The sequence below is a fragment of the Tripterygium wilfordii genome, chromosome 6 (genome assembly GCF_013401445.1).
Source record: "Tripterygium wilfordii isolate XIE 37 chromosome 6, ASM1340144v1, whole genome shotgun sequence".
NCBI lineage: Eukaryota > Viridiplantae > Streptophyta > Magnoliopsida > Celastrales > Celastraceae > Tripterygium > Tripterygium wilfordii.
Window position 1 is genome coordinate 8,530,376 of NC_052237.1, and position 259,221 is coordinate 8,789,596.

The window sequence follows — 259,221 nt, forward strand, 5'->3', positions numbered from 1 at the left end:
TAATATGTTATGAATGAAAAGTGATGAGTGGGGAAATTATATAATCTTGAGGTGATGCAATTCACATTATCAGCTCTGAATATTTAGGATCAAAAGCTTGTATTATTAGTTTTTGTCTTTATGATCAATGATCATGAATAAGTTGCTAGTAGGATATGGAAATTAGCAGGAACATGGAAGCATCTCATTATCTGTTACGATTTCTGTGGATCGATGCAACTTGTTAATGATTTGCCTCAAAATATCTGCCAGATTGTTAGTTTTTACAACAAGCTTGATACATGCTTACTGTGGAGAGAACTGCAGTGTAATTGACTAGGAAGTGGAATGCGAAATAATCATTTGCATGTATAGCACCATATAAAATGCAGGTAATGTCTAAAAGAATTCCCAAATTGAAAGGTAGATATATTATGGAGATATTTTAGGCAGCCACCTTTGGCATCTTGCAGTGTAGTTATCATCATCTGAGGCTTTATCTCAAAAGTTTGGGACCAACTACAGGACTCTGAGAAAATTAATGCGAATCCACCACATGGATTCGTCTCCGCCATTCATTTCTATTTATGATTATACTTTTATCAACTCTTATTGAATCCGTATCATTTCTTACGACTTTAAGTCATGCTTAGGTCTTCGCTTTCTATTCTATCCTATATATACAAATTCTTTCGATTCTTCTCACTAGAGCTCCGCTATCTCTATATTGTACATTTTCATCTTAAACAGTTTTCTCTAAACTTATTTTCAATTGATGCTACTCCTACCTTAGATCGAATAATCTTATTTCTTATCCTATCTTTTCTGATGTGCCACATATCCGACAAAACATGCACATTCCTACTATATGCATTTTTTTTGAAATTTTGTCTCTTAATAGCCTAACACTCAAAACCATACATCATCGCGGATCGTATAGCTAACATATAGAATTTTCCCTCAACCTTAAAAAAGTCCTTCAGTCACATAAAACCCCGGATGCATTCCTCCGCTTCATGCACCCGTTTTTGATCCTACTAGCTACATTTTCACTAATGTCTCCGTTATTGGGAAATCAAGCCAAACTGAGTTGAGGTTCACTAATGTCTCCGTTATTGGGAAATCGAGTCAAACTGAGTTGAGGTTTAGGTCTTGCTTGAAAGTAGAAATTAAGTTGAGGACTGACTTAATTTATATTTTATTTTAGTTAAACATGTTCTCAATGGCTCTATAATTGGTTGTAAAGAAAAATGAGTACAAACTGATTAAGTTGAGGACTAACTTGTTCTGTTTCCTGGTGAATGAGGAAAACAAATAATCCAACCCAACTTGATTAAATGATGACACTGAACTTAGTTACAAATTCTATTGGCACATTTTGAAAATCTTTGTCTTGTCTTCCTCTTCTTCTTTTTTTCACCCTCTTTGACTGCAGTCTTTTCATTTTCAGTGCATCTAATTATTCACCATCTCATTAGAAAAAGAATTGGAGGAGAATTTACAATTTTGAGAAATCTAATTAGTTAGAGTGAAAGGTGAAAGCACATCCAATTTATCTGGCCATTAGTTAATGTGTCAATTGTTTTAACCACTCATAGTTATTGATGCGTTATCTCAGCTATGGATTAAAGTGTTGCTGGATATTTCGTGAACTCTACCCTTAATTTTACGTTTATGGAAATGTTAACATGTATGCTACGGGCTTCCATTGCTCCTATACATGGAAGTGCATAACTTTATACCCACGTTGGGTTTTAGCTCAACTTACCATGTCGTTAGGTGGAGAATTTACTTTACGTACGGGCATGATGGCCCAAGTTTAAGCCTATATTGAATGTCCAAAGAGTAAACTTGTATAGTGTCGTTCTCGGTTACTAATAAAAATGCATTACTTTATCATGTGCAGATAAGTTACAGTCCTGGTTGGACCAAATCATTCATGGACATTTTTTTTGTTTCTCGTGTAAGTTTTGTTATCGCTTGTACTCATCTAATTGTATGGTTGTTTTGCAGACGTCAAGACCTGAATACAATCAAATCCTTGGAAACAAGCCTGACGGGTCAAGTTGGTGGCCTAAGTAAAAGATATAAAGAAAACGAGTTTGGGTTCAAATTAAGTACTTTAGCCATGAATGTAAATTGCGTGAAGTTTTACTACCCTGAGCTTGGCTTTGTATTTGTTCCATGATATTCTTTGTATCTCTCATGTATTTCTGCATGAACATCAGTGGACAGCTTGTACAAATGTCCATCATATTTTAGGCTTCTCTTTTGGTATATTAAGTTATACACTTTAGAGTCCTTTCTTTTTTTTTTTCTTTTTTTTGTACATGCCCTTTGGACAGCCCACTAAGACCAAACTCGGGTCAAGTTAGATGCACGCAAATCCACCAGCTGCACCTATTTAGACTCGAACTCTCGACATCGGACGATATTCTTTGCGCCCCAAATCCGGAGAGAACCAGCCATTACCAAATGATTTTTTTAGGGTCCTGTCCTTGACTAGTGCGGTTCCTGGCAACTAAAGATTTTTGTTTCCCATTGGGCAGGAATTGAGATACATTCTTGCATGGTTATGGTTTAGTTTTTCTTCCTTTTGCCGTTTGTCTTTTCTCATGAAAGTTGCGGTTACTGAATCCCCTTGCTTTCTAATTTGCAATCATTTTCAACTTTTCAATAATGGATAGACTCACTAGCATCAGTAGAGAAAAATGTCTTAAGAAAATGATGGAGAGATTGATTGATACAGTTGATCAAATTAGTGGTCAGTTGATAAAATTTTCTAATTAGCACAAGGGCTAAAAAAAATGGAAGAGAGGTCAAGGAAGGTATTTTCAACACTGTAACTAAGGACATCAATCCACAAATCAGAGGGTCAAATAACATTAAAAAAAATAGCATCGCTTACCAGTTATCAGCAAACTAAAACAAAGTCCAATTATACCAACAAGAGGTGGCTCGGTTGACAATCGATTGGGTTAGACATATATATACCCAAGGTTCGATTCCAACCGTAAACATATTTCTCGTATTGCAAAAAAACAAACAAAAAAAGAGTCCAATTATAAGGGAACATTCATCTTCGGACTCCTTTCCTATTTCCTTGATTAGTAGGAGAGTTCTGGTTGTTGCCTTCTAGTTTCCTCACAGTTCGTTGAATAGCTGCTAGCTTTTGACGCTGGTTGCGGGTCCTCCTTTTACTACATGGTCCATAAAATACATATACATTACTCGCTGACGCCAAAGTAACACCAGAGAAAACTATCGATAGTCTTATTACATTAATCGAGTTTTAATTTCTGTTAAAATAAAATGAAATGCAAGTTCAATGCCAATTTGATGATGACATGATATATTGACATTTCTACATTACCTCGCAAACAGCAATCCTGCTGTGAGAACCATCCCTCCAACCGCCCAAGAAACTCTTTCCCAAAATGGCATTTCCTCCACCCACTGCTCAAAATCTTTTAACACCTCTCCTTTTGAAGCTCTCTTGGACACCTCAGACTTCCTCCATGAATTAGCAATAGAATCTAGACTAGCTTTACCACCATAACAAGATGTTTCCTCAGTGCCAAAGTCTATCAATTTAATAGTAAAACCGGCAGCTTTGCAGAGCTCAGTGCCATTAGAGACCCATTCAGCAGCTCTACCACAAACAAAGTCATTCACCCCACAAGGTGCAAGAACCTGTCAGGAAAAGATCCTATCAGGACATACAGTTTGTCAAGAATACAGAAGACAACTAAGACTAGGCAGCTCGCGATTTTCAGATAGGTATGCAGATGAGAGAAATGTGTTTAAACTAATTCATAGAAACAACCCTATAGAGTTCCACACACTATTTCACAAGCCCAACTAATTCGGGAGCTTCTGCCATCATTGGTTAGGGAGAAGCACTTTGATAATAAATTATGATCGCGTCCTTAACGAACAGGATGTTTCAAATTGATTATCAAAAGACTGAATCTGTGCAACAACATAATTGAAAAATGTTTCCAAGTACTTCGAAAGAAATATCGCTTGGAGTCTTTTGCTCAAATTCTTGTGTGATCGCAAACAAAGATTAAATTATCACATCAAACTTCATATGAATAAGCTAGTCTAGAGTCAAGAGACCACACTCACCTGTGCCTTGGCATCCATAGAGAAATAAGCATCAGTGCATGCTTGATAGACTCTGTCACAAAAAGATGCACATATAAGAGGAGGTCCCTTTTGTACACCAATTCGTGGATCACATATGGAACACTCCAATAATTCCCATAACTGCAAGCACTCTTGGCTGGCTTCCCCAGAAGAAGCCAGCCTCCTAATAGATAGCAAAGCTGGATGTGTTTGAGATACGTCGCAGCAAGTCTTTCTACGGAATACCCTACACAAGGTCAAATCTTTGGAACCCTTGCCTACTCTTTTTGGTGGTTTACCTTCAGCTGAGAACGGTGGAAAACGACCCCCTTGAGAAATGCACACTTCATCAGATTTCGCTGCATAGACATAAAATGAAATAATTCAACAAATTAAAACTTGAATGCAATAATTACAATAGTGAAAGCAAAACTGCTAGTAAGGAACAAATGAACCTTTTGTGGGACCTTTCTCTTGGCGGTACCGATTCAATGAGTTTGAAATGGTATCATCAAACCTCAATAAAGAAAAATCAATACGACTAGATGATAACTGGAATAGATGCTAACTGAAGCAATGTTAATACAAAACCAAATGTTGCTCTTAAAAGAACTAGGGCATTAGTGACAACCTAGTGCCTTAGAGAGACCTTAAGGTTAAGGAACTGCAGGCACAAGATCTTCGAACACAAAGCGAGACACTAAAACACATTTAGAGGAAGCAAAGTTACTCATGCAGCATGTTTTACTAAGTGGTGCACACACAAGGATGGGATATGTCACTACTCTCAATTCACACTATAGTATAAGATTTGATAATTGGAACAATTTTCACTAAGCTTTTAAAGTTTCCAATATATAAGGCTCTTAACAACTAGAATCACCAAGACAACATTCTGTAAATGTTAAGGGAAATCACAAAGCAAAATCATCTTGACGTCATGATCATAAAGCTTCAATCTTTTGCAAAAGGGAAGGCCATCAGATGAGTAGAGAAACTAACTTCAATGTTTGATGCCACCACAATCTTTTGCAAAGACTCATGCTCAAATCTCAGTCACCGTCTTCATACCAGATAAAAAAAATCCAACAATTTCAATTCCTCCTGGCCCTTAACTGAGATTTCTCACGCAGCTATCACTCTCAGTTCAAATATCTCTCTCCTTTTCAAGATCAAGTACCACAAAAAGAAAAAAAAAACACCATAAACAGCTTCCTCCATTTTTCCAATCCACCAACTCAATCAACAGGCAAAACGAGAATCTCACATAAGCAGTAAAATCATTACCGGAAAACCGGAAAAAACTCAAACACGAATAGAAAAAATATTTGTCTCAAAGGAGAACTCATTAATTGACTACTTATGCGGGGTTTTATCAAAGATTTAAACGATCCACCAAATTCAAGGGGGACACAACAATCACAAATGCCTAGACTGAAATAGAGAGAACACGGGAACTCACCGGATGAAATTGGGAGTAAGAGATTCGGGAGGAGCAGCAAAATCAAGAACCCATAACAGGTTTTCATATCCCTACAGGCTACAGTATACGGAGAATGAGCAAGACGACATGGGAAGTCCATGGTCTACAAGTACCCGATGAACCGAATTTGGCTTTGGTCCGCGCGGAGTTGAACTTTCTCGGTCTCTTGTGTCTCTGTCTTCTGTGTTTATTTTATTATTATTATTTATTCAATTTATATTTTGACATTTATTCAAAAAATACAGTGGGAAAGTGTATTTTCTTTTCCTAGTTATATATATATATATATCAGTTTTTTTCTCCTAAGGACACAATTTGCGGAAACAATTTACGGAGTTCTGAGAGCCGTCGGATCTAACTTGCGGGACTATAAATTTTCTGTAAGACCCGTCATATTTATGGTTGAAAAGTATGTTCACACTCTTGGTTCACATAAGGGAATTTCAATTATGCTGAAAATTCAAATTGAGATCAAGTGAAGGCCTTGGATGAATGCAGAGGGTTGGCAAGCATCTTAACTCTACACATCAGATCTTGATTGTCATTGTGCTTTTGGAATTGGTTGATTGTGTCTTTATAGTTTTATTGTGTTTTTGTTTGTCCTTTTTTTTAAATTTTTCCAATTGAGAGGGCCTTATTCATAATAAAACAAAAATATAGATAAATGACATTTTTTTTACCGAGAATGACATGATACAAGTTTATCATTTGACCTCGGACCATAAGACCCGCAACCTCAGAGCATGGCCATAGAGTTATTGTGTCTAGTGAGAGTCAAACTCTGAAACTTTCGAATTCATACAGTGCCTATTTGGCACAGCGATCGGCAAAGCGGATCAGCTACCGATCCCACTTCGAGGAACCGCTGTGCCAAACAGCACAGCGGTCCAGCGGATTTGTTGGCACTTGCGTTTCCGCCTTGCATATTTTTTTTAAAATTTTTTAAATTGTGGGGCCCACATAATCATTACTTTTTAAATTTTTATAAGAATTAATGTGGCCCCCATAATTTTAATAATATATATATTTTTCTACTTAATATTATAAAATTATTTTTTAAGAAGAATTATAAAATTAAATTTAATATTTATAAAAAATTAAAAATACACATTAATTTACTAATTAACATTTTCAGTTTAAATATACAAAAATTTCTAATATTTTATTATTCCCACTTGTATCATATTATAATATTTAATTAATATAAAAATAAATATTATAATATTATAATACTTTATTTCAACGGTTTTTCCGCTAGCGTCAGTTTTTACTTCACCAAACACCTCACAGCATATTTCACAGCTTTAAACTCAGCATTTTTTCCACAACTTTTTCGCTAGCATTGAAAATCAATCTTTCCACTCTACCAAACAAACCCACAGTATGGCCCCAAAGAAATTCACCACCATGGGCTAAGGCTAGATTGCACTAAGCCAATTTCTTTTAAAAAATACACTTAATAATTAATATACATTATATTTGTCTTCGTGTGTTGATTAGGAGAGAAGGATTTTTGGATATGAATTTATGGATACAAGAGGTTGATTTGTCGCACAATTTTGATAGTAACATATATATATTATAGCATATATGGTAGATAATAAATGGTAATAGATATGGTTCCTCAAATATTGACATGTGTTTTGTTGTACTTTTACTCGTAGCATAAATGATGTTAAAATAGTTGTGTAAATTACGTGCAGCAGTATTATGCATTAAAGTTGAAACATATTAAAATAAATGGTAAAAAAAATATCAAATAATTTATAAAATTAATAAAAAATAAAATAAATATATTATCAACAATTACTTTTCAAATAATTTTTAATAATTTTTATTTAAAGAACTAAATTATTTACTAATTCAAACTAAAAATGTGGGGTAAAAAAGGTGGAGAGAGAATGAAGGTATTATATTCACTCTAACATAAAGTGAATGTTAAAAAAGAAAATCTTTTACAAATTGTCTCATATAAGACCATTTGAAAAAGGACAATATATTGTTCAGAAATTGTCTCGGTTTTTGAGATGGGAAATTAGTGTTTGTTTGTGATTAACAATTTATTGTTAAAAGACAATATATGGTGCACTAAACGGACCCAAGGTTTTCCTTTCCCTTCAGTAGAAAGGAGTCAAATGTTCTTTAACCCAACACATATATCTATTGTGCTTTGTGCTGGAACTTACGTTGCTTGTTACTTGTTGCAAATATAGAGAAAATAGATGGCTTTGAGGTGTGAAGTATCACTTTCTTTTAGGTGATATTTGCTCTGACAATGCTAGGGAGCCCAACTCTTAGTACCTCAACTCAATCCAAGTCTATGGCTCCGTTTGTAAATAATATGATATTATGCTTGTATAGTATAAGATTTGTGATAATCTGTCTGGATTACCCCCAATTAAAGGGAGAGTGATGGTTTTTTTTGTCATTTGATATGTTATTTCTTATACTAAGCACTCCGTGTAAAATAAAAACGAGTTGGAGGTGTTTTAATATTATACGTCTGGCATCGTATAAGAACCACTTTTGTATAAAGTTATAATATCCCGAGTATTTTAAAAATCATCCAAACACCCACTAAGTTCATTAAGGGATAATTTTATACTATATGAAGCCTTATCCGCTCATCCAAATGGAGTCTTATCCGCTCATCCAAACGGAGCCTTAAACTTAGATTTTATGCCTTTTGTGATACATTTACTATGCAACTTAATCTAACAAATATAAATAGCGATTTTTTAATAACATATTGTTATTAAATTTATTTTACAACTTTAATGCCCAAATATAATTTGTTATTTACATTCATTTTAAAATAACGAATTAGGAACATTTTCAAATGTAAAAAATGGAAAGTCTTATATAAAGCAATGCTAATATAATTAAATATTTTTTGAATATTAATACATTGAAATGGTCATTGTTCAATTTAAATCTTGCGCATTAATATTTATTACACAATAATATATATTGTATACATATTTCTACAATCTCAATGCCGCTCCCTCTTATGGAGGAGTTTGTTCGCAATAATATCCCGGACATGCGCCATTGTATTGTCATCACGCAAATCATCATCCCCTCCGACAACATCTTCATAGGGGCATATGATATCACTAAAATATCCCCACCAATAGAAACTGATCATGTGGCATACACATGTCAACTGGACCAGAAGAAGGTCAAGCGCCGACCAAACTACCCACCTTGGAAGAACTACTTACCTACAATTTAGGTAGGTCGGTACGGACCGACGAACCTACCCTCATGTCCAATCCTTGGTTGTTCACCTTACCCGACCGAGGTGGTTCATCCCACCCGACCAAGGTAGGAAGCTCTATCGAGCTAGGTAAGAGCAGTCCAACAATGAAGAAGTCTCAGTAGGACTCCAACTCTCAGTAGAGACCAACTCCCCATTGGAGAGGGGCCCGTTTAGCGGAGACGCCCTCGCTGACACCTTGCCAAACAGGTAGCATGTGGCAAAATGGCTAAGCAAATGACTGAGGGATCAAGACTTACACAAGGGAGGGTGATCACATAATGAAGCAAATAGTTCAATATATTCAAAAACCGATAAAACACAAAGTATGAACATACTACTCACTGTGCAACCTCTATGTTCAGTAGCCAAAACTTGACCGTTAATCATTCAGATCAAATTTCACGTCAAATATAATGCACATACCAAATTAGGATCACAAACAAGCAAATTATGGCTTAACCAAGTAAACTAGTCAAATCGCACACAATTTGTACTAGAGAGCTAGGGCATAGAATATCTCAGACAAGATGACATATTTTCTCAAACCATCCTTAATAAATTATGTTCATAATAAGGAAATTAAGATGCACACAAAATTTCAGTTCAATCGAAGTTGATTTGGTTCATCACGTTCACAAAAGAACACGTATATACAAAACTTAAGAGTTTACGCAAGTATCAAAATTTTGACGGAATTTAAGTATATCTTCAAAATCATAATAAGTAAATTAAGATGCACACAAATTTTTAGTTCAATCAAAGTTGATTTGGTTCATCGCGTTCACAAAAGAACACATACACAAAACTTAAGAGTTTAGGTTTTGGCAAAATTTAAGTATATCTTCAAATCAGATTGTAAAGCACTCAATTTCACTTTATTCTTGTTCTGGATCATATATTAGACCATCATTATATGGTTCAAGTTTCAAGTCATTTGAACTTCAATCAATTAAATTATGATCAAACAAAGTTTGAAACCCTAATTGTCCATATTATAGTCTTTTCTCAAAACTGAATTTCCAGCACCACACTCATCATAAAATAGTGTCAAATTCACATGTATAGGCATAAACCTTCACATAGAGCATTTAATTATACTTTACAAGTAAGTGACACAACTTGGCATATTCATTCAAGTTCATTTATCATAATTCAATACTCAATCAAATAGCACACAAATAGGATTTATATCATCAAAATCACATATATAGGATTTAGGGTCCAACAATGACTAGCAAATTTGAAAAGGAACAATTTTCAAAGCGTGCTTGGTTGATTGAAATCCATTGTTTTTAAACTAAAATCTATTGTTTATGTCTTATGAATTTCATTGATTTAAATGAATGAAATAAAGCTATTAATAACTAAATCCACTACTTTTAAATCAGTGGAATAGCTAAAATTCATTATTTTAAGTTCAAGAATCAATCTCAGTAATTTTAAATTCAAGAATCAATCTTAGAACAACAAGTGATTCCATTGACTTCAATGAAACCCCAAATTAAGAATATCTTTATTCCATTAATTTAACTAAATCTATTTAAATAAGTGAAACAACTAAATCCATTTATTTAAATCAATAGAATAACGTAATCTATTGTTTTAAATCAGTGAAATAGTTAAAATCTATTGTTTCAAGTTCAAGAATCAATCTTAGAAATTTTAAGTTCATTATTCAATCTCATAACAACAAGTGATTCCACTGATTTAGTGAAACCTCCCAATCAATTGAAAAAGGGCAATCAGTAAGGTGAGACAAAAAGGAATGACAAAAACTTTATAAAAGAAATTAATACAATCCAAAGAAATTAATCCACCTCAAAACCAACCAAATTTACAAAAACCTTTCTACAAAAAAGTTCAACAATAACCCAATATAACTCACTTGAGCAAAAGGTCTCAACATTCAAAGCATACCCACTTGAAAACAACCTTCAAAAATAATGGAATGACATACCTAAATCAACGGAATAAATATTCCGGCAAATATTATGGCCTTCCAATAGAGCTTGTTACGATGGTCGGATCAGGCTCCTAAAGTTTTGGTTGGAAGCGGCTTCAAGGCGAGATTTCGGCAAAGTAGGTGACTATTGACGGCAACCGAAGGTTGGGAATGAGCCATGGTGCTCTAGCGCTTCAGTTCGATGGATCGACACCCCTTGATCGGTGGCCAGACAGTCGACCTTGGGTTCTGACAGTGAGGGAAAGAGAGAGGGATAGGGGAGAGATAGAAACAGAGAGAGTGGGGGGAGAGAGGTAAATATAGAGTGAAGCTTTTGAAATTAAAAAATTTTCTACCTAGGATTAATGCTGATATTGTCATGCCACATAGACTTGGGATGGCTTGGGCTATCAAAATGTTGTGCAACATAGCATTTTCGTATTTGCCCTCACTATTTTAGTCTGTTGCTAGGTTAATATCAAATCAGCCTTAGGATACAACAAAGCCACAAACTAGTGTCGCTCTTCTTAGTCCTTCCTTCTATTTTGGGATATTCCAAACTAGTGTCGCTCTTCTTCATTAATTAATAATTTTGTTGTTATATTTCAAAATTACCCTTGAATCTTTAATTATCCTTGTTTCAAGGGAAAAAAAAGTATTGTCATAAATAAGGGTAAATTTGGAATAATATGATTATTTTGTATAGTTGAATTGCATTAGATGATATCCCCTTAAAAAGTTGGATTTTTAAAGGATGACAAACACAAATTTGTACTTCCCTCGAACATGTATTCAAATACATGGTAGAATCAATTTCTCATGAAGAGTTTAAAACTATTATTCTTTTTTCATGTGGGACTTGATTTTCACTATTTATTTCAACTAGTCTTGCAATCTACATCAACATTACTAAGGTGACAAGGCTACGCGTGTAAGTTCAGGGTCCCAACTTGTTTGGTCTAGTTGTATGGGCCTTCAGGTTTGGTTGGCTGTTGGACCCCGTCATCTAGATTCTCAATTTGCACTAGGCCCATCTAATGTTATATCCAAATGAATCGAGTATTACTTCTCATGATGTCATTGTGGCATTTTGAATTCGTGGGACTAGCAAACATAATGCAGAATGCTCACATGCGGATGTCCGTGTTACGGGCGTCTATTTTTTTCACTAAGTCAAAGAGTTTGACTTTGGATTTCCCTGCCACACAAGCCCCTTGTCATTGATGTTCTCTTAATCCCTTACGAATGCATGATAGAACTTTTGACCAAGAACTGATGGCATGCAGACATGAAAGATGGAATAGAAGGAGGAGAGTGGGTCTTTGGCAATAAGAGAGAGAGAGAGAGTGAGCTGAACTCCATTAGGCCATTATGATCATAAGCTCTTTAGTCTCTACATGTCTGATAACTTAACCACTCAAAGGACAAGCATGAGAAACTGCTCTGCACGCCAACCTCAAGTTTAGGTGTACAGTGAATGTCAAAAGGGCGAGATTGTGTAGACCCAAATGTTCAAAGGACAAGCGTGAAAAACTTATGTGGGCGCAAGCCCCAAGCTTAGGACTATATCGAATCTCCAAATAACAAGTTTATATATACCCACAAAGGATGTACAAAGGACAAGCGTGGAAAACTTTTGTGCAGGCGAGCCCCAAGTTTAGGTCCAAATCAAATGTCCAAAAGACACGTCAAAATCGAATGTCCAAATGACAAACTTGTATTATGTCTCAGTTTTAAAAAAATGTCTAATAACTTACCAAGAAAACCAGAATGAAATACTACTAACCAAAGTCATGTAACTTTCGTTTATAATCACATTATTGTGTAGTGAAAAATCATACATTAACCCTACCATTCAACCATCTTCTTAGTTAGTGTCAAAAATAAAATTGACTCATTTAGACATGAATTAATTCTTACTTGGATCAATGGACCCATCCATCACTCCACTCCGAACAGAAGGATTTGGAGAAAACCAGGTTACAAAAAACACTACTCATATAACTTGCAACAGCAATTTTAAACCGTTGGAATCTCAGAAAAATAGACACTCAACTTCTTTAGGGGTTTTATGTAAGCCAAAAATTGATATGCTTAACTAGTGCCAATAAGGTACACATACAAATCCAACAGCAATACTGAATGTGTAGGCAAATAAACAAAATTGTAAAAGCTTCTGACCCCAACAAGGTCCTTCGATAAAGAAATTGTTTCAATCTTCTTCCTCGGCCTCATTCTCAGCGATGTTGAAGTACCTCAGCTCATAAACATTGCGATCTTTGTTGGATGCGATCACCCGGAGCCAATCCCTTACATTGTGCTTCTTCAAGTACTTCTTTGTCAAATACTTGAGATACCTGAATGACAGCAGAGAAGAGAGAAAGTGAATGTTAAACCATGATGCTATAGATCCAGAAGTAACAAGTTGCCACTCACATGAAACACTGCCTCACCCAGGAAAACATGCAAAGCCAGAGAAGTTTGATACTTCAAACATCAAGGAAAGTAACACTAGGTTTTACTGTACATTTAACCAGGCAATTCAAGGAGGACAAAATTATCTAAATAACTCAACACATGAGCAGAGGAATGGACAAGAGACAAAACAGGTTATAATCAAGTAAACGGTTAGTACCTTACAGTAACAATGACAAATGACCCACAGCTGGATAAGACAATCGTCAACACTCCCAAGAACTAAAACCCAATTGCTTAAGCGAGGAATTTAACTTTAGCCTCGATTTATTAAGAATACAATACCCTCATGATTCCAAAGGGACAATAATCCCCACATGAGGTTTCATGAAACAATACACCCTTGACTCGGTAAAGCATTCGTTTAACAGAAGACTTGTTGCAATAAATTTGATGTATGGGATCATCTGTTTGTCAAAATAAAGGGGAATTTAGTCTCGAAAAAGGGAAATGCAAACTATCACTACAATGCACATATACTCTTGAGTCATCTCTGCTTGTCATCGTAAATGGATTTCTGGGACCGGTTCTACTAAGGGAAAAGGAAGCTTACTGTTCTAGTACTTCCAATTCTTAACTCTTTATTATTACCAGAACATGAACCATTACAACAAACGGTTCCAACAGGAGCCAGTCTGATTTAGCCCATCATATACACAAAAAAATTTAATTCATTGTTATATGGAGAGTCTAGCAAGTCCAGACTCCAGAGTGCTAAGTCAGTAACTTGACAATCACATAAAATGCAGATAACAAATCTACTACAGAGCATTACTTCACCATTAAAAATAATGAACACCACGGAGCAATAGCTCAGTTGGTTATATCTCCAGGCTTAGAGTAGACACAATGTCGCTAAGGTCGGGAGTTCGAAATAGCTGGGAGTATTTTCCCTCGAAGTTTTTTTTGGTCTCATGAGCTTACGGCCTACTTCCGGGGGTTAGGACCATTTTCACCTACATGGGTTTCAGTCAGTCTTACCTGTGGTCAGCGTGGTGAGGACTGTTGACGGCCCGAGGTTTACGCTCGAGCAGCTAGGATGGATGGTTCCTCAGTGACCAAAAAAAAGTTAAAAAGGTAATGAAACATATGCCATTAAGTAACATCACCACCTCCCAAGCAGGTGGCAGATGATTGGAGGTTAACTGCTAAAAAAACAATCCATACTCTCAATTCTCTCAAGAATCAAAAACAATGACACTCGTTACCTCACAGCCAAGTTCGCCGCATAAACAAGTATAATTTCAGGCTAACTAAATATGGGAAAGAACACAAAAGAAACATAAAATTCATACAAAACAAACAAGGAATCCTAAAGAAGAAAACAGATAGCCCAAACCAAAATTAAAGAGAGCAAAATTTACCGCTTGGAGAAGTTGCTGCCAGAGGTAACGGTGATCTTACTCTTCTCTCTGGTTACGGTGATGGAATCACCAAGTGCACCAGCCTTGCCTCCGACCTTGATCCTCTCCTGCAAAAATTTCTCCAGTGATGCAATGTCCATGATCTTATCCTCTACGGGCTTCCCGCAATCGATCGTGAACGTCGCTTCCTTCTTCTTCCCCTTGGCACCCGTTGCACTTCCTCGACTCATCTTCGATTATCCTCTGCATTCAACACCAAATGAAATCAAAATAAATACAGAAATAGAATTAATCGCGCAATACATATACACACAACACAACAAAATGATTTACTGTTAATTGCAGCAAAGATCGAAGAGGCTGAGAGTTTCAGGTTGGTACGTGCGGCTCCCTGAGACGAGGACGAGTGCTGGTCGCTAGGGTTTAGTTTATAGTTGGCGACATGTGAATATCCATATACCACCTCTAGAAATTAGAAAAAGCCATTCCTGTCCTCATTGGGATTAATACATAAATTTGAAGGGCAATTAGCAATAGATCCATAATTAAGAAGAATATTTGTTCCAATAAGGACCGTCCAAAAAAATATTTAGGAATAAGGATACAAAATTTTAAATTCCCTACATGTCCATCTGATTTTAACAAAATTACTAAAAAAAAAAGGGATTTGGGGATTTTGTAATTTTCTAGAGTTTAGAATTCATTATTCATATCTAATGGTAGAAAAAAAAGTAAGATAAATTTTAAAAATTAAAAAAAATATATAAATGTGAAATGATATAACACATTTTTCAAATCATTTGATTCAAATTGTATACTCTATAATTTTAAACTAATTACAAAGCCTCCATATCCAAAAAAAATAAATATATTGCCTTATTTTCTCTCTCAGTTTTGCTCCTACACATATTCCGTAATTTCCTAGAGTCTACAATTCATTATTCATATATAATGATAGATAAAAACTAAGATAAAATTTAAAAATAAAAACAAACATAAATGTGGTATGATATGATACATTTTTCAAATCATTTTATTCAAATTGTATACTCTACAATTTTAAACGAATTACAGAGCCTCTATATCCAAAAAAAAAGACTGCCTTATTTCTCTCTCAGTTTTACTCCTACACATATGCGCATGACATCATCAATTTTTAATTTTTTTTAAACGAAACTTCAAAACGATTTCTCTCTCAAAATACATGACAAATTTTGAAAAAAATTATTTTTCCTAAATTAACGTGAAAAACTATTTTAAACAAAATCACTCATCGATATATTCTGAAATGAAAAATCGCATAAATGAATTTAATTTATCTGTACTGCAATAAATTTATCTGCAATGAAATGAATTTATCTACACTATGCATAATTTATTTATACTGCATATAAATTTGATTTATCTACTCTGCATATGAATTTATTTGCATTACATATAATTTACCTTCAATGCATTTAATTTTTCTGCATTGCATATGAATTTGATTTATCTGCATTGCACATAAATTTGAGTTATTTGTACAAATAGACAATAGACACACTAACAACGGAAACACAACTCCGATGCATAAATTGAGCCTAAATTTGACCTTTAAAAATGTTTGAATCTTCAAAAATACAATAACCGTAATTCTATGGGTTTTTTTTAGTCTTCTTTCCAATGCCACAAAAATCGTGTCAATTGGAGTTAAAATGAGTGACTTATAACTGTCCGAACACACTGACATCAAACACACTGATGTCAAAAACACAACTCTAATATGCAAGTTTTGAGCCTCAATTTCACCTTAATATTATAATCTCTAAACCTTTATTAGAAACAATTATATGGGTTTTTTAGTCTTCTTTCCAATGCCACAAAAGTCGTCACAATTGGAAATGAAACGAGTGAGTTATGGCTGTCCGAACACACTGACGTCGAACATACTGTTGTAAAAAAACACAGTTCCAATGCATAAACTTTGAGTCTCGATTTGACCTTTAAAATGTTTGAATCTCCAAATTGATATTTGATACAATGTTATGGATTTTTGAGTCCTCTTTCCAAAGCCAAAAAAATAGTTTCAATCGAAACTCAAACGAGTGAGTTATGACTGTCCAATTACATTGACATTAGAAAATATATTAAACTGTTGAAATTTATAAGTAAAACAACAAGGGTTGAGGGTAGAATGATAATAAAAAAGTTATTTTAAATAAAATAAATGTAATCCATTTATGGATCTTATGAGTTGAAAAAATTTAGAGTGGACCTATTGGAATAAAAGTTTGATTTGAGGAACCTATTGCTAATTAACCCTATATTTTACAACATTTTATAAGTAGTCACTAAATGGATAAATTTCCATATTTTTAAAATTATGTAAAAACTATGCAGTAAAAATATTTTAATAAAAAATAAACCCCAAATATTATCTCCTATTTTAACCCTCAATTCATGTGGTACGTGAGATTTTTTTGACAACCGAGAACTACACCATACAAGCCAATTCATGTGGTATGTGAGATATTCTTTTTTTGGGTAACCGAGAATGACATTATACAAATATTGCCCTATGAACATGTGGTATGATCCTAAATTTAGGTCATCAGCCCATGGGTACAGAAGGTCCCCACCTTACGACAGAGTAAATTGATCCAAAGCTCAACGCATGACTACAAAGGTATTACTCCCAGTGGGAATCAAACTCAGGACCTTCCAAACCCATATGAGTGATTTATCACTAAGTTATCACCAAGTGGTTGTGCATAGATATTGATTTATCATATATACAAAAATAGGACTTCTAAACATCCAATGCGCAAATTTAAACTGTCAATAAAAAAAGAAATGGAAGAACAAGTATTTTTCCTAATAAAAATATAGTAAAATTATTTGCCTTTGAAAGTTTGTAGCATAGATGTTTGAATAATACTTGAGACCAAGGGACAAATCTCTCTTTTCAATCCAAGAAAGAGGAAGGCTCTGCCTAATACACTGGAAGACATGAGGTTCAATCTACATAAATATGATTTTCCTATTTTCAGCAAAAATGATAGCTATACTATGATTTACTTAGCTTTGTTTCCTCAGCTTCTAGTTGTCGTGTTTGATCTTTTTAGCTTCTTGCCCGTCTTTTGTACTGCTCTTAGGCCATCTTCAGATGCCCTATTGTTTCTTGTTTTGAACTTTTCTGATCTATACTGAACTGTTGCCTATAAAAATAGGCAAAAAAAATATTTGAGACCCATTAAATATGACTCTCATTTTACCCTCAATTAATATTGAGTATTTGACGTTAATTGAACCTTCCATGTGTATTTATAATCAATCGCTATTTCACATGCATAAATTCGGGGATTTACGGTTCTCAACTTCTCATAATTAAATTCCAGCAGCAATTTTCAATTTTAAATCTTTTCTCATTATAAAATACCCAAAAAAAAATCCTTAAACGGCAATATCATTGAAAAAAATGACTGCAATAACACGCTCCCTCAATCTCTAGATAGCAGATAGCATCCAGCTGTAAATTTCTTTGACATTTACTAGCTCAACATTGCCAAATGAGGTTAAAAAAAATACAGAACTTGTGCCTGTCCACACAATCTATTATTTCTATCCCCTATAGGATACAACTTTAACTAATCGGGCACGGACACCTGCGACAGAAAGAACTATCTAGTCCTTGCGAGATAATGGATTAGCATGGAGGAACTCTGGATATCGCTCGGCCTTGGGTGCACCTCTGTTGTCCCAATACTCAACCGCGGCAGCACCAACTAATGAAGCCAGAGTAAGAGCCTGAGCGTGCAACCTGATTTTACCATCAGCACAGAAAAAATTAGCAAAGTGTAAGCGAACAAGACTTGAGCATAGCTACAAGGAAATATAAACCCTAAACCCCCATCTTCAGCGATGCTAGTGGGATAACTAACATATTTTGCCAAGGACTGCCCAGTGTACATTTTTTGACTTCCCTTTACATGTTCAACCATACAGGACCCCAAAAATATGCATAAAAGAATGACAGGAAAATAAAGCAAGCACAGCATCCTGCAATTTACCGTCATACTCGTAGCACAAACATATATCATTCGAGATCCCAGACTCATTATCAGTAAAGCAAATACAATGCCATATTCATAAAGCATACCACCCTCAAAGCTAAGAAAACCTGACATGTGTTATGAGAAGGTAAGGGTTTAGATATTCCACACACCCACCAAAAAGGGATTGAATGACGGTGATGCTTACAGGATCTCAACATTTTAAAGTTAGCTTCACAGCGTGATACAATCATCCAACATTCAAGTAACCAGTTTATCATGTATGCACAAAGCCCCTCAGGGCTACTGTTCTGGTTCAAAATAGATGTGCTACGATGCAATAAAATGCCAAGTCCCGCAGATAAAATTCATGAGTATATCACTATTCCAGATGGGTCAGCAATGTGGAACAAAATTCCTTAAAAATAATGAAGGACAAGTTTCATTAAAAGAAAAAAAAAGAAACAATGACCAGGTAGCAAGGAAACCATCTGAATATCACATGCCATCTTAATTACTTCAAACATAGAATACTGCTCATAAACTTGCACTACATAAAAAATCAATGTTACAAAAGAGTACATAGATCATTCTATCAGAATGTGAAGAAACATTAGAGACAGTCACAATCACACATCACATACTCTTATGGATACAGATTACAGCTGGACTTCTACGTAGCCCTTATTTAAGTGCTTCTTAAACCACCAGATCCTTGGTTAAGAAATGGTTTTTAGCATCTGCCTACATTTAACTCAAACATTCTAAAACTCACCAAATCACGCATACCATGGTTGGTGTATAAAATTAAGCAAGTTTCACTAATGCATTCAACACATCACAGTTCAAGATTTATTTCATTTTCTCTCTTGATTGTTTTAAGACCAAAAAAAGTTTGGCCCAGAGGGGCAGAGGGGAAATTTTTCAAAGCTCTTTAAAATACTTCCATTCATCCTTTTGTTGGTCTTACCTTTCCTCTCATACCAGATCCATGCCCCAAGCATTAAAAAATGCACACTATATCATTATAAAACCAGATTAGTGAACCCCTAAGGGCAAGCATAATGCAACAACCAACAAGTGTATGCCCTATACAGTTTGGCCATAACATACAACCCCAAATCAAGCGCAAAGGAAATAACAATTGGGTTTTTTTTTTAACCAAACAAAATTTTTACAAAAAAAAAAAGCTCAGATTTCACAAGAAAAAGTCCTGTAATTCGGATTTCTTTACCTACATATTGGCTGGCCTAAGTATTGGAGTCCATTAGCAAGAAATTAAGGGCTGAAAATAAATCAATGTCATAAAAATTAAAACAAACAAAATCCTAAATTGCTTCTCATTTCCCCAAAATTTGGCAGCTAAAGAACAAGCCAAATTGGATTACCTTTTAAAATTGACTTCTGATACCTTACAACATATAAATAATTTAAAACAAACATAAATCTCGTACAAAATTAAGATAAAACCTAAACAAAATCATAGGGATGTAGACCGCAAGTTTACCTAGCATGGATGATCCTCACGCTGGTTTTCATACCAGGCTGTGACCAATTGTAGGCGATGGAACCCACAATACCGCTAAGCCATAGACACCCTTCATTGCAAAAGGGAAAAAAATCCCTAAAAATTGAGAAATAAAAAAAAAAACACATGACAAGAACAGAAACGGAAGACGAACGTACCGACAGTTCTAAGCTTGTTGTCAACGACCCATTCCCTGACAGATTGAATCTTGGACTTTGATTCCGCCATGATTGAAAGTAAGAGAGAAATGCAGATGCAGGGTTTGTGGCTTTGTGCTCAAAATTGTACGAGAGGCGGTTCTCGTTTATAGCAAGCAATTTAGAATACAAAACCAAATTGGCAAGCTGTATTGGGAAAGTGTACCGCTGAATCATAGCCGGTTGTTCCTTCCCTCTGTCGTCCATTAAGTTTCCTGGAAAATGTTTTTGTCTATTTTTGTGAATGTAATTATCTATTTAATTTTTTTTATTAATTATAAAAACATATAAACAAGCCAACGGAGCAAAAAGATATTACTATCGATGAGAATACTATTTAAAAATTTATGAGTTCTTAATGTTTGAGTCAGACAAATTTAATAGGTTATATCTAAGCGGTTGTGCGTAATAATTTTAATTTTTTTATAATGTATTTTAGTAGTATAATTAAGTTTGGTTCATTCGTTAAAAAAAAAAAAAAAACTCAAGTAAATGAATGATATACAATAAATTTTATTTAAAAAATTGAGTTTTAATAGATACAGAAAAATTGGTAAAAAAGGAAATTTTTGGTGGATCCAAACAAGAGAAGAATTTCTTTTCTTTTCTTTTTTGAGTATTTTGCAGAGTTTGGTGAGTTGCCATGTGATTTTGAATTTTTTTTGGAAATTGAGTTTTAATGGATACAGAAAATATGGAAAATATGGAAATTTTTGGTGGGTCCAAACGAGAGAAATTTGTTCTTTTTTGAGTATTTTGCAGAATGCGGAGTTTGTTGAGTAGTCACGTGATTTTGCTTTGTGAATGAATAAATTAGATCAAGTTGGAAAATGATAATATTTGTAAAAGTAGCATATTATTATAACTTTTTAGGCTCCGTATAGATTATTATAATTTTATTATCCAATGTATAAGTTAATCATTGGATAAGTGGTTGTATAATTTAATCATATCTAATGTTTGGAAAAAAAAAATGATGTTAGACTTGTATAGTATAATTCTTATACAATACGTTGTTTGGTTTGTTGTTGTACCAAATGATTCTTATTTCTCTTGGTTTTCAAGGGGAGGAAAGGGTCCGTTCTTTAATTGATGCGCAGTCGGGTTGGTGGAATTTACACTTGATTAATTCTATCTTTTCGAAGGAGATAGCTTCTAAAATTCTGAAGTTGCCTGTGGACGCAAGAAGTGGGGTGGATGTTTTGAGTTGGAATGGTACGACAAATGGAGTTTATTCTGTGCGAAGTGGGTACCACCGCGCTCGTTTCCTAGTCAGGTTGTCGGAGGCTTCGTCTTCCTTGGGGGAGGGGAAGAAATCTTTATGGCAGTGTATATGGTCACTCCAAACGCGTGAGTCCACCAAGGTGTTTATGTGGCGAGTGTTGAACAAGGCTTTACCTACTATGTCCAATTTATATAGACGAAAAGTGGTCTCTGATGCTCGGTGTCCGCTATGTAAGGCAGAAATTGAATCACCCTTGCATGCGTTGTGGCAGTGTATGTTTTCAATGAGGGTCTTTGCTATAAGCCCAGTTGCTATTCAGAAGATGAGCTTCATGTTCTCTGATTTCGAGACGCTTTGGTTTTGTGCAATGACCAAGCTTTCTTCCCAAGATTTAGCAACTTTAGCTTCTACTTTCCGCTTGATATGGCATCGCAGGAATAAATTTATTTTTGAAAATGAATTTTTGAATCCTATCCAACTGATGAAGTTGGCCCTCTTTTCTGTCCCCCATGTAAGTGAAGTATCATCTTTCGTAGATTTGGGAAGTGGGAGGGATTCGCAGCTTGTGTTTTGGACGCCGCCAAATGTTGGTTTTGTTAAGGTGAACTGGGATGCGAGTATTTGTGAGATTCAAAACAAAACAGGCTTAGGAGTAATCATTCGTGATTCGACGGGGGAGGTTTTGGCAGCAAAATCTTATTCTAGGCCTGTAGCTCTTTCTCCCATAGTAGCGGAAGCTGAGGGGGCTCTATCTGCAGTTTTGTTTGCGAAGGAGATGGGTTTTAGAAATATAATTTTGGAAGGAGATTCCCAAATTATTGTTCGTCACATTGTATCTGGGGATGAGTTGTTAATTGTGTGGGGTGGAACTGTCAAGGAGATAAAACAACAGCTTTCAGATGTCAAGTTGTGTTCATTAGAAGGTCGGGGAATGAAGCAGCACATTGCCTGGCAAAGGTGGCCGTGCTTGTTGAGGGTCCGAGCGTTTGGGTGGGGCTGACCCCTGAGTTCTTAATAGATGTGGTTGTGCGGGATAAAGTCTCTAGTGTTCCTGTCTAGATAATTTTATGTAGGACTTGGTTTCTTTGATCTTTCGTTTGTTTTGTCTCAAAGACATAGTCTTCGTATTGTATGGTGCATCTGGTATGCATCATGTGTAAGTTCATGTGACTTACTTCTTCTTTTAATGAAAGTTTTCAGGTTAAAAAAAAATGATAATATAATATATGTGATAATATGTTTGTACTACCCCAACTAAAACAATTACTATTTTTTTAATTATTTTACTCTTATCAATTTTTTTTATGAAAATTTAAAGATAAAAAAATTATTAAATTTTTGTAGTTAAGAGTTTTTTTAGAGGACAAACGGTATAAAAAGTGACAAGTGGTTGAGATTTGTTCTTTAAAGAGGGTGTTTTGTGTTATTTGACGTGTTACCTCTTATCATAAGTGCTCCGTATAAAATTATACGACTTGCATCGTATAAGAGGCCCATTTTGTATAAAATTATACTATCTTTAGTTTTCTTAAAAACCACCAAACACTTGATAATTCATTAAATTGTAATTTTATACTATACGAAATCTTTTGTTTTGTTCCAAACGGACCCAGAATCATTCAATCCAAAAATTATTGGTTATATTACATTTACATGAGTTTGTTGTTATTTATATTTTCTTCCATTTACAAACACAATTTTCTATTTATTATGTTAAATAAAAATTTGCAAATGAAATTTCTATCATAAGCTTTATTTGGTATGCTTATTTTTTTTCCCTTTTTATTTTCCAAAAATAGAAAAATAACTCCAATTTGGTTGTTAATTTTAGAAAATATGAAAAAAAGATAGTTAAATCTTGTAAATGTGGGAGGTCGCAAATTAACTTTCACCCCTAGCAATTTTGACGTTATTTCATTGAATGGGCCAAAGACCCTTGAGAGACTATGTGAAGTTAACTCTCATTTATGAGTTTCGGTCTTGTTCTCCTCGCATGAGTTTCAATCTGGTCTTACTTGTCGTAAGCATGGAGAGGGTTGAGTTGGCGGCCCGTATTTAGAGCTAGCCCAACTGTTCGATGGTAATATTGACCTGAGCAATTCTCGATAATCAAAAAATATCTAAAATCATTTGAAGACGAAAATAGATGTTTTTCTGATTTTTTTTCCTTTTAAAAAATAGAAAGCAAACCAAATTACGAAACTAATGCTAATAGAAATATATTAAGTTTCTTCGTTTTTTCTTCGAAGTTCAAAGATGGACAAAATTAATAATATTAGGGTTAATTAGTAATAGGTCTCTCGAATCAAACTTTTATTTCAATGGGTAGACTCTAATATTTTTCAACCCATAAGGTCCATAAGGAGATAATATTTATTCCATTAAAGAAAAATTATTTAAAATTTTTGTTATCGACCAAAGTACCCTCAACCTATTGTTTCACCAACACAAGCTATCTTCTCTCATTTCAAAGTCTATTGTGTCTCTCCTGGAAATCAATACACCGGTACCACGAAATCCAGAATCACATTAATCTACTGAAGTTTCTAGCATTAAAATTTTGAACAAATCTACTTTGCATATCTACAACGTATTGACTATGCAATAACCATCTTCAACCACAACATGACTGGTTAGAGACGATGGTCAGGGAATCTTGTGGAACTAGTATTTTAATCAGTTTCAACCACAATATAATTGGTTAGAGACGATGGTTAGGGAATCTTGTGGAACTAGTATTTCAGTATTCCAACGGTATTTTATCCAATCCCTTCATGACTTGTTCAAGTTTACACTTATCCCTGTCAGCAAGGACAACTTCAATGGCAATAGAAAAACATCTGAGATATATTCCTTCTTTGATGAGTGAAAGCTTGCTCTTGACCGTGTGCTTGACATTGTTGCTTCTGAAGCCATTAGGATCGGAGCTTTATCAATGTTGTCCACGTGATAAATTGTAAAACATAATGAAGAATTCTTGATCAGAAAACGAATTGAAACTATGTCAAAGGAGCTTCAGAAGAAAGCTTCATCTCTTCGAAATAGAGAAAGGAAGTTCTTTCCCAATCAGTATTGGTTTGCACTATACATTTCTGAAGCAAATTGATAAAATCTCTAAACTTCTTAATCCATAAGAGCAAGTCCAACCCTCTATCATATTTTTGGGTATAGGTTGCCCCTATTTTAAGTTAAACACTCTTCCAACCACATATCCCATTTTAACATCACGTCAATTATTTTATATTTTTCAACATAATCCCTTTTAACTTATTCTAACAAATGCAACTTGTTTTAATATAATGTCATTATTATACATTGATTTAAATTAATAGAATTTTTTTGTTTTAAATGAATAGATTTTATATTTATTCAAAATTATTTATTAAAAAAATAATAATTAAAATACTTATTATTTAAGCTACCACTCATTACCACACATTTCAACTACCATTAAAACATTATTCATCATCACATATTTCAACTACAATTCAAACTAGGGCTGGGCATGGGTTAGGTCAGTTGATTATCGATCGATAATTCAATCGACCCGACCAACCAATTATGTCATATTTTGAAAATCATTGCCCTACTCGACTATGTGGGTTGGGTGTTGGTTGGACGATCGACAATGTCGGTTGCTCAACGAGTCAATTGTTGGTAACAACCAACTCCATCTTTAAGCCCCTGAAAGGCAGCTGAAAGGAGGAAAATGAAATTGAATTATCAAACAACTAAGCAACTAACAAGTAATCAAGCTCAAGCAATCAAGGATAACATCTGTTCTAGTAATCAAGCTCAAGCATAACAAAGTCTGCTCTTGCAGTCACCAATCAAAGTCTCACATTCATTACATTAGTGCATACATTAGCCATTAGCTGTTATTCAAAGTTCAAACTCCAAATAAAATACCAAAAGTCTAAAACAGGATACAAATATGAAATTACAAACAAAAGTCCCCAGCAGTAGCACTCTAGTAGTCCATACCATAAAGCGCAGACAATTAGACAAATACAAAATTGCAAATTACAAAAGTCCCCAGCACTCTTTACTCCAGTAGACCAATGGACAATGACTCCAGTCTCCAACAGTACCCTATAGAAAGAATTACCCTCGAGACAAACTAGAAATCAGTCAGCATATCTAACTAGCAATTAGGATACCTCAGATGTAAGGCACATCATTGAATTACCAACAAGTACCCCAAATCAATCAAGAACATTATTGTCAATGACGATTATATATAACCTGCATTTACTCTTTCTTTTTTCCATATACTAGTAAAAGAATTGGCAGAACGAAGGAAGGGGAAATTGGGATTCTGAAAATTAAGCTGGTTGTTTTCCATGAGAGCGAGTAGCAATTGTGTTTAGCCATGAAAAAAAGTACATGTCAGCAAATCGATAATCAAATTTCTAAAATTTCAAAACTGTTAAAAACAAAAGTAGGCAGAGTAAATCCCGAAGGAACTCAAAAAGCCCTAGCCATATTAGGTATCGAGCTGCTCAGGTAAAGATACAGATAAAGCAAAATGAATTAACGATAATCCATGGAAAACATATTATCAAGCTCTAACAATAATCAAGAAAACCCACATCTGGGTTTCAAATCAACGTTCGCAAAAAACAACCCTAGGTTTTGTGTTCCAATCAAACCAACGAAATATATAGTTTACGAGAATACTCAAAAGAAATAAATCTGTTGAGAGAGATAGCCAGAGCAATGAAACGGGAGATCGCCCGGCGCTTTCGCCTCCTCCAATGGATTCCAAGTTCGCGCGAATATGAATGAAGAGAGAGAGTCTTCTATTTTTTTTTTATATGTGAGATTATAGGAGATATTTCTTCTACCGTACACTTGGGATACCAATAAGAAAGAACCAAAAATAGGAACAACTACTGGGTACCTGTTGGAAGTTGAGATTTTGAAAAAGCAATACCAAAAACAGCTTTTGACCTTATTATCAGTAATGTGTTGGACTTGCTCTAACTTCTAAGTACTTAAACTAATGATCACTTTTTTAAGGGTATGAATGAGTAAAATAATAAGTGGAGTCTACTGTTTTGGATCCCATATGTTCCTAATTAATGATGAAAAGATAATCCTTACTTTAAACCCTTACTTTAAGTACTCAAAGCTTGCGTATTGGACTGTTAATCGTATGGACACAAATTTATCTACACTAAATTTTAATCTATTTGTATTGTCTGTTGTAATTTTGTTATGGTTAATATATCTTAAAATTTATTTGTATTAAATTTACAATGTAGATAAATAATTTTTATGCATTACAAATAAATTATATACTAATTTACTATGCATATATATTATATGATATGTAGATAAATAGTTTTATGCACCGTAGTTAACTAATTTACTTCTTGTTACAAATAACATCTCGTTGTTGCATTGAAACATATAAATGTTGACTAATCTGACTAACATTGAACTTGGTAAAACGAAATTATTGAATAATTGAGTAATGAGATTATTCAGAAATACACATTGAATGCTAAGATTATGCATTAAATTTGTGTAGTAGATTCATAATCAAAAAATTGTTTGTGATTGTTCCAGAAGAAACGAAACAAAAGATACGGTAGGGCTAGCACAATTATTGTATGAGGTCTACCCAATGCTAGATACAAAAGTGCATAATAGATTGATATGAACATCTTGAGTTGTCTCTTAATAAACCATGTTGTTGCTGATACCTTCTTCTCCTTTTTCCATAACCCGAGCTCGGAGAAGGAAGAGATAATAGGGTCATATATGTTCGGTAGATAAATAATTTTTATACACAACAGATAAATTATATATACTGCAGCTAAATTATAAGTAGTGTAGATAAATTAAATTGAGTGCATATAAATTCTTTTGCACTACAGATAAATTCATCTGCATTAAATTTACATGAGAGATTTTTTTTCATTTCAGAATATATCGATGAATGCTCTTATTTGAAAGAGTTTTTCACACTAATTTAGTATCTATAATTTTTTTCAAAATTCATGAGAGATAAATCATTTTGAAGTTTCATTTAAGAAAAGAAAAGGAAAAAGTCAAAACTGATGATATCATGCATAGAGAAAATGTCGAAGAGTTTAAAATGAAAACACGCCAATTCATTAAGAATTTATCTCTCATGAGTCGACTTGACCTCGAACACTGTCCCGGGATCGACCAGACCCCCGACGACGTTCTTGGTAGCAACCCGACCTAGAATCTCGTCCCGAGATTGAACCAAACCCGATGATCGTCCCTAGACAAATTCGACCTCGAAGTCTGTCCCGGGACAGACCTGACCCCGATACCCGTCTCGGGACTGACCTGACCCCGATACGCGCCCCGGGATTGACCCGACCCCAATGATTGTTCTGGGCTCGTAGCCCGGCCCCGTAGCTAGGCCTAGGATCGAGACTGACCCTTGCCCGAAGCCCGGGTCGGACCTAACCCTAAATTGAGAAAATGAGAGAAGGGTCGGTACGCATGTCGTCTGAGAGAGAAAGGAAGTCATTGTGTGTGTGGTGTTTTAAAAACTTTTGAAAACTTGTTTTTTGTGTTTTTACAAATTTTGAAAACCTGTTGTACGTTTTCATAAAAGCGAACAAACAAATACAAACAATAGTGATACCAAACAAGGCCTAAATTTTGTAATTTATTAAATTTAGATGGACATATATGTAATTCAATATTATGTATCTTTATAATTTTTTTTTGATTGTTCCTACAAATTATGGACTTATTGGTAATTGCTCCTAATTGTGCACCAAACGGTGCCATAGTAGTAGTAATAAAAAAAAAGAGTAATTGTGAGGGTAAACTAGTAAATAAAACGTTTAAGAGCTTCTACAGTTACGGTAGATGATTAAAACCCTACACGTGGTAGCAGACAACCGTGTCCTTTAAAACTGAAGAACTCCATTGGAATGGTCACGTATCCTTCCAGTTCCAGAAAAATCCAAGTCCTTTTTTTTTTCTCTCAGAAGTGCACTTCTGTTCATCGCTCTATCCCCAGTCTCGGCGAAGGTTAATTCTCTCTTGCTTTTCCCTCGCAGTTCTTCGCACTCTCTCTGATTCCCTTCTCTTTCTTCTTATTCTTCCTATCTTAATTATTGAGTTTCAAGCGGCAGTTCTTTACTAATTATTTTGGTATGTTTATCAGCAACATGGAACTTATTGTTTTGGCGGAAATTCATTGATTTTTTTACTTCATTCTATTGAGCTTATTTTTCTGATATGAATTAGTCATTTTTAATTCCAATTCATGTTGTTTAATTTTCTGATATGAATTAGTCATTTTTGTTTCGATCATTAGTTTTTTATTGGTTTAGGGTTTTATATATCTGAAGTTCTGAACTGATTCAAGTGGTGTTTGTGCTATAACAGCGAAAAAATGAGTCGCCGTTCAAGCCGCACCATCTATGTTGGCAATCTCCCTGGTGATACTCGAATGAGAGAGGTCGAAGATTTGTTCTACAAGGTATCCTTTTTATTTGCGTAGGTCTGTTCTTATTAGTGAAAAGATCGAGTCTGTTCTTACTTTGGATCTAAAACAGATGAGTTGCTTTCAGTTATGGCAGGTTGTTCTGAAAAAAAGCATTTTGTTTAGCCTGCGCGAGTTAACCATAGATTCACTTCTTACGACTTAATGTTGTGAATGAATTAGTTATGCTTTTATCTTTAGCAAACTGCTTGTTGTCTATCATCACTTTTTCCTGTTTGGGTTTCTGAATGCATATGGACCCATTGTTGATATTGATTTGAAGATCCCACCACGACCCCCTGGCTATGCTTTTGTTGAGGTAAGTTTTGAATTTTACATCTTGGGGGACTAATTCAATAGTTTGCGCATCTTTTTTAGCATCTCTTTCACATACTTGTTCTTTTCAGATTCTAATATAACTTGAACGGAACTTGTACATGAATTAGTGATTGTGTTTTTCACTTTATAGTTCTTTGAACGCTTTTTTTTGGCAGTTTGAAGATCCTCGTGATGCTGATGATGCAATTTATGGTCGAGATGGGTATGATTTTGATGGATTTCGGTTACGGGTTAGCATTCATTCAATGCTTGCTAATATTATTTTGGTATCTTTATAATATCCATCACTGGACCAGTATTATGTTGATTCTAGGATTTTCATTGCCTTACAGGTTGAACTTGCTCATGGTGGGCGAAGATCATCACCTACGGATCGGTATAGTGGTTACAGCGGTAGCAGTAGCAGCCGCGGACATTCCAGGCGCAAAGACTATCGTGGTAGGTTTGCTTTTGATCGACATTGTTGTTTCCATCAAGGAGTTGGCAATTAATGCTGTGTTCTTGTATCATGCAGTTTTAGTGACTGGGTTACCTCGTTCTGCTTCATGGCAAGACCTTAAGGTTAACTTGATACTTTTTCGTTGTGAAAGTTTTATCAATTTGCGTACGATGATAGGGTATAATTTGGCTATTTTTACTAGGGTTAGCTTGCCTTATTATTTCATCTCTTATAATTTGTGTTAATGATCAGGATCACATGTGAAAAGCTGGTGATGTTTGTTTCTCTCAAGTGTTTCGCGATCATGGTGGTAGGTCAAATCAGTAATGTTTTCTTTCATATAACACAGTATGAAAGTTCAGTAGAGTCATTTGCTTTCTGGCGTATTTGAGTATTTCCCTTCTTAAGGTGTTAATTATGTTTCTCTTGCTCCCGCCAGTCCAACCTTCCCCCAACATCCATTTGGTTTTTTTGATTGGTGTCTGCTTTATTTCTAGCCTTTAGGTTACAGACCTGCCTTCGGTTCTCGCTGTTTCTTCTACCTCCCAAATTTCAAACTCAAGCTTCATTCCATCAGATTGTAGTGTTTTTGTATATCTCTCATTCGGGTAGTGCTCATGAGTGTAAGTTTCTTTGATCCGAAACAAAGTCTATCAAGCTTTTTTAATCAGCTCATTGTGACTGAAAACTTCAATTCTTGTATGGTCACAGATGTTTTTCGAACTCTCAAACTTCTAATCCATAAACTCCTAATTTTGAATCTTCATCCATCATATAAGTACTCGCTGTCAGATTACTCTAACCTGTTGGTACCATTCAATTTCTTTAGTGGATATGTCTCTTTTGAGCACTATTTCATTCCAAGAAGGAATCAAGGAATCTGTTATCTTTTTATATTGTATAGTAGAAGCCTCGTTATTTCAGTGTGAGTTTCTGTTCTTGGTCAGGAGATGGATGCGCACTTTATCTTGTTCACTTCAATTTTAATTTTTTTTAAGTATAAGATGTGATGTATAGTTTAATGTCATGATTCATTAGTGGGGTGCACTGTAACTTATATGTACATCATATTGCATTGTATTGTTCTGAAACCAGTCCATATAGATGGTGTTTCATTCATATCTATTGTAATCTTTTCAGGGATGACAGGAGTTGTAGATTACACTAACTATGATGATATGAAGTATGCTGTAAGTTACAATACCTGCACATGATAGTGCGATTTTGTGATTCCTCTGGTATAGTTCAGACTTCAGACTCTGGTTCATTGGTGTTGGGCTTTTTTTGACAGTCTATTTTGTTTGGTTCTTCTTTTAGATCAGGAAACTTGATAGATCTGAGTTTCGGAATGCCTATTCTCGGGCTTATATACGGGTACGTGTAATTTATTTTCTCTGGATATCCTTCTTTGAATTATGCTGATTGTACATCTCTGTTTGCCTCCCCTAGGTGAGGGAGCATGATTCTAGTCAGAGTCCATATATGTCGCGAAGCCGCAGCCGAAGCCTCAGTCGCAGCCCAAGCTATGGTTACAGGAGTAGGAGGTGTGCTTCACTAACATTGACTGAAATAAATTATTACCCCCTTGCCCAGTTTCTTATTGTATTAGAGGTGAGTTGTTTTGCAGCAAGTCTCCAAGGGCCAAATATTCACGTAGATCTCTGTCATTATCTCCCACTAGATCCTTCTCTTTGAGTTCTGCTGCAGGATCATCTCCCCGCTCTGTTTCAAGGTAGGCATATGCTGCATACCTTGTCTGTTTTCCTAGACATTTGGTTTTTTTTATTGTTTGGAGTATTGTTTGTTTTCTTTTATGTTCATGCTAAAAGCACATTTTTTGCATCAGTCCATAGGTTGAAATTATTTTCGTAGATTGTAAAAGAACACTAAAGAGAGAACAATGAATTGAATTAACTTATATTAAACATTTTTTCATCATTGGACTTTATGTGGATTTGCTTCCCTTGGAAGAAGGAAGTGGAAATCCTTGCCTAGTATTGTTACCGTGCAATTGGAAGTTATTTTTTTGTGCACAGGTATTGTAAATATTGTCCAATGGTAAGCCATTATGTCATGGGTGTTGTATGGTTCAATACAATTTGAGTCCTAAAGCATTTATGCTCAGCTGATTTCACTTGCTAATATCTTTATCTGAACTGGGGAAGGGCCAAACATGTTGCCAAGGCCCCTTTTTGGGATAATTTTCAAATATGTTTATTAATGGCAATTCGTCAAAGTATAAATGTTCGCAGCTTTCATGAGAATTCTTAAAGAGTGGGTTACGATGATCCTCATTTCATACATGCTAAATTTATAAATCCTAGATTTTGTCGGATAGTCAAGGCCAAAAGTTCTAGCATGCACTGAGACATTTTATGAGCTAAATCAATGTGCTTGGGACTTAGCTCGGATGGCCTTGCGAGCTCCTTTTTTTTATTTATTTATTTAATTATGTTGAGGAGCTAAGTCTAGCCTCTGAAGCTGCAACTTTTGAGTCATTTTTAACTTTGCTGATGAGTTGTTGCTGGAGCTGCCTTGTAATGCGAATGGTCTGAGACTGGGTTTAGCTTTTGAAGCTATTAATTTTGAGTCATTTCAAGATTTATCTAATCACCTTCTCCTAGCGCATTCTCACTCCAATCTGTGTTTGCACTCTTCAAATTAGCTGATGTATTAGCTTGCTTTTGTTTGGAATCTTTCCTGATTTTATGTGTCAGAGGCTTCGGCTACTTTTGATTTTCTCTTCCTTTCTTGGATTTTTAATCTTCTTGAAGAGGATTTGCTTATTTGCGTTTCTTCTGGTATCTTGGTGACAAGGGCATACTTTCTGGATTGCCCATAGTTTCACATGCTTTTAAAGTTATAAAGACTCTAATTTTAATTATTTTTTTAAAATCTTTTACCTGTTACACTTTCTTGATGAACACGAGGTTGGTCACCCTTGTGACAGTATATGGGATAAGATTTATAGTGTCCTGAGTTTATAGTCACCTCTTTTTATAGCTTGGCGGATTGCTACACGATTTTCCATTTTCCTTTACATTTCTTTCAATGTTCAAAGGTAGGGGGCGGTTGAGGCTGCCTGGTTTTCATGCTAGATCTGCTTTGTGTGGCGACCTGGGAATTGGATAGGTATTTGATGGGATGTGGTTCTCAGGTGCCTGCACATCTTTTGGGTCTTGACTCTTGAGGTAACTATAATTTTGTTGATCAGCACCTCTAGAAAGCAGTAAATAGTCTAATGATTCTGTTATGTTATGCATGATTTGCTAACTGTTGCTTGACTGGAACAATACTTGGATTGTCCCTTTTCAAGCTGGATTTTTGTGATCTAAGTGCTACTATTATGACTATCTACAAATCATCAGGAGGAAATTTTGAGAATGTTCAGCATTTCCTAGGCTCAAAATTGTCGTCAGATGGGGTGTTACTGTACGAAGGATGCAATCTCCCTTTCTTCTGGTACCTTGCACATACAGCTGTGCTGATTTCATCTTGAATATGTAGTTCCATTGAACTCATGAACGGCTTGGAAAAGTTCATTATTGAATTCTGATTTATTTTTGATAAGCTATTGAATTCTGTAGTTATCGTGGGATATAATTAGCATATGCTTGCTGCTGCTAAAGATTGGTGGTTTTTTTTTTTTTTGTGTTTGATTTTGGTCACTACGAGGTGAAGTGGCTTTTGAGGCATTTGGATCAATGTACCAACGGTTTAGAAAACTATTGTGGATGTTGAATTGGGTTGTTCCTGGATGTTCTTGCAGATCACTCTCAAGATCCAGATCTCCACTTGAGTCTGTGAGTGAAATTGCTTAATTTCTTGTGTTTTGATCTGCGTTCATAGTGACTAAATTTTATTTTCTGCAGTGCATTTGAAGACACTATTAATTTGTTTTGCAGCCTCCTCGTAGTAAAGGAGTTAGTAGAAGGCGAAAGAGACGTAGTCCAAGCTTGGGCCGCAGCAGGAGTCCAAGTCGATCTCCATCTCGTTCATCTGCAGTATGTTTCTTGTTTTAGTTATTGATGATGATGTTTGCTGTTGATGTTTAGTATACTTGTTCCCTTCTATTGTGTGCCTCTTTTTTTTCTTTTTTTTTTCCTTTCCCCTCTGATTGTGGCCGCGTTTGATTTGCAGGTGAGATCTGATAGAAGCGGATCTGTTGACTCTAGAGATGGCTATTGAGGATAGGCGTGCAGTCTTTTGGTGGCAGTGATAGAATGCCTGTTTTAACCCGAGGAAACTTTGTTTACAGTTGCATTTGGACTACTATTTGAATAATGTATTGTGCTGCATTTTCTGAAGTTTAGACAGATGTTATAGACAGAAGAATAATTAGTTCATCAAGAGAGATTATTCAACTATATTTAACATATTCAAATCATGGTCTTCCAAACTTTCAGCCATCCATGCATAGTGTTTTGTTAATATTGAAATATGTAGTGTTTTTGTTCTAAGTTTTAGATTCTTCTAAGCGTAGTGTTTTCTTTTCAGATTTCAATTCTTCCATATCTCAGTAGCATGGTAGTGTCTTGTTCTCAGATTTCAATATTTCTGTCGTAGACTATTGTTCCATGTAGTTCAAGTCCAAAATATGGTTCAAAAAAAAGACGTTTACAAGACTGTAAACAAAGCAACTTTCGCAGAGAAAACTGGAAGAGATGAAGAACTTTGTTAATTTCAGACAATACAAAATAAAGTTGTACAGTCAGCATATATCTGTACAAGATATCCTAAAGAATAAAATAAATAAAGAATAATACAATGTAAAGAAAAGAGCGCTCAAGTGTCCCGCCTAAATTAGCCCTAAAAGAGTAAAAGTCTACGGTGTCGTTTTGCTTCTCAACACCCTACCCCCACAAGGTGAACGGTGAGCATCAAGATCGTTCAACTTGCAAAGTAGATACTAAAGTTGATTCACAGTGATGAGTTTGGTGAGTAAGTCACTAGGTTGTTCAGCTGAGGGGATGTGCAGGAGTTGTAGGAACCAGAGTGAACCTTCTCATGAACAAAATGACAATCCATTTCGATATGCTTAGTACGTTCATGAAAAACGAGGTTGTTCCCAATGTGAATAGCAGCTTTACTGTCGCAATGTAAAGGAATGGGTCGAGAATGAAGAACAGAGAAGTCCGTAAGTAAAGTAGAGAGCCACACAAGTCCACTGCAAGTGTTTGTCATGGCAAGATACTCGGCCTCCGCAGAAGAACGAGAAACAATGTGTTGTTTCTTGGACTTCCATGACACAAGAGAGCCACCCAACATGATACAAAAGCAACTGACATATCGACGAGAATCGGGACAGCCTCCCCCCCCCCCAATCAGAATCGCAAAAAGCATGAAGATCAAAAGCAGGTGTGGAAGGAAAGAACAAGCCTTGTCCAGGGGAACTTTTAAATAGCGGAGGACACGGTGAGTAGCCTGGAGATGTTCATCAGAAGGTCTGCAGAAATTGACTCAAATTATTGACGATGTAATTGATGTCAGGACGTGTCAAAGTGAGATACATAAGACGACCAATCAACTGACGATAACAAGAAGGATCAACAAGACTGGTGCCCGAGTGTATAGAAAGATGAGTATTCAATTATGTTGGGGAAGTGAGAGGCTTGGCATCCAAGAAACCAGCATCACGCAAAAGATCCAGAGTATACTTCCGTTGATTGAGGATTAAACTAGAAGAAGAATGGCTAATTTCAAGCCCAAGGAAGTATTTCATAGCACCCAAATCCTTGATCTTAAAACACTTGTGAAGATAAAGTTTGATAGAAGTAATAAGTGCTTCACTTGTTGCTCCAATCACGTCATCCACGTAAAGCAAAAGAGCAATGAAATATGGACCTTTGAGCAAAGTGAAGAGAGAATAATCACATTTGGATTGACGAAAACCAAAAGCAAGAAGGACCGAGCTGAATTTTGCATTCCACTGACGAGACGCTTGTTTTAACCCATAAAGTGACTTGTGTAACAGACAAACAAGGTCTAGATTTGCAGTAGGATACCCAAGAGGTTGTTTCATATAGACCTCTTCCGTAAGGTCACCATTGAGGAATGCATTATGAACATCCATTTGATGAAGGAACCAATGACCCATAGAGGCTAAAGCTAGGAATACATCGACAGTGACCATCTTGACCACCGGAGAAAAAGTGTCCGTATAATCGAAGCCAAAACATTGATTAAAACCTTGCGCAACGAGACACTCTTTATGCCTAGCAATGCTACCATCCTGAGTATATTTGAGCTTGTATACCCATTTGGAGCAAGTAGCTCGACGACCTTTGGGTAAGGGAATTAAATCCCAAGTGTGATTAGCATGAAGAGCCTGTAGCTCAACATCCATAGCAGTCTTCCAAGATGGATCCTTCAGCGCCTCATCTACGTTACATGGTTCATGGGTGGTAGAAATAGAACATAAAAAGGCTTTGTGTTTAGAGGAAAAATGATCATAATGCAAGTACTTGCCAGTTGGATGAAGTGGCAAGGACTCAATTCGATAAAGAGCTGGTGGGAGGCATGCATGAAGTGTTGTTGCACTGGTAATCACGAAGGTATGAGGGAGGTTGTTTAGGCCTTAAAGATTTTCGAACAGACGAGGGATCAAGAGAAGAGATGTTGTCCTGTGAAGACTAGGAGGTGGGAACGAGGACATTGGGCAATTGAGGTGAAGTATCGGATGATGGTGAGGGCGTGGTAGGAAGCAAATCCTGTTCTACCAACAAGGACATATCAACATCAGAGGAACCAGAAGGCAAGATAGATACACCATCGTGGGAAGGAGGTGATGAATGAAAAAGGAGGACAGACTCATGAAAAACAACATCACGTGATATTCAAATTTTGTAAGATTCTAGATCAAAGAGACGATACCCTTTTGTGCCAAAAGGGTAACCAAGAAAAATACAAACATGAGGACGGGGTTGGAACTTAGAACGAGTGTGAGGAGTAACTGCAGCATAACAAAGACATCCGAAGACATGGAAATTGTGGTATAGTGGTGCTCAATTGAACAGAATTTGGAACGGGGTATATTTATCTAATTTGTGAGAAGGAAGTCGATTGATGAGATGGACAACAGTGAGTACACAGAAACTCCAGAAGGTTTCAGGTAATTGAACATGAAATCTCAAGGCACGGGCTTGTTAAGAATGTGTTGGTGTTTATGTTCAACCACCCCATTTTGTTGGGGGTGTAAACACAAGAGGTATAATGAACAATGCCTTTGGAAGCATAAAATTCTTTCATTTTGAATTCTAGACCATTGTCAGACTGGATGGTTTGAAATTTTGTATGAAAATGTGTTTCAACATAATTGCAAAATTATTGAATAAAGAAACGAGTTTCAGCTTTGGTACGCATCAAATGAACCCAAGTAACACGGCTAAAATCATCAACAATGGTTAAGAAATATGTATATCCATCAATAGATGTTGTGGAGTAAGGACCCCAAATATCTACATGAATAAGCTCAAAAGGTGTCATTGACTGGGTTACACTTAGAGCAAAAGGCTTTCGTTTCATTTTGGCTAAGGGGCAAATGGAACAAAACACAAAAGTTGTACATAAAGGATGAGGCAAAAGAGCACTTGCTGACAAGGAAGGATGCCCTAGTCTATGATGCCACAACATGGGATCCTTAGTAGAGTGAACTGATTCAGAAGCATGATGTACAGCGGAAGCAACCCCTTTCAAAAAATAGAGTCATTTATGTGTGCTCCCCATTCCAATCATCTTTAAGGTGACCGATTCCTGCAAGACACAAGAAGTAGAATTAAAATGAAGGCTACAATTGCTTGAAGATGTTAATTGACTAACTGAGATTAGATTGACTTTAAAACTTGACACACAAAGAACATGTTGTAAAATAATGTCATCTGACAGCTTAACCTACCCAATGTGAGTGACAATGTGACGATCTCCATTGGGAAGAGTGACAAAAGAATTAGGTGAGGTATGCGCATCACACAGGGAGCTAAGAGAACAAACAATATGATGGCTAGTGCCACTGTCAAGCAACTAAGGAGTGAAGGAAACATTTCCTAAAGAAGTGGGTATATCGTATAGATGAACATGTGTGAGCATTACCTGCAACAGCTGAGACGGAGGACAAATTCAAATTGGCATTCAAAGGACTACGTGAAGATGCACTGGAAGATGAGGTGAAGGGGTTATTGTGTTGCAACTGAGACAATGAAGGATTCATCTTGAGGAAGTTCATGAGCTGATTGCATAGATCAGGAGGCATCTACATATTTTGAGAGAAATTCTGTTATGGCTCACCCAAAACTTGATTCACAGAGTAATTCTTCTCAGTTTGGGGATGATTTCCAGAATGCTACTAACGCTTTGGAAGACCAGGAGGATACCCATTCAATTTATAACACTTGTCAATGGTATGACCTTGCTTGCGACAGTAATTCCAGGATAAATTTTCACGCTGTCTAGATGTACTAAAGGTGGAACCTTTGCCAATTTCAGTTGTCCTACCCAAGTTAACTGCCATGGTCGAAGAGTAAAGAGGAGCTAGAGTGGTATGAGTGGGTTGAGTGACAGTGAGTTGTCTCTCGACATGGAGTACCATCGAAAGTACTTTGTTGATGGAGGGCAAAGGACCCATGGACAACACTTGACTCCTCACATTGGAGAAAGACTCATTTAATCCCATCAAGAATAACATAGTATGCTCCTTTTGTTGGTACAGCTCTAGTGCTGCACGGACCCCACAATTGCAAGCTAGAATGACATTATAATAGAGAAGTTCATCACTGTAACTCTTTTGTTTAGTGTAATAATCAATCACACTTGAGCTCCCTTGTCGGGTATCACTCTCATAGATGCGAGTGTCATTGGACGAATGATAGGTATGATAATACCTATTGTTTTTGGTAGAAATATCCCCCTCTTAAGCTTTCTTTTGATAAATAATGAGTGTATTTATGTGTTGATTTGTATTTTGATAGATTGATTGCGGTTTGGATGAAAAGCGACGGAAAAAGGGCTGAATTGAAGAAAATGTCCACCGACCTTCGTGTGTTCAAATAGTCATAACTTTCTGTCACGTTATTGGAATCGAGTGCAACAAAAGGCATTGGAAACTAGACATCTCAAGCTTTCCGTAGAATCTAAAATCATGCAAATCGGAGGTCATATGGAGAAGTTATGGTCATTTGAATCATGTGCCTAGGGGTAACGCGCCTAGGCGTGACGCGCCTAGGCGCACAAATTGTGCACGCCCAGGATCACTCCTGCACGCCCAGTCCAGAGAGTTGGACTTGAATTTGAAGTTGTGCACGCCTAGGATTGCGCCTAGGCGTGGTGCGCCTAGGCGTGAAAACAACGCGCCTAGGCGCAAAAAGCAAAGTCGCGATTTGTCCGAGCTGCGGGAGTTTTTAGACCTATAATAGAATTTCTGGGGAGCGAAACCAGAGGGGGAAGGCGACTCTTGGAGCTAGGAGGAGAGATTCTTCAACTCAACTTGGATTTACTCAACTAATTGGGTTTATTCATGATTTTCTCATCTCTCCTCTTGTGTTTTTCTCTCATTATGTGTAACTAAACTTCTTTTGCCAAGGCTAGGTTGAAGCCTTGGGTTTGATGACTTTGTTTATGACTTGATTTACATATATATGAGTTGATTTGGGTATAAATCTTGTGTTTCTATGTTTGATTGCAATTTCTTCTTGCTTGTAGTGTTTGGCCAACACTTTAGGTTTTTGGATGAAATTGTTTGGAGAATTTGCTTAGACAATAATATGTCAAGTAGATTATGCTTCTTGAAACATTTGATTATGAATGTGTCTCCCTTTAATTAGGTGACAATTTGTATGAATTCTAATCTCCATAGAACTCCATGAATTCCTATGCATGTTTAGACCAATAAGATGGCTAGAATGTATTTAGGAATATCCGACCTAGACCAATAAGATGGCTAGTAATCGATTTTAGGGAGATTTGGCTTAAGTGCGCTAAAACCGACTTAGGTACGGATTCGTTATGCCCGAATTAGCAAATATGTGTGTGAATTTGTGTCATTGCAAGTCATTTCCCAAGGGGGATTCCAAAGCCTTGGTGTTCATCTCATTCATCTCACTTGCATTAGTTGCATCTTTATTCTAAGAAAATACCAAAAACACTTTGCTATTTGCTTGTCTTAGTTTAATTACCCAACCAAACAATCTTGAGTTGAACTTTACTTTTGTTTGCGTTGTCCATACGTACATACAAATATACATTTGGATTAGATATAACACCGTCCCTGTGGATTCGACCCTTGCTCATCATTGTGCTGTAGTCGCCGACTAGTACACTTGCTAGTAAGGTTAATTTAGACCCAACAACGAAGCATATCGAAGTTTGAGATCCAACCATAAGGCTCGAGCAGTCACCGAACTAGACAAACTAGCTGCAATGTCATTGGATACACAATTCAGCAACCAAGTCACCACAAGACTATTGCAACGCTTCCACTCAGTGTGACGTGAATCTCTCACTGCAATATCAGAGAGTGTGCCATCAACCAGGCTTTGCTTGTTGCGTGCTTCAAGAGCCATAAAGATAGTACGACTCCAAGTATGACAAGTGTCATCTCCTGTGAGGACAAGAGAGACCAGTTTGTTGACAGCATAGTCTACCGTGATCACAATAAGTGGATCATCAAGAGAGTTGCTAGCAGACCCAACGGTTCCAGTAGAAGAAATGGCCCCAACGACAGTGGTGATAGCACCAAGTTCAGTAGCCATGAGAAAAATCAAGAAAAAGATATGGAGTTAGAGTGGAACCTGCTTCGATACCATGTAAACAAAGCAACATAAAGAATAAAATAAATAAATAATAATACAATGTAAAGAAAAGAGTGCTCAAATGTCCTATCTAAATTAGACCTAAAAGACTAAAAGTCTACGGTGCCGTTTTTGCTGCTCAACAGACTACCACCTAGTCAATTTTGTTCTACTTAATTCCTAGTATTTGATGGCCACATATCTTTCCTTCCTTCTAAAGACCAAGAAAACTTTTCACCTTAAATTTCATCCGAGAACAGCGAATATTAAAGATTCATTCAATTTTTGAAAAATCTCCTTTTCATATATTATTGTACACAATGAGATGCAAACATCAACTGAGCAAGCTCATGTATTTATTCACATGTACTTATTCACAGGCCAAATAGTTTAAGAAAAATGCATTGCTGGGCAACCCATTTACAACTTCTCGAAACTCATTCGATCATAGTCTATAATTCTGGGTCGAGAAAGCAATGCCAACTCAAAACCCTCATCGTCAGTTCAACATATGATCTTATTCTAACATCCTCAATGGCAAAGAAACTAGAGGCCAATGTCCATCGCAAGCCAGGTGGCCGCCATAAAGATCATTCTTAGGTCCACTCCACAGTATTTCAGACTGTCAGGAATGACAGACTCCAAGCATTATATTAACATTTTCAACCATACATAATTTTTGGTCTCATCATAGTAGTTGCAAGTTTGCTTCACCCAGAAAATGATAAAGTCTACGATCGATTTTGGGATGATGATCTTTCACGGCCATGCCTCTGGCGGAGGCTACCAGACCTGATGCCAGGTTCTGGTCCAACAACAGCTTGATAGAATTCACGAAAACTTGGATCTCTGTCGACCTGATTTTGTGGGAATGAAGGCAAGCGATCTCTTTCCCACACGTGAAAACGTCCTTGTACAGGATTTTCTGCTTCATGGAAGTTCCGACCTGATCCAGGGATGAAATAGAAGCCACTGCTACTTTGATCGGATGATGAGGCTACTGGCCCTAATTGAGATAAGCCTCTGTGACTGCTTGATCTACGAGTTCCAGAAATTATTGGTGTGCGAATGCCTGAGGAATTTCCAGGTTGTTGCTGTTGATAGTACACCTGGAGAGCATGCACTCTATCACGGGCTCGGGCATTGCTCCCTTGGTAATGTGGAGCCATTGAGGACGCAACAGAGCTTCCAGCTCTAGCAGTAGAACTGTATAAATGAATCAAATGAGATCAATGTTAAGACAACTGGAACCATGCAAAATCATCGACAAACGGAGGGGATCAAAGGCTACTGATTTCTCAAATACAAACAGTTTTTCTTTGCTAGAAAACGTGTTCACTTTGCAAGAGAGGGATTCAGAAAATTGCCTTCCATCTTTAACAAATACAAACAGCTGGAGAACATGCGTTAAATTTGCTAAAATGGCTTCACCTTTTCTTACTTGCTGGATTAACTAGAGGAGAATTCAAATAGCTTCCAACTTTCGTGAAAACAGGAAAGAAAAAATAGTTTTCTTACCTAAAAATTTGAATTAGGCCGGCAAATAGGAGCAAACACCATCCTCCAACTCCCAATTATAAATAGATTAGAAAATCATAATCCCACAGCCTCAAATTCATTAAAGCCATACCTGTGACCAACAATGAAGGGATGCATAAAAGACCCCGGTCTTGGTAGATCAGATCCTATTCTGGCCGATCTTTGAGTAACAGGTGTAATTGAAGGCGGATCAGCACCATTGATACGACTGCCAGATGAAGCAAATGGAGGAGAATGGTGCTCCCAACTGTGATAATGGAGATCCATGGAAGGGAAAGCATAAGAAGTTGGCATCTCGCTAGGTACTGGTAGGCCATTCCAGTGATTGGTGAAATTAGAACCATCCGAAACGCTACTACTGGAGTTTGAAGAGGAGGGGTGAATGGGTCCCAAATAAGCAATGTATGGGCATGGATGAGTAGCAGAGGAAACAGCAGTATGTTCAGCATAAATAGCTTGTTGTCCCAGTAGATCATGATCTGCATTGCAATTTCAGCACATTTAAGTATTTAGCCACAGTGCCCTGCCCCCCGCTGATAATCATTAGTTAAGCAAGAACAAAGAAAGAAAAATCTTACATGCAGTTGAAGAAAATTCTGCTTCCCTGCAAGAACAAAAGAACCAAATTGTTAAACAGAAATAAAGTTGCTTTCAGAACAGTACGTATATGGAGACAAGAAAAAAGCCAAAATTTTCACTAGCAAAAATATGGGAAACTAAAAGGGAAATGTTTCTTGCTAATTTAAAAAAAAAAAGCACATTCTCTTTTTAAAGGGAATGGAAGTGTAAAGAAACCAATCCAAATTGAAAAGTTTTGCTTGGCAATCTGTTGAACAAATAAACTAATCTAAAGCTTGATGTTGGGGTTATATGACTTCTGACCTTGAGTGCAAACATAGTTGCCAATATTTATACCAAGACAACCACACAACCCTTTCTTTATCCAACACCTGCCCCTCCCAGGCTCCACAAGAACAAGAGCCTAGTACAATGGGCTTGAACGGGAACGTACTAAGAAACGAAGAAACAAAAAATATTGCTTGCGAAACTTACTTTAATGCAAATAAGGATTATCAATAACAAATGAATATGATCAATTTTGAATATTGAACTCAGGGACGAAAAAATCATTATTCTCAGTTCGTTGTTGGTGTCACACCCAAACAGGACCAAAAATCCTTTTGCACCTAAATATAACAAACTGCAGTGACTGATTCTTATACGACATTAAAAATGAATCGATCTGGGAAGGAAGAGGAGAAAAAGTGAAAAACATAACTGAAAACCGAGAACTGCAAAATTAAGAATGAGTGAAGCAGAAAACCTATATAATTAGACAAATTGGAGAAAGCAAAACAAACCAACACAACTATTCCTCCAAAGTGTCCCTGATAACAGTTTCTAGAAATTCAGAAGAACTAATGCAATGTGAAAGAGCTAGAGAGACCCTGAAAGGGAAATGTTCCAGAAAGGACTGGCATATGATAGTTCCATGGGATGAGTTGGTGAGGTAAAACAAAATAGCATGAGAAAAATTGAGAGAACACAAGACACCATGAGGGAGAGGTAGACTCAGAGCGGACTCAATGCAGATATGCTCTCCGAGAGATTGGGGCTTGGAGGACCTCTGGAGGCAGAGAGATCAATCAGACATGCAAAATACAATTGACCAAAAAGGGAATAAGTTAGGAAGGAGGAGGTGCAAAGAGGTATGCAGTGCAGAGTTCTTTTGGGGCTGAGGAATTAAAGAAAAAGTGCATGATGATCAATTCACCTAGCTCGTGCAACTTCAAATATATACAGATAAAACAACGCACCAACTCAAGCCACATTTTCCACAGATAGCCATACCAGAAATTCATATGCTATTGCATTGCTCTATTTACTAGAATAAATTAATTATTTATATCCCTTATGAACGAATAATGAGGCAGTGTTACAGCAGAACCAATGTGGTTTAAGCAAGGCTATCAACAACATAAAATTCTTCTATTAATATATTCGCTACACATAGAAAGATTTCCAGGAAAGGCAACTGATGATAAATTTGAGTAAGACAAAACCAGTAATAGGCAACTTCCAATTTGATGTCTCGTTACCAATGCTGCCATCATAAATACTAAGTATTAACTACTTTTAAGATCTTCAATATACATCATAAACATAGAAGTTAAAGAAGCAATATGAACAATCACTTTATGATAGATTTTGTATGAGCACTTTTCATAAACATAAGAGGTCACTAAGTAACTATTTTGCTGTATAAATTGGTGTATATACTATTTTTCTTATTCATTGAATACTGTAAGATTATAATGTTTTCCTTTAATATAAAAATTATAAACTGTGTGGTTATACTTACTCAAAAGATGAAGGAAACCGCGTTAAGCTGCCAAATGGACACCAGTGAACTCCAAAAGACTGCCAAAGCATCAAAGATCAAGTTGAATGCAGTAAGTAATATGGAGAAACATAACTATAATAATATTCCTGCAAAAGCAACACAAATATAGTAACAGGGGTAATTGGCCCACGAATAAATCCGAAAATAGAACAATCAATAGAATCTCAAGGAGACCTATTTTTAAACTATCATAGAGACATCAACTGTACAAACACATACTCACATAGATATGCATTCCCCAGAATTTCGTAATCACCAGGCAGGTTGGTGCATCATAGGAATGATATGCGTGCATTCATGAAGCTAAGAATGCGACCAACAATACTTCCAATAATTTATCAGGCATCATTCTGTCAATAGGTATCTAGCCTAGTAGCCTGCTTTGCCAATGTTAACTAATTACTAGACGCAAACATGGTATTTTATAGAAATAAAAAATATGACAGAAGATCGACCTATCAATGATGCAAGCATCAGATAGTGGCTTGACTAGAGTCCATGTCTCAAACTTAAAATACCCATGACTCAGAGTTTCAGACATTAGCCATGGCCCGCCCCCAATAATTACTTCTCCCAAAGAAGAAAGCTGACTTATTTAAAATACCTAGAAAAAAAATATTAAGCTAAATAGAAAATCTAATACAGGAAAGCTTCTTTATTCATAGGTTTTCTCTTGTGTTTGTTAAAAAGAGAAGGTTTCAAACTACATACTAAAAATAACAGCACCTTCAAAAAGAACTTCCCTAACTTTACCTTTTCTTCCTCAAAGTCTTTATGGAAAATAATAAGATATATTACATGGAATTAGAGAGTAATCCAAGGACATAGTAAATGAGTCACAAAAATTTTCATTCATTCTACAAGAACTTATTGCAATACCAAGTAGGTGGGTGCAACCCAGAAACAGTTACAAGATGGCTAGATTAATAACCGAGTAAATGAGTCACCAAATTTTTGTTCATTCTACAAGAACTTATTACAATACCAAGTAGGTGGGTGCAAACCCAGAACCAGTTACAAGATGGCTAGATTAATAGCCTACATGAAATTGGCCAATAATCAAAACCCCACACATGCTGGGTTTCTTATAAGAAGTTTAATTTTCAGCAAAAAGTACATGATTAAGTGCTTCTAACAGAATAACACTTCCCTGGGGGGCTATGTTTCTTTTGGGGGGTTGATCAGAAGTTATGATAGATAGATGTTAATAAGTAACAATGCTTAAAAGCTATCCTATATAATGAAACAAATCAAATAATTTCGTCTATTGTGCTCACCATTTCAGAGTAGCCTAGATCATAAAGGTCCTCATCATGCATCCAGTCATCCATGCTAAATTCAGGAACAGTACGACTACCATTTGCATAAAGCCACTGGCCTTTCTCAATTTTGCGACAATTAGGGCATTGCATTGCACCTTTTATATTGAAGGCTGAACCAATGCAATCTGCAGATGATCACAGTGAAGCATAAGAATTAAAGGAAAATGAGGTGTGCATTGTCCTGATATGATGTAACACATAATTGTTCAACGTAACACGGGCAATAATTGCGTAAACATAATGCAAGGCTCCAATAAGCAAACTAACAAACTAATGATGATTGATGAGCATGCATAAGCTACATTTAAAGAGACTGTCAGAATGGAAAATAAGCATCATTGAAAGAGTATAGGGATGGAGAGCTACTGAGGCCTGTTCTTATAGGGATACTGATCAAGTAGACATCGTGTTAATGTTTTTGTCAAAATATCTGTTCAGCTAACCTGAGTCTACCAGCTACTCAAACATAAAATTTAAACAAAAATCACTCCACCAAAGCTAAATCTTATGCCCTCAATACTCTTGTTTCCACTTTCCATCATCTGAAGACTGAAAACCCAAAAAAAATTCAAAAAACTTCCATGCCAATGAGATCAGTGGATCATCATTACACCCAGATCCCAAACATAAACACTCCCAAACACGTTCAAAGTCACTCAAATACGAAATTGAAATCTTATTCTCACTTAGATGAGCTATTTCAACAAGCCAACGTGTTTAAAAAGTCAAGACCCTGTTTGCTGGCAGAGACTTTAGTTCTAATGCGCCAACAGCAGAGGTATAGCTGAGCTAACCTGATTTAACCAACTTAAGCTAAAACTACAATCTGTTGATCCAAATCCTCACACTGCTCTCGTATTTTTGTCAGCTTGATCAAGAAAATCAAATAAAACTTTTCCAGAATTGGAAAATAATATCAACAATCAACATTACAAGCAGATCCCAATGCTACCTACCAACCCAAAAAAAAAAATCCAAATTCCCACAACTGCGCAATCGAAAATCCAATTCTCACTTACCCAGATGGAATTTGTGACCGCATTGAAGCTTAGCCCATGATCGGTCCCCATTGTCGGTGACCGCCTCAAGGCAAATCGAGCAAGAGACCGACCCAAAACTCTTGCCACCACCTCCTTCGCCGGCTCCACAAGCCCCACCGTCACCATCATCAACAATCACATCATCGTCTCCGCCAAGCCCCATAATCGCAGCCCAATCCTACAAATCTGACCAACAAAATCCTCCTCTGAGCAAAAACATCACCAAGACACCCCCTATATCTTCCAATCTGTCATAAAATTATGATTTACCAAATAAATCAACAACAATTATGATCTCGTCTCGAATTCAGAGCTTCAATTGATCGTTTTACGAGAAGACTTAAGAGAGATTTGAGGGTGTGAAGACGAAAATCTATCTGTCTACGTCAATTTCTCTGTAGCAAGAAATGTCGAAAAGCGTTTTATATTTGATTTTGCGTCATTCGAACAAATCTTTGGTCTCCATTGGTTTAGGACTTAAGGAGTTGATTTCTGTTGAGAGGCCGTAACCGCTGTCCAAATGTCAGCTACGGACGGTGACGATTTGTTCTACACATTATTTTTTTCCAGAAAATAATTTCCCTAATATTCTTAAAAAAACAATAGTTATTTTTTTATTTGAAAATTGACATGTCAAATTGCATTCATTTAAATCAGGTGAGAAAATTTGAGACCTAAATTTAAAAACACTCGAGTTATTATAAAAATATGTTACATCCCACAATGTGAGAACTACATCAAAAGAAAAGAACAAACACTAGACATCGCACGTCCCACCTATCAAAAATTGTTCCAAAATCTATTGAAAAATCAACCTTTATTTTTTTCGCCATTAATTTTAATACTATATAACATGAGATAAATAGGCATCTACAAGTCTACAACATAATAAATATTGAAGCTGTATTCAACATGATAAATATTTAATATTGAAGCTGTCTTTTTACTTATTAGTATTGTATTATCTATATAAGAATTGTTGGAAATAAAGGCAGAAAATGGATATTAAGAATAGCACTATGGACAATCAAGATGGACATGGGTATAAACATGGGACAATTACAAGAGAAACAATTAAAAGTTGCCACAGGTATCCACAAAATGTTTTCCAGAACAATACAAAAATAAATTGACCAATACTGCGCTATACACAACCTTGCACACCAAAAATGAGGGAGGGAAAGGGCTTTATATAATGAAAGGAACAAAAATATGGGAACTTAATACACTCAACAGAGATGGATGAAAAGAAACAACCGGCGGAATCTCGCTAGTCCGATTTTGTGCTTCAAGAAATAACAGCTCAAGCATTTGCCATTCTCTATTTACTTCCCTATTCCAAGTTCCTTTTGGATGTCTCTCGTTAGACTAAATTGTAAAGTGTTGTGCCATGGGAATAGGGTACGAGTAACTGGAAGTTTTCTCCGAAGATCCTGCATTGCATATCATGTGTATTAACATAATCGTAAGTAATAAAATCTGAATAGATAAAACTCCATAAACAATAATATGGTAGAACAATGACTAGAAAGAAAAGGCTGTAAAAGTTTGAACTAGCAAGTAGCAACAATGAGATGAGATAAGTAGAGGATAAGGGGCAATTGATTTTTACTCCAAATACAAGCATTATAGTGAACATGGCTTACAAAGCCCAACAGCTACTTGGTCATGGATTTGGAAGCTATTACCAACCAAATCATAGATGAACCTCATATTCTTATAAAATATACAGGTCTTATAGAGAGCTTACACAACCAGATAATTTGGAAAATGAAGGCAGGCTTTCTTTGGTTGGCACTTGGCAGTCATAGAAAGCATAAAATAATTCAGACAATAGTACTTTCAGTGACTTTCCATAAAAGGAGGTGCTTAGATGAGGATACCACCACTTATTCGATGATACACCATAGAATATTGGTCCAGCGATCATTTTTGGGATGGCATTTATACATGATACTGGAATGTAAAAATTATATGAAAGGAGAAACCTAGACAACCTACCCCCATTAATTGCTCAAGTTAACTTTGCATAGAACTCAAGAAATTTTTTTATGTAAAGAAAAGGAGAGTACCTTAAAAGTTGTGTCCGGCAAATTCAAATATGATGCCTGTTAATAGAAAACTGTAAACAAAGTATTCCCCCAAAATCAAGTATTTTAAACAGAAAGAGGCGTAATGAGCATACCTCAAGAGATCCTAAGTACTCTGTCTCATGGTGGCGAATAATGTTGGCAATAGAAACTGCACAATCGTCAGGAGACTGAAACAGATAATGAGAAAAATCAATTGACGGAACCACATAACCAGAAGTTAAATCAATTACACTAAATCAATTGAAAACCGAAAGGATTGAAGGGCTGACATATGAGCTTAAATTTCTAAAACATGTTCGAAAATATGAGGAATAGATGGCTTTGATGCGTGAAGTATCACTTTCTTTTAGGTGATATTTGCCCCCACTACAATAGTTTGTTGTTGGGTTAATAGCAAATCACCCTTAGGATACAACAAAGCCTTGAAAACTTGGAATAAGCAAAACTGAAAGTTTTCCAAAGGAACTTCTTATTATGTTACAGAGAAACAGAGATTGGAAGAAAGGGTTAATTCATTGTTTTCTCAATATCAATATTTATAATCTTCCAAGAGACATTTCTGTACACAAAAAACTGCTAGCAGTTGTTTGTTTGAATAAAAACTGTTAAACTGCATGTGTTTTTATCCAACAGACATGATTTTTCATGTCTCAAAAATTGAACAAAAAATAAATTCGAAAATATAAAAACTGATATTATTGTATGCACATGCACGTGCCAAGTGCCAAGTCTTTGATATAATATATATATATATATATATATATATTCAAAGATTTGGCATTCCCTCCATTCGTTCCCTCCAACATGTATTCAAGTACATGGTAGACTCAACTCCCGATAAAGTGTTTAAAATTCTCATCCCTTTCCAATGTGGGACTTTTGTTTCTCTACTAGTTTCAACTTATCAACTAGTATTGCAATCTACATCAACAAAACAGTCCAGCATAAACCTGTTAATTCATCAAAAATCGGCTTCAGATGGAGAAAAAAATACTAGTTAACCAGTACAGCTTAAAATAACACCGAAAAAGATAACCAGGCAGAATGGGCTACACTCAAATCCTCAATTGTCAATGACGATAGGCAATATATCCTATTCGGTAAAACTGTAAAAACACTTGGTTAATACCACATTCTCATACTATCATATCAAAGTGTGGCAACATATTAAAAAAAAAGGGTGAAAGGGTAAAGAGATGGAAACATCTTAATTTGCAATACATAGAAGAAAGGTCTTGCAAATACAAATTTGATGGTTAAAGGATGTGACTGTGTTAACCTGAAAGATCGTAGAATCTTTGCATTCATGTTTCGCGTCTAACTGCACATTTCCTTCTTCAAAATAATGGGCACCCACCTGAACAGAAGAGAAGCAGAGTATTGATTAAGTTAATCTTGTATAGATATAAATGCAGTTTCTAAAGCACCAAATGGAAGAGGAAGTCAAATGTTTCATAATCATGCATCACCATAAGTAAATAAGATATACCTGCAATTTTCCTGTCAGTTCCAATACTTGTATGTCATCCTTGAACTCTATTTTCCACACCGAGAGCCAACTCCCATTGCTATACATAAGTACAAGATTTCTGTTAATAACTGATAAGATTCAAGGTCTACCAAAAGTTAACTCATGCATGCATACAAGCAAGTGTTATAATCATCATCATCATCCAAGCCTCAACCAAGCCTTTATCCCAAAAATTTTGGGTAAGCTGCATAAGTTTATTGGAAAATCAGCGAGAATCCCCTACGTGTATTTGTTTCCGCCATTTATTTCTAGCTAAGATCATACTTTCATCAACTATTGAATCCATATATTTTCTTACTACTTCAAGTCATTCTACCATTATGTTTCTTTGTCATTAGGTATAGGGTAAATTGACTCACCAAGTATCTCTTTTGCTACTTGTTTTATACAAGCCGACATCTCTCCCCACAAAGAGTTTGTTTTCCACTTTTCCCAACTATACCCCAATTTGCATTTTTAAGCAATTTCTCCTTAAAAGCTATATACTTATCCCATTTTAGATTCAACCACTTAATTTTATACTCTCGTGCTACTCTAGTTTTCTTCTAGGTCATTTCTTAAAGCATATGTCCACCAGGTTAGACTAGAGTTTTCTCCGGAATCACTTTACAATCCTTACAAAGTCTATTTGACTAGAGTTTGCTAGCTCCTAAAGGTAATTAAATATGATTCTCTCCTCTTAAACAAGATATTTACTAGACACAAGTCACACGACATAACAAACTCTAAAATAATTTCTCCAACCTCATTTATAGTCCTAAACTCGTACCCTCCACAAGTCCACATATACTATCAATGTTTCCACTATCTCTCCTTATATATCCATTTAGGTCTCCTCCTAAAAAAATTTCTCCCTACTTAGACTGCACCAAACAATCTCATCGAGGTCCTCTCAAAATTGTTTCTTTGTATTATCATCTAATCATATTTGCAAGGTGTAAGCACTTGTGACATTAATTATCTCCTGTCCCAGAACCAATTTAGCCACTAAGATTCTATCACATTTTTCGTCTTATCTAGATCATCTTCTTTTAGTTCGTTATCTATTAGTATACCGACAACATTTCTATTTCTATCCATTTCAGTATTCCATAAATTATAACTTATATCTTCAATCTCTTGATTTTTCACCCATTTAATCTCCTATAGACACATTATGTTAACCCTACATCTAATCATGGTGTCAACTAGTTCAATTAATCTGCCTGTAAGTGATTCTAATTTCTAAGTGCCTATCATAATCCTATAATCATGAACTAGTTTCTTTACCCCACCCATCCATAGCGGGGAACCTTTGTCTATATCTCACGGCATCCGGGTGCTTATGCAAAGCGTCGCTTGCGGGGGACGCCCTAGCATGCACTTGCTCATTTATCACTACACCTGGGGTTAGATGCAGCGCATCGCTATGAAGGTAAGCCCGTGCCAACCCTCGCTAATTTATCACTGAACCCGGGTTCCGATGCAACACATTGCGTGCAGGGAACGCCCAACGAACTTCTCATTTTGACTCATGCTCATATGTTTGGAAGAGTTTTAAGCTGGTTGCTGACCTACCGCAACCCTCCTCCTTTATCTAGGCTTGGGACTGGCTACAAGCGCAGGCAGAGTTGCAAGCAAGTGTTACTACATCATAAATATGATCCGACCAAAAATACGAGAAGCAAAGCATTTGTCATGATGTGGTTTGCTTGGATTGACATACCAGAAATTCTGTGGACTAAGTTTAGTAGCAGAAATCACTACAACAAGCTCAAAATTGGATCCTGGACCCTCTGCATCCTTCCCATCAGTACAAAAGACTGAACAAACACCTTTAGGATAAGCCTCACCAGCGTATTTGAGTATTTCAGCGTCCAAAGCCCCTCTACAAGGCAACAATGGGATAAAAAGCAGCTCAAATATAAGCAGTGATAAAAACAAACTGGATTGAGCATTGATAAAACCAACTTAGTTAATCCAGCCAAATAAAGTAATAAACAGCTCACTGGAAATTGAACATATTATAATCAGGTGCAAATTCAGAGCCTTGAATAGGAGACAAGCAGCATGAAAAGCTGAAATTCTTGAATTAAAATCAACAAGGTGTACAGTTGGTAATGAAGTAATGATGCTAAATTTTGTGTCAAGCTCTTCAGGAAGTTGTGTTTTCATAGGCCAATTCACTTATAGATTCTATATGTTCAGACAAAGCTCATACCAAAAGGAAATTTCTGATGCTAACATAAATGCATTAATTTTCAAGGAATCAAGCCTACCGGAATTCCTCAATATAGGGTGATGGAAGTTCCTCATCACTCGCAGGCCTTACCTCTGTACAAACCTGAACCAAATTTAGCACATCATGAAGTAAAAGATGGATAATAAGCATAGAAAATAATCTTTCTGAAACAAAAATATGTAACAATACGCACAGAAATACAATGCGCAACGAGAAGTCCACACAAAGCAAATGCAAAAGAACAAGTGAAGAAAGGAGCCACAATCAATAGAACAAATAATATCGACTGAGAATATCTTCTATTAGCTACTTCAGCTAGAGTTCTCTAAATTGCTGATATTGGTATGGTTCATGAATTTGAAAAATACAACTAGCTTTGAATGGATACTCGAGGAAGCATAGCACTCACTTGTTTAACATGGTCAATAATAGCAACCTGGGCAGTCCTAGGATCGAGAAACTCATTCCCAGCAAGCTCTCCATATGATGTCACTAGCACCTGCAAATAGATCTCAGATAGAAACTTGAAGAATCAACATCTGAACTTTGACCTCTATGCGAGAAATACTGTCTATCATTATTGTGCATAGGCAATTTTCATATAAAAAGCAGTCAAGACCTAGCACGACCAAATAATCAATCACAAGTATAAAACAGCTCAAGTAATCGCAATTCTGCCTCTCAAAAAGCAATTATCACATGAATCTCCAATTTTAAATTTTTTTTAGTTCTCATGCAAAAAAAACAAAACCAATCCCGATTACATTAACGATCAATATTAGAATCCATAATTCCAATCCAGTCCACAAATCGAGACAAAATCTTCGAAGTAACAGAACTTACATCTCCGATTCTGCCGGGCATTTCGAGGCAAATCATGTGAGTTTTATTATAGACAGGAAATGCGTCCAGAGCAGCTTCGTTATATACACCATCATCGTTCAATACTGTTCTTAAATCTACAACACAATAAAATAAAATAAAATAAATAGCACCTCCGTCAAAATTGATCGATCCAGAAACCGCAAACATGCAATGCATTGCCCTCCAAAAGAAGAAATCGGACGACCGATCATATACATACAATACAATACAATACACATGAGCGTATACATAAGTGTACATGTGAAGAGAAGGAAGAGTAACCTTTCGCGACATATTGGATTTCGCCGGCGGGAGAGTTGAGGAGGAACCATTTAGCGATGTCTTTCTTCTGTTCATCGCTGAGTTCTACTTCTTCGGCCATGTCTCTGTCTCACTGATTCCAGAAATAGAAGGAATGGAATGTTCAGGATTTGAAAGGAATTTCAGCGAGGGGTATCTTCTTTTATCTGTAAATGCCTATTGAATTTCGATTTGTGTGGTAATGAGCCCATGTGATTTCTGATGGTTGTGGGCTCAAGTGCTCAACCAGATGGAAAAGAACGTGTCCGCATAAGAGTATCAGGAAAATTGCGTATGACGGTGTCGTTTTAGGACGGAGAACCAGACTCTTAACACTTCTCGTCCCTAGTGTACTACTTTATTATCATGCATTCATGCCTTGGAGATGACTGAATTTAGGGTCACAAAACTATCCGGTAGACATCACTAAATTTCTCCGATTGAAATTAAACTAAGTTCGAACATAAATTACATATGTCCAAACATAAAATTTTTGTATAATTTAAACGCAAATCCGAGTCCAAACACATAAATTTTGTCTAGTTTAATGATCCAAACCCTAACACGGATTAAGTTATTATTCAATTTACTTGTTTAGATTTAAACCAATCCGGATGTGATTAATTAAGTACGTCCAAAATCTAATCCAAATTAGTGTCTAGACATATACAAATTTCATAAAAACATGATATTATCCGACCCGGAATTGATTTTTTTGTCACCCCTATCTATAATGCTAAGAACAAAATCAGAACACCATTTTATTACGGGCAATATGAAGGCAACTTAAAAAGGGATAAAATTACCTACATCTAACCAAATGACACCCAAGTCCAGTTTGGCAAAAACAATCAACTTGGAAAAACACCACCACATTTACAAACCCTAACCGAACTCCAGCCCCAAAAAGAATTTTCATTACTCTATATCAACTCAATGTGTGTAATTCACTGCTGTATAATATTATTTGTTGCTAGCAGGAGTTCCACTGCTGTAATAAGTTAGCTTCTGAAAATTGTTTCCAGGTCCTTAAAGGCCTGACCTCTATGACACGCACAGGTCTTTCCTTTGGTCTGCTGTTAACAAATAAGCCTCTGGCTGCAAAACCCATCAGCTCAGTTGGGTCTATGTACCTTCTCATTCTCGACATGACTCCACTTTCAAACGAGGATACCGTTCGAAAAGTTTTTTCTGGAGCCTGAGGCTGCTGTGGGGGAGTGTAATTCACGTTTTTTTGGACCTGGAATCCCTGCATTGATGCACCATCTTCGGCAGAGACAAGGCTTCCTATGCCAAAAGAATCCCAATCAACCTGCTGCAAAATAGCATCTGCCCGTTCTGTGCTCGCTAATGTGATTGAATGTTCAATAGCTAATTTTTCAACCTGAGCCTTCAACTCATGCAATCTAATGCCAACTCTTGAAGCAACAGCATCGTACAATTTTTCTCTCGGTAAGTATTGAACGCCTTCGGCATTGAGCAAATCATCAAAATGGATGGGATCACCAACAACCACTGTAACCTACACATTCCAAGTATATGATTCGATAAATTGTAACAATATCAGCCAAGACAAAATCCGTACTATCAAAAGGTTAAATAACTGAGACAAGCAATGACCAGAAGAGTTATCACAGGAGAAACACACAACAAACCAACAATCAATGAAGACATGCATTCTAGTAATTGGTTAAGGAGACTATAGGCCAACTACACCCCACTCATCCTCCAGCAAAAGCAAACAATTCCACAACCCATACATGCAAAAAGGAGTAAGCACCAATGGAATAATATAGCATTTTCATTCACAATCCAGTAATTTAAGACACCAAAGAAGCTACTATGGACCATTGTCCTCACAATTTCACTTCTGAAAACCTTCAGTGGTGCAAGAAGAAAATAGCCAAAGTACATACCGTCTTCCCAATCCTTGGAAAGCTGGCTCCTATAGGCATGACCTCCTGCATCCCAGTGTGCACAAATGGAATCACCATGGGTAAATTGTCAGCATCCAGGACCAACCTGTAACAACGTCCACAATTCAGTATTCCAATTATGAAAACTTAGAAGAGAACAAATTCAAACTAGAATTGCTAATACATGAAAACAACTACGCAGTCAAAGTTCTAGTAGGATTCAATGGCAGTGCGCTTCTTCACATGAGAAGAGTTAGCCAGACAAAGCTTAAAGGAAATGACACCTTCATCACAATGCAAAACACATAACCTTTCCCTCATAATTTTGTGACCGAAAATACACTCTCTGGAACACCTCCTCCACCATCCACACACTTTAAAGAAAACAAGTGACATTTACAACCTGAGGGGAAACCAACAAATAAGGAAAGACCATTCTCACCTCCCTACACCTCTTTTGGACGACCCCATTGTTTTTCCACCATCACGAGAGCGACTGCCCTCTGGGAAAATGTGAACCCATCCACCACTGTTCAATTTTGAGATCGCCATGTCCATCCCCTGAAGCAAATTAACAAAGCATTGTCAGACCTCAATTGCCAAATTAATGGTACAAAAACAGTTTGATATGAAACACATAACAAAGCCTAAATCGATAGGTATCAAACTCTCAGTCAACCAACATCAGCATATTTAAGGAAGAAACTTTTCCAGCTAGCAGAAAGAGAATGTTAAGATACATCTACATCTTGCAGTAATATGCTTATGAAACCTAAGTACAAAACAGATAGACGTGAAAGTAGTCAAAACTAGCTGGCCTCAATGTTCTAGTCCAAGACAAAAATTCGACTGCGTGATTAGCTAGCAAGGAACATAAAAAAGGGAGGTCCATAAAAGTTCATTACCCACGGTCCTGCCAATACCACATATTCCACGTCTAATATAACGTAGCGGGCAGAGCAAAGATGATAAATAAAAATGAGTGTATGCATTCAAGTGAGATACTTGATAATAAGCAACAGTTAAACACCAATAAATAATATTGCATCATTGACTAATCCAAAAAACCGTCTTAAGGCTGCTCATTATAATCAAACCCTTTGTCCAAACAGTTTTGTTTAAGCATCAAAAATTCATATGAAAAATTAGTTAGAGTTACTACATGGATTCTCCTTTGTCATTTATTCCATTCTAAAGCCACAATCTCTGCTAACCCTATAGTAAATGGTAAAAATTGCAAAGCTCCAGTTTTAATTTGTCAGACAATATACTATTGAATCACTAAGTTATCAAGCAACTTACTCTACATGTGCACTATCTAGACAAATTGAAGGAGAAGCTGAAGTGGCACCTTCTGATAAATTCCATCACCGCGAGCTACTGGTAAAACTCTGGCAGATCGAAAGAACGCTGAGGTTACAGGATTTTTGAAACATCGATCAGTAGCACAGAGTGTCCACCTCAGGCTTTGAGCATCCAAAAGAACCCTTGGAGGCAGCAGGGAAGCAATAACAAACGGATCATCAACAGAAGCAACATGATTGCTTACCTACGAATAAGGAGAAAATAAATACAACTAGTATCATATTCATCAAATAAAAAAAAAACTAATATCATAATCTAATCACAGGTAAACAACTCCCATTTTGTGCTCCTGCAATGGGCGGGATCAGAGATAGGCAAGATGTACACAGACGTTACCCACGCATATTCTAACCACATAACAGTATAATACCACTGCTGTTAAAATGAAACGGAGATGAAATGTGCAGTTCACACGAATTAACTTAGTGTCATGGCGAAGAATAAAATGAATTATCGATACCGTTATGAGAGGCTTGTTCTTGGGTCTATGTAAGAGTGCATCATGTAATTTCTCTATTCCAAATACCTACAATCCAAATCATCCAATCTTTCAGCAAACTAAAGACTCCAAGATAGAAATAAGGAGTTTAATATTTGGGAATGGGGTAGGAAGGACGATCAATTGCATGAATCTATAGAATATTACATACCTGAACACGATTAAGACCATGCATAAACACATGGCACATATTCCCAAGTACAGGAACTGCCACAGCTTGAAGCATGCGAAGAATGACAGAATCTTCTTCAGCAATAAAGTCCTTACTGACTGCAGTGACAAGAATTCACAAATCAATAATGAGAAAATGATAATGCTACAAGGGCCATAACACTTAGATAAGGGACCCTAATCCTTTCTTGTGACATCTCCAACATTTCCTTTTATTGGATGTATAAATATTATTAGAGAGCATCTCCAACATAGTCAAACTTAATAGAAAACTGTGATTTCCCATAGACCTTAAGATCTTCTTATGGATCAAAGTTTGGTAAGCAAATGGAGGCAAATGCTAACGTTGTCATAAATCAATGAAAAGCAAAGGTAATACTAGGCCATATGAGTTTGAAACTCAGAGTTTTAACCACCAGAGATAACGTCAAACGAAGTGCATTACATTTCAGATATGCACGTAGACGTAGTAATAAAAGGATAAAGAGCAGGACCTCTTTTCCGATAGAAAACGGCGGAGGAAGGCAAGGAATCTCGACGGAAATCTCGGAACCGCCTCAGCCAGCGTTGCACCGTGGAGGAGAAGTAACCATCCGAGGCGAAAATCGTCGGACGGTGACAGTGGCGATCTACAGCCACCCTAAGACGTTCTCTGAGACGGATTTGCAACATCAGAGCCCTGCTCTTCCATAGATCACCACGCTCGATCCTCTGCACGGCACCAACAGCCATTCCGATCGACCTCGACTATATATATATGTGTGTGTGTGTGCGGATTTTAATTCATGGAGAGAAACAAGTTATAGAGCTTTCTGTTGAAGCTCCAAGGAATGTGCAGAGAGAGACTACAGTGAAGCGCAAGAAAGGAGAAAAATGAGGGTTTGGACTTTGGATGCGGACATAAATACAGAGGAGACTACAAAAGGTTACGAACTAACCTGTTTGGGGGTGCGCATGATAGAATCGATTCCGATAACAAATATCCAAGGTAGGCCCAACCTATATATTTTATGGACTTTCCAGTACAATCCAATTTCCGTTGCTTTTTAGATGCATTCGGCCCAAAACTTGCTAAAACACGAACATTGGGTCTTGTCCAGTTAGTAAGTTACAACACGCTAAGAGGTAGGGGTGTCAATTAGGTGTTAAGACCCCGAACGACCTGGAGATCTGACCCCTTCCTTATCGGATTGCCCCAATGTGATTTTTATCGGGTCAGGCTTTACACGGCCCGAACATTAATTAACAGGATCGGGTCCCGGGTCTAATAATTGTGTATTATCGGATCACTCGATAACTTATTTGATTAATTATCAAATTACATATATCATAATTACATAATATATATCAATATATGGTAATGACTAATGAAGTCTCAATACTTAATATAATATCATTAATCAAATAAATGAATAATCAACTAGTAATAAGTAACAACTAAGTACTAATCTTAACGGGCAATGGCTTAACCTAGGTCTCTCTCACTCTCTGTCTTGCTCAGTTGCTCTGATGCAGCGATGCTCTCCCCTCCCGGCCTCCGACACCTTCCAATATTCAACAACCAGATCAGAGATTCAGAGAATATCGTGACCTAGGTGACTCGACCGACTCTCCCTTGCTCAATTACTCTCCCCCTCACCGAGTCTTTGTCACACTCACTCTCTATTGGAAAATGTTATTTCAATTGAGGCTGATGAGATGATTCTTGATGATGATGATGTTGAAGAAGTGGAGAGGATTGCTGAAGAATGTAATTACTAATTAGTTAATTTATATAAATTTTATATGCACTTATTTCAGTTATTTACTTATTTTTCTCATTAAGTTGTTTTAAAGAATTTTGAATCACGTATGTAGGTGGGCTTATTTGTTTTGGGTCTGTTTAGGGCTATTGGGTAACCCGATAACCCGGAAACTCCTTAACAGGGTTACCGGATGGGTCATCCATTTGGCAAAAATCATCGGGTCTGGTCCAACCCGGTCCAATAACCTGAAACCTGACCGATGGACACCCCTACTAAGAGGAACAAATACAAATGTCGTAATGTTAGCCATTGGTTTTGATAATCGAGAATGATATCATACAATCTTACTCTTTGTATCCGCACACAAATAAGTTTCTCTTTTGACGAAATTATAAGTTTGACCATAGCCCAATGCATGATCACAAGACTACAACGAAAATCAAACTCAGGACGTCCGAGTACATACAATTCTACATCTGAAGAAACGATGTTAATCACAACCAGCACGAAACGATGTTAATCACAGTGATCCTCCAAGTCATTATTTGTAAATACTACTTCCAAACATGAAAAAAGTTGATCCACTAGAGTCTGCGTCTTATTGTTCTAACATGAAAAAAGCCATGAAGTCTCTTCAGATCACCATCATCTCATATACAGCCACAAGCATGTACAAAATCTAAAACTATTTTCTCCACAAGGAATGAGAGTTTAAAGGGAGTCATTACTGAGAAATCAACGATCTCTGTAGTGTTATTGGCCATGTCGTAACTCGACAACGCCCATCAGCAAATGAAAATTTGATAATCTGGAGCTTTTTTTCCAACATTCAAGTAGTTAACATCAGCTACAACATTGCCAAATTCATCTGGCCAAACACAAAATAAGTTGTTGACAAACAAATTTGAGCAAAATTAGTTCCTTGAAATAAATGATATTATAAACCGACATGGAAAAACTCAAACCTTCATAAATCGTCCTTGCATAATTTACATACTCAGGTACGAGATCCCTATATATAATTCCTCCAGGATGGGCATCCAACACCACCAGGACCCCTGCAAAAACCGATATTAAGTGAAATGGAATATGCAATCTTCATTTTCGATTGGCAGAGTATACAAAGTAAGGATGTTGGACAAAGAATTCCCAAGAATGGCATTACATTCATATATTTTTCTAAAGCCGTAGAGCCTTCAATTATTTCAAATAAAATATCCATTATAGCATATATTTTTTCCGGATTCACTTTGTATCAAGCATCAAAGCCAAATAATAGTGGAGGAAGGTAACAACACCAACGTAGGGCATCATCTAATATAAGGATAAAGCATCTCTGTACCCACCACCACCACCACCACCACCACCATCATTATCATCATTCAAACTTCTATTCTAAAAGTTTGAGATTGGTTACATTAATCTATGAGAAAATCAAACAGGATCCACTACGTTTATTCGTTTCCAACATTCATTTCTATCTAGAATCATACTTTCATCAACTCCTATTGAATTCATATATTTTTTTATTACTTCAATCCATGTCTTTTTAGATATTCCTACTCTTTCATATACAAATTATCTTGATTCTCATCACCGCTACACCACCAATGTTGTAATCAGCGGCCTAGTCGGCGACTAGTCGCTAGGCGGTGGTGGCCGCTTCGATTAGGGCCTAATTGGGTCACATAATCGATGACCCAATTAGGCAACGACTAATCGGCCAAATCGACGCTAGTCGATTTTTTTTGCCTGAGCTCCACCAAAACGACGTCGTTTTGGTGAGATTTGTTCTCAAAAAATATGCAATTGCAAGAGGCCATCTCCGACATCGAACGCTATTGTCTGCTACCCTAGTTTCCTTCATCGGTAATTTCATCCGGTGACTTCACGCCACAGTCGCCAAAGAAGCTCCAACAAGCATCAAACATTTCTGATGAGATACATGGAGCAATTCTTAGATAGCCAGCACTAGCTCCCGGTGCTCGAGTGCTCGATTGAATCTTCAACAAGGTCACTACATCTTCTAAGTGCTCCAGTTTTCGTCTTCAATAAGGTATCTAGACCATTGAGTTCATGATATAGCATACGTTAATTACATTTACATGTTGTTTTAATCAGCCTTCATTTAATTTTGTTGAAGGAGGGGTATGATGCAAGGGTAAATGTATAATCTGTCATTTTGTTGCTTTTATGCTAGATGTGCCTTGATATTAGGGAATTTATTATTTATTGCAATTGCATGTATTTTACTCCAAACTGAATTGAATGAAGAACGATTTTTAACTTTTTATGTGAACTGAAGCAAAATATATTGAAGTCTGATCATCTGAACTGATAGATTTGTTTGGTTCTGCTATTCTGGTTGTCTATTTTTATTTTTTAGGGATATGGCTACTTCAACCGGTTCTAATTCCAATGCTGGTGAAGCCACAAATGATGTGAACATTCAAAATGCATTGAAACGTGCATCCGGTGATATTGAAAAGTTATGTCGGAGGCATCTATCGGCTCAAATATCATGTAGCCGATAGGTCAGGCAATGTGAGGGCTTGTCATAAGGCCAGTAAAGAGGCAATAAAGGCATGTGTTGAGGCACTAGATGGTAAGAAGAAAAAAAAGACAAAGAAGCAAATTGAAGAGTCTGAACTTAGAAATGAAGTTTCGATATACAGTGGTGCTACGGAGATGGATAAGGATATGGAAGTCATGGGATCAAGGAGGAGAAGATGTGATCGCGGGCCCATGGGTAGATTTGTGGAGATTAATTCACAACCAAACACTGATTCTATAAAGTTTACAAAGCAAGCTAGTTTGGTTGCATTGATGGACAAGAATAAGTGATCGATACGCAACAATACATAGCACGGTGGGCCATTGAGAGTGATATTGCTTTCAATGCCATTCAAAGTGGCAGTTTCAAGCTAATGACAGAGGCTATTATGCAGTTTGATCCAGGATTACCTATACTGAGTCGGTATCGTTTGGGTGGTCCATGTGTGAAAACAGAGGTTGCAAGAGTTAAGAACTTCCTAAAGAAGCATGAAGATGAGTGAGTCATATCTGATTGTTCCATTATGACTGATGCTTGGACTAATCGTAAAAGAAGGAGTATTATGAATTTGTGTGTTCATCGTAGAGAAGGGATCCCTTTCATTTCCTCAAGGGAGGATTCCGATGCATCCCATACGGGAACCTACATATTTGACTATGTCGACAAATGCATTGAAGATGTAGGACCAGAAAAGGTGGTGCAAGTTGTGACGGGTAACGCTTCTAATAACATGGCAGCTGCAAGTTTGATGGAAAAGAAGAGACCTTCTTGTGCCGCATATACGGTGAATCTTATGCTTGAGGCAATTGATAAACTTCCAAGGTTCAAGAATGCAATTGATAAGACAAGGGCTTTAACCATATTCATATATGCACATCACCCAACCCTAAGCATGATGAGAAAGATGACAAAGAAGTGTGACATAGTACGGCTGGGTGTTACACGCTTTGCTACTAATTACCTTTGTTGCAAAGCTTGGTGGAGAAGAAGAAGCAACTAAAACTTATGTTTGCTTCAGAAGAATGGGCCCACATTCTAAGAGTGCGAAGGGAAAAGTAGCATATGCGACAGTTGTTAGCATCTCGTTTTGGAAGTCTGTGAACTCTTGCTTGCTTGTTTTTCGTCCATTGGTGAAAGTACTTCGGCTGGTTGATAGTGACAGACCATCTACGCAATGGTTGTATGGAGAACTTCAAGTGGCGATAAGAGAGATCAAGGAAGACGTATGTAGTGGACTTGAAAAGAATTATAAACCGATAATTGACATAATTGAGAGTAAATCCAAATGAAGACTTGATTCCTCTTTGCACTTGGTGGGTTACTTGCTTAATCCGTACTACTTTGCAAAGAATAGGGTAAATATAGGAGATAATGCAACTATAATGGAAGCATTTCTCGATTGCTCTGAGCTAACCTGAACTCAACTAACCTCTCTCTCACTACCCCTAGGCTTCGATACCAGTGGTGTATCTAAGGTCGAGATAATATTTCTAGTTGGTATGAAATATCCTGTCAAGATTGGTTTAATCAATCAATTAAATTTTCTAACCAATCAGCTCTTTGGCACAGAGGAATATATGTAATGGGAGTACTTAATCTAAGCAAGAGTCGGGCTTCAGTAAGCCTAATTTCAGCAAGATCTAATTGTCTACATAATTGCAATACAGACATAAGCATAATACTAATATAATCAAAACATTAATAGATAAAACTATGAACAATGCAAATAATAAGGATGTAAACAGATTTCTGATGTTCCAGATAAACAGAGTTGCAGGAACAGAGCATACTTAAGAAATGATATGCAAAGAAAGATAGAAAAGTATCAAGAAGGTTGAATAAACTTTGAAGAGAGCTTTTATTATCTTTTAGAGGAATTTTACAGAGTAGAGCTTTCTTTGTCCCTTTGCAAAGAAAGCATAATCCTATATATAGATAGACTATTCTAAGGTTACAAATGCGGGTGCTCATTGGGCCCCATCGACCATTTACAAGTGTCGGCCATTAGAAGAAAACAACAAAAATCAAAAGGTGCTTTCATAAAGCTACTTTAACAAAGTTGGATATGTCCAAGCGAGGCTGAGTCATAACCTGATAGGCAAATTCCATTGTCATCACCTCTTTTAGGTAAAGTAGGATGCATCCAAGCGATGTTGAGTCATAACCCTGTAGGCAGATTCCATTGTAAATTTGTCACCCACCTTTTCCATCAAACATCTTATCAATTTGCGAATAGGATGGTTGAGTGATACCAGCGTCTTCATTTTGATAGAGATCGTCAGAAGAATCCTCCTTAGATGAATCGACGAAAGAATATTTTCATTTGCGAAATCCAGATCCTTCTGCTTTTTCTTGAAGGCAAGCTTTTTAGCTTGAATTATTAAGTCCGCTTGATTAGCGTTTGGTTGTTCTTCCTTTAGTTTAAGGAGAATTTCTAACAAATCTTTTTCTTCATATTTCCCTTCAAGTATACCTTGGGGGTGTTTCGACTCCACAGTTGGTCCCGTAGTTATAATAGCCCCACCAACGGAAGTTAAGAACTCGAACAAGAGTGGCGAAATTATTAAAAACCTCTAAGTAATATTGTCATGCCCAAATCCAGGATATTTTAAAATCAATGAGAAAATATAAAAGTTTTTCATGCTTAACAAATTTATAATTTTCGAAAGCTTTTTGCTGTGATAACAGCGTACAATAGTATAGGAAGACTTGATATAAATCTTCTAGTAGAAATGTTTTTTCTGGACCAAATTGATCCCACCAAAGTAAAAACCATTTTGGGCATTGGGCCTCAAATTTGTCATCAATTTGAAAAAACCATGAATACTTTCCCAAACCGTTTTGATAAAAGAATGCTTTGGTTCAGGACTCAATATAGTCCCAATAATTGTATTGCCTACAAGACAACTTTCTTAAAAGAGAACGATTTTTGTTAGGATCTCTCCCAAATTCATCATAGGATATAATCCTCTTAATTATAGCTTTTGAATAAGCTATTTGTGGGACATTTCCCCGAAGGATGTGATAAAATGCCACCGAATCGGTTTCTTCAAGGATTTTTTCATAAAATATCCTTGGTTTAATTCCAAAAGTGGAAAAGTGTTCATCATCGGGCATATATTGAAGAGCCAAGAGATTTGCGTAATTCTTAAATTGCTCAAATTCTTGTTGTACAACACACATAACAGGAACTGTGAAAGTCTTCCGTATATATTCAGTTTTCATAGCATTTTCCCTTTAAATTGGTTTTTATTTTTTGCCTTTCTTAAAAGATAATCTTCCTCTCCCCCGGCTGCTAGAGCTGGCCATTTCCCTGCAGATATTCACGAGTTAGAAAATCAAGGAGATTGTTAGAATCACCTTTAATAAATTCAATATTAAAATAAAAATTGCCAATAGGGCTCGCCAGCGAGCGAATATTTATTTAGAGACAAGATTTTTAACATCTTTTTCTAACACGTCTTTGGCTGCCTTTCAATCAATTCGTAAAAGAAATTGTTGATTTAATAAGTCATCCTGAAATTTAGTTATACAAAGAATTATGGATAAAAGTTCTTTCTTAAAAGTGGAGTATTTTTGTTGTGCAGGCTTCCATAAGCCCGAAGTGAACCTTACCTGAAAGGTTTTGTTCTTTGAGGATTCCACCATAGCCTAGTATAGAGGAATCTGTTTCGACAATTTTATAAAAAATTGGATTAGGAATAGCAAGACATGATAAATATCGTATCTTAATTTTCACAATTTGGACAGCTTTGATGTGTTTATCTGTCCAAGGTTTTAGTTTTTTTTTCAATGTTGCAAATAAAGGTTTACAGTCTTGGGCAAGATCCTTATAAAAGTCAGCAACATAGTTTAAACTTCCTAAGAATCTTTTAAGTTGATTCTTGTCTTTTAACTCGTCAGAGAATTTTTTCCTAATTCTTGTCTTTTAACTCGTCAGAGAATTTTTTCCTAAAACAAAGAGCTCTGCCAATAGGAGTTATAACGCCTTGGATAATATTATGTCCTAAGAATTGAACATTAGTTTGAAAAAGTATAATCTTTTTTAAAGGCAACACAAGGTCATTTCTTTTAATGGTAACAAAGAAAATATTGAGGTGTTTCCATTGTTGAAAAATATCAAAAGAATACCTCAGTCCTAGTTTGTTTAAGAGATGATGGGCATTATAATTTTACTGATTCCCTGTTAGGAATGGTCGAAACAAGCCTTTGCAGGGGACATTGTTGCAAAAATCGGCCAAGTCGGCGACTAGTCGGCCGACTAGTCGCTAGTCGAGCCTGGCCGCTTCGACTAGAGGATAATCGGGGCAATTAATCGGTGCCCCATTAAATATCGACTAGTCGGAGCTAGTCGGCTAGTCCTCCACTACAAACAGCTTCGTGTCAAGCAGCAAAGTCCTTGAACGGCTTCGTGTCAAGCGGCAAATCCCGATTAGCCCTATAAACTCACTAAAAAAGCAAAAAAGCAGAGAGAAGAGTGAAGAGTGAAGAAGAAACCAGGTTTAGAAAAATCAGGGATCACACGAACGGCGGAGGCGATTCCTGCTATACGAGGGTCCTTCCCATCTGTCGCACTTTCAGCCATTTACTTTCAGCCATTTTTCGATCTCCACGGAGTCGCCGCTCACTGCTCAGAAAGTAACACGCAGAGACGAGGGGAGTGCGAGAGAGGCGCAGTTGATGACTTGATGTAACAAGAGGAAGGTCATGAACAGCGTCAAAGTCCATGGAGTGGACTAAATTACCCTTCCCTAAATATCTTTGCTTTAACGTTTTTATTACAATAATTACCACTCTTGACCTCACGATAGGGATAAATATCTAAGCAGTACATGTATTTTCAAAAATGGTCAACTGAATATATCTTCTTCTTTTTTGAGCCAAACAATAACCTCAATTTTTCGACAATGGTATATATAATATGTATTGCATATATATTTTTTTTAATCAAAAAAACTCAAAACGATTAATCCGATTAATCCCCGACTAGTCCCCGATTAATCCGATTAATCCCTAGTCCCCGGGAACCGCCTAACGGCCGACTAGCGATTTTTGCAACCATGGCAGGGGACCAGTCTATTTTGATTGCTATCATAATCCGACGCTTTTTATGGGTGACCCAAAACTGCAACATGCTTTACAGATAAACTTACAAACTTCAGGTTATAATATGATGTCAGGATCCAGAAACGTGGCAGTTATTTATCGAATATGTTTCAAAACAATGAACACAATAACACCCAATCTGTTCGAATCCTAATTCGAACGGTGTGGGTTCAGGTTGTGCTGCAGATTCATTAGAATCCACTTCAGAAGCTTCAGGATTTGAGGTTGCTTTATAAACAGCATGTGGAGTATCATTTTGTGATACCGTGACTCCCTCTACTGGAAGGGTATTTGCTCTTGAAGGAGCCTCAAGAATGGAGGAAGTGCTATGCCTAGCTGGTTCAGATTTAGTCGATCTTTTGTCCAGACTAGATATAGACAACGAGACTTTCCTATTTGGTGAAAAATAAACTTCAACGTCTCCACTAGAATGTTCAATTATTTGTTCTATTCTCCAAGACTCTATTGGTTTTGAAGTAGAAGTTGAAGCATTCTCAAGAAGCCAATTTGATGGGAGAATGACATCGGTCCATTTTATAGACTTTGGGACAGCCAGATTAGCATTGATTGTATCAACCTGAAATAAGGTAGCCTATCCCTTTTTTGATATAGAAAGCGTTAGATTGGGATAGCAGTCAAAATAGACTGGTCCCTTGTAACGGCTTGTTTCGACCATTCCTAATAGGGAAGTTATAATGCATAGCGTCTCTTAAATAAACTAGGACTGATGTATCCTCTTGATATTTCTCAACACTGGAAACATCTCAATATTTTCTTTGTTACCATCAAAAGAAATGAACTTGTGTTGTCTGTAAAAAAGATTAAACTTTTTCAAACTAATGTTCGATTCTTAGGACATAATATTATCCAAGGAGCTATAACTCATATTAACAGAACTCTTTGTTTTGGGGAAAAATTCCCTAACGAGTTAAAAGACAAGAATCAACTTCAAAGGTTCTCAGGAAGTTTAAACTATGTTGCTGACTTTTATAAGGATTTTGACTGCTATCCCAATCTGACGATTTCTATATCAAAAAGGGGATTGACTACCTTATTTTAGGTTGAAACAACCAATTCTAATCTGGCTATCCCAAAGTCTATAAAATGGACCGATGTCACTTTCCCATCAAATTAGCTTCTTGAGAATGCTTCAACTTCTACTTCAAAACCAATAGAGCCTCGGAGAATAGAACAAATAATTGAACACTCCAGTGGAGACGTTGAAGTATATTTTTCATCAAATAGGAAAGTCTCGCTGTCTTTATCTAGTCAAGACAAAAGATCGACTAAATCTGAACCAACTAGGCATAGCACTTCCTCCATTCTTGAGGCTCCTTCAAGAGCAAATACCCTTCCAATAAAGGGAGTCACGGTATCACAAAATGATCTTTCACATGTTGTTTATAAAGCAACCTCAAATCCTAAAGCTTCTGAAGTGAATTCTAATGAATCTGCAGCACAACCTGAACCCACACCATCCGAATTAGGATTCAAACAGATTGGGTGTTATTGTGTTCATTGCTTTGAAACATATTCGATAAATAACCTAGGACATTGGGTGTTATTGTGTTCATTGTTTTGAAACATATTCGATAAATAACCGTCATATTTCTGGATCCTGACATCATATTATAACCTGAAGTTTGTAAGTTTATCTGCAAAGCATGTTGCAGGTTTGGGTCATCCATAGAAAGCGTCAGATTAGGATAGCAATCAAAATAGACTAGTCCCTTGCAAAGGTTTGTTTTGACCATTCCTAACAGGGAATCAGTAAAGTTATAATATCTAGCGTCTCTTAAACAAACTAGGACTGAGGTATTCTCTTGATATTTCTCGACACTGGAAACACCTCAATATTTTCTTTGTTACCATCAAAATAAATGGCCTTGTGTTTTCTTTAAAAAAGATTAAACTTTTTTAAACTAATGTTCGATTCTTAGGACATAATATTACCCAATGAGCTCTAACTCCTATTGACAGAGCTCTTTGTTTTGAGAAAAAAATTCCCTGACGAGTTAAAAGACAAAGAAACAACTTCAAAGATTCTTAGGAAATTTAAACTATGTTGTTGACTTTTATAAGGATCTTGCCCAAGACTGTAAACCTTTATTTGTAAGGTTGAAAAAAGAACCAGAACGTTGGACAGATAAACACATCAAAGCTGTCCAAATTGTGAAAAGTAAGATACAATATTTACCATGTCTTGTTATCCCTAATTCAATTTTTTTATAAAATTGTCGAAACAGATGACTCTAAACTGGGCTATGGTGGAATCCTCAAACAACAAAACCCTTCAGGTAAGGAACAATTGGTAAGGTTCACTTCGGGCTTATGAAGCATGCATAATAAAAACACTGCACTATTAAGAAATAACTTTTATCCATAGTTCTTTGTATAACTAAATTTCAGGATGACTTATTAAATCAACAATTTCTTTTACGAATTGATTGCAAGGCAGCCAAAAACGTGTTAGAAAAAGACGTCAAAAATCTTGCCTCTAAACAAATATTCGCTCGCTAACAAGCCCTATTGGCAATTTTTGATTTTAATATTGAATTTATTAAAGGTGATTCTAATAATCTCCCTGATTTTCTAACTCGTGAATATCTGCAGGGAAATGGCTAGCTCTAGCAGTCGGGGGAGAGGAAGATTGTCTTATAAGAAAGGCAAAAAACCAGAACCAATTAAAAGGGAAAATGTTATGAAAACTGAATATATACGGAAGACTTTCACAGTTCCTGTTATGTGTGTGGAACAACAAGAATTTGAGCAATTTAAGAATTGCGTCAATCTCTTGGCTCTTCAATATATGTCCAATGATGAACACTTTCCCACTTTTGGAATTAAACCAAGGATATTTTATGAAAAAATCCTTAAAGAAACCGGCTCAGTGGCATTTTATCACACCCCTCGGGGAAATGACCCACAGACAGCTTATTCAAAAGTTATAATTAAGAGGATTATATCCTTTGATTAATTTGGGAGAGAACCTAACAAAAATCGTTCTCTCTTAAAAAAGTTGTCTTATAGGTAATACAATTATTGAGACTATATTGAGTCATGGACCAAAGCATTCTTTTATCAAAACGATTTGGGAAAACATTCATGGTTTTTTCAAATTGATGACAAATTTGAGGCTCAAAAGCCCAAAATAGTTTTTACTTTGGTGGACCAATTTGGCCCAGAAAAAGCATTTCTACAAGAAGATTTATATCAAGTCTTCTTATATTATTGCACGCTGTTATCACAGCAAAAAACTTTCAAAAATTATAAATTTGTTAAGCATGAAAAACTTTTATATTTTTCATTGATTTTAAAATACCCTGGATTTGGGCATGGCAATATTCCTTGGTGGTTTTTAATAATTTCCTCACTCTTGTTCGAGTTCTTAACTTCCGTTGGTAGGGCTCTTATAACTATGACTCCATAACAAAACAGAACGTCTTTAACCTTCTGGGACCAACTGTGAAGTCGAAACACCTCCAAGATATACTTGAAGGGAAATATGAAGAAAAAGATTTGTTAGAAATTTTCCTTAAACTAAAAGAAGAACAACCAAACGCTAATCAAGCGGACTTAATAATTCAAGCTAAAAAGCTTGCCTTCAAGAAAAAGCAGAAGGATCTGAATTTCACAAATGAAGATATTACTCTCATCGATTCATCTGAGGAGGATTCTTCTGACGATCTCTATCAAAATGAAGACCCCGGTATCACTCAATCATCCTATTCGCAAATTGACAAGATGTTTTACGGAAAAGGTGGGTGACAAATTTACAATGAAATCTGCTTACAGGGTTATGACTCAGCATCGCTTGGACGCATCCTATTTTATCTAAAGGAGATGATGGCAATGAAATCTGCCTACTGGGTTATGACTCAGCCTCGCTTAGACATATCTAACTTTGTTAAAGCACCTTTTGAATTTTGTTGTTTTATGGCCGACACTTGTAAATGGTCGATGGGGCCCAATGAGCACCCGCATTTACCTTTGTAACCTTAGAAGAGTCTATATATAGGACTACGCTTTCTCTGTCCCTCTACAAAGAAAGCTCTACTCTGTAAAAATTCTCTAAAAGAATAAAAGCTCTCTTTAAAGTTTATTCAACATTCCTGATACTTTTCTATCTTTCTTTGCGTATCATTCCTTAAGTATGCTCTGTTCCTGCAACTCTGTTTGATTTGGAACATTATAAATCTGTTTGCATCCTTATTATTTGCATTGTTCATGGTTTTATCTATTAATGTTTTGATTATATTATTATTATGCTTATGTCTGTATTGCAATTACGTAGACAATTAAAAGAAATAGAAAGACAATTAGATCTTGCTGAAATCAGGCTTACTGAAGCCTGACTCTTGCTTAGATTAAGTACTCCTACCACATATATTCCCCTACGCCATAGAGTTGATAGGTTAAAAAATTTAATTGATCGATTAAACCAATCCTTACAGGATATTTCAGACCAACTAGAAATATTATCTCGATCTTAGATACACCACTAGTATCGGAGCCTAGGGGTAGTGAGAGTAAATCCAAAGGAAGACTTGATTCCTCTTTACACTTGGTGGGTTACTTGCTTAATCCGTACTACTTTGCAAAGAATAGGATAAATATAGGAGATGATGCAACTATAATGGAAGTATTTCTCAATTGTGTCGAGAAGTTCTTCCCCGATGATTTGACCACTCAAGGGAGTGTCTGATGATGAATTGATCAAGTATAAGAAATTGGAGGGAATGTTTGGAAAAAAAAAGTCATTTTTGCTTATGAAAATAAAGGTGTCAATGAGTTCAATCCTGGTAAGTCTTAACTCCTAAACTCCTAGATCATTTTTTTTAATTTTTTCTTCATAAATGGGGATTGATTAGTATTATTTTTTTTTATCATAATGAATGTTAGCTAGGTGGTGGAGTAACTATGGTGGTAGTACACCAAACTTGAAGAAGATGGCGATTAGGATTCTCTCATTGACCACAAGTTCATCGGGTTGTGAGAGGAATTGGAGTAAATTCGAACGGGTAAGCGACTTTGACTTTTTTTATATAATTGTTTTTGGTATTTTTTTCATCTAATTGGCAATCGCATTATCTTGTAGATGCACACTAAAAAGAGGAATAGACTTGACTCGGAAAGATTGAACAACTTGGTGTATGTTCAATTCAATGCAAAACTTATCTACAAGAAGCAAAGAGTGAGTAATGATAAAGATGTTCTTCAAGCGGATGATTGTACTAAAGCTCAACATTGGTTGGTTGATGGTGTTGATGACGAGAGTGATGTTGATCCAGTGACCGAAGCAACATGGGAGGTACTTGATCAAGCGGTGGGAGCGAATGAAATGTTTCAACTTAGAAGGAGCACTAGGAATATAAGAGAAATTGATGAGGAAGAGTTTGTGTCGGAAAAATCATCCGAAGAAGATGATGGATATGACCTTGAGTCCGATGAAGAAAGAGATGTGTCTTTAGCGGAGGTGCAAGATGATATTTTTGAGAATGATGATTGATGAGTGATGCTTCTCTTTTTGTTTTTATAATTTGTGTGTGTACTATTGGATTTGAATGGATTTTTTATTATGATTTTTGATATTTTTTTAGCTTGAATGATATATTGATTGGATTGAATGGATTGTTGATTATGATTTAGTCTTATACTGATTGAATGGATTGAATAGATTTTCGCTTTGATGTAATTTCTTTTTGCTTGGATTGGAGTTTATTTATGATGATTTTTGAGTCCGATGAATGGATTTTTGCTTAGATTGCATGGCTAGGCTAGCTGCCATCGGGTTGCTTTGATGCAGTTTATTATATCTAAATTTAATTGTCTACAAAACTGAAACAATGAAAAGCACTTGGTTGATTCATTTATATTGTATTTTAATGTTTTTTTTTTACTTTTTTACACATTTATATATGATATGTATTGCATATATATATTTTTTAAATTAAAAAAACTCAAAACGATTAATCCGATTAATCCCTAGTCCCCGTGAACCACCTAGCGGCCGACTAGTGATTTTTGCAACCTTGTACACCACTACCTCTACAGTGTACATACTCATACCATCTTAAACGATTTTCTCGCAACTTATTTTCAATTGGAGCTACTTATACCTTAGATCTAATAATCTAATTCATTATCCTATCTTTCCTCATGTAACCACATATCCAACGAAATATTCGCATTTCTGCTACATGTATTTTTTGGATATATTGTCCCTTAGTAACTCAACACTCATAACCATACATCATCGCGGGTCATATGGCTAACCTATAGAATTTCCCTTCAACCAGGAACCATTCGATCGCATAAAACTCCCGATCCACTCCTACACTTCATCCACCCGATTTTAATCCTATGACTACATTTTTCACTATTGTCTTTATCATCTTGGAAAATCAAACCAATATATTTAAAAACCTTACCTTTTGTTACTTCTCCCATTTAATTCAATTGTTTGTTCGTTACTTTGTCTGTTTTTACTAAACTTACATTTCATATATTTTGTTTTAGCCTTAATTTAAATCTTTTAGACTCTTAAGGCTTGTCTCCACATGAGTTAACTCCCAATATTTTATTATCCACCAGAACTATATTATCCGCAAACAATATACACCAAGATACCTCAAATTGGGTATGTCGTGTGAGTTCATCCATCACTATAACAAATAGGAACGAGCTTAGTACCCACCCAAACACCCATGCAAGTATGCAACTCCTCCATTAGGCACAGCCTGGGCGCCTCACCTAGCCTTAATCGCCAGGCTGTGGCCTAGGCATGCGCCTCAGACCAGGCTCCGAGAGCGCACCGCCTGAATGAAAATTGAAGCCTTTTGATATTGGTTGGGTTGTTTCGGACTACTTTCATCTGTCTAAGAAGCATCGATTTGGCTGGGATTTGTGATAGCAATACTAGCAAACACTCGGAGAAGAAACCTGATCTGAATCGATGAAAGAATAACCAACCACTCAGCTGCAACTATGACTTTGGGTTTTCTGGTATTGCAGATGAGGAGGAAGATGAGGGTTTATCATGTAAAAGATAACTGGCAGGTGTCAGACTTGGTCCTAACTTGCGTTGATGAAGAAGAAGAGAGAGACAAAACAACTGAATAGAATTAGAGGGTTGAAACTGACACGTCATACTAGTGTGAAATTGTGAATGTTTGTGATTGGAATACGAATACACCTTAGAATCTCATCTAAGTATAAATTTCACAGATAATACATGAGGTGGGCCCACACGATGCCAGGCTGGTTTTGTTTATTTTTATGAACTTGGATTTCTTTTTGTTAAATATTAGAATAAAAAATACACAATATAATATTGAAAAATCTACACAAGATAACCATGGAATTATTTAAATCTGGCCAATGTGCCTTATATACTAATCAACCAAAACATAAATTCCAAACACTGCAAGTTTTATGACAATTAATGTAGACAAACACAACCATATAATAATAATAATAATAAATAAATAGATCACAAGATTGAGATGTACAAGTAATTTGATTTGACAACTATATATATATATATATTTATTTATTTATATACTATGTCAAGGCCATAATAAATAAATAAATCACAAAATTGCGCTAGCTTCGCTCAGGCTGTTGCGCCTCGGGCGTTTGAGGGGGTCGTGCACCTTGGTGCATCTCTCTCCTTTAACAACACTGTATATAACTAATAAGGACTCCTCTTTTCACTAAAATTCATTACATTACTTTCCTAGAGACCCTATCATAGGCCTTCTCCAAAGTATATAAATACTAAATAGAGGTTTTTTTTTTCCCTTGTCTATATTTTCTACAAGTCCCCTAAACAAAAATATCTCATCAATTGTGGATCGTCTCGACATAAAACCAAATTGGTTTCGACTTTTTGGATATCATAAATACCAAAGAAATTAATTAGCATCTAGATATCTTTCTTCTACCATTTATTCAATTTCAAGAAAAAAACAGGCATTGAGGGGTGTGAGCTACAAAATAAACAGAATAAAAAAATGACCCAGTAAGTACTTTGAAAACTCAAAAAATAATCTCATAAAAAACTTGAAACAGTCTGGCATAAAACTTCGGAATTGCAGCCTGGAAAAATTCAGGTCGAGAATGGAGAGATACCTGGTGCCAACCACTCTTCAGTAGAATTGCTTGGCAAAGGAGCCAGCCAGAGAATGTTCCGCAAGTTCATTGATTCATCGTAATTTACATTAGACCCTAAAAGTAAAACACTGATATCAGAAAGATCAGAAAAATAGAAAGCTATATAGTGTGCTTATTACTCGTGCGGTCATGCCTGAATGATCATAATCTTGTAACGTTATACCACCAGTTTTCATTTTTTGAGGCCTGTTTGCCTGAAATGAATCAGGAACAATGAAACTATTACAAGAATCTACTTCAGCTTTCATCCACTCTTTTGTTCATATCAAAAAAAAAAAACTACTTGTTGTTCTTTTTACATTTTATATTTACTAAGTCGCTGCCCATGAACAGGTAAAGAGTAAAGGAATCAAGAGAACTGTTCATCTGTGTGATTCACACGGATTTTAAGTTACGAACAAGCTCATTCCAATTTAGCAAGTAAATAATCCATATCTTATGATATTCAAACCAAATTTTAAGGATTCCAACGAGCATAGACAACTGGTAATGACTATGCCAGGAAGATGAATATGCACTAGATAACCAAAAAAACTGAACATATATATATACACACACTTTGCTGACAAACATAAAAAATAGTTGGCGAGCAAATTTTACCTATTTGGCAATACCCCATATTGTATGGGAACACTTCTTTCTCATATGCTGGATATTCTTTTGCATGAAACCTGCCATAATAGTATGATTGAATTAAGAACATGCGACAATTAGTAAGATAGATTCTTATGTATGAAAGAGCATATGCATCTCTTAACTAATCACAACCCTACGTAAATTTCTTCCAAGGAAACTGCCAACTCATAGCATATATCCCTATTCCCTGACAGGGTAAATTACATGTTTGAATGGAATTAAACAATTTAAGCAAATTGCAATAATCAGATGACTTACAGTATTCCAAGCCTTCCAGAATCCACAGAAAGGAAAATGTGACCATGGAATAAATCAAAGCGATTCAATGACAGATTCAACCCAACAGTTGAACCCCGGGTAGCAATAACTTCAAATAGAAATCCAAAATATGAATTCAAGTCCTGAAATTTTTACAATTACATAGTACCCATATACATTACATAGAAGATTGAAAAGTGTCCCTAATTACCCGGATTGCTATTGAGTTTGTGTAAGAGCTAACCTCACTTATGAAGCGCCAACAATTCGGCGATCTAGTGAGCTGGCATCGATCTTCAATCGATCCTTCAACGTCAGGAACCTACTACATAACAAGGTAATAAATCGAAACACAATTGAGTTTCAAATTTGACATTAAATAGTTCAAATAAGCGAAAAAGAAACCGTAATGATTGAAGAACTCACACGCAAGACCGTGGGATCGAGATAACGGTAAATTGCGTCAGAATCTCCACCGGATTCAACGGAAAGCCTAGCGAGCTCAAGCACCGGCTTAGGCGGCCACCAAATGAGCTGATTCTCTTCACTGGAGCTTCGTCTCCTTCCACTTGTACAGGAACGTGAGCTTTTTGTCTCGACCGGAGAGAATGGAATGACAAATTTGAGGCAGGAACTGAGTTCCCGTGCCACGAGAGGGTTGACCTTGGAGGACTGGCTGGTGGAACCGAGAAAGGAGATTAAATCAGACGGTGTGGCTTTCGGGACAGGAGGAGAGAATCTTGAACGCGATGGCGATGGAGTAGGTGACGGCAATGATTGCTTCAGGAAGAACGATGAGGAGGCTGTGAGAGACAGAGAGAAGAGTATAGTTAATCTGATTGAGAGAGAGGAATCCGCCATTTCCCCTCTCTTCCTCACACTCTTCGACTATTTTTCGGATCTGTTTGGCTTGGGCTTTAAGGAGCGGCCATAAATAACGGAAAAACCGTCCCTTTCAGTTTTTTGTCCCCCTCGTCACACCCTACCCAATCTTTAAGCACAACTATTTGTTCGTAATTTAAAGATTTAATCCTTGCATCATTTTCAGTACCTAGAACTCTCCGTCATATTCGTTGGATTCCATGAAGCTCTATTAACGTTACTAGATTACATTTCGGGAAAAAAAAAATCATAGAATTTGATAAGCAGCAATTCGTTTTATAAGGTGGTAAACCTCCTCATTTTTTGTGGTATTAGACTGTGATTGGACTACGAAGCCCAATTCATCTTAAGAGATTTATAAATAATGATCATAGACTGGTATTCAAAGTCCATTAAGGGAGATTTATTTGCATCCTGTTATTTTCCAACTATATCTCAGCTTTAGTCAACTTAGCTTTAACCCTTATGTTTAGGATTATCACACTCCACCATAAACCTTCAATGAGAGACTTGCGAGTAGGAAGGGAGACTTGCAAGCAAAAAAGGAGACTTGCGAGCACGTCGTTGCTAAGCCAGCCCTACACCACTTCTGAGCACGCCATCCCCGCCCTATCACAGTGGTGAGTTTTTTGGGTTTATTTATTTTTGGATTTATGAGTTTGCATCGGTTTAGGGGCAATTAGATTCTTGATTTACTAAAGTTTAATTAGTTTAGGGTTTCTCAATTGCATGATTGTAGGTTGACGAATCAATTAGAGCATATGCAAAAGATGAGCATCATGAAGCTAAGGCAAACAATGACACAACTTTAACTTTCACTATAAATATGGGGTGTAGGTATACTGGGTGTAGTTTGATAATAATGTGGTGCAAATAAAACTCACTGCTCATTAACAACGCCCACTAGCTCAAAAATTTTCTTTTGTCCTTGTCAATACGAAACATGAGAGGCAAGAGAGGAAAATCTAATCACAATAATAGCAAGTTCAAGGGAGGTTGTATATAGGGTGCTATCCCCCTTAACTACCAAAATACAACCCCAATTTACAAAATAACTTCTCCAACTAGGGTGCTATATGATTTTGTATTATATAACTTGTTAGCACCCACTTGAAGGAGGTTGATGGGGAGCTAAAAAATGGAGAGAAAGGAAATATTATCATTGGACTTCTTCTCTGCTAGGATTAGATCCGTATGCTTCTTCTTTCTTCTCCATCTAGCAACCTTTTGCTACTGATGCAACTCATACGAAGGTCTGCAACTCAAATGAAGGCGTTGTTTTAGAGACGAAAGTTATGTAATCGATTAGAGACGAAGGCACAAGAAATGAATCGATTACAACACGTCATGTCTATAACTCCCCTGCAATTGTTTAGACTTTAGTGATGAAGGTCCCAACAATTAAGGCATTTTTCAGTTCGTTTTTTAGTGGAAAAGTGTGTGTTCTTCTATGTAAAAACCGATCAATCGATTCGGTTACGGTCAATTTCAATTTTGGTAGATTTTTTGAACAACCCTAATTGTCAGGGTTTTTTACATATGTAATAAGTTTTCCGTCTAAAATCTTCCGCCAATAAAATTGGTGCCCTACACATGGCAACTAATGTGTGTAACCAACGGTGACAACTAAGCGAATTGTTTGCCATGTCATTTATTTGACAGAAACCGTTTGGTCAACTTGACACGTCATCAATTTGACTGACATGTTTTACAAAAAGTTTGACGTGGAACAATAGTGAACATGAGTGGCTAAAATGAAACAAATAGAATATGAGGATTGACTTGTAACATAGGTCATCTGTCAGTACTAAAAATAACATTTACTCTCTATTGATATACCTAAAGGCCCAACGTAGTGATGTACACGTAGCCCAGATATTCGGCCCATTAAAAAACAACGAAAGGATAATTTTGTCTATTCAACAGTCATCCGCTAGTGAGTAGTGACTAGGGTTTGCATCTCCGCGTCACGGACAATTCTGCTCTCTCTCTGGTTGCGCGGCCATCGCAGTTTCAGTCTTTGAGGTACTCTTCTATCCACACATGCATTTGCACATATACGCACTAAAATTGTACGCATAATGTCAAGTTCGATTGATTGCCAATGTAGATATTTCACTGCGTTCATCTTTGGTATTCTTGCAATTTTGTTTCAATAATGGATATATTTAGATTTCTTGTTGATCACAGCGTTCTGTCGCAATGCAAGATAAGATCTTTCGTTATAATCAATTGGTATTATTTGATCACTTGTGGTTTTCACTGTAATATTCCAAGAATATGCATTTTTAGCTGGCATGAAGATCCCGTGTTGTAATTATCTTTTTGATTGTTTGGAAATTTCTCCTTTTGTCTTTGCTTGGAGGATTCATATTTCGTGACTGTTAATGGAGGTGAGCATTTATTAATCTTGATGTCGAGGGGTTAAGTTTGATTTTCGATGGTAAGTTGCTTTTGCTGATCAGGTGATTGAGCTTGGAGCTTTTGGTTAGTAAATTAATCAGCCAAGATGCAGAACGAAGAGGGTCAAAACATGGATCTTTACATTCCCAGGAAATGGTATATGAACTCACTTTTTTTGGTTGTCATGTATGGATTGGAAAGCCTTTTTTACTTAAGGATTTATTTTTTGAATGTTTGGCTTTGAATTTGATTGCAGTTCTGCCACCAATCGGCTTATCACTTCGAAGGATCATGCTTCTGTCCAGATCAATGTTGGCCATTTGGGTCCTGATGGCGTTTACACTGGTCAATTCAGTACTTTTGCTCTCTGTGGTTTCATCCGAGCTCAGGTGTTTTTCTTATGGTCTGTCTAATATGTTAAAAATATAGAACTTGCTATTGATGAACTCTTGTTCTATCATAAGGCTGGAGAATATTTGCTTTATTGACTTAGTTCAGTCGTGTTGGTCCTGTATTTTGGCGAGTACATTTTACTTTGGATTGTAGACGAAGTAGAATTAAATTTTTGTGTACTTTATCCAGATCAATGAAATGTCTGTGAAATATGAGAATAGTCGGCAACTAGTCATGAGCTTGCATATGTAGTTTTATATATTTCTCTTGAACATTGTTTTCAATTTTTGCAGGGCGATGCTGATGGTGCCCTCGATAGGCTTTGGCAAAAGAAGAAAGCCGAAATTAAACAATGACATGTTAACTGAACTTCCTGAAGCAATCCATTCGATTCGTGCTAGCAGGCAAAATGGAGCCATTTTTTTCTTAGTTTTTGTTTTCATAAATTTCTCTGTTAGACATTAAAAATCCAGATCTTAGCTTTGTGTTTGGTTGAACTATGTTACATTTTGGGTTGTGGAAGTTTGAACCTTTGCTATTTGCCATGCGACTGGTTTTGTTCTTTGCCAACGTGTAACATTCAGATTTCAGAATTTCCGGTGAAAATTGAACAGAATTTCTGAGAGGCCCTTTAGTTTGTTGAGTCATTGTCTGTTCCATAAAACCAGCTAGATGCAAACTATCATCTAACCTACAGAGGGGCCTGGATTTTGGTATAGCTTTTCCGATTATGTGAAATCAATGAAGTTTTCACATTGGCATCTGCTTGCTGGCCGTGGGCTGAAATAAGGAGTTTGTAGCATTGCTCGCAGGTGTTTATAGCAATGCTTATACCACATTGAGTTTCTAGATTTTGTTGGGATACTTTCTAGTCTCTACAACAGCTTGAAAAGAATTCTGAATGATAATAATAGTTGAAGTACCAAAAGGTACTCCATGTGTTCTTACCATTAGAGGAAGATTGTTCTCCATTGACCACGTCTGAGGTAGACATTTTTAGTCAGTTATGTCCGTTCTTTCGTTAACAGATGATTCAAGAAAAATTATCCAGACACCTGCAATTCACCAGTAACATTCCAAACTACTGATCTACATTGCACAAGAACAACAACGGATTTGGCACATAACCCACAGCTTCCAAATGAGTTCCTAACCTTTCCACAACTTGGTTAATCTCTCTCCCATTAGAATTCAATCTGTCTTCCACAAAAAACTCATGGACCAAACCGTTCACTTCAATGGAGCTAAAACCTGGTATGTTCTTTTCAGGTCTTAATTCTCTCATCAACTTCCTAATCTTCTCAACTTCGCTCCACCGGTTTTTAGCAGCATATATATTTGACAGTAGTATGTAACATCCTCCATCTTCTGAAGCTAGCTTTTGAAGACACTCCACAACATCATCACCAATATCATCATAACCATATATCCTGCATGCGTTGAGCAAAGCTCCCCATATAATCACATTTGGCTCCATTGGCATGTCTTGGATAAGTTCTTTAGCTTCTTTGATGAGCCCAGCACGGGAAAATATATCAATCATGCATCCGTAGTGCTCGATCTTCGGTGTGAGGTTGTACTTATTTCTCATTCCATTGAATTGCTTCCTCCCTTCATCGACCGATCCAATGTGGCTACAAGCTGCTAAAACTGCTACAAAAGTCACGTCATTAGGCGCCACACAAGTAGATTCCATTTCTTTAAAGAGTTCAAGAGCAGCAAATCCATAACCATGCATCGCAAGCCCCGACAACATAGCATTCCACGAGCACAAATTCTTACATGACATGCTATGAAACAATTCAGATGCTATGTCAATGCATCCACACTTGGCATACATGTCCACAAGAGAGGTAGCCAAGAAAACATCATTCATTAATTTGTTGCTCTTAAGATTAGCATGAATCCACCTTCCCATGTCCAAGGCACCTATTTGTGCACAGGCCGAAAGGACAGTAGTAAAGGTAACATTATCAGGGCTAAAACTAGCAGACAGCATTTCTTGAAAAAGCTGCAAAGCTTCCATGGCCCTTCCGTTGTGTACATACCCTGAAATCATCGATCCCCATGAGACCAAATCCCTCTTCGGCATAATATCAAACAAAGATCTCGCGCTATCAACGTGACCCAACTTACAATACCCTCCAATTACCACATTCCATGACTCAACATTTCTCTCGGGCATTTGGTCGAACAACATACGCCCACCGTCAATATTGCTACAATTGAAAAATCCAGTGATCAAAGTATTCCAAACAACCACGCTAGTGCTCGGCATTTCGACAAAAACCCGATATGCAGCTTCAATATCTCCACATTTCGCATACATATTTATAAGGGCATTATGAATGAACATATCAGCACAGAAACCCACTTTCACTATCTTCTCATGGATTACTCTGCCTTCTTTTAGGCTGGTTCTTAACCCATACGCCTTCAAGATGAACAAAAACGTGAACCTATTCAATTCTACACCCCTTGACCTCATTGCCCCATAAAATTCAATTGCCTTTCCAGGGTCTTTCGCCTCTAAAAACCCTCTAATCATGGTTGTCCAGGCATAAGAATCAGGACGGTCGATTCCGTTAAAAACCCGGTAAGCAATGGAAATGTTTCGAGCCGAGACTGCATAGGATTCCAGCAACTTGATGACTGTGAATGTGTCTTTGATCTGAGATGTGGTGATGAGATGTGCGTGGATTTGCTCCAAGCTTTTCACAGTTTTGCATGACTGGAGAATAAAAGATAAATTTTTCGTTTTGAAGTTGCGAGCTTCGAATTTGAATCCGGGTGTCGCGGTCGTAATGTAGCGTAGAAAGGAGTTGAAATGAGATAGGGAAGGCATCAACACCGGCCATAAGAGAACCGGAGAAAGGATTCGAAGACGCTGAAACAAATAACCAAACGGCATCGTTTGGGTTGTAATTCATCCTAGTCTATAATACGAAAATGACACATAACATGATGGTAGCTCAAGAGAGCCCAACAGGTTTATTTCATTAATTTAAAATTTATTAAACTCTTTTATCCCAAAATTCATTGTCTAAAATATATTGTTTTAATATAGATTTCTTTGTTTTTTAAAGCACAATCTATAATTCATTGTTTCAGTTCTGAATCCATTGTTTTTGAAATTCATTGAAAAAAACAATGGAATTAAGATCCAATCGATAAAACTCATCGACAATGAATCTTGTTAGAAAGAGTTTTATATGCTGATTCCGAATATGTCATTTTTTATAAAAAAAAATCTGACATGTATCTTGAGAGTTAAAATGTGTTAAAATTTTGTTTAAGAGACTTGGACTACCACTATATGGCTACCTAGCACTACTATACTCAATAACATAGTTTTCAAAATCGTATCGTGTATCAAACTGGGTGAAGGTTCAAGGTTTCTAAGGTTCAATCGGTATGATGAAAGTTGAACCGCTGATTTTTAATATGTAATAAATTTATATATATATATATATATATATATATATATATCTAGGGAGAGGATAAAATTTGAACTCACGCCCTAATGGATGAGTGATCTCTTACATGCAACGTGATTGTCGTTCAACCAACGGCTCACTTACTCAAAAATTAATATATATTAGATATATGGACTTCTCACGCCCTGAAGGAGTATATATGCTGTTGCCTTGCCAAACAACCATAATTTGAAGGACAATTCTAACACAACAATCATACAATTTCGGAATTGTTATTTGATGAACAATTTTGACACAATTACATCTTTCATTTCCAAAACATCCTCATCTTTATTTTGAACTGACTATTTCACCCTCATTACTATTTTACCCTAAACCTTATACATTATGAGTTGCCGACAACTATTTAGCGCTACATTATGAGTTTTTTTTTTTACATTTTTATTATATATAAAAAATATGCATGATATAATTGTATGATATTGAAAATCTTAAAGATAATTATTTATATTCTTATAAATTATTTATCTTTATTTTCTAAATTGTTTGTTATTTATTTACATATATTACCACTTAAATGCATTATACCCCTGTAACTAATTTACCACTACATTTTCAACTACCTTATACTACCAGCAAAAATGCAACCAAACACCACCAGCATTTCAGACAACATATCTGCTACCATTATTATTCAGCATATCTACTACAACAAATATATACTAAAATATATGTTAACGTTGAAATTGTCTGTCAAACGGAGCCAATATATGGTTTGTGAACAATATATGGTGCACAAAACGGGGCCATAGTATATAACTATAAAGGAGTTCTCACATGCGCATCAACTATATGCACTAATTTTACGCACTTGTTTTTCAATTATAGATGCAACGGGTCCCATAGCAAATATGTGGTTTCCACTTTTGTTTTTCTTTATATTACCATTATATAATTTTACATAATTAAAAAATAAAATCCTATTATCATCTACGATCTACATCATCCATGAGTCATTTTAGAGATATTTTAAGATTTAAATGTCCTTTAAATCAAGATCTAATCGATATTTTACACACAAAATTGTCATTTCCATATTTAAAAAAAAAAATCTGTCGATTTTTTGATGTTTAAACGGTTACGGTACATTCACGGTTTGACGATATTTCGACAATTTAAACGGTTCGAATGTTTAAACGATATTTTAGATATATCATACCGTCAAAGCTCACAGTTCACGGTTCAACCGGTACAATACGGTTTTAAAAACTATGTCCGATAGGGCTCTCTGCGGGTTATGTGCCAAATCCATCCATTATTGTTCTTCTGCAATGTAGATGTGTAGTCCGTTGGGCATCCTTGGCCCATTTAAAGAGCACCGTTGTTGGACATGAAGAAGCCTGAACAAATTTGAGAACATAATGTATGCATATGATCCAGTGGTGGACTTAATCGAGAAGCCAACAAATTCATTCTTACGAATTTCACGATGAAACTCCTCTACCTCTCCATCTAGACTTCAAAATAATTTGGAGGTGTTTGTGGAAGAAAAATACATGTGAACGAGATTGATGACAGAAAAAAAAGGAAGAAAAAAGAATGTCAACTTGATTTCGCAGATATAAGTTATCATAAAACATTATATTTAGTTTCAGTCCAACAAGACACTTACTTATTTCGTGTTGCATGATACCACTCGAAACATAATAAATCATACAGATCAAATCCAATGATCATTACAATTCAGCACTAACATGCTAATCTAAAGCACTATAATAGGCAAGAATGCAAGATAAATAAATCAGCACAAGCTCAAGCTCAAGCGCAAGCGCCTTGTATTTCAGGCAGGATTGCACAATGAGTGCCATCATATCCATATATAAAAAAAAAAAAGACAATGCAGTGTACCAAATATGTAGAAGAGCGCGGAGGCCCAAGCCATCCAAAAGTCATCAACAAACCGACAAAAGAAATAATAGACAAGGCAAGACTCAAAGAGGTAAAAGGTCAACAACAACATCTCGTACACAGCCTCCCACAATGAAATGAATAGAGAGTCAAGTAGGCGGACCTTGCCCCACCCCACATAAAACACGAGATGACGACACTACTAATGTCCATTACACTTGATGTATACATAAATTTGATCGCAAATTTATCAATGACTGGCCTCCCATTTCCTTCCATTAGCTGCAACGCATTCAGGGCATTTGGGCAGCTTTAAACACGAGTTTTGCTCTCATTTTCTTGTCATGATCCATCATATCATAGGGGATGGTATGGCACATATCCTAGCAGGCCCGTCAGACTATTAACAACATCGCTGCATCTTGTCATAAGGCTTATCATCTGTTGAGAAATATCTATGCCTGCTGCAGCAGCAGGAGAAGTGATAAGATTGTGCGAACTTCTGGGTGCTACTACTTCCGTATGATGCAAGTCATTAAGATGGGCTTTTGCAAATTGTGTAGGAAGGGGAAGGATGGAGGATGATGATGATGCAGAGGAAGGAATGGCATTATCAATGTTGTTCTTACTATTAAAATCCATTAAACCAGAAGCACGGGCATCTGCAAAACTAGTATTGTTGTTGAAGTTGTTTCTATTAGCAAGCATACTAGTTTCTTCCCCACCCAACATGAATTTTACACGGGGTGTCCCTCTACCACCATTACCATTACCACCCGTTACCTGGCTCGCTTCATCTCCATTTGATTTCTTCAAACAGGACTTGAGCTGGGTATTTGGCTGCTGTACAAGCGATAGTGTTGGTCTCTCGGTCATTGGATCTTTGTATCGCGAAGTCTCAATTGGAGTATCATCGCCTCTGCCCTTGTCAGCTCCGGATACTTCAGGAGCAGAACCTCCCACTTCCCGAAGTTGGTACCTCACACTCACATTGCCAAATAAGGACTTGTTTCCAACAGCATATTTATATGCAGCCTGAGCATCAAGCTTATGCCGGAACACAACACGACAAGTGAAGGATCTCCAAAACACTCGCATAGCATCCTGATCCATCGAGCCAAAACGAGCAAACCTTGCCTTAAGCTCTGCAGGAGATGGAAGTGATGTCTCAGGAGGGAATTTCATCACTAACATTGTAGGCTCAACAGGCCTAGCTGGAGACACTACTTTCCTCATGGCAGTGTTCGCTTTGATAGCCCTTGTTGGGGCCACGGCAGCTTGCTCTTTTCCCTCTGATCGATGGACTTCTGCAGGCTTCTGAGCAGTCTTCTTCTCTGCAGCCAATGCTTTCAAATGATTGATCTTCTTCAGTCTCTTTGCTGCAATCTCTTCTTGACGATCAGATGGAAGACGCTTTTGCCCAGCTTTTGTTGGATCCTCAGGTCTATTATTGGGTTTCACAGGCTTTGAAGGTAATAACTTTCTGGTACTCTCACCAGGAGAAATGTCAGAAACGCCAACACCAGAGGAAGATTTTATTGCACGCACCTCAAGAGACTCATTCTCTGTTGGTGGTGACAGAACCAAGCTTTTCTGGTAATAAAGGGACCGAAATTGCAAAAAAAATTGCTGTATTGTTCTAGGGCTATTCCTCTCCGAACCATGAAAGGGGTCAAGAGCAAGGCCACGCAAATCCTCGAGAAGTTGTGGAAGCTTACCAGCCATTGGTGATGCATCAACAGAATTAAGCAAGGAATTACTGGCCCTGCCATCTTTCCTCTGTATGTTCACCTGAGAATCCTCCTTACGAACAATACCAACGAAGCTGGATTTTCCTGCTAAATTGCCCCCTGCACCTGTGCCAGAGGTCATCTGCTTCAGCGGACGATGATGAACTGTTTCTGAGACAAAAACTTTCTTTTTCTTATTTTTTTTCTCCCCCGTGGTAGAGTTGTCAGTGCTCAACTCTCCCAATGGTCGTTTAAGAACTTTGGGCTTCTTCAGCTTAACATTATCATTTATTTTACCAGAATGCTTTGCATCAGTCGATGAAGGACGCACACCAGTGCGATCATCCTGAATCTGAATAGATCCCAAATTTCCTTCTGGTCTTCCTGAAAATCTCAACCCACTTGACTGAAAGCCTTCATTTGTTTGGGATGTTTTCACATCCTGCTCATATTTGAGGTCAGTCATATTCTCACCTTGCTGAAAAGATGGTGCTGTACCATCAAATAAACCTGGCAACACTCCTTTCCTTGAAAAATCAGTAAAATCTGTGCTTCTTTCTCTCATTGCTTGATAAAGAATTTTCTCTTTATGAAGAGATGGCTTCACATCATCAGCAACTTGGCTGGCAAGTGCACTGCTATACGTTGGAGCGAGATTTATATTTTGCACATCTTTATCAGAAAAATCTTCTCTCAAAACTGCACCATCCCTGCCTGATAACAAATCTGATTGCTCATCTTTTGCTGGAAGATGAGGTGCTGAAGCTGCCCTCTTCTGTAGCACATAATCTCTTGCTTCCGATGCTAAGGATCTCCCCATGTAAGCAGCAGATGGAGCCGGCAAACTAGTTTTCCCTGGGTTCACTTGAATGGCTGTTGAGTCACTTGGTTCATCTCTTCTCTTGAAGAGGTACCTATCTTTTTTAAAATGGTCCTTGACTTTCAAAGGCTTTTTGGAGCTCTTCTCACCATTTAGTGTTTCCGCGATCACTAGTGGACCACTTAAAGGAGCTGATAAAGGCAAGAAAAAACATATACATCAAAAAGGAGGCAGTATTTACATATAAAATAAAACAACATACAGATACATCGAATTCAGCAGTATTATTTCATCCAAATAGGCATCAGATAAATAAATATAGAAGTTGTATTGATGGGATCAGGGCAAGGCGCTTTTTTTTCCATATGCTTACACCGTGCCGACCTACTTATACTAGAACTTGTTGCCCTTCTCTAAATTTAATCAAATTGATGTAACTTTACAAGGTTTGCTATAATCCAATGACATGCATGAATCATCATATCACCGATTCTTATTTCATATATGCATAAAGCTGTGACCAAGTAGCAAAATCTCGTCCAGTACGCAATCATCCATCAGAAAATTTTAAAAGTACTTCCAGAAATGAGCAACTTCTAAAAGTTATTCTCTTCAAGGTCATTTCTCCAGAAGCCAGGCATTTTTTTATATCTACTCATCCTCTCAACTTTAACATATGAAGAATATTAACTGTTTCAATCATGAATAGTTGCTGCCTTTGTAACACAATAGGATACATACAACAAAAAAGTACAAATGTATCAGCTCAAAAGAATTTTTGAATGAGGTCAGTAATCATGTGAAATACAAGGCCATATGAATAAATTCCACAAAATAAGCTTAACATGAGGTCCTACAGAGTTAGAGAACTGGTGGCACTGGATAATATGTGAAGACTTTGTAAATGCTTATGGAGACATTGAACACTACAGTGAAAGGAAAAAAAAGAGACATGAGTTGCTGAGGTAAAAACAACAAACCACGGGGAGGCTCCCTATTTAGCGCAGCAACATTTCCACGAGGTGGGCGTGTTGGTTTCACTCCAAATGCCTGTGCGTATGTCTCATCAAACTCTTCAAACACAGCCTTGCGCAAGGAAGACACTGTAGCCTTATTATTAACAAATTCAAGGCTCGTCTCTTCACTTTCTCGAGGTGCCAATGCCAATTGTTTCACAAATGAAAGAATCGCACTTGGCTGAAAACCATCTCTTGCCTTGCTAATCTGATTCACTGAATATATCCCATTAGGCTCATAATCTGGAACATCCACTGCAAAGTAACCTTGCACATTAGTGGGCCGAAAGTTATATGGATTCCTACATCTACATGCCAAGCCAAGACCACGCCTCCTACTAGCCTCATCCATTGCTTCCTCCACAGCCATAACAAAATTCCTCGCTGTGGTTTGCTGAGATTTCTCTGCAAAATTGGGGTCAAAAGGGATAAGCTCAGACGGGTCAAACCAACCATAACTACTATCTCCAAAGAAGGCCACCAGCACATGACCATTTCTCCTTGTCCGACGCACTGAAGGTGATGCAAATGCCTCATTGAATATACGCCCTGGCCACCATGGGTGTGATTTCACCTTGCCCCACACCATATCACCCACTTCAAATCCATACTTCAAAGCACGGGAAGTACCCAGCGTTGATCCATTTTTCTCACTTGCTACATAATCATCAAACTCTGACAACAAAAACTTATACATGTCTCCCTGGCAATCAACATTACCAGATGCACCAGTTTCAGAATCAGACGCATCATCGAGCCCATCAAACCCATCATCCTGTGGGTCAAAATGAACAACAGCAGTGTCCCCATCTTTTGGTTCAAAAACCCTAACTCCCATTTCCTTATCTACACCCCCATCACTATCCTCAGAAACCCTAGCTCTAACCCTAGAATGCTCATATCTTTCGCCAACCAAGATCCTACAACCTCCTTCACTCTCTGGAGCTCTCGAATCCAACCCCAATGATGAAACCCTAACTTCATTAGCGCTATCAACATCAACCCCCGGAACCCTACCTTCTTCGACTGCATCCAATTTCTTCCTCTCGAAATCACAATCGTTGTTCATTACAGATAACATTTAACCGGCTAGAGCAAATCAAAACCCCTAATTATCAAGAACTCTCGAGGACTCCAATCATCAAAACCGTTCCTTTCCAACAGTCCCATAGAGAGGAATAACTGACAGGAAGCAACAACTGCCCGATCTTTGGAGTATGGGGATAAAATCATGCAGAGAAGCGAAGGGGCTGGGGTGCTGTTTGGCTGGAGAGGAAATCTGGGGGTGTGATTTTCTTTTGGGTTTCGACGGTGTCAAAAACAGTTCGCCTTTCGTAGTGATAGCATACAGCAGGGGTGCAGGGAACCCCAATCGATGTGAGTCACCAGATCCTGCCACGTTAACTCTAACTGCAAATCTGCAATACGGTCCATGGATGCAAATCTTAAGGGCCCACCAGCAACTTTGTTTTTGTTTTTTCACTACAAAAGTGTTTGCCGTTCGAAGTCCCAGGTTCAGCTCTCTTCCTCGGCAACCCCGCGTGTCGTTTGTGCGGCAGGTCGCAAGCACCATCGCAGTCCACTTCATCGTCGACGGTGACGGTCTCATTCTCTGACCGGCACTCTCCACTCAAACCCAAGTCAAGGACTAAGGTTTGAATCAAACAATGGAATTCAATTTCTGTTAGAATCGTAACGATTGTTGACTTTACCACACTATGGAGTGCCTTGATGAACTGATTTGGGCTCAAATGTTTACATGAGATATTTGGCTTTGCATTACTACTTCGGACAACTTCGTGTACTTCTACATATTGCTACTTCTGTAATATAATTCTCCCCTTTCTTCACAGAAACCCTAGTTTCCGGTACTTCTCTCTATACATATACACGAAAACTCACTCGTGTTCTTGCGTGGAACCGTAGTATGATTTTTTTTTTTGGTTTCTGCATTCAAAAAGAAACGGAAGAGGATTGTGCTTTTTTTTTCCTAGAATTCTGTATGGTCGACGGTGTTTTGGGTCATTTCCGTTTTGTCTGTTTGATTGACTTCATTGCATCATTCTCTTCTCTGTATATAGAAGTTGTGATTTTATGTTATTTTATTTTGACGATTTCATTTTTAAGTGATGTAAGTCTTTAGGATGAGTCCTGGGAAATGCATCATACATGACGAGGCTGTTATTTATTTATTTACTATTGTTAAGTGAAGGATTATTTGTCAAGATAATAATGCTCTAGTTAAATGTGTGAATTTGTGTATATATTTGTAATGTTTACTCGTGTTACTTGGGCATGTTCTATTCCCTTATGGTCAAATTTCGTATAGTTTCTTTTTTTCTTTGTGTCTCATGCTTGAATAATGCCAATGATTTACTGGGTTTCTGTTATTGTGCCTTCTGTGTCTTATTTTTATGCTATGTGATAAGTTGGAGTTGTTGTTTACAGGTTGTATATATGAGAGCATTTTACCCTGCTGTTAGTTTTCATCGTGAGTCGTGACTGCCTGACTGGAATATTATGGATAGCACACGTTCTACCTCGGGAAATGGTGAGGATAATGTTGGGATCCCTGATGATTTGCGTTGCAAGAGGACTGATGGGAAACAGTGGAGGTGCACTGCCATGTCCATGCCGGATAAGACGGTATGTGAAAAGCACTATATACAAGCAAAGCGGAGGGCGGCAAATTCTGCTTTAAGAGCCAGTTTAAGGAAAGCCAAACGGAAATCCGTAGGTGAAAGTGAAGAAGTTTACTTCGAGAGTAAAGGTGATGATTTTGATATGCCACTCGCCAACTTTAAAGTCGACGACCACCATATTTCAGTCTCTGGAAAGAAGCATAAAGAGAAGGTACCAAAGAATCAGGTTCGCTATTCGCCCGAGACACCTCCCATGAGGAATTTGTCTGGACGCAACTCTCTAAAGCCTGATGATGATTTACAAATGGATGTTGCACAGTTTGAAGAGAATTTGAGGTCCTCTCAGACCCCAACCCTTTCTGCTATGGACTCATCCTGGAAGAGATCACATATGAGTTTTGATGCCAATGCTATAACAGTGAGTAAAGAGTAATCGAATTCCTTGATGAGCTTTAAACATGAAATTTTGTGGCATTGCAGTTTTATATTTATACTTTTTATGTGTTATGGACCTTATGGTGGTTAAGAGGAGTTATTTACTGGATTAAAATTATAGGCTTTAGGGTAGCAGGTATCTTTATAATCCTCGTAAGCATTCTATTATTTGTCATCTAAGGAATCTTTCTTATTTATATGCATATAGTATTGTCAGCTCTATGACCCGTGATGATGTATGGTTCTGACTATTAGACTATTAGGAGACAATATATCCAAAAAATGCATGTAGCACAAATGTGAATGTTTCGTTTGTGGCCACACGAGGGAAGATAAAATATGAAATGAGATTATTCGATTTAAGGTATGAGTAGCACCAATTGAAGATAAGTTGCGAGAAAACTGTTTAAGATGGTATGAACATGTACAATATAGAGATAACGGTGGTGCGCTGAGGAGATTGAGATAATTTGTATAGGAGAGAGTAGGAAACGAAGTGGAAGATCTAAAAAGTCATGGCTTGAAGTTGTAAAAAATATATGTATTTAATAGGAGTTGATGAAAGTATGATTCTAGATAAAAATAAATGGCTGAAATGAATGCATGTAGTGAATTCCCGTTGATTTTCTCATAAACTTATGTAACCAACCCAAAACTTTTGGGTAAAGGCCTTGATGATGATGATGATAGCTTTGTTATAAAAGCTATCATGGGACTCTTCTGTTACTATGGTGATTCTTTATATATAATGTTTGGTTATGTGTTATGAATGAGATGGTCAATCTACTTCAGGAATCCTCTGATGGAAGCACAAACTCTTATGAGGATACTGGGGGCCAAACTTGCCATCAATGTCGGAGGAATGATAGAGAAAGAGTTTTTTGGTGCCTCAGATGTGATCGGAGAGGATTTTGTGATTTGTGTATATCGACTTGGTAAGGTTGAATAACTTAGTGGTCATTTGTACATCTCTTGGTTACAAGTACATTGTGTAACCATGCTTCACTTCTTAGTTACTCAGACTTACTGTTTGAAGAAATCGAGAAGGTTTGTCCTGTATGCCGAGGTATATGTAATTGCAAGGTGTGTGTGCGGGGAGATAATACTATAAAGGTATTCCATTCACTGAGGACGGTTGCATTGTCTTTGATGACTTGTTAGATTTTTGTTTCTCCTAAACGTTGGAGTAAAAAAAATCTTTTGTTTATGATTATATGATTTGTTGAAAAGGGTAATTTTCCCCTTTGAGTTGCAGGTAAGGATACGGGAGATACCTGCCCTAGACAAGTTGCAATATCTCTGCTGCCTCTTATCTTCAGTGCTTCCTGTGATTAAGAAGATCCATCATGAGCAGTGTTTGGAAGTGGAACTGGAGAAAAAGCTTCGTGGTAGATGCTTTTACTGTTTCGAATGTCCATTGAGGTCAAGTATTGTACATCCTCTGACACTTTTAAACTTTCCTTTCCAGGAACCGATATGGATCTTGTCCGGGCCAAATTGAGTGCAGATGAGCAGATGTGCTGGTACTTTAAATTTCTTATGACCTTTCTAATCTATTTTGCCTTGCTAACTAATTTATAATTATTTGTTTCATGAAATGATTGACTTGTCAGTAAAATGGTCATAGCCTAGTTCTCGTCTTATTTTCTATAAATAAATTTATGCTTTCAACTTGGTTGTTATGTGCTAAGTTCTTTAGACAGATACCCTGACCTGCCTGAGTAGGCTTTAATTGATTTGAGGCAATATGAGGGTGTTACAAATTCTTCTTGCTTGGTTGGACTTTTATTTCTACTATATGATGTGTTTTCTTGCAGCAATTCTTGTAGGATACCCATTATTGATTATCATTGGCACTGCACAAGTTGCTCATATGACCTGTGCCTCAGTTGCTGCCGAGATCTTGCAGGAGCGTATACATGTGATGTAAAAGGAGAAGCGGCAGAAAATCAAATCAGTGAGAGAAGCCAAGACAAAGGTTCTGTATCGGAGCAGTTGAAAGCATCCAGATCAACGTTCAATCTATCTGAAAGGTTTCCTTACTGGAAACCCAATGGAGAAGGCAGTATTCCTTGCCCCCCGAAGGAGTACAGTGGATGTGGTTATCCATCATTGAGTCTGAACCGCATATTCAAGATGAACTGGATTGCTAAATTGGCAAAAAACGTTGAGGAAATGGTCAGTGGCTGTAAGATTCATGATGCTGTCTCGTCACAAAAGGCTGGGTTAGATGATCCTAAACTCTGCCAATTTGCTCATAGAGAGGATAGCGATGATAATTACCTGTACTGCCCATCCTCTCAAGACATCAAAAATCAAGGTATTGGTGATTTTAGAAAACATTGGGCCAGAGGTGAACCTGTTATTGTTACTCGGGTGTGCGATAGTTCATGCATTTCAAGCTGGGATCCAATGGTTATATGGAGAGGGATACGGGAGACGGCAGATGAGAAAACAAAAGATGAGAACAGAATGGTGAAAGCCATAGATTGCGTAGACTTCACTGAGGTGGGTTTTTTGATCGTTGCCTATATTTCTCTTCCTGATGCCCTATTAGAGACCCTGATGTCAACCATTTGTTGTTCAATTTGATGACAGGTTGACATTGAACTTGATCTATTCATCAAAGGATACTCAAAGGGACGAATTCGTGAAGATGGTTGGCCAGAAATGTTGAAGTTGAAGGATTGGCCTTCACCCAGTGCTTCTGAGGAGTTTTTATTGTACCACAGACCTGAGTTTATCAGTAAACTGCCATTGCTAGAGTTCATTCATTCCAGGTTGGGTCTTTTAAACGTTGCTGCAAAGTTACCTCATTACTCATTGCAGAATGATGTGGGACCTAAAATTTACATATCTTATGGGACCTATGAGGAACTTTGTAGAGGTGATTCAGTGGTCAATCTTCAAATCAATATGCGTGACTTGGTAAGTTAAATTTCTTTCTTCTTAATCCGTGCTTGTATTGACTTTGAAAAGACTGTTATTCTATAGCATCTTATTGTTCTTTATTCGAAGTGCTGCCCTAGTCGTATTAAGATGGCGGGAGGGATGCTGTGTGATGACAGGCACAGGCTTACAAGAATAATTCGTACATTTGTTTTTCCAATGATAAAGTTATTTTAACATAATGAGTCAATGCTTAATAGTATGGATTGACAGTCAATGACCTATCCTAGGTATATCTATTGGTGCATACTTGTGAAGTGAAGCAGAAAGGTTTGCGGAGTGCTGATGATGAGAAGAAACAAAGTTGCTATGCAGAATCTGAGGTGAATTATTCTTTCTACAAACCAGAAACGAGTATGGATGAGGAAGGGTTACCTAATTTAGCACTTTGTGGACACGATATGAAAGGTGATATTGGGGAAACATATGCTGCAAATGAGGATGAGATAATGGAGGATCAGGGAGCTGACACTTCTCTTACCACAATAGAGAAAACTGACAGTATTGAACAGTCAAAAATAGATAGTGTAGATGCCTCCACGAAAACTCGTCCGGGAGCTCGCTGGGATGTTTTTCGGCAGCAGGATGTTCCAAAGATAATTGAGTATTTGCAATTACACAGCAAGGATTTTGGGAAGCTAGACTATGTAGTAAATAATCCTGTAAGTTATTTGCTTTGACATAGGAACCAATCCCTTCTCATCAGTTAAAGGCATCTTATTCATAAAAAGTGGCATGCTGCTTATATGATTGTTTGTACTGCAGGTGATTCATCCACTCTTTGGTGGGGCAATTTTTTTGAATGGGCACCACAAGAAACAATTGAAAGAAAATTTTGGTAAGGCGAACTAACATCTTTAGGTATGCTTTGAGTGAGTTTGACTGAGGCCACCGCCTGACCTTTTTGCGTCATCCCCATCTGATGTATCTGTGGAATATGGAAATAGTGCCCACTACTTCCCACTTGGGTGATTTTAATGGTCAAGGGTCCAATGTGATCGCTATACTTCTTAAGACAATCTTCTTACGAGTTATGATACATAATCTTTCCAGAATGAAAATGGCTGTGATAACGAAAATACGCATAGATCTGAAGTATCTATATGCTTTGTTGGTTGCTAATGTCAAACCATAAGGGCTTCCAGACTATATGTACCTTTTTTCGCAAATGAGGAACACTTGTGGGTTTAAAACTATTTTCCTTTTTTAAAGAGCACCATAGTTGTCCAACACCATTTTGCTAAAACTTGGTTTCCCAGAAGGGCTATTTATGCATTTAAATTGACTGCATTTATTTGCAAGTAGTCTCTGAATAGGCATGTTGCATTTTGAATTTTCTTCTATGAAAATGGCTCTCGTTATCTTTTGTTTCTTGTTATTATAATATTAATTTTGAATTTTAGAACTCATCATATTGAAGTCATCTTTTGGAACTGCAATTCCCATTTTCTCTCAGGAGTTGAGCCATGGTCATTTGAACAGAATTTGGGAGAAGCTGTGTTTGTTCCTACTGGATGCGCTTTCCAGGTGAAGAATCTACAGGTGAGCTTATTGCGTCTGATTCTGTTTCATGCGTGGATAGGGACATCTAGATTATAAAAAGAATTGTTGGAAACGTTAACGATAAATCATTAACTCAAGTACTAGATGTAATTAATGATGAATATTTTTAGTCAACTGTAATGCTGAATACGCTGAGTTAATTGCTTGGAATATTGGATTTTTCGTAGAGACATATCAATTTGTAATCATCATTTCCTTCGGTGAAGGGTGCATGGTTTTTTCCTTGTTAAACTATGAGTCAAAGTAATATGAACAGAATATTAGTCTCTTCAGGCCTAACTATTGTTTGCTGCGGCAATAGAAGGTTTCAATTAATTTGCATCATCACATGGTGCCAAGGTGGTTGTGGTGTCAGAGATGCCTGTCGCTATTCTCTTCTCCTACGAAAGATTGTTGCTCAACCACTTTATTATGTTTGAGGACTTAAGAAGGTGTTATATGGCCTTACAAAAGGGATCAATTGACCAATGATTACATTATACTGCCTCGATCATTTCCAAAGCCAAATACATCCATGTTTTTGGGTTGCATGGCCCAGATAAGAGTTATATCTTTAGCATCCTGAGTTATAATATAGTTGCATATTTGAAGAGAGAGAAAATTAAAATTAATTTTATTTTTCAGCATTTTAGATTTTCTTTTGGTTGCAATGCCAATATAATGACAGAACCATTGCCTCAAGGTGCTTTCTTATCAATCCTTAGGAAAGATTTCGTGGCCATATCCTAGTAGCTATTTTCTTAGAGTTGCTTGAACTGATACTTGTGTATTTCAGGTTTTAATTGTAATGGTATTTATCTCTCTTCTTTTTTCTTTTTTTTTCCCTGATGTATTTTTATTCTTGCAATCAAATTTTCAGTCCACTGTTCAGTTGGGACTTGATTTCCTATCTCCTGAAAGTGTGGGGGAGGCATTTAGATTGGCTGAGGAAATCCGTTGTCTTCCAAATGACAATGATGCAAAACTTCAAGTTTTGGAGGTCAGGCAAAGCAAAATTTTCTCAAATGTATTCAGTGCCTTTCTTATCCCTTAAGTTATTATGTTACCGATATCATTCGCAATATCCTAATCGTGATTTCTGTTTGGTTCTGATGTAGGTAGGAAAAATGTCACTATATGCAGCAAGTTTTGCCATTAAAGAAGTCCAGAAATTGGTGCTTGATCCAAAGTAAGCTAATGAGGCATTCTCTCAGATTCCTAACTTTTGTGTGTGAAGGTTTTGTACTGTCTTATTTTTTCTGATTAAAGCAATCAAATAAAAGAGAAGGAAAATTTCATTTTAGCTGTTGGCTTGTGCCCTGTTAGCATCACATTCGTGGTCAACTTGCTTAGGGGAAAGTTGTAGTAGGATGCTTCCTGTATTTTTCTCTTCTGAATCCATCTTGTTGTGGAATGTGAAAAGGTCGATGTTTCTGTTGCAGGGTTGGTGCAGAGATCGGATTCGAGGATCCTAATCTCACTGCGATGGTTTCTGAGAACTTGGAAAATGTTACCAAGCATAGACAGATAACTTGTGCTTGAACATCGTTACAGAGCTTTTTGTTTAGGTATAGAGAAATTATATTTTGCATATTGTTTCGCCAACGTGATACTGAGTTATGAATGCCAAAATGTTGATGTTTTTGTTGCAGAGTGATTTTTGTTGCAGAGCGATGGTTTAAGAACTTGGAGAACATTACCAAGCAAATCCAGCAACTCGTGCTGTAACAACCTACATATTGTAAGAATTTTATAGGAGCTGTTGTTGTGTCCATAAAATTTTGATGTACAAATGTTTTTGCATAGAATCTAGTTATGAATTTTCAAGAATGTGTAATCATCTATTTGGTGCCACGATCCTAGCACTTGTAACATTTAGGGAAAAAATGAATGCCAACTAGTATTTTGCTCTCCAAACATCTCTGGTGTCAACAGAACATCTGAAATTGTGTTCAAATCCAACTCATGCAGACGATAACATATGGAAGGTATGGCACTTGGTTCTATCTTCCTATACAACACTCGTTTTATCTTTCTATCTTATTGTGTCAAGAGGTTTGGCCAAGCAGATTCGGGAGCCTGTGCATTTAGTGTATATAACCTACCTCCCCGAGCCTGAAAACCGCTAGGTTACGCCATTGGAATCACTTGTTGATGTGGATCAAGCTGTAGTTCTGTTTTTAGAGAAGTATGAGCGACTGAATGTTTAACTCTGTATCTTTGGCTCTGTCTAATCTGTGTTGTTTTGTTAAGACTTTGTTTTGGGCTTTTCTTTCTGTTTGTGTGGGCCTGTGGTCCCTGTTGGGCTTTTGTTGTTAGCCTGTTTGTTGTTTTGGCCCGTTGCTCTAGGGTTTATGGGATAGTTCCCGAGTGTGTTGTGATAGTTTTGGAATATGGTAAGAAAAGGAGTTTTCTCCGCCGTCTCTAACCTTGGTATTCGTTGAGAGTCAACAATGCTTAGTCCGTGATTCCATCTCTAATCCGTGGCATTCTACTCGAATCAACAGGGTTTAGGGCTTCAATTACATCACTGGTGGAGGAGCCCTTAGGTTTTCGGGGCATTGGATTTACCAATGGTTGTATTACTCAAACCGACATTGTTGCTTCCGCCTTGTCCACCCCTGCTCACACGGATGCTTTCCTCTGAGGCAGAATGCTCCTCTGCTGATGCAGTTTTGGCAGATCGCAAGGACTTTCAACCCTGAATTCCAGTTCATAATAGTTTACTTTCCTCTGTGAGTCTTTCCTTAGAGTTGAATCTACCAAAGTTCCTCTCACTTCCGGGAGTCGACCGGATGCTGTGATAGTTCGAACCACTGCTTCTCCTACCTCCTTTGGCCCTCCAAATACTTCAATTATGCAAGGAACCATGAAGCATTAGCTGTTTCATGTCTGCCTTAGATGACTAAAATGTATACTCATTTCTCCATAGCTAGAGCTTACTTGCGTGATGTCAGGAGGAACTGGTGAAACAATGACACTGATATTAAGTTCTCCACTGGTTCGTTTATGGCTCTGCGACGACCATCACTGGATTTCAGATTGTTTAATGGAGGTGGGTTTAGGTGATCTTTCATAATTCATATTCTTTTTCTCCCAACGTGGGCTTCATCTACGTTTGGAAGTTGGACTTTGAATTTCATAAATGGGCCTTATATTTGGCCCAATTTTTCCTCGGAAACTTTAGTCACACCCCTGTTTTTACTAAAGTCACCACAGTTTAATAATAACCCAATTTTTGTAAAATTTTCTAATAGCACCCAAAGTACATAAAATATTAGACAATTTAGAAATACATCCCATGCCCAAAACAGTGAACAAAAACAGGGGAATTAGTTGCATTCCACTACAAAAATAGAGCCTGCAATTCATGAGATGCATGCTAAACAAAATTGAATAAAAAAGCACCTAATGCAGATAATTACAAGGATATCCACAAGACTTATATGCAAAACAGAGGGGAATTTTGTAAAAATGACCTTCTCAAAAGGTCAAACCAGAGAAATGACCCACTTTTGTATAAACCGCAAAAATGACCTACCTTGTATTTTTTTTGACCCAAATACCCCTAATGTTGAAATATCTTTTCTTCCACTCACAATACCAGAATACACATAACCCTCCTAACGGCTATTTCTCATCATCTTATCTGCACTTGATCGGCTATTTCTCATCATCTTATTTGTTCTATAGAGCTCGAAAAAGCCAGATCCAGATCGGGTTCGGGTTCTGAGTTATTTGTGATCTTCGTTATCGCAAGTCTAAAGAGAGGTTCGTTGGTGAACATTTCATATCACTTTTGACAGGTGAGTACATCTATATTCCGAGTAATTTTGTTCCATATGTTTCTCAAGTGCATATGAAGTTCTGAACGAACTCATTATCTACTCATAGCATCTGTGTAGTCAAGCATATTGAGTTTGTAGTCGAACAAATATATATGTAGTCGAGCATTTGTGTTTTTATGGTCGAGCATTTATGTTTTCATGGTCGAGCAAAGTTGTATTATGGTCGAACATTTGTGTTTTTATGGTCGAGCAAAGTTATTTATGGTCGAGCATTTGTATTTTTTGGTTGAGCAAAGTTGTTTATGGTCGAGCAAAGTTGTTTATGGTCGAGCGAGCATTTAAGTTTTTATGGTTGAGCAAATTATTATACTTTTTTTTTGTTGTTTTTTGTTATTTTCAGGAATGACATCTATTGATTTTGTGATCCTCTATGGTGGCCAATGGGAAATTTGTCGAGGGATTTGCAAATACAAAGGTGGGAAGAGCCAAGGTGTAATAGTGTCCGAAACAATTTCCTTTGTAGAATTTGTGGATTTGATATATGAGTTGATTGAAGTGGATCGTAGTGCTGGTGAATTGTTGATGAAATTTGCTTATAATACACATTTTGATATGGAACCGATGGTGTTGTGCAACGATCGTGACTTGCAATTCTTTCTTAGGCAAAATGATGATCCTCGAAGACCTGGAACTCCACTTTGTGTAACAATTCATCAGAGAGAGTTTGTTTCTCAAGATGTAAGTTTCGTTCCTCCTCAGCGGGAACAATTTCATTCACAAGATGTGGGCTTTGTTCCTAATACGCAGCAGTCGCGACAGTGTGGCAATGAATTACCTTCACATGTTGATTTTGACGACGATCCGATTAGTCCACAAGCCGGATGCATGGGTTTTAATGAATGTGGTTTTAGCCAATACGATAAAGATAATGCAGATATTGATGATGGGGCTGATGACTATCAAGAAAATATTGAGGTTGATGACTTTCAAATGGATAATAACGGGATTGAAAGTTCGGTACTTCATCGACACTCGCCTCCATGTGCGGGCGGTAACTTAGCGAATAGGCCTCCTAGCAACAATAACATTGGCTCAAATTCGCTTGGCACGTCAAACTTTGTTGGGAGTAATAGTAGCAATAGCTATTGGGGTGGTAAAGTTACGATTGGGCAGATTTATTCAGACAAAAAAGAGTTACAAAAATATATTGCTACGTATGCTATGAGCAAGAACTTCCAATTCCGCGTTATTAAGTCGACCAAAACTCTTTTTATGATTCAATGTGCTGCTAAAGGGTGCGAGTGGCGTATGCGATCGATAAGAGTTAAGGATTCGGAGTTGTTTAAGGTGACGAGGCTTAATGACAATCACAAATGCTCTTTGGACTTTATTAATCGAAGTCATATGCAAGCATCAGGAAAGGTTATTGGAGAATGCATTAAGTCAAAATATAATGGTGTTGGTCGTATTTACCGACCAAAAGACATAATACAGGATGTGCGGCAGGAATTTGGTGTTAATATTAGCTATGATAAAGCTTGGAGGGCTAGGGAAGCTGCCTTGGAATCAGTGTGAGGGACGCATGAAGATTCCTTTTCTTACTTGCCACACTATTGTGCCGAGTTAGAGAAGAATAATCCTGGTTCGATAACTTATATAGAGTCCGATCATGAGAAAAAGTTTAAATATTTTTTCATGGCTCTCGGTGCTTCGTTACGAGGATTTCGGAGTGCAATACGACCTGTCATCGCCGTTGATGGTACTCACCTAAAGGGCAAGTACATGGGCACGCTCTTTGTTGCCGCTGCTCAAGATGGCAACAAGAAAATTTATCCAGTGGCTTTTGGGGTTGGAGATTCGGAGAATAATGCATCTTGGGAATGGTTTTTCGAGAAACTGCGAGTTGCACTTGCACTTGAAGATTTCTCAGAACTATCATTGATATCGGATAGGCATAAAAGTATTGAGAGAGGTGTTTCGCTTGTATTTCCAGAATCTTATCATGGGCACTGCATGCACCATATCAAACAGAACATGAAGGCCAAAAAAATTGATGATGCCGTGTTTCCCATATATTTTAAGGCAGCAAAGGCTTACCGTATTTCAGATTTTGAACATCTAATGACACAGATCCGTGCTTTTGAAGGTGGCAAGGCATATAAATATCTAGAGGATGTCGGATTCGATAAGTGGTCTCGTGCACATTTTCCCGGATATAGGTACAGTATACTCACTACCAACATTGCAGAAAGTATGAATGCTGCACTACGTGATATGCGGGGTCTTCCAATAACAGCGTTGGTTGAGCAATTGAGATCCTTAATTCAAAGGTGGTTTCATGAGCGTCGTACAAAAGCGGCATCCATAACGTCCCAATTGTGCAAGAAGGTTGAGAAAAAAATGACAAAGCGGAATGAAAGAGCTTTACGTATGTTGGTTGAACCAAAAAGTCATATCGAGTTCTATGTACGGGATGGCTTTGGAGATGGCGAGGTGAACTTTCATGACAAAACATGCACGTGCAGGAAGTTTCAAATGCAACAATTGCCGTGCGTTCATGCATTGGCTGCTTGTCGATTTAGAAATGTCACTGTACATTTTTTGTGTTCATGGTATTACACCAATGAAGCTATTATGGTGGCTTATGCAGAACCGATATACACAGTATCTCTTGAAAATCAACGCATAGCAAGCCAAGATAGAGTTTTATTACCGCCAGATACAAGACGATCGGGAGGGAGACCAAGAGAGCGAAGAATACCATCAGCTGGTGAAACAATGGCAGTTAGACTTTGTGGACGATGTAAGCAACGTGGACATAATCGTCAAACTTGTAAGGAGCCAATATCGTTGCATCCAACATGAAGAATTTAATAATTTCTGTGTAACATAATGTATTTTATATTTCTTGCTTTGATAATAATAACTCCATATTTATGACTTCATTTTATTCACTTCTCAATAAGTATAAGTATGTAATTGTATAGGTTTGTGCATGTTTTTTATTGAATAAGTTTGTGCATGTTAACTGGGCAGGTGTGAACAAATGCTTGACTAAAGAAAACAGATGTTTGACTAAGAAAATACATGCTCGACTAAAGAACATGAATGCTCGACTAAAGAAAACAGATGATCGACTACTACAGAACATCAATACTCGACTAAAGAAAACTGATGATCGACTATAGAAAACAAATGCTCGACTAAAGATCATAGATGCTTGACTACAGAACATATAAGCTCGACTACTTTAAAAAATGATCGACTAAAGAAAACAAATGCTCGACTAAGACAATACATGCTCGACTACATTAAAATCAGACTTTTTCATATACTATTCACAAAAACTAGCAAAATATACATGCTCGACTGACAAAAAAAGTTGCTCGACCATGAATATAAAGCATATTTACATTAAAAATTCTCCACCCCATGCCTCCATAGTGAACTTTTTCCTGTAGAATACCATGTCCTCTTGAGTTATTAGACTAACTGGCATGCTTGCAGTTAATACTTCAATGAACTTGATGGTGAACATGCCACAATCTCCTCTGTTATAAAAAAATATGTTAATGTCCTAACTAACTCATGTAACATGGACTACAATTACACACAGAATTTGAACTTAACTTACCCATTATTTTGTTGAGGGCAGGACGATACCCTTTTAAGTTTCCAGGGAGAGAGATTTTCATCATTTAACGCAGCTGCTCTTAATATGTATGGCATCATCAACTTCAAGGGCTGCATTAATTCATTAAATTTTGGAATTTTTGTGCAGCTTGTAAGCGAGTCATACACGTTAATCTGTCTTTCCCCCAAGATCATCTCTACAGCCACCCAATGTGCATTGTTGAAGTTGGCAGGGAAGTAAACGTAATCTACGTTAGACCAAGACACAGATTTCACTGGACTTTCTCCTATTACATAGTCCAAAATCAGATTATCATTGTCCCAAGAACAATCCTTGCTTTCATTGAAAAGTATGAAAGCTTGCGTAACCCGGACCTGTTCAGTTTGTAATAGGTTAAAGTAGCTATTGATGTACTTTACAAAAGTTATGGTCTAACTAGTTGGAAATATACTTACAAAGAAAAAACTGTCGAGCACTGTATACTTCTTCTTAAAAACTTCAGGGTTATTGGCAATCCTTCTACGAATATGGTACATTGCCACATCAAGGTGCTACATAAAGATTATGAATATGTTAAAGAAATTTTCATCATATATCTTTTCAAAATAATAATCTTCAGTACATAATAATTACCTTGTCCGATAACCAGGTTTCTGGTCTGATGGCATCCACAAACCAATTCTTGTCCACTTGACATGGCTCCCAACTTATCAACTTACTTTCAAGTGTATTGTCTTTCATGAAAGCAAGTAAATCGCGTGCCCATTCCTTTGGATACGCTCGCTTCAACTGTAATATTGGAGCGTCTGTCAATGGATTAACTATCTCATTTTCCACCATAAGTTTCCTCCTCTTGAAGCTGGGGGAGGTAAATGGTGTTTTCGTTTGTGGTCCATGCCTCTTCGCACGCTTATTCTTATTTCTGGTATACTTGCGTGTCCCACCTGGTGTAGCTGTGGGAAACTGAGACTCTCTAATCTCCTCCACTCCTTCAGAGTTCTTGTTTATCTTCTCTGGTGTAAACCGATGCTTTGAAAGCTCTAATAGTTCATCCACAGCTTCCAGCTCCATACTTGGCAACTCCGCATCATTTCTTCCAACTACGGCCTCCTCATTCTCATCCTTTTCCTTCTTCTCCTCATTCTCCTTTATTTGAACTACAGCTTCTTCCTTCTCCACCTCCTCCTCCTCCTCCTTATTCTCCTCCTCCTCCTCATTCTCTTTTACTTGAACTCCAACTTCTTCCTTCTCCACCTCCTCCTCCTCCACCTCCTCCTGCTCCGGCTCCTTCTCCTCATTCTCTTTTACTTGAACTACATCATCCTCCTTCTCCTCATTTTCCACCTTTTCCTCATTTTCCTCTACCTTATCCTCCTCCTCCTTCGCATCATTCTCCTTATTCTCCAACCCCTTGTTTTGAGGTTCAATCTCATCACTTAGAACCTCATCATCCACCTCCATGTTAGTTCCTATTCTAAATTCCACTAGTTTCTTCATATTATCCTCCACAGACTGGAAAAATGCATCAAAATAAGTTGTAACCTCATTCCTCAACAACCTATTTATTTTTTTCTGCTCAATCAACACCTTCTCCATCCCAAGTAACTTCTCAATAACCTGCACAATGAAAAACAATGTGAACAAATGAATTAATCTAAGAACAAAACAAAGAATTAATGTCCGACCACAAAAAAAAATCAAAAACAAAGAATAAACTTACTCTTCCCATTGGATCATCCTCTCGCTCAATCTCAGGGTTGTGGCGATTATTGTCCTCATCTCCAAACAAATTCTCAAACGCATCCACCACAACATTGCTCTCATCCGCTACATTACTCTTCTTCTTTGAGCTCTTTTTCTTTGTCTTGGAGCTCCCCACAACATTGGTCGTCTCCTTTAACTTGGGGCTTCCAATACTACTCAAATATTCCTGCCCTAACTCTAAATCAGTAGGGACAAGCGTATCATGCACTTTTAGCTGTAACAAATAAGCATGGAAAACATTAATATATATATATATATATATATATCATGCAATATATACCATGCAATATATACCTTTTTCATATCAAAAATATTGGAGACAATAGCATTAGATTCTGGAGTGGCAGTGCTGCTCCAGTTCAATATTCGGGGAAACCGGTTTTCTTCCCTCACGTTTGCGTAAGACATACCGATGCGCGACACTGCTTCATAAAGCCATATCTGTAAACAACATTATTTTTTAGAGATATATTCACAACAAACAAAGCATAAACTCATTTCAAAATAATTTAAGTACTACCTGAAGTACTAGCGGGAATCCATATATGCTGTACTTTTCCATCTTTGTCGATCTTTTTTTAAATTTTTCAGCACGACCTACCATGACAGATGCAAGAGACTTTGCAGTACGTGCATAGCTCATAGATCCCCATGGATACTTATTAAACACATTAACATTATCAACCAATTGCAACCACTGGATATCTATATTCCTACTACGCTCCCTAGGCAGTAAAACAGACTCCAAAAAATATACCAGAGCTAGCTTCAACACATCTTCTTCCTTTCCAGGTTCAGGATCACAACTCATGAAAACTTCATCTAACTTATTTCTACCAATGCTCTTATTTCCACCAAAATACAAGTCCCTAATCCTATGCACAGAAGTGTCAATCAAGCTAGACAGGGGAGGGACATCACCACATAACAAACCAGTGATAAGAGCAAATTCAGCAATAGAAAATGTTGCCCTCTTTCCAGCAAATTTGAACCTGAATAATATCACACCAGATTCTTCTTTAGCAGAGGTTACAACTTGTCGTAGTAGAGCTTGATGTACCAACTGGCCAGAGAAATTCATGTGCCCGACATCCAGAAACATGCCAAAGCATGTTCTCCTAAACATCTCCAGTTGATCCTCACTAAGCTTCCTTTTGATTTTGCTTATGGATTCAGATATATTTGAAAAAACACTAACCTTACCTGGGAAATGATTTTTCATTTCAATCATGTAATCCATTTCTTTGAAAAATTGTCTATCTGAAAAAGAAATACAATAACCAAATTAATATTGACTTCAATCATAATACTCGACCAAAAAAACACATTTGCTCGACCACAAAAATAAAAATGCTCGACCACAGTTTCATAAAAATGCTCGACCACATAAAATTAACAACATCAAATGTTCGACTACAACAACAATGCTCGACTACAACAATTATGCTATGCTCGACTAATGCTCGACCTACACAACAATTATGCTCGACTACAACAATTATGCTATGCTCGACTACAAAGTTAAGAATACTGGAACACACATAATGCCCGACCCTAAATAAAACTGCTCGACTAATGCTCGACCTACACAACAATTATGCTCGACTACAGAACATACATGCTCGACTACAAAGTTAAGAATACTGGAACACACATAATGCCCGACCTAAAGAAAACTGCTCGACTAATGCTCGACCCACACAATAATTATGCTCGACTACAGAACATACATGCTCGACTACAAAATTAAGAATACTGGAACACACATAATGTCCGACCACCTGCACGCAAGCACCACCAAAAACCCAAGACTTCACCCACAATGTCACCCAATTAAACAGAGTTTCACCAAAAACCCAAGCCGGCCACAGGTATGTACCAAAATGCAAAATTTTTCGTGTAATACCAAATTAAAATCGAGTATATGTTAGGCAGAAAACTAAGCCAGTAAGATACTAACCTCAGAGGGGGGAAAATCCCTTATCTGTTGTTGAAAACTGATGATCGGAAGTTGTACGGTAATCGTCGAGCAGCCCGTCGAGCAAAAGAAGTTTGAAAGAAGTGGGTTTTCGTGGGAAGGGGAAAAGCCAAATGGTGGGTTATGTTTTCTAAGGACAATTTGGTCTTTACATTATGAAACTAGGTCATTTTTGCGGTTTATAAAAAAAATGGGTCATTTCTCTTGTTTGACTTTTTGAGAAGGTCATTTTTACAAAATTCCGAAAACAGAGCCACATCAATGATAACAAAAGACAGAGCATATCATGCCCAGCCAAGAGATGTTGACGCCACAATATGCAAAGTAGAAGATGAGCTTTTCGAGTTGGTAGATAGACTAATCTACCTGACCACATGTCAAGGCGGTTCAAGTCTCTCTACAAATCCAAATAAAGGCAGTTCAGTGAATCTTGAAGTTTGAAAAATAAACGATAGATTCTATCTGGTATGGTCGAGTTTGGCTTCTATCTTCAAAATGAAAATGGTGTAGTTGGTCTTTAGTTTATAACTTGCATAACTTCTTGTGTGCCAATACTTGTACTAATTAATGTACAGGTAATATGTCCCATACTAAAGAGTACATTTTTTTTTACCTTTTATACCCATGCAGTATTACCTCTTGTGCTTGTTGTTTGGATCGTTCTTCAAGTATTTTCTCTAAGCTCTGCTTCTCACCTTCCAACCTAGCAACCATATCTTCGCGTTCTTTTATGGCCTGCACAGCCTTTCCAGCTGCTTTCTCAGCCAAGATCTTCTCCCTCCACATCCTCCTTTGCTCCCTCCCACGTTCACTTTCGGAGTCAGATGTAGAACCGAAACCAGAATCTGTATCGAAATCGGAACCCTCATCAATTATTGAAGAACCTCTATTCAGATTATCAAAACTAGAACTTCTGGAGCCATTCGAACGCCCAGTTTTCCTAGCCCATTCTATGATCATTTCTTTACTTTCGAAACCAAATTTGTGGTGAAGAACATGGATGTGTCGTTGTACCTCAACAGATTCGTTCTCTACATCTCCCTCAAATGATTTCGCAACCTCTTCTTCAACGAAGTCATCATCCTGCAACACCCAAGTGAAGAAACCCTAAGCCCTAAACAACTCACCACAACCCATTGTTTGAACAATACCAAAGAAACTAATAGAAAACTCACCATTGTAGCAGGGGCATTCCCCTCCGTGGTCGATCAACGGCGTCGTAGCTCTCGTTCTGATCGTCGCGCGAACTTCAACTTCGACAGAGATGTTCCCCTGTTCAGACTTCTAAAGCTTCAAAGGAAGTGAGGTGTTTTAAGTCTCAGACTCAAAATATCTCTGGTCAACGCGAAGTCAATGTAAATCGGGATGTCTTTAATAAAAATCGGAGTGTGACTAAAGTTTCTCATTTTCCCCCTGGCAAGTCATATTGGGTTTAAGCATTGGGCCTCTTTTAGGTGTAGCATTAGCCCAGGAAGCTGACTTACATTCTGTTCTTTGTTGGGTAGCCCATGGACTTCCTTAAATAATAGCTTCTTTTTTTTTAAAAAATATTTTTTAGGATGAAACTAGTTGGGAAATCAGATTGGATGCTCTAACTAAGCAAAGTCAAAGATGCTCCAAGCAAAGAGGTTAAAGAGAAGAATCTTTAATGATTTGGAATATTATAGCATGTTAATCTCCTTAGTGTGTCACAAAAAGAATTCCAAGTGTGTAGGGGTTTCTCACTATCTTTAATCTAAACATTTCTTTTTTATGTTTTTTTTAACGGCATCATACAAGCCCTACTTTTTGGACATCTTACATGAACCTAAACTCGGGCTGCTAGGTCCGCGTAGATTAAGTTTTTCATCTAACGACATGATAAATTGAGTCAAAACTCAGCAAATGACCACAAATATATTGCTCCCAGTGAGCTCACGAGTCAAAACTTTCCGAGTCAATACGATTTCTTCTCATAGAAATTCACCACCAGACTATCGACCAAGGGGTTTCCTAATATCATCAAGCTCTCCCCAAGAGGTTACTACTTAGCAGGATTTGATGGTTGTTAATCATTCGTATTAGCATCCACTCATTCTACCCTAAGCTTGTGTTAGGAATCCCACATTGGAAAAATGTGGAAGTTCCATTACTTAAAATCTTATTGAATAGTGTTTGTACATATATATCAAGTCGAATAAATTTTCCATGACAATTCTATAATATTCAAGTGACTTGTGAGCTGTCAAGTGTACAGCACTTGCCGGGTATAATTAGGTATTGTCTAAATCTTAATTAAGACCACACAACCTGACCTAAACCTAATTATGCTAATATAATTACTATTATTTAGTTGGTAAAGGAAATGCTTTGCAGTTTGCAATGGCAGACAACCAAAAAAAAAAAAACACTTAAATTAAGTTCAAATTAAATAATTTCTTTTTAGGTACTGCCTTTGATCAGAATAACCCTTACCCATACAAACGTGAAAAAATTAATCCACAAGAGTAGAGACAAGGATGCTGGCTTGACTAACACAAACATTAGTGAGAATCTAATATCCTGAAAACCTAAGGGTTTTTTCACAAGGTTATCCACGAATGGTGAGTCAGATCTTAAGATTAGGATGAAAGGCGTACTCGATGAACAATAGATAAATATTTATGTACTACTCCTTGTTGGTCTCGAGGGACGGGACGGAGGAGGACTCTTATATTGTATATATGAAAAAAATCAGAACATTTCACAACGATGACTTGTCCATATCCATGTCTACCTGCCTTTTTTTTTTTGTAATGTTGTAGTTTTGACAATAACAATACGTTTATAATAGAGAAAGCAACCTGAGATAATAATAGAGTAAAGAGTTGCAAACACATATTTTACATGACGATTTGAAATGAGATTATTTGATATCTTTGTTTTAAAAAAAAATGGAAACTTTTGGAAAATAGGCAACTCTTGTTAAGAAAAATAGTTACTTTTTTCAACATGTATGTAAATAAAAAGTACTTAGAAAGAAACACCGAAAAATCATGAGTACTTTTCCTGAAGTTTTATAATAATATACCGAATATGTTGAGACTTATGTCTCACATCGGTTAGGTGTAAGCCATCGATATGGTTTATGTAGTGCTCTTACTTGTATTCGATTCGTTATGTACATTGTCGACCTAAGATCCACACGCTTTTGTCCTTAAAAAGATTCTCTTGGTTAAGAAGGATTATATCTTTGTTCATAAATCACATCGTTAATTTATACCTAACACATAATTGATGTGGGATATAAGTCCTAACAGTATTAATATACATGTACAACATAGAAATATATATTATAGTTAAAGATTCATATAACTATGATGATTAAACAAATAATTGAGAAAATCAACAACATGACTATGTAGACATGCCTCCACATGCATATAGGCACATATAGCTAGACATCTATATGTATATATATATATAAAGAAGCAATAAGTCTATCAAGTGTGGGGCTGAGAGAGAGAGAGAGAGAGCAACGTGTCTGTGGCTGAGAAGATCAAAAGGATGGCAGATCATGAAGAGCAATTACTTCCAATAGCCAATGTGGGTCGGATCATGAAGCAGATCCTGCCACAAAGTGCCAAGATATCAAAGGAATCCAAACAGACCATACAAGAATGTGCAACTGAGTTCATAAGCTTTGTCACTGCTGAGGCTTCTGACAAGTGTCACAAAGAGAATCGCAAGACTGTCAATGGCGATGACATCTGTTGGGCTCTTGGGTGTTTAGGGTTTGATGACTATGCACAGGCCATACTCACTTACCTCCATAAATACAGAGAGGCTGAGAGACAGAGAACCAACCAAAACAAAGTTACTCCTCCTGCCATTGCCACCCAAGACAAAGATCATACTACCATTCAAGATGCAAGTCCAGACACAAACAGCACTTGAGTACTTGAGTATACATACATACATAAATACATACATACATATATATATATGTATATGTATATATGTATGTATGTATACTCTTGAGAAGGGTAACACTCTTGAAGATAATTTATGTTATGTTGGAGATGAATTAGATAGAGAAGACTACGTTAATGATGATGCTACTACTATTATATAGATCAAGGATGCACTACTATATCTAGATCAAGGAGGTGTATGTAAGTATACATATATATATATATATATATGTAAGTTGTAATCACTTGAAGATTTAGATGTTCTTATGAACCAAGTAATTATTCTTCTCATCTTTTCTACATGAATTGTCCTTGTACTTATAGGCTATCTATAGCTTGTAATTTAAGACTTAATGTAGCTATATATGGTGGTTTACTTTGAAGGTTGTGATAGCTGGTGTTTACAGATATCAAAATCAGGGAAGAACATGTTGCAGGAAAGTAGACAAACTAATTCCAGGGATTGAGTTCTAGTTCATAATTTGTTGGGGCAAAATACGGATTGTCGATGTGTGTACACCCAACATAAGGTACTATGTATTTTCTTTCAAGAAATGATCACGCCTCCCCCACTTGAATATTGGCTGAACCCATTACCTCTTCTAATATTTTTTTCTTTTTTTTAGTTGAAGTTTGAGTTCAATAGACTTACATTATCAAAAGTATTTTCCAGGGAAAAACCTAAGTGCATAAGATTTGACCAACACTAATTTGGAAAGAAGTGGCTTTCATATCAACTTGTTTGGTGTTTAAATGTATATAAATTCTCGGAAGTACACATCAGAAGGTAAAACTGATTTTTTTCTGTACTTCCTACTCCTGTTTATCAACTATCCAGCCATCCAGGTTTCCTGTCCAGTATCTATCATAAAAGAAAACTGAGATTTCCTGCTAAGCTTGTGGGCTACCCATCACAGTTAAGCGTTCCGAAAGGATGGAGGAACTTTGCAATTCGACAGAGTCTTGACATTCGTGCAAAAATAATCGGACTAAGTGATGTAAAAAAATCTGGCAGTCCCAAGCAATTGGATGCGAATTCCATACCTGGGGAATTGCAGAGCACCCGGATCCATTCCGAAAAACTATCTTTAAAACTATAAGGAGATAACAGTGATTAGTGACACCTAGTAACTGATCAGGGTCCATAAAAGTGGAGATTTTCTGCTGCATTTTTTTTTCTTTCCAAAAAACAAATAAATCATAATAACATGCTAATCAAGCCACAGAAGTTCTATAAGCATCTTTGTCACAACCAGAATCACAGTACTTTTCAGCTGTTTCCCTGCATGAGAAGAAGCTCTCACTTTCAGTAACCTCGCCATTACATTCACTTCCTGGAAAAACAGAACAGTTTACAATGTGAGTATTTTTGTGACTCCTATGCATGCCATCTTCCAACAAAAGCTTGTCAAATGGGCTGAGGACTGCACATGTACTGGGTCTAGGTTTTGCTCAACTCTATAATGGGGGACCATTGTATTGATGGGTTACATAACACGATTTGTCGAGAAAATCCAAGTAAAATTTTCAGGCATGCTTCTCTATTTTATACTAAATGCAGATGGATTTGGTGATCTCCCCATAAAAGATGATTGAAAAACCCTAATAAATAACTCTAGAACTGCCCATCATAGTAAGTACGGTATTCAACATAGAAAAGCTAGGGTTTTGTGAGTGCCCAGGGACCACTTCTCAACTATCATCTAAGTGTGTGTATGAGTGTGTGGAATATAAAGATGGAATCAGAATTCTAAAGTGCTTCATCACAGTTGACATGGAAGAAAATCCCACTAAAAATGTTTCCCAATAAAGGGGAAGACAACTATATATGCTGAAAGGAATAAACACTGTAGTGTGAGCATCAAAAGCTGGAAACTGTAAAGGTTCAGACCAAGCATGAGATTCATCTACAACATATAGTTTCTCTTGAGGAGAAAATTTTTGAAAACCTCAAAATTCTGAACACCCAACCATAACACAGCAGTAATACCTTTGGGGGGTTTTCTTGATACAATCACTCCAGGATCATGCTGCTTCCATAGCTCCAACCATGGAATCGCGGTATCGATCTTCGTAATCGGCAAGATCAGAGAGTTTGTCGGACCATGTCAAATGCATTCTGGCAATGGTGGATTATAATTTAATGTTTATCTGTCAACAATAACACTTTTCTTCATAAGCTAACGTCAAAGAACAATTATCAGTTATTTATATTCCATTCTAAACTTTTATCTATTGGTTGTTAAGCTGAAAGATTCAGAGGTTTTCCTTTCCTTTGAGTTTTGTTTACGGCAACTGAAAATCCTAGTGTAATGATCAGTAAGATGGAGAATCTTTCATTGCTTATATAGACGAGGAAAAGCATCTGTTATGCCGGTAGCTTGGCTTGAAAGACTAGCAAGAGCTGCTTTTCTGCAACATGTTTCCTGAAAATAAATTCCGAACAAGTTGAACAGAAACTTAGTTCACAATCACACACACATTATCCCTAAATTTCATACAACAGAAAGACCCTTCAATGAGAAGGAAAAATCCTCTCTTCTCCACACAAATTCAAAATGTGAATGAAGCTAATTTTTTTTCAAATTTTCTCAATTCAGCTGAATTTCGATAGTCTGAACAGATAGAATGGACCGAAAACTCTATATTGCAAAGCAAAAAATAAATCTATACGTAAATAAAGGCACTTGCAGAATATTGCTGCATTGATCACTCTATCCAACAAATTGAAGAGAGAAAGTTGAGAGGGAAAAGAGAGCTAGGGTTTTTTGATGCAAAAGTTTTACCTTGACTGAAGTTCTTGGGGCAGAGAGGACCAAAGAGAAGATCACAGAGACCAAGCCCGCCATTGGTGTAAAAGTGGACTCTCCAGTATAATCCGTATTTGAAATGTGAAAAAAAAAAATACAGAATTGCAACTCAGAGAAATCGAAACCACATTGAGATAATTGCTTCAATCAGTGGTTAGTGTTCAACTGGGTAATTAGACTCATTACTGATAGAGCTATAATGGAATTGGACATGAGCTCTCGTGCATATAAATACCATAATCAACACCATTCTTAGCGTAACCGCCAACTCCGTCGGCAATGTCAATTGTGTACTTGCTTTGTCAGATGAAGTGTGCATCATCTCCTTTAAGGTTCAATTTGCTGTCTTTGGGTAAGTTATCATCATCCTTGTGTTTGTTTTGGATCATCTTGTGATGTTAAGACAATCAATTACAGAAATCTTTGGAAACCCAGAAGCGAAATCTCAAATCTTGAAAACCCAGAAGCGAAAATCTCAGAGAATTAACAAAAACGAATAGTGATTCGTGAAGAATCCCGGTGCCTCAAGGACTTTACTCTATGATGAAATTACACTTAACGCCTTCACTTCATTAGGGAATAGAAACGACAGCGTTTTTAGTTCACAGTATTTTGTTTTTAATAATTTTCCTGTTTCCCCCAACAAATCGAGAGAGAAAAAATGGAATGACAAGAAACCCATTTGATTTTGAAATCTCTCTTCCGCTGTAGCTGGAACTACCGAATTTTCGCGTACAAACAGGTCTGGTGATATAATTTTTGTTAAGTCTTGCGTAGCATTTTTTTTTTTTTTGTAAGAAATAGTCTCGTAATCTTCCATGTTTTAGTCCTAGAATTATCAGGGTTTTGTTGGGGTTTATGTGGGTTTCTTTTGTTCTTCAGTATCAATGTTTATTTCACTTTTTTTTGAGGGTTTGTTTTATTTGATTCTGTTAGTGGTTTTTTTTGGATATTTTTTTTTCTATCACCGTCTGTTTGGTTGCCAAGAAAATAGTGGTATGTTTTTGATAGTTTTTATCTAAGCGAATATTTGCTAATCGCTAGGGAGACTTAGGTACTCCTATGGGGTCAACCAAATCTTAAAAAAGAAAAAAGGTTCAGCCTTTCGTCTCCTCTATATACGAACTTCTTATGCATTTTGGAAGACCGTATCAGTTTTGATTTGTTTATTGTGGTAGTTATTGTTTACAGCTTGTTACTGCTCTTGAGGGAAATGGAATACATTCGTTACTAGTTCAAGTACTCGGATTGTTTTAACTGATCCTGAAAATTTTCTTCCCCAGATTTATGTGACACTCAAGATTGAAGAACTGGTTAATGATGTCTAAATTCATGTCATTGGATGAAGGAATGATGGTAATCGAAGAGGCAATTAAGAAAGCAAGAAGAATTATTCAAGGCCAACCAGAAACTGAGTTCACTGTGGAAGAATATCTGAAGTTCTATGAGTATCCTTTGTGTGAGGTCCTTGACTGCAGTTTTGCATAATCTTGGTTGACCTGTTTTAACTGAATAGGTATCCTTAACTACCGTTGTAGATGCGTCTATTTCATGTGTGCATATCGTAGAACTGATGAGGAACCAATGAAGATTTATGATAGGTTCAAGGGCAGCTTGGAAGAGAGCATTGTTTCATTCGTAAGATGTTTTAGATTTTTTTATTTTTTCATTATCAAAGACTCTCCCCTCATTATTTCATTATATTCCTATGAGCACATTAAGTTCTGCTCAGTGACGTTTAGCTGGGAATTGATGGCTCCTGTTTTGCACTCAGGTACTACCGTCATTAACCCAAAAAAATGATGCCTCTTTGTTGACAGAACTCGTGGTAATGTGGTCTAACTACAAGAAGATGTCGACGTGGCTACGTGAATTATTCGAATACCTAGACGAATTCTTCATCCCTTCTTATTCAAAAAACCTTGCCTCACTTGAGGAGACCTGTATTAATTGCTTCCAGCAACTGGTAAAAAAATATTTGTTTCGTCCATATAATCATTCCTATAATTTATTATCTAAGCATTATTCTTTTTTATTTTGATCCAGGTTCTGGAGAAGCTTTTCTGTGAATTATGTGCAGCTGCAATATCACTGGTGGATAGAAGTGTTTCTTCTAAGCTAGTAATTTCTTTTTACATGTATATGGTTGAGTTTAATTCAAATTTACATACAGATCAATCACGAGCGTGTGGGGTTGCACATTGATCAAAACGTGCTGAAGAATGCCTTGCTCGTATTTGTGGAATTTGATGGATATGGTAGATCGAACTTTTGTGAGAAGTTTGAGAAGGCCATGCTAGAAGAATGTGCTACTTACTACTCTCGGTTAGCTCAGGAATGGCTTCTATATGATTCGTGTGCTGATTACTTTCAAAAGGTTTTTCTTACTGGAATTTCAAAAGCTGTTGGTAACTATTTATTGCATTGCATGTCTTGTGGTTGGTAATCTTCAAATGCTCTTTTTTAACTTTCAGGTTCAGTGGTGCATTAATCAGGAGAGAATAAGAGCTAGTTGCTACTTCCCTTCTGGAGCTGGGGAGAAGTTACTAAAGGTAGTATAATCTTTCACAAACCTATCTCGCATTCTGGACAAATCATCTCTTAGAATATGCTGTCCCTTTGATTTTTGTTTCAACATTCAGTTCTGGAATCCAAACTATTATACCAATAATCATTTTTGTGCCAAGCGCTGCATTACAATATGTTTTAAACTTGGTCAACTTTTATTTGGTAAAATACACTTTGCTCCCCTCACGTTTATCAAAAGGACAAATTCTCCTTTTGACAAACATGAGGGAAAGGGGGGGAATGTATTTCACCTTTTTTTGTTGGTGATCTTGATTCCCTTTGAAGGTCGTGATAGATCAACTGGTGGAGAAGAGAATAGCCAACTTGATTGAAAAGCAGCAATCTGAGAACTGCGGCTTCGCTACAGATTATCAGGTGTTGATACATACATTTACTCATTTATAAAAATGTGGTTAGAGTAAAACTATTACTGCAAAATATGATATATTTTCTACCTTTATGCATCCCATTTTGAGCCCACTGCACTATTGTGTCTGTGCAAGACATTACCCTTAATTTGAGGGTGGATGTATTTCCAATTTATGCTGTCATGCATGGTTATAAAGTTCTAATTTTGTGAATCTTTATCACAATTTATCAGTAATATCTGTTAGATTGATTCATGTAGCAAAGCTGGGTTTCTTTACTCGGTTGAGTAAACGAGACATGCGCATTGCTGTTTTACAGTTTACTTCCATCATAGAAGCCAAGAAATTGTGGACTTTCCTTCGCCTTTTCCTTCGCGTTCCGGGTTAACAATGATGATATTAAGAACATCGCTGATGTTTAATTTTTTATTTCCATTTATTAATGAACATTGGTTTTGAAAATGTCGAGATTGAATACGTATCCGTTATGCTTATGGCTCTTCTTCATTTTACAAACACTTTTATTAGGCCTAGAAATAGTAAATGTAGTCAAACTTATTATTTCCGCGTTCTCTTGCCAGCATCAATCAAAGTTTTGTGCTTTTGCTTTCTAGTGTTTTAGGGTTATGAACTGATTATCATTGTGAAACACTGCTAATTGTCCTTTGGATATTATTTATAGGAAATGTTGTCTAAATGTGCTGGCATGAGGCTTGAAGAGGGGACCCCTGCATCAACCCCAGGAGAATGGCTGTCTTCGTTAATGGCGAGCTCAGCTCGTATAGGCTAAGCCTTATCGTGTTTTGACCAAGAACTAATGTTTTGTGTTAATTACGAGCTTGCGCAGATCTTTTTTTTTCGTAGGTAAGCAGGAGTGAGTGCTCGAACTTGAGTTCTGTCCAGTTCGAATATATGCCTCAACCATTGGCTGCGGAGATCTTGTTTATCCATAACGAACATTAACCCAGTAATGTTTTAACCTTGCTCTAATGAAGATGGTTTGGGCTCCTAAGAGTATAAATACTCATCTCACTGGGTAGATGGTTTTGGCATGTAATTAGATTCGAAGACATTACAGTATCTTTTTGGTTCATCAAAGATCCACACTTGAAGCTGTACGTTTATATGAAAGCCTGGTGATGTGGATTGTGCCTTAAATCTTCAACTAAACAAATCCAATAATTTCAGAAAAACTAATTTACTATATTTCCTACCGTATCTATTTCCCATAAAATCTACTCAGTACTTTTTGATGAGCGGGCTTTATTGTAAAAAAACCCAACCCACCGTGGATATGACTCTAATTTGATATGTTTTGATTAAGTTCACGAGTTCAATAATATTTTTAGTCCCAAACAAATATTAGATCAGCTGCTTGTTTGGAACAAGAGAAGTGGAAGCGTTTCCGCTTAATTTTTTTCTTTTTTTACAAAAAAGTAAACGTGGGGCCCACACTGGCCCCACTATTTGTAAGAAAATTTTAATTAAAATATATTTTAAAATATACTTAAATTAGTAATACATTTAATAATTACAATATATTTTATTAATTAAAATATTTAAATTTTATACTTAACATTAATTTTATTAGTAAATTTTATTTATTAAATTAAATGTAAGATTAATCAAAATAAAACATTATTATATTTAATATTTAATAAAATAATTATTTTATTAGTTTTATTAATAAAAATAATTATGCGTAAACTAAATTTTAATAAAAATTATATTTATTAGATTAAATTTAATAACAAAATTTAATATAAAAATTATAAAATATAATATTATAATACTTTAATTCAACAGCATTTCTGTTAACATCAATTTTTAGTTCACCAAACACCTCACAACATATTTTACAGCTTTAAGCTCAGATTTTTTTTTACAACATTTTCGCTTGTATTGAAAATCAATCTTTTCGCTCTACCAAACAAGCTCATATTTTAAAAAATATAGAATGTTTTTGGTTTAGATTAAATTATCCAAAAACAAAAGCATTTGTTTGAGACAAAGAAAAATCGTTGAACTCGTAAAATTGATGAAAACATATTTCATAATTTTATTTTAAAAAAAATAGGGACCTTTTTGAAATCTAAATTCTAATGTTATTTAACATAAAAAGATACACTCCTTATATTAGTACAATCCAACACAAACATTACTCATTATTGTATTTGTACTTACCAAATATATTTAGTTGTACTATCAATTTATTTTAGGGAAAGGTAATGAGTATCATTATATGGCAAGTTAGTATCTTTCCTAAGAAATGTATAATGAATTTAAATATTTTGCCAAATTTATTTTCATACCAAACAATTATTCAAATGTATATTTTTTCCACTTTGATTTCATGGAATTTTAATTTTAATTGGATGAAACGAACATTATTTTATATAATTATAATTATTTATAATTTCCATTCTCTTCTGCACTTCGTTGTGTTCCTCTCCTCTAGGATTCTTCATTGAGAGACCACAAACTTACCCTTTTAAGATCCAAAAATGCTAAATTCTCCTTAATTTTTCTCAATCAAATTAGGGTTTTGTTTATCTTTCTTGGGCACTCTTTATGAACCACATTTACCCACCAACTGGTTCCACAATTTCGCTATCTGTTTCTTCCCCAGTTGCAAAGGGCTCCAAGATTCGTTTCGTTTCAAAGTGTTTTTTTTTTTTGTCGCGGCAGATCAGAGCTCGGATTGGCTGTGGTTGCGTGATTCCAGCTTGTTGGGTTGCGGGGAATTTCAAGTTTGTTCTGATTTGTTGACTTTTCCGGTTAGATTGCTGATCAGTGGTGCTCAGAGTGTCCGCTATTTGGTTTCCCGTAGAAGATTGTTGAAATTCCGTGATTTTCTGATAAAGTTTTGATTTTTGGGGCACGATTTTTTATTTGGTGACTCTGCATGAGCAAGCATTGATGGGTCTTCTGCACAGACGAAGGGGATCCCGAAATTGAGGGCTTTAAACCATTTTTTTTTGAAGTTTGAATCACACAACCGGGTCTGCAACGACTGTATCCCTTGGAGAAGTACCACAGTTAGCAAATTGTGGACTAATTTTGGGCGTGTGTGCGAGTAAATTTGGGGTAAAATGTTTAGCCCTGGTGCAGGTGGTGGGCGTGATGATAGTGGAGCTTCGAGACCCGTTTTGATTCCAATGCGGTTTGTGTGGGCTTATGGGGGAAGAAGCGTCTATCTTAGTGGCACATTCACTAGGTGAGTTCTTAGGTTAATCATATTTTGGTTGTAGAACCACTAAAAGGAATGTATATTACTCTCAGTGAATGGCTTTTTGGATTTTAAGTCATTGGCTAAAGGATAAATGTATTTCCTTAGAGCTTTTTTGTTTTCCCCTCGACAAATTAGTGCATGGAGAGTGCTGTAATGTTATGTTTACATTCACGTTTTCATGTTATGGTTTGAAAACCATGTATATGCGCAGGTGGTCTGATCATATACATATGTCTCCAATGGAGGGTTGTCCAACTGTGTTTCAAGTAATTTGCAACTTGGCACCAGGATATCACCAGGTGAGATATTTAGAATATCCATGTTCTGTTCTCTATGTATTCAAACCTGATGTTAGTATGTTACTTCAATTTTCATTTTTCCTGTTCTGCTGTGAGTATCCTTGTTGTATCTTGATTATTCAACTCTTTTATATAGTTGATAAAAGATTCTTTTTTTATAGAAATTATGGCCTTTATGATAGCTTTTGTTATGTCATTACTGGACTGTCATTTTGTAGATAAAATATATTAAACATAAGAAAGAAAAATATGCCTACTATTTGTCCCCTGATTCTGCACTGATTAAAAAGAAAAAGAGAGTGGATGGGTAAATTCTTGCTTTGGTTAGACATAATGATGCAGATCAAAAGAAACATGCGATTCAAAGCTCATGGGATTTTGAATTATGGATTTAGAAGTCTAGGTCTTTTTTAGTTAGATTTAGAAGTATAGGGTTTTATTAATGTTTTAGAAGCGAGGGCATTATTGTAATTTTGAGTTTAGTCAGAAAAATAAAATTAAGTATTTATTTGTATTTTATTATGTTATTTTAGGAAGTCTATTGCTTGTTAAATAAGTAGTATCTTTGAGGGGTCAAATATCTTTTTAATTAGGAGTAGTTTTATTTCCTTTTAGTATTTGTTTGTGGTTTAGACTTTTATTCAATAATAATACAAGAATCTTCTGTGGGTTTTATTGTCCTTTCTTCTAATCTATACATTCAAATCTTATTTCGCTATTCCTTGTTGTTGTCGACCATTTTTCCTGCATCACATAAGCTTTAACCTGAGAAGAAAATGAAAACTTTTTGCCCTTAAAAATGAGAAGGCGATAGGTATTAGGTATTGTTGAAAATGTTGTTAATTGAAGAGGATGTCTTTCTACTCAGTGCTAGGCTAATTCAGTTGTTTTCAGTAGAATACAATAGTGTGTATAAATCTAATTACTGTTTGCAATTAAATATTCGAACCTTTTCTCAATTTCTATTTTGCATGGCCTTGGTATTATGCCATGAACCCAATGTGAAATTTATCAGAGGTTTGACTTTTAAGCTGGTGGAAGAACTTGTTTTAGTCAGTCTAAGTCCTAATTATGTGCAGATATTAATTATTCTTTTAATGATTTTTGCATAGATAGTATGATTTCTGTGCTCAAAGTGAAGTATTTGGTGTGAGGAATATTTAAATTTAAAGGTGTATTTTTTTTTTTGACATTTATAGTTACATTGATATTTTTTTGGCGCCTTCAATGCAGTTCAAGTTTATTGTGGATGGAGAATGGCGGCATGATGAGCTACAGCCCTTTGTGAGCGGAACCAATGGGATAGTAAATACTGTTTTTTTAGCTAGAGAATCAGATATGATCCCTACAATTGTTCCTCAGGCTCCAGGCATCTCTAACATGGAGCTCGATGATGCCTTCTTACGTCCTGTAAGAAAATGTTCTTGTTTTTGGGTATTGTTTTACTTACTGTTTAAGGGTATGACTTGATTGCGCTGGTATCATGGTATGTGACATGCACAATTTATTGTCATTATTCATCTTACTTGATTTCCTTTTTGATTTATTCACCATGATTGTAAAGTTCTTGAGTCATAAAAATAGTTAAAGTTGAAATCTTCCTATGAGGAAGAATTTAGAGTTTAAATAAATCAGTATCTCAACTATGCAAAGATTGGTGTTTGCAATATTCAAGAGTTAGGCTTTTTCTTGTACATTCCGCTTTTATTGGGATCCTCACTCAGCCTTGGCAACATTTGGGATCCACATCATCAAATTTGATTACCCTTATATCGAAGAAAAAAATTGAAATATAAGCGTAAAGTTTATCTTAAAAGTAAGCATGGATGGTGAGAAAGAGGTGTAGGCTGTATAGTTGACGCCCTGAGGTAACTTGCAGATTCTTACGTACTTGCATGCTTCATGATTCAATTTTGAGTGGAAAAGAAGGATAAAAAGAAAATCTTCTTTGCACTTTTTGGGGCTGAGAAATAGAAGCGTGAAGAGTGAAAACAACTAAATGTCTATTTATACTTTATCACACACCAAAGCGGGTGCAATAGATGCAACAAAGTAAACGCCCTATCCCTTACCAAAATATCCTATGCCTTGGTAATTGTTGTGAATCCCGTACTGCCATGCTATAGTTCGCTGTATAAACGCAAATAAGCTTGCCCAGTATCAAATGTTGCGTCAGAGGAGTTTCGATCATATAATATATCCGGGAAGAAGTAGTAAGATAAAGTTGAACGAAGTGAATTCATTAATTTATTGCAAAACTAGAATAGGAGGTAAACTGAACGAACTTTTTTAGACTTCATTTTGTGATGGATCCCTCCAATATGCATCCCTTCGTTGGCTTTTTTTTCTGGTTTGAGTATCATGAATATTTAAGTCTTCTTAATTCGTTGGCTTTCTTCTTCCCATGCAAAAGGTTGCTTTGCTTCCCTTCCATGAGTTTTGAGCAAAGGGTATTAGAAGCTTGCACGTGATGATTTCCTGACTGTTGTACAGTGACCTAAATTCGTAATTGGTGATTTGGAACATCTGAGTGTCTAGTGGTTGAAAGTTTTTTATATCAAATATTATTTTTACCTTTTTGTGGTCAAACCTTTGTTCTGCAAGCTGACACATGGTTCTTATGATGATTTAACTGGAAAAGTAAGATACTGAATGCCAGAGTCGTCTCATATCATTATTTATTATTTTTTTTTGCAATTTTCATTTCTTATTTTATTCTACCTAAAAAGTGGGTCACATCATTGGGCTGTAAATTTTTTTAGGATACAATTCCAAGGATATCAGATGCTGATTTAAAAGTTTCTCGTCAGCGGATATCTGTGTTCTTATCAGGACAGACGGCATATGAGCTAATGCCTGAGTCGGGCAAGGTTTGAATGTTTTACCTTTTTCTGGCATCTGTTATTGTGGATATATATTTGAATTGAACTGCTTACTTTAGCAAGCGTCAACACTTTCTTATTTTGTTTTATATCGCAGGTTATGACCTTGGATATTAATCTACCGGTGAAGCAAGCATTCCATCTCCTTTATGAACAGGTAAATATCATTGATGCACGGGGACACATATGCATAGCCTTAATTGGTATATACTGTTGGAGATTGGAAGTTAAAACCTACTTTAATTTTCTGTATGTTATATATAACATTTGCACTTTCTTTTATATTGGTCTCCAGAGATTTTCTCTTATGCAATTTTCAGATGTAAAAATTAATTCATTTTACAAAAGTTACGATACATAACCATTACTTCTGGTGGGGCAGCCTTGGCATAGTGATACAGTTTTTCCATTGCAAAGTAGGTCTTTTAGGTTGAATCCATGTAAACAGCATCTCCTAATGAAGGAGTAAGGCTATGTTTATTTCTTCTCTGACCTATGACACCCTTGTTTTTTGATTTGACTCTAGGTATCATTTTTAATTACCAGATATTATGTTTTTGATAGTTTTAAGCTATTTTCAGGCAATCCCTGTGGCTCCTCTGTTGGACCTCTGCAAATGTCAATTTGTTGGAGTTCTAAGTGCACTGGACTTCATCCTGATCCTAAGAGAGGTGTGTCTGAATCAGATGAAAAATTTGTTGTAATATTTTTTGAATATTATTTTTTTTAATGTCAAATTTGTGGTAAAAGTTTAATTTTACTTTGGAAAGATATACAAGCTACGCCAACATCTATAGACAACGTTCGTGAAAATGATTAAATTCTTGAAAGTAGAAAACTTTTGAATTTTGATAATAGGGATTGTTCTATAGGTGTTTTGTATTGACAATATATAATGCTACTTTAAAACTTTGGTGCTCCCGTTCCTAAAAAATCTTATTGAGGCCATCGGTTTGTCCTCTTTGTAGCCTTCGGTGCACCTTCTTGGTGCCTATGCAATAAAATTATTTTCCCTTCAAAAAAAGAGAGAATTTCCTGGTATGGCCATGGGCCGCAAGGTGGAATAATTCCACCCTACTACTTACCTGAAAAGATGAAAACAAGATATTGTTTGGATATTACACGTCCAAACAATCTTATGTGATTTCTTATATTTGATTGAAGCTACCCATTTTGGTTGGATATTACACGTCCAAACAATCTTAGGTGATTTCTTTATATTTGATTGAATCTACCCATCTTGGATCAAATAGTTTGTTTGTATATTACACGTCCAAACAATCTTAGGTTATTTCTTAATATGCTCATTTATGCTGCATTTATGAGTTGTGCATCTTGTCTCCTCATTCAAACAGTAGACGTGGTACATTATTGCGAGGTGCATAGCAGACTAACAGAATATCACCTTTAACATAAACGACATTCTTCAATCTGACAACCTTCCGGATGAATTCTCCCCTTCATCCAACCAACTCTAATTCTGTGGGATTTTCTTTATAAAATAGCTGGCAGTTCCATAAAACTTGCAATACGGCGCAGCTAAGTCAAATTAAGTGAAATTATGTAAAACCATATGTACCTGTTTTCTTCTTCTTGTGCATTTCGGAAACCTTTCATGTGTAAATCATTTAACGTTGTCTAACCTGCTTAATCCAGCTAGGAAATCGCGGATCTAGTTTGACAGAAGAAGAATTAGAAACGCATTCAATAGCGGCATGGAAGGAGGGCAAAGTACAACTTAATAGACAAATAGATGACAGAGAAAGAGCAGTTTCTTCTCATCTCATCTCTGTAAGTGCTCTATTTGATGTCTTGTCGCCTGTGCCACTAAACCAATTACTCACCCGTGGTTTCTTAATTTGTGTTGCCCTTCTTTCTTTAATAACATTTTTTTTTCCATCCAAAATAAAGTTCTTTGTGCTTTGTCTGTTTTTGGATTATTTATGGAGGTCTTGACTTAATGTCTGCATCCTTTGCTAATTTGTGGATGCCACAATATTTACTTTTTCACTTTCATGTCCATTTAAGATACTATGTTCCAGAATGTCTTGAGCTTCTTCTTGTGCTTTTTATTGGCGAGAAGTTTTAAGTGGCTCACTTTATCTGTCATTTGTAAATAGCTAGTGTAGATTATGGACTTGTGTTTCTATATATCAGTCAAAAGTTACTGGATTAGATGATGGAGACAAACTATCTACCTTCTGGCCTAGAATTCTGGTGTAACATCAGTGTTGTGTTGTATGCCACTCCCACACCATGTATGCTACGAGTCTACGACCAAGGTTGATGCTTATGATATAAAATATTGCAAATAGACAAGCTTATTTCCTATGAGCTCCATTATTGATGCAACTGTCACATGCTTTCTGTTTGCTGGATTTATTGGAATAATGACCATTGCATATGCAAAGTGGGCATTGATCTTTCCGATGATGAACTGGGACTGGTTGACTTGTAGTAGGCAGCTGTATACTAGTGAGAGAAATAATATACTTTCTGATGTTAGCAAAGATGTTTAGATCTTGATTTTATGCACAGATCTTCTGGTTATCGTTTTTGGGTTCTTTTGGGAGCATTACTGGAGCAGATGCCTCTATAAGATTTGTTATGGAGCGGTACCAATTTCTTTTGCACTTGGGTTCATTACTTTAGGTTCTATTCATGTGTTTCTGAGACTTCTTTCTGCTTTAGTTAGAACTTGAAGTTGTCAACATTTATCCATGGAAAATTTGATCTGCACATGAGGATGATCCTCCTTTCCAGAAATTGTTAACTTGATTCCTCTAATAAAGATTATGTTATTAAGATCTTATTACTCTCCTTTTATGGAAACAAGCTTGCTTGGGAAGTTGGGCCATTAAGAGATTGAAAGATGGTTCATAATAATTTTAAAAAAGTTAATAAGATTGGATTTCATGTGTGCTTATGGTTAGCTTGTGAGTGTATTGGGCGTTCTTGGCAGTTGGCAGTGCACATGTTCTTGAGTACCAGGCTGTCGGGGAGTTAAAGTCTTCAGAGATTTGCATCATGATGTGTTGTCTTTTTAGTAACTTTTATCTTCCTAATGTGCTTGGATTTTTTTTGCCGCTCCTTCATTAGGATGCCAATAAATAGTTTCAAATTTTAAATTTAATATTGTATATTCCCTATAGCACACAATAATGCACCTTCAAAGCAGGGGTGTGAGATGTCAATAGTGATATTTGATTGATTGCGTTCTAGCTAATTTTTGCAAACTTATTCTCTGCACTCCTCCATCCTTCTCTATGTTTTTTTGAACATCCAATATTTTGGCTGTAGTTTGTTTGATTGATTGATAATTATCTTGTTTGCTGACTCTTTTGTTTAAACTAATATGCCATGGTAAACTTTTGTCACTAATTTTTCTTGAACTTAAATTTATCATAGCTACCACTAACTTTTGTTTATCCTTAATACTGGTTATTCGCTACTCTAATACCTTTTGAGTGTAATGTCCAGGCTGGGCCTTATGATTCACTGAAAGATGTTGCTCTCAAGATTCTGCAAAAGAATGTCTCAACAGTTCCCATCATCCATTCTACTGGACAAGAAGGTTCTTTTCCGGAGCTACTGCATCTTGCATGCCTTTCTGGAATACTGAAGTGTAAGTTTTGCCATTGTTAATTGGTTCAGGGCACATGTTGTGGTGTTAATATCTGGATCTGATTTTCAGGTATATGTAGACATTTTAGACATAGCTATAGTTCCTTGCCTATTCTTCAGCAACCAATTTGTTCAATTCCTTTGGGCTCCTGGGTTCCAAAAATTGGTGAATCTTCTGGACGGCCATTCGCAATGTTGGGACCAAATGCTTCTCTTGGTGCTGCCCTGTCTTTGTTACTGCAAGGTGACTGTATCCTGACTATGTTCTTCAGTAAATTTTGGTTATGCTGATGGAGAAGACATTTAAACTCAAATTAAGTTGACGCTTTTTGTGCTTGTCCTTTTATCATGAAAGTTGGTACCCTATTTTTGCGGCCTTTCCCGAATGGTTTTTATTTTCCGATGATTCTACCCAGAGTTTAGTTGAAGGTGCAAAGTGCAAACTGGGTTAGCCAGGGGTTGATCCATGACGTTAGTAGTTGATATATTCATTGATCAAAACCATGTAATGTTTAGTAAGTAACTATGGTTGGCGAAGAAAGTCGCTAATCTTATTATTTAACTCTCAGGTACTTAACTTCTGCATTCTTAGCAAATTCTTTGAGACATGTGACAAGCTAAACTTGCTATTAATAATTTAAGGCATACCCCACCATCGTGTTGGGATTTTCTTTAGATGGATCTCAAAGTAAAAAAGGTGAACAACTCTTGTGCATAAGGCTCACGCAAAGGGCAGTGTCGGGAACAGGCAGAATGTACACATACCTTATCCCACATAATATGTGGAGTGCCTGTTTCCAGGAATTGAACGTGTTACCTTTATGTTGCATCCAAGCAACTCAGTTGAAGGAATGCTCTCTTTTTTTCTTTTTCTTTTTGTTTTTTGTTTTTCCTCTCTCTCTGCAAATGAGTGTGCTCCTTACCATCAACATTGCTAATTTGTTCTAATTTATCTTGAACATTTGCTCATACACTGCTATTACATTTCCCTTTTACAGCTGATGTCAGTTCAATACCAATAGTGGACGACAATGACTCGTTGCTGGATATTTATTCTCGAAGGTATATGCATAATTTTGTTTTGATTTGATATTTTTATTGCAGCGAATAAACTTAATGAGGCAAGTACTTGTTATTTTCTTGGCAGTGATATTACTGCTTTGGCAAAGGATAAAGCCTATGCTCAGATTCATCTTGATGAAGTTACTATTCAGCAGGTAATTGCTTACTGCTGTTTACTTATTAAATTCAACCAAAGAGAAAGCTGTTTACATATTCTTTGCTCGGAAATCATGCTTCAACTCTGGCTTTCCATATTTTTCAGAGTCATTTATTTATATGTTCTGGCAGATGTGGCCTGGACAAACCATTGCAAGGTCCATATAAATGTCAACGTCCTGAAACTCATTTTGCTCGAAAGGCCTTTAACAACAACGCTCTTGCAACTTTAGAAAAATTGTGCATGACTGAATCTTAAATCTCCTGCATTTTCTTTCCCCTGTACAGGTCTTGCAACTGGGACAAGATTCGAATTCACCTTATGGCTTCTTCAACGGGCAGCAGAGATGTCAGATGTGTTTGAGTTCTGATCCTCTGCAAAAAGTTATGGAGCGGTTGGCAAACCCTGGTAGTTTCTCTCATCAACTATTTTTGACTAGTTGATGTGGCTGCACTTCTGTTTGTTGATTTTGGATGTCGATCTAACCGAGCATTTATTTTATCGCTTGTTTTCTGTTACAGGGGTTAGAAGACTTGTTATTGTTGAGGCCGGCAGCAAGCGTGTGCAAGGGATCATCTCGTTGGGCGATGTATTCAGGTTCTTGCTTGCTAGCTGAGATGCTGGTCAACAACTGCAGAAGGGGGGGGGGGGGTGTCCAATGGTGGCTGGGAGGAAGAGCCTAATGTATTTGAGTGGGGCCAATTGCCCCTGCAGAGATTTTACAAGACTTAAGATTGATTTCAAAACAAAAACCCAAAAACCCAAACTGTAAAAGGAAGCAAAGTAGTAAAAAAAAGATATTGGATTTTCTCAAAGTTGCTGGCTCATATTTGCATGTATTTTCAGCAACTTAGTGGTTTCACAGATTTTTTTTATAAGCAGGAAAAACGGACATGATTGATAAGCTACAAAGTGTTTATACAAGAACAGGTACAAAAATGTATCTTGGCCCGCCATAGAGCAGTGCTGATCATGAGTAAAAGCTCAAGAGCCGGTCTTGGTTTGTAATTGTTAGTTTTAACTGTAAACCAAGCTCGGATACTTTCGCCATTTGGGCAGCTGCGTTGAGACTCTAAGGTACCATTCCCAACCATTTACTTTCGGATTTGCAATGTTGGTTAGACAGCGGACATAATCCTTCAGTGGTTTGAAGTCTCTATTTGTTTGTGCCTGAAAAGGAAAACTGTAAATCCAGATCATGCTTGGCCCAAGCCGCTCAACAGCTTTTCACTCTTCCAACAATTTCTCAACAATATATATATTCGACTATCAAATTTCAATATTAAAAAAAAATACAATGAGATTTCTCCTCTAATTAATCAATTTCATAGCCTATATCTCTCTATTTCCATTGTTTTCAAAAAACTTTGATATTACTGCAAAAAAAATTCACACATCAATGAGTTCAGAGTCATTTGGTAAATTCCAATATTTTTCTCAACAATATATATATATATATATATATATATGTATAGCGTGGTTCTCTTACGCGGGATCCCTTATTTCAGCAAAGTGTGGGACACACGCTTTTGACCCTTCGATTTATCCAACGGTGATATTGATGAAACCCAATTTAACCCACGTGACCCGCTTTTCTCACAGATGACCCATTTCTTCCATTTCGTACGCGATTCTATCCTCCTGTGCAAATCAGCCGTGGATTCTTGCGATTCTTTGCGATTAACCAGTCGTCGATCTTTGCGATCCCCAGCCAAGCAATATCCCCAAAATTTCTCATGTCACCATGCCGATTTTCTATGAGATTCTTTGAGAAATCTTCTCTTTACGATTTGCCTTGCTGGGTTTTGATGGAGCTGTGTAGACGATAGGGGATCTTGTGCTTATGCGATCCCATCGCCCTTACATTGCTTTGCCTCAATCATGATTTGGCTTTTGTTGTTGTTTTCCTTGTTGGATCATTCGCAGACTTAATAGCTGAAGCTGATAAACCAATGAACAGAGGGTCTATTGTGGGTTATTATCCATCCTGAATCGGAGCAATCAGAGAGTGTTGTTTTTGTAGTTTTATAATGTTAAGACGTCATTGGTTTGCTGGTAAACTAATTAACAGATGGAAGCAAAAAGAGTTCCCTCTGTTTGATTTTGCTAGGTTATGTTCTTGTTAGTTTTCTTGCCTTCATCTATAGTGCTCTATACATTTCAATATTCAATGAAGCTGGACCCAATCTCAACTTAGCGCAAGAACACTCTACATGAAAAATGTAGTTGAAGCGTAGCATCGAAACAAGAAGTATGACAAATGGGCAGCACCCCCTTGGTGCAAGAATTAATATAGACTCATTTTATTGATATCGAAGAGAAGGTTTATGCCTTAGCTTGCTTGAACTAGCATTATCAAACCACCAGGAATTTAAAACCATTCAAAAATCATGGTAGTGATTCAGCAAGCTAACACATATATGCTGAGCTCATAAACTCATTGTTCATAAACTTACATTTGTAATTGGTAACAATCTCAGATTCCAAAAATAGATAGATGAAGTTCATGAAAAAAATCACACAGAACACCATCCACTATAAACTAATCTAACAGGAAGACATATCTCCCAGAAACAAGCCAAAGCACAATACAAACAGCAACCAATTAGTCCACAGTTCAGCAATCAAGCTAAGGCAGAGTGTCATCCACAATTTGCGACTGAGATGCCCTGTAAAATGTAAACACAATTCAGAAAAACATATAAGCTCAATGTTCAGTGAAGGACAAAAACAAAAAATACTTACACATTGTTCAGTGAAGGACAATTCCTCTTGTCATGTCCCGTTAGTTCATGATTTTTCTCCTTTTCAGCCTGAAAATACTCAAACAACATCTGAACATCATGTCCAGCATAAAACTTTACCTCATCCCTTCGAGCATTGTAAAAATCTTTCTCAATGCACCCTATATTTTCTATACCTCCTGATTGTATCTCAAAAATACTGATTTGTTTATGTATGGGCAAATTTGCATCAGCAAATTGTTGTGTCAATGCTTTTTTGGCATTTGACATAGAACGATGAGACCTTAACATATGCACCTTTCTTGGTGTTGTAAGGATATGATTATGGATCTCATTAAATTGCGAAACAACAAAAACACATGCACCTTTCTTCACAACAATCATCTTTGCCTTACAACCTTCTCGTGTTAACCCACGTTTCCTACTACAATTGGCTTTGGATCTTTCTTCACCCCGAATCCCTTCTTTGAAACAAACAAATTCTTTTCTTATAATTTCATTGCATTTGTTTCTCTTACTAGAATAATTTCTAACACTAAAACCAGCCAACCTAGCATATTCATTGTAATATTTTTGGGATTCGTCTAATGACTCAAACACTTGTCCAATTTTAGGAATTTTTTCATACACTACTTGAGGCACATATGCCAATTCATTAGATGACGAAGAACCCAAATCTCTTTGCGGTATAGTATGAAATTCAGAATCCATGACAAATGTATTCATGCTTACAATTGCAGAAAGAAATTATACCAACAATGCCTTGCTTTTGTGAATCTGTCAGCACTTTGTTGTGTCTACCTTGCTTCTATTAGCACTGTGTTGTGATTGCCTTGCTTCTATCAGCACTGTGTTGTGACTGCCTTGCTTCTGTCAGTCTGAATTAGCCTCCGTCCCCTACTCGTTGGCCTCCGTCGTTAGGAGCACAGATTTCTCAAAGAATCAAAGAATCTCATAGAAAATCGACATGGTGACATGAGAAATTTTGGGGATATTGCTTGGCTGGGGATCGCAAAGATCGACGACTGGTTAATCGCAAAGAATCGCAAGAATCCACGGCTGATTTGCACAGGAGGATAGAATCGCGTACGAAATGGACGAAATGGGTCATCTGTGAGAAAAGCGGGTCACGTGGGTTAAATTGGGTTTCATCAATATCACCGTTTGATAAATCGAAGGGTCAAAAGCGTGTGTCCCGCACTTTGCTGAAATAAGGGATCCCGCGTAAGAGAACCACGCTATATATATATATATGTTCTTATTTCAAATTTTATTATTTTAAAAAAATAAATTTTAATCTTAAATTGACCCATTCTGTTACCTATACCTATAATTCCACCATCTTTAAAAATAATGGATTTTAATTAAAATACATAAAACACTGGATTAAGTTTAAACACCGTAGAAATTCTAAAATAATTGCACAAAAACAGTGTTTTGTAAAGCACAATACATATTCAGTATATGGTTTTGGTACTAGTGTAACAGTACATTCGTACAAAATACCTAGATTTCTCGAGAGAGAGAGAGAGGCGGCCAACTCTTGTAGACGAGTGAGTAGCAACTTGTAATCTTGACCATTGTGATAGTGAAGCCTATAGGCCACGGTGAACATAACTTGTTAGGTCAAATTGATTGGTTGAACCTATAATAAGTTCTCAGACTGGGCCTCATTCATTTCCCTCATGCTCCTCTTCTCCATCTCATCTTTCTTCTTCTATCTATGATTCTTTTCAACTGAAACAAATCACACACAATCAAATATATCAGAAAACCTACGAGGTTTGCACTATAGAACCATTCAGAGATGCATGCACCATCATATCTTTGTACTAGCTGCATGCGAGGACAGACAACTGCATGCCAAGCTTTTCCTTTAATTTGAGCATGAACTAAATGCATAAACAGGCCCCAATTTCCAATAACTGAGGCTATTAAAGGAAAATATAATTCTTACAAATAATTTTATGTGAAAGAATGTTCTCTCTAGATCCATTAATCCTGTACACACTAAGATGAGCTTTACTAAGATGCTTGACAACAGTATGGCCATCCAAGCATCTAAAGATTTAGATTAAGACAGAAAAGCGTGTTCTCATCAGGTTGGTAAAAAAAACATGTTAGCAATGTCTTTTTTTTTTTAAAAAAAAAAAAATTATGTTATTCTTACAAAGCAACCAACAAGAAATATCTCTACAATGTACTTGTATTCATCTCAAAAGATAAAAACAGAGATAAAAAAAGACAATGCAATACCTAGGAATTGTAATAAACTACATATAATTGCTCGAATATTCAAAGTTTATCTGTCATTATTTTCTGTACGATCCACAAGCATTCATTGTAGTTTTTGCCTCATAGACGGCACAACTTATCCTTTTCTAAGACAAAAAACAACACATGCAATCATTTTATTTAGAGAAAAATGACATATTATGTCAATTACTGAGGGAAAAAAAAGAGTCTTAAATGTCGTTTTATGTATATTGAAACGGTATAGCTCTGTTGATTTACTATATAAAATCAACAATTATTCATCGATTTTTTTGATGATATAAATCGAATGTAGGATGCTATAAAATAGATTACGGTAAATGGCCTTAATAGGATTACCTTGTAATGATGTTACCATAATTGGATTACTTGTAAATTGATTACAATTACTGCAATACATTTAACCAAACGGACAAGAGAAGTCTTCGTCTCTTTTGGAGAGAATGTTCCCTTTTGATCCATTAATCATATATATTTTAAGATATTTGAGAACAACAAGGCTACCCAAGCATCTAAAGATTTACGGCAAGTCAAAAGCATGTGGTAATCAAGTTGGTCACAAGAAAACATGTTAGCAATGTCTTTTTATTTTTTTAAAAAATTATGTTATTCTTACAAAGCTACCAACAAGAAATATCTCTACAATGTACTTGCATTAATCTCAAAAGATAAAAACAGAGGTAAAAAAAGACAATGCAATACCTTGGAATTGTAATAAACTACATATAATTGCTCGAATATTCAAAGTTTATCCGTCATTATTTTTATTATCACAATGGAATCATATATATATATATGAGAGGTTGCATCTTAATTACACTCACCTCAACTTGTTAATGAAATTAATCTCTTAGCCTCTGGAATTATGAAGTTGTTAGTTTTTTCCTCTTTGTTGTTCTTCCTTCATGCTAGCACTCTTGGTTTAGCTCTAAACTATGGAGAAGCGTATGTCAAAACAAAAAAGATCGACAAGCAGGCTGTATTAAACAGAGAGGTAATTAAGGGCACTTTGATTAATTTTTTATTGAATTTTAAGTTATATTGTAAGTCATTTTTTTTGTAATTTGATGATTTTAATTTATTAAACTTTGATCTTTATGTTCAGGTTTCAAATGGAGATCTCATCGATTGTGTTGATAAAAGAGAAGGAGAAGCTTTTTGTAACTCTCTTTTGAGAGGCCACAAAATTCAGGTATAAAAAAAAAAACCAATACAACCCGTTTCATTTATTTTCTATTTTATGCTTTTTCTATTTCTCATTTATTCTATTTTTTTTAAGAAAATTTATTTTTTTTTCATTTTCTATTTTCAAGTGATTTTTGTTCTTTATTTTTATTTTTCTAAAATAGACAATCAAACGTGTTTCTGGAGTCGTTTTCTATTTCTTGAAAAATGAAAACAGAAATTACATAGAAAACAAGTATAAGAAACAGACCCTAATATGTTTATGTCTTGTTAACAATGAATTTTTTGTAAGTACATGCCTAGATATTGATTAACAATATTTATTTTTCTAATTATAGGGAGAGCCTAAACAATCTCTAAGAACAAAGAAGTATCAGTTGAAGAGTAGAAGTAACAAAACATCTCAAATTTGGTCGAAAAATGAGACCCCGTATCCCAAGGATCATACTGCTCCCATACGACATAGCACATATGTTAATACTATGCGAGCAAATTCTACATCTAATTTCAAAAGGAAACAACACTCTTTCTATCGTCAACTTCGAGTTACTGGAGAGCATGAGGTATTTTTATATTTAAAAAATTAAAGTTAAAATATATTTACTAGATTATACTTTTTTTTATGCATTTTATGAGCATGATTTTTATTTGATATTTATTTTACATATATGGTTAAAAGTTCGCAACCGCTATTTATCACGAACCACAAGGGGTTTACGGGGTAGCAGCAACTATAAACTACTGGAAGCCATCAGTTGAGATGGGGGCTAGAAGCAAAGAGTATAGTAGCGGTTTTATTCGAATCAAATCAGGAACAAACGACAATTTCGACCTTATTGAAGCTGGATGGCATGTTAGTCTTTAAATGTTCATTACTATATAATTTAAATGACTATATAATTGATAATTTCTAACACTTTTTTCTCTGAGTTAGGTCTTCCCATGGTTTTATACTGAAGAGGGTGATACTGTAGAAGATGATAAAACAAGATTTTTTATTTTCTGGACTGTAAGCTCAAATTTATTTATTTATTATCAATTTACTAACTTCATGCAATTTCACTTATCAAAAAGAAAACTAACTTCATGCAATTTTGATATCTTATCTTATATGTAGAATGACTCGAGGAATGGATTGACATGCTACAATGTCGAGTATTCTGGATTTGTGTTGGAAGGTAGTGTAGAACCGGGAAGTGAATTTTATCCAACGTCTGTATATAATGGTGAGCAAAGAGATATGTTTCTCGGAATATGGAAGGTAATTAGTATTTAAAAGTTGGACAAGTCTCTCTCTCTCCCTCTCTCCAACAAACTATTAAAGAAGATTTGGGGCTCCGCAATTTATTTAGAATAGAAAGTGTCTAACATTTTAATCTAGTAATTTTAGAGGTGTGCCATATTATACCACATTTTTTTTTCCACCATTAGATATGAATTATAGAAATGGTAGAGCCCCAAATCCAAAATTAAACGGCTTATTTATAGTTTCTTCTTTAAATTAGGATTCCCGGGCAGGACGATGGAAGTTGATGTATAATGATATAGTGGTGGGTCATTGGCCGGAAAACTTGTTTACTCACTTAAGAACAAGAGGCACCCATGTGGAATGGGGTGGTGAGGTGTTTAACACGAAAAATGAAGGCAGATTCACATCAACAGAAATGGGTTCTGGTCACTTTGCACACGAGGGATATAGAAGAGCTAGTTATTTCAGAGACCTACAAGTTAAAACTTCAGGTACTGGAAATACTTGGATTCCAGTCTCAAGACAAAGACTTAGCGTACACACGACTAGCCCCCGGTACTACACTTTCCAGTTTGAATCTAACATTGGTGGTTCTGGCCATGATGGCTTCTTCTATGGAGGTCCAGGCAACAACAACAATCCTTCGTGAAGTTGATGTTTAATGTGTAATAATAAAAACTATTTTCAACAAAGTTTCATAGCAGATAATATGTGTGAGCACGTACTTTAATTGTCTCTCTTTGTTGTTTACTTAAAATAAAATGTGAACTTAAATATATTGTGCATTGTATGTATCAATATGCAATGATGTGGCATGTCTTAACGAATTATTCCCAAGCATAATGAGATATCTTTTTGAGGAGTTTTTACCGATGTGGTTTTTTTGTACATATATAGATCAATTAAGTACTATTTTACAAATTTAAATCATTTATTTTTTCCAAGAAAAAAATAGAAAATGATATGGCTTTTTTTTTTTTTTTAATATGATAACTATAGATCGGCATGAAATGTTATCCTACACGGTTTATCTTTTTTAATTTGTTTCACTATGCATCTACTTTGAATATGTCTTGGCTCGAAATACTATTAGATGAAATATAATGCATCAGAATTACATAATTATATATTTGTAGTGGCCAAAAATGGTATTCACTCATTGCACTAGGTTCTCAACCCATCCATGAAGTTGTTATCAGCTAGTGGGCTTAAGCAGGGGTGGATCTAGTGTATACTCAGGCTAGGCTCAAGCCCACCCCGAATTTTTGGGAAAAAAAAATTATATATGTATAGTATTTATAGTAAATAGAAATTACACATTTTTTTTATAAATACATGTATATAATGTATATAAAAATTATAATTATTGATTGATACATATGCATACAACACACTCATACATAATGTTAGATGATTCATACTCAATGAAAAATCGGTTAACACAACTTAAATGACTGTTTTTGTTATCTTGAATATATTTTTTATTTGTGATTTACAATTTAAAGACAATATAGATATTTATGTAATTTAATAACTATATAAATATTTGTGTATTCCAAATCACTTTTCAGGAAATAGCCCAAAAAAAATTTCGGGGGCATCACCCCTGTAAATTTTTAACTGCTCCTTTATTAATTCCAAACTACAGCACTAACGAAGTCCCTCTCGATCAAATTTCTAAATCCGCCCTAGATCCTAAGGGCCATTGGTATAATAATTCAACTTGAATCCATATTGCATCACGATATGCATATCTAGAAAAGCCTTCCGCCCTAAACTAATGACTCCATCGTCTTCCGACTAACCCCTTTCTCTACCCAACCCTTTGGTTTAGTCAAACGGCCCCTGTCTAGTCGACCTCAACATCCTGTTGAGTTGAACTCGACCTCATCTCGAGCTGACAACAAGATCCACATCTTGTCGTGCAGAGCTCGACCCTCTATTTTCACTTGCTGACTTGACCGTTGAAGCATTATTGGTCGACAGTATGCACATTTGTATCTCTCTGTATTTAGGCAGGTGTTGCATGGACGCAAGCTTGTCACTGTTGAATGATCTATTATCTGAGAAAAAACTTGAAACTGATTAATGTATCACTTTCAAAAGAAATCCAACAAATAAGGATGTGTGCAGAGAGAGACTCAATACCTGAACAACAGTATCCACCATTGTATGTGCTTTTGACCTTGATCCACTGACACTAGTTCCTGATCCTTGGGAAACTGAAATCTCAGGAGAAGTTGACTTCGTCAACTTGAATATTGGAAACAGCTTGGGGCTTCAGCGAGGGAGGTAGAAGACTTCCTTTGCAAGTATTATGTTGCCTCAGAGTAGGTAAAGTAGAAGGTGCCTGTCACAAAGTAGAAAGGAATCAAATCCTCAGTGTCAAGATTATATCCCACATCGGATTGGCATAACACCCAATCGAGTGTTATATAAGTAAAGTCTTTATTATCTCACACAAGTGACGCATTTTCTAGATCCAAATACCATTGACGATGGCCCATGACTATCTGTCAGATAAAAGGACTCATGAAAACAAACCTTCCACGCGAGTTAGCCTTGGGATGTGCCCTAATCCAACATGATTTAAGTATTCTACAACCTCCCTTTCAGAGATGCACCATCTTTGTACAAAGCAACTACAAAGCTTTTCCTGTTAATTAATAACTAAAGAAATAAACTTAAGGTGTTGTTTGGTATTACTCTTGTTTTTAGTTTTTTTGTTGTGGTTTTCAAAAAATAGAAAACAAAAATAAAAAAAAAATTTTGTTTGTATTTTTGGTTTTGGTTTTTATGAAAACTTACAACGGGTTTTTCTAAATTTTTAGAAACATACAAAAAAATGTTTTCAAAAGTTTTTAAACACAACACACACGATGATCCCCTTTTTCTCTCACAAGATATGTGTGCCCTTTTCTCTCATTTTTCTCGTTTTAGGGCTCAATCCCTAGCCGAGTTTCGATCCCAGGTTGGCGTAGGCCGGGCTTCGTGCCAGGGTGAGTCCCCGGCTTGGCATCAGTCCCGAGTGAGTTCCCGGCTGGGATTGGATCCCAAGTCAGTCCTGGGCCGGGTTTCTTTCCTGAGTCAGTCCCGAACTGGGTTTCAATACTGGGTAAATCTCTGGCGAGCATTGGTCCCGATTCAACTTGGGCCAAGTTTCAGTCCCGGGGTCGGCCCAAGCTGGGCTTAGGTTTAGGGTCGATCCCGGGCCGATCTTCAGTATTGGGTCATTGTTGGGCTTTGGGCCCTAGTTATTGTTTCAGCCTTGGGTTCGAGTTGGGCTTTTGTCTCTTTTGGCCCACCCATTAGTATTTTCTAGCCACCCATACCCGATGTCTTTTCAGGCTTGGGACAGTTTTGCCTGCGAGCTCGGGTTGGGCCTCACTTTACGGGCCATTTGGTGACCCCTACTCATATTTGAATCATGAACACTGACTATTTATGTGAATCAAGAGCACAACTTCAGGACATCTCGCATGACGATCTCATCTTGAATCAAATTTATGTTTTCATTTCTGTTTTAGGTATGCAACCAACTAAATTGTCAAATTTTATGTTTTCTATTTTTCGTTTTCCTTTTTTTTATTTTTTATTTTTATTTTCATAAATTTTGAAAATGATACCAAACATGACCTAACTAATTGCACATCTTTTCAACAATATGCTTGAAAAGGTAAATATCAGTCCATACTTCATGAGAAATAATAGTTTTAATCTACTATTTGTTTTAGCTCTTTGTACCCTTACATTTGTGAGAAGGTACCCCTGTTAGGAAGTGCTGATATTGGCAATGCATCATAAAAGTCACTCAACAACTATTCTTCTAGATCACAGTAATTTTCTATTTATTCGACAACTCAACACCAAGAACAAGACCCACTAACATCGATCCCATCTGCACCATGGAGGGATCATTCTCTACATCAACCGTGAATTGGGTCGATAAGAAAAGGAGATATAAACATATAAGAAAAGCAGAAACATAGTGGAAATCTTTAGAAACACGAAACCTCATTTGTTGAGGACAGCTTAGAATCTCATGAAAGCAGGGAAAACAAATTCCTACTTTGTCGATAAAAAATACACTAAGCAGAAAGAAATCAAGAATCTCAACAAACTTACGATTGCCTTCTGGCGCTTTAATCGGACAACGATTTAGCCAAGCTGTGCATATCATCAAAAATGGCAACCTCCTCATATCTGACTCGACTCCACGGCAACAGCTAGCGGCAATTTCAAGATAGGGCTAGTAGAGGTGAAAGGTTTCTTACAGCTTCAGAAAGAAATGGATTGAATGATAGATTGCCAACCATTTTCCAGGATAAGTTGTAGTTCGTCCAGTTTCAGGTCTGGAAGTCTCACTATCGCCAACGTATAATCAAGCTCCTCGAAAAGTTTCTCTCCAAATTCATCAAATATCAACTAAGCGTTGCACCTCAGTTGTCAGTCATCTAAGAAAGAAGCGATAGTTCTGATGATAAAAAGATCTCTATTGATAATGGGTTCTACGGGCAGGTCTTTGGACCTACAAGTAGACAGCATTTTATCATTCACGTTTAGAAAGCACAATAGATTATTTCAGAAGCAAAAAAGAAAAGGCCTCCATAATTTTAGTAGGCAAAAACTAGTGGGAAGAATTAAAGTGCTATACTAATGAACCATTTTGAATCATGACAACAAAAACTTGTAAATATCCTAAATTGCAAAACATGTAAATATGCTAACAACGGCAAATTTACCTGGCTCCAATTAAACTTTCAAAATAAGAAATCTTAGACAAACCACGATGACAGTACGTGTGCCAATAGTCAATCTTAAGACAAACCAAGAACATTGACAAAGGAAGGCCAAAATATTTGTGATGCTTCGGATAATCATTACACATGGTGCCAAATGTGAATGAGAAGAAGTTCTATAGGTGAATGCATAATGAACAACAACATTAATCCTTGGTTTCCTATTGATACCCTGATCACATTGTATCTGAGAAACCATGACAAGGAGAGAAGAGAGGGGGGGACAGAGGTCTGGAAGACGTGGCAAAAGGAGTGGATAGGAGAAAGCAGTAAGCCAAAGCAAAACCTTAAGAAATTTTAAGCTCTGTCCCAGCTTGGGACCAACTGACTCATCAGTCATATAGATAGAGATTTGAATTGGAATGCGGATGCGATCATTTATAATAAATTTCCAAAAGAAGAACAAATTAAAACTACGCCTAATACCTCTCGAAAGCAAAATCTGTAAAAAAGAAAATAGTAAGTGATAGCAGCTAACACAATGTTTGAATTGCTCGTCGAAGGGCAATACTAAATCTCCAAAAGAAGAACAAAAACTACGTCCAATACCTCTCAAAAGGAAAATCTGTAAAACTAGGTCTTCCATCAGTGGCCTCAGTCTAGCTACTTATTCTTTGAAAGTCGAGGAAAACCCTTAGTCTAAGCAAGAATGTCCATTACAAACAAATTGGTGATGGTTGTTAATATTACGCTACTTTCTTTGTGGGTAAGTTGTGATTATTGTTGCCATGGTTTACCTGCAACGTTTTGTTCTTATGATTATGCTATAGAGATGGAGTTACAAGTGTTGCATCCTACTTATTCTCTCTTAAATTTTGGCGCTGCATTATTGCACATTTACCTCATAATTCTAATTACTACTAGAAAGGGTCGATTTGTGACGAAATTTAACAACGAAAAAATTCCCGTCGCTAAATCTACTATTAGCGCAGGATTTTAGTCAAAGTTCTGTCGCAAAAGTCAACCAAGAAGCTGACCAGGTCTGCGACGACATTAGTGATGGAAATTGCCGTGGCGAATATATTCCGTCACTAATTTCGTGACAAAATTAAGCACAAATCCCGTCAAATTTTGCAACAGATTAGTGACGGACATAATTTCGTCACTAAACATTCGTACATCTTCAAATTTTTTGTCAGAGATGATACGATTTAGCAACGGCCCCGAAATTCCATCGCTAATTTAGTGACGGTAGTATCTTTCTGTCACTAAAGTAGCGACGGAATTGTTTTCCGTCACTAAATTGTAATTTATGTGATAGTAGCGTGGTTCAAGTATGGATTTTTAGTGACAGAAAAGCTCTTCCGTCACTAAAGGAGCGACGAGATAGTTTTTCCGTCACTAAATCTCGTTTGTCAATAATAGGTCTGCCAGGCTTCATGTCAACTGACAACTAGGAGTCTGGTTCAGGTACGGATATTTAGTGACGAAATAACATTTCCTTCACTAAATTTCATTTACTAGACTAGTCTGCCAGACTATGTCAATTAGGAGTCTGGTTCAGGTACGGATGTGTAATGACGAAAAACTTTTCCATCACTAAATTAGCGATGAAATAACATTCCGTCACTAATTTAGCGACGGAATAGTGTTTCCATCACTAACTTTTTTTTACTAGACATTAACGACGGAATAACATTTCTGTTACTAAATCTCGTTTACCAATATGTCCGTCAGGTTTTATGTCAACTCATGACAAGTTTATATCATTGAAAATAGCAACGGAATTCCACTTCCATCACTAATTTACTAAAAAAAAAGAGTTCAATTTTTCTTAACCATCATTTTCATGTTATCCATCTCTCAATTTTCATTCTCTCATCTCCTTTATTTGTTTCGTCTACCTCATTATCTCTTAATTTCCACTTCTTCCATTCATATTTGGTTTTCTAGTTGTGATGGATGTACCTGAATCTCGTACATGGATGTATAAGAGAGTTGGACCCAATTGCGTGGGAATTACTGAAGAGTTCTTGACGGGGGTTGAGGAGTTCATTGCTTATGATAGTGCAAATAATTCAGAATTTCAAAATACAAGAGCAATAAGGTGTCTATGTGTTAGGTGCAAATGCATAAGATACCGGAGGTTGGATGAAATAAGGATGCACTTATACAAAAAAGGTTTTCAGCTTGGATATCACTGCTAGACAAGTCACGGTGAACAAATGTCTTATAATCCCCCTATTGCAGTCGAAAATGTTCAAGCGATGCTGTAAATTATTACTGACAAGTCAGTGATCGAACTGATTTCAATCAATGCGAGCAAATGGTAATGGAAGCTGTTGGACCATCGGTTGGGGATGAGATTTTACAAGGAGATAGTTGGAACCAACAGTTTGTGCCGGAACCTCCGAATTCAGCGGTGCAAAGTTCCTTTGATATGTTGTCTGCTGCCCAAGCACCACTGTGGATAGGATGCGATTCACACTCAGAGTTGTCAGCTTCTATGAGGCTTTTACGAATTAAAACTGACTACAATATGTCATAGGGTTGTTTTGATGAAGTCGTTCATCTCATGAAAGAGACGATGCCCGCAGATAATAGGATGCTTGCAGATTTCTGTCAAACCAAGAAGTTGGTGTCAAAACTCAGACTTGTGTATCAACGAATCGACTGTTGCACAAACGATTATATGACATACTATAAAGACGACGTGAATGAGACGCGATGCATAATTTGTGAGGCAAATCATTATAGAGCTTGGAGAACCGGACGCGGAAATTTCACGGAGATTCCAGTTAGCCGTATGTGGTACCTGCCATTGACTTCCAGGCTGTAAAGACTTTATAGTTTGACAGTTACAGCAAAGGAGATGAGGTGACATTATGAGCATCGAAGAGAGCTCGAAATTATGTGTCATCCATCTAATGGAGAAGCATGGAAAAACTTTGACCAAACATATGGAAATTTTTCTTCAGAACTGTGAAATGTAAGATTGGGTCTCTGTGGAGATGGTTTTACCCTTTCAATTAATCTGGCAAGAACTATTCTTGTTGGCCTATCATATTAACTCCTTATAATTTACCTCCTGGGATGTGTATGAAAAGGGAGTTTATGTTCCTGACAATAATCATTCCGGTCCTCATAATCCGAAGAGCGAGATAGATGTTTATCTCCAACTCTTGATTGACGAGCTCAATCAATTGTGGTCAGAGGGTGCAATAACATACGATGTCTCCACGAGAGACAATTTTGTTATGAGAGCTGCATTGATATGGACTATCAATGACTTTCCTGCCTATGGTATGTTATCCGGATGGATGACACAGGGGAAGTTGGCATGTCCTTGCTGCATGGAGTGTTCAAAGGCGTTTACTTTGAAAAATGGTAGGAAAAATTCATGGTTTGATTGTCACAGACAATTTTTGAACATGACACATTCGTTTAGGAGAAATAATGATGCATTTTCAAGAATCGGGTGGAGATATCACAACCTCTTCCACATTTGTCTGGCGAAGAAGTGTTTGCACGAGTTTGGACCTTTCCAAAGATCACTGAGACAGACCCATTAAAATTGTCGGGATATGACCAAGAACATAATTAGACTAAGAAGAGCATCTTCTGGGACCTGCCTTATTGGCACATCAATTTGATCCGGCATAACCTCGATGTCATGCATATTGAGAAGAATATTTTCTATAACGTTTTCAATACGTGTATGAACGTTAAGGGAAAAACGAAGGATAATGCTAAGTCCCAACTGGATCTTCCTCACTACTGTAAACGCAGAGCTTTAGAGTTGGTGGAGTAAAAAAAGGGAAAATCCTTCAAATCAAAAGCACAATATTGTCTCAACATGGAGCAAAAAAGGGTTGTGTGTGCTTGGGTCTCCAGTTTGAAGTTGCCAGACAGTTATGCATCCAACCAAAGCAGGCGCGTGGACATGAGGGAAGGAAAGTTGTTTGGGATGAAAAGTCACGACTGTCATGTTTTCATGCAATGCCTACTTTCAATGGCATTTCGAACATTGCCCGAGCCCATTTGGGCTACCCTTACTGAGCTTAGTAACTTTTTTAAGATATATGCTCAACTAAGCTTTGAGGGAATCAATTGAGCATCATGGAGGATAACATTCCTGTGATCCTTTGCAAATTGGAGTGTATATTCCCTTCATCTTTCTTCGACTCCATGGAACATCTCCTGGTACATTTACCGTTCGAAGCAAGAATGGGTGGGCAGGTGTAATATAGATGGATGTATCCTTCTAAAAGGTATTATTTACTTTATATTTCTTCTATTATGTAAATTATTTGATTGATTTAATGATACATTCAATTATTTGATTGTTCTAGGTTCCTTCACTTCCTAAAGAATAAGGCTAAACATAAAGCTCGTGTGGAAGGATCTATTTGTGAAGCATATATAGTTGAAGATACCCCAACGTTTGCTTCGTATTATTTTGAACCACATGTGGCTTCTCGACGTACCAGGGTTCCTAGAAATGTTGAAGGGGGTACATCCTACCAGGATTTCTCTAGAATTTCAATATTCAATCAAGCTGGTAGTCTAGCCGAGGAGGTTGGTAAGCGCTACCTCACCGATAAAGAATACGATGCGGCAACATTATACATTTACTTGAATTGCGATATTGTCCAACCTTTTATAGAGTAAGCTATTGTAACTGGTTCAGTTATTATAAACTTGTTATTATATAGTACGTACGTATTATAATGTTAACTGTATATGTGTTGCAGTCTGTACACAGATTACCTGCGAGCATCAACACCTACAATGAATGACGATATAGTCGATTATCAAATTGAGATCGGATTTACCAAATGGTTTAGACAATATGTAAGCATCATGGTATTTATAATATCAACATGGTACAATTTTATTTAAATTTTCAATATATTTTAATTCAATTACCCTTTTCATTTCAAGGTTCATGATCCACATAACATGATAACCGATGACACAGTGCAAAATGTGGCACTTGGACCATTGAGGAGGGCTGAGATATGGTATACATATTATGTCAATGGATACAAATTCGATACCGATGCATGGAGCGAAGGAAGTCATCCATCAACAGTGGTGTATGCATGCGAGGGACCGATTATGAACAATTTGAAAATGACTACTATGGAATACTGAAAGAGATTATACAATTGGAATTCAGAGGACTATCGACAAAGACAATTGTTCTTTTTAATTGTGAGTGGTTCGATCCAACTCCAAATCGAGGTACGCGACTCCATAAACATTATGGGCTTATCGCGTTTAAATGTAGAGAAAGGTACAGGAAGTTTGATCCATTTATAATTGCATAACAAGCCGAGCAAATATACTTTGTTGCTTATCCAAAAGGGATGCGAGATTGACAAGAATCGTTGGCCGTGATTAAGACAAAAGCCAGACACACTTTAGAATTGAAGCAAGTTAATGATGCCTTCCAAGAAGATGAAGTTATAGTTCAACCAATATTAAACATTGACCAAATAGAGTCTCTTGTCGACAGTGAAGCTGAACCAGAGGAAGTACTAGACGAATTTTCTACAAGGCACTTACTGGTTGAAGAAGAGGCTGAAGATGATGAAGAATAATTCGAATCTGATGATTCCGAGACAGAGGAAGAGCCAGAAGAATATGATGAACGTCATGAAGATGATTAATAACATGTAGACCTTTTCAAAGGCCTTAATAAACTTATTTTTATTTTTAGAATTATGTAATATTGTGATATTTAAAAATGTGTAATAATATTCATTTTAAGAATTATGTAGACCTTAATAATAATGTGTAAATATTGCTATTTTAAAATTATTATTATTAAAAATATTTTAAAAAATAGTCATTTTGTGGATTAGATTAGCCACGGAATTGCGAATTCCGTGGCTAATTTGAATAGCCGAGGACACATTCAAACTATCCATATTAGCCACGAAATTCTCAATCCGTGGCTAATTTGAATAGCCATGGACACATTCTGTGGCTAATAGTTGGCATAAGGGGACTAATAGTAATTTTCGATTGTTTAAAATAAGGAAACAAAAATCTCAAATTAAAATACTCGCAAGTACACAAAACCGTAGTAGAATGGGTTATGCAAGAACGAGGTCGAACCACAAGAATTGGACAAATATTACGATTACATACTATACTAAACCTAGCAAAAGAAACAATTCTTGAGAGATGATTGATTGTAGATAATGAAATCAAAATAACAAATTAAAGAAAACACGAAATTGTTGATTTTGGTTGTGAAAGCAAATTTATGAAAGCATTAGGACAATGAATCCATCTTAATAATCGTCTCTAGTTGTTGATTACCTTACCTTTAATCCACTCAATCGATGTTGTTGGCAAATTCACTAAGGAGTGAATTACCTATGGTATCTAGGCTAATTCGTTTATCTTAACATGCAATTTGGTCATGGTATCTAACTCAAATATGAACATGCAAGATGTCCTTAAGTGCAAGAATTCATTAACATGCCATATAAACCCTAGGAGTATGGTATCTGCCCTAGGCGTTCCCAATTCCTAATCACAAGAAGCTGGTTTCCAAAACAATAAACCCAACAAAAAGGGAAGAGGTTGACTTCAGGAAACTGCACTGCTGGCTGTGTCAAACCTTTTTCCCATGTTCCGCCATTCATAAAAATCCTCAAAAATATGTCAATTGAAGCTTGATGTCTTATCTTTCCCGGGCTATCTCACACGTCTCTATAAAAATTCTGTGGAATCTTTTAAACCCACTTCTTCACAGATTGCGCAGTTCTGCCGAGATCATATTTCAGGTAAACGTTTCTTCAAATTCTGGGTCAATTGGCTTCACTGAAAATTCCTAAAATATTCTCCAATATTCTTCAAGGTCTTAGCTTCATTCTCCAATTGACGTTTCTTCAAAATACTCAAAATCGACTGTTTTCCATCAAATACCATCCAAGTGCTCGAGAAAACTGAAAATGAGGAAAAAAAAAGTAATAAGTCCTTTTTAAAGCCAATCCTCTAACAAAAACCAAGTTTGGAGAGCACTAAAATGAGATAATATTTAGACTTATCAAATACCCCCGAACCTAGTTTTTGCTAGTCCTCGAGCAAAGAAAATAAATCAAACAAATTAAAAAAAAGAAAACCCTAAACTCACTTTCTTAGGAATGACGGTTACATTCAGTGTATGCAACAAGCCTTTAAACCCCTAGGTGTCCCAAGTGGACGAGTTATAGTCTCATGAGGGCTTACCATAACAATACCCACAAACATTTATTTACACACATCATCATAATGTCATCATCCAAAAGCAGCAGCAAAGACAATTTAGAGCTGTATTCATACAAATTAGTTCGAGCATTCAAACTCCACAATTCACATCATGGGCAACTTCAACCAAGTTCTCATCCCCTCTACTTCATTAGTGTCATTATATATTTTGTGCATGAATCACACATGAATGTTTGACTTTCAATTGATCATAACAGAAGTATTGCAGTATCACAAGAATCATTGGAACCATCAAGTGGAATACCAAGGCATATTTTTTCCTTTTTCACTTTTCTTTAGATTTTTTTCTTATTTTTTCCTCATGACTTGTGCAATGCTAAGCCTCATTAAGCTTTCTAATTGACCAATGTAATGAGCTGTCAACCAATAACTCTCAATCAGTTGGCTTAGGGCATTAGGTGTAGAGATATCCCTACAAGTTTAATGACTCGAGTCAAAAAGGCTACGAGGCTTTGCTAGTCATGCAAGTATTCATCTTGATCTCTCTACATTTTTACGCGAAACTCACTGCTTGTTAGGCAAGAGGCCTGGTTACTCAGTAGAGAAAACCAAAGATAAACACACCATTATTTTGCATATACCTATTGGTTTTTCTTTTCTTTTTTTTTTTCCTTTTTCTTTTTCATGCCAAGGTATCTAACTCAACAAATTACAACTCCTCTTAAAATACTAACAACATTCATGATTAATCTCAAATGGCATACCCCACAAACATGTGTAATGTGTAAGTGTAATTGTTAACTAAAAATAGTAGATGAAACAAGACTAAGTTTAAAGAAACCTAGATAAGATTGCGTGTTCTTAACTCAAATTCATCTATGTGATAACAAAACTAAATTACTTCATATGTACTTGCAAAAGAGATGACACATGACAATAAATTTTTTTTCTTTTTTTTTTTGAAAATTTTCATCATGCATGATGTATCCCACCCCCACACTTAAATTGTGCATTGTCCTCAATGCAATTGATCACAATAAAATCACAACCACACAATAAGAAGGGAAGGAAAAGATACAACCTGATATTGAGGGTTTTTGGACAAGCTTCTCATTCAAGTCATCCAGTCGAAAATGTTTAGCTTGAGCTAAATCTGCAGTTGTCTCAACAAACCATTGTTAGGTGTAAAATACACCTAGTTTTATGGGCTTAAAAGTATTATTTTTCTATGTTGATTAGTGCAAAATACTGCTCATATTGATGTTTTTATGCACAGGTACTGCTGGAGAATAAATTCATTACTGGACAGAATTTGTAACCTGTTTTGCAACTTGTCGCGGCCGCAGAACGTGGGAACCAGACTTGTGTTAATTAAGTTGCTGACGTGGCAAGGACAATTGGGCCAGTTTAGGGCTTGCTAAGCACTATATAAAGAGTGTTAAGCTGAGACAAAAGAAAGACTTTACTTTTGCGCAGCCGAAGACCAAATATTGAAGAGAGGGTGTCGGCAGGAAGGAGGAGAAGCAACATCAAAGCTGGGCACATCAATTCTTCAGCAAATTTCTACTCTTCCATTGATTTGAACATTGTCTATGAGTATTTATACTGTTTTAATTATGAGCATGTGTAGCTAAACTCTTTTCTAGCTAGGGTTTGGTAATACTTCTACCATAAACCTTGTGCACAGATTTAATTGACAATCAGACTAAGTTTAATTCTTTTTTCTCTGGATTGATTGCTTATTTCCTATTTTTATGCATGCCTGATCAACATCATAATTTTAGGAATTGTTAGTTAAACATATTCGGCTGACCATGACCCGGTGTTTGACGAAGTAACGAGAACTTGCGTAAGATCCAAGTTTTGGGAACATAGGACATAATTGATTGGGTAATAGACCATTATCCTAGATTGTGCAACTGTCGATTTTCTAGTGCTTATGCTTGTCTTAGGAAACTCTTAGGATAGACCAACCAAGACTCCTTTGATAAGAAAAGATCTTGCAACTGGACCAAAGTCAGGATCGTTGTTTAGGGAAATCTAATTGACTGCAGCTGGACCAAGGCCTTTCAATTGACATTGTTAGACTTTTAAATTGTGTGATTGCATATTAATCTGTGTGCACAGGTGGAGGTAGTTGGCAAGCCAAACCCAAGCTAGTTTTTCATCCATTGATATTTAGTTTAATTTTATTGCTAGATTAATATTAGAAGCATCTGAATTTAATTTACACTATTGTTGGTAGTTATAGTTGGTAATTAATACAGTTCTCGTGGATTCGACCCCTTTCACTATTATACTGTCAGTTGGCACGTACACTTGCGATTGGGATAAACCCGTCGGTATTGAGTTGCAAGTATTTCTTGCAATAAAAAGTATCGAACAAGTTTTTGACGCCGTTGCCGGGGACTGTTAAGTTTATTATCGGTTGTTCCTTACGGCAATAGTGTGTATTTACTTATTTATTTAGTTGATTTATCATACTGAAACTTACTTTAAAAAAAAAAAATTTCTTGTGCAGGTCCAGAATTGTTGCTTACATTGCATGGTCAATACTCGTTCTCAACATCAACCATTAGAAGAATTTGACCCAGAAATTGAAAGAACTGCTAGAGCTTTGAGGCAAAGAAACATGGCTGAAAATCCACACAATAGAGAGATTCAAATTGCTGGTGGTGCTGGGAATGCTGGGGGTAATGTGCGTATACCCATGATGAACAGATATATCCCGCAGAACATTGCCCAGCCATCATGTATTACATATCAACCTACAGGAGCAGCTAATATCAGCTTATCACCTCAATTGCTGAACTCTGTACCACATTATGAGGGGCGATTTGATGAAGATCCACATCAACATCTGAAGGATTTTACCGATCTTTGTCGAACTCAACACATGACAGGGATGTCTACTGATAATCTGAAACTGGTACTCTTCCCCTTCACTCTTAGAGGAGGAGCCAAGATGTGGTACAACTCTATTGCAGTTGGTACTATTGGCACATGGGAGCAGATGGCAACTAAGTTCTTAAGGGAATTTTTTCCAGCTCATAGAACCAAGCAGCTGGTGCGAGAAATTCAAAATTTTTAGCAAAAAGATGGTGATTTATTCTATGAGGCTTGGAAAGATTTCAAGAGCCGCCTAACTCGTTGCCCAACTCATAATCTACATAAGGATGATGTTGTGTTGCACTTCTATGAAGGGTTGAATGAAATTAATAGGATGAAGGTTGATTCAGCTTGTAACGGAGTGTTGATGCGGAAAAGTAGTGAGGAAGCGATGGAGCTATTCGAAGAATTGAGTGAAGACTCGCAACAATTTTCTACACGGGGTAGGAGCTCAACAAGGAAGCAAGGCATGTACGAAGTAAGTGCCGACACTATGGTACAAGCTGAGATGGGAAATATCAATCGAAAAATTGACATGATTGTTGAAGCCATGAATGGAATGAATGTGAAAGCTTCGGTGCCAACAAAGCCAGTTACTGTGTGCGCTATTTGTTCAAATCATGATCATGTGACTGAAGCCTGTCCATTGACTTCTATGACGGACCAAGAACAAGCCAATTACTTGGGGCAAGGAAATTTCAACATGAGGAATCAAGCTTATCCATGGCGTAATCACCCAAATTTCTCATGGAGGAATGAACAGAATTCTGCTGAAACAACAGCTCCTGCACAGCAAACATCAAGGAGGAGTGACTTGGAGACCACAATGATGCAATTCATGCAGCAAACGACTCAAGCCATTCAAAAGTTGGAGACCCAAGTGGGACAAATGGCTAAGGAGATGAGTGAGAGGAAGAAGGGAGAATTACCTTCACAGCCCTTGAATAACCCAGCTGGGCAACCAGAGCAATTGAAAGCTGTAACAACTCTCCGAAGTGGCAAGCAAATCAACAAAACAGAGCAGCTGCAAACAGAGTCCACAAATGGCAGTAAAGCTATAGACAGGGTACAAACAGGCCGCAAAACTGCACCAGTGGAGACACAGGAATGGGAAAGAGATCCTCCACCTTTCCCGCAAAGGTTTGCCAAAAAGAAAACTGATTCTAAAGCAATAGATATTTTTGAGAATTTGCGTAAGGTTGAAATTAATATTCCATTGCTTGATGCTATTAAACAAATTCCATCTTATGCTAAATTTCTTAAAGAATGTTGTACTCAAAAGAGAAAATTTGCTGCTCATGAAAAAATTGCTTTGAAAGAAGAGGTCAGTGCTGTGTTGTTAAATAAACTCCCACCAAAGCTCAAGGATCCTGGTAGTTTTACCATACCATGTAAAGTGGGAAATCAATTTTTTGAAAAGGCATTGCTGGACCTAGGGGCCAGCATTAATTTGTTACCTTACTCTGTTTATGAAAAACTGGGGTTAGGAGAGCTTCAAGAGACTTCTATAACACTGCAACTAGCTGACTGTAGTGTCAAAAGACCCAAGGGAATTTTAGAGGATGTTCTGGTGACTGTAAATGACTTGATCTTGCCTGCTGATTTTGTTGTGTTGGATATGGAGGATAGTCCTAGATCAGCATCTTTGCCTATCATACTTGGACGACCTTTTATGGTTACCGCTGACATGAATATTAATGTGAGAAAGGGGACAGTAACTATGCAAGTAAATGACAAAGAATTGGAATTTCGTGTGTTTGATGCTCTTAAATCTCATGATGATCATAGTGATTGTTTTAATGTTGACACTACACATGATCTTGTGAGTGAGGTTTTTCAGGTTACTAGAGTGGATCCAATCGAAGCAGTGGTGGCATATGGTTTGAACGAGAAGACAAGTTTGGAAGGAGAGTTCGAGGATGACCGTATAGAGGAGGCCATCCAAGCATTCCAGTTGGACCGGCCTTATGGTGGTAAGAATACTCCTCCATTTGAGCAACTGACGCCTACTAATGCATCTCTTGTTCCTTCCACAGTTAAAGCACCCAAGTTGGAGCTGAAGCAGCTGCCAAGTCACTTGAAATACATCTACTTGGGTGAACATAACACTTTACCCGTGATAGTGGCTGCAAATCTGAGTTTGGGGGAGGAGGCAAAGTTGATCCGAATTTTGAGACAGCACAAAACAGCTCTTGGTTGGACCATTGCGGACATAAAAGGGATCAGCCCGTCAAGATGTATGCATCAGATTTTTCTGGAAAATAATGCAAAGCCTACCCGAGAGGCACAAAGGAGGTTGAACCCACATATGAAGGAGGTTGTCAAAGCTGAAGTTCTAAAGCTACTTGATGTGGGGGTAATTTATCCGATTTCAGACAGTAAGTGGGTTAGTCCAATTCATGTAGTACCGAAGAAAAGTGGCATTACTGTAGTGAAGAATGCAAATAATGAATTGATACCTACACGAATGACCACGGGATGGAGAGTGTGTATTGATTATAGGAAGTTGAACAATGAAACTCGAAAAGACCACTTTCCGCTACCATTCATTGATCAGATGTTGGAGAGACTAGCTGGGCATAGCCATTATTGCTTTCTTGACGGCTATAGTGGATACAATCAGATTGCCATAGCACCTGAGGACCAAGAGAAGACTACGTTCACATGTCCATATGGCACTTTTGCATACCGAAGGATGCCGTTTGGGTTATGCAACGCACCAGCTACATTCCAAAGATGTATGATGAGTATTTTCTCTGACATGGTAGAGAAGTTTATTGAAGTTTTCATGGATGATTTTAGTGTATTTGGAACTGATTTTGATGAATGTCTTGAGCATTTGCGGCTAGTTTTAGAGAGGTGTGAAGAAACCAACCTCGTTTTGAATTGGGAAAAATGTCACTTCATGGTGCAAGAGGGAATTGTGTTGGGTCATTTGATTTCCAGCCGTGGCATTGAAGTGGACAAGGCGAAAATCGAAGTCATTTCAAAGCTGCCCCATCCTACAACAGTAAAAGGTGTGCGGAGTTTTCTTGGTCATGCGGGATTCTACCGGAGATTTATTAAAGACTTTTCCAAGATTTCCCAACCTTTGTGTGTATTGCTGACAAAGGATGCTGATTTTGTATGGACAAATGAGTGCAGAACAGCTTTTGACAAATGAAAGGAAGCACTCACCTCAGCTCCTATTATGCAAGTACCTGATTGGGAGTTGCCATTTGAGTTAATGTGCGATGCAAGCGATTACTCCTTGGGGGCTGTTCTGGGGCAGCGGAAAAATAAGACACCCTATGCCATTTATTATGCCTCGCGCACCATGAATGATGCTCAGCTGAATTATTCAACAACGGAAAAAGAATTATTGGCAGTAATTTTTGCATTGGAAAAATTCAGATCTTACCTCATTGGCTCGCGAGTTATTGTGTATACAGACCATGCTGCGTTGAGGTATTTAATGACAAAAAAAGATGCAAAGCCAAGGCTAATACGTTGGGTTCTACTTTTGCAGGAGTTCGACTTGGAGATTAAAGATAAAAAGGGAAGCGAAAATGTAGTGGCTGATCATCTTTCTCGGCTGCTACCTGACAATGAACATGAAGAACTTCCTTTGGGTGACTCTTTCCCGGATGAACAGCTCCTGTCCATAAACACACTGCCATGGTATGCCGACATTGTGAATTATCTTGTTACTAATTCTTTTCCTACTGATTTGTCTTATCAGGAAAGGAAGCGGATAATTTCACGGGCTAGAGATTACATATGGGATGATCCTTACCTTTTCAAGATATGCCCGGATCAAATTATTCGTAGATGTGTAGCACAATGTGAACAACAAGAGATCTTGACTCATTGTCATGCTTATGCATGTGGAGGCCACTTTGGGCCTAAAAAGACTGCAATTAAGGTATTTCAAGCTGGTTTTTATTGGCCTACTATTTTTAAAGATGCTTGGATTTTTTGTAAGACTTGTGACAGATGCCAAAGGACCGGTAACATAGCTGCCAGAGATCAAATGCCTTTAACAAATATTCAAGTCATTGAACTTTTTGATGTATAGGGAATTGACTTCATGGGTCCTTTTCCTAACTCTTTTGGCTTTGAATATATTTTAGTTGGTGTTGATTATGTGTCCAAATGGGTCGAGGCAGTCCCTTCAAGAACTAATGATCATCGAGTGGTTGTGAAGTTTTTGCAGGACAATATTTTCTCTCGTTTTGGGATGCCACGAGCTATCATTAGTGATGGTGGAAGTCACTTCAATAATTATGCATGTTCGGCCTTAATGAAGAAATATGGGATCACTCACCGTGTGGGAACCCCATATCATCCTCAGACGAGTGGGCAAGTGGAGATAAGCAATAGAGAGATCAAGGCCATTCTTGAGAAGACGGTGAATCCAAACAGAAAAGATTGGTCTCTTCGTTTGACTGATGCTTTGTGGGCCTACCGGACTGCATACAAAACACCCATTGGGATGTCTCCATTCCGGTTGGTTTATGGGAAAGAGTGTCACTTGCCAGTTGAATTAGAGCATCGAGCTTATTGGGCTATTAAAAAGCTAAATTTTGACATGAAGGCAGCTGGAGATAGGCGTCGCTTGCAACTAAACGAGCTTGAAGAATTACGGTATGAAGCTTATGACAATGCTAAGTTATACAAGGAGCGTGCCAAGCAGTACCATGACAAGAAGCTTGTACAAAAGACTTTTTCTGTAGGACAGAAGGTGCTGGTGTATAACTCTCACTTGAAACTTTTTCCGTGGAAACTCAAATCAAAGTGGCATGGGCCATATGTGATACAAGCTGTGTTCCCTCATGGTGCATTAGAGTTAAAACATCAAGATTCTGATCACACATTTAAGGTTAATGGCCATCGCGTGAAGCCTTATTGGGAGAATGTACAAGTTACTGTGGATGAAGTGGTATATCTCCACTCAACTGATCTCTGACTGAGTATAAGGCTATGTCCGGCTGAAGACAATAAATTTAGCACTTCATGGGAGGTAACCCATGTGGAAGAAGAGCACAATTTACACAACTTCAATCAGCTAAGTATCTCTTCTTTTCTTTCCATTATTTTTGTTATTTGTTTTCGTCCTTGCAAATTTTCTTTTGTTCTTTCTTATTAAACATTGAGGACAATGTCAATTTCAAGTTTGGGGGAGAGGGAATTTGCTTTTGCCGAAAATTTTCCGAAAGTTTTTGAAAAAGTTTTTGAAATTGTTTTGAGAAGAGAATTGGCATACTTGTGCTTAATTGTTATGAAGTGCTCTTGAGATTGATGGTATGATTATTTGCATGACCTTTTGCAATGAATGTCTGCTGAGTTTACATATTATTTGCAACACCAATTAGCTTGTGAGGAGCCTTCAGAAAATTTTGTGTGCTATGAATTTCATGACTTTGTATAGCTAGAACTTGCATTAGACCATCTGAAGTAAATACTATGTTTTTGTTCTTTGAAAGTGATGAAGGCGTTCTTTGTTAATTTTTGGCCTACCTTGAACCCGGCTGTTGCTTCCAATCCTTTCATTGAATTTGTCTGCTCTTGCGATAAACCTTCCATTCTATGTGATGTGTTATGCCTGTGTCATAAGTCATAAAATAGTATCCATTATGAGGCTATGGTCGAGGTGTTTGGAAGGTTATGAGGAGTCTAAGTGTGGTGTTGAATGGAGAAATCTGAACAGTGGAGAGAAGTGTATAAGTAGAGTGCTGGGGACTTTGTAGCCTGTGTGCAGCCTAAGTGTGGCCTGAAGTGTATACAATTAAGCGGGGACCCATGTTTAAAAAAAAAAAAAAAAAGATAAATATATATATGGAGTAGGGTTGGTGCCAGGCCCTACAGCCGCCGCAGCCCCTAATTTTCTCTTCTACCTCTTGCACATAAAGACAGGGGAGATTACCTTTCTATAAAGAAAAAAAAAGAACTTGGGTTAATTCTCTCAACTTTGGCAACAATATCGAGTTCATTAATGGCTACAAGAAGTGCAAAGAGGAAGAAGGAGTTAGCAAGCAAGAAGAAGGGAAAGGTGGTTGAGAGTGCGGATGTCCCTGTGGAGGAAGAAGAGGGTTTTGACCGATTCATATCCCCGGCAGTGCAGATCGAGTGTGAGGAAGTGTGTTCGAAGCGGGCTTTGCATGTGGAACGCCATGTTGTGGTGGAGCACTTCCAACGGGTTAACTGGTATTACAAAGTGAAAGAGAGGGGATGGCTCGGCATCACCAGTGTTCCAGGTGTGGCTATTCGGCAACTGGTTTATGAGTTTTATGCCAATTTGATAGTTAATGATAACCACTGTATGGCATATGTTCGAGGTAAGCAGTTCTTTTTCAACCCAAGAAAGGTTTCATCTGTTTTAAGCTTACCCGAACCATTGAAGAAACCTAGCTTTAAATTTAGGGATTTTGGAACTTCGAATGTTGATATTGTGTGGCCTGATTGGAGAATTGTGGTTGAAACTCTGACTGGGAATAGTAGTGATGAGCCGAACAAAAATGTGATTTTATATGTAGATTTGATGCAGCCTTATAGACTGTTAGCGCAGATAGTGACCAGGAATGTGATACCTGTGACTCATCTCTCCACTGTCAATGCAAAGTCTTGCTATTTGATGTATGCCATTATTTGTGATTTGGATTTTTGCATGGCAAGTACTATATATGATCACATTGTTAAAGTGAAAGAGGACAATAAACCTGGTCAAGTGCTGCCATTTGGGGTGTTGATTACTACCTTGTGTCTTGCTGAAAGTGTGGAAAAGGAGTTGGGTGATGTTCAGGAGAAAAGGAAAGCACCTCTGAACAGGTTTTGGTTTGATAGAAGTGAAGTGCAGCTTGTTAGGCAGCAGCAGAAACCTTCTGGGACAGCTGAGGAGTCTCGGGTGCATAATACTGAAGAAGGAACTGTTGGTGCAGGTTGTGGTAATTTGGACGAAAGGTTGGAAGCTGTTGAGGAGAGAGTGACTGATTTGGGTGTCGAGGTTGAGCAAGTTGGGAGTTTGCAGGGGCAGGTTATAACCCGGTTGGAGCATCTTGAATCAACAGTTGAGTCACTTCAAATGAGTATTGGAACACATATGCATGAGATGAAGGAGGCAATGCAGAGGTTTGAGGCTCAACAGAGGGAGATGGTTGACTTGATTCGTGATGGAAGCCTACCCTGAAGTTATGTGGTTGTATGTTGATGTTCTAGCTAGTTTCCTGAAAATCTGACTTGTTATTTTGGAGTAGGGGAGTTTTCTTTTGGTATTATATTATGTTGGGATGGTTAGATGGAGTTAGGATTAGTTTTATGATGGATGCCTATTTTTTGAGACTGTGATATATGGCATGATCATCACATATTTTGTTAAACCAGACCTCTATATATCTTATGCTATTCCCTGCAGTTTATCCTTTGTGCATTGAACTTAATTGTGATTGGATTATGACGACTTTAGTTTGAGTCCAATTTATATTTATTTTGTGCATTTTTTTGAGCCTTCCTTAGCCAAATTTCTTGCTCCCAATAAAGTCCTTCTGATTCATTGAATGAGAATTTTAGTGTGAAGTAAGGTTGGTGGACATGCAAGCATATGACTGCAGGTTATGAGTTCATACGAGAGTAAACACCACCCTTATACACTTGAGTGAAAATTTGCTTCTATATATTATGTGTCAACCTTGCTTTGTTTTTCAGGATCCCGCTGTAGAAGGCCTCCGTATAATGAGAGAGTACTTTCTACCGGATGTCAAGATTGCATTGAAATAATGAGAGAGTACTTGTAGTGCCAATTCTTGATTGAAGTTTTTCAACTGATGTTTAAAGGATTTAAACTTTCTTTTGATTGATTGCTCGCTTGAGGACAAGCAAGGTTGAAGTTTGGGGGATTTTGTTAGGTGTAAAATACACCTAGTTTTATGGGCTTAAAAGTATTATTTTTCTATGTTGATTAGTGCAAAATACTGCTCATATTGGTGTTTTTATGCACAGGTACTGCTGGAGAATAAATTCATTACTGGACAGAATTTGTAACCTGTTTTGCAACTTGTCGCGGCCGCAGAACGTGGGAACCAGACTTGTGTTAATTAAGTTGCTGACGTGGCAAGGACAATTGGGCCAGTTTAGGGCTTGCTAAGCACTATATAAAGAGTGTTAAGCTGAGACAAAAGAAAGACTTTACTTTTGCGCAGCCGAAGACCAAATATTGAAGAGAGGGTGTCGGCAGGAAGGAGGAGAAGCAACATCAAAGCTGGGCACATCAATTCTTCAGCAAATTTCTACTCTTCCATTGATTTGAACATTGTCTATGAGTATTTATACTGTTTTAATTATGAGCATGTGTAGCTAAACTCTTTTCTAGCTAGGGTTTGGTAATACTTCTACCATAAACCTTGTGCACAGATTTAATTGACAATCAGACTAAGTTTAATTCTTTTTTCTCTGGATTGATTGCTTATTTCCTATTTTTATGCATGCCTGATCAACATCATAATTTTAGGAATTGTTAGTTAAACATATTCGGCTGACCATGACCCGGTGTTTGACGAAGTAACGAGAACTTGCGTAAGATCCAAGTTTTGGGAACATAGGACATAATTGATTGGGTAATAGACCATTATCCTAGATTGTGCAACTGTCGATTTCCTAGTGCTTATGCTTGTCTTAGGAAACTCTTAGGATAGACCAACCAAGACTCCTTTGATAAGAAAAGATCTTGCAACTGGACCAAAGTCAGGATCGTTGTTTAGGGAAATCTAATTGACTGCAGCTGGACCAAGGCCTTTCAATTGACATTGTTAGACTTTTAAATTGTGTGATTGCATATTAATCTGTGTGCACAGGTGGAGGTAGTTGGCAAGCCAAACCCAAGCTAGTTTTTCATCCATTGATATTTAGTTTAATTTTATTGCTAGATTAATATTAGAAGCATCTGAATTTAATTTACACTATTGTTGGTAGTTATAGTTGGTAATTAATACAGTTCTCGTGGATTCGACCCCTTTCACTATTATACTGTCAGTTGGCACGTACACTTGCGATTGGGATAAACCCGTCGGTATTGAGTTGCAAGTATTTCTTGCAATAAAAAGTATCGAACAACCATCAAATGGAAATTTTGTAGCTCGAGCTAATTTTACCCCTGTCCAATAGATCCTACAGGACACCAAATAAAGAAATATCGGGAATTATAGCTAAGCACCAAGTAAAGAAATAAAAAAATAGAATGAAAAAGAGCTTGGGTTGCCTCCCAAGAAGCGCTTTATTTAGCGTCTAGGCAAGACGTAGAGCAATGCATTCATTCAAGTGATGGACTTGGCAACATCATAGCCAACTTTAAGATATGGTTTGAGGCGATACACGTCAATTTTAAACTCTTTTTCCCTCTTCAAGTTTTGACTGTCAACAGCTCCATTGGGGTAGACTTGAGCAACTTGAAAAGGACCGTGCCTTCTTGAACGTAATTTTCATGGAAATAGCTTGAGCGTAGAGTTGTTCAAAAGGACTTTTTGGCTCGGAGAGAACTCTTTCGGTCCAATTGGCATGTCATGAGTGGGCAGCAATTTAAGTTTCAATTTAAGAGCTTGTTGTATGGAGGGCAAAACTCGTCTCTTAGGTGGCCCCAAAAGTTCAGTAGTTTGTCTCCATCTTCGTGACTGAGTTGGGGCAGAATTGAACATAGCTACCTTATTTAAAACATCATCACCAGCAGCTTGTATTAACTCTGGATGCTCTAGGTTGGTTTTTAGCTCATCATTGTCGACTTGAGAACCAAAATTGGTGTGTACAGGCTGCGTAATAATGTCCAACCGATTACTCTCCTCCATATCCTCGGTCTCTTCATGGCCTTGAATACTTGAAACTCTGATGACTCTCCTTGGACATTCATTGTTAACAAACCCTTCTTTACATCGATAATAGTGCCAACGGTTGCCAAGAATGGAGGACCCATGATGATGGGAACTTCTCGGCATTATTCCATATCAAGTATAATAAAATCCGTTAGAAGTATGAAACGATCCACTTTAACCAACACATCTTCAATAATTCCAAGTGAAATTTGACGGACCGATCCGCGAGTTGTATGCTTATTGGCATTGGTTGCATCTCTCCAACATCTAGTTGCTAAAAAACAGATAAAGGCATTAAGTTAACACTAGCACCCAAATCAATCAAAACTTTTTCAAATCATAAATTTCCAATAACACAAGGGATTGTAAAACTCTCTAGATCTTTCAACTTTGGTGGTAATTTATTGAGTAGAATAGCACTGCACTTTTCGTTTAGCATCACCCTCTCATGCTCCGCAAACTTCTTTTTATTAGTGCATATATCCTTGAGGAACTTGGCATATGAAGGAACTTGTTTAATTGCATCCAATAGCGGAATGTTGATGTGAACTTTCTTGAATAATTCCATAATGTCCAACATGTGTCTCTCTTTCTTTTGTTTATGGAACACTTGAGGAAAAGGTAGAGGAGGTATGTAAACTCTCTCCTTCAATGGGGCAACCGGTGGTGCACTAGGAGGAATTAATTGGTCACTTTCCTCTTGAAAAGATGGAGGCACAACTGCTGTATCTTTAACTCTCTCATTCCCCAAAATCACATCCTTATCTTTTCTACCATCTGATTTGCCGCTATGAAGAGTTCTAATTGCCTTGGCATGCTCCATACCTCTTGAATTAGTTTCGGTTTGACTCCTCTCATTCACCACATCAGTTAGCTGTCCCAATTGTATATATAATTTCTGAATTGAAGCTTGAGTAACTTGCATGAATTGGGCAAATATATCTTCAAGGCAAGACTTCTTCGGCTTGGTTGGTTGCTCAAACTGTGGAATTATTGAGGACTATCCTAACTGATTTGTCCACGAAAAATTTGGGTGATCTCTCCAACCTGGATTGTACATGTTAGAGTAAGGATTGTAGCCAACTCTATTTTGTGAACATATTCAGGATGCAGTCTCCTCTTGCCATACGAGATTGTGTGAACATGTTTCAATAGTATGCATAGTGCTAGAACACATAGCACATACCTCTTTCTTTCCAGCTAGTAGCTTCAGCTCATGTCTCAATTTTGCCACTTCAGCTTCAAGAAAGGAGTTGGAATTAATCTCGTAAACACCTCGCCGTTTAGGGGCTGCTACTTTCTCTACTAAATCTATGTCTCATTGTTGTGAATTCAGGCACATGGGCTCAAATATTTCAGTGGCTTCAGCTAAAGTCTTCATTAACAAACTTCCTCCAACCGAAGCGTCTATGGTTTGACGAGTTTGAGGTGTCAATCCTTCGTAGAAAAATTGTACCTTCTCATATTCATTAAAACCATGGTGAGGGCAGTGTATAAACAAGTCATTGTACCGATCCCAACATTCATAGAATGGTTCACCTTCATTTTTGAGCAAAGTTATAGATCTCCCTCTTCAAAGCATTGGTTTTCTGAGCTGGAAAAAACTTAAGGAGAAACTTTTTAACCAGCTCATCCCATGTATTGATTGATCGAGGAGGAAGGGAATTAAGCCATGCTTTTGCTTTGTCTTTCAATGAAAACGGGGAGAGACGGAGTCTCACTTGTTCATCAGAAATCCCTGTGTAGTGAAAAGTGGAACATAAATCAAAGAATTCTTTCACATGAAGATAAGGATCATTATTACCATCCCCTCTGAACATATTTAATATCTAAATGTGTTGAAGCTTCAACTCAAATTGTCCAGTTGCTAGAGCAAGAATAATACATGATGGGGCATTGTATGCATGCAATTGGTGCTGTATAGTCACCAAGAAGTCTTCTTTCGGGGTGTTCTTGTTCAGCCATGTCTTCCTTAATTGTCTCTTTGTTAAGCTTGTCTCTGTCTTCTCTTTGCTTCCTTCTTATATTCCGAAGTTTACACTCAATCTCAAGTTCAAATTCAATCAGCTTGTCTCCTCTTTGTCGAATACCAGTCATCAACAAAAATCTGTTTGTTGCCTGATTTGGCTCGAGCTATAGAATTTTGACTCGAGCTAAAACGCACTGATTCTACAACCTGAAGACAAAAAAAAATGAACAAAATTAAAATTAAGTAAAACACGAATAATTAATCGAATTGAATAACACAATCCCTGGCGAAAGCGCCAAAAACTTGATAGTAATTTTCGATCGCTTAAAATAAGCAAACAAAAATCCCAAATTAAAATACTCGCAAGTGCACAAGACCGTAGTAGAATATGTTATGCAAGAACGAGGTCGAACCACAAGGATTGGACAAACAATACGATTAACTAGTATACTAAACCTAGCAAAAGAAACAACTCTTGAGAGATGGTTGATTGTAGATAGCAAACAATGAAATCAAAGTAACGAATTAAAGAAAACACGAAATTGTTGATTTTGATTGTGAAAGCAAATTTATGAAAGCACTAGGACAATGAATCCATCTTAATAATCCTATCTAGTTGTTGATTACCTCACCTTTAATCCACTCAATCGATGTTGTTGGCGAATCCACTAGGGCGTGAATTACTTATGGTATCTAGGCTAATTCGTTTATCCTAACATGCAATTTGGTTATGGTATCTAACTCAAATATGAACATGCAAGATGTCCTCAAGTGCAAGAATTCATTAACATGCCACCCTAGGAGTATGGTATCTGATGTGAAATATTCGCAAGCGGACAAAATCGCACAAGTAATAAAGAGTGAATAGAGTATCGTCCCACAAGGATGTTTTGGCAATTTCAAATCAATGACAAAATAAGCAATTAGCACACTAAAATGGCAAGCGAATTGTTGATTTGGTTTTTACCTAATGCTAAACAAGTAAATTGAAAGAGTACTGAGTAAATGACACTTAAATGATTAACAAAGCAACAAACCAGAAATTTTGTTTCAAGCAAAGTAAATACTAAGGTTCCTAATTTCACCACTTCTTATCCAACTAAACTCCATTGATTCATTAATTCTCACTTCTCAATTTAGTTGTTGACAATAGATTTCCCAAATTATTCAATGTTCTATTCCTAGATACACTGAAAGTATTTTCAATAGAATCCCTGTTATTCTTAACATTCGGTTTCATATCAAAAATCCCTTAAGCATAACGGAAATCAATTAATGATTGCATAAGTTTTGAACCTATATTCCTATGGTTCATACAACTTATGTCTTCTATGGACTCTTGCAACCCTAGGTTTATCCTTCCGGTTTCAACCTAGACTAGAAATCATTCAAATGGTGATCAAGCATTTGAAAGCAATAAGCATATCCACAGAAAATCAACAACATAAAAAGAGATTCAAGAACAAGAAACCAATTTCATTTAATCTTCAAAGAAGGGTTCCATTAGGACCCTTAGTTAGAGGATTAGTTCCTCATAACTAAGGAATACAATACAAAATCAGAAATGACAGTCATTAAATACAAGACTAAAGAGAAAAGAAGGAAAAACCCCTTAACCCCCTTGCGCTTGCAACAATGGTTGCTGTAGAGAGGTCTCCCCAAAACCCTAGGTTTTGCTCCAAAGGTCCAAAGGTCCCCAAAAACCCTAGAAATCTAAGCTTATATACCCTCATAACTCTTCAGTCGTTCTATCTAATAAGTCTGTGCCGTTTTGAGTGGGACCAGTTGGATTTAGAGTGAGATCGTCATTTTGCAAATCTTCAGAATCCTTGCGCGATTCTGGCCGATCGATCGGACTTCTCTTCTGTCTGATTCTGCTTTCTTGACGTCCGATCGATCGGACCATCAGGCCGATCGATCGGATTTTCTCTCTGTCTTCACTTCTTGGCTCTTTTCTCTCCAACTTGCTCCTTTTCTTTCATATTCACCCTTACACCTGAATTACACAATTAAACACTCTTTAGGCATAAATAATCCAAAATAACTCTAAAACAATGCAAGATTTCATGTAAAATGATGCACAATTATATGAATCTAATTGGCATATCAGTATCTACCCTAGGCGTTCCCAATTCCTAATCACAATAAGCTGGTCTCAAACCCCGTATGGTATCTATGTGAGCTTGCATCAAATTACTTAATTGAAAACTTAGTTGGTGGCCAATCATCCAAGCAATCAAACAAGTATATAGCACAGTGATTAGAAATCCAACATCAAAAGAGCAATCAAAGATAAGAACAATAAACAAACTAGAGAATCCTATTAAGACTTCATCACGCCCTAGCAAAAGCGTTTAGTTACACATAGTCATGAATGAAAACCACAAGAAAGGTTGGAGAACACCCTAGAAAAGTCAGTTGAATATCTGAGTGTCTAAACCTCTGAACGTCTCTGAGAATCCTCTGAAGTCCTCCTTAAATAGCCCTTTCAAACCCTAAACTTCCTCTACAACAAATACTAAAACTCCAAGGAAACTTACCCTTGGTTTCCAAAACAATAAACCCAACAAAGAGGGAAGAGGTTGACTTCTTCTTTGATTAGGAAAATGCACTGCTGGATGTGTCAAACGTTTTTCTCATGTTCCGCCCTTCATAAAAATCTCCAAAAATATATGTAAATTGAAGCTTGATGTCTTAACTTTCCAGGGCTATCTCACACTTCTCTAGCAAAATTTTGTGGAATCTTTTAGACCCACTTCTTCACAGATAGCGCAGTTCTGCCGACATCATATTTCAGGTCAACTTTTCTTCAAATTCTGGGTTAATTGGCTTCACCAAAAATTCTAAAAATATTCTCCAATATTCTTCAAGGTCTTAGCTTCATTCTCCAATTAACGGTTCTTCAAAATACTCAAAATCGACCGTTTTCCATAAAAAACCACCCAAGTGCTCGAGAAAACTAAAAATGAGAAAAAAAAAAGTAATAAATCCTTTTTAAAACCAATCCTCTAACAAAAACCAAGTTTAAAGAATACTAAAATGAGATAATATATAGACTTATCAAGGACCCGTGCTTCAAAATAGCCACGGAATTGAGCATTCCGTGGGTAATTTGAATAGCCATGGACACATTCCGTGGCTATTTCCGTGATGTTTAAATAATTTTGTACATATTCATTTTGTTTCTCTTGCTTTTCTTTAAATAATTTGTTAAGGTTAATTTAGTTTGGCGGGGCTCAGTTTCGTGATGTTTAATTTTTTCCTTTTAATTGAAACCTTGTTGTATGGAAGAATACATTTGACCATTTGTTCCATTCCTCATACTTATTGTCAACAGAACTGGAATTAAACTGATGGCAAGTTTGTTTTACTCTTGCTTATTGGTCTATGATGAAACTCATATTGCATACGGGGATTATAGAGATAGAGGAGAAAAGGATAAAGGATATGGAGGAATCTGAGAAAGAATAGCGATAGCTTTTTAATTTAAGAAACATTTTCATTTGGCAGGAGTGTTAAATGAAGAATAAAAGCTAGTTGTCACTTGTGTGACCTTTATACTTTTAACCGTTGAAATTCGGTGACTTTATGTGCTTTTAACTATATCCCTGTCGACCACTTATTGAGTGATTTTTTTCAGATATCGGGTGACCATTTGAGCGAGTGTACTCATAATCCCTCGAGTCGAGTGCTTAATATCAGGCGTGGTGTCACGCAGAGTGCCATCAAAGCATACTTCTCCCCATGCCACAACTTCATTACCATCTTCGATCAATTCCCTTCGCCCTGCCAACCAGTCACATCCCCCCAGTGATATCCCCCATGACCCCCCAGTTGTATCCCCCACACTCATATCCCCCCGAGACCTATCCCCCTCCGTTATTGCTTGCATCCAGCTCGCAGGTCCCGCCAATGGACACGCAGGGGGTCAGTTTTGGCTCCAAAGAGTTCATATGACCACACTCCAACTCATCATAAGTGGATCTTCTTTTCATTACTTGTCATGCATTAATTACTTAAATATATCCTTATAAATATGTTCTTAATTATTTTTTATTTTTAGATTCGATCCTTATAGTGTTCACAAAAAGATGGGTATGATCCTCAGGAGCGAGTACGAATGGCCTACAAATACATGGAAGGATATTCCTGATGAGGGAAATATATTTCATTGGGAAGAGTTTGAGGTTAGTATAAGGTACCTGACAAATATTGTCTCTTTTAATTAATATATACACTTATCGTTGCTAACTATTATTTTTGGAGTCATTACATTTTTGCAGAAGAGATATACATGCGACCCCGACTGTTAAGCTGAGATTTGAAAGTGTGGAAAAAGAAGAATGCACAATTATTGAGGGGGATGATGCAAAATGTGAGACAAGAGGAAGACGATGGAACATGGATATTCGAGGAAGCACGAAATGAGCTTCGGAGAAAGTGGACGGAGCCATCTTACATGAGCAAGAAAGAGCATGCGAAGCAAAATCGAGCATCTAAGACTGGTGGGTGCACCAATATTCTACTCCACACTGGAGCTATCGCGATAAATTGGTAAATTTTATAATTTTAAATGAATTTCACATTTATAGTTATTTATCTGCTTCGGAATCAGTGTCTTTCAAGTTATATTGTAGAGAGAAGAACTTGGTCGGGATCCTACCCAACCCGAGATTTTTCATCATACCCATCAGAAAAAGGGTACTGGAGAATTTGTTGATGCAAAAGGTGAGACAAGAGGAAGACGATGGAACATGAATATCCGAGGGAGCACGAAATGAGCTTCGGAGAAAGTGGGTGGAGCCATCTTACATGAGCAAGAGGGAGCAAACGAAGCAGAATCAAGCATCTGACACTGGTGGGTGCACCAATACTGGTGGTTCTGCTCCACATTGCAGCTATCGCGATAAATTGATAAATTTTATAATTTTAAATGAATTTCACATTTATAGTTATTTATTTGCTTCGGAATCAGTGTCTTTCAAGTTATATTATAGAGAGAAGAACTTGGTCGGGATCCTACCCAACCCGAGATTTTTCGTCATACCCATCAGAAAAAGGGTACTGGAGAATTTCTTGATGCACGGTCAGCTAAAACATATGTAAGTAATATAAATTTTATTAAATTTAAATATTAATTTATATATAAAAGTCATTATTAATTTTTAATATTTACACATGCTGACTATGAGAAGATAAAAGAAGCTTCGACCTCCAAAGGGTCGCCGGTCGATGATGATTCCATCTTCTTTCAAGCTAGTAAGGGAATCAATAAAAAAAGCCTTGCCTACGGTTATGGAGATGAGGCGTGTTTTATGCGTTGTACATTTGCCTATAGTGGTAGATCCTCTAGATCGCAGTCTCAATATATCGACCAGGAGATAGGAAAGCGCATGGCTCGGATGAACTCCAAGTTACTTGATAAGATTGCGGCCATGCAAGAGGAGGCAGATCAGAAGGCAGGAGGAGGCGGCCCGGAGGCAAGAGGAGGCAACCCAGATGCAGGAGGCGACCCAGATGCAGGCAGAGGCTGCCAAGATGCGCGCGGAGGCGACCTGGATTCTGCGAGTGGCATGTGAGAGGGTTGAGCGACAAGACCAAATAATGCAGCAAATCTTTACTCGGTTTGGGATGCAACCGCGAGGTAATGATGCCGACAAGAATGTATATCATAATCTAGAGGCCGTTGGAAGGCAGCGTGGTATGGATATACATAATATTAGGTCAACATATATCGTTTTGATGAACATTATTTGCACCCCATTTTTTACTAAGTACACCCCACTCTAGTGTGTTTTTAAAGGGTTAACAGAGTGTACTTAGTATAAAACGGGGTGCAAATAATATTCGTCTATGGTTTTTTGTCCATATCAATACCCTTTTGGATAGACCAATTTATATGCTATGAAAAGGCATATTTGAAAGAATTATTCTTTTGAAGCGTTTTCTTCAAAGATATGCACTAAGTATTATATATTCTATTAGAGAATTAAATATAAATATATGATATCGAGAAATGGGTCGGCCAAATAGTAATGCTAGCTGTGTCGGGAATTCACAAGTGTTTGGAGTCACACACCGAATAAGTATAAGTTAAATTTAAAACCAACAATCTAGAATCTCTACTTATTGAACTTTCATAGGCAAACATATATGCTTTTTGTCCATATCAATACCCTTTTTAACATACCAATTTATATGCTATGAAAAGGCATATTTCAAAGAATTATTCTTTTGAAGTTTTATTTTGAATGATACGCACTAAGTATTATATATTCTATTAGAGAATTAAATATAAATATATGATATCAATAAATGGGTCGGTCAAATAATAATCCTCTCTAAATTCTTCTCCCCAACAAGATGTATTTTAAAACTTTTTTTTTATTTGTGTCATATTTTTCACGTTTATTTGGATTCATCGACCTCTCTATAACTTTTGTTTGATTTGAAATGCTATATATATATATATATAGCATTTCAAATCAAACAAAACTTATATATATATATATATATATCCCCACCTCAGTTGTCTATCAATTAGTTCATCTTAGCTCTACAAGTTATGAGGTTGTTAATTTTTCCTTTGTTGGCTTTGCTCTTCCTTATCAATTCTCAAATTTCAGCTCTAAACCATGAAGAATCAGATACTTTGTCGACTATAGAGGTAATTAAAGACACTTCATCTACCTCTTACTTAGTAATTATTATTTTCACAGATTTTATTTTACTTCTTGCAATTTCATAAATATTTTGTGTTTTTCTTTTTCTTTTCACTTCTTCTAATTTGGTAGATGTTGATTAATTGAACGTTTAATTCTTGTATATAGAGCACAGATGGAGATCTAATTGATTGTGTTGATAAAAGAAAACAACTATATTTTGATCGCCCTCTTCTGAGAGACCACAAAATGAAGGTATTAAATATATATATTTTAAATATTTTTTTGCAAATCTCAAATATGTTAAATGATGCTACTTGGTTATCAAACAAACAGAGAGTGTCAAAAGAATTTCTAAAGAGAAACAAAGAGCGGTTGAAGAAAAACATCAATATTCCATCTCAAATTTGGTCGAGAAATAGGACTAGGCTAGTCTAGTCCGACTAGCTGTCCTAAATAGGGCTGTTACTGGTATGGTAAATTATCCATTGGTATACCATTACCGATAAATTGGTTACCGAAAATAACAGAAGATTGGTATATCATTACCAATTATTCGGTACGGTAAATTTACCGATGATTTCGGTAACGGTAACGGTAAGCAAAGTTCAAAACCGGTAAATTTCCCGATTACCGACATATATATTAAATATATATTAATATTATTTTTAGTTTTAGTTTTAGTTTTAGTTTTATTTAATTATGACAATTAGATTGATCTAATTTAATCTAGACCAATGATTATTTTTAGGATTATCATTTATATATCATTAGTAGCAATTTCATTAACTTTAAAGCAATGTTTGTTACATAACAAAATGTTTTGCTGGTATTGATTACATGTTTTTCTTCTCCTCTTTTATCTTTATTTATCTTGTTTCTTCTGGCATTCCTGTTTGGAGTTTAAAACACTTCGGATACTAAAAATATTAGAAATTAATGAAATGAACGATTTTCCGTTATAGATTGTTGGAATAATGTTATGTGAATTCTCCTTTCTTTTTTTCTCCGATTGATAGGTCTTTTCTCTTATTCACATATAGCACAATGATCACTCTCATTAATCTATAATTTTTATTATTGGTATTGTAGGCAAGATGAAAGTGTTGTAGTCTCATACAATGACTATTAAGCACAATGCTACTTGATGCATTTTTTTTCTTCTCTTTTTTAAGTAGGTTTTAAGAATTGGTAAATTTACCAATTACCGGCTTACCATTACCGATCGATCGGTATACCGACCATCGGTATACCGACTCTTCCGGTAACGGTAACGGTAACATTTTTTGAGTTACCGAAAGAATTGGTATGGTAACGGTATTCCGTGTTTGGTAACGGTAACCGTACCAATAACAGCCCTAGTCCTAAAGGTACTATTCCAATACAACGACGAACCACAACTGGCGATGTTATGAGAGCAAATTCTATGTCTGAAGTCCAAAAGAACCGACAAGCTTCTTATCATCAGTTTCGTCGTGCATCTGAAAGCCACGAGGTACTTCTAGTTATTTACTTTCTTTTTTGGGTAACCGAAAATAATACTATACAAGTTTGTCATTTAGACATATGATATAGGCCTATATCCGGGCCGTCAGACCCAAATGCACACAAATTTCCTATCTCGTGAATCAAAACTCAATGCGTGACCACAAGTGGACTTCTCCAAGTGAGAATCGAACTCACGACATTTCGAGTTCATACGGTTTGGTCTTAAAGAGATTTACCACTACACTATCACCCAAGTGGCTCTTCTAATTATTTACACCTTAAAGACATTAAGATTTTTAACAGTTAGATCGATTATATTTTCACTCTTATATATATGAATTTTGCATGTATGGTTATAGCATGCAATAGCAATTTATGAACCATCAGAGGGAGTACTTGGAGCATCGGCAAGTATAAACTTGTGGCGGCCATTAGTTGAGAGAGGTGGCAAAGAATATAGTGCTGCTCAAATTCGAATCATGTCAGGAACAAAGGAAGATTTTGATGCTATTGAAGTTGGATGGCATGTTAGTCTTACTCTACATAAATGAATTAATTTATCATATTATCGTGTATGCATAAATCGGACTTTCTTAATTAGTCTGACATTTCAGTCCAACTACGATATCATGTACTTTGGACCATCCTCAGACCTGCACGTATTTATTTCAAAAAATAATCTCGCCTCCTCTACTCGAACCTATAACATCTTTAGTTTGGAAAAATGAGTATATAAGTGGCAAGCCAATCTAGAGGAGGCAAGATTATTTTCTTGAAATAAATAGGTGTGGGTATGATGAGGGTCCAAAGCGCACAATACTCTGGATTGAAATGCTAAGGTAAGAAAGTCCGAATTCTACATTCACAATTATCATAAATTGGAACTTGCTAAAAAATTTCATGTGTCCTCTTGTTAGGTCTTCCCATGGTTCTATGGTGATAATGACGATGATGATGATGCCAATGGTGATGGCAATACAAGATTTTTCATTTCCTGGACTGTAAGCTCACAATCAAAACCATTTTGTAATTTGTATCACCATATATATATATGGAAATGTTTTTTAAAAATTAATCAAAACCATTTTGTAATTTGTATCACCATATATATATATGGAAATGTTTTTTAAAAATTAATTTAATTTAGTTAATTTTTTATGTAGAATAATTCGTACCGAAGGTCATGCTACAATGATGAATGTGAAGGATTTGTTATGGAAAGCGATAAAATAGCCTTAGGAAGTGTACTTAGGCCAATATCATCATATGATGGTGGACAATACGATTTGAATGTTGGTCTTTGGAAGGTAATAGATTATTATAATTTAGTACTTTTTTCCATTTTTTAATCTAACAAAAAAATTTAATTATTAATAGGAGTTTATGTAAATATAATATGAACGATTTTTCTTAAAGACTAGTATACACAAGCTCAAATTTTTTAAAATAAAGGCTTTAATGATAATGATGACAATGAATAAGCTAATTAATATAATTTCTTCCTAAAATAAGGATTCCGAGTCAAAAAGGTGGTGGTTGTCGTATAATTATACGAATGTGGGTTATTGGCCAGAAGAGTTATTTACTCACTTGAGAACATCCGGCAGAAAAGTAGAATGGGGTGGTGAGATCTTCAACAGGAAGATCCACAACAGACACACGTCCACAGAGATGGGTTCTGGCCAATTTGCAAAAGAGGAATATGGCAGAGCAGCTTATTTTAAAGAACTAAAGGTTCTTGTCGGAGGTACTGACCCTGGTTGGATTTTGCCTCGAAGTGTTACAGGATTGACGAGCAACCCCAATTGCTACAGCATCAAGCCTCACACTGACATTGATGGCTTTGGCAATGGTGGCTTCTTCTACGGGGGTCCAGGCAGCGGCTCTCCTTCCTGTGTTTGAGTTAATGAAATTGTATAATAAATAATGAATGTGAAAGCATTGTTGTGTTGTTTTTTTTTTGATAATCGAGCTAGAACGACATCATACATGGTTACCCTTTGCACAATCAATAGATCCTAAATTCAGACTGTCAGGCCATGCGCATATGAGTTTCTGAGCATCACTCCAAATTTTTCAATAAATTTACAATTTCGACTTTGGAGAATCAGTTATGTATGCTTCTCTTCTTCAATAACATTAATCATGAATAAATTATTTATATATATATAAATAAAATAATTATTATATATATCGTATTCTCTTGACCTTCCACGTCGCTTATATATTTCCAAATTAAACCTTCTCGTAAGGTTCCTTCTGAATTCTGGAAGTCACTCCTGCTGCCATTCATTTTCCGACCACTATGGTCTTTACTTCCAAACCCCCTTTGTCTACCACGAGACCCAGAAGATGATCCATCAAAATCATCATCAAAGGAGCTCCCATTACCTCTCTTCCCATTACATCTCAATTGAACATTCCTGCTAAAGTTAAAATCACTGTGACCATTAAATTTGTTTTGTTTCCCCTGCTACCAGGTTCTATATTTTTCTTTCGAGAGACCTATTTCCCCGAGAATGGAGGTACTAAACATCAGATTCTAAGCCATAAAAGGAACTACCAGAACGCCGTCCTTTCCGTTCCCTGGACCTAAAATCATTCTCTGAGTCCGATTCAAACCCACATTCTTCATCTGAGCCAAAGCTTAATTAATCCCCTAGAGGGACCCTCTTATTCTACTTTCTATCAGCTACATGACTGGATTTCCAAAGCGTGCATACAACACTGACCATACAAAGCTATACATCCTCCATATGTACAATGACAACTAAGGAATACAGGAGTTGGTGGCAAATGCGTGCTTTTGCTTAAGGTTTACCTTTAGTAGAATCAAAACCACTCAACCATACATTTTGGATAAACACCCTCATCCGATGCAATTGCAGAAAGACCCATTAGTTCCTTTTGGACTTTGCGCCTCTCGTAAAACACAGGGCATGCAAGTGAAATGCACTTCACCCCACTTTCAACGAGCCAGTCCCCACCTCCACAATGCCGGCATATCTGCAAGAAGAAGAGCATCCTTAATATAACACCAAACAAGAACAGGGAGGGGGAGCTGGCATTACCGACCAATTTTATTGAAAAGCTCATCATCCGTACAAAACGATCCACACTATCAGAACAACATAATACAATCCCGAGCAAATTCGTCCATTACTCAGATGTACATGACATCACTAGTTCATAAACAATTAGAGGACCAGAGCTGAGCTCAACAAAAAAAAAACAAGAAAAAACAAGAAAGGTAGCACAAATGGTTGATGATTTACCTGATGAAAAATAGATGCATGAATGCTCTACTACAATATCACTATATCAGTAAGAATATGAAATTGCCAGCAACCCCCGAATACTAGGACAATGAATATGATCCACAGCTACCAAAGTAGTTTTTTTTGATAAACAACTACCAAAACACTTACAGCTGCGAGGTGTTGCATTTCTCTCTCTAACTTTGAAGTTCTTCCCACCACAGCTGCTGTAGCAGAAGCTTCATTTTGCAAACACCTATGGCAAAGATGGGCTGATGGCTGGACCAACTCACCACACAGTACACAATATTTCGAGAGATAGTAATAATCGATTCTGGTGCGATGAGGATTTGGAGCAAACAGGGGGCATTTAGTTGATGCTTTCCTGACAGGACGAGGCATCTCTGCAAACCACTGATTCAAATTTGCACCAATAAGCCCAAACACCCGCTGTAATGCTGGGATTATCTGTTTATTGATGTAGTATATATCATTTAATCTATAAGGGGAATCAAGAGCCAAGAGATGCAATGGATCTATAACCATGTCAACCAGGCGGGCCCCAGGCTCTCCATGGATTACAACATAAGGAACTCGCTCTGCGTATCGTGGTTCTGCTCTGGGATCTGCTCTCATTGCCTTAGTAGCCACAATTGCAGCGGGTGGTAGCGATGAGGAAGTCCTTGTACTATAGGTACCTAGGCGAACTTCCTTTGCAAAAACAAAATCCTGTAGAGACACCCTGCCAGAAAGTACTCGCATCCATTGACGCAGCAAATATGTTTTAACCTGTGTGCAACAGATGGAAAAATTACATCATGAAAGAGAAGCATTTGACATAAAACGAGAAACCCATGCAAATTCTAAGGGAACATACGATGGTGATTCTGGTGAAGTTCATGGCAGAAAGCAATGATGTTTTATAGTTCTCTTTTAATTCAAACATATAACTAAGAACCTCAAAAACCACCTTTCTCTCAAAAGTTACTCTGATACAACCCAGATTTAATGCGAAAATAAAAGGAAAAAAGACAGAATGTGTTGAGAGTGAGAGAGACGAATGCATTCATGTTCTAAATAAGGAAACAGAAATGCACGCAACATTTCTACCTGTGAAATGTCCTGATGTTCAAAAAATAGTCTCATTGACTGTTCCATCATTTTTGAAACAGCCTTGCAAGTGTCTCTGCGAACTGTCTCAATACCTTTGGCATCAAACACAGGTTTCACCTGGTCAGGGCTCTCGTAACTGTAACCGACATAACGCTTCTTAGTAAGTAGGAAGCAAGGACGATAAACTTTCTCCATTTTCAACGTAACTGGAGCTGGATTCATTGCAGTGACTGCAGATGCAATCTCCTGCCCAATTTCAAAAGATTCTTTGATACTTCGCCCCTTGAGGAGGACAAACATGCTGCATTAAGAATACATAAAACATTTAGTAATAAAGGCAAAGATGTGAAAAACTATTGAGAACCACGGAGCGTGACAGGTTTCTTTGGAAAGTGAATGTTTCTTTGGAAAGTCTATCACACAAAATATTTAAGTGATGCATTTTCATTCCCTTTGAAATTTGAACGTGTGTGTGTATCTATATACAGTGAACTAGATTACGAATATAGCAATATATTAGCTTTTCTATGCATAATAAATGAGCAATAAACTTGTTTAAATAAGTTCCACAATTAACACAATAGTCCAGAGAACAGTATATCTTAATAAAATGATCTTCTAAACAATCCTGACAATCTAGAAATGTCGGACATTTTGAATTCGAGATCTTCAAATTAGACACCTATCACAGTACCCTACAAAATATAGATTTGTATTTCCAAATATCTCTGCCAATCAGGAACTGAGTGCAAACCTGTCAGTATCACCATATATAACTTTGGCATTCCATCTTTCATTTGTATTAACCAATAAAATAGCCTTCTCAAGAGTTCTACGGCCACATTGAACAATACTGTCTGCAAGCTCTGCACAAGGCATGCGACCACTAAATCCAGCAGCTGTATAACCATATGTTACATTTGCTATCAACTTCAAAGCAAGCTGTCTTGCATCAAATATCTGGAATAATCAACAAACTAGTAAACATAACAATTCAAATAGAAGTTTAGTTCACCCACATGTTAATTACATGCAAAGAATCATGCTTCGTTAATTTCATGAAAAACCCACCACCTCCTCCTCTCGCCCCTCTCTACCCCTGGCTTATTGAGGTCAGAATGGAGAGAAGACCGCATAGGCACAGCTGGATCATGATGAATTAACAATTTAAATTTCGAGATGTATTCTCAGTATTGTGGGAACAAAAACAGGGCCCAATAGATTGAATAAGATATCAGAAATAATTAAGACAAAATTCAATATACATACATACATAAATATATGTGAGTGTATTTATAAAAATGCTCTAAAGCTTCACATAAAAAAACATGATGCAAAGTATTTAATGCCATACCCTACGACGAACTTGCTGTGAATGAGCCAACTTCTTCATGGTTTGCTTCACCATTATTCTGGTTGATAATATTTCATCCAATAACCGAGGCAATACCCCTTTACGAACCTGTATAATGGCAAGGAATATATTACTTCTATCCCTTTCTTGAAGGGACAAAATAGAGGTAAGAACTCATGATAAAAATGAGAAGCATAGAAGATTTCTCTTAAAGCCGAATAGAGTGTATGGATTGAAGGACAGTTTTACTCAAGTAACTCAACACAACCCACAAAGAAAGAAAAGAAAAAGAAAAATCAGGAGGCAGATAGTAAGTTTTTTTCCCTTGAAAATACTCAAACTAGCAATCTAAACCTCATCTCACAGATTCATCAGAAAAATCAGTTTAGCAGTCTCAATCTCTATTCACAAGTACTAGCTACCATCATTTAAAGGAGCAGTTGGCTCCTACTTTTAAAAGGTGCCGGTCATTTCAATTTTATTTCTAACATGGTCGTGTCTTCGCCAGAGTAACAGGAAATATAGATAAGTTTCTTATTAAATCTAAAGCGCCTCAATAACCCACACACTTGACCAGAAGCAATATGAAAAAGAAACATGCTTTGACAAATCCGAGGGGCCTACAGAAGCTAGCATCTGTAATGTAAAAAAAAAAAATTTCATTGCAGACCAAAGTGATATTAAGTCCCGCAAATAATTAATGATTGGTCTAGAGGATGTTCCATTTGAAGTACCTACAAATATTAAGTAAATACTAAATGGTACATAAGTTGAGAAAAATTTACCTTGGACGGCACGTACATAACACCATTTGGAGTCAGTAGTATTTGGCCGACTAAATTCTGCAAAATATGTGGATCTGGTGAAAATGAACTAACCCCGAGGGTATTTTCTTTCGAAGGTTCAACTTTTCCAAGGCATGTACTGAAGCAAAGGTTGTATGCAATTATCATTGATGGATAAAGTGACTGAAAATCCAAAACAACAACAGGATCTGCATAAAAACCAGATTGTGGTTCCATTACAAGAGGTAAGCACTCCATTGCCGGTTGAGAAGCAACCTAGATAAGATGACAATACGTCAGCACACATTCAATCATGTAGTTGACTAATACTGGCAGCAGTATGGCAGCAGTATGACTCTATGCCACAAGACAACAGAAAAAGCAAGATAATGCGGAATACTAGCATAAATACTGAGAATTTGATGAGGGAAAAAATGATACAAAGAAAGTGTCTTTCTAAAACCTTCTTGGACGGCTAAAAAGATAAGAAATACTAAATATAACAGACAGAAAGATGGGAACAATGACTCTTCTTGATGGCCAGTTATACAAGAGTAAGCCCCTCAAATATCAAATAGATCATGCAAACTAAATTGAAAATAACATCATTGAAAACATCATGAAAAGAGAAAGGAGGTAGGACCATAGGAGCACAGCTTCTTGAGACCCTTCCCTATAGGGAGAGGAAAAATATTTTAGTAAATATTCTTATAAATATTGCCACTTGCAGTCACCTAAAAATAAAAATAAAAAAAAGCTCACAATCGGGAATTGAAAACAAGAGAATAAGTAAAACTTTTGTAGTAACCTGTTGGTTCCCAGGAGAAATGGCTATGTAGTTTTGTGTATGAGCCAACCGTAGCAGCATAGATTCAACGCGGTACTGTGAACCTCGAGATAAAACAGAGAAAAAGTCGATGCCAAAGACACGAGCAAGTTCCGATGTCCGATTGACCTTCAAAAATACAAACATTGAGAAAAGTTAGAAAGGGAAACACTTGAATTTTAATGAAAGAACATTGATCACTCTAAACAAGGCAACCCATTACAAAAAAAATATATAAAAATTGAACGCGATACAGTTAAAATTGGTTCTTTTCTTATAACTTAAATGAGTTGCTTCAGGAAGAAACAAAATTATGACAAACAGAAAGAAAAGCATATAAGTCCAGTTATAGTGTCTGTAGAGGACCAGATAGCAACAAGAGAAACTGCTTACAAGTGTATCAATAACAAAGCCCAATTAAATTTGAAAGGGGATAGAGAAAAGAACTCATGGCTGATTTTCTTTTTGCACAAATTAAAGAGGCAAAGTTATTCACAATAAGCATGAGCCTATAAAATCACTTCCCTCTCAACTAACCATTACCTATTGGTTATCTTTCGGTCTGGTTTTCTATTGCATGAGCTGAATGCCTGAATCTTTTAGATATTTTCTTTTTAAAAGAAAAAATCAAACGACAGATCTCCACCTTGTATCACTCTTAGTATAGTTTAGAACACAGACGTCAGATACTAATAAAAGCCTAAACAACTCCTGTGCACAGGGCTCCAATTGTGAGTGGCATTAGGGACGGGCAAGATGTAAGCAGACCTTACTCCCACATAATACGTGGAGAGGCTGTTTTCCAAATTGAACTTGTAATCTCTAGGTTGCACCACTACAAATCTACCACTGGGCCATATGTTCCCCATGGGCGAGGTCATATAAGCTAATCCAAACTGAATTTTAAGGATTTTCTTCTAACCAATTAGGAAGACAAACTGCTAGAAAGCATCTTCAGAAGTATAATAACCACCATCAACAACAACAAAAGTACATACAGCTAGCTTGTTCTATGCAGGTTCGCCTTTGGAGGGTGTCCGTTATGCATGTTACAATCTAATCTAAGGCCTGGATAAAAATACATTCACACTTTCCCAATATTTTACATATAGAATCTAAGACTTTAAAGAATTTCAGAAAAGCACACAACAAAAAAATTAAAAACTAAATATGAAGAAATGTAAGGTTATTCCAAAAAAACATATGATCCTCATCGGGGAAAGGTTTCGTTCTCATACCATTTCAAGTTGATTTATTATCTCAAGGTTTAGCTTTGCTCTCTCTATTATGTATTCGATGCACCTATACCTCGCTTGGCCCGGACCGCTCAAAAACCATTTCGTCAATACTTTTTGAGGAATAGCTGGGATTTTTCGCTTCAAGACAGCATCAGCAACAGCTTCAGCTGTGTACAAGTTAAGCTTAACTTCACCACGCATTAACCGCCATACATTGAGGACAATTCTACCACCAACATGAACACCGCTGGCATGAGTTCGGCCCCATTCATCCTCAACTATAGCATCTTCTAGCAAACCAAAGTCAGAAACTTGGGATTCATTTAGTATATTATCCAGTAGATGTCTCTGAGAAATTTCTGAATCTCCAGCAACTATCTTGGTTTCTGTTGGTGTCCGAGATATGCTGTTGAGTAAACCTATACCAAGACAAGCAGCCCTTTCAGCAAGAAAACCAAGAGAACTGCCCTGTATGTCCCAACCCATCAATACATCTGGATCAAATGAACCTAAAATCTTCATGAAATTGCTAAATAACTGCTTTTCTTCAGAAAATCCAAGTACCCTGCAGCCAGATATCGCATCAAGACTCCTGCAAAAACAAAAACAACATATAAAAGAAAGTTGCTTATATATGTCATAACAATGGGTATCTCTTTCTACATTTCATATTTTTAAAAAAAATCAGCATTATTAATTTCCACCACTCCTGATTTAGCTTTGATTCGCAGAAATTTTTTTCCTAGTGGAGAAAGATATGGTGCGTCAATGAGGAGTTAAAAAAATGAAGGGCGGGGAGGAAAATAAGAGTTTGAAAAAAATACAAGATGAATTAGAATTAGAAAAATATGTGTATCCAGATATTCTATGATAAGAATGACCATGAATCCATCAGATGTTAGCATGAGAGATGAGACTAGATAATCATACCTCTGCTGTGATCCAGTATTACCAAGCAAAAGCACATAAACTTGAATGCTAGAATCACTATCATCAAGAAGAGCAAGAGCTATGACATTGATGGCATCAAACCGAGGATCTGGTCGCAGATCACCTCTACATGCTGCTTGAACCTGTCAGCAAGTATTGCATTCACATCAAAATCAAACCCAATATCTCTCCAATCAAGAATGATAAATAAAGAACCAAGAAGTACAATTTGGCTTTTCATTACATCAAGGCAGGAGCATAAACTGTGGAACAACTTGTTGAAGGAATTTTACAAGCAATCACATATACAAAACTACACACTCATGACACAATTGAAATGGGTGAACATAGGATTTTAAATTGAGGCACAGGAATCAATTTAGAGTATTTCATAGTTGCTACATGAAGAAATCAGAAGTAATTGGACATTCTATCAATACCTCTATGCTTAGAAGTGTTAGCTGTTGCCCAGCACCAACAAGTGCAGGATCCCGAAATCCAAGTTGACTAAGAGGAGTAGACTTTGACCTGCCATCTGGACCTGAAATCTGAGAAATATTTTCTAAGTAATCACCAGAGGCAAGTGGTTTCACCACAAGTTTCTCTTTCTGGAATATTGTTTTCGTTTCATCATGAGAATTACTCATCTCTGCTTTGACATTCTCAGTCTTTCCTTTTTGTACTTTATCCAGAATAGGCATCACATGAGCCTTAGAACCACATCCAATTGAAGCCATACCATCATTCTCCAAAGAACTTTGTGAACCAATCGGACAGACTGGAGAGCTTACAAAGTACAAGAGTTATAAGCCGTAGTAAAGACTTGAATATTACGATTCATATACACCTTACAACAATTTACCTTTCAGAGATGAAGGCACCATTGGTGCTGAGTTTATCTCTCCAGGAGTACCTAAAGTTCACAAAAGAATTAGTACACATATGGAGTTCAAAGAAGTCAGAAAGACTAGAAAGTTAGTTCAGCAATACCTTCACCATCATGCATTAACCATCTACAAACTCTGTCTACAGAAGGTGGCAAAATTACAGGTGTTAGCAGGTACAAAAGAGAGCCATCATTTTGGTAGTGAGTGGGAACACCCATGAGAGCTTCTTGGCAAATATTAGAGTATCTATTTTCACACTTGTTCCAAACTTCTTCATCCCAGTCATCTCTCGCAAAGAAAGGGAGAAATTCATCCGAAGAGCCACCTTCAAACAAGCACTATGAATCTGAGCAGTGCCAATCATCAAAACCCAAAAACCTTCTAAAGGTGGCATTAATTGAAAAGAATCCAAAATCTAGTTTCAATTAAAATCAGATATAAGGCATAAGCTAGTTTCACCATGCATCTCGAGGGAAATCAAATACATGTCCCAAAATTTCAATTAGGAAAAAAAGATATTATGCGAGTTTTCAAGATAAAAAACATGTCCTTTCTCATTAGAAACTTACATATCTTCTTGAATCGCAACAAGACATCATAATTATAGCCGTCACAGAGAACAGTTTGAGATTTTAGTCAATTCAACCAAACCACCATTTTAAGGAAAACCATTGGATATGCGTATTCATAAATTTAAGCATAATGAACGTTGTAGATTGAGATTGTGCCAACATAAGTGCCTTTGCACTGTTCCACGAATTTCCTTTGTCACTAACCACCCTCCAGAAAACATTGATGAGGAGATATGTCACTTGTAATCATTAATAATGGCTGTACACAGCCACCTATTTGCACAACACAGATAAAAGGAAAACCTTAAACTGCAGCTCGACATATGGTCCTGTTCCTACCCTTCTATAAGACAGAAAGACCTACAGTTCTACCCAAAAATAACAAATAAATAAACAGCAATCAGAAACAATCAAGGGACAAAATAATAAAACCTGTTCTTCCTCCACGACTTTCGTCGATCACTGGAACCACAGTTTTTTCGTACCCCCCATTGTTCCAGTCTGGAGCAGGGGGCTTCCTGCAAAACGTCATGCCAATTAAGCCTTCAGGTTTTGCTTCCATCATGTCAACCATATATGCTGAGCTGCCAAGCATATCTACACCATTAGCTCCTCCATGCACTCCATCCCCATAGCTCTCCTTCCCCAAAACCGTGGAGTGGGCAGTTGCAACTATGTTAATAGGATTTTCATTGGATAGTTCATGTTCCTGCTCAATGGAAGTTACACCTTCATTGTTGATGCGACCATCTGTATTAGACATGAGGCAATTAACCAGAAGTTTTTCTTAGGAAGATTACTCACTGAATTCAAAAAAAAACAAAGAGAGAGAACTTGGCAAACAGCTTAAATTAGTGTTGCTTTGAGGCAATCACTCTTCACCTGAAGTTCTATCATTAGCATCAAACTTCAGCAAGCACCCATCAAACAAATCAGATTTGGAATTGTGGACATCAGAATCTTTAGCTTTTGAACAAGACACAGCAGCACCAGTCTCTCTCACACTACAAATTTTGAAATGATCCATAGAATCTGCAGAATTTCGCATATTGGAGTCAAAGACCAATGGTACCTTGTTTCTCACAGTATGTGAAGAATTGACCAGCAATGAACTATCACTGTGGCACAAAAGGGGTAGTTGACCATGCTTGGAATAGTTGGGATTGTTAGTTTCAGGGACACAAGTGTCAAGAAAACCTACTCGTTGGTCAGTAAAAGATGGCATCTTATCGCATTGGTCCTCATCCATTATCTGGAAATCCAAACTTTTCGGGAAAATAAGATTGTCTTCTTTCTGTTCCCCATCCAAAGGTGACTTTTTAACACTGCTTGACACAAACTCAGCAGGATCAACTCGACGACATCTCTTCCTCCTCATCAAGTCCCGGACAGAACATCCAACTAATACACTTTCTTCTTTTGAATCAGAAGCATACGCACCTTCCTTTGTCATCATTACATCATAACATTTTCCTGCCTCATTTTCAGTCAATAAAGTTGGGGCTAGAGACTCTTTCCTTTCACTACCAACTACCTTGAAACTGGAACTTTCTATCTCACCACTCGTTTCCTGGATTGCAGAGAAAGGTAAAGAACCCCATAATAGCTTCTTCCGCTTGTTCTGGCTAGTAGAACTTGTAAAGTTATGTTGCAATTCTTGGTTCTGAGGTCTTTTAGGTTCACTCTTCGTATCTATCTTTAATGAATTTTTGGCTGATCCTGAACATGGAGATGAGTACAGATCATCACTAGAACCATCTAGTTGGGGAATCTTCTCTTGTAATGAAATTTGGGCAGGCTCATGATCAATAGGATGAAAAGATCTATTATTCATATTCCCAGAGTTAATTACATCCTCAATTGAGTCAAGAATGTCTTGACACTCTCTTTGAGACTCACTCTCATAATCCATATTAGCCTTCTCCAAAACCTGATTAATGGTTGTTGCAGGCTGCAAGGGACTCAAAATGGTTTCAATAACAAGTTCATCATCCGAGTTTATATCTTCAACATCCTGAGAAGTGGCAAGCCACCTTAAAAGGCCAAGATCATCTGTATCTGTAGCCTGAAAAACAGGTGAACTTCAGGTTAAATGAAAGCTCATATATGCAGCAGAAAACAGAAGCATAATAACTTCTAGCTCTTATGATATATAAAAACCATCATAAATAGACAGGTATCCATCATCATCTTCTATAAAAAGATTAAGGGCCAATGAAACAGCCAAAATGACTTTAATTAATTACATTAAGTAAATAATTCCCAGTGGATTTCCATCTCTCAACTCAGTCATGAACTATTAGACGGTAGATTATCACATTATATCATAAAGAAAATGTTATTACAGCACAAGCCTCAAAATCATAATAGCTACCTTTGGATATAAGGTTTCAGAAATTCCACATGACAAGTTTTCACCAGAAGCAATAAATTTAGGACGTGCATCCTTATCTTCATTCAGTATTGTATGCATTCCCCTTTCATATAACGCAACCTCACTATTATCAACTCCAACCAAAATTCCCTTGTTGATCGAAGATCCTGCTAATCCAAATTTTGCAACATTCTCGAAGAAAGTTAATGCACCTCCAGCTTCACTACACAAATCCAGGAGCTTTTTCTCGAATTCAAGACCAACTGAGAGAGATTTCAAAACATCTTCTGGAAGTGGTTTGCCGGGATCTGGTGGCATTGCTGCCTCATATACCCCACTTCTTTCATATTCTTCCTGTGTCACAAACAGAAATTTCACCAAAAGGATGGCTAAAGAAGAAAAAATGTGGTTACTGTGTATTAAAAGGAATTGGCAGATGAAAGCTTTCACACCTCCCAGATTGGGATAAGTGACTGAACCATTTTGACAGCTGAACCAGTCTGTGTAAAGGATGCATAGATCTTAAATTGCTGATTAAGAATTTCTGCAAGAGCACAAATTATCAAAACTGTAGTCACAGATTATAGGAGGGAAAAAAATCAAGTCTTCGTGCACAATTGCAAAACCAAACAAACCATCCACGATAGCATCTCCTTCAAGTTGGCAAACACTTTGACGCTTAACACAGTGAGCGTCTTGATCAAACGCAGCGCCAGATTCATCAGAAAACTGCCACATCCAATCACTAGGGATTGTGGATGATATCCAAACTGGAGATCTTAAACACATATTGACATTTGAATCTGCCTGATAAGAACATTGTAACATATCAAAAAAAAAAAAAAAAGTTGGTCTGAATTTTAAGAATTCATTATATTATCATTGGTAAAAGGTATTAAAGTAACCTGAATATCAGCAGACATGTAGACTGGCTTATCCATTACTTCTCTAAGCGGGCCTATCTTCCTTTGCCCAAAAGCATCTGGGACTGGATGACGAAACTTTATCTTTGATACATGTAGAAGACCCATCCCATACAAGTTATAGTCAACCTACAAGTGAGCAAAGCCATGTCATACAAACATAGCAACACAGATGACACTAAGAAAGATCCAAGTAGAAAAAAATTCAAACGGAGAATATCCATGAAATTCATAGCAAACGTATTGGAACAAAAACCAAAACTAATGGCACCAGATTGGATGCAAAGTACGCATAAAAACCCACCCTCAAAAGAAGAACGATGTCACATTACTTGTCATGATTAGCTCAAATTAAAGAAGACATGTACCAGAAACTGGAGAATAAATGGAATGTGTGACTCATAAGGCTGCAAACTTCTGTCAAGAACTTCACCTCCCTGAAGAAGAAGAAAGAGTACTAGAATGAAAAAGAATTACCACATAAATTGCGTCTTTTTCTATTGTCTTCAAGAAAGAAAATCAGAGCTCAACCCAGTATCCACAAGAAGAAGAACTCAAGGGCTAAAGAACCAATTTTTTTTAAACTCCAAACTGTCAAAAGGCCATCCCCTTAATTTCAAAATCAGAGATCCACCCATTATCATGGATCTCATTCAATCACAACAGCAAGTCTTAAAAATACCGATCCCTTTAATTTCAAATTTTAAAACAGCTTTAAAAAAGTTTGTAACTGGCTCTGTTGTTTCGTAAAATAAAATTTAAAAGCAAATTGTACAGAACATAGAAAGAAATTCCACAATAAGCAGTCAAAAAGATTCACCTGCAAGGTGCATGATAGTTTATGATAAAAGAACAAAGAAATACTGCCAAATAACCCAAGTTTTGAGAATTTTACCAGAAGAAGTCTTGCAGTACGAGAGACATCATTTGGATGATATCTTAATCTCGTCAAGGTATCCAACAACATATACCAGGAAATATCAAGAATAAAAGAACTACCGGCGATATAATGTTTGGATACAGGTATATCTTGACAAAAAGTTCCTCTGATGGATGGTAACCATAAAATCTTCTTGCTCGTACAAGAGCACAACCATGCACATGTTGCCGTTTTGAACCGGCAGTACTTTTCAGCTTTTTGTTCAAAAAATAATACAATTATCAGCAATCATGTACAAGAAAACAGCAATGGAAGCAAATATGTCAAGCAACCATGAACAGTGAAGTCAACTTTATTTGAAAGAAGTATACTTTCAAGGCCTTCTCAAGGGCAAGAGAAATGGTGTTTGTGTATGCATCACCTGCACACGAAAATAAAAGTAAGAAGAACTCCAGATTAAGCATCAGCTCTGAAATCTGAAATTAGAATCTCCATTTAGGGTAAAACATAGAGTCCAACCTAAATCCTAGCAGAATCTTTACCTTCTTGGTGTGGATCAAGTGGTATTTCTATACAAGGGACGTATAAATAGGGTAAAGCCTACAAGGAAAAATATGAATATTTAGCCCAAGACAAATGGAAAGGAAATGAAAGAAATGCAGCGAAATTAGTGATACCCAATGCCACCACCAACAAATTATACTAGAACTAAGCATATGATCAATTACGAACAACAAATATGTTAAACATAACCTGTCACATTATCATTGCACAAAACATTGATGGCACTTAGGTTTTTACTTTGCAAAGCACATGCATTATGTCCTTTGTATCTATAACCCTATATTTCTGCTATATATAGAGATAATTTGATAATATTTCAGGCTCTAAGCAAGTACTTTGCAACAAGTAACACTTTAATCAAGGAGATAATTATTTTTCGAGAATACATGAACAACTCACATTCATCTTCCAGTGATTTAAAGAAACTAACGAATACCCTCCTCTCAAGAGGTAATGGAAGTAGTCATACAAATGAAAAATAGTTAACATTAGCCATATGGAGCAATAATCTTACTCGATGAATATGCAAGCAAGTCTTTTGACCAGCAGGCGTGGAGCCATAAACTCTTATAACAGGAACTTCAATCACCTTCCCACCTTCAAATTTAAAATTAACAACTGGGTCAGAAAGAGAGGGAAAAATTAAAAGCAAAAAATGAAAAAAAAAAGAAGATGCATAACATACAAAAGCTTTGAAGAAGAAGAATAAGAGAATAGACACTTCCACAGCTCTCAATACTCAATACATCTCAAACTTTCAATCAAACTCATTTTCAACAACCCACTGAACTTCACCAAAAGTTCGTATTGACATTCAATGAAGCAGAAACTAAGAAAATTTCGATGAGAAAAGCAAGATTTCATCCCAACTCCAGCATTGCAGAAATTAATTTAACCATTCAGGAAAAGATATTAAGAATGAAATTTCAATAACAAACACCAGTTTGGTTACGGAAAGAACGAAATTCAAAAAACAAAAAAAAAAAAAAAAAAAAAAAACACTAAAACTGGACCTAAAATTGTCGTTGTTATACTGTTCTAGTTCTTTCTGGAATTATTCATACCTTGGAACCTACTGTAACAGATATCAAAGCCAGGGATCGGCGGCGACATGTAGTAATCGATGGACACAAGTCGAACGCTGAAAATTTTATTGGAATCGGACTGGGAATCCGCCGCCATTGATTCATCTAATACAACAATATAAGTGTATAACTAATTATATTACATGTATAGAATCCTCAACCCTAAAATCACTGAAAACTGAAAAGAAAATAAAATAAAACTCAACCGAAGAAAAGAAGATATGACTTTGGCGCGACAAAAGGGCTTTAAATATTGTTTCGAGGTCACACGAGACGAGACGAGAGAAAACATAAAACTTCCCTAGAACGCTGCCAGACCAAAAAAAAAAAAAAAAAAACCTCTAGAACGCTTTATTAGGGAAGTTTCTATAATGGGCCGGGTCGGTCAGGTAGTTTGTAGTGGGCTTTGTAAAGTTAAGTTGTATAAAATATAAATGCCAATATTTAAGTTGACTTGTAATATTCTCCGAGGCGGAGAATAAGTTCCAAATATTTGTTTTTTGTGAGGAGAAATTACTCAGCCCAGAACCGGCGAAAAAGGGCAGGACCCTTCCCTATAGGGATAGGAAAATCATGATTGGGATAGCGGACCCAAAGTTATGAAACTTGGGTGTGGGTCTTTTGTCAAAATGGAATGGCCTTATCTTTTTTTTTTGAATTTTGATTTTATATTGATGTAGGACGATATTTAGTAGTTTTCTTTAAATAGGAGAGTTAGTTTAATTATTTCATCTACATTTATTAGAAGTCTATTTCTATTAGAATTATTAGGTGTTTTACTAGTAAATAGGAATTTTAGTCAAATTAGGATTTCATTCTTTTTAGTATTTATAGGGTTGTAGCCGTTTTAGCAAAGGTAGATATTGATTAATTAATAATATTTTGAGATTTCTCTCAACTTTCTTGGTGGATTCCAAGTTATGTTGGCTTAGTTCGTGATACGCTTACAAGTATCTAAGCATGTCAGGGGTTCGAATCCTGGCATGAACAACCTAGGCGTGCAGGCATGCCGCAAGATGGGTTGGGGTGTATGGTCTGCAGGCCGGGTGTAGGTTGGGCTAGGCCCATGCTGGTGCGCCAGCCTCTGAGGTTGACAGCCCACGGCCCATGCAGTGCGCTGCCTCTGAGGCGCGTGGGGCCCGCCTGCATCATATATTTATCGTTATTAAGGGATAGTTTTTTCGCTTTGGATAAAGAATTTTCCACTCTTAGAGCCTTCTAACTCTTTTGAGAGTAAGATTTCTTTTTCTTTTGAGTCTTTTTTTTTTTCTACGAGATGTTTTTCCATACTTTCCGCATTCAGTTCTAGCTATTTCTGCGCCTTCTGATCGACCTGAACAACATATACGGATCCCCTCAACCCCTTTAGTCATTACTAATGGAATATCCTTCACTATTTTACTAGACAGGTAGGCAATCCCCAACGCGGATTCCAGTAAGCCAAGCAAGCGTATTCTCTATTACGCGCATCGGGGCGATTTCCCTAGCCAATGCTCTTCCCTATAGCTAGTACCAGTCCTTTTCAAAAGGAAGGAATGCAAAAGGAGGGTCTCAGAGCTTAGTTGAAAGACTCTGGGACTACTATGACTAATAGAATCTGAGGTCTAACATTAGAGATGGGAAGAGAGGAATCAAACCAACCTCGGGTTGATCCAGGCAGTCCATATATGTGAGTGGTTCAAGCAATCTTCTATCCATCTAGACAAGCTAGATGGAAGGCCTCAAACTAAAATAAAGAGAGAGTCACTCACTCAGTCAGCTCTTTCAACACTGAGTCTCCCAATACGTATGGTTAATGGGACGGGGAGCACCCTCTACTTATCGACAACCTCATGGCACATGTGCATGTCAGTTGCCAAATAAGTCCTCCTCAATATTTGGATTGTGACAAGAAGAACTCAACGTCCTTGTCGGTAAGGTGTTAAGGTACTCCCAGATCTCCTTGTCAAACTGTCATAAAGTGTCAGACGATGAAAGATGACTCTTTACTTGGTTAAGTAGAAAGATTTGCAGGAGTCGGAAATCGAAAAGGCATTCCTTCTAAACTTAATTATAAAAAGTGGGATAGCTATCAAGTTTTCAATCTCACATTCAATGGGATTGTTGAAGCTAGACTCAATGGAACGTGTAACCCGCTTGCTGCAGATGAGTGTAGGCTGCGCACTTTGCTTCCTGTCTACTGACTACTGCCCCAAGTGAGTGGTTCGAGGGCACAAGACAATAAGTTCCATTTCTTTTTGAGTTCTTTGCAGTCTATATTCAGTCACATTAAACGATATGTCCTTTGTAGATGTAAGGGTATATGTTTTCCTTGAAGCAAGTTCAGTCTTTCTCTTATAAGGAGCACTTAAGGATGAATCGATCTTAAGAGCCTTCCGTTATAGCCCTTCTACGGGCTAGGGAACTACTGCTGCACCAGCACTACAGGGAGTCCGGGCATCAGATTTATATGGAATCTGGAGATCTATGCCACGAAACCTGGTTATGGAACGGGGAGTTGGTCGCTGTGCCCAAACTCACTCCTTTGAGACATTTTTTTCCTTTTTAAAGAAAGCCTGTAATTTTTTTAACTAATGTATGTTTTTTTGATAGTTGAGTGCGTGTAAATTTCGAGTTACTAAAAGTGGAACAAGACCACGGAACTAGAATTCTATAAATTACAAATCATTAACATGATAATACCATTATAAGTCAGTAAATGAATGCACAAATTCATCAGTCCCAATACAAGTCTAGGATTTGAAACCATTTTCAAAAGCATTACATTATGATAATCAGCTAGTCTCATAAAAGATCTAGAGAAACAAAATAACTGGTCAACTGATACATAAGCGACCAGTGTTTTGCAATATAACCTTAACACTGCTAACCAAAATAGCCATCAATGAGATCTACATAGTGTAATCATAAGTTGATACAAGCTATAGGATTACAGACTTCTAATATGAGGGTTAATATCACTTTCGGTCACTGAAAGATTTTGCATTTTCCAATTTGATCACTGAATGTTCAAATGTTTCAATTTGGTAACTAAAAGTTGTTTTTTGTTTCATTATAGTAACTCGGTCAGATTTTTGATATTTTGGTCAGTCAAAGTGCTTATGTGGCACTTTGACCATCATCTCCAATTGATTTCTTGTTAGTGTGTCCCGACATTTGTCCACGTGGGAAAAGATTTTGAAATACAAATTTATTAACAAATGTTTTAACCAAAATAAAAATTAGAAAATCACCTCCCTGATTTCCTTTGTGCCCGTTGCAGATTTCAACTCTCCAATGATACAAATAGGATCTTGTAGTTAAGGAACCCAACTATGGGTTTGTCTATGGCTTGTTCAATTCAGATTAATTGATTCAAAATTAGGTACTACCACTTCTTCGTTGTCCCTATCTTGCTCCCCTCTGTACCCACATGCTTGAAGCTTCAACCCAAGCAGTACCCAGGCCATGGACAAAGCATACAAAGAAGACAAAGAAGATCTACGAGCACTTCTAGAAGCTGTCATCAAAGCCTCAAAAGAACTTCATCAAGGCCCCATTTTTTCAACAAAGGATCCCCACTCGACAGTCAGAGATCTTTTCTCGATCTGGATTTGAAAGCCATACCTCCATGATAAAAGCTCCTTTGAAACGGACCGGAGAAGATTTTGTGGAGTTCTCCTTTGAAACGGGCCGACGACGGCAACAGTAGATATACAAAAAATTGTGAGAAAATCGTATGATTTTTATGAGATTTTAGGGTTTAGGAGTTTGTGGGAATATCTTTCAATGCCACATCACCAATTTTAACTCAGTCATCTTTCCATCTAGCAAAGTCGTCAAAATTTAACAGTATTGTGGCACTCTGACTGACCGAAATATCATAAATCTGACCGAGTGATTATAATGAAACAAAAAAATACTTCTAGTTACCAAATTGAAACATTTGAACATTGAGTGACCAAATTGGAAAATGTAAAATCTTTCAGTGATCAAAAGTGGTATTAACCCTCTAATATGACATGATGTTATAACATAAAGCAAAATGACTTGGGTAAGGTATGGCATTAATCAATTGCTCCATTCATGACAGAGTCCATAAGGTCATGGCCACCATGACCATGATGATGGTGGTGATGATTATCATGTTTGCTCCTCTTCACTATGACTGTAAAGTAGAACCAGAAAGCGAATACATTCAGTTTCTCGTCAGATTTCGGTTTAGGAGGTGGAGGGGATTGGTGTACTGTGTTCCTTAGTTGTGGGTCTTGCTCCTCTTCTGTAATGATCGCCATTTCTGAGTGATTTACATGGAATTTGAAGTGAGAGTGGTGAGTGGAGATTGCAGAGACAGAGAATACAGTTCAAGCTCTATAGAGGTGAAAGACTCTCTTTTCGAGCTAAATACAAAAAATTCAAAGAGATTAAACGACACCGTTCAAACTTCAAAGGTGCGCTGGTCTTGCTCTATCTGGAGGGGAAGACTTTATCTTTGCAAACACGAGGCCATATCTTTCTCTCATCTCTGTGAAATTGCAAACATGCACTCGTTACCATCGCCGGCGATGCGCCCTCTTTACCTCACACCGTCTCTCACTCTCTGTTCTGCTCTCCACTCATGCCCTCTCTCCCTTCGCTTACTCTCCTCGTCCCTCCCTTCCATTCTGCGGAAATTCCAGAGCCACCACTTGACTTCTCGAAAACCCAGATATTCCCCTCTTCTTGCTCGCAATTGCAGTTCTATTACTGCCAAGCCTTCGTCGGAACTCCGCAGGAACATCATCACTGAGTTCGTACCGGAAGAGAAGCTCTGTGCTCTCCGTGAGCTCTTCTCGAAGCCTGGAATTGGCATCGATGCTTATATTATCCCTTCTCAGGATGCCCACCAGGTCCTCGTCTTCTTTTTCGTGAAAATTTGAATTGGGTTTTCTCTTTCTTTGTATTTGTTTTCTTAGTTTTAGGATGCAGTAGCTTATGACGGTTGTTTATTAATGTTTAAAAGATTCAATTTTGGCTGTTTCTTGATTAATCTCTGCGAGTTGTGGTGTTTTTGAACTATTCGATTTTTCTGAATTATAGCTTTAGAGGGCTTGTAATGGCCGAATGGCGTGTCCTTGTGAAACGGGAGCTGGGGGTATGGCTGTTTTGGAATGTTATTATCAAAATGTGCTGCTCTTGGTGTTTTTAATTGAAGAATTTGGGAGATGAAATTATGTCGTTTTGTTGTCAATTAATATTACAGCCTTGTAATCCTTGAAAAGTTTCAGGTACAGATTGTTTTATGATGGCCAATTGTAGTGTTCAAGTTGTTGAAATTCACTATGTACTATGCAGTTGGGAGGAATTGAGAATTAACGGATAGATTCTATTCCATATCTTGTAATTAAAAATTGTTGTCCTTCATTTGATTTGCAGAGCGAGTTCATTGCCGAGTGTTATATGAGGAGGGCCTACATATCAGGGTTTACTGGTAGCGCCGGCACTGCTGTTGTCACAAAGGATAGAGCTGCTCTCTGGACAGATGGTCGTTACTTTTTTCAGGTTTTTAGAGAACTGCTGGTTGATCTGCTTGTTCTCTAGTCGCAGTATTCAACTTTTGATGTATCTCTACCCAAAACAAATGAAATGACTTTCATTTCTGGTTCTATTAATCTTTATACAGTAGGTATTGCCAATGATGCATTTATTATGATTAGGCTGAGAAGCAGTTGAGCTCGAGCTGGATTCTCATGAGGGCTGGCAATAGCGGAGTTCCAACTGCAAGTGAATGGCTTAATGATGTTTTGGCTCCTGGTGGCAGGGTTGGCATTGATCCTGTGAGCAATTACTCAATCTCCTAAAATTTGGTGGATTTTAATTTCCTGCTCCTATCTTTCTCCTAGCAAATTTTCATATTGAAGTATTTGTTCTGGTTGGTTGAAATGTTGTCAGTTTTATTATCTGAAATTTTCATGTCCATTTTGAAGTATATGTTGAATGCTCCATTATATATGGCCAAAAATGAGCACATCCACTTAAGTCTCTTAGGATATAGTTTTTTTCCTTGCCCTTTTTGCTACCCTTTCTCAACCTTTTTTGATGCATTTCTGATGCCCTTTCTTTTTCACTTTTTAAATTTTTTTTTTCGCCCTCCAAATGCTCATACCATTCTTCGTGCTTACTTATGTCCTATGTCATATTGCTCTTATTCTTGTGAAGGAAACAGTATCTTTTTTCCTTTGATGCTGCTGAGGAGTTAAAGGAATCCATATCTAAGAGGAACCTTGAATTGGTTTATTTATACAATTCAAATCTTGTGGATGAAATATGGATGAAATCAAGGCCAAAACCTCCTAATAAGCCTATTAGAGTGCATGACCTAAAGTATGCTGGTCTAGATGTGGCATCAAAATTGTTTACCATAAGGGCTGAGCTAATTGAGGCTGATTCATCTGCAATCATTATATCTATGCTGGATGAGATTTGCTGGCTGCTGAACTTGGTAATATTTCTCACCTACTTTTTTTTGAACTGTATTTCAATATTTGGTTGAACCAGAGATGCTTCTACACCTCTCCTGTTAATATAATTGGCAGTTGATTACTTCAATAACAATCTACAACAGAGGCACTTATGGCACCATGGATTTCACATTTTCACTGGCATGTGCAAATCAAAAGAATACTATAGTCTTAACAATATTTTAAAAACAATATCTTGTCTTAATGTCCATTCAAAATTATGCTCTAGATTTTGTTTTGCAGAGAGGAGGCGATGTTCCACACTCACCAGTTATATATGCATATTTAATTGTGGAGATTGACAGAGCCAAATTATTTGTCGATAATTCCAAAGTCACCCCAGAGGTGGTGAATCATTTGACCAATGCTGGCATAGAGTTGAAGCCATATGATTCTATCCTTTCGGAGATAGAAAGGCAAGCTCTCTCTTTTTCTCTGTGTGTGTGTCTGTGTGTGCCAGGAGCATCCTATAATGGGTGAATGTGTGTATTCTAAGATTCTTTTTTGTTCTACTACTTTTCACTGAAGCTCATACCAATCTGCGTAGAAAGTGCATACACCTTTTTTTGAAGCACCAGAAGTTTGATCATTGATTAGCGATAGGCTTACTCGTTCAGTATTAGCATATGATAAACTTATTCTAAAACCACTTTACACTCTGAGACATAGTTTTGTCTTTCAGTTTAGGTGGACATGGAGCTCAAATTTGGATGGATCCATCATCTGTTAATGCTGCCATTGTGGACACCTATAAGTCTGCTTTTGACAGATATCTTGGCACCATTGGGCATGGAACAAAGACATTGAATGGCTCTAGTGGTCAATCCTGGGTATCCATGGGTGTTTATAAGAGATCACCAATCTCTTTGGCAAAAGCTATTAAAAATCCTGCAGAGATAGAAGGGATGCGGAATTCCCATCTAAGGTATTTACTTTTTCCACCCAACACGTGCATAACAAATGAGGCCCAACACTGGGACTGCTCTTACAGGCCCCCACTTGGGGCAACAACAAAGGCCCACTTGGGGCAACAACAAAAGGGGACTTAAATTGCTAAGGTTTGAACCCAAGACCTCTCACTCCGATACCACGATAAGATTGATAAAAAGATAGGTGCACAGACTCAAATATCGTTGCTCTTCTTGAAGATTGGCTAATTTTATTTTGATTAAATGGTAAGGTCTAATTTTTTTTGGCATAGGGATGCAGCTGCCCTTGCTCAGTTTTGGGCTTGGCTTGAAGAGGAAATTCACAATGATGTGAAATTGACGGAGGTAGATGTTGCGGACAAACTTCTTGAATTCCGCTCAAAGCAGGAAGGCTTTTTGGATACAAGTTTTGACACTATTAGTGGTACGATGATTTTGTGTATTTTTCAATATCCTTCTTCTTTTCTTAGGCATTTGAGTTTGATTTGATTACCTAGGAGGCTATGATTCTGCCCTCACTCTTTACATAATTGAAGCTTTGAATTTTTCAAGCAGTTTCTTAAAGGATCATTAGTGATGAAATAGTCAGCCACTAGTTGAATTTCTCATCTATTAATTGAAGATCACTTCTTTTGGGTTGTTGTAACTTGTAAGAATATATTATATGCTGACCTTTTGGTGATCACTCATTCAAAAGTCAAAACTACTGATATAGTCTAATTTCCTTGTGGGTTTTTTTGTTTGCTATTGTTTAATTTCCCTTTGATCCCCTATAACTTGTACACTTTTGTCTCAGTTTCCTATTATTATTTACTTAAAGATTTTCTACTTTTCAGTTTTAATGCTTATGGGTCAATGATCTGACAGGTTCTGGTGCAAATGGAGCTATCATTCACTACAGACCAGAACCAGATAATTGTAGTGTTGTGGATAAAAATAAGGTTTTCCTGTTAGATAGTGGTGCTCAATATGTTGATGGAACAACTGATATAACCAGGACTGTGCATTTTGGTGAACCTACTGCACGACAAAAAGAATGTTTTACCCGAGTTTTACAGGTGCTGAGTTTTTCTTGATTTGACTTTTTTATATGAAGACTGTGCGGACATTTATTGTGAATATTGCGACCTTCTAATCCTCGTATTAGATTTTTCAGGTTACTGATTTCAGCTGTTTGAGAGACATAATAATTTTGTCATAGTGCCTTCTGTTCTGCTTTGTGTAGCTTTTCAGACTTGGTTTTCTCAATGTTTCTGCTTCTCAGGATGATCTATGTGGCATTTAAGGGTGCTTGTTATTTTGGTACTTAAGAGATGTTTTGTTCTTCCCAGGGCCATATAGCTCTTGATCAATCAATATTCCCTGAGAATACCCCTGGTTTTGTATTGGATGCATTTGCCCGTTCATTTCTTTGGAAGATCGGACTTGATTACCGCCATGGTATTTGATATTTATCTTGCCCACTTACTAAATTATGCAAATTGAAGGGTCAGGAAGTTATGAATTGAACGAGAAAAATGTTATAACAGTATTCCTTGTTCTCATTCGATTAGGGACTGGACATGGTGTAGGAGCTGCATTGAATGTTCATGAAGGCCCTCAAAGTATTAGCCACCGATTTGGAAACATGACTGCCTTGGAGAAAGGGATGATTGTTAGCAATGAACCTGGCTATTATGAAGATTATGCCTTTGGTATTCGGATTGAGGTACCTTCATAGAGCCTTCTACGCCTTTTTGTTTATGAAATTGCTCTGCAATGCAATTATGACTTCTTTCTCAGGGAAAAAAAGAAGAAGATGCCATTATCACTTGTCAGCTAAAATATCACACCAGGGTTTTCTAGTTGACTTATTGAATTTAATTAGATACCCTTATCGGTGGTAGAGTTGCAAGGATGCAACCTAGAGGTCACATGTTCAATTCATGGAAACAACCTCTCCACATATTACGGGGGGATAAGGTCTGCTTACAACTTGCCTCCCCTCGACCCCCACCCACCGTGAGAGTCTTGTAAACGTTTTACCTTTACCTTTACCCTTTTAATAGTTGGTTTCTTGGACTTAAAGTGCTTTATCTTTCAAATCTGTCACACCATAGGCTCATTCTTTATAATTGTGACTTCACTCTTTTATCGAAGTTGCTTTTTGTTACTTGCCTCCTATTTTGGTGTTCTTACTATGTCTTCTTCATCATCTTGCAGAATCTTCTTCATGTGAAAGAGGTAGACACCCCAAATCGTTTTGGTGGAATTGGGTATTTAGGATTTGAGAAACTCACGTTCGTCCCCATTCAGGTAGGTGGTTCAGAATGATAATGCCTTGTTGCAAACAACTTTTTCATGAGGATGTTTAGCAAGCTAAATGTCATTTCAAGAATACTCTTAGTTGGCCAATGATAATTATTTACGATTGCAACAAAAAAGACGTTCATGATTCCTGGAGTTTTGTCTGCATGGAAATTGGGGTTTAATTGCTTGTGGAACCTGTCTAACATGTTCTTCCATGGGGAGTAGACTAATGAAATACAAATTTTAAAGCGGCATGAAGAATGTGGAAAAATTGGCATTTCTAAATTTTCATGCTCGTGGTCGTTAGCTAGGCTGAGCATAAATGCTTTGGAGGCTTATGAATTATAGATTATAATCCTAAGCATCTAAGTGCTTCTATACCCTTAGAATTGAATGATTTTAATCTGTTCCTTTTTAATGTTGTCCTCAAAGTCATAGTTAAATTATGGTGCGTACATATATATGAATGTGTTCCATTCACCTTGCAGACAAAACTGGTTGAATCAGCTTTGCTCTCTGATGCAGAAGTCAATTGGCTCAATGATTACCATTCACAAGTTTGGGACAAGGTATTGACAAATACAAACTTAAGAGATGCGGTTTGCTTATATACTAGCCGTGTGCCATATATCTATGTGGAACACCGTTGTGATTTTATTGTCACTCGTTGACCGCTGCTGTGAAACATTTTTAGAGTGCTTAAAACTGTAACTATCCTGATCGATTTTTGTCCCATCCCCAGTTTTTTCTTTTTCTTTTTTCCTTTGGGAGGAGTATACTCTGCATTCTCTGGTTGCATTTTCTATCAAACTGAGCATGAACTTCAGGGAATTCCAGCCAACGTTGATTTCTTTTTGAAATCAGAAAACAAAATATTATACATATCAACCGTTCAGCATCTGTTTTGCATATAATATTGTTGTTTTGCTTTTGTATTAAGAAGTGTAATAACAAGCTCAACACTGGTAGGTATCGCCTTTCCTGGTCGGCGCTGCCCGTCAGTGGCTTTGGAACAACACCAGGCCACTTGCAAGACACCGTGATGATCAGCTTGTTTAATCTCATTATAAATTATCTGAGTCCTGCTGGAATTTTTCTTTCTTGTTGGAAGATTGTGTATACACAGTGTAGAATTGGTGTTAATCCAATAATAGTGAAAGATCAATACATCATTTATGTTTATTTGTATTGTATCTGTATTTTTAGTGTGCAATGGAGATTTATACTCAACAGTAGTAGGTCATAATTAGGAAGATTTGTTTCAATAAAGATAGTTTAAAAAAATGATTAAATGACATATATGCTCCTTTTTATTTCGTTAAAATGAAACAAATACAATGGCATGTGAATTTAAAATCGTTAGCATATTCCTTATATTTTGAATAAAAACTAAAACAGAAAGATAAAATTACATAACTCTTAGCATTGGCGTATCTCTTTATTTGTTCACATGTTCTCCTACATTTTTTTTTTCTCTACAAGCATGACATCATCCGTTTTAACTTTTTTTTTTTCTTTTTAAACGAAATTTCAAAACGATTTTTCTCAAAATACATGATTGACGTATTTTTGAAAAAAATTATATATTCTAAATCAATATGGAAAACTCTTTCAAATAAGATCATTCATCTATATATTTTGAGATGAAAAAATCTCATATATAAATTTAATGCAAATAAACTTATCTACAGTACATATATCTATAATACATAAAATTTATTTATCTACATATGATATGATTTATCTGCAGTGCATAAAACTATTTTTGTGCAGAGCATATAATTTATCTACCGTGTATATAATTTATCTCCATTGTAAATTTAGTAAAGAAAAACTTCAATATATACTAACCATAATAAAACCTTACAATATATATTAACCATAACAAAACCACAACATATAATGCATATAAATTTAGTGTAGATAAATTTGTGTCTATATTATTCATAGTCCGATAAGCAAACTTTGGGCCTTGATTTGAAATATAAAATGTTTGAATTTTTAAAAATATATTGGACACAATTCTTTAGGTCTTAGACTCTTCTTTTGAACACTTTAAAAATCATTTCAATCGGAATTCAAACGAGTGAGTTATCGCTATCCAAACACACTAACGTAGAACACATCAACGTCAAAAACATAGATTCGATGTGCAAACTTTGAGACTCGATTTGATCTCTAAAATGTTCGAATCTTCAAATATATATTAAACCAAATTCTTTGGATTTTTGAGTCTTCTTTCGAATGCCATAAAAATTGTCTGAATCAGAGCTTAAACGAGCGAGTTATGGCTGTCCAATCATACTAATATCAGAAAAGATATTTAATTATTAAAATTTAGAAATAAAGGGTTGAGAATAGTATGGTTAGTAAAAATATATTTTAAATAATTTTTACTTAATGGAATAAATTTTATCCACCTATGGATTTTATACTTCTATGGGTTGAAAAACATAGAGTACACCTATTGGAATAAAATTTTAATTTTAGGGACTTAGTGCTAATTAACCTTTGTTTAAACCAAGGAACCACCCAATCTAGCATTCAGACGGTTGAGTGAGTAAATTTTAAGCCCACAAAATAGTTTGTACCACGTTGACGACATATAAGATTGAATCGAATCGAATCTCATGCGGATGAAAATGAGACTCCTAATCCTTCCCCAAAATGGGTGTAAGACCACGAGATTAGAAAAACCAAATTACTTTTAATTAGTTTGAACTCCGATCTTAACAATATGCATCCATTTTATTCTAGAAATATAACCAACTGTTCTCTCACAAACATAATGTCCTCAAGTCTTAATTGTTTCAACTTTAAGCGACTTCCACCGCTGGACAAATTAGTTTATTTATTCAGCCCAAATTTCAAAAGGCAGTTACTTACTTCTGTGAACACTGCATAACTCTGGTAAGTTTAACCATCTCCAAGTCTCCAACTTTCATGGATGAAATCCAAATGGGTATTTCAGAAACTGAAAACCCACATTCCCTCTCAGGTGTCCTCTCTGATTTCTCCGCTGAAAACCGAAATTACCCGGAACCCATCTATAACCACCTCAACATTTGTCCTAAACCACCAGGACATAAGCCAACTGCTATCTATTTGCGGAAGAGAAGGCTACCTCCGTCTGGGTACTTCTATTCATGCCTCCATTATGAAGAACCATGAATTCTTCAACCCTGAAACTCGCGATAATTTTCAAGATGTCCTTATTTGGAACTGTCTCCTCGCAGTCTATGCTAAAAGCAGGAAGTCAATTGACGCAGTGAAGTTGTTTGATGAAATGCCTATTAAAAATACCGTATCGTGGAATACGTTGATTTCTGGGTTTCTAACGAATGGTGACTTTGAAATGGGTTTTGCTCTATTAAAACAAATGCTTGAATTGGATTTTTATCGGTTAGATCAAGCAACTTTGACAATAGTATTGTCTGCTTGTGATACACCTGAGTTTTGTAAGGTTGGTCGAATGATACATGGATTGGCTCTTTTGAAGGGATTCGAGCGTGAAATCACTGTATGCAATGCATTGATAACATCATACTTCAAATGCAGATGTTTTGGCCCAGGGAAGCAGGTTTTCGATGAGATGCTTGAAAGGAATGTAATTAGCTGGACAGCTGTAATCTCAGGGCTAGCTCAAAATCATTTGTACGAGAATAGTTTGCATTTATTCGTGAAGATGTGTAATGGATATGTTAAACCAAATTCTTTGACTTATTTGAGCTCGCTAGTGGCTTGTTCTGGTTTACAGGCATTAGTGGAAGGGCGTCAAATTCATGGACATGTATGGAAGTTGGGAATTCAGTCAGATTTGTGCATTGAGAGTGCACTTATGGACATGTATTCAAAATGCGGAAGTTTAGAAGATGCATGGCGTATTTTTGAGTCTGCAGAGGACCTTGATGAGGTTTCAATGACTGTAATCCTTGCTGGTTTTGCAAAAAATGGTTCTGATGAAGAAGCTATACAGTTTTTTGTGAAAATGGTAAAGATGGGAATCAATATTGACCCTAACATGGTTTCATCTATTTTGGGGGTGTTTGGTGCAGATACTTCTTTAGGTATAGGTGAACAAATTCACTCTTTAGTTATCAAGAGAAACTTCAGTTCTAATATTTTTGTCAGCAATGGGCTTATCAACATGTACTCTAAATGCGGAGATTTGGTGGAATCGATAAAAGTTTTTATTCGAATTCCTCAAAGGAACTCAATCTCATGGAGCTCCATGATTGCAGCTTTTGCACGCCATGGTGATGGCTTTAGAGCACTACAACTATACGATGAGATGAGACTGGAGGGTGTGGAGCCAACTGACATTACATTTCTCTCTTTGCTTCATGCTTGTAGCCATGTAGGCTTGGTTGAGAAGGGCATGGAGTTCTTGAAGTGTATGACTGAAGTTCATAGAATCATCCCCAGGTCAGAGCACTATGCTTGTGTTGTTGACATGCTGGGAAGGGCAGGACTTCTCAGTGAAGCTAAGAGTTTTATTGAGGCATTGCCTGTGAAGCCTGATGTACTTATTTGGCAATCACTGCTTGGTGCTTGTAGCATTCATGGTGATTCTGAACTGGGAAAATATGCAGCAGATCAATTGTTTGTGACAGCACCAGAAACTGCGGCGCCATACATTTTAATGGCGAATATATACTCATTAAAAGGTAGATGGAAGGAGAGAGCAGGGACCATTAAGAAAATGAAGGAAATGGGGGTGGCAAAAGTAACAGGTACAAGTTGGATTGAGATTGAAAAGAAAGTCCACAGCTTTGTTGTTGAGGACAAGATGCATCCAGAAGCTGACACCATATATTTCGTATTGAAGGGATTGTTTAGACTAATGGTCGATGAAGGTTATGTGATGGATAAAAGGTTTATTCTATACTACTTGGATCAGAAGGAAAAAGGTGAGCAAATGCTTTAGCCTACTTGTAACTTGTTAGACAAAGAACTTTCAATTGTATTAATTGTTAAACAGAAATGCAGCTATGTCTATTGCACCTAAGATGAGTTTGTGTTTGATTTCTTTCCCTGCATGATTATCTTCCTTGTTTTCTGATCAAAATCTCAAATTTGTCCATAAAGTATCATGCATGCAGGAAAAGATGGAAACAATAGGCAGAGATGATAATAAATTTAGATGGGCCTTCAATTCCGATCTCGAAAATAGCTGTAAAGTGAAATATCCGCCCTTGTCAACGATATGCATACTCTGAATCACCATTTTACATTTGCTTTATCACTTCTTCATGTCACATTTGTTGTTTCTACTTCTATAATTGGATTCAAACTTGTACTATGATTTGATCAATTGCCTCCACAAATGCATTAAGATGCTTCGGTATGCTAGCACTCTTCAGGTATGTTATGTTATTCTCTGGATGGTAACATCATCGATCTGGTTTTGTTAACATTTGATTTCATATTTGCTTTTCTTGGGCTCAAAATACTAAACCTAGCGCTGCATTATAGTTATTTGATATCATAGTTCTGCAAGACATGATCTCAAGAATGTAGTTATGCATGAAGGGTATTTGGTCTCTACATTGAACAAACTGCGAAGCTTCACTATAATCTCAAATGAGTTCAAATTATTTTGTGCACTGCATTGTCAAGATGAAAAACCTTGGGAATGGAATAGCCTTTTGAGTCTGAAGGTTTTTTTTTGAAAATCAAGAATCATACCGTACAAGTTTGTCTTTTGGACATCCGATATGGGCCTGTGTGCATAGAAGTTTCTAACACAACGATAGGATAAGTTGGGTCAAATTGCAGCGCGTGGCCACAAACATATTGCTCTTAGTGGGAATTGAGCTCAGTATCTCCCGAGTCCATACGGTTTGGCCTGCAAAGATGACACTTCATACTAGCAAGTGGATAGGATATTCCAAAATTTGGTTGACTATAAGGTAGAAACAAAAATTGGTGGTACCCATTTATGGTCTCTTTCACTTTGCATGGGGTAGAGGTAATCAATTTATTGAAAAAGCAATATTTACTATTTGATAGACGACATGGCAGAGATGGAATTATACTCCTGATTATATATATTTTGGTAAAAAATGGTTATGATTGTTGTTCCTTATTTGTTTCTGCACAGGGATATAGAGATAACCCAAGAATCACAGTGAATGGACAGAAGCTAGGCAAAGAGAAGAATAAAGTTTACAAGAGTTGAATTTCTTCCATGCATGCAACCTAAAGTGAATACAGCGAGGATGAGTTCAGAGGTGAATTATGGACAGAAGCTAGGGAAAAAAAATGAAGTTAACATGAGTTGAATTTCTGCCATGTATGCAACCTAAAGTGAATACAGAGCGCGATGAGTTCAGATGTCAATATTGTATTGAGTGTAAGTCTTTCAAGCTATTTCAACTGCAGACGAGAGGTAAGCCTTTTTTGATAGGTTTCGTGGATCCTCATCATGGATTAATAGGGCCCGGGTCATACGAAATTTCTGTTGTTTCCTTAAGACTGTAGAGGGGCAGTTCCAGTATTGTAGCATATCTCTGTTGCCCAAGGGCTATTTATTCTGAATTAACTGAAATCTCTTTGTATCTTTTTCTTGACATAGTGAAAACTGCAATGACTCTCGTGAAGGGTGAACCACGTAAAATCTTATGTTTCTATTGTCTCTCTTCTTTAATCTTTCTGCTATTCATTCTTAGTTAGGGAGGTTAATTCCTAACATTTTAATCGCATAATATGTGAAAAAAGGGCAAGCTCTGCTATTTCAAATAGAGTAGAAGACTTAGAGACTTATAGATTATCACTTCTATATGTACATTGTCTTGATACAATGATGGCTAGCATTTTTCCAGCCGTAGAATGCAAGTGTCAAAAAGTCGCATTACTAGAAACAGAAAAAATTGAAAAGAAATGACATTGAACAAGAAGAAGGTGGAACCCATTTTGAATTAATTGAATGAGAAAGAAAATTTTGTAATCTGATAGGTTGATACTGCAGAGTCAAATTATGCTGCTGCTGATAGATATATTGGAAGAAGATGATAGACAGTGAATGAAGTTAACATTAGTAGAATTTTCGGCCGTTTCAGCAACGTAAAGTGAACGCTGACATCGACAAATCCAGAAATCGACACTGAATAATTTGCTTGTTTTCCGACCATTTCAATGGCGACCTAGACCCACGACAGCATTTTAGTCTCTGCCAATAATATTTGAACAACATGGAGAACGAAAATGTGCTGTAAAATCCTATAAATGTATGTATACATCGTAATAAGCAATACACAAAAACACACAGCAATGGGATTGCAACTCTTGAAGATAAGCTTGTTCTTTATATTACCTTTGTTTGTTAATGTTAATGCTTCTGATTCAACAGAGGAAGCACGAGCTCTTCTGAAATGGAAAGCCAGCCTTCACAGCAAAACCAAACCTCTCTTGCCTTCATGGATGACTCTTCATCCTAAAACCAAAACCAGTCCTTGCTCTTGGTTTGGGATTTCTTGCCATGGTGGAAGGGTCACTGCAATCAATCTTGCCAATTCAGGCCTAAATGGCACACTCCATGAACTCTCATTCTCATCTTTCCCCAATCTTTCACACTTCAATCTCACCATGAATGAATTTCATGGTTCAATCCCAGATGAAATCAGTCAGCTCTCTGAACTCGTCTATCTTGACTTGTCAAGTAATCAGTTTACAGGGAAAATCCCATCATCAATTGGCCGGTTAATACATATTCAAGTCCTTAACCTCTCTGGAAATAAGCTAAGTGACTCAGTTCCAGCATCTTTGGGTGATTTGAGCAAGCTGACTGATCTGCATCTCTACAATAATTCACTGTCTGGTTCCATCCCGCCGAAACTTAGTCGTCTCTCGAAACTCGTGTACCATGATTTGTGGCATGGTGGAGATTCAAATCGACCTCCAAAAACTCCAGGACCTGGTGGTAGGTAATTCACCTAAACATGTATAGATGAAGCCCGTATTGGCAAGAAGTACTCCCATGTAAACTTACTAGCTTTGTGTCCCAAAGTACTAGTAAAAGTTCTGAATGAATGGTTTGGTTTCTGTACGTATGAAAATAAACTGTGCCTGCATATGCACATTGGGAGGTTTTTTTTTTTTTTTTTTTTTCGTCTCTATAATAAGAGAAATGATAGTTTGCTTTGTTATATGCTATCTTATCTTCCTCTCGTATGTTTATTAGTTTTTTTTGGGATAAGAATCGAAATGACCCCAAAACTTTAATGATTGGGTCAATTGAGCACCTAAACTTCATTTCGGGTCAAACATGCCCCTCAACTATGATGAATGATGTCCGTTACCCATTTTCACATTTTCCATTCAAATTCGTTGATTTGACAAGTTTTTTCCGTTAAATACCTTATATGTTACCAACATGGACGCCATGTGTCTTACAAAAATTGTTCATTTAACCCCCTTGTACTTTGGTAAAATGGGTTAAATAAGCAAATTTGGATGACAAATGTGAAGAAGGGGTAACGGACATCATTCATGATAGTTCAGGAACCTGTTTGACCCAAAATGAAGTTTAGGGACTCAATCGACCCAATCATCAAAGTTTAGGGGGCAATTCGATTCTTTTCCCTTTTTGTATTAATCGTCATTATCCAAGTGCTTATCCCAAAAACATGGGGTCGGCTATATGAGTATGAAAAAATGAAACAAGAATCCACTATGTATATTCGTTTCCGTCATTCCTTTCTATTTAGAATCATACTTTCATCAACTTTCTACCGAATCCATAAATTTCTTACTACAAGTCATGTCCTTTAAGTCTTGCTCTTCGCTCTTTACTCTTTATTATACATATTCTATCGATTCTTCTCATCACTGTACTGCTATTTTTACGTTATACATGCTCATATCTTCTTAAGCAATTGTTGTTGCATTTTATCTTCAATTGAGAGTTCCCGCACACACACACAATGATGTAAACATTGTCCGGTTGTTAAGGCATCATTGTCCAACTTTTTTACCTCCCAATAATGCAAATAATCCTGTAGCAGGAAAAACTGGGAGATCATTTCAAGTTGTAAATTTTATTTATTATGCATACATTGCACAAGAATTATGATGTAATGTTGAGAAAGATATTCAATATGTCAAGGAGGATACTCAGGATACAACAAGTTGACTAAAGATATGTGTATCAATGCATTGATTTGGTTTACTTACGTACATACATATATTAGGAAATGTCCATAAGTGACAGCAAATATTTAGGCATAGTATGTTGTTGTAAATCAGGTCTTAGACAGACTCCTCTTGTATATGTACTAGCATCACAGACGTAATAATATATAACTTTCCAATAGCAGAATTGCGTTCTCCTTTATCTTTTTTAACATGGTATCAGAGCATAGTTGAAACTCGTCCCGTAAAACACAAACGAGTCGTCCCTCTCTCTTCAGTCTTCAATGGCAAAGAGCGACGACGATGCCCCAGAGAAATATGAGATAGCCAAAATCCAAACACAGAGGTATGATGATCCAAGCAATCCTCTTTACCTCCACCTCTCGGATAAACCAGGCCTAGTCTTGGTGACACAATCGTTGAACCAAGGAAACTATCCCATTTGGAGTCATGCGATGCTCATGGCTCTCATCGTCAAAAATAAAGACGGCTTCATCGATGGAATTGTGACAAAACCACCGATAGAGTCTACGGCAGAGATGAAACAATGGATTCGGTGCAACCTTCTTGTCAAAGGATGGATCCTCAACACAATATCACCCGATATTGGACAAAGCATCATGTACAATGAAGGTGCTTCCAGTCTTTGGAGTGAACTGAAGGAACGACTTGGTCTCACCAACATCGTGTATCTATTCCAAATTGAACAAGAAATCCATGATTGCCTTCAAGGTAATATGAGCATTGGTGAATATTACACAAAATTGAAAAGCCTATGGGACAAGCGAGACGTCCTCTGTCCCATGCCACCTTGTAATGGCGTATCTCTTTATTTGTTCACATGTTCTCCGACATTTTTTTCTCTACAAGCATGACATCATCCGTTTTAACTTTTTTTTTTCTTTTTGAACGAAATTTCAAAACGATTTTTCTCAAAATACATGATTGATGTATTTTTGAAAAAAATTACATATTCTAAATCAATATAGAAAACTCTTTCAAATAAGATCATTCATCAATATATTTTGAGATGAAAAAATCTCATATATAAATTTAATGCAAATAAATTTATCTCCAGTGCATATAATTTATCTATAATACATAAAGAATTTTTATCTAGCATATAATTTATCTACCGTGTATATAATTTATCTCCACTGTAAATTTAGTAAAGATAAACTTCAATATATACTAACCATAATAAAACCTTACAATATGTATTAACCATAACAAAACCACAACATATAATGCATATAAATTTAGTGCAGATAAATTTGTGTCTATATTATTCACAGTCTGATATGCAGACTTTGGGCCTTGATTTGATATATAAAATGTTTGAATTTTTAAAAATATATTAGACACAATTCTCTGGGTCTTAGACTCTTCTTTTGAACACTTTAAAAATAATTTTAATCGGAACTCAAATGAGTGAGTTATCACTATCCAAACACACTGACGTAGAACACATTAACATCAAAAACATAGATTCGATGTGCAAACTTTGAGACTCGATTTGATCTCTAAAATGTTCGAATCTTCAAACAAGCGAGTTATGGCTGTCCAATCATACTAATATCAGAAAAGATATTTAATTATTAAAATTTAGAAATAAAGGGTTGAGAATAGTATGGTTAATAAAAATATATTTTAAATAATTTTTACTTAATGGAATAAATTTCATCCACCTATGGATTTTATATTTTTATGGGTTGAAAAAACGTAGAGTAGACCTATTGGAATAAAAATTTGGTTTTTGGGACTTAGTGCTAATTAACCTTTGTTTAAACCAAGGAACCACCCAATCTAGCATTCAGACGGTTGAGTGAGTAAATTTTAAGTCCACAAAATAGTTTGTACGACGTTGACGACATATAAGACTGAATCGAATCTCATACGGATGAAAATGAGACTCCTAATCCTTCCCAAAAATGGGTGTAAGACCACGAGATTAGAAAAACCAAATTACTTCTAATTAGTTTGAACCCCGATCTTAACAATATGCATCCATTTTATTCTAAAAATATAACCAACTGTTCTCTCACAAACATAATGTCCTCGAGTCTTAATTGTTTCAACTTTAAACGACTTCCACCGCTGGACAAATTAGTTTATTTATTCAGCCCAAATTTCAAAAGGCAGTTACTTAACTTCTGTGAACACTGCATAACTCTGGTAAGTTTAACCATCTCCAAGACTCCAACTTTCATGGATGAAATCCAAATGGGTATTTCAGAAACTGAAAACCCACATTCCCTCTGAGGTTTCCTCTCTGATTTCTCCGCTGAAAACCGAAATTACCCGGAACCCATCTATAAACACCTCAACATTTGTCCTAAACCACCAGGACATAACCCAACTGCTATCTATTTGTGGAAGAGAAGGCTACCTCCGTCTGGGTACTTCTATTCATGCCTCCATTATGAAGAACCATGAATTCTTCAACCCTGAAACTCGCGATAATTTTCAAGATGTCCTTATTTGGAACTCTCTCCTCGCAGTGTATGCTAAAAGCAGGAAATCAACTGACGCAGTGAAGTTGTTTGATGAAATGCCTATTAAAAATACCGTATCGTGGAATACGTTGATTTCTGGGTTTCTAACGAATGGTGACTTTGAAATAGGTTTTGCTCTATTAAAACAAATGCTTGAATTGGATTTTTATGGGTTAGATCAAGCAACTTTGACAATAGTATTGTCTGCTTGTGATACACCTGAGTTTTGTAAGGTCAGTCGAATGATACATGGATTGGCTCTTTTGAAAGGATACGAGCGTGAAATCACTGTATGCAATGCATTGATAACATCATACTTCAAATGCAGATGTTTTGGCCCAGGGAAGCAGGTTTTCGATGAGATGCTTGAAAGGAATGTAATTAGCTGGACAGCTATAATCTCTGGGCTGGCTCAAAATCAGTTGTACGAGAATAGTTTGCATTTATTCGTGAAGATGTGTAATGGATATGTTAAACCAAATTCTTTGACTTATTTGAGCTCGCTAGTGGCCTGTTCTGGTTTACAGGCATTAGTGGAAGGGCGTCAAATTCATGGACATGTATGGAAGTTGGGAATTCAGTCAGATTTGTGCGTTGAGAGTGCACTTATGGACATGTATTCAAAATGCAGAAGTTTAGAAGATGCATGGCGTATTTTTGAGTCTGCAGAGGAACTTGATGAGGTTTCAATGACTGTAATCCTTGCTGGTTTTGCAAAAAATGGTTCTGATGAAGAAGCTATACAGTTTTTTGTGAAAATGGTAAAGATGGGAATCAATATAGACCCTAAAATGGTTTCATCTATTTTGGGGGTGTTTGGTGCAGATACTTCTTTAGGTATAGGTGAACAAATTCACTCTTTAGTTATCAAGAGAAACTTCAGTTCTAATATTTTTGTCAGCAATGGGCTTATCAACATGTACTCTAAATGCGGAGATTTGGTGGAATCGATAAAAGTTTTTATTCGAATTCCTCAAAGGAACTCAATCTCATGGAGCTCCATGATTGCAGCTTTTGCACGCCATGGTGATGGCTTTAGAGCACTACAACTATACGATGAGATGAGACTGGAGGGTGTGGAGCCAACTGACGTTACATTTCTCTCTTTGCTTCATGCTTGTAGCCATGTAGGCTTGGTTGAGAAGGGCATGGAGTTCTTGAAGTGTATGACTGAAGTTCATAGAATCATCCCCAGGTCAGAGCACTATGCTTGTGTTGTTGACATGTTGGGAAGGGCAGGACTTCTCAGTGAAGCTAAGAGTTTTATTGAGGCATTGCCTGTGAAGCCTGATGTACTTATTTGGCAATCACTGCTTGGTGCTTGTAGCATTCATGGTGATTCTGAACTGGGAAAATATGCAGCAGATCAATTGTTTGTGACAGCACCAGAAACTGCGGCGCCATACATTTTAATGGCGAATATATACTCATTAAAAGGTAGATGGAAGGAGAGAGCAGGGACCATTAAGAAAATGAAGGAAATGGGGGTGGCAAAAGTAACAGGTACAAGTTGGATTGAGATTGAAAAGAAAGTCCACAGCTTTGTTGTTGAGGACAAGATGCATCCAGAAGCTGACACCATATATTTCGTATTGGGGGGATTGTTTAGACTAATGGTCGATGAAGGTTATGTGATGGATAAAAGGTTTATTCTATACTACTTGGATCAGAAGGAGAAAGGTGAGCAAATGCTTTAGCCTACTTGTAACTTGTTAGACAAAGAACTTTCAATTGTATTAATTGTTAAACAGAAATGCAGCTATGTCTATTGCACCTAAGATGAGTTTGTGTTTGATTTCTTTCCCTGCATGATTATTTTCCTTGTTTTCTGATCAAAATCTCAAATTTGTCCATAAAGTATCATGCATGCAGAAAAAGATGGAAACAATAGGCAGAGATGATAATAAATTTAGATGGGCCTTCAATTCCGATCTTGAAAATAGCTGAAAAGTGAAATATCCGCCCTTATCAACGATATGCATACTCTGAATTACCATTTTACATGTGCTTTATAACTTCTTCATGTCACATTTGTTGTTTCTACTTCTATAATTGGATTCAAACTTGTACTATGATTTGATCAATTGCCTCCACAAATGCATTAAGATGCTTCGGTATGCTAGCACTCTTCAGGTATGTTATGTTATTCTCTGGATGGTAACATCATCGATCTGGTTTTGTTAACATTTGATTTCATATTTGCTTTTCTTGGGCTAAAAATACTAAACCTAGCGCTACATTATAGTTATTTGATATCATAGTTCTGCAAGACATGATCTCAAGAATGTAGTTATGCATGAAGGGTACTTGGTCTCTACATTGAACAAACTGCGAAGCTTCACTATAATCTCAAATGAGATCAAATTATTTTGTGCACTGCATTGTCAAGATGAAAAACCTTGGGAATGGAATAGCCTTTTGAGTCTGAAGGTTTTTTTTTGGAAATCAAGAATCATACCGTACAAATTTGTCTTTTGGACATCCGATATGGGCCTGTGTGCATAGAAGTTTCTAACATGACGATAGGATAAGTTGGGTCAAATTTCAGCGCGTGTCCACAAATATATTGCTCTTAGTGGGAATTGAGCTCAGGATCTCCCGAGTCCATACGGTTTGGCCTGAAAAGATGACACTTCATACTAGCAAGTGGATAGGATATTCCAAAATTTGGTTGACTATAAGGTAGAAACAAAAATTGGTGGTACCCATTTATGGCCGCTTTCACTTTGCATGGGGTAGAGGTAATCAGTTTATTGAAAAAGCAATATTTACTATTTGATAGACGACAAGGCAGAGATGGAATTATATATATTTTGGTAAAAAATGGTTATGATTGTTGTTCCCTATTTGTTTCTGCACAGGGATATAGAGATAACCCAAGAATCACGGTGAATGGACAGAAGCTAGGAAAAGAAAACAATAAATTAAGTTTACATGAGTTGAATTTCTGCCATGCATGCAACCTAAAGTGAATACAGCGAGGATGAGTTCAGAGGTGAATTATGGACAGAAGCAGGGAAGAAAAATGAAGTTAACATGAGTTGAATTTCTGCCATGTATGCAACCTAAAGTGAATACAGAGCGCGATGAGTTCAGATGTCAATATTGTATTGAGTGTAAGTCTTTCAAGCTATTTCAACTGCAGACAAGAGAGGTAAGCCTTTTTTGATAGGTTTCGAGGATCCTCATCATGGATTAATAGGGCCCGGGTCATACGAAATTTCTGTTGTTTCCTTAAGACTGTAGAGGGGCAGTTCCAGTATTGTAGCATATCTCTGTTGCCCAAAGGGCTACTTATTCTGAATTAACTGAAATCTCTTTGTATCTTTTTCTTGACATAGTGAAAACTGCAATGACTCTCGTGAAGGGTGAACCACGTAAAATCTTATGTTTCTATTGTCTCTCTTCTTTAATCTTTCTGCTATTCATTCTTAGTTAGGGAGGTTAATTCCTAACATTTTAATCGCATAATATGTGAAAAAAGGGCAAGCTCTGCTATTTCAAATAGAGTAGAAGACTTAGAGACTTATAGATCATCACTTCTATATGTACATTTTCTTGATACAATGATGGCTAGCATTTTTCCAGCCGTAGAATGCAAGTGTCAAAAAGTCGCATGACTAGAAACAGGAAAAATTGAAAAGTAATGACATTGAACAAGAAGAAGGTGGAACCCATTTTGAATTAATTGAATGAGAAAGAAAATTTTGTAATCTGATAGGTTGATACTGCAGAGTCAAATTATGCTGCTGCTGATAGATATATTGGAAGAAGATGATAGACAGTGAATGAAGTTAACATGAGTAGAATTTTCTGCCGTTTCAGCAACGTAAAGTGAACGCTGACATCGACAAATCCAGAAATCGACACTGAATAATTTGCTTGTTTTCCGACCATTTCAATGGCGACCTAGACCCACGACAGCATTTAAGTCTATGCCAATAATATTTCAAAGGAAAATGTGCTGTAAAATCCTATAAATGTATGTATACATTGTAATAAGCAATACACAAAAACACACAGCAATGGGATTGCAACTCTTGAAGATAAGCTTGTTCTTTATATTACCTTTGTTTGTCAATGTTAATGCTTCTGATTCACCAGAGGAAGCACGAGCTCTTCTGAAATGGAAAGCCAGCCTTCACAGCAAAACCAAACCTCTCTTGCCTTCATGGATGACTCTTCATCCTAAAACCAAAACCAGTCCTTGCTCTTGGTTTGGGATTTCTTGCCATGGTGGAAGGGTCACTGCAATCAATCTTGCCAATTCAGGCCTAAATGGCACACTCCATGAACTCTCATTCTCGTCTTTCCCCAATCTTTCATACTTCAATCTCACCATGAATGAACTTCATGGTTCAATCCCAGATGAAATCAGTCAGCTCTCTGAACTCGTCTATCTTGACTTGTCAAGTAATCAGTTTACAGGGAAAATCCCATCATCAATTGGCCTGTTAATGCATATTCAAGTCCTTAACCTCTCTGGAAATAAGCTAAGTGACTCAGTTCCAGCATCTTTTGGTGATTTGAGCAAGCTGACTGATCTGCATCTCTACAATAATTCACTGTCTGGTTCCATACCACCAAAACTTAGTCGTCTCTCGAAACTCGTGTACCATGATTTGCAGAATGGTGGAGGTTCAAGTAAAACTCCAGGACCTGGTGGCAGGTAATTCACCTGAACAAGTATAGGTGAAGCCCATATTGGCCAGAAGTACTCCTATGTAGACTTACTAGCTTTGTGTCCTAAAGTACTAGTAAAAGTTCTGAATGAATGGTTTGGTTTCTGTATAAGCTTTTTTTTTTTTTTCCCCTTCCTTTTTCCCTTTTCTGATATAAGAGAGAGGATAGTTTGTATGCTATCTTATCTTCCTCTGGTATTCCTATGAGAATCGCCGCGCACATTGATGAATACCCGTCATACGGGATGGGGGTCCAAATCTAACATCATAAATTTAGATCTAACTCTCTATTGAAAACCTAAATTTGGGTTTTTAACTCTTTATTGAAAACCTAAGTTGACAATAGGAGGTTTGTCCTCCCTTATAAGTTAGACTCCAAATCCACCATAGTCCGATGTGAGATTCTCATCAACAAATTCATCGAAATCCACCATATTCCGATGTGAGATTCTCATCACAGACACACTCAATAATGTAAACATTGTCCGGTTGTTAAGGCATCAACTTTTTTTACCTCCCAATAATGTAAACAATCCTGTAGCAGGAAAAACTGGGAGATCATTTCAAGCTGTAAACTTTATTTACAAATATATATATATATATATACTGCACAAGAATTATGATGTACACACACCAAAAAAGAAGAAAAACAATGGAATTCCAACTATCCAAAATAACCCTCTCAAGTGTTTATCTTGTCCTCTTTCTTACCTTACCTAATCTGCCTCTTAACGTTGCTTCTGATTCCACTGCTGAAGCAAATGCTCTTCTCAGATGGAAGGCTAGCCTTCACAGCAAAACCAACCCTCTCTTGTCTTCATGGCCTGCAAACAAAACAAGCCCTTGCGACTGGATCGGAGTTTCTTGCAGCGACGCCCGGAAAGTCACTGGAATCGACCTTGCCAGTTCAGGACTAATTGGTACACTCCAAAAATTTCCCTTCTCATCATTCCCCAATCTTTTGTACTTCAATCTTAGCATGAATGAACTTTTTGGTTCAATCCCACCTGAACTCAGTCAGCTCTACAAGCTCATCTACCTTGACTTGTCGACTAATCGGTTCTCGGGGAAAATTCCGTCCTCAATTGGTCTGTTAACTCATCTTGAGGTCCTTAACCTCTCTGAAAACGAACTCAGTGGCTCAATTCCTCAAGAATTAGGCCAACTGGAGTCCCTTAATAAGCTTTCCCTCCACAACAACAATCTACATGGACACATTCCATCTTCTTTTGGCAATTTAACCAATCTCACTCATTTGTATCTCTACAATAATCCACTATCTGGCTCCATCCCACTTGAACTTAATCGGCGGCTCTACGAACGCAGCTACCATGATTTGTGGAATAATCAATATTCAGATAAGATTCGTGGACCAAGTGGGAAAAGGCCAGGCGGACCACCTTAACATAATTGAGTCTCCAAGCTTGTTTCAGGGAAATTTCTACCACAGAAGTAGCAGAGATTAAGATGGAGACGGTGATGGTGATGATTAAGAGTAGGTATGGAGCATATATGATGGTTGGTTTGTTACGAATGTAAGAAGAAGGCCCATATTGACTAAAGAACTCCTGTGTAAATGTAATTTGTATACTTATATTTCCTTGTGAAGATATTTTAAAGTTCCAAGATATGGTTATTATGGACGAAAATAGGTATCTGCCAGAAATAATATTTGGGAAGGAAATTGTAGAATGAGTGTGATCGTGAGTATATGATAGGAAATAAAGAATGAATATGAGTGTAAAAATTTGAATAGTATAATTTTCATATTATCCCTTCACTCTTAAAAAAAGATTAGTACTATATTTTCAATTGATTAGGAGATATCATTTATTTATAATACGAGTAAAATAGTATTTTGTATATTAAAACTCATTCCTTAAAAGGGATGATAGTCATTCTCACCATTCTATTTTAGTGAGTATCTATATTCTTCATAATAGAGAATGGAGAGTGAAGGGATAATAAATTTCACCTTTTCAAAATCCAATCAAACAAGGGAATGAGTTTGAGATTCTCACCATCATCACATCGTCAGTACTCCACACTCTAAATGCCAACCAAATACCAATAAGAAGCACAAAAGTAGTACTTAAAAGTTACAACCATCATTTGGGCCTTATGGGCTTGGACTTATATAAAGGCCAATAACAAAATGCGCCGTTTTAAGAGTCCAAAAATCCTATTATTAAGGACCATCAAGTCATCAACTACTACTAGCAGATATTATAGAAAGAAAAAAAAATATGGAGTCTTTCCTCCTATTTGGTAAGACGTTGAACTGAGCGGTTCGGTTGTGCATCGCGCTAGCATCCAACGCCTCACCAAATTGACCTACGGAACCATTGACTATAGGCATTTCATAAGCTCCGATTCAAAGCTTTTGAAGGAGGAATTGCATTCCTTTCTTTTCCCTAAAAATTGTCTTGGGGCCCACATTAAATACTAAGGGTGAGTTTGGTAGATAATTTTGACAGTAGCATGTATTGTAACATATATTGTAGATAATAAATGGTAACATATATGATTCCTGAAATGCTTGTAGGTGTTTGGTGTGCTTTTGCTAATGGCATATATGATGCTAAAATTGTTGCGCAAATTACATGCAGGAGTATTATGCATTAAAATTGTTATTGATGCAAATAAATAATAAACAATTTCTTAAATATTAATAATTATTTAAAGAATTTGTATTGATAAAATAATTATTAATATTTAAGAAATTGCCAACTATTACCATTTATGTGTGCTCATTGATTTGGTATGCGTCTTACCTTCACTCTTAAGCAAAATTTAATTCAATCAAATTACTATATTAGCTGCCCATTAAAAAGTAATTAATATTAACTATTAATCCACCTTTTGTATCAATCTTGCACTTAGGGCTGTTACTGGTATGGTAAATTATCCACTGGTATACCATTACCGACGAATTGGTTACCGAAAATAGCAAAAGATTGGTATACCGTTACCAATTATTCGGTACGGTAAATTTACCGATGATTTCGGTAATGGTAACGGTAAGCAAAGTTCAAAACCGGTAAATTTCCCGATTACGGACATATATATTAAATATATATTAATATTATTTTTAGTTTTAGTTTTATTTAATCATGACCATTAGATTGATCTAATTTAATCTAGACCATTGATTATTTTTAGGGTTATCATTTATATATCACTCTTAGCAATTTCATTAACTTTAAAGCAGTGTTTGTTACATAACAAAATGCTTTGTTGGTATTGATTACATGTTTTTCTTCTCCCTTTCCATTATGGTCTTTTATCTTTATTTATCTTATTTCTTTTAGCTTTCCTGCTATGGAGTTTAAAACACTTCGGATACTAAAAATATTAGAAATTAATGAAATGAAAGATTTTCCGTTATAGATTGTTGGAATAATGTTATGTGAATTCTCCTTTCATTTTTTCTCCGATTGATAGGTATTTTCTCTTATTCACATGTAGCACAATGATTCTTCTCATTAATCTATCATTTTTATTATTGATATTGTAGGCAAGATGAAAGTGTTGTAGTCTCATACAATGACTATTAAGCACAATGCTACTTGATACATTTTTTTTCTTCTCTTTTTTAAATAGGTTTTAAGAATTGGTAAATTTACCAATTACCGACTTACCATTACCGATCGATCGGTATACCGACCATCGGTATACCGACTCTTCCGGTAACGGTAACGGTAACATTTTTTGAGTTACCGAAAGAATTGGTATGGTAACGGTATTCCGTGTTTGGTAACGGTAACCGTACCAATAACAGCCCTACTTGCACTACATACTTGAATTCTGCAAATGGTCCAAATCGAGGGCATTGTTGTCCAGAGCAATGATAATTAAGGGTATTCAAGCAAATGACATGTCAAATGGTCCAAATCAGGACAATTTTTGAAAATGAACAATAAATTGTTGGAAAATTGCTTGGGTTTTAGAGCCCATAAAATGTTGTTTGGTTAGTCCGTATAATAAATTGGCTTGACAAAGAACAATATATGGTCCACCAAAATGGAGCACCAAACTCGCCCTAAGTGCTGAGTTCCTAATTTTTTTTAAAAAAAAACTAATATGAGCTCCACAATAAATGCTGGCTTTGTATTATTTAATAAAATAATTATTTTATAAAATACTATTTTCACAATAATATAATATAATAGACTCATAAATCAAAAGTGGTGGTGAAATTCCTCCTAAACGGGATTAGAATCCCACGAAGGAAAGAACCCAAAATATTTCAACCTTCCGGAAAGCTTGACTTCAAAATAGAAGCTCTTCCTATACGGAGACAGAATCCCACGAAGGAAAGAGTTTACGGATTCGGGATCTTACTGTCGTGGTAGGGTTCTCACCTATACGGGGACAAAAATCCCACGAAGAATGAGAACCCAAAAATCAAACTAATGCTTCCAGATCCAAGAACAAATACAGCATCCAATAACAAAAAAAAAAATAATATATCAAAGATCCAAGGCTGAATATGAAAATGGGAAAGCTGAAGAAGAAAGAGAGGTGGTTTTGTAAGAACTGGGTTTGTTTCTTTGTTGAGAAAATACCTTAAATCTAATTCATTTTTCTATTCCTTTCCTTCCTGTTGCACACCATCTCTATTTTCTATCTCTCACCCGTTCTCTCTGTAACGACTTTGTTACACACCCAAGTATAACTCAAGCAATCAACACTCAACGATAGTTGCCGGATTCGAGATCGGCGGTCTCCAAGATGTAACGAAGCAACACAGAGTCTAAATTCTTCTCCAATCCTCTGCTGTAGTGCTCAGACGAATCTAATACTTCCACACTGATGGACCCAATTAGACATGACTCAAGAAACCAGTCCATTGTATTAGACTAGGCCCAAGCCCATACAAATATCATAGGGTTCGTAACAATGCCTCCCCCTCAAAAACACCTTGTCCACAAGGTGTTGGAATCCACCATTACCAATATAACATTTGTAATCTCCTGGATCAAATGGAAATACAATGGTCATTCTAACTTGATCATTATAATTAGTTTGAAGCTGCATCTCCATAAAATCAACTTGGTAGAAATGCTTGTGAGCAACAATCTTCAAGTCTGTAGTCGTATCACCAAGTATAGATATATTCAATGTGCAATAGGTTTTGACTACGCAACTCCAGTGTAGAAGTATATTCAGGTGGCGAACACACTTTAACCAAGCAGTCATGAACAAGATACTGTCACCAAATTCTTGTAAGTTATCGCAAGAAACTATCCTCGAAGAAAAAAACTGCACATTTGTTTTTGCCATACTGAGCATCAAACTCATAAAGTTCCGTCTCAAACCAATCATTCGTCCACAACCTTGATTTCCTCTCCCCAACCATGCAACTAACCACTCCATATTCGCTACCCAACCCACCATTTCACCATTGTAAGACTCAAAATAAAAATCCCTCCCTTGTATTTTTGCCAAGCCTAAGAGTATCCACATCAGATTACCTAAACATGGATCTGTCTGTAAAATAGGGAAAAATTATAGAGAATTTGTCAAAATAGAGTTTTGCATCAGATTACCTAGAGGTTCCCTATTTTACAGAACATGAACAGTGATTCCCTACATCTAGAGAACCACTATTCACTTCCCTAAACATAAAATAATATTTTTTATTACTTTACTCTCTTCTCTCTCCTTATTTTTTCCTTCCTCTCTCTCCTCTCTCCTCACTTTTTCCCTCTCTCCTCACTCCTTTCTTTCTTTCTCTCTCCTCTTTCTCTCTCTTATTTCTCTCTCCTCACTCATCTCTCTCCTCAATCCCTCTCTCTCCTCACTCATTTCTCTCTCCTCTTTCTCTCTCTTCTTTCTCTCTCCTCTCTCTCTCTCTCCTCACTTTTTCTCTCTCTCCTCACTCCTTTCTCTCTCCTCTTTCTTCTCTCCTCACTCATTTCTTTCTCTCTCTCTCCTCAATCCCTTTCTCTCTCTCTCCTCACTCCTCTCTTTTTCTCTCCTCAATTTTTTTCTCCAATTTTTAATAACATTAATTTATTATTTTAATTAATCTATTGTTTTAAATGTAATTAATTTATTATTTTAAATAGAAATAATTTATATGAATAGAATAAATAAAGGAAAGAGAAATAAATATTATTTTAATGCAATAGAGAATATGATAAGTAATCTAATGTAGCGTTGGTTGGATAGAAAATCTATAAAATAGGGAAAAATGACATTTTGTCTGTATTTTAGGGAATGTGTTAAGGGAAACTGATGCAGGTGCTCTAATATCTCCACAGTTGATGGATCAAGCAATCCTAAACCAATTCTTCCATTCAACTCCCCAAAAACACAGCTTGCTTGGTCTACATATAATGACACATGAATATGATCAAATAACACCTCCTTTAAGTGTCTCATATTAGAAATCAAATATTGATTTCGTGGCTCCTCGTGCTCACTAATTGCACTCTTCTCTTCATTTTTTTTTGTGCACTGTGATCTTTAGATGCCTCCAAGCTTTCCTCAGTTTCAGTCTTCAAGTACCTTTTGTCGAACACCTACCAGGCATTGGCTACTAACTAAGAGTTCTTGCGAACTTTGATGTTGTTGAACCTCATTCCCAGTTGTTTGGTAGCATATACCGACATCAGAGACCTCAATGTCCTTTCTCAGTCCACCACCCTCCATCTCCTTAGCTTCCCTCTCAATCTCATCTGACACCTCAATTGCAAAATCATGGAATCCATCTCTTTTTTTAACGGACTTCTCTTTCAAAATCTGAAGTTGAAGCAAGATGTCTTGCATCATCTTCATGGTTACATCATTGTCCTCCATCAATTGGGCCAACCCTTCATGTATTCCAACAAACCCAAACCTAATTTGAATTGCATCTACGAATGTCTCCCAACTATTTACTTGATTTGAAAACTCAGTTTTATAAAACCTATGAAGCCAATTATAAGCTTTATCAACCATGTAGAAGGATGCTATATGAACTTTCTGGTGCGCTGGTGTCTTGTACATCGTGAAATACCGATTTGTGTCATGAACCCAGGCTGTGGGATCTCCTCCATTAAATCTAGGGAACTCAAAATAGGAGCCTCAAGCCACCCAATCTTTTTCATCACCAGAAGTTGACATCCCACCCCTAAAATCGATTGGAGAAATTCAAACCTAGACAGGCATAACGATCGGGGAACATCGAACAAGAAGCTAAATATGCCATAGAGTTAGGAATCTAGGCTGCCTCTGATACCAATTTGTTACACACCCAAGTATAAACACCAACAACATAAGGGAAACTAACAAGCCTATTCGAGAGAGGCCACTCTCCAATGAACAGAACAAGATAACTAAAACACTGATAATCATCCAACCAAACAAACCCTAGAAAACACATACTATATATATCCCAAAATAGACCATCTTGACCCTCCATCATCTTTGCCAATCTGACGATCAACATTAAAAGCTCATATAACTCAAAACGACGTCGACTTCTTGGACATGTGACAAAGCCCCTCCCATCAAAAGACGTTGTCCACAAGGTCTGGAAATTGCTCCACCCATTTGCTATAAGGAATCCATGTTGCTTCTGAGGCATCTTGCCCTTGCCATTTAATTTACGACTATGCCCCTGAGTAAATTCCCTTCTTCACCAAACGACGATCTAGAACCATTTCTGGGAGTGGCAGAGGCTGCCCTTCTGCGTTAGTTGGTGGTAAAGTAGCATACAACACTGTATGATCTCCTATATGTTGCTTCAGTTGCGAAACATGGAATATAGGGTGTATAAGAGACTCTGGCGGAAGGTCGAGCTTGTATGCTACTGAACCTATCTGCTGAATAACTGGAAAAGGCCCCTAATACCTGGGAGCCAGCTTAAGATTTCGTCTTTGAGCCACAGAAATTTGTCGATATGGTTGCAGCTTCAAATAACCACATCGCCTACCTTGAAGGAGAGTGGGGTTCTCTTTTTATCAGCAAATCTCTTCATGCTGTTGTTACTCTTTGTTAGATTGTGTTGAAGAGTCTTCATCATCTCCTCCCGAGATTTCAAATATTCATCCACTGATGCAACTGCAGTAGTTCTGGGGATATAATCACAAAGTCAAGGTGAGGCTCTCCCATAAACCACTTCGAAGGGAGTTAACTTAGTGCTGGAGTGAGGTGTGGTGTTATAACAATACTCAGCCAGAGGCAGCCACTTTACCCATGACTTGGGTTGACTCCCTGCAAAACACCTCAGGTATTGTTCAATCGACTTATTTACCGCCTCCGTTTGGTCATCACTCTGGGGATGGTAACTAGTGATGAAGTTCAATCGAGTTCCCTGCAGATCAAAAAACCTTGTCCAGAATTGACTAGTGAACACGGAATCTCTATCGGTGACATGGACTCCGGAATGCCGTGCAAGCGAAAGATATTGTCTAAAAAAACTTGAGCTACTGAGGCAGCAGTATATGGGTGAGATAGCGCCAAGAAATGCGCATATTTGGATAATCTATCAACAACCACGAGAAGGACAGATTTCCAAGAAGATATAGGTAGGCCTTCAACAAAATTTAAACTAATGTCAGCCCATATCTTGGAAGGAATCGGCAATGACTGCAGCAACCCATATGGCTGTGCATTGACATACTTGGTGGTTTGACACCTCTCACACTTCCTAACAAATGCCTTGACTTCCGCCTTCAACCCCGGCCAATAGAAATCCTTTTGAGCCCCTTTTAAAGCCTTATCGTACCCCGGATGCCCTGCTAGCGGGGAACTGTGCACATGTCCCAGCACCTTGTCCCTTACTCTTGCATTCTCCCCCACAACCAACTGATTCTTGTAGAATAAAACCCTATTTCTTAAACTGAACCTGCTACTTGCGGTGGACTCTGTGGACAGCTTACTAAGAATGTCTTGAACCCAATTATCTCCCTCGTAAGAGAGTTTAATTTCTTGGAGCAAATCTAGTGTTGGAACTGTGATGGCACAAATAGAAGAGTGTGCCTGCTTAAATTCTTCATGCTGCCGTGATAAGGCATCAGCCACCTGGTTGTCCCTGCATTGTTTGAACTCAATAGTAAAATCATACCCAAATAACTTACTGACCCATTTTTGTTGCACAGGAGTTCCTATCCGTTGATCAATGAGGTATTTTAGATTGTAATGATCTGTCCGTACTTGAAATGTGTGTCCCAACAAATAAGTGCGCCACTTTTTGACAGCCGATACCAAGGCCAACGGTTCTTTTTCATATGTCGAGAGATGAAGGGCTCTTCCTTTAAGGGTTTGGCTAAAATAAGCAATCAGACGCCCTTGTTGCATTAAAACTGCTCCAATTCCACAGCCCGATGCAGCACATTCGATGACAAATACTTGATTGAAGTCTGGAAGTGCTAGCACTGGTGCTGAAGTGACTGCATCTCTAAGAGCTGTGAATGCCGCATTAGCAGCCTCATTCCACCCAAAAGCCTCCTTAGCAAGCAGCTGATATAACGGGGCTGCTATAGAACCATAACCTTTAATGAATTTTCTGTAATACCCCGTTAACCCCAAAAATCCCTGGAGAGCCTTGACAGTCTTGGGAACCTGCCACTCTTTCACTGCTTGGACCTTGGCTGGATCCGTGCGCATCCCATCCTTGTCGATTACATGACCCAAATAGCCAACTTGGGACACTCCAAAGCTGCACTTAGAGGCCTTAGCAAACAAGTGATGCTGCAGCAATAATTCCAGTACCACAGACAAGTGCTTCTCGTGTTCTTCTGGTGAACGACTATACACCAATATATCATCAAAAAAAACTAGGACAAACCGCCGGAGATACGGTTTAAAAATGACGTTCATTAGACTCTGAAATGTAGAGGGTGCATTGGTCAGCCCAAAAAATACTAAACCTAGCGCTACATTATAGTTATTTGATATTATAGTTCTGCAAAACATGATCTCAAGAACGTAGTTATGCGTGAAGAGTACTTGTTCTGTACATTGAACATACTGCCAAGCTTCACTATAATCTCAAATGAGTTCAAATTATATTGTGCACTGCGTTGTCTAGATGGAAAACCTTGGGAATGGAATAGCCTTTTGAGTCTGAAGTTTTTTTTTTTTTTTTTTTTTTTTTGAGAATGATACTATACAAGCTTCTCCTTTGAATATCTTATATGGGTATGCGTGCAAAAAAGGATCTAACCTAACGACATGATAAGTTGGGTCAAATTTCAGCGCATGATCACAAAGATATTGCTTTTAGTGAGAATTGAATTCAGGATCTTCCGAATCCATATGGTTTGGACAGTTCGTACTTGCATAGTCTTGATAAAATGATGTCACTATCTTCCAGCAGGATGCAAGTGATAGGATATTCCAAAGTTTGGTTGACTATGGGTATGTTTGGCAGTGAGTTCAAACACTGCAAAACGCACCTCATTGTGTTTTATATGGATGCGTCTGGGTTATTTGTGTTTGGGCATGTGGTAGCAGCAAAAAAGTGGAAGTTAAACGCACGCGGGACGCTAAATCTTCCGTCAGATACGTTAATGAAATGTCAGAAAAGTCCTCCTAATTTTTTTATTATTACAACTCTACCCTCAACCCTATCATCTTCTCTTTTACCAGTTACAACAAGTCCAGCCGCTCCTCCACTGTTCTCTCCCTGAAGCACGACATCCTCCTGTCAAATGGCATGATTGAGGTAGTTTCCAAAGAGTTTTTTCTTGTTTATTGGTATTTTTGTTCATCAATTCTTGTTATCCGTTCTCTTAACATTTGTATGCGTTTTTTATCGACGAAAATAGCGTTGAAACGTGACATCGGATCGGGTTCGTTTCAGCACATAAAGTAGCTGGATCTCTTTCAGAATAGCAGTAGAGGAGTAGTTGGGTGAGTGTTTGCTTTTCTACTCCGTTAGATATTTTGCTATTCTCCTATATTCGTTCTTTGATAATCATAATGTATTTAGCTGAACTTGATTAATGGTGATCATAGGCCCTGATAGTTGCTTGCGTTAATGCCCAGCTCTTGCTTGGTCTTCGATTGAGGACCATTGTACTAGTCTTTTGTACCCCCCATTAAAAACAAATTATTGACTGAGGGTGAGGGGAAAAAAATCCGTTTGTTTTTAAAGTTGTCTTTTGCTTGTGGCTGAAAGCTAAATCCATATCGTAAAGATTCCCCTCTTGACAATCGATTGAATGGCTAGTGAATTGATGCATAGAAAAGTGGGGATTCGGCCCATAAAACCATGCTCTCCCTTACTTATACAACCAAGCTTTGCCCATGAATCTTGTTCTATTCAATCTGCTTTAACGAGCATCATACATGCAGGAAACATATATACTTTGCATTATCTATATTGCATAAATTAAATGCGGTATACAAGGAACCTGTGTCCTTATACTTACCCTGCCAGGAAAGAGCTTTGCCTATTATGGTCTTGCACTTTGTTCTGTAGGTCTAAGTATGGGTTAATCCATTAGACCATCTCCAACCCAGTTTGTAAATGCAAATGTGATACTGTTTTGTATGAGATACTGTTTTGTATGTGATACTGTTTTGTATATGATACTGTTTTGTGAGATACTGTTTTGTATGTGATACTGTTTTGTATATGATACTGTTTTGTGAGATACTGTTTTGTGAGATACTGTTTTGTATATGATACTGTTTTGTGAGATACTGTTTTGATTATGATACTGTTTTGTGAGATACTGTTTTGATTATGATACTGTTTTGATTATGATACTGTTTTGATCTTATCACGAATGCCATCATATTCGTTTGAAACTCAAGTGAAGATTGTAGTGGCTTGTATGGCGCTACATAATTTCGTACGCTTGCACAAACTTGAGGATGAAGATTTTACTACGTACAATGACGAATCGGTCAACGTCAATGCTACTTATGGCTATGCAAATGAGGTCGACGTCGGGGTATTAGAAGATATTGAAATGACGACTTTACGAGATATGATTGCAGCAGAATTATTTGAAATATAAGTTTAACGTAATTTTAGAAATATATATTAATATTATATATATATGTAATTAAAGACGATCTTTTCTTCAATATATAGAATATTAGACATTAAAATACAATAATGTTTAATTTATGTAACAATATATTTATTCCAATGTATAATTTAAACAACAAATTATCTCTCATCACACCTCAACGTAATTTGTAATTGTCAAACGCAAAACTACATAATTACCTCACCTCAACACAGTTTTTTAATTGACGCACCAAACACTTTTTTTCATTAGAACTCACAGCACAGCACCACAGTTTTAGAACTCACAGCACATCACCACAGCAGCTGAAAACCCAACACACGCCCAAACAGACCATATAAGGTAGAAACAAAAATTGGTGGTACCCATTTATGGTCTCTTTCACTTTGCATGGGGTAGTGGTAATCAATTTATTGAAAAAGCTATATTTACCATTTTATAGACGACATGGCAGAGATGGAATTATACTTAGTTTGGTAAAAAATGGTTATGGTTGTTGTTCCTTATTTGTTTCTGCACAGGGATATAGAGATAACCCAAGAATCACCGTGAATGGACAGAAGCTAGGAAAGGAAAAGACAAGAATAAAGTTTACATGAGTTGAATTTCTGCCATGCATGCAACCTAAAGTGAATACTCATTGTACCTTTTTCTTGACATAGTGAAAGTTAACTGCAATGACTCTCGTGAAGGGTGAACCACGTAAAATCTTATGTTTCTATTGTCTCTTTTCTTTGATCTTTCTGCTATTCGTTGTTAGTTAGGGAGGTTAATTCCTAACATTTTTATCGCATAATATGTGAATAAAGGGCAAGTGGCTCTGCTAAATCAAATAGAGTAGAAGACTTAAAGACTTATCATCACTTGTATATGTACATTTTCATAATACAATGATGGCTAGCATTTTTCCAGCAGCAGAATGCAAGTGTCAAAAAGTCGCATGACTAGAAACAGAAAAATTGAAAAGTAATGACATTGAACAAGAAGAACGTGGAACCCATTTTGAATTAATTGATTGAGAGAAAATTTTGTAATCTGATAGGTTGATACTGCAGAGTAAAATTGTGCTGCTGCTGCTGCTAGATATATATTGGAAGAAGATGATATCATTCCTCTATCTTATCTTCCTCTCGTACTTTTATTAGTTTTTTTTTGGGATAAGAATCGAAATGGTCCCTGAACTTTAATGATTGGATTAATTGAGCCCCTAAACTTCATTTCGGATCAAACATGCCCCTCAACTATGATGAATGATTTCCGTTACCCCTTTTCACATTTTCCATTCAAATTCGCTAATTTGACAAGTTTTTTCAGTTAAATACCTTACATGTTACCGACATGGATGCCATGTGTCTTACAAAAATGATTCATTTAACCCCCTTGTACGTTGGTAAAATGGGTTAAATAAGCAAATTTGGATGAAATATGTGACAAAGGGGTAACGGATATCATTCATTATAGTTCAGGAACCTGTTTGACCCAAAATGAAGTTTAGAGGCTCAATTGACCCAATCATCAAAGTTCAGGGGGCAATTCGATTCTTTTCCCTTTTTTGTATTAATTGTCATTATCCAAGTGTTTATCCCAAAAGCATGGGGTCGGCTATTTGAGTATGAAAAAATGAAACAGGAATCCACTATGTATATTCGTTTCCGTCATTCCTTTCTATTTAGAATCATACTTTTCATCAACTTTCTACTGAATCCATATATTTCTTACTACTTCAAGTCATGTCCCTTAAGTCTTGCTCTACGCTCCTTACTCTTTATTATACAAATTCTATCGATTCTTCTCATCATTGTACTGCTATTTTTACGTTATACATGCTCATACCTTCTTAAACGATCGTTGTTGCATTTTATCTTCAATTGAGAGTTCCTGCACACACACACAATGATGTAAACATTGTCCGGTTGTTAAGGCATCATTGTCCAACTTTTTTACCTCCCAATAATGCAAATAATCCTGTAGCAGGAAAAACTGGGAGATCATTTCAAGCTGTAACCTTTATATATATATACATTGCAGAAGAATTATAATGTACACACCAAAAAAGAAGAAAAACAATGGAATTCCAACTATCCAAAATGAGCCTCTCAAGTGTTTATCTTGTCCTCTTTCTTACCTTACCGAATCTGCCTCTTAACGTTGCTTCTTATTCCACTGATGAAGCAAATGCTCTTCTCAGATGGAAGGCTAGCCTTCACAGCAAAACCAACCCTCTCTTGTCTTCATGGCCTGCAAACAAAACAAGTCCTTGCGACTGGATCGGAGTTTCTTGCAGCGACGCCCGGAAAGTCACTGGAATATACCTTGCCAGTTCAGGACTGATTGGTACACTCCAAAAATTTCCCTTCTCATCATTCCCCAATCTTTTGTACTTCAATCTTAGCATGAATGAACTTTTTGGTTCAATCCCACCAGAACTCAGTCAGCTCTACAAGCTCATCTACCTTGACTTGTCGACTAATCGGTTCTCGGGGAAAACTCCGTCCTCAATTGGTCTGTTAACTCATCTTGAGGTCCTTAACCTCTCTGAAAACGAACTCAGTGGCTCAATTCCTCAAGAATTAGGCCAACTGGAGTCCCTTAATAAGCTTTCCCTCCACAACAACAATCTACATGGACACATTCCATCTTCTTTTGGCAATTTAACCAATCTCACTCATTTGTATCTCTACAATAATCCACTATCTGGCTCCATCCCACTTGAACTTAATCGGCGGCTCTACGAACGCAGCAACCATGATTTGTGGAATAATCAATATTCAGATAAGATTCATGGACGAGGTGGGTTCGTGCCACCACACGAACCACCTGGACCTAATTGAGTCTCCAAGCTTGTTTCGGGGAAAATTCTACCACAGAAGTAGCAGAGATTAAGATGGAGACGGTGATGGTGATGATTGAGAGTAGCTATGGAGCATCTATGATGGTTAGTTATGAATGTAAGAATAAGGCCCATATTGACTAAAGCACTCCTGTGTAAATGTAATTTGTATACTTATATTTCCTTGTGAAGATATTTTGAAGTTCCAAGATATGGTTATTATGGACGAAAATAGGTATCTGCCAGAAATAATATTTGGGAAGGAAATTGTAGAATGAGTGTGATCGTGAGTATATGATAGGAAATAAAGAATGAATATGAGTGTAATAATTTGAATAGTATAATTTTCATATTATCCCTTCACTCTTAAAAAAAGATTAGTACAATATTTTCAATTGATTAGGAGATGTCATTTATTTATAATACGAGTAAAATAGTATTTTGTATATTAAAACTCATTCTCCACAAGGGAGGATAGTCATTCTCACCATTCCATTTTAGTGAGTATCTCTATTCTCTATTCTCTAGTGGAATGAGTTTGAGATTTCACCCTTTCAAAATCCAATAAAACAAGGAAATGAGTTTGAGATTCTCACCACATCACATCGTCACTCCACACTCTAAATGGCAACCAAATACTCAGTAAGAAGCACAAAATTAATACTTAAAAGTTAAAGCCATCCTTTGGGCCTTATGGGCTTGGACTTATATGAAGGCCAATAACAAAATGCTTGGTTTTAGGAGTCCAAAAATCCTACTATTAATGACCATCAAGTCATCAACTACTACAAGCAGATATTATAGAAAGAAAAAAAAATATGGAGTCTTTCCTCCTGTTTGGTAAGACGTTGAATTGAGCGATTCTGCTGTGTAGCCCGCTAGCATCCAACGCCTACCAAATGGACCTGCGGAACCGCTGATTGTAGGTATTTCATAAGCTCCGATTGGAAGCTTATGAAGGCGGAATTGCCTTCCTTTCTTTTCCCTACAAATTTTCTTGGGGCCCACAATAAATACTAATAAGTGCTGAGTTCTTAATTTTTTTAAAAAAAACTAGTATGGGCTCCACAATAAATGCTGGATTTGTAATATTTAATAAAATAATTATTTTATAAAATACTAGTTTCACAATAGTATAATAAAAATATTTGTAATAAAATAAGTCAAATAAAAACATAAAATATAATATTATTAAATTTTAAGATAATCTTTTTAAAATATTTATAATTTCATAATAAAATGTATTATAAAATTATAAAAATCTAATATTATAAATTTATTATAATATTTTAATTCAATAGCTTTTTCACTAGTGTCAACTTTTAGTTCGTCAAACACCTCACAATATATTACACAGTTTTAAACTCAGATTTTTTCGACAGCTTTGAAAATCAATCCAATCGCTCTATCAAACGCACCCAAAATGTATCTACAATTCAATCCCTTCAATTATTATGTACCAAAAGACGGTTACAACTTCGGACAATCACAACCACAGTTTCTCATCGAATCCTAAAAACCCGCTACTCCAATTGCCTTCCTTTTCTACTTCTTCAGATTCTCGGTTCAAGGTAAATTGTAAAGACCGAACCCCAGACAATCTTCCTCTCTGTAGCTCCACCGCTTATTCCATGCTGGGGCCGAGCCAAGCTGCTTAGCCGTTGAGCTCAATGTTAAGACTTGTAAAATGTTTCTACATTGGTTTGGATAAGCCAACGATGTGATTTATAAGTGTGAGCTCAACCTCAAACACTTGAGATATCTTTTGAATGACAAAGCCATGTGGAACTTAGACTCATAGCATGGACAATGCCTTAAGTAAATTGGACCAAATATCTCTCTCATCATCATCATCTTCTTCCTTTTCTTCTCACCTCCTTCCTACCCCTTTCAAATTTGCTATTAGGGCATAGACTCGATCATGTGATCTCCCGTGTAGTCCATTTGTTGGGCCTCACATAACCATTCCACTAGTGCGGAAGGAGTGTTAAGACTTGTAAAAGGTTTCGCATCAGTTTGGTGTAAGCCAACGATATGTTTTATAAGTGTGAATCCAACCTTAAACACTTGAGACACCTTTTGAAAGACAAAACCACGCGGACCTTAAGCCTAAAGTGTGAACAATAACTTAAGTAAATTGAAACAAGTCTATCTCACCTTTTCCTACTTCTCACCTCCGGGTCTTCTTATCCCTCTAAAATTTCTTCAAATTATAACACTCAAATCATATTCCGGGCCAACTACAAAACCCTCAACTTGCATTCAGTACTCATTACACTCTAATTTTTGCTGCATACTCTCCACGCCTTTGGGTGTAGATTCATATACAGATGAGAGGAGTGGGTGCACAAAAATTTGATTTATTTATTGAATTGTATATATATTTCTTTTGAATTATTGATTAGGGTTATGATTTTTGGGTGTCAAAGTCAAGAAATATCATCATGATATGAAAAAAGGTGGGGGCCATTCTAATGGGTTGATAAAACTTGTTCTTAACAGTTTTTTATGTCTCTTTGACACCTCTAAACATAACGATCTAGGCAAAAACAATTGTGGAGTTTTTGGCTCAAAATTGAATTTTCAATTCAAACCACATTGCCCTTTCTCGAGGAAGGCTTGAGGGTCCACTTAAGGAAGCCACAGGCCTGACTTTTATAGTTGTAAAATCATAATTCTGTTAGGTTTTGAGTAGGAATTAGAGTTTCATTCTCTTATGTTTTGTGTAACCTAAGAGTTAAGGTTTGTGCAACTTTCTAGGGAGTGAGATAGGGTCTTTGAGAATCCTAAAGAGAAGGGTTTGAGGTGTGAGAGTCCAAAGAAAGAGACTTTAGGTTAATTCTTGAGTTCAAGAACTCATCTCTTTTGTAATCTTTTTCATATTAGTGGAATTCTTCGTTAATCCTCACTCAAGGATGTAGACAAGTTGTACCAAATCTCCTTAAATCTCATGTCTTCTTTGTCTTTTTTGTTTTCGCATATTTTTCTATATTTGTTGTTAGTTCACAACAATTGGTATTAGAGCAATGGTCGATGGATCTTACAAAATTCGAGATAAAAAAGTTTGATAGAGAGAATGGTTTTAGTTTGTGGTGTATCAAGATACGCACATTTTTGCAATAATAACGTGGCGAAGATTTTGGATGCAAAAGAGGTAGCTAAATTATCCAAAGAGACGACAATAGAGAGGGATAAGAAGGCTCATAGTGCGATTAAATTATCTCTTGCGGATGTAATACTCAGGGAGGTCACATACGAAGAAACAGCCAAAGGGCTATAGGATAAACTAGAAACCTTGTATATGACGAAATCTCTCACAAACCGGTTGTATCTGAAACAACAATTGTATACCCTTAAGATGGACTCATGTATGTCTATACAACAACATCTTGATAATTTTAATCGAATTATCATGGATATGGAGAACATTGACGTCAAAGTTGATGAGAAGGACCAAGCTCTTATTATTTTATGTTCGCTACCAATCTCATATGATTCTTTTGCTAAATCCATATTATATGGATGAAATTCTATTCTTGGTCGATGTCAAGGCATCTTTGAACTCGAAAGAGTTAAAGACCAAGTTGAATGTCGAGGATGGTGGTGCAGGCAGTTGGTTTGTTAGGTAAGAACAAGAATGGCTCAAGGATGGGAAAAATCAATAAAAGATATTCAATGTTATTATTATCACCAGTTTGGGCATTTCAAGTTAGAATGCCCAAAGCTCAAAGATCGTGGGAAGACAAATGCAGATGTACGTCCTGCAAAATTGTTGGGATAGGCTTAGTTCGGATATGATTGCAAGGCGGAGCTCTTAGGATGTTGACGGGTGTCTGTCATGTCCATGCTTTAAAAAAGAATTCGGTGTCTTTGAGCAGTCTGGATTCCAAAGGCTATAGGTTCTCCATGAAAGGTGGAGTTTTGAAAGTGAGTACAGGATTAGTGACAGTGATGACGGGGAGGAAGATTGGCATTCTATATGTTCTTCAAGATGGTATAATAGGTACTACATGTATTTCGAGATCTCAAAAACAAGTCGAGCTTCGGATAAGAGAGTCAGGTAGAGTGCAGGTTGGTACTTCAATTTAGTATGTGGCAGAATATTCTCAAAAAAGACAGGTTGGTCGTCCTCCAGTAAAAAGCACAGTTTCGGAAGTACTTACTAAGATGGAGAATATGAGGATTCCATGTTCCAGAATTATTAAAGTAAGTAAGACTAGTCGAAAGATTTTTAGTACATCGGTTGATGTTGTGGAACTGACAAACAAGTTCAAAGAGCATTTGGACTTGGTCGGAGTTAATCTCTAAAGTTTGAAATTTTGTTGCAGAAGACAACATGAAGAAGGATGTTCACAAAGAATAATGACAATTTTAGGGTAGACTGCTTTGTTTTTCTGTTGTTTGTTATGCACAACTTTGATCCAAGTTGGAGATTTTTTGAGTTTTTGGCTCAAAGTTGAATTTTCACTTCAGACCAGATTTCCCTTCCTCGAAGAAGGATTGGACTCACTCGAGGAAGCCATGAGCTTGACATTTTTTAGTTCTAGAAGCAGAATTCTATTAGGTTTTGAGTTTGAATTAGGGTTTACTTCTCTTATCTTTCATGTAACCTATAAGAGTTAAGATTTGTGCAACTTTCTAGAGAGCGAGATAGAGTCTTTGAGAATCCTAGAGAGAAGGATTTGAGATGTGAGAGTCCAAAAAGAGAGGAATTTTGGGATGATGGTGATCGAGCCTTCCTTGTGCACTTTGGATTACTTGATGTACAAGATTCAGAGATTGGACTTGTACAACGAGGGGCATAGATTGGACTTGTACAATGAGGGGCGATCAAGAGTTCCTAATGAAGCTTTTACGTGGTGGCACCGTTGCCTACAAAGCTAAATTATCTCAAAGTATTTAAGAGGTCTAAATGTTAAATAAAGTGGCTCATATTAGAAGAATTACTTAATACCTGAAAGCTCTAGAAAAGGGGTGAATGTTGGTTATTTTTAGTATGGGGTATAATTGTATTTTTGGGTATTCATGTAACTTGTTATAAAATGAGGAAACCTTAGCTCAATTATACTACTGAATTTCTCATAATAAAAATAGCCAAAGACTCCGTGGACGTAGGCATATTTACTGAACCATGTAACTCTTGTGTTCTTCTTCTCTCTCTTTCGATTGTTCTGTTTATTGCTCTATTGTTTGTGTGTTGTTTGCGAAATTTATTTACAACAATTGATATCTACCTTTTCTTGCGAAGTTTATTTACTTGGGGTGGAAGCCATGGATATGGTGGCAAATCTACCTTTTCTTGCCAAAAAAGTTGCGGCAATTTTGTGCACTTTCTAAAGAAGATGATGCAAGAACTAAGAAGCATAGAAAGAGAACTGAGATTGATAAATTACAAAATGGACATTAGAGGATAATTGCAAAAGACCCTAAAAAACACCATATGTCATAGTTTTAATATGGCCTTTTAGTGAAATTAAGTATATGAAAGTGGAATTATAACACAAACATTTGTCAGATTTTGGAGATTGCAATCTCCACTCCATCAGCTGGTTTTGGATGTGGTAGATAAGTCACGCCTGCATCAGGATTGACTAGTTCCCACCTGAAATTTGTTGAAGTACGTCAATAGTGAGATCAAATTAGTGCTTGTATTATTAACACAATTAGTTTAATATTACTAAAGACAATTAAGTTGGTTTATGTACTTGTATCCGATCGAAAGATGATGAAGGAAAACCGCGATTGACATTCGAGCAAGTGTGTTTCCGGGGCAGAGTCTAGGTCCTAGTCCGAATACCTGGAATGTCCCTGCCTTTGCTGGTTCCTAATAAACCTCAAAATTGCACTTGATCATTAGCTAAAACGTACATATGATATTTGTTACTGTCTGTATCTATGTTGGTAGTAATGATTTTGATAATTCATACTTACATCCCATCTATCTGGATTAAAGCATAGAGGATCATCGAAATATTCTGAGTTCGTATGGAGGTAACGGAGCCATACAAGAACTTTCCAGTCCTTTGGTATTCTGTAACCTATACAAGTTATATATATACACATAACCCAATGTGAAGATCAACTATGGTTGGCAAATATTATTCCTCCTTCAGAGTACAGAGCATATAATTTAATCATACCTTCAAATTCAGTTTCTTTGGCAACTGATCGAAAAACAAATGCTACAGTGTTGGCCATTCTTAGTGATTCTTCCACAACCTGTTGAAATGTATGTACTTTAGTCCATAAAAATTTGATTCAAAGACATTTATGGTAACTATAAGAATATATATGCTGACATACCTTGTTTGTGTATTTCAGTTTCGAGACATCTTCACTTGTAATGAAATCCTCAGGTTTGTTCTTTTTCATAGCCATATTTTCCTCCTAGAATATAAATTCTAGATACTTGAGACATTATCAAATAACAAATTTTCCAATGTATGTATGTATGCATACGTACCCGTAACTTTTGTAGGACATTAGGGTACTTGGCAAGGCAATAAACAACCCACATTGTTGCGAGGGAAGTGGATTCATATCCACCAATAACAAGACCCATACTGTTTTCTATTACCTCTGTATCACTCAATTGGTTACCTTGTTCATCTTTTATTTCCATCAATCCATCCATTAAATCATTGGTCTTTTCCGCTCCGTTTATTTGTCTCTTCTCCTTCTTCTTCTTCAGCTCTTCCAAGAAAATCTCGTCAAGTTTCCTCTTACACTGTAAAACAAATCAAGTCGAACTTGAGACATTTTCGCTGCTTTTCCAAATATGTTAACTCGTTAGGTGGTGTTAATAAGTTTACCTTAGTTGCATAATGAGAAGCAGTTCCAGGAAAATTAAGTGGTTGAGCTCTTATCCCTTTCACCATCCCTTGAAACAATTTATTCATGGAATCAAGAAGAGGTCCTGGTTCCATGCTTACAAACAATTTCCCAATGTTTTCGAATGTCATCTGTAATATATCATAATATATGTATGAGCCATATATATATATATATATATATATATGTATATGTATATGCATGTGAAGAAAAGAAAATTTGTTGATTGACCTTCTTGATTTCATCACTTGCGATGACTTTACCCTTCTGAGACCATGATTGTAAAGCTGCTACCATCTTTGGCTGCAATTGTTGAGCAATATGTTGTAGTGTCTTAGGCCGATTGACAGAGTTTAGCACGTAGTTTCTGACCCTGGCATGAGCTTTTCCACGAACTACACCGAGAGAGCTACGACCGATAATATCAGGGTTAGGCCATTCCATTTGAAACAAATCATCTGATTTAAGTACAAATTTGTTGACTGGTGGAAAGCATGCTATGATGGACGGTGATCCGAAGAGGTGGGTCCTATACATCCCCGCTCCATCACCATACCTGATCACAAAATTTGCGGCAAAACACCAATTAATATTTGTTTTTTATGGGCTATCGTCATTGTCCTTAGGCCAGAAAACCCGTCACTTGTGTGAGAGATATACCAGTGAGTTAGGTTATTGCGATCCAATGAGAGATATAGTACTTGACATGTTTTTTTAGAAAGAAAAAGAAAAGGAGTGAGCAAGAGTTGTTATTCTTACTTGCGTCGCTTTGAATCGATGAACTCATCGGGTCGACCAAGAATCTTGAAGTACCATAGAAAAGTTAACATCTCTCCAAGAAAAGGCAAACCCATGTTTCCCGGTGGGAGCTTTGCGCGGCCACTGGAAGGTCGTCGAAGCATAAGAGGCAGCACATACCAAAGCTCGTTCCACCACCACAACATCCCCACCAATACTGGCAAACCCACAAGAATCCATGCCATAAACACTCCTTCTATACTGTTACTGCTCTCCATGATGGTCGCCACCCCCCAAAATTGTGGTTTTCAAATTTCAAGTCTCAAGTCTCTTGTCAAGTACTGGGTTTTTTTTGTTGTTGTTTATAGAGGTTGGAAAATGATTCCAACAGGATTATTCGCTTGTCCATAGCTAGCAAATCGACAAGACTCGCCAATTTATTTATTTTTTGGTAAGTACATGTACAACCCACCAAATCTCCTTATATGACTATTTAAGTGGCCATTTATTTTTATTTAGTAGAATAAGAGACTTTTGTATAATAATGTTTTTGTAATTTCTATTTTAAACTATGATTCCAAGCTGATATTCGCCATCCACAGAGGGAGCATTTGGACAAGCCACACTTACTCTCCATTCAAATTATAATATTATTTCGCTATGATTAATTTGTATGGATCTTGGTCGATTGGTAACATGTTTTGTGAAGATTTGTCTTGGATCTATTAGATCAATTGGTGTGATATTCTATTTTGATCGTTTGAAGAGTTATTTATAGGAGTTTTTCTGATTTGGGTTTGTTTCTTCTTCAAATATGTTGTTTTGGAGGGTTTTCTCCTTGTCGAGATCTATTACTACTGTTTGTGCTGCTGGTTGGTGGAGCTGAGATTTCGACTAGAGTTTTTCATTTTATTTCGTCTATATGGGTACATCTCGACATATGTCTGGTCATTCCTTATTTGAAGCAGTATTCTCCAATCCAACCCAAGTTTATTTGTATTAGTTCTCAACTCGTTGGATTTTATCCAACTAGCATCTTCAAGTCCGAAAGGGCCGCACTCTTTGTGAGATGTATTTTCAATTTATTTTTGTTTTTGGGTTTGGGTTAGATTTGAAACTCCAATTTGTCTTTGAGGTTTTTGTTTTCATAGTTCTATTGCTGTATTGTAATTTTACTTTTATCAATAAACTTGTAGCCTTAAAAAATAAAATTATAAAATTATTACTTATTAGTCTATACACAAGGACAGAATTGACTAAGTAACCAAAACCATAATTCATGCCTCATGTATCTATCTTCTCAACAATTTTTTTTATTTTTTATGTACTACGTTACCAAACAGGGGGTTCTTTTTTCTTATTTTTTTAATGTACCACGTTACCAAACCGGGGGATGTGTATTATGGCTTTGCAACTAGGTAGGAGTGGTAAAAAATGGGTTTCGAGTCAGAAAATATCACGTGTTTATAAAATATTTATATATTCAGATCCTAATCCGGATTAGATTTCAGACGTATTTAATTGATCAAACCCAAATTGATTTAAATCCGGAATATAATCTAATTCAGGTCAGGGTTCGGACATGTAAACCGGATAATATTTATGTGTTTAGACCCGGATCAGATTTAAAACCAGACAAAAATTTTGTGTTTGGACCCAGATTTCGAATATATAACTAATGTTCAAACTTAATTCAATCCAGGTTGGAGAAATTCGGTCATTCAAACCGAACAGAGTTTTGTGACCCCCACAATTAGACAATAATGCACATTATGATTAGTTCTTTGAAGTTGGGTGATAAAAAGTACCCATAAGTTCACAGTTCACCAGCATTTATCACTGTATAATAGATTCTGTTAGAATATATATAAAAAAATGTAAAAAAAAACCTCAACCTAACAAGTTAATTTATTGGGTTGCATGGCAAGAGGCAGAGGCACATTGGGGCAAGGGTGGGCACCCTGGAATTTGGAAAAAAAAAATACTATATATATATATATATATATATATATATAGTAGTTTACACACGTTATGTAAAAGGCTTGCTAGCTTGGTTGTCATTGTGTTTTTGTTTGTTATAGCACCCAAATTCATCGAATCTCACAAGCAGCTCAAGTGTCAATTTTTTTTTTAATTTTGTTTGTCTTCATTTGTGCATCATCAGATAAGAAGTTAACAAAAGGTTCTTTACTAAATATATTGATCTAAAATACTAAGAATTTTTTTGACAAAGGATTGTTTATATTCATTTATGCATCATCCAATAAAGAGTTGACAAAGGGGTTCCTTATTCAATATATTTATCTAAAATACTAATAATGTGTTTGAGTTTGAATTTCCAACAAAGCGTTGACAAAGGGGTTCTTCATGTCATCGTGTCGTGGTATGCTTTTTTTGACAGTCACATGTCTTTCTAAATCATATTTTAGAGGGCCCATATCCATGAATTACAAGAGCAACTCATGCATTTGCATTCTCTTCTATTGGGGGAATGCAATAGTAATTATGTTAGGAAAATCATTGTGTGAATGACTCAATATACCCACAAGAGATGTGTGTTTTGTGTGTGTTGCAAAGGTTTCACATTGGAAAATTAGCAACAAGATTGCTATTTTATAATAGGGAGTGTTGGACTATTAATTTGGGTCCAAGAGCACCCAAACTTTTGTAGTATAGAGATTTTCCACACCATAGGCCATTGGGCCAAACCATCACAAACGCACTCGCCACCACTGCCGTCCATCTAGTCGAGTTGGTGGGCCAAGCCATTCTCAGACACGAGTCGGGGTTCGAGATAAATAAAATATTAATATATTTTTTTGTCAAAGTTTGATTAGAGTTCTAATTTATTATAATTGATTAGGTGATTAAATTTTAAACTCTTATCTCACTAAGAGGTTGAATTTCTTCTCAGATTGAATTCTAATATCTTATTAAGACACATAATTCTAAACTATGTCAAACTAGAGGTTAGAAAAGTGTTCTAGCTCGATTCTATCTATGAGTTGCGCCACATCTGTATAACTCACATGATGGACGACTTGCATAAATCACGAAAAATTTCTATCACTCCAAAATTTTTATTTTTCATCTGTTTTGTTATTGAATGCTATTGAGTTCAAGGGTGTATGATAGGGGCATGTATCCACGTAGTGCTATGCCCAATTAGGTTTAAGGTGTTGTATCTTGGGAGGTAAAGCTCAGTAACCTGCTAAGCACCATAATAGGTAGGAGATATCGCCTTAAAGAGATTCAAGTTTCCCCATACCTCACCTTGCACAATTAGACACCAGGATATGTTTCTGTGTTTTGTTTATTTCATTATTTTGCACTCGATTTATTGTGATCAATAAAATTATTGTGAGACTGCTTCTTTGCATCTTGTGTTACTTTCTACAACTACTTTTTATATTTACAACAACAACTTCAGCAAAATGTAACTTTTCCTCCTTCAATTATACACGAGGTTTCATTTTTCTCCTCAAACTTTTTTCTTCAATGTTGTGGTTTCATTTTTCTCCTCAAACTTTTGTCTTCAATGTTGTGTCTCAACTATAGGAAAGTATCTCTTTCATCCCTTAAGTGAGAAAGTGACTAGAAAAGTCATGTGTGACACCTATATGGCATATTGAAGAAGTCCTATGTGGTAAACTTTGAATAACTTCAATGATATGTGTAGTACCCGATTTTCGTCCGGCTAAAATACAAAAAAATACAAAAATGAGAAAAAACACAAAAATGCAAAAAAACACATTTGTTGTACCTATAAGCCCATAAATATTCTCTTTCTTGGATTCTTAAGCCCACAAATACTCATATCTTAGCCCAATTCATACCAACCTATGTTCAACATTTGTTGGCCCATTTCATGAAAAGCTAATTTGCTTGTGTCCACTACCATCTTGACCAATGTCTTGATTATCATTTGAAAGCCCACCACATGATTTGTCAAACCCATTACTATTTCCACCTATACATATATACACATATATGTATATCTCTCTTGACATCATTCCATGCATCACCATCATTTTAGTGCAAATTGATGTGCAACTCCACTTAAATTCAATGGTGGTGACTCCATTTACATTCAATGGTGGTGAATCCATCATTTTAGTGCAAATTCAATGGTGGTGACTCCATTTACATTCAATGGTGGTGAATCCACTTACTTAGTGCAAATTGGTTATTCAATGGTGGTGACTCCACTTAGGTTGCCATGGTTGGTCATTCAATGGATGGGTAGCTCCTAATTTCCTATAAATAGGAGAGCAAAATAGAGAGCTAGGGGAGAGAGCTAAGGGAGGAGAGCAAAATAGAGAGCTAGGGGAGAGAGCTAAGGGAGGAGAGCAAGATAGAGAGCTAGGGGAGAGAGCTAAGGGAAGAGAGCAAAAATAGAGAGCTAGGGGGGAGAAAAAGAAAAAGAGAGAAAGAAAAGGGGAGAAACTTCTTGCCATCAAGTTCATCAATCATCAAGCTTTCCTGTTATTTTTTTTTTTTGCTACAACAATCTTCTCCAATGCGAGCCTCTACAATCAAGGACTTCAAACTGCAGGATTTTCAAGACCCTAATCTGTCCGAGATTAGCAGACTGCCTTAAACTTTGAATTTTGCTCTGAAATTTTGATATAGTGTTTATTGAGGTGTTGTGACATTGTATATAAAATTTCGTTGCATTTCGACCTCATTTGATAGGTGAAATCAGAGTTGAAAAATCTGTGCGCAGTGTGTGGTTTGAAAATCTGTTTTGTGCAAATCTTGATTCTTTGATATGTTGTCATTTCAATTAAGGAAATCATAAGTTGATTTCATTTATCTGGATTATGGACCATATTTGATTTCATTTATGAATTTGCCATAAGTTGGCAATAATGGATTAAATTGGCAAATGACATTTTTTCCAAATAATCATTTATATCATAAGTTGGTATTTAAAATTAAACCTACCAAAAGTTGGTAGGGTATTTTATCATTTACATCATAAGTTGGTATTTAAAATTAAATCTATCAAAAGTTGGTAGGGCATTTTATCATTTACACCATAAGTTGGTGTTCAAAATTAAACCTACCAAAAGTTGGTAGGGCATTTTATCATTTACACCATAAGTTAGTGTTCAAAATTAAACCTACCAAAAGTTGGTAGGGTATTTTATCATTAACACCATAAGTTGGTGTTTAAAATTAAACCTACCAAAAGTTGGTAGTGTGTCTCCAAATAAAAACTATCATAAATTGATAGTAATATTCCAAGTTTTTTTCAAACACTATCATAAGTTGATAAGTGTTATTTCAAACCCTTTTTCCAAAGCTATCATGAGTTGATAGTATTTTTCATACCAACCTTTTTCTCAAAATAATTATATCTTGCAAAGAGCAAGTTTCCATAAGATAGCCATTAGATTAATCCGGGTAACCGTTTTCGAACGGGAGTCGTGGGGTGCCTAACACCTTCCCTACACTCAATCGATCCCCGTACCCTTTTCTCTGGTTCGCAGGTTTTTACGGTGTCCAATTGCACCTTAAATCAATTGGTGGCGACTCTAAACATTTTTCATCCTTTCAAACGTCGGACTGCGTCGTGACCCCGGTTGCGACAATATGTTCTTAAACTATTCAAGTGTCACACTTTTTATCTCTAAAATCAGAGTGTGCCATCTAAGACAAAACCCTAAATCATCAACCCACAATCTATCCCCATCGCTGCTCATCATTCGTTGCAATTGGATTGAATCTGGATCTCCTAGCCCTAGCAGCGAGTCCATCACTGTTGGAGATTTTCATTCCTTGTTGAATCTGCCTCTCTTGCTCTACATGACCTCCGGTTCCAGAGGATTCATTCACCTTCCTCAAATCAACCTATCTCAAATTCAAATTAATCAGATTCAGAATTTGTTCAAGAGGATTCATTCACCTTCCTCTACGTCAGAATCTATTCAAGAGTCGATCAATATCAACCCATGTCAGTTGTTGGTTTCCCAATATCAAAACTATGACTCTCTTCAAGTTCCAGCTTGAAAGCCAGCAGCAGCGGTAGCTGTAACTCAAAGCAGCCCTAGGTCGATTTCTTCCTCGCTTCACAATCTAATCCTCACTTAGCAACTAATTGAATGAAATCTGAAATTGATTTCATTATTTTCTCAAACTTGAGCTTGATTTCTTCTTTTTTCGATTCAGCTTCGTCTCAAGGTTTTTCTTGCTTTTGGTGGAGCTTCCCCTACGTAAGGAGGAAACCAGAAAAACAATGAAGAAGAAAGAAAAAAAAAAAGCTTTTATTCCACATAGGAGTGTATTTCATATAGGATAGTCCACTTATGATGCCACATGTGTTTTTTATTTTTTTATTTTAAGTATGTTCAAGTGGGATGCCACATAGGATTTTCTCATCGTTGGAACTTTTTGAAACTTCACAAGGTTGTTTTTTTTCTTTCCAAAGGGCATTTTTTGTTATTCACCACTGAGTGTCTTTATAGAATTTTTTTTCTCTTGATATAGAACGCATCTATGAGTGACGGTTTGGAAGATTGATATTGATGATACCAACAATATTCCCAATGATATGTCAACATGTGGCACTACATTGTCAAGGTGACAAGGCAAGGTGACAAGCCGAGGCGATAAACCGACATAACAAGCCAAGGTGCCAAGCCGGGGGATAAACAGAGGCGACAAGCTTATGTTCCAAGATGATAAGCCATGGTGACAAGCTGAGGCGGTGAGCATGGTACTGCCTAGGTGTCGAACACCTTCCCCTCTAAGATATTGACCAAGGCACAATCAAGGTGCCAGGCCAATACCCGAGGAGCCGCCATATGGTGCGTCTGAAGGGTGATCGATCAAGGTATTGATGGAGTAAAGAGCATCTCGACAAGACCATGATGCCACCTTAGGAAAATCTAGTAGCCTCACCTCGGAAACCCCATATGATCAAACACCAAGGGGAATCAATAGTCCTAAAAGATAGCTACTCCAATTAGAAAAGGAATCAAGAAGAGATTCACCCTCTTTAAACCCGCCTAAAAATGAAGAAGGAAGAGATCTTCTTCTATCAAAATTCTCTCTCCAACCCATAAAAAAAGGACCTTCACCTCCAGGTGAATAATTTCAAACATTGCACTCTTAGTTGCTACTTGAGAGAGAGCGCTCCGACCATGAGTACTCCCCACTTACAACATCTTAATTGAAAGGAAAATTTAATTATATTACAAGCTAGCTGGAGAAAACATTATATGATTTAAGGAAATGATCACACAAGAAAACTTCAATAAAGTAATTTCATAGCATCTCAAACTGACTTGAGTGTAAGAGAGGTCCCCCGAGAACAAACTCAGGGCCCCTCTTAACTCACGTTTCCTCCTGTGTATGTCATCTTAGCATATCCAAGGAGACGTTTCTTGATGTCAGTCCGGCCACCTAATACTTCTCCAAGACCAAACTAGTTTTGGACGTCATCAGATAGTTTAAGGAGTATACTCTTTAATTTAAATATCGAATACAAATTTAAGCTTTTGCGTGAAGACATGTTATATATCTCAGCGCTTAAGTTTCATATCATCAAGGCATGGTAAAGATTAGGATGTTCATATTGTAGTTGGTCAGTGCCCAAGAAGATGTGTTCATTATGTAACACCATCACAAAGAATTATTCTAGAGGAGTTACTTGGCAGGTAAGACTCTCATACCCTCCAATGCTTTGTTGATACCCTCCAATGCTTTGTTGATACCCTCCAATGCTTTGTTGATACATTATGGGTGATGGAGTGCTTGATGTGAACTAAGGGAAATTCACGATTGTAACATAGTTTCTATTGGTTCAATCCACCAAAAATTGAACGAAAAGTAGGGTTAGAGAAGAATATACGATTTTCATCATATTTGAACAAAAATTACTCTCTGGTGAGAGTTCACAACCTTAAATGGTGAAAGAAAAACCCTAAGTAAGACCTAATTAAATTAAATAGTGAAGGGCTATGACCTTCCTAGAGAAAGGGCAATCTGCCTTCAGCGTCAAATCCAAAGAGAGCACTCTGGTAGTGCTACATCAGTCTCCCCTTGTTGGAGAAAACTCGCCCTTGAGTTTTAAAAGAGTTGTATTAGTAAAAATATTGACTTCTTGATCATCCTCATCACAGTAAAGAATGAACCACTAACCCATGACACCTTGAACCCTCAACTTCAATTATCAAAGATATAAAATAATTCTTTATTTTGTTAAAGCAGTCTAGAATGAAGAAATCAACGAATTCAACAAGCACCATAATGTCAGAATTTGCTAGTTGAATAATGTTTGATTTCTCCTCCAATTATTTCTTCTTTGATCTTCTCTTGGAGCAATAGATCGTCTTCATTTGGATACTCATCAAAAATTGGGATTGATAGTTATCAACACCTATCTCCTCCAATTATTTCGCATCAAGTCGTTGCATTATCAGATCCATCTATATCACAAACGTTTCCATATTTTGTTCCCTGACCTGCTCGACTTGTTGATACAGACTCGCAACCTCTCTTGCATACACCTCCTCCAAACTCGTGTGCTTTCCAACATCTTATCTTTTTGACAACATGACTTGGAACGTGCAGAACTCTGATGCCAACTGATAGAGTGCGCAATGCGAACTAAGGGAACTTCATGATTGTGACATAGCTTCTACTGGTTCAATCCACCAAGAACTAAATGATAAGTAGGGTTAGAGAAGAACATCTAATTTTCATCATATTTCAACAAAAGCTGCTCTCTAATGAGAGTTTACAACCTTAAATAGTGAAAGCAAAAGCCTAAGTAAGACCTAATTAAATTTAAGGAAACTGTAATTAAATAAAAGAAATAAAGGAAATTCAATAAATTGTTGGCCTTCCTCGAGGAAGGGAAATCTGCCTTCAGCGTCCAATCCAAGAAGAGCACTCTGGTCACGCTGCATCAGTGGGGCTTCAAACTACCTTTATAACATATTACACAGGTTTTATTATAGCTTTTTTTCCACAGCTTTTAAATTAAGTAACGCTTTCAAAACCAAATTCTGCTCTAGTTGTTGCTACCCAATGATGGGTTCGTTTGGTAGAGGGGAAAAATTGATTTTCAATGCTAGCGGAAAAGCTGTAGAAAAAAAAAAAAAACTAAGCTTGAAGCTGTGTAATATGCGGTGAGGTGTTTGGCGAACTCAAAGTTGACACTAACAGAAAAGCTGTTGAATTAAAGTATTTCTTAAATTTTATAATATTACATTTTATGATTTTTTATAATTAAATGTAATCTAATAAATATAATCTATTATTAAAGTTAATTTTAAGTATCATTTTAAATTTAATTTTAATTTTAAATTATAAATATTTTTTAAAATTAAAATTAAAATCATTATCTGAAATTCTTAATAGTTAATAAAATTACAAATGTTTATAAAATAATTATTCTAGTAAATATGAACTATTATTACAAACAGTACGTCCACATTAATTTTTGAAAGAAACAAAAAAATTATCATGGTTGTATGGGTCCCACGTCAAGTGGGGACCATGTGGGTACCATGTTCTTTTTGAAAAAAAAATGTTCGTGAAGAATCTCCTATCAAGAGCTTCTTCTCTGTAATTTGCCAGCGGTTCCGTTTGCGAATCATCCTCATTTGATGGAGCGGCGCTTCTCACGGGCTCATTTTCCACAACGCTCCACCAAACAGGCGGATGTCGTACAATTATGGTTTGTCTTAAATGTTCTATCACTATTGCAGCATCTTGAACACATTCAAGAAGCAAACTTGCTTTATTTCCGTATAGTTAATGTTAAGATAAGTTACTTAGCCGTTCAACCTTAATTTATTGGGTTGAGGCATTTCACATCATTTACGCATCTTCTAACATTTCTCATGTGTGGGTTGATCAATCGGACGACCCAATACGTGCACAACAAACGAGGCCCAACATGTGAGCTACTCTCACACAAGACACTCACTTGGATCAACAACAATTTGGAGGTTTAAATTACGGAAGTTAAGGCTTAAATCCAAGACCTCCTGTTCCAATACCATGTTAAGACTAGTTACTTTATCGTTCACCCCTAAAAGTTGTTGGGGCATTTTCTATCATTTATACATCTTCTAACAGTTAAAGCTAGGCTCCAGAAACCAGAGAAACAACCCAAGTCAACATGTAGATTGGTTTGCATTTTCTTTTAAGTGACTTCTTCTATGACGCTTGGAATCTACTTCACTCGCCAAGCTCAATGTATAGCCAACAAGCACTGTTCTTTGGTTGAAAGAAAGTGGAAACAAACCTTAATTGAGGATCTTTAAAGTCAGTATCACTTCAAGTGTTGTTTTGGCAGAAGGATTGCAAAGCCTAAATGACTCAATGATAGGGAAAGAAAAGAGAGGTTCCCATTGATACTGAATCCAACCCCTGAGTGATGCTTTGCTGAGGAATCCCATTATCTACTGAACATAGCACAAAGCAATGCATGAGACTGGATTGATGGTTTTGAAACAAAAAAGAGAAGCATTGTCGACAAACGGAGGAGGAATCTGACATATTCCTACATCCTCTGCTGTGCTACATCGCACCAAAACGAATTCTCGTTGAGTTACAACATTACATAACACAAAAGGGAGGGGGAGCTTAAAGTAACAGTACGTGATACTCGAAACTAGTTTATGGTTTATGGAAAATACTACTTGGAAATGGCTCTCATAAATCGATTTAGTGAAGAAAATATTCCTGCTGCTTTATTGAACAAAGATGGGTTCTGACCCTCCTCCTCTGCTACATTTCCAAATATCATCTGCAACAGTGAGATCACATCACAACCAGTTAGCTCACATATTTTATTTTTTTTTCCAAATTCAATAGTTTCCTTCCGTTCCCTAGTCCGATATCCAGCCAAGTAGAAATCAGGAAGGGTTCATCCAGATCGATATCCCATCATAAATTCTTTTCTCCGTCATCCAAATCAATATCGATGCATTAACTTCTCCTGGCCAAAATTTTAAGATATTAGCAGCAACTAACCTCAAGGTCTTCAGAGTCTGGACGGCTGATGAGTTCCTTGGCAAGCAAATATCTGTTTGGCCTAGCCTTGTCATCATAAAACACCTTCCACAGGCTGGCAGGTAACCAAAATAGAGAGAATGACAGAGTTATCAGAAAATAATCACTAGATCAACAAAAGAGAAACTCATCAAATTGGTAATAGGGGAATTTGAGAGCCGTCAACCTCCCAAAGTGGCTGTTTGGACATGATGAGTCGACAATATGGATAAAGCTCGAGTTTGGTCAGAAAATCTACTTGGTTTAACTCAGGGTCACGGCCTAACTTACATATGACAATATTTACAACTGTTTTGGATTTGAATAATCTTCTTGGCATCTATTGTTGGCCGAAGTACAGCTTCTCATAGATTAGAGTTGAACTCAAAGTGACACGAGCATTCAAACTATAGCAGGTACACCATAATGAAATACCAAAGGGGTAACTGAAATTTGACGTGATGTAATGAAACGCTTACCCTGGATAACACCTAAAAACAGCACCAGATGGGAGGGGTCTCATTGAGTAAACCGTGGTGAAAGTCCTGCATAGACAATTAGATGTGGCAAGATGAAGGATGGAGGGGGGAGGGGGGGGGGAGAGAGATAGTAATAATGCATTTAACACGGTAATTTCTGTGAAGCCAATTCAACATGGTTATAGAATGTGCCTAACAGAAGATGGATGTGCCAATGAAAATGTGAGGAAAAAATATATAATTAACAACAACGTTGGCCATAAGTGGGAAGAGGAGTGAATTAAGGATTACAAGGCTGAGCCTTTCTGAAATTACGTGGTCATGTACAGCAAGGCCAAGAATGTTCATTAAAACAATAATATGTTACGATATTGAAGGCACCTAAAATAACAAGAGAAAAGCCTAAGAGGACAGTAAGCAAATACTGATGTAAAAACATAAGCCAATATAACACACAGAACTTGCCTAAATTCATATGAGCTCAGCAAAGTTGCACAGCTAAAAAGTTTGTTTTCCTAATCAAGTAATGTCATTAAAACTCGAGAGCAACAAAACCTGAAGACAGAAAAGGGAACGAAGTGTACTTCAGGAGGCAAAACAAACATGCCAATAAGAAGGGGAACATAATGCAGACATGAAAGAACATTTACCTCAAAAAGTAACGTCTCAAGTTCCGAACATTAATTCCAACCCCGACATCCTCACTGACGAGACGTGGGTTCCACATGAGGAGAGGCCTTGGCTAGCAGTTTAACAGAGGATCTGTGAGGAAAATAAATTTCCCGAAAGCAAGGGAAGGTATGGAAGCATAGTGTGCTCTGGGGCTTATGAAAGATGCCACATAAGTGAGGGGAAAGAAACAGTATATGCTTGTACTAATTAGTATTTCATTGACATAATAAACCTCCAAAACCAAGAAAGCATAAAAACTGAGTACTAAACCACTAATTCATGAATTGAACATTCCTTTAAATATAGAATTATGTAGATCAGTTCAGTACCGGATCATCCGAGAGCTCAGATGCAATTCTCTTCACATACTCCAACATCTGATAATCAGGAACGACCATAACTACAATTTCATCTTCACTCTGAACAGGCTTCCGATCACTTAAGCTGAATGAAATAGATAAAAGAATGCAATAGCAACAACATATAAAGAGACCTAAAAAAATACAAGGTGTCGTAAAGTAACACTGGTCAACCTACTTAAATATATGACAGATGCACAAATATAATGGATACTCATGAACTCATGATGCTATTGACTTCCATGGGTAAAAAATGACATACAGGAAACTGCCAGGCCTGATTGGGAAAGAATAGTCCAAGACACTGAATAGCTCTAAGAATTTTATAAATGTAGTAAGAGATTACCTGGCAAATGCAAAGGAGGCATCTTTCCACCGATACTTTAATAGTGCAGAAGCACCAGCATCTGGAAATATGGCTTTAACCCTCTAAATATGAAAAGTTCACAAGTCAGCAATTAAGTTCAGTATCAGTCTACAAGCTGAGTTTCTCATTGAACATCCTAAGTTTAAGACGAGATATTTGATGAACCTGACATCCCGTTCCTTCAATTAGGGTATCCAAGAAAACCTTTGATAGATCCCATAGCTCAGCTTGTGCACCTTCATCATCAAGAAATTGTAATTGTGGTACTAAGAGTTCAACCTGTGAGAAAATAAAATAATCAAACGAACTATAATGAACTAAGTACTTAAGATAAGTAAAAACCAACCGAATAATAGAATTTAAAGCACAAGAAACAACAACCATTAATAACTTGCAAACATAGCTCAGACTCTTGATGAGATGAAGCATAATATAGAATAAAGCTGAATCTCAAACTGATGAAACTGTTATCTTAACCTGACATGTAAAAACTGAATACCAAAACTACTTCGTTGAAACAAGGATAACGAGAATGAACTACTGTCAAGTCAGTACTAAAAGTAGGTGCACTAAAATAGAGGGATTTAACTTAGACAACATTCGATTTCATGCTGATTAATGCTCGTTTCTCAATACAATCCTCTTTAAGGCTTCTGAAAACGACTGCTGAAGAGTAAGACTAACAACTCAATAGACATGGCTCATGGCTGTATGAGAGAGGCATTAATTAATTCCAACTCCTAACAATAAGATTACATTTTGTTTTTAGCACATACTATGGCTCTCATTCCTCCTGAAGACACGAACAAGGCACTTGCTTGACCAGACTGCCGGACTGCACCCTCCAAGTCAGAAGGCAAGCAACTGAATCACAAACTAAATGCCATCAGTGGGATTCCTTCCATTTATCCAATAACAATATGCGACCAAACAGCAAAAAGTTAAAGCTTTTGAAATACTGCCAGTCACTTCACTTTACCAGATTTCCTTAGATCTATCAGAAAGCGTACTTTTGATTGTACAGAAGCGCACACATATGATGAAATACATTGAAATAGATTTTGTTCAAGATTCTAATTGAGTATTTCAAATTAATAATAGCAATAAATTCTAGCCATAAACAAGTATTACAAACAATTCAAGCTACATAGCTTTCCATGGAGGCCAGACAAAAACAGGGAACTCCCAGATAAACTAAAACAAAAGAAGGATTCACAAATAAGAAACTGAACCTGTCATCTTCCTCTTCCTCCTGCTCCTCTTCCTGTGCTTGCAAAGAAGATAAATTCTCATCTTTGTCAAGACTGTCTTGTGTAAGATCATCACCTTGGAACTTGTCAAACTTTGCAAAGGTTCTTGAGCTAGAATGAGCAGAGTTCAGAGAAATTCCTCTACTGCACCAACCAATGACAGATTGAGATAAAGATAAACAAGGAAAGTGGTTGGTTAAGGTTGAATTGTTGGGTATCGAGGCAGAGCTGCAGTAGAAGCTGCAATTCGGGTTTAAAACAGCCATGAAACTCAACTATCCAATCCAACCATTGCACTCCATCACTGGCTTTATCAGAATTTCCCAAATTTACAGACGAATTCGGGTCGGAATCGGGTCTGTAATTTGGACTTCGGAGGACCAATAGATGTATGCCACATCATCATAACAGATCTTTTTAAGTTAGATGGGCTTTTTGTCTTTTTTTCTCAATCAAATACGGCCCATATTCAACCCAATATCCAAAAAGGCCCAAAACGAACTATACTAGGATTACTATTATATAGCCTTTAGATCATAAGATAGTAGTAGGTTGCAAATGGATCTTCAAACAGAGAAAAAAAAACGTTGTAGGGACGAACAAGTGAAGATACAAGGCACAATTTGTTGCTAAGGATTTCAAGCAACAAGAGGGAGTCGACTTCGATGAGATATACTCGCCTATGGTGAACACACATCCATTAGAGTGATGCTGCTCTAGGCACATAGTTTGACATGGAGCTTGAACAAATGGACGTGAAGATGAAGCTTCATGGAAACCTTGAAGAGAGGATTCTAATGGCACATAGGGATGTCAAAAATGTCAATACTAGGTGGATACCCACATGACATGCCCCAAATAAGACGGGTATGCCCCATTAGTTAACGGATACATATATTTTTTTGGGAAAATAATGGATACGTGGTGGATTTGTCAAAATTTAATCCGCCCCGAACTCGTATTATTACTTATATATATTATTTATAATATTCATAGTTTACTTATTAGTTTGACTTGATATATAACTTTAATTTGTTATATATATATATGTTTTCCTCATATATTCATGTTTTGTTTTTAATTTATTCATTTATATATTAATGGAGTTGCCACAATTACAATTGGCGAGGTTTTTGTAATTACTGGGTTTCTCAAAATGACAAAATTACAGTTGACGGGGGGAGATTTTCCGCATTGACATGTATAGGGATATGGTGAAAATTCACATACCCAAAAGATATTTTAGCTGGGACGGGTAAAGGTTTGACTAATGGATATGGTGATGGACAAAGATGTCCTCATCCCTAAAAGACTTGTTGAGATTGTTTGTATTAAGTATTTTTCATTCACCTTACCAGAACTTTACAGAGACAGATGTATATATATATACACAAGTTATATGACCGTTGAACTAACGGTAACATTGAACAATTATAGAGAAAGGTTTGTACAGGCAGAAATAGACTAAGTAGGTAGAGATACGTGTCATGAGATCTTGGACTTGTCCTTGTCTGAGTTAGGTTTGCTTTGACCATTGGTTTCTATACGCCCCCGCAAGATCAGGGTCCCATCGTGGAGACTGATCTTGGCACGTAAATCAAGAAAGCGTTGACGAGGTAACGATTTAGTGAGAATATCTGCAAGTTGATGCACAGTAGAAAGGTGACGAACTGCAAGGATACCTTTTTGAACAAGGTCTCTAATAAAGTGTATATCAATGGCGATATGCTTCATTTTGGAGTGAAGAACAGGATTGTGACTTAAATGAGTTGCACCCAAATTATCACAAAGCAGCAGCGGTCTGTGAATAAGAGAGATATGCAATTCACGCATAAGATGAGTGATCCATACAACCTCAGCAGCAGTGGCGGCAAGTGACCGATATTCAGCCTCAGTGGATGACCGGGCTATGGCCTTTTGTTTTCGAGATCGCCAAGAAATGGGATTGGAACCAAGAAAGATAATGTAGGAAGTGACAGATGATCGATCGTCGGGATTCCCAGCCCAATCAGAGTCGGAGTAGCCACGTAGACTGTGGGAAGAATTGGCACGAAGAAGAATGCCGTGATGAATGGTTCCTTTGAGATATCGAAGTAGACGTTTGAGAGTGTGCCAATGGCTTGTTGTGGGATGTTGAAGATACTGAGCTAAACGATTGACAGCGAAACTGAGGTCTGGACGTGTAAGAAACAGATATTGGAGACTGCCCACCAGTTGACGGTAGAGAGTGACATCAGATAGCTTAGTGCCACTCTGCTAAGACAGATTGAATGAAGATGGAAGAGGAGTATCAACAGGTTTAGAGGCAGCCATAGTCGCACGTTCGAGAAGTTCCCGAATATACTTATGTTGACAGAGAAATAAGGTGTCTTTGGTGCGGATAGCTTCCATACCAAGGAAATAGGAGAGGTCACCTAAGTCCTTAAGTGAAAACTTGGACCCCAAGGCAGCGGTGATCCTGTGTATAAAGGAGAGATCAGAGCCAGTTAATATAAGATCATCAACATATACAAGAACATAAGCAAGTACAGTAGGAGATTTGTAAATAAACAAAGAAGTGTCAGCTCTAGAATTAATAAACCCAAGGTGAAGAAGAGCAGCGCGAAGGGCTGTGAACCATGCCCGAGGGGCTTGCTTGAGCCCATATATAGATTTGTGAAGCAGACACAAGTGTTTAGGATGTTGTTGATCAATGAAGCCGGGGGGCTGTTTCATGAGAACCGTTTCAGTGAGAGAACCATGTAGAAAAGCATTGTTAACGTCGAGTTGCTTCAGCGGCCAGTGATGCATGACAGCCAAGGAGAGAACAAGCCTAATGGTGGTAGGTTTTACTACAGGAGTAAATGTTTGTTGATAGTCTAAGCCAAGCCTTTGAAGATAACCTTGAGCGACTAGACGGGCTTTGTAGTGGTGGATAGTGCCGTCGGGATTGCGTTTGATTCGAAAGATTCATTTAGAACCAATAGGTTTGTGAGATGGAGAGGGTGGTACGAGTGTCCAGGTGGAATGATGGTGAAGAGCATTGAGTTCTTCGACCATCGCTTGATGCCAATGAGGAGACTTAAGGGCTTGATAAACTATGTGAGGTTCAGGGGAAGCAAGCAGCGGATGTAAAGTAGTGTGATTAAGAGTTTTAGGCTTATAAATATTATTCATAGACCTTGTGACCATTTTGTGTGTGCGAGGAGGAGTGTCCGAAGGAAGAGAGGGTGTAAGTGAAGGGAGTTGTGAGGAATCTGAGATATTGAAATTGGGAGATATGGGAGTTGGACACATGTCATGTTGAGGTGAAGGATTGGTGGAATGGGATGGTGGAGGCGCAACAGGTAAGTCTAGGGTATGTGAAATAGAGACGTTAGGAGTAGAAAAAGAGACATTGGGAGGAGTAGGTAAAGGACCTTGCACTTGGTCAGAATTGATGGCAGTAGGGATGGGTTGCTTAGAGGTAGGAGAAGACAATCCAGGAAAAAGATGTTCTCTAAAAAGCACATGTCTAGAAAGATAGAGTTTGCCAGTACTAGGGTCATAACATTTAAAGGAACTTTGGGAGGTTGTGTATCCGAGAAAGATGCAAGGGGAGGATTTGGGATCAAGTTTACTGTTGGTATAGGGTTTTAACCAAGGGTAGCATAGGCAACCAAAAGGCCTAAGTTTTAAATAGTTAGGTGGGGTTTGAAAAAGTAACTGAAAAGGAGAGTATGGTTTGGTAGTAGTTAAAGGAAGACGGTTTAAGAGATACACAGCTGTCTCAAAGGCAAAAGACCAAAATTGGGGAGGAAGGTGAGCATGTGCTAGTAAAGTCTTCCCAGTCTCCACAATATGTCGGTGCTTCCTTTCTGCCAGGCCTACATGTTGCGGAGTATAGGGTGGTGATTGTTTCCAAGAGATGCCTAGCTGGTTCAAAGTTGTTTGAAGTTTGACGTATTCTCCTCCATTGTCTGTATATAATGTTTTGATCTTTGCATCAAATTGTCTTTCAACTAGTCTTTGGAACTGTAAAAATATATTCAGAACATCAGACTTATGGAACAAAGGATAGAACCAGGTGTAACGTGTAAAGTGATCTATAAATATAACATAATATTTGTGTCCTAATATGGATGCTGGAGAACTAGGCCCCCATTCATCTGAATATATAACTTGTAGTGGACGAGTGGTATGAACTGAAGATATGCCAAATGGAAATTTGTGAGCTTTATTAATGTCACAAGAGTTGCATAAAACAAGAGTAGTAGTAGAAACAAGAGGACATAAGTTTGCAGATTTTAACAAATAAGATGGTAGAACTGAGTTGGGATGCCCCAATCGTTGATGCCAAGTATCAAGACTAGACTTGTGAGCCACCATGGCTGACTTGTGCTGCACTGAACCAAACTGATAGGTGCCTTCAACGCATGGACCCCGAGCCAGAACAGTTCCCGACTTCGAATCCTTAATGACAAAACAGTTAGGATGAAATTCAATTAACACATTGTTAGTTTTAGTAAACTGATGAACTGAGAGTAGATTACGTTGAATATGAGGAACACATAATGTATTTTCAAGAGTGAATGTCTTAGTGGGTGTGTGTAAGTGACAAGTGCCGTGATGTGTGACTTGCAAACCTGAGCCATCTCCTATCTTGACTTCGTCTGTGCCTCCATATTCGGAGTTGAGGGAGAGATTGCCAAGATCTGAGGTCATATGATAACTGGCTCCTGAGTCCACAAGCCAAGGTTGAACATTGGTGTTGTTGGATCCGTGGTGACTGAAAGCATAGTTGGCTTGGGGTGGATTTTCGGATGCATAAGCCTTGAGCTTCCTGCATGTACGAGCTGAGTGTCCTGGTTTTTCACAGATTTGACAGAAAATCCTTGGCCTTTGACGGTTGCCGCCATAGTTGGAGTATCCAGATGGTCCATTGGTTGAGTAATGGTTGTTATGATATTGGGAAGAAGGTGGACGATTTCCTCCATTGATTGTTTCCATAGTTCCTATACTGTTGAGGAGTTTGATTTTGAGCAAGGTTAGCAGTGGCTAGCAGTTGTGATTGTTGTTGTTCAAGTCGCTGTTGATAAGCTTCTTGACTTAGGAGCAACGATCTGAGGGCCTCATAGGAAATGGGATTTTCTCTCCCATTTATAGATTCAACTGTTCCTTTGTATTCAGCTCCTAGGCCATTGAGTATGAAAATGACGAGATCTTCCTCCTCGATTGGATTTCCAGTTAAGGCAAGCTCATCAGCTATTTGTTTTACCTCACTTAAGTATTCTTCAATCTTCTGGCTACCTCTGTGCATATTGACCAGATTTTGTTTGAGTTGAACGATTCTAGATCTTGACTTGTTAGCAAAAAGACTATGAAATTTTGTCCAAGCTTGATGACTGGACGTAACATCACCCAAGAGTGGAAGAGTAGTTTCATGTAGTGAAGCAACTATTGCATTCACTAACATGCTGTCTTGACATTTCCAGTGTTCCTTTTGTTCATCTTCAGTGTCGGGTGGACAGGTAAGACTTCCATCCACATATCCCAAGAGCTTGTATCCTCTCAGAACACTTACAAGCTGCAATCGCCAGGCTGTGAAGTTAGTAGTCTTGAGCTTCACCGCTAGTTGTGAGCTCGCATTAATGGCGATGATTGATTTCTCTGTAGCTACCTGAGTTGTAGATGCACCATCCCCAATAAGCCCAGATGTGACTGTAGCCATGGAGGTAGAAGATGATTCAGTTGTTTGGAGTAGTTCTCGAACCTGCTCCGATACCATAAAAGACTTGTTGAGATTGTTTGTATTAAGTATTTTTCATTCACCTTACCAGAACTTTACAGAGACAGATATATATATATACACAAGTTATATGACCGTTGAACTAACGGTAACATTTATATATATATACACAAGTTATATGACCGTTGAACTAACGGTAACATTGAACAATTATAGAGAAAGGTTTGTACAGGCAGAAATAGACTAAGTAGGTAGAGATACGTGTCATGAGATCTTGGACTTGTCCTTGTCTGAGTTAGGTTTGCTTTGACCATTGGTTTCTATAATCCCAACCCTGCCCCATTGACATCCCTAATGGCACAAACATATGGGTTCGTGAAGAAGAGATGAATGGAAGTTGTGCGTACTTAGGAAGTCGTTGTATGGGTTGAAACCCTCGTTTAGGAAGTGGCACCTTTGGTTTGATGAGTTTATGCTGAAAAACAAGTTTGTGAGAAGCAAATATGACAGTTACGTGTATGTCAAGTGGATTTTAGAAGGTTTGGGTGTTTTTTCTATTGTTGTATATCTATTTGCAATGCATAAAAATTATGTATCTATGCTATAATGAATTTATCTGCACTATTGGTAATATATTTGCACTGTATATAATTTATATGTAGAGCGTATAATATATCTACAATGTATATAATTTATGTGCACTGTATAAAAATATCTATCTGCATAGTAAATTAGTAAATAATTTATTTAGATTGCGTAAAAATTATTTATCAACAAAGCATATAATTTATCTATTGTGTCTATAATTAATATGCACTGTAAATCTAGTGCAGATAAATTTCAATATATATTTATCTTAACAAAACCACAACATTTAATGAAGATAAATTTAGAAAGAAACCAAAATAATATTAATTTATGGCCCAAAGTCCTCTAGATATAATAATAATAATCATTAGTGTTGTTATTGTTACTTGATATGTAAGTTAATTTCTAAGCTTATAACATCGAAGGGCAAGGGAGAAATTGGAAAGCTTTAGGCGCAGCTAGGTAGTGAATTTGGGGGGTAACCAAGAAGATTTTGGGGATGGAAATGTTCTGGGACAGGAAGCAAGAGAAGTTGTATGTGTCTCAGTGCAATTATCTTCGGAGGATCGTGGATAAGTTTGACACGGCAAAGTCGAAAGTGGTTCAAACACCACTTGCAGGTCATTTCAAATATTTTCACAGTTATCTCCAAAGACTGATCAGGAATATGGTGTGAAGAATATACCGTATGCGAGTGACGTGGAGAGTCTAACGTATTCCATGATTTGCATAAGGCCATATTTAGCCTATGTGGCTAGTCTTGTGGGCATATTTATATCGAATCTAGAAAAAGAGCATTGGGAGCATGTAAAGTGGATATTCAAATATTTGAAGGGAACTTTCAACTATGGCTTACTGTATAGACGGATGAAGGGTTGAGAATACAATATTTCTTTGCTAAGATCGTTAGTCAACATAATAGAAAAATCAATGCGGAAAATAAACAAATAAGAACACCGCAAATTTAATGAGTAAACCCAGATTGGGAGAAAACCTCGGGTCTATGAGTGACTAGCCTGTCAAAGCAATTCACTAAGTGAAGAAAAACTTACAATCTATCGTTACCTATGACTCGATCATACAACTTGACTCAGCATATGCTTTGACCACAAATCAACGCACCAATGATGATTTGCAATTGCTTTTGGCGCCTCCAAGAGACTTAGTACTAAAGTAAGATCCAGGTAACTTCTGAGGAAGTCTGCGAAGGTTATTTCGAAACAGTGCAGTCTTGCTCTTCTTCTTCCTCTTATGGATCAGTCAAAGAAATCAACAGAGCAGCACTCAAACACGAAACTCATACTCTCTCATAATGAATACATATATGAATCACTCATTAAAACGTCTAAGAGAGTGGAAAAACAAAGCAAACAAAACAGACTCGAGACACAAAATATTCCTCTCTATATTCTTCTCTCTCAAATCTTCGATCCTGAGACTCCATGTTGATATGCTTTATATAAATATCTTGAACTCCATCTGATAATTGCAGACGTTGATCAAGTGTTTATCTTGAAGATAATTGTTATACATGATTAAGATAAAAACCAACACACATAAATCCAATTAATAGACATTAGTTTTTATCCAACAACTAATCCACAAGGAGTCCATATCAAATTCAATATTTTGTTCCTATCACATCTCCTATATTAGATAATATCCAGATCAATTTTATCTGAATAAAAACGTGTTCCAAATCAATACAGAGATAGAGTTCAAGCAAAACACAAACTGCAGATTCAAATTTGGTCGAGATAACCTCTGAATCTTACCTCGAGGCTACTTCAGCTGAACAGTTCAACTCATCATACAAGTGTCATAATAGTGTAGAATTTTTAATCCCAACAAGGGTGATGGTGAAAAACTTACTAGATATGTTGATGTTTATTATGCAGATGATGTGGACAAAAGAAGGTACTTAACTAGGTATGTCTTACTTTGTTTGGATGCTCAGTGAGTTGGAAAGCACAACTACAACCTATAGTTGTATTTTCCATGATGGAAGTCGAGTATATAGTTGTTACAGAGGCTATCAAAGAAGCAATATGATTGAAAGGGTTGATTGGTGTGTTGGAGGTTGAGCAAAGTAAGGTGGAGGTATTTTGTGATAATCAGAGCTTTATACATTTGACCAAAAAACAAATGTTTCATAAGAGGATGAATCATATCGACATCAAGTTTCATTGGATCCGAGACGTAATCTCACAAGGGGTGGTGTCTATGGAGAAGATACGATGATAACCTGGCGGACATGGTGACAAAGCCCATGATAGGAGTCTAGTTTAAGTACTATTTGGACTTGATAAATGTTACGGCAAATTCCAACTACTTGTAGTACACTATTTTTTGTCTAGCCTAAATGATGATCCTACAAGTAGCACCCTACCCTTGGGCCTAAGATCGTGGAAGTAACTACTTGTGGCCTAGCAGGAGCAAACCCATGTTCTAGAGGTCTCATGTGAGCCTTCGAAGCCCATTCCCTCGGAAGAATATCGGGCCCACCGGATAATTCTCCGAACAAAAAATTAAAGCTCAAACTCTCTCCTTTCCTTCCCCACATAATAAGAGTTTTCTGCCAACTATGAAGGCAAGCTCACATGATCAATCAGCTCGAAAGGACACGTTGATAGTGTTAAGTTCTATTGCAATCTCGTTTGGTTACAGTGGCTTATTACATTGATAGTGTAATAAGAACCAACC

The 259,221-nt window shown here is 36.9% G+C and overlaps 32 protein-coding genes, 1 non-coding gene and 2 pseudogenes across 46 annotated transcripts; 20 read left to right on the forward strand and 15 right to left on the reverse strand.

Annotated features, from left to right (window-relative positions):
* Positions 1-2,826: 2,826 nt before the first annotated feature.
* On the reverse strand, positions 2,827-5,746 carry LOC119999455. The gene is made up of 4 exons (XM_038847023.1): positions 5,573-5,746; positions 4,111-4,469; positions 3,353-3,672; positions 2,827-3,179 (listed from the first exon to the last, which is right to left on the reverse strand). Exons 1-4 carry the CDS (start codon positions 5,691-5,693, stop codon positions 3,056-3,058), a joined length of 924 nt encoding a protein of 307 aa, XP_038702951.1. The 5' UTR covers positions 5,694-5,746; the 3' UTR covers positions 2,827-3,055.
* A 7,052-nt stretch (positions 5,747-12,798) lies between these two features.
* On the reverse strand, positions 12,799-15,121 carry LOC119999635 (60S ribosomal protein L22-3-like). The gene is made up of 3 exons (XM_038847321.1): positions 14,970-15,121; positions 14,637-14,879; positions 12,799-13,154 (listed from the first exon to the last, which is right to left on the reverse strand). Exons 2-3 carry the CDS (start codon positions 14,864-14,866, stop codon positions 13,010-13,012), a joined length of 375 nt encoding a protein of 124 aa, XP_038703249.1. The 5' UTR covers positions 14,867-14,879; positions 14,970-15,121; the 3' UTR covers positions 12,799-13,009.
* Positions 15,122-18,063: 2,942 nt separating this feature from the next.
* Positions 18,064-20,615, reverse strand: LOC119999507. 2 transcript variants are annotated; one of them, XM_038847117.1, is made up of 3 exons: positions 20,354-20,568; positions 20,175-20,265; positions 18,064-18,435 (listed from the first exon to the last, which is right to left on the reverse strand). In XM_038847117.1, the coding sequence occupies exons 1-3, from the start codon at positions 20,421-20,423 to the stop codon at positions 18,300-18,302; spliced, it is 297 nt and encodes a 98-aa protein (XP_038703045.1). In that variant the 5' UTR covers positions 20,424-20,568; the 3' UTR covers positions 18,064-18,299. The 2 variants fall into 2 exon arrangements, with proteins under 2 accessions (XP_038703045.1, XP_038703044.1); XM_038847116.1 differs by lacking the exon at positions 20,175-20,265 and having other exon boundaries at positions 18,298-18,435; positions 20,354-20,615.
* A 7,910-nt stretch (positions 20,616-28,525) lies between these two features.
* Positions 28,526-34,289, forward strand: LOC120000464 (annotated as a pseudogene).
* A 3,930-nt stretch (positions 34,290-38,219) lies between these two features.
* On the reverse strand, positions 38,220-40,620 carry LOC120000683. The gene is made up of 2 exons (XM_038848811.1): positions 40,247-40,620; positions 38,220-38,754 (listed from the first exon to the last, which is right to left on the reverse strand). The coding sequence occupies exons 1-2, from the start codon at positions 40,618-40,620 to the stop codon at positions 38,220-38,222; spliced, it is 909 nt and encodes a 302-aa protein (XP_038704739.1).
* Positions 40,621-40,973: 353 nt separating this feature from the next.
* LOC120000436 (E3 ubiquitin-protein ligase RFI2-like) lies at positions 40,974-47,418 on the reverse strand. Its single transcript, XM_038848521.1, has 6 exons — positions 46,944-47,418; positions 45,880-46,049; positions 44,561-44,619; positions 42,777-42,802; positions 42,290-42,677; positions 40,974-41,865 (listed from the first exon to the last, which is right to left on the reverse strand). The coding sequence occupies exons 1-6, from the start codon at positions 47,125-47,127 to the stop codon at positions 41,391-41,393; spliced, it is 1,302 nt and encodes a 433-aa protein (XP_038704449.1). The 5' UTR covers positions 47,128-47,418; the 3' UTR covers positions 40,974-41,390.
* Positions 47,419-48,004: 586 nt separating this feature from the next.
* On the reverse strand, positions 48,005-54,256 carry LOC119999748 (F-actin-capping protein subunit alpha-like). Its single transcript, XM_038847479.1, has 10 exons — positions 53,956-54,256; positions 53,653-53,768; positions 53,219-53,308; positions 52,847-52,911; positions 52,294-52,455; positions 50,547-50,625; positions 50,337-50,414; positions 49,150-49,224; positions 49,037-49,072; positions 48,005-48,397 (listed from the first exon to the last, which is right to left on the reverse strand). Exons 1-10 carry the CDS (start codon positions 54,053-54,055, stop codon positions 48,290-48,292), a joined length of 909 nt encoding a protein of 302 aa, XP_038703407.1. The 5' UTR covers positions 54,056-54,256; the 3' UTR covers positions 48,005-48,289.
* A 454-nt stretch (positions 54,257-54,710) lies between these two features.
* On the reverse strand, positions 54,711-58,809 carry LOC119999248 (tafazzin). The gene is made up of 7 exons (XM_038846719.1): positions 58,419-58,809; positions 57,905-58,023; positions 57,715-57,780; positions 57,241-57,438; positions 56,332-56,450; positions 55,890-55,995; positions 54,711-55,495 (listed from the first exon to the last, which is right to left on the reverse strand). The coding sequence occupies exons 1-7, from the start codon at positions 58,654-58,656 to the stop codon at positions 54,947-54,949; spliced, it is 1,395 nt and encodes a 464-aa protein (XP_038702647.1). The 5' UTR covers positions 58,657-58,809; the 3' UTR covers positions 54,711-54,946.
* Positions 58,810-60,236: 1,427 nt separating this feature from the next.
* Positions 60,237-77,380, reverse strand: LOC119999297. Of its 7 annotated transcripts, none has more exons than XM_038846790.1 (7): positions 76,825-77,379; positions 76,643-76,720; positions 76,399-76,541; positions 76,105-76,175; positions 75,463-75,558; positions 60,667-60,727; positions 60,237-60,537 (listed from the first exon to the last, which is right to left on the reverse strand). In XM_038846790.1, the coding sequence occupies exons 1-7, from the start codon at positions 77,257-77,259 to the stop codon at positions 60,534-60,536; spliced, it is 888 nt and encodes a 295-aa protein (XP_038702718.1). In that variant the 5' UTR covers positions 77,260-77,379; the 3' UTR covers positions 60,237-60,533. The 7 variants fall into 7 exon arrangements, with proteins under 7 accessions (XP_038702718.1, XP_038702714.1, XP_038702715.1 ...); XM_038846786.1 differs by having other exon boundaries at positions 60,635-60,727; XM_038846787.1 differs by lacking the exons at positions 60,237-60,537; positions 60,667-60,727 and adding exons at positions 65,360-65,536; positions 65,839-65,889 and having other exon boundaries at positions 76,825-77,380.
* LOC119999300 lies at positions 61,036-63,793 on the forward strand. Its single transcript, XM_038846795.1, has one exon. It carries the CDS (start codon positions 62,747-62,749, stop codon positions 63,221-63,223), a length of 477 nt encoding a protein of 158 aa, XP_038702723.1. The 5' UTR covers positions 61,036-62,746; the 3' UTR covers positions 63,224-63,793.
* On the forward strand, positions 71,309-74,684 carry LOC119999299. The gene is made up of 2 exons (XM_038846793.1): positions 71,309-72,350; positions 72,428-74,684. The coding sequence occupies exons 1-2, from the start codon at positions 72,225-72,227 to the stop codon at positions 72,836-72,838; spliced, it is 537 nt and encodes a 178-aa protein (XP_038702721.1). The 5' UTR covers positions 71,309-72,224; the 3' UTR covers positions 72,839-74,684.
* A 1,790-nt stretch (positions 77,381-79,170) lies between the features above and the next one.
* Positions 79,171-80,701, forward strand: LOC120000504 (40S ribosomal protein S21-2-like). 2 transcript variants are annotated; one of them, XM_038848599.1, is made up of 4 exons: positions 79,171-79,305; positions 79,746-79,839; positions 79,940-80,072; positions 80,370-80,701. In XM_038848599.1, exons 2-4 carry the CDS (start codon positions 79,790-79,792, stop codon positions 80,430-80,432), a joined length of 246 nt encoding a protein of 81 aa, XP_038704527.1. In that variant the 5' UTR covers positions 79,171-79,305; positions 79,746-79,789; the 3' UTR covers positions 80,433-80,701. The 2 variants fall into 2 exon arrangements, with proteins under 2 accessions (XP_038704527.1, XP_038704528.1); XM_038848600.1 differs by lacking the exon at positions 79,171-79,305 and having other exon boundaries at positions 79,727-79,839.
* Positions 80,702-81,069: 368 nt separating this feature from the next.
* LOC119999741 (pentatricopeptide repeat-containing protein At5g15300-like) lies at positions 81,070-82,965 on the reverse strand. Its single transcript, XM_038847470.1, has one exon. It carries the CDS (start codon positions 82,919-82,921, stop codon positions 81,158-81,160), a length of 1,764 nt encoding a protein of 587 aa, XP_038703398.1. The 5' UTR covers positions 82,922-82,965; the 3' UTR covers positions 81,070-81,157.
* Positions 82,966-85,413: 2,448 nt separating this feature from the next.
* Positions 85,414-90,270, reverse strand: LOC120000945. Its single transcript, XM_038849117.1, has 2 exons — positions 88,952-90,270; positions 85,414-88,162 (listed from the first exon to the last, which is right to left on the reverse strand). The coding sequence occupies exons 1-2, from the start codon at positions 90,066-90,068 to the stop codon at positions 85,779-85,781; spliced, it is 3,501 nt and encodes a 1,166-aa protein (XP_038705045.1). The 5' UTR covers positions 90,069-90,270; the 3' UTR covers positions 85,414-85,778.
* A 201-nt stretch (positions 90,271-90,471) lies between these two features.
* On the forward strand, positions 90,472-98,474 carry LOC120000947 (lysine-specific demethylase JMJ25-like). Of its 3 annotated transcripts, XM_038849120.1 has the most exons (16): positions 90,472-90,640; positions 91,436-92,047; positions 92,857-92,999; positions 93,078-93,177; positions 93,320-93,452; positions 93,533-93,587; positions 93,882-94,572; positions 94,663-94,844; positions 94,950-94,992; positions 95,244-95,675; positions 95,779-95,851; positions 96,470-96,555; positions 97,436-97,555; positions 97,674-97,744; positions 97,998-98,123; positions 98,225-98,474. In XM_038849120.1, the coding sequence occupies exons 2-15, from the start codon at positions 91,508-91,510 to the stop codon at positions 98,095-98,097; spliced, it is 2,769 nt and encodes a 922-aa protein (XP_038705048.1). In that variant the 5' UTR covers positions 90,472-90,640; positions 91,436-91,507; the 3' UTR covers positions 98,098-98,123; positions 98,225-98,474. The 3 variants fall into 3 exon arrangements, with proteins under 3 accessions (XP_038705048.1, XP_038705046.1, XP_038705047.1); XM_038849118.1 differs by having other exon boundaries at positions 90,473-90,640; positions 94,663-94,992; XM_038849119.1 differs by lacking the exon at positions 90,472-90,640 and having other exon boundaries at positions 91,508-92,047; positions 94,663-94,992; positions 98,208-98,474.
* Positions 98,475-102,038: 3,564 nt separating this feature from the next.
* On the forward strand, positions 102,039-103,531 carry LOC120000684. Its single transcript, XM_038848813.1, has 2 exons — positions 102,039-103,146; positions 103,380-103,531. The coding sequence occupies exons 1-2, from the start codon at positions 102,039-102,041 to the stop codon at positions 103,529-103,531; spliced, it is 1,260 nt and encodes a 419-aa protein (XP_038704741.1).
* A 221-nt stretch (positions 103,532-103,752) lies between these two features.
* On the reverse strand, positions 103,753-106,822 carry LOC120000685. Its single transcript, XM_038848814.1, has 8 exons — positions 106,262-106,822; positions 106,036-106,182; positions 105,698-105,955; positions 105,247-105,594; positions 104,611-105,171; positions 104,433-104,528; positions 103,978-104,351; positions 103,753-103,894 (listed from the first exon to the last, which is right to left on the reverse strand). The coding sequence occupies exons 1-8, from the start codon at positions 106,820-106,822 to the stop codon at positions 103,753-103,755; spliced, it is 2,487 nt and encodes an 828-aa protein (XP_038704742.1).
* A 1,147-nt stretch (positions 106,823-107,969) lies between these two features.
* Positions 107,970-109,008, reverse strand: LOC120000836 (golgin candidate 2-like). Its single transcript, XM_038848993.1, has 2 exons — positions 108,895-109,008; positions 107,970-108,802 (listed from the first exon to the last, which is right to left on the reverse strand). The coding sequence occupies exons 1-2, from the start codon at positions 108,895-108,897 to the stop codon at positions 108,329-108,331; spliced, it is 477 nt and encodes a 158-aa protein (XP_038704921.1). The 5' UTR covers positions 108,898-109,008; the 3' UTR covers positions 107,970-108,328.
* Positions 109,009-111,086: 2,078 nt separating this feature from the next.
* On the forward strand, positions 111,087-111,634 carry LOC120000686 (nuclear transcription factor Y subunit B-4-like). The gene has a single exon (XM_038848815.1). The coding sequence runs from the start codon at positions 111,245-111,247 to the stop codon at positions 111,632-111,634; it is 390 nt and encodes a 129-aa protein (XP_038704743.1). The 5' UTR covers positions 111,087-111,244.
* Positions 111,635-115,075: 3,441 nt separating this feature from the next.
* LOC120000467 (cullin-1-like) lies at positions 115,076-118,555 on the forward strand. The gene is made up of 9 exons (XM_038848556.1): positions 115,076-115,203; positions 115,745-115,909; positions 116,000-116,099; positions 116,236-116,427; positions 116,508-116,555; positions 116,635-116,838; positions 116,936-117,013; positions 117,315-117,404; positions 118,080-118,555. Exons 2-9 carry the CDS (start codon positions 115,779-115,781, stop codon positions 118,185-118,187), a joined length of 951 nt encoding a protein of 316 aa, XP_038704484.1. The 5' UTR covers positions 115,076-115,203; positions 115,745-115,778; the 3' UTR covers positions 118,188-118,555.
* Positions 118,556-119,730: 1,175 nt separating this feature from the next.
* On the forward strand, positions 119,731-129,468 carry LOC120000911 (sucrose nonfermenting 4-like protein). Its single transcript, XM_038849076.1, has 13 exons — positions 119,731-120,614; positions 120,841-120,928; positions 122,162-122,338; positions 123,691-123,798; positions 123,908-123,967; positions 124,392-124,481; positions 125,467-125,601; positions 127,291-127,435; positions 127,505-127,678; positions 128,433-128,496; positions 128,582-128,651; positions 128,941-129,061; positions 129,175-129,468. The coding sequence occupies exons 1-13, from the start codon at positions 120,490-120,492 to the stop codon at positions 129,267-129,269; spliced, it is 1,452 nt and encodes a 483-aa protein (XP_038705004.1). The 5' UTR covers positions 119,731-120,489; the 3' UTR covers positions 129,270-129,468.
* A 4,523-nt stretch (positions 129,469-133,991) lies between these two features.
* On the forward strand, positions 133,992-136,754 carry LOC120000687. Its single transcript, XM_038848816.1, has 9 exons — positions 133,992-134,042; positions 134,153-134,214; positions 134,584-134,665; positions 134,777-134,863; positions 135,195-135,419; positions 135,536-135,709; positions 135,791-135,865; positions 135,974-136,117; positions 136,362-136,754. Exons 1-9 carry the CDS (start codon positions 133,992-133,994, stop codon positions 136,752-136,754), a joined length of 1,293 nt encoding a protein of 430 aa, XP_038704744.1.
* A 6,677-nt stretch (positions 136,755-143,431) lies between these two features.
* On the forward strand, positions 143,432-158,712 carry LOC120000688 (annotated as a pseudogene).
* A 3,553-nt stretch (positions 158,713-162,265) lies between these two features.
* On the forward strand, positions 162,266-162,375 carry LOC120001156. The gene has a single exon (XR_005468760.1). It is a non-coding gene; the product is annotated as a small nucleolar RNA R71 (small nucleolar RNA).
* An 8,416-nt stretch (positions 162,376-170,791) lies between these two features.
* LOC120000041 lies at positions 170,792-173,179 on the forward strand. Its single transcript, XM_038847912.1, has 5 exons — positions 170,792-170,919; positions 171,272-171,439; positions 171,830-171,913; positions 172,076-172,219; positions 172,425-173,179. The coding sequence occupies exons 1-5, from the start codon at positions 170,836-170,838 to the stop codon at positions 172,812-172,814; spliced, it is 870 nt and encodes a 289-aa protein (XP_038703840.1). The 5' UTR covers positions 170,792-170,835; the 3' UTR covers positions 172,815-173,179.
* A 380-nt stretch (positions 173,180-173,559) lies between these two features.
* LOC120000040 (DNA polymerase zeta catalytic subunit) lies at positions 173,560-188,019 on the reverse strand. 3 transcript variants are annotated; one of them, XM_038847908.1, is made up of 26 exons: positions 187,907-188,019; positions 187,680-187,805; positions 187,130-187,212; positions 186,594-186,651; positions 186,423-186,472; positions 186,193-186,305; positions 186,067-186,109; positions 185,540-185,608; positions 185,154-185,300; positions 184,884-185,055; positions 184,701-184,792; positions 184,249-184,602; positions 182,757-183,939; positions 182,307-182,624; positions 181,406-181,627; positions 181,278-181,328; positions 180,856-181,193; positions 180,416-180,558; positions 179,486-180,077; positions 178,230-178,376; positions 177,422-177,697; positions 176,637-176,744; positions 176,037-176,242; positions 175,280-175,583; positions 174,341-174,958; positions 173,560-173,918 (listed from the first exon to the last, which is right to left on the reverse strand). In XM_038847908.1, exons 2-26 carry the CDS (start codon positions 187,795-187,797, stop codon positions 173,745-173,747), a joined length of 5,979 nt encoding a protein of 1,992 aa, XP_038703836.1. In that variant the 5' UTR covers positions 187,798-187,805; positions 187,907-188,019; the 3' UTR covers positions 173,560-173,744. The 3 variants fall into 3 exon arrangements, with proteins under 3 accessions (XP_038703836.1, XP_038703838.1, XP_038703839.1); XM_038847910.1 differs by lacking the exon at positions 187,907-188,019 and having other exon boundaries at positions 179,486-180,050; positions 187,680-187,900; XM_038847911.1 differs by lacking the exons at positions 185,540-185,608; positions 186,067-186,109; positions 186,193-186,305; ... (3 more) ...; positions 187,680-187,805; positions 187,907-188,019 and having other exon boundaries at positions 184,884-185,051; positions 185,154-185,286.
* A 3,817-nt stretch (positions 188,020-191,836) lies between these two features.
* Positions 191,837-198,585, forward strand: LOC119999436 (aminopeptidase P2-like). The gene is made up of 13 exons (XM_038846998.1): positions 191,837-192,568; positions 193,095-193,220; positions 193,376-193,495; positions 193,885-194,160; positions 194,423-194,595; positions 194,862-195,104; positions 195,381-195,532; positions 195,976-196,166; positions 196,440-196,548; positions 196,662-196,816; positions 197,311-197,403; positions 197,886-197,966; positions 198,367-198,585. The coding sequence occupies exons 1-13, from the start codon at positions 191,990-191,992 to the stop codon at positions 198,454-198,456; spliced, it is 2,388 nt and encodes a 795-aa protein (XP_038702926.1). The 5' UTR covers positions 191,837-191,989; the 3' UTR covers positions 198,457-198,585.
* Positions 198,586-200,180: 1,595 nt separating this feature from the next.
* LOC120000923 (pentatricopeptide repeat-containing protein At3g05340-like) lies at positions 200,181-202,420 on the forward strand. Its single transcript, XM_038849091.1, has one exon. The coding sequence runs from the start codon at positions 200,345-200,347 to the stop codon at positions 202,322-202,324; it is 1,980 nt and encodes a 659-aa protein (XP_038705019.1). The 5' UTR covers positions 200,181-200,344; the 3' UTR covers positions 202,325-202,420.
* A 4,393-nt stretch (positions 202,421-206,813) lies between these two features.
* Positions 206,814-207,404, forward strand: LOC120000689. The gene has a single exon (XM_038848817.1). It carries the CDS (start codon positions 206,814-206,816, stop codon positions 207,402-207,404), a length of 591 nt encoding a protein of 196 aa, XP_038704745.1.
* Positions 207,405-208,669: 1,265 nt separating this feature from the next.
* LOC119999883 (pentatricopeptide repeat-containing protein At3g05340-like) lies at positions 208,670-210,817 on the forward strand. The gene has a single exon (XM_038847673.1). The coding sequence runs from the start codon at positions 208,742-208,744 to the stop codon at positions 210,719-210,721; it is 1,980 nt and encodes a 659-aa protein (XP_038703601.1). The 5' UTR covers positions 208,670-208,741; the 3' UTR covers positions 210,722-210,817.
* A 2,232-nt stretch (positions 210,818-213,049) lies between these two features.
* LOC120000691 (probable leucine-rich repeat receptor-like protein kinase At1g35710) lies at positions 213,050-213,697 on the forward strand. The gene has a single exon (XM_038848818.1). It carries the CDS (start codon positions 213,050-213,052, stop codon positions 213,695-213,697), a length of 648 nt encoding a protein of 215 aa, XP_038704746.1.
* A 628-nt stretch (positions 213,698-214,325) lies between these two features.
* Positions 214,326-228,763, forward strand: LOC119999885 (probable leucine-rich repeat receptor-like protein kinase At1g35710). The gene is made up of 2 exons (XM_038847676.1): positions 214,326-215,205; positions 228,601-228,763. The coding sequence occupies exon 1, from the start codon at positions 214,326-214,328 to the stop codon at positions 215,109-215,111; it is 786 nt and encodes a 261-aa protein (XP_038703604.1). The 3' UTR covers positions 215,112-215,205; positions 228,601-228,763.
* On the forward strand, positions 227,772-228,792 carry LOC120000692 (probable leucine-rich repeat receptor-like protein kinase At1g35710). Its single transcript, XM_038848819.1, has 3 exons — positions 227,772-228,474; positions 228,552-228,632; positions 228,707-228,792. Exons 1-3 carry the CDS (start codon positions 227,772-227,774, stop codon positions 228,790-228,792), a joined length of 870 nt encoding a protein of 289 aa, XP_038704747.1.
* Positions 228,793-233,977: 5,185 nt separating this feature from the next.
* LOC119999884 (ent-kaurenoic acid oxidase 2-like) lies at positions 233,978-236,819 on the reverse strand. 2 transcript variants are annotated; one of them, XM_038847675.1, is made up of 9 exons: positions 236,105-236,819; positions 235,577-235,754; positions 235,327-235,476; positions 234,978-235,241; positions 234,818-234,901; positions 234,655-234,733; positions 234,446-234,552; positions 234,220-234,338; positions 233,978-234,116 (listed from the first exon to the last, which is right to left on the reverse strand). In XM_038847675.1, the coding sequence occupies exons 1-9, from the start codon at positions 236,359-236,361 to the stop codon at positions 234,026-234,028; spliced, it is 1,329 nt and encodes a 442-aa protein (XP_038703603.1). In that variant the 5' UTR covers positions 236,362-236,819; the 3' UTR covers positions 233,978-234,025. The 2 variants fall into 2 exon arrangements, with proteins under 2 accessions (XP_038703603.1, XP_038703602.1); XM_038847674.1 differs by having other exon boundaries at positions 235,577-235,901; positions 236,105-236,813.
* Positions 236,820-246,514: 9,695 nt separating this feature from the next.
* On the reverse strand, positions 246,515-250,526 carry LOC119999545. Its single transcript, XM_038847166.1, has 9 exons — positions 250,206-250,526; positions 249,750-249,837; positions 249,139-249,252; positions 248,953-249,035; positions 248,577-248,691; positions 248,226-248,317; positions 247,576-247,641; positions 247,079-247,172; positions 246,515-246,851 (listed from the first exon to the last, which is right to left on the reverse strand). The coding sequence occupies exons 1-9, from the start codon at positions 250,487-250,489 to the stop codon at positions 246,741-246,743; spliced, it is 1,047 nt and encodes a 348-aa protein (XP_038703094.1). The 5' UTR covers positions 250,490-250,526; the 3' UTR covers positions 246,515-246,740.
* Positions 250,527-259,221: the final 8,695 nt, after the last annotated feature.

What these genes read in the sequence shown, in the direction of transcription:
- LOC119999455 (XM_038847023.1), bottom strand. Translation starts at nt 5,693, where the DNA reads ATGGACTTCCCATGTCGTCTTGCTCATTCTCCGTATACTGTAGCCTGT. An exon ending in CTTACTCCCAATTTCATCCG is followed by an intron (nt 4,470 to 5,572) that starts GTGAGTTCCCGT and finishes ATGTCTATGCAG; the next exon opens with CGAAATCTGATGAAGTGTGC. An exon ending in CTATGGATGCCAAGGCACAG is followed by an intron (nt 3,673 to 4,110) that starts GTGAGTGTGGTC and finishes TTTTCCTGACAG; the next exon opens with GTTCTTGCACCTTGTGGGGT.
- LOC119999635 (XM_038847321.1), bottom strand. Translation starts at nt 14,866, where the DNA reads ATGAGTCGAGGAAGTGCAACGGGTGCCAAGGGGAAGAAGAAGGAAGCG. An exon ending in GGCAGCAACTTCTCCAAGCG is followed by an intron (nt 13,155 to 14,636) that starts GTAAATTTTGCT and finishes GCTGTCATTCAG; the next exon opens with GTATCTCAAGTATTTGACAA.
- LOC119999507 (XM_038847116.1), bottom strand. Translation starts at nt 20,599, where the DNA reads ATGGACGACAGAGGGAAGGAACAACCGGCTATGATTCAGCGGTACACT. An exon ending in CAACAAGCTTAGAACTGTCG is followed by an intron (nt 18,436 to 20,353) that starts GTACGTTCGTCT and finishes TGGTAAAATCAG; the next exon opens with GTTGCACGCTCAGGCTCTTA.
- LOC120000683 (XM_038848811.1), bottom strand. Translation starts at nt 40,620, where the DNA reads ATGGCTACTGAACTTGGTGCTATCACCACTGTCGTTGGGGCCATTTCT. An exon ending in GTGACTGCTCGAGCCTTATG is followed by an intron (nt 38,755 to 40,246) that starts GTTGGATCTCAA and finishes CAAAAACAATAG; the next exon opens with GTATTATCATACCTATCATT.
- LOC120000436 (XM_038848521.1), bottom strand. Translation starts at nt 47,127, where the DNA reads ATGGGGCTTGGCGGAGACGATGATGTGATTGTTGATGATGGTGACGGT. An exon ending in CGGTCACAAATTCCATCTGG is followed by an intron (nt 46,050 to 46,943) that starts GTAAGTGAGAAT and finishes GATCATCTGCAG; the next exon opens with ATTGCATTGGTTCAGCCTTC. An exon ending in CCCTTCATTGTTGGTCACAG is followed by an intron (nt 41,866 to 42,289) that starts GTATGGCTTTAA and finishes TCATTTATACAG; the next exon opens with TTCTACTGCTAGAGCTGGAA.
- LOC119999748 (XM_038847479.1), bottom strand. Translation starts at nt 54,055, where the DNA reads ATGGCCGAAGAAGTAGAACTCAGCGATGAACAGAAGAAAGACATCGCT. An exon ending in CCCTATATTGAGGAATTCCG is followed by an intron (nt 52,456 to 52,846) that starts GTAGGCTTGATT and finishes GTTGCCTTGTAG; the next exon opens with AGGGGCTTTGGACGCTGAAA. An exon ending in TGCCGGACACAACTTTTAAG is followed by an intron (nt 48,398 to 49,036) that starts GTACTCTCCTTT and finishes TATGCAATGCAG; the next exon opens with GATCTTCGGAGAAAACTTCC.
- LOC119999248 (XM_038846719.1), bottom strand. Translation starts at nt 58,656, where the DNA reads ATGGCTGTTGGTGCCGTGCAGAGGATCGAGCGTGGTGATCTATGGAAG. An exon ending in ATGGTCTTAATCGTGTTCAG is followed by an intron (nt 57,781 to 57,904) that starts GTATGTAATATT and finishes TTTGGATTGTAG; the next exon opens with GTATTTGGAATAGAGAAATT. An exon ending in TCCAAAAGAGGTGTAGGGAG is followed by an intron (nt 55,996 to 56,331) that starts GTGAGAATGGTC and finishes ACGTTGTTACAG; the next exon opens with GTTGGTCCTGGATGCTGACA.
- LOC119999300 (XM_038846795.1), top strand. Translation starts at nt 62,747, where the DNA reads ATGACTGATGCTTGGACTAATCGTAAAAGAAGGAGTATTATGAATTTG.
- LOC119999299 (XM_038846793.1), top strand. Translation starts at nt 72,225, where the DNA reads ATGTTAGCTAGGTGGTGGAGTAACTATGGTGGTAGTACACCAAACTTG. An exon ending in ATTGGAGTAAATTCGAACGG is followed by an intron (nt 72,351 to 72,427) that starts GTAAGCGACTTT and finishes ATTATCTTGTAG; the next exon opens with ATGCACACTAAAAAGAGGAA.
- LOC119999297 (XM_038846786.1), bottom strand. Translation starts at nt 77,259, where the DNA reads ATGGCGGATTCCTCTCTCTCAATCAGATTAACTATACTCTTCTCTCTG. An exon ending in TCTGGAAGGCTTGGAATACT is followed by an intron (nt 76,176 to 76,398) that starts GTAAGTCATCTG and finishes CTATTATGGCAG; the next exon opens with GTTTCATGCAAAAGAATATC. An exon ending in TGAAGAGTGGTTGGCACCAG is followed by an intron (nt 60,728 to 75,462) that starts GTATCTCTCCAT and finishes CGGTTTTTGCAG; the next exon opens with GGGTCCTGGTGGTGTTGGAT.
- LOC120000504 (XM_038848599.1), top strand. Translation starts at nt 79,790, where the DNA reads ATGCAGAACGAAGAGGGTCAAAACATGGATCTTTACATTCCCAGGAAA. An exon ending in CTTTACATTCCCAGGAAATG is followed by an intron (nt 79,840 to 79,939) that starts GTATATGAACTC and finishes ATTTGATTGCAG; the next exon opens with TTCTGCCACCAATCGGCTTA. An exon ending in GTGGTTTCATCCGAGCTCAG is followed by an intron (nt 80,073 to 80,369) that starts GTGTTTTTCTTA and finishes CAATTTTTGCAG; the next exon opens with GGCGATGCTGATGGTGCCCT.
- LOC119999741 (XM_038847470.1), bottom strand. Translation starts at nt 82,921, where the DNA reads ATGCCTTCCCTATCTCATTTCAACTCCTTTCTACGCTACATTACGACC.
- LOC120000945 (XM_038849117.1), bottom strand. Translation starts at nt 90,068, where the DNA reads ATGTTATCTGTAATGAACAACGATTGTGATTTCGAGAGGAAGAAATTG. An exon ending in AAATAGGGAGCCTCCCCGTG is followed by an intron (nt 88,163 to 88,951) that starts GTTTGTTGTTTT and finishes TGCCTTTATCAG; the next exon opens with CTCCTTTAAGTGGTCCACTA.
- LOC120000947 (XM_038849118.1), top strand. Translation starts at nt 91,508, where the DNA reads ATGGATAGCACACGTTCTACCTCGGGAAATGGTGAGGATAATGTTGGG. An exon ending in ACTGGAGAAAAAGCTTCGTG is followed by an intron (nt 93,453 to 93,532) that starts GTAGATGCTTTT and finishes TTTCCTTTCCAG; the next exon opens with GAACCGATATGGATCTTGTC. An exon ending in GCAGATGAGCAGATGTGCTG is followed by an intron (nt 93,588 to 93,881) that starts GTACTTTAAATT and finishes GTTTTCTTGCAG; the next exon opens with CAATTCTTGTAGGATACCCA.
- LOC120000684 (XM_038848813.1), top strand. Translation starts at nt 102,039, where the DNA reads ATGGCTCTCGGTGCTTCGTTACGAGGATTTCGGAGTGCAATACGACCT. An exon ending in AGTTAGACTTTGTGGACGAT is followed by an intron (nt 103,147 to 103,379) that starts GTAAGCAACGTG and finishes TTAACTGGGCAG; the next exon opens with GTGTGAACAAATGCTTGACT.
- LOC120000685 (XM_038848814.1), bottom strand. Translation starts at nt 106,822, where the DNA reads ATGAATTTCTCTGGCCAGTTGGTACATCAAGCTCTACTACGACAAGTT. An exon ending in GATTCCCGCTAGTACTTCAG is followed by an intron (nt 106,183 to 106,261) that starts GTAGTACTTAAA and finishes TGTTGTTTACAG; the next exon opens with ATATGGCTTTATGAAGCAGT. An exon ending in AAACCTGGTTATCGGACAAG is followed by an intron (nt 104,529 to 104,610) that starts GTAATTATTATG and finishes ATCTTTATGTAG; the next exon opens with CACCTTGATGTGGCAATGTA.
- LOC120000686 (XM_038848815.1), top strand. Translation starts at nt 111,245, where the DNA reads ATGGCAGATCATGAAGAGCAATTACTTCCAATAGCCAATGTGGGTCGG.
- LOC120000467 (XM_038848556.1), top strand. Translation starts at nt 115,779, where the DNA reads ATGATGTCTAAATTCATGTCATTGGATGAAGGAATGATGGTAATCGAA. An exon ending in GAATATCTGAAGTTCTATGA is followed by an intron (nt 115,910 to 115,999) that starts GTATCCTTTGTG and finishes CTACCGTTGTAG; the next exon opens with ATGCGTCTATTTCATGTGTG. An exon ending in GTGCAGCTGCAATATCACTG is followed by an intron (nt 116,556 to 116,634) that starts GTGGATAGAAGT and finishes ATTTACATACAG; the next exon opens with ATCAATCACGAGCGTGTGGG.
- LOC120000911 (XM_038849076.1), top strand. Translation starts at nt 120,490, where the DNA reads ATGTTTAGCCCTGGTGCAGGTGGTGGGCGTGATGATAGTGGAGCTTCG. An exon ending in TAATGCCTGAGTCGGGCAAG is followed by an intron (nt 123,799 to 123,907) that starts GTTTGAATGTTT and finishes TTTATATCGCAG; the next exon opens with GTTATGACCTTGGATATTAA. An exon ending in GGAGCGGTTGGCAAACCCTG is followed by an intron (nt 129,062 to 129,174) that starts GTAGTTTCTCTC and finishes TTTCTGTTACAG; the next exon opens with GGGTTAGAAGACTTGTTATT.
- LOC120000687 (XM_038848816.1), top strand. Translation starts at nt 133,992, where the DNA reads ATGGCCTTAATAGGATTACCTTGTAATGATGTTACCATAATTGGATTA. An exon ending in CGGCAAGTCAAAAGCATGTG is followed by an intron (nt 134,215 to 134,583) that starts GTAATCAAGTTG and finishes CCTTCATGCTAG; the next exon opens with CACTCTTGGTTTAGCTCTAA. An exon ending in AGGCTGTATTAAACAGAGAG is followed by an intron (nt 134,666 to 134,776) that starts GTAATTAAGGGC and finishes CTTTATGTTCAG; the next exon opens with GTTTCAAATGGAGATCTCAT.
- LOC120000041 (XM_038847912.1), top strand. Translation starts at nt 170,836, where the DNA reads ATGAGAGCAAATTCTATGTCTGAAGTCCAAAAGAACCGACAAGCTTCT. An exon ending in GTGCATCTGAAAGCCACGAG is followed by an intron (nt 170,920 to 171,271) that starts GTACTTCTAGTT and finishes GTATGGTTATAG; the next exon opens with CATGCAATAGCAATTTATGA. An exon ending in GATTTTTCATTTCCTGGACT is followed by an intron (nt 171,914 to 172,075) that starts GTAAGCTCACAA and finishes TTTTTTATGTAG; the next exon opens with AATAATTCGTACCGAAGGTC.
- LOC120000040 (XM_038847908.1), bottom strand. Translation starts at nt 187,797, where the DNA reads ATGGCGGCGGATTCCCAGTCCGATTCCAATAAAATTTTCAGCGTTCGA. An exon ending in GTACTGCAAGACTTCTTCTG is followed by an intron (nt 185,609 to 186,066) that starts GTAAAATTCTCA and finishes CTTCTTCTTCAG; the next exon opens with GGAGGTGAAGTTCTTGACAG. An exon ending in CATTTATTCTCCAGTTTCTG is followed by an intron (nt 185,301 to 185,539) that starts GTACATGTCTTC and finishes GCTCACTTGTAG; the next exon opens with GTTGACTATAACTTGTATGG.
- LOC119999436 (XM_038846998.1), top strand. Translation starts at nt 191,990, where the DNA reads ATGGAATTTGAAGTGAGAGTGGTGAGTGGAGATTGCAGAGACAGAGAA. An exon ending in CTTCTCAGGATGCCCACCAG is followed by an intron (nt 192,569 to 193,094) that starts GTCCTCGTCTTC and finishes TTTGATTTGCAG; the next exon opens with AGCGAGTTCATTGCCGAGTG. An exon ending in GTTTTACCCGAGTTTTACAG is followed by an intron (nt 196,167 to 196,439) that starts GTGCTGAGTTTT and finishes TGTTCTTCCCAG; the next exon opens with GGCCATATAGCTCTTGATCA.
- LOC120000923 (XM_038849091.1), top strand. Translation starts at nt 200,345, where the DNA reads ATGAAATCCAAATGGGTATTTCAGAAACTGAAAACCCACATTCCCTCT.
- LOC120000689 (XM_038848817.1), top strand. Translation starts at nt 206,814, where the DNA reads ATGGCAAAGAGCGACGACGATGCCCCAGAGAAATATGAGATAGCCAAA.
- LOC119999883 (XM_038847673.1), top strand. Translation starts at nt 208,742, where the DNA reads ATGAAATCCAAATGGGTATTTCAGAAACTGAAAACCCACATTCCCTCT.
- LOC120000691 (XM_038848818.1), top strand. Translation starts at nt 213,050, where the DNA reads ATGGGATTGCAACTCTTGAAGATAAGCTTGTTCTTTATATTACCTTTG.
- LOC119999885 (XM_038847676.1), top strand. Translation starts at nt 214,326, where the DNA reads ATGATGTACACACACCAAAAAAGAAGAAAAACAATGGAATTCCAACTA.
- LOC120000692 (XM_038848819.1), top strand. Translation starts at nt 227,772, where the DNA reads ATGAGCCTCTCAAGTGTTTATCTTGTCCTCTTTCTTACCTTACCGAAT. An exon ending in AGATAAGATTCATGGACGAG is followed by an intron (nt 228,475 to 228,551) that starts GTGGGTTCGTGC and finishes ATTCTACCACAG; the next exon opens with AAGTAGCAGAGATTAAGATG. An exon ending in TATGATGGTTAGTTATGAAT is followed by an intron (nt 228,633 to 228,706) that starts GTAAGAATAAGG and finishes TTCCTTGTGAAG; the next exon opens with ATATTTTGAAGTTCCAAGAT.
- LOC119999884 (XM_038847674.1), bottom strand. Translation starts at nt 236,361, where the DNA reads ATGGAGAGCAGTAACAGTATAGAAGGAGTGTTTATGGCATGGATTCTT. An exon ending in AACTGAAATACACAAACAAG is followed by an intron (nt 234,734 to 234,817) that starts GTATGTCAGCAT and finishes ACATTTCAACAG; the next exon opens with GTTGTGGAAGAATCACTAAG. An exon ending in CATCTTTCGATCGGATACAA is followed by an intron (nt 234,117 to 234,219) that starts GTACATAAACCA and finishes AACAAATTTCAG; the next exon opens with GTGGGAACTAGTCAATCCTG.
- LOC119999545 (XM_038847166.1), bottom strand. Translation starts at nt 250,489, where the DNA reads ATGGCTGTTTTAAACCCGAATTGCAGCTTCTACTGCAGCTCTGCCTCG. An exon ending in CAGGAGGAATGAGAGCCATA is followed by an intron (nt 249,253 to 249,749) that starts GTATGTGCTAAA and finishes ATTTTCTCACAG; the next exon opens with GTTGAACTCTTAGTACCACA. An exon ending in CAGACTCTGAAGACCTTGAG is followed by an intron (nt 246,852 to 247,078) that starts GTTAGTTGCTGC and finishes TCACTGTTGCAG; the next exon opens with ATGATATTTGGAAATGTAGC.